Raw genomic sequence first — 288,358 nt, 5'->3', positions numbered from 1 at the left:
CTGGGGATACGTGTTACTCAATGTTCCTGCTTTTAAGTGCTTCCTAATCTGAAAGGGTTAAAAGTCAAATACTCTGACTTCCCTAATTCTTAGTTGATGTGATGCATGTTACAGATCTAAAGACCTACAAGATGAAGCATGACTAATTTGACTTTTTAAAGTGTGCTGAAGGCTTGACATTACGAACACGTTTTCAAAAACTGACATTTTTGTAGTTCTCAGCTGTAAACCATTTTTCTGTGTTTTTCTTCCAGTTTCAAAAAAGCACCTAAAATATTGCTGTGCAGTGTATTCTTGAGATGTGTTAGTAGGCTGAAATTCTGAAGGGGGAAGATGCCACAAAAAAGGGACACATTTCATAAATTGTCTTCTGCCCCATTTAAGTCAATTCTACAACTCTAGAATTAATTGTGATTTTTTTATGCAGAAAGACAAATCTCAATTTGTTACAAGGCAGCAGAGCTCATGACTCAGGAGTCAGTTCATCATGACTATAAATACTCAGCTCTGAAACAAACAGCCCATATTTCTTTTGATGCACTTGAATGCCCAGTGACAACTTTACAAGAGTTCCAGTGGTACTGGATCTTTCTTTGGGTCATTTTCACCCTCAAATGTCTTGTAGGGTAGTTATTTTTAAGTCATAGGAAAGCAATATTGTGCACCATGGCTTTAGGGAAACTGTTTTCAGTAATTTGTGCACATTCCTTATATAAAAGTAGTTGAAAATATGTTTTTAAGGTTTTTATTAATGTATTGAAGGGAGCATAAGAAAATGATCAGACAAGAACTAACAAATAGTACAAAGCCAGATTTTGATTGTCGGTTTGTTTTGCTTAGCTAGTGTGGTAAGCCTCACCCCAAGAACTTAGCATTTCAGACTGGTCAGTATCTTTGATTCTCTTGCAAGAAATTGAAAAGGTTTAATCTTTTCCTGTGCCTTCTGGCACACTAAAACTATAGTAAATCTTCCTGCAGCCGCATCTAGCATTTCGTGTGGGAGAAAAATCCCCAACATTCAAGCTCTTTTAGAGCTGTTCAAGAACTTCCCTCTCAAAGTCTTGGTGCTGCTATTGTTCTCACTAAAACTCAGCTGTGATTTGCATCAATGAGATTTTGGGGTGTAGTGTTTCTTTTGGTTGCAAATTAGAGATGGTCTTAGATAAGTATGTCTTGTGGTTCTGTAGACATCCCAACACTGCTGACAGGGAATGAGAATGAGAATCCACATCCTGGAAGCCATGTGCATTGTGGTAAATTCAGTGGAAATGAGGACTGTCTGCAGATCCTTAGTTTCTCAATCTGTCAGGCAAAGTGCCACCAATGCCAGTAATTGTCAAGGTCTCTGCAGCAGCAGTGTTGCCAGCATGAAAAAATGCAAAAATCAGTCTTTCCACCATGTCTTCTTCCTATCTTCCCTGATAGGAAGATTGCTATTTTAAAAATGCATCCTTTTGGCTCTTCTGTTTGCCTTCTGTTTTTTTAAAATGGGAAGCTGTGTTTTCTTTCTTTTTTAAAGCAGTGACTAGTGCTAAGAACTTGTCTTTTTTTAAGTTCTCACCTGTTCAGTTACAACTCAGTAATACATATTATCTGTTTTTAGGAAACCATCCCACTACATTGGGAATATTCACCAGAGGGAATTCTGCTTCTGACTCCCTGGAAAATGAATGGGAGAAATAATATAATGTTGTTCTCTCTGTGCATGGCAAAAGCCCCAAGACCATTAATGTTTGTGGAAATGCAGATTGGCTGGCTAAAAATAGTTTACTGAATATTATAGATTAGTTTTGGGTTTGGCAGTAGATACACCAGACTTCTGGTATCAGTTATGCTCCTTCCTTCTACACAAGTCATTGTTAGGGCATTTATTTGGGATACTAAAGATGGTGCCTCTGATAGTACCCCCATGCCTGGGGGGTTCCTACTAGTACCTAATGGTAGAGAGTCCCAGCTACCAAACTGCAGAGGTTCTGGTTTCTAGCCATTGGTTATTATTTATACAGAGTGGGAGCATTTATCTAAGAGACTAAATGTAGAGTACTTCTCTTCATGAAAGGATACATACAATAGTATTGCAGAAGGACGAAATACAGGCTAGGGTGCCCTGGAGCTGATGAAGAAATTGTCTTAGTATTTCCCACAGCCCAGGAGAGAGCTCGGATCTCTTAAGATGCACTGTTAATCGGGTAGATTAAATATAATTTGTCTACACTTACATATGCTGTAAAACATGAGAGTGGTGCAGTCTGGACACCTGGAAGTATAAAGATTAGGCCCACATAGTCTGCTTCCAGACAGGATTGTGTTTCACTTAGTTTCTACTGACTGTTGCTCAGATAGAATCATAGAATGATAGAATTGTTTAGGTTGGAAAAGACCTTTAGGATGATTGAGTCCAACCCCTTAACTTAAGGCTACCAAGTTTGCTGCTAAGTCACATGGTCAGTTCTGCTGGCAAAGACAGTAGCTTAAAAACTGAAATATCAGTCAATTAAAACATAAGAAATCTCACAGTAATTGTTACAGTTCTTTCAACTTTAGTATGCTGCATAAAGAGTTAAGTATCTCAAAGATGGTTTCCTTTGGAGAATGTTTATTTGAGCAAGTTCAGTGTGGCTTAGACCCCAAATAGAAATACTAGCTTCAAACAGAGCACTATTATGAAAGCAGGAATAATCTTTGGCTTTCCACACCTCACATGATCTGATGGTTTGTTAGGGTCAAAGATGTCCCTTAAAACACATCTACATTAAGTCAGTGTATTTCACACCCTACAATCTTTTATATCAGATCTGCTTTTCTTCCCAGTCACTGGGGCTGTGTCAAAGTCACTTTGATTCCAGATGAATTACAAACGTCTCAGTAAAAAGCATGTATGGTATGATTGGCCTATCCCAGCTACTTAGACTCTTACAGAACAGGCTTTGAGCACTATTGCTTCTATTTGCTGAGCCTGAAGTACTGCATCTTTAGGACCTGGGAACAGTGGGTACCTTTGCCTGTTGATTCCCTTTACATTGCAGAAAGTGGGGGGAAGAGCACAGCAGGTGTTTCTCTTTTAAATGGAGACTGGATGATCATCTTAGCTGGGAGGTGTTGGTTTGGTGGTGTGGGGTTTTTTTGGTTGTTTTTTGGTGTTTTTTCTCTCAGGTCCTTAGCTGGCTGAACCTTCAGACTTCTAGTAAATGTGCTAAGCGTTAAAAGAGCATTGTTAATATATGATGAGTTACACCAAATTCAGCCACTTAATGTAACAGTGTAACCCATGCAAATGCTGTTAGTACAGAAACCTGATATAATGCCAAACCTGGAGAGCTGTCTTTGATCTGTTTCCAGATTCTCCTTTTATTTGTAAACGTCCACCTAATCACAGACTTCCTCTTTAACATCCTTGAAGTGCTTTAACTTTGCAGATGGTGGTAGATCTGGGTGACGGGGAGGTATGAGCTCCATCTGGTGGCTCTCTGGAAGTCTGCATAGTTCTATTTAAAATGCTTAAGCATTTCTACAGTTGAGCAGAGTTGGCTGTGTGAAGAGTGAAGCAGATCCTCTTGCAGCTGGGCATTCCTAAAACAACTTCTGATTTTGGGGTAGCTAGAGGATTTTAGAGTCTGGGAGGAGGGCACAACATTTTACCTCTAATCTAGCTTACTGTGGGCTAAAAGCTGTTACTGATGCCAGCAGTCCTCTGGTGTTGACAGTTCTGTGTGTACACCACACCACTGCAGTTGGCACTGATCAACAGTATGTTTTTGCAGTCTCATCAGAAATATTCACAGACAACCCACTTCCCAAACTCAGAGGTGGTCCCACACAGTGTAGTCGGTGTATTTGAGGGTGGTGGTGTAAAGTCATGCCACAAGAGCTGCGTATGATCTGCAAGTAACAGAGATCTTTGACTGTAAAATTCAAGCTGGCATCTTAATAACAACAGTGTTAACACTGATGTTACCAGGGGAAAAAAATGTTCATATACATACTGTAGTTATAATACTTTTTTTCCCTCCTTTCCTAGTTTAGAAACATAAAACAAAGGTGTTTCCTGACCTTTGAGCTAGTCAAGTAAGAGCTACTACTTTGAGGTAACCACAGCAGTCCAATAAATTTTCCTCCAAGATTCAGAGAATGTATTAGGCAGACAGCTGAACTTGCTTCCAGAACCAGCAATATTTTGAAGCTAGCAGTTTACCCAAGACCTGCTTGTCTACATTCACATCACCCTTCTGGCATGAAACAAAAGCCATTTGTCCCAGATGGCTTTTTCACCCACCATCATGCCTGTGACATGACACAGAGGCCAGATACAACATACAGACAAATCTAGGCCTGGCATATACTGTGAAGGCCTGCATATACTGTGTGGCTGCATGTCAGATGGGGCATCCTATAATGTGCACTGAAGTGAGAAGCACCACTCTCAAGGCCTTCCTCTCAAAGGTGTGCCAGGAAATTCAGCCCTGAGCTGGTCTTGAGGATGCTCAAGCAGGTAAGTGATACAGACAACTGAGAAACCTGGCTTCACGTGCAGCCCTGAAGTCTTTCCTGCTCTGCAGTGTAGACACAGCCACTTGGGTCAGGGCTGCTGTAGTGTGCATAGAAATATCTACTGTAAATAATCCAGAAGTGGGACACCCATATGCTTTGTATAATCCAGAGGAAAAAAGTCAGTGTACAACTGAAAACACCTCTGAGGATTGTCTGTAAAAGTTAGATCCACATGTTTCCAATTTCTTGACTGTTTGTATCAGATACGAAGGTGCTTATGTTTGTCATAAATTAGTTTGGTTGAAGGAAACTTACAGGAATAGTAAAAATTTATATAATTTATCTGCATTTAACTTAAGAATTTGAAGGAGGTTAAGTAAATACCTGACAGTTACTTCTGAGTTAGGCAAGGCAAAAAAAATCAAAACAACAACAAACATGGTCAAATACAAAGTAGTAAAAGCATTCCAGGGTGGGGGTGGTCTAAGCTCTGAGAAGTCCAGGCTGAGGGGAAATAATACTCATGCAATTCTCTGAGCATTGACTAAGCCAAACCATAAACCACTGCTGGAAACTGACATATACAGCATTAAAAATAACTTCTGGGAGGATTGGGAAGTGAGGTTTTTCTTCAGTAAATCTTTAGCTGTTTGAAAATGGAAGGCAAAAGAGAAAGGAACAAAAGTTTCTGAAATGAGCAAAATGTTGTTTAAGCTTGTTTTGGTGGGGTAAGGGTTGAAGGACATGAGACTTTTAAAGAGAGCTCCTGACTGTGGTGGGTCTTTGGAATGGTGACTGTAGGATGGGTATTTAGAGCAAAACCACACCATAGTGAGGTGGGCGGGACCACATCATGCTAGCAAATACAGTACTGGAGTGTGGGCTTCTGACTTTTAATATTTTTCTTGCATTTCTTTTCTGCATGGCAGTAGTGAAATAGGGACTTCTAAGCTTCTGAACAACTGAGAGAACCAGGTTTGAAGAAGACATGAGGAAGAACTGATCGGCAAAAGATTTCATAAAAACTCAGAACCACGTGTGCCAGATCTGAGTTGGCACCACCTTTGCTTTTTGACATACTGCAGCAGTCGCAAAAGGCACCAAAGCAGTCACATTAGAACATGCAGTAAAAGTTGTTTTGGACTCTTCTCTGTATTATAAAACTTACTTCCTTGTGACTATTATTTACACTTATTAAAAAAATATTCAAAGTTTCCTTTCATGGAGCAGACAGCCCAAAGAGGCAGATGCCAGGTATTAAAGGCTGCACTGAAATGAGTTTGTAGAATTTGCTATTCATATGCTGGAGTGCTCCTTTTCCGAAATGAGGCTTTTTAGAGTTTCTGTCAAAAACTGATTAGACTTTTTAGTTCAAATACTAGAAGTGTGTACTTGTGAACTAAAAAAGGCATTTGCAGACAGCTACAATGCTAAACTTACCAACTTTAAAAAACGAAAAGAAAATTAATCTGCAGTACAGATCTCAAAACCTGAGGACAGAGGTCCCTGAGAAAGGACAGAATGGTGAGAAAGATCCAGCTGACCCGATATTCCCTGCTGCCATGATCATCATTTGCAAGCTGAAGAGGACCTTCCATGGAGCACAGTGCTTGTATGTGGAGAGTAAAGAAATGGTGCTCTGGTCTTACTGCAAGATTGGTGAAAAATTTTACCAACAAGATGAGTAAATATGAAAAAAATACTTCACAGGGTGCACCTTGTTCTGGATTTAAGTCTTGGCAGAAGCTGGCTTGAAAATCAGGCATTTGTGTTCAGATTTGAGCATTTTAGACATCCTAATGTTTCCAGATAAATTAATGGAGACACAGTTCATACCCATCCCCATCCTCCCCCCTCCACAAACCTAATCAAAATCCCAACAAGGCAGTAAATGTTTCAAATGAGGCCCAGTATGGCTTTAAAAAAAAAAAATTCTTTTGCTTTCCTCAGACAACAGCAGGTTAAATTGAGCCATGATAGCAGACTAAACATGCTGATCTATATTCTGCTGTTGTGACGCATCTTACTAATTCTACTCATGACTATAAGAGGGTATTTCATTGTTCAGTATAACTGTTATCTCAAGAAGAGTCTGTCAATAATTTGATTTATAATTGGCATAATTTTCATTACTGTTGTTATGAAGTGTGTAAAGTATTGTCTGTATTGCAGCTTGTATAGGGCATGTGTCTGTGCTTGCTTTATTCTTTTTGAGTTTATAAAGTTGCTACACAAATGCAAGAAAAGATGTTCAGATATCTTTGAATGTGGTTGCTTAATCTAGTTATATAGCCCCAAACATTTCAGTGTATAGATGTTGAAGGTATCAGCTCTATTAACATATAACACCTTAAACATTAATACGGGCATTTAAAATGCTCCTTGGTGCAGTAGTGGAATTAAATTTCTGTCCCGGTGGCTGTGCTGGACCAGAGGGGAATATGGTCAATATCTGGGCAAAGCCAGATACCACTGGGTACTCTGCAGGGAGAAGGCATAATATATCTGGGAAATCGAATAGAAAAGAGGATGGATCTTTATGATAGGATCACAATGAAACAGGAGAGAAATCTGTTTGTAGCATCATCTAAAGATAGGCCTTCAACAGTATACTGAGTGTAGGACATTTAGAACAGGCTGCAACTGTTCTGTAACTTAGCTATTGTTTGTAGTTTATGTAGAGTATCACTGAAGACATTCCAGGTTAGTTTTCATCATCTTTAAAGCTTATTCTGTGCTTTGATACACTATCTTTAATAAAATATTCTTATAAATATGCTTATTATTCTCATTTAATTCCATCTTATACCCGAGTTAATAACAGTCCTGGCAACAGAGCACAGTTGTAGTTACTACCTGCTTCATCTGCTCCTGTGTTTTTCCCATTCATCTGCTACAAATGACGAGAGGGAAAACTGAGATGAGTAAAAGTCAGATAATCGTAGGAATGAGAAAATAAGAAAAAAGAATAGTATTGCTCCAGTTCAATTATAAGAATTCGTCACACTAAGCATTTAAGTGAATCAGAAAGTACTCAAATTACATTGATCTTTGAGTATGGAGTATTGGACTTAGCCTATGTTTACAGTACACAATCTCCCAGACATCATCATTTTCCAGCTTTACAGTTACTGCCAATAATTACAGTGTGTTGTTTAACCCCATTCACAGCAGTTCTAGACAAAATTCTGTTTTCATTTATTCACCCCACTGGACCACATGGATCCTTTTAATATCTTCAAACAAGACCAAGAAGAGTTCAACATCAAGTATACTAGAAGATAAGAATTCAAAATAATCCTGGCAAAGTGCAGACATGATCTGAAAACATAAGATATTATTTAATAGAAATAAGTGCAACCTGGAGTCATTAGCTGTGCAAGTAAAGAACAGCTGCTTGATTTCCATTGAAAAAAAGAATCAATGTATTATTTTGGATCAAATTCTGCAAATGAGTCTGCAACATTTTGCTGTCACAAATAAAAGTGAAACCCGAAACGTCTAAACTGGAGTCTTATTTGCTCCTTTAGAAGTACTGATGTGTACATTCATATGTCTCCAGTTTTGATTATGGCACTTAGAAAATAAGATACAGGTTGAATGCACAGAATCCAGAAGAAAGCCCAGAGAACTTTGCAGAGAGAATGATTTTAGGTCATCTTACAGAAGGGATGGTAGAAGGGAAAATTGGTGACTTTCATGTATATAAAAAAAATAGTTGCAAGGAAAAATGGAATACATTTTCACATATCCACAACTGATAGGAATACAGATAATTGCCTTAAGAAGGAGATTTTGGTTGGACATGAAATGAGATCAAATGGCCTATTGAGGTACTTTTCTGATCTGATTTTATGATTACTTGGAAACTGTCTGCTGTAAAGTCCTTTATGTATTACTGTCAGTAGAGCTGGCACTGCCTGCAACAAAAGGAGGCTGCAGGTTACAGGAAAGTAACAAAGTGACTGCCAAAAATGCACAGCACACCAGTTTATCTAGTTTGCACTAGTGATACTAACCTCATCTTTTAATCACATCTCAGCAAACTGTCAAAAGTCTATGTAAATAAATATGCTTTAAACCTACTTAATTATAAAATAATTATTCCTTGAAACGTCAAGCATTAGTTTAATTGGTGTTGGCAACTGCCATTTTATTGAATCTAATCAGAGGCAGCCTGTTTTCAATTGTGTAAATGGTGTAATCAGCTATTTTAGTCATATATATATATACACACACACATATATATATAAAAATAAAAGCTCTGCAGATTGCACGAAAAATCATAATAGTGTAATCTGAACATACGCTAAATACTAAAAAGCCAGAAGCCAAATAAAGCCACGTGTGTTTTTTAAGCTCATAATTTTGGACTAGGTTTGTAATTTTATGAGATCTGACTCATGATTGTTTAACTTCTGGTTTGGTAACACTAAATTACTGTGTCCTATATTCCACTGTTCTGAGTATTTCCATGTTACTGATCATAATTTGCTGAAAACACATTATACTGATTTGCAGAACTCTGCTTTGTTATTCATAAAACAAAGGAATGCTTATTTAAGAAGGATCATGTATTGTGGCTGCCTTTCAAATTGACAAGGAGCATCCGAGTGCAAAAAGAAGAGGTGTATAGTAACAAAATAACACAAAAGTTACATTAGTTCTACATACACACACACTTAGGATTTTTAGCACAACAGCACCTTGGATAAAGAACCTGCTGTCATTTCATAACCTGGTAGTTCTTGTCTGAATTCCAATTACTAAACGTGTATTCACAAACAAAAATGAGATGAAGAATTTCGGTGATGAAAAGGAATTATGACAAAGTATTATTTGTTCTTAGAACTGCTGTTGCTTAGACTTATCTGAATTGCTTTTCTGTATTACAATTAATTTATTCTCACAAATACCATCTGATTTATGTAATTTTCTGTAGTTTTACTAGGGAAATGGATATAAGAAATGAACACCAAGGGCTAAGATCTGATTGTAAAACAAACCACTGCATTTCAGCTTTAATGATCCAAGTGGCTGATGTCTGATTGAGCTGTATCTTGTATTCACTCTTATTTTTATACATTGCCTCATGAAACATGTGGGGGAAAACTAACATCTTCCTTTTAATCGAGATAAAGATACAGGTTGAGTTCTTGGTTCTGCTCCAGATACTGAGCTCTTGCTTCACTGCTGCTTCATTTCTGGCTGGGTGGTGTAATGGAGAATAGCCTACAGCATATTGCATAATGCTTCCAGACAGGAGATGTGGGTGCGTTATCGATCCTAAACACAAATAAATGGAGAGAAAGAGGCCTGCTATTTCCAGGGGCACCAATTTGCTTTACTAAAAGTTACCAGGAAAACATGGCTTACAGACTCAGCTAAAACAGCTAATGGTTTGGTTAAAGGGAAAATCAAACTTGTGCTGAAGTCCTCACCATAAAGCTCACTCTTTAATTTCTGAACCAGTCTGTTTGGCTCACCTATAACATGACTGCATATGAAGCAACATAAAAGAAAATCATGTGGCTCTTCCCATATGAGAAGATGACTGCATAGATGAGTTGGTTCACAAATTGTGCTGCAAGTCTTAGAGAACTGCTGACAAAAAGCAGGCTTGTAATAGCTTTGCTGAGGAGAGAGAATAAGTCTAATGAGATTTTAGAGGTTGCTCCTTCTAGTTAGACTGGACTTTCTCTAAGGACATGGGTAGGAGATGAGAGATGATGGCAAGAATATCATGTGAACTTCTGATTAGGAACTAGAGCTTAAAAAGCAACACAGACCTATCCATATCATTGTATAAGAAAACAGCTCCTGTGTGTTCAACTGGGAAATACTTCTATGAGAGGCTAAGTAAAATATTTGGTAGCCTGAGTCTACAGACCTTTTGATTCTTCCTGAGAATGGCCACAAGTGTCATTTACACCATTAGCTTTAAGATGCTATGCTCATACATTCCTCCAGGATCTTTTTAAAACATAACAATTCAAATGAAGAAATAAATAGAATTGAGGGAGTGCTGTCAAAGTAAGTGGTAATCCAGTCGATGCAAACACCTCTTTAGCTGGTTATCTGCATATCTGTGTATCAGCACAACCATATTGGGGCTGCACGAGTTATTTGGCAAAGGAATCCTGAGACAATTTTTGTCTGGAGCTGATGTATTTTGTGCCATACAGGCTTTGGGGCAAATGAATGAAATGCCACTTCTAAATCTGATAAAGCCTGTTTGATTACAGCTACACTTAATATCAAATTAACTTCGCTGCAAAGACCGCTTGTTGTGCTAATCAATACTGTGTTAGTCCATTTGTTCTCTCCACCTCTTTTTTCTATACACACATTTTTGAGGCAGGAATCCTCCTTTTACTCTGAAGTAACAGGGTCTGAATTTGTCCTGCAGCTATCAAAGCGGGGTCCTTGCACATCACTAGTGCTCCTATAGGACCATCCCCACAAGAATACAAATAATAAGTAACATGAACTTCTCAGCTGAAACAGAATCTATCAACCAACTTGCTCTGGCTTTTATCCCTGCTCCAGATGATACAATCAATTGAATGAAGTAGCAGTGAATTACAGGAAGAGATAGTTCAGTGATGAATCAGTCACCAGTCTAACTACAAGAGAAACTGACAACCTCCCCATCGAACAAATATACATGTGGTATATACAGAGCAGCTCCTGTGGGATGCAGGGAGAGATGATGGTTCCCATTTTCCACTGACTTCATTTGGATTTCTCCCAGGTGAGAACCTGTGTGATAAAAGACCAGGCTCTGTGAAAGAATACTAGCTATTTAAGCATGTCTTCCTTCTCAAAACTACATACACACAAACTACACAAAAAAAAGTGTTAAAAAAGTGGTAACCTTGTCTCGTAAGAAGGATTTGAAAAATATACTAACTGAAACAAGGATGGGTTTGAATGTGAGGTAGAGTATGACAAGTAGTAACTGCATTGAACACAAAGCATTCTGGGAAAAACTAATATTTTCTATGAGAGCTGCTACTGTATAACACTGAAGTCATAACATTAATGAAAGATGTTTTAAGCATGCAGTGTATTTAATCCATCTCTCAGGTAACAAGTAAATTCCATGGGTAACAGACTTTCAGACACATTTCTAAAGGAGGTATCCAGAAGGAGCTACTAAGCCTCTGAGGAAAACAAGATCTCAGCGTGGTATTTGCACTCCTTACTAGAACTGGAATATTTTGAAGTGTTTGTCTCAAAGAGGAATTTGGAGGAACCACAGCAGATTTTTATGTTTAATTTATTTTCATCAAAGCACTTTCCTGGCTTTGAGTTCATGGCTTCATAACTTTTGCTAAATGGAGGCGTGACGACATTTTACATTAGCACAACAGACAAAAATTTGGAGGCGTTTCAAGAATGGTCACCATGCAGAAACAAGCAGCAAACAAGGCTCCACAAACGCCCAACTACTTTTTTTCTTTTTATTTTTGCGGGGGGGAGGGGTGTAAGGGAAAGCCAGATGCTATCGCCTGCCTTCTGATACCGGGGCATTCTTCCCACCACCTCAGCAGCACTGTCAACAGGCGGCTGCTCAGGGCGGCCCAGCAAGGGGAGAAACCGCTCTCAGCAGTCCCCGGAAGGGATGTGCGCCTGGAAGGCTGTCAGCCTGCCAAGTTCAGCCAAAATAAGGCTAAAACCTGCCTCAGCCTTCGCTCACCGTAGGACTTTCTGTCCGCCATAGAGGCAGAGGGCTGCACACAATTTTTTTTGGGCTGGCAGCACCTCGGCCCCCACCGGGAGTCGCGGCGGCTCCATAGCTATTTCGCCCGGACCAGAGGCAGGGAAGCTGGGCGGGAGGCTGGGCGGGAGGCTGGGAGAGAGACGCGGTGGGCTGGGCGGGGGGTGTGGGGGTGTACGGGGCGTGTTGGGGGGGCGGGTTGAATTTCTGATGCCTCGCGACCAAATAAGGGTAAATTCCCCGCCGTCTGGCTGGGAGATGACACTCAGCCTTGGACGGAGCTTTTAGAATTGCAAACACTCGGAGCCGAGCAGCGAGCGCATCCCCTGCTCCCCCTCACCCACCGCGCACCCCGCACCCCACATCCCGCACCCCGCTCGCCGGTTCAGGGCTGCGACGGACGGAAGCGTAGCAGGGGAACCGACGCACAGCGCCACGCCCGTGGGAAGGGGGGACCACCCAGGCCAGCCGACCCACCCCGCCCCTCCCCGGCTGCCATGTCTCCATTGGATAATGCTGATGTCAATCCAAAGCCTTACGTCAACGGCCACTGGAACTTTCTGGTGGAGTTTCGGGGTGGGGGTGGGGCGAATGCTAAACGCGAGTGGTGATTGGCCGAGAGCGGTGGCGCAGGCTGCAAGCCGAGGCGGATCGAGAAAAAGCAAGAAGAGTCTCGCTCTGACCGCCGCGCAGTGCGGAGGGTTGAGCTGACGGGTGGGCGGCACGGTTCTGATTGGCCAGAAGTTAGGGGCGGGTGTTCTTCGGGGACTCACGGAAACGATTGGCCAGTAGAGGCAGACGGGCATCTAGATTGGCCGTCAGGATTCTGGCAGGTTCCAGAAGACGGCTGCGCCGGCTATAAAGTGGCCGCTGACGGCGGCGTTCCGGCACAGCGCGCCGCGGCGAGCAGTGAGAGCGGGTGGCGGGAGAGGCGAGCGCTAGTGAGCGGAGGAACCTGTCATCATGTCTGGCAAAGGGCCGGCAATCGGCATCGACTTGGGCACCACGTACTCCTGTGTGGGTGTCTTCCAGCATGGCAAAGTGGAGATCATCGCCAACGACCAGGGCAACCGCACCACACCCAGCTATGTGGCCTTCACTGATACAGAACGCCTCATCGGGGATGCTGCCAAGAACCAGGTGGCTATGAACCCTACCAACACCATCTTTGATGCCAAGCGTCTCATTGGCCGCAAGTATGATGACCCCACGGTGCAGTCTGACATGAAGCACTGGCCCTTCCGTGTGGTAAACGAGGGTGGCAAACCCAAGGTGCAAGTGGAGTACAAGGGCGAGATGAAGACCTTCTTCCCAGAGGAGATCAGCTCCATGGTCCTTACCAAGATGAAGGAGATTGCAGAGGCCTATTTGGGGCGCAAGGTACAGAATGCTGTCATCACAGTGCCTGCTTACTTCAATGACTCCCAGCGCCAGGCCACCAAAGATGCTGGTACCATCACTGGTCTTAATGTGATGCGTATTATCAATGAGCCCACAGCCGCTGCTATAGCCTATGGCTTGGACAAGAAAGGTACCAGGGCAGGAGAGAAGAACGTGCTCATCTTTGACTTGGGAGGGGGCACTTTTGATGTGTCCATCCTTACTATTGAGGATGGTATCTTTGAGGTGAAGTCTACAGCTGGTGACACCCATCTGGGTGGGGAGGACTTTGACAACCGTATGGTGAACCATTTTGTGGAAGAATTCAAACGTAAGCACAAGCGTGACATCGCTGGCAACAAGCGAGCAGTGAGGCGTCTGCGTACAGCTTGTGAGAGAGCAAAGCGCACCCTCAGCTCTTCCACACAAGCTAGTATTGAGATTGACTCCCTTTTTGAGGGCATTGACTTCTACACTTCTATTACACGTGCCCGCTTTGAGGAGCTCAATGCAGATCTCTTCCGTGGCACCCTGGAACCAGTGGAGAAGGCTCTGCGTGATGCTAAGCTAGACAAGGGCCAGATCCAGGAGATTGTGCTGGTGGGTGGCTCCACTCGTATCCCCAAGATCCAGAAGCTTCTACAGGACTTCTTCAATGGTAAAGAGCTCAACAAGAGCATCAACCCTGATGAGGCTGTTGCATATGGTGCTGCTGTGCAAGCAGCTATCCTTATGGGAGACAAGTCTGAGAATGTGCAAGATCTGCTGCTGTTGGATGTCACCCCTCTGTCCCTGGGCATTGAGACAGCTGGTGGAGTGATGACTGCTCTCATCAAGCGCAACACCACCATTCCCACCAAACAAACTCAGACCTTCACCACCTACTCTGACAACCAGAGCAGTGTCCTGGTCCAGGTGTATGAGGGTGAGAGGGCCATGACGAAGGACAACAACTTACTGGGCAAATTTGACCTAACAGGCATCCCCCCAGCACCCCGTGGAGTCCCACAGATCGAGGTCACTTTTGACATTGATGCCAACGGTATCCTGAATGTCAGTGCTGTGGACAAGAGCACGGGTAAGGAGAACAAGATCACTATCACCAATGACAAGGGTCGCCTTAGTAAAGATGACATTGATCGTATGGTGCAAGAAGCAGAGAAATACAAAGCAGAGGATGAAGCTAACCGAGATCGGGTGGCAGCCAAGAACTCCCTGGAGTCCTACACTTACAACATGAAGCAAACAGTAGAGGATGATAAACTGAAGGGAAAGATCAGTGACCAGGACAAGCAGAAAGTGCTTGACAAGTGCCGGGAGGTGGTCTCTTGGCTTGATCGCAACCAGATGGCTGAGAAGGAAGAGTATGAGCACAAGCAGAAAGAGCTGGAGAAACTCTGCAACCCGATTGTCACAAAGTTGTACCAGGGAGCTGGAGGGGCTGGAACAGGTGGCTCTGGTGGCCCAACCATCGAAGAAGTAGATTAAAGAGGACTGAAGTACGGACTGGTTTATGGACAGTCACTCCATTCTTTGCTTTGTATTTTTTTTCTAACGTTTAAGGAGAACGTTCTTGCTGATAACAGAGTTTATTCTGTTGGGTGTGTATAAAGGCAGATCTGTCAGCTTGGTTTTGATAAAAGGGAAGGCACGCCCTGCTTTATAAGGTTAGTAATAATAGACAAGTTTTGTTAATTCAGATACAGCTGTTTGTACTCTGGATGTTTGTCTCTGTTCAAGTGTCTCTTTTAAAGTAACCACTTGACTGTTGCAGTTGACAAGTTTCAAGTTATGCATGAAAATCTTTACAGAAGATTAAATACGCCAAATTTGGCTTCTGGAATTTTTGGTAATAAATAAAACTTGTTTAAAGCATAAAACTATCATCCTTCTATCTGTGCAGGTGCAGTAGGGGGGTTGGGGGTGTGCCTGGCTCTGGAGGGGTAGCCAGTGCCCCGTGAAAGGCAGTTTGAGCTGAAATGGGGTGAGGCTGCCGCTGCAGGCTCGGTAGTCTGTCGGGGTGGTGGGGCCCGGGGCGGTGGCTGACGTGAAACGAGGCTGCTCGGCGTGGGGGGTGAGCGGTCTTCCTCTGCAGGGTACTGGGGAGGGGAGTTGTGGCTATCACAGACCCCGATCCCTGGGGGGTAGTGTGAGCGCAACAGGGGAAAATTTTCACTAAGTTGAGGGTGTTGTCTTTGGGAAGGATCTGTTCTTCATCTGCAAATTGTGGCTTGGGCTGCAGCGCCCAGCCCAGCCTCTCTGGCAGTGGAAACGGGGGGAGGTTTGCGTGCTTGTCAGGGAATTAAAACGGGGGAAATAAGTACAGCAAAAATAGTTCTGCCTGGCAGGCAGGAGGGCTTGATAAAATAGAGACTGCTTTGTGGCCAGCTATATAAATTGCTGAGTTATTCTTGGGTTGCTAGCATGCAAGCTGAGCTTTTAATACTTTACTGAATGTGTTGGGTTTTTTCCCTTCTTAATATGATCAGAAATACAGCTGCCAAAGACATCACCCTGAGAGGGGGGAGTGCTGGGATGCTGGATTTGACAGAAAAGGCAGAATCTGTAGCAGTTAAATTTATGTCTTTACTGTAAATGTGTCTCTAGAGCAGGTCACTTGCTTCAGAAAGCAAAAAGATGTCATGTTTAGAGTCTGAAGAGCCGTGAATTATGAGCTCTAATGGAGGAGCCTGTTGACTTGCACATTTTGGACTGGCTTGTCCTTTAAGGGAAAAAAACGCAGAGCAGTGGGCAGCTGAAGGGAGTCAGCCGCTGTGTTTTTGTTTGGTTGCTCACTAGTGAGTAGGAGTGTTGGTGTGCTGGGCAGTGAAGCAGGCGACTGCCCTGCTGGCTCTGCCTGCTCCAAAGAACTTTCAGGACTCTGATTCCTTAGGTTTGTAGGTGATGTATATATAACAACAATAATAATAAAATCTAAGAAAAAATACTTTGTGATGAGAAGGCAGGCAAAAATAAGCTTGTTTGGTATTCAGTTATCATGAGGGATGCTGGTTCACTTAGAATTTCTCTCAGCAGGTTTGCTGGGACACTCACTGTGGGTTTCTTTCAGCTGGTCTCAGAAAGGACTTAGAGATGCCGTGGGGGAATGTGAGGCTTGTAAAAAAACTTGATCAGCTGTTGCTACAAATGATACAAAACCACTTCAAGTTTATTGAACAATTCATAGGTAAATGGCAATGCCCTCACTGTGAGACTAGAGAAGTAAAGCAGCTTGAGCAACTGATGAGTACTTGAGTCAAATCTGGAAAGGCTATAATCAGGTTGGGTGCTCTCGATCTTGATGTAGACAGCATTTTCCTAGCAATCAGCTTCTTGATTTGCAGACTGTAACTCCTAAGAATAAGAGGATACCATGGCTTTTTAGTATTTCTTCCCTAGTAACTGATAGGTAAGCATGGCTTTGAATAGCAGTAGGTTATCTGTAAGTGAAAAGTTACTGCTGTAAACTGTAATGCTTTGTCAGATGCACTCTCCCTAACTGAAATCTCGCTACTATGGCCATAAGGATTAGGTAGCACCCATGTTGGTTGTAAATTCAGGGTAACGATTTTTTTTCCTATTAACCGATGGGCAATTGCCCTTGCCCCACATATTCATTTACTTCTCAGCCCTTGGTATGCATTCCTCAGAATCGCTTCCCAGTTATTAAACAATTTTTTTTGTTGTTGTTTTCCCCAAACATCTATTTAAGTGTATTGCAGAACTAAAGCAGCTAAATGCACACAGCAAGTAGGTTTGTCACACACCTGTGCTGTCATCTCTCCTTTCTCTCACCTTGGCCACTGCTGCTCTCTGTCCATTTTAGCACTGGGACAGGTAGGGAGTAAAAGACCACAGAAGTGAAGTACTCACTCAGATGGTTAAAATACCCCAGAGGCTGAGGACATGAAACGATTAACACTGGCATAATGGCATTATTAATTTTGATTTTTTTTACCTAGGAAAGGCATGTATTTTAGTATGAATACACTTAGACTGTGTGTGGGTTATATAAAGGACGAGAAGCTTCTACTGACTTACGTGATTGGAAAAAGATTTGAAATCTTGAGACACACAGCAGCCTTTCAAATACATGAACCACCCTCCTAAATGCAAGAGGCAAAAACTTGGAATGGCTCAGAGCTAGCTTCCCTTAGTTCATGAAGCAAAAAAAATAACTTCAAGCTGATTTTCAGTGTATTGTATTCACCGTAGAGTGAACTCAGATCCTGTTAGTGGAAAATTCCTGCTGACTCCAGTGAGTCCACATTTCCTGCCCTCCCCTGCCAAAGCCCAGTTTCGTAAAGAAATAATGTCAGAGGGGAAAACACTGCTCCTCATTGGCAAATAAGTGTATTTGGTGTGTACATACATTTAGTCCTGGGGAGTAGTCACCCATCTCAAATTAGTTTGGAAAGGCAGTAAAATAATCTTGTCTAAAATCTGCAGTTTCATTGCTTCCACGCTCAGTGTCTCTCTTCCTTTCTACTGTCCTGACTCACTGAAAGGCAGCTCCTTCTGTCAGAATTCTGGACCTGTGCTTCTGAACTTTGCTTAATCAGGACTGTGCTGGACACAAAGCCCATAGGAAGGATATAAAGTGGCTATATCTTGTATAACTACAGCATTAACTTTTGATGGCTCCTTATATTTGTTGATGGAGTTTGTGTGAATAGGTTTAATGTAGCATTAATACTGGAGAATTTAATCACCCAAATTAAACCTTTGAAGCATTTCAGCATCTCGCTCATGATGCAGCCAGGTGTGGAGCAATGCAAAGCACTCCTGTGTGATGCAGGTCACCTACCAATTGCCCACCATTGCTTTCCAGGGGAGAGGTAAGAGCCAAAAAAAGACAAAGCTGAAAGTATTGCTAAAATAATGTGCCATGTGAGAGCCCTTGGAGCAAGCTGAGGACAGGAGAGCTGTCTGAGGGGAACCCACTCAAGAGCTGGAAAACTGAGACGTGCTTGGACTGGCTCTGTCCACCCAGCCGGCCGGGTGAGTCAGTCCCATGCCCTGCCGCCTCCAGAGTGTTTGAAGTTCTGCACAGAGGACTTAGCAGACAGGCTACAGTCCTTGTGATACCATCTTAGGCAGGAATGAATATATCCCAGCAGCATTCCTTTTATCTCTCGGAAGACACTGTGTAGAGCCCTGCAGGCTGAACAGCCTTTCCCTTGGGTGCTGCCTGTTATTTATTTGCAATGTTCTCCTTGAAGGTTTGGGGCACTGTGGGATGCAGCTAAAGGTGATGTAGCATCTTGGAACCACACCATAAGTTTTGTCTCCCCCAGATACATAAGAGGAACAGGAATAAAAGAGAAAAACATTCAGGAAATTCACATTTCCAGTCTTGGCCCTTGTGTTAAATGCAAGGCATCACATTAAAAGCATGCACTTACACCCAGTGTGCATATGTAATTTTAAAGTTCCTTTCTGAGTCTTGTCAGTGCATTGCAATGTAATAGCATTTCAAGCTCTACTTATTTAGAAGGTCTTCCACATTTCTTCTTCTTTGCCTTGTGCCTGGCACAAGTTTTCCTTACTGTGTCCCTTTAGAAAGTGCACGGTGATCTAACCTCTGCCTTCATCAGGGACACTGTTCCTTGGCACATGGGAATCCTGTGATATTAAACCAGCAAAGCATGTGGATGCTCTTATGGCAACAAAATTACATTCTGTAGCTGTTCATCACAGGAAAGTTATCACCCCTCCCTACCCCACAGCGAAACAAGTTGTGCGAGTAAAGCTTCTTTAGCACACCTATGTGGGTCAGGTATCGCATCTCTCTGCTGCTCTCATCCATGTATTTATGCAGGCAGAAGCTTACAGCATAGACCTGCCTCTAGAGTAGATTTTGCTTGCAGCAGCATGGTGATTATACAGTTGGGCAGGCCAGCTTTTCCAGGTGCAACAACATATTTCACTTCCACATATGAAACAGCAGTATTTAAAAACCCCTGTTCCACCCTTGCATGACCCGCTTGCCTTTAACTCTCTCCTGCATTAGTGAGATGGAGACACAGACAAGCTGGTTCCTCTTGTTGTCCCACTAATAGCACCAGCCAGGAATTTTAGAGAGGGGATACATTGCCCCGTCAGAGACAATACTTTTTTGGTAATCTTTCTTTTAAGGAAAATCAGGGGCAGTATAGGAATTTTTTATTCCTTTTCCATTGCTGAAGAAAATTTCTTCCACCATTCAGGAACTAGACTTTGCATGTTGGCATGTGCAAAAATCAGCAGATTTTTGCTGCATCCTGGACCAAGAAATGAGAAGTCATTCTTGCTTGTGCTTAGGTTGCAGTTAGCAGTACCTGTACCCTATCTGTTGGAGCACTTCAAAATGTTGCTGCTCCAAATGATTGCAGGTCAGCAGTTAAAAATGTATTTTGCATAGAGCTGAAATGAGAAACCCGCTTCCAGAAGAGTCAATGCTCTGTATTTCATGCAGGGTTTTATAGAAAACCCCTGGGCTTTAGGAGTCTTGGTTGCCTTTTCACTTGCAAGCATCATGAAGTATTTTCTATCACTCTCTGTAAAAGCTGTTGCATGGTCAAACTGACAGTCTTGCAATCACATCATAGCTGAAAGCAGCATTTCATTTTGCCAGGCTGTGTCTAAAAATGTAAACATATTTCCATCAAAACCATGTTTATTTCTCATTTGGCAGTCTCCTTATTTTCCTGCTGCAGACCTTATTCACAGCATATTTGCAAACATACTAATGCAGCCTGGTTAAAGAGAACTGATGCCAGTGAGTCCTTAGTCCTATCTGCAGCACTACAGAAAATAATGCAGCATATGGAAAATAATGAAAACCTCTAGAAGCTAAAAGATTTCTGTAATAAACTAAAAACTAAAAGTTTTTTACAATAATTACGTTCAAAGCTCACAGAAATTAATAGAAAAGACCTTGTCTATAGTACTTCTATAGTAATTCTTTTTCTTACCCTAATTCTATAGCAGTTAGATGGTTGTTATATCCTGCAGAAGAACTAGAAAGTAGCCTATGACATTTTTGTAAAGCTCCATAGATTTCTGAGCACCCCAGAATACAGAATCAAAATCATAATTTTGAAAATACCTAGTGAGTATGAGATACATTTATATACATTTTCCTTTCTGTTAGAGTCATGTTAATAACAAAAGGTTGATTGTGACGAGCACAAGACAAATGCCTAGCTGCATGAAAACAGCTGACAACTGCTAATGTTCAATAATCTCATCTGATAAAGCCATGCAGAGGGAGTAGTTGCATGAGGATTTCAGTAAAAGAATGTGCAGCTGGTTTTTCTGGCTTTCCAAAAGCATCCTGCACTCCCATAAGCAGTGCGAGGCAATCCTTGCCTCCTCATTTCCCTCAGACCTTTGTTGTGGACTCAGTAGCTAGTTCTACCTTTGCCTGTCAAACACCTTTAGCCAGTTTGCCTGGCTTGATGTGGTCACCACAGACTGCAGCAGGTAGCCAGGCCACAGGGCTCTGAATCTGGGGCAAGGCTGGTGCTGGTGTCCCAAGAAGATGAGGACATGAGGTGGACACGGTATCTCTCCAGCAGTTACAGGGCAACTATCAAATCATCCTTTGATTTGGATGATCCAGTGAATGTGACTGAAATGCTTGATATATGAAAACTGAAAATTGCAGAAAACAAGGAATTAGGAGCTCCAGTTTTGCAGAAATCTGAAGTGAAAAGCCAGACCGATGTTCACAGTATTACGCCTAAGGACATCATTTGTTCCATTCATATAGCATAATCCTGTTTTTAATGAGCAGGCAGAGGTACTTGGCAGGTAAATGGCGTAGTCGTGGGCTAAGTATTAGCTACGGTGAAATTGAGTTCTGTACTTGTGTGTCTAATGCAAACAGCAGTGTGCACACACAGAGTCTAGTATTCCCAGAGAAACCATTTAACTGCCCCTGGGAAATGAGGAGGAAATTAATATGGTGGGTATGGAAGACAGAAACTTGAAACAGCAAGAAGAAACAAAAGGCAGAGAAGAGGTGAATGTATGGATGGTGACTCAGTGATATTTTTGTTGGGTTTATGCGTGTGTTTATTTTCTGGGTGTGATACTCAAATTAAACATTAGATATATCTAAAGAATGGACACATACATACTGTTGAGTGTTCCCAGCTACTTGGGTGCACATAGAGACACACATCCGACAAGAAGCGACATTAGAAGAAGCCTGCAGCCTGCAACCTTAAGGCTGCAAGGTCAGTTGTTCAGAAATACAATGATCAGAGCAAGGCTATTTCTTGTTTTCTTTGTGCTTCTGCCTCATAACCCAGTTTTTAATTAAGCAGTTACAGGTTTAAATTTTTTTTTCTTCTGCAGTGCACCTGCCCCAGAGAGCACACACAATGGCAGTGTATGCTCTAAATATTAATTCCCAGCTCAAGATACTCCTTATTTACTGCCCAGCTCCAGAGAAGAAATACCACTTAGGATGCTACCTGTGGAGCTTATCACCATTATATCATAAGCACTTCACAACATTATGCATTTAGTTTTCACCCCTGAGATGTGTTAATTCCCACAGAAAGGAGGTGATAAAAACAAATCAGAAAAAGCCAAACACCATCTGTCTATTATGGGATCTTCCACTGGAAATGCTAAAGAGCTGTTTTCTCAGATAGCTTAGTATTATACACTTCTTGGGCTGTTCAAAGTAGAGGTCCTGTTGGCATTAATCACAGCTGTGGATACTGAATCGTGCATTTCAGACTTCCATGAAGCCAGGCTGTTTGCTCCAAAAGAAGAGCATGCAAATAATGGTCATTAGGATTGAATGCAGGTTGGAGCAATTTGCTTGGCATTTTGTGACTGAAGCACATGTAGAAATCAGTTTCCCATGTAGCCTTCAACTTCTTCAACCATTACACTTTAATTTCACTTCTTGTAATCTTTTGCCTCATTCATTTTATAGCTTCCAACTCTTGCAGCAGCTGAAGCGGGGATCCTGCTGCACTGATTCCCAGGCTTTTCCAGCCTGCCTAGCCAGCTGCCTTTAGCACTCAGACCCAGTCTTTACATTCACAGTTTCTCTCTCTGTAGGCAGTTCTCAATCTGAGTTTCTCCTCATCTTTCACCTGGGTTTTTAGTGCTAATTTTCTCCCAACTCCAGTACAGTTGAAGGCTTGTCTCCCCTGCCTTCCATACCACGGTTGCTATTACAGGTAGCCCTGAGTATCTGCAACATGTCCTTTACTTTTGCCAGTTCTTTCAGGATGACTTTTATTGGAGCCAAGACAGGATGGTGCTCTCCTGAGGCTGATGACAGCCCTGCCCTATAAAAGTGAGTTGATGCTCCATTGATTCCCTACCTCCCCCTTTTCCCTGATGGGGAACCTATTTCTATGGTGCTGCCTGGCTGCCATGGATGAGATCTGAGATCATTCCCTAACCTGCTTCTCTCATCCTCTTAAATATGCAACTTGGCTGCCAAGCCATGGATATGTACTTGGCAGCCTGCAATAGCAACTGGAAACACAACATACACAATGTGATTGTAAAAAAATACAACAACAACAACAAAAAAAAGAGATGACTATAGAGGAGAAGAACTGAATTTTCAGGCTGATTTGAGATTTTTGCTTAGCTATCTCTCTAGTGATTGTGTTTGCATGGATAAAGAGTGCTTACATGAGAAAAGATGTGGTGTTTGGAAGGCTGTGGAAATGGGGGGAAGTTAGGGACAAGTTGTTCTATGAAAATTTTCTTTCCTGACTTTGTATTGTCCATTAGTTCTTCTGTGTGGTCATGAATATCTCAGTGTTGGTTTCAGGAGTGTTTTTCCTAGGTAGAAAGTATTGCAATAAAATGAATGCTGGCCATCTTTAAGAGGTGAAAGCAAGGAAACATTAATTCTACCTTAATGAGCTGACTGATCTAAAAGTCTTAGGTCAGGTATTTTCATCTGTTCAAAGTACCCACTGGCTTAGTGTAGCTATACTAGCAAAATCCCCCTAGATTGTGGCTGATTTCACCTTACAGCTGACGTATCAGTTGAGAGGTGTGGTCCTCCTCCTGTCTTTTTATCTTTATCTGCATCTCCACTGGCCTTTCTCTTTCTCCACCATGAACTGACGGAAAAGGGTATCAACAGAAAGCTTCTAATTTTTTTTTTTCTGCATTACTATTTTTGACAGCTTAGGGAATACCCTGCTGTGGGGATGGAAAATATAAATAATACAAACATGAAGATAAATTATGTGAAAACTTTGATGGAAGCATGAATGTGTCATCCATCAACAACTAGCTATCAGCCTGACTTTGCTGGAACATGAAACCTTACTCTTCAATAGGGACTTGACTTCTATTGGCAAAGTGTGCTTTTGTCAATATAATCTGTACCAATTTTGGCTGTTGTCTAAGCAGTGCCAGTTATACGTGACACTGATTCACTATGAATGACTAATAGGAGAGATTGTCTGCTTACAAAACCAAATGTTTCACAACATACCAAAGATTAAAACCCCTCCCTCAAGATCATGTCCTTTAGCGGTCTGCCTTAGTATGCAGGAATGATTTCCAGGGGTAACTTGCAAATCTCAAGCTGATAGTTCTCATAGGGACCCAGGCTTTGTCACAGACTTGTGACCTGGTGGATAGAAATCTTGTAAAATCTGGAGCTGAAGTATATTTGACATGCAGAGTGATGTGCATACATCAATGTCCTTAAGGGAGGAACCAGGTGCAGTAAACTTCACTGCTGACAGTCCTGCACTGGGAAAATCTCAGCAGCTCCTGGCCATCAAAAACAGTAAGCACAAACAAATGGTTGTGGAAATGTTATTGCATGGAAAGCACTTAATTTCCCTGTTTGGATTAAAATGTTATCCAGGGAAGTTGCTTAGCAGAGCCGGGAAAGAGCAGAGCACACAGACCTGAAGGGGAATTTAGATGCTGTGATCTGCGATTCCTAGGGAACAGCCGACTGTCACCAGGATAGTGCTGTGAACAGTGCCTGTCTTATCCTCTTTGCTCCTGGCAGTGTTCCAGGCAAGCTCCATGCTATCTGTGAGCTTTCTGACCTTTCCCAGCTCCATTGTGTTGCTGCTGCTTACTCTTGCCTCTACAGCAGATCCTGGGGGCTGCAAGAAGCATGGGTAGGGCAGGGATCTGTCCCACTGACCCAGCCAGAGAGTCATTCAGCCATTCATATTAGCGATAAGCAGCTGAGATGTATTTTGAAGACACAGGAATGGTATTTTCTCCTTGCTGTGATGTGTTGGTAGGCCTTGCTATGCTGTACTGACACCTTTTCTATCTTTTTTTCATGGTTCATAATTCCTTGTGTGTAACATAAAGGTACAGCATTTGCATGACCCTTTTCATCCAAGAGTTGTAAAGCAGTACTAGAAAGCTGTAACCAAAGACTGGAACAGACAAGTTGAAATAACCACTTCATGTCAAAGGATTAGAGCCATGGTTTCCTAATGTTCGTCTCTGTGGTCTGACCATCACATGGACTGCTGGCTGCTGATGAGAATTTTTTTGGTGTCTTGTATCCAGCACTCTACTACCAAATTAGATTGAGCAAGAATTTTTGAGAGCCTTGTGGCTGTCTGGCTGAATGGTACCTGGAAAAAAGTCACAGAAAACCTTAAAGGTTCACTCAGTTTAAATTTGTAGGCAGAAGGATTTCAGCAATAACTGTAATTGCGCTTTAAAGGTGACCTGCAAATAATAAAGGGTTTGCAAATCCATCTTGTTAATTAAGAAAGGACAAATAGATTTAATAAAAAACCCCAAACCGATACTGCAAAATGCTGTCACTAATAGTTGTGTCCAGTGTCCCTTGAAGGATCTAGCTGTTGTATATTTGAAGTTCTCAGAATATCAGGAAAATGCATAACATATTCCTTTTTTAAACAAAGGTTTCCTTTCTCCTGAGACTTTGTCTCTATAATTACATAAATATTATAAACACCCCCAAACAAATATGTTTATGCATGACTCCATTTGATTTTTCAGTCTTTACTGAATCATTCACAAAAAGTGGTAAAAACTGACATTCCTTAGCAAACTTCCCATGATTTATTCATAACTTGAAAGACATAAAAAAGGACAGAGGATATTTTTCTTTCTTAGGTTGGCAACTTCAAGATCAGAGAACTTCTTTTCAAATAACTCACTGGCAAGCAACAGCTGGGTGAAAAGCAGACTGAAGAAAGATAGACAGTGGCTCATATGCACAGTGCTTGTATTAGAAATACTTTTTTGGGCTGAGAACTTGGGCATAAATTTATGAAGTACTCTATATGCTGTTTTCCCACAGGTGAGAAAATTAATTCCTTCCACTGGAAGGATGGTACTAACACACATGAATTTATAAGGTACAAGAATGATGTTTAGTTTCAAATTATGAGGAATTAGGTCTTGATAGAGCAATTCCAAGTGAGTTAAAATCAGAGTATAATACTGTTTTACACAAACAAACTGCAGAACAAATTCTTACCTTTTTTTTTTTTTACTTTTTTTTTTCCCCCCAGTTGAGACTGGAGCTCCTTAACTGCTGCTCAGTGCCATCATGTTAACAGAGAAGATCAGAAATACTCATTTACCCCGTCCTGGTTTTGATCTGAACACACTACAGATTCATGGCTAAAAGTGTGTGTCAATGAGTCCTGCCATGTTTTGGAAATGTGCATCATGCACTGGAGCATCAGTGTTGGATTCAAAGGCCAAATGCTACCACAGGTGTCTATAGGTGGAGGTCCACAAGCCTGATGTTCCCTATTGCTGGTGTTATACATGACCCTGTACAACAACAGTGAGTACCAGAGGACTGCAGACCTTTAGGGAAACCACAGCTGTGCATGGGACAAAGTGCATGTAACTGTGGTTTGAATGTCTGTGGCAGCCATTTAAACCATTGGGGCAAAAAATCCCCAATACTGAAACTATATTCCTCCTGCTTTTTGCTCAAGCACTGGGCAGGGAGCACAGTGGAGCATGGCAGTGCTGCTGCTGCCTTCTGCCTTCTTGGGCATTTTCCAGGCCTTTGTCATGGTGGAGCCAGGCTATGCACCTCTCTTCTGGATACTGCAGGTGCCTTTTGCGTTCTGTGTCTCAGCAGCTTTAGCCGACTTCTCTGTTGTGCTTGGGAACGCTGCTGACTCTGCCTGGTAGCTCATCAGAGAGAGGTGTGAACTCCTTGGTGACCTCTGCCTCTCTCTGCAGCCAACAATCCCAAAGAAAATCTGGACCAGGGCAGTTTGTATTTAAAGTCTTATTAAACCCACTAATTGCTTGAAGGGTTTATATAATGCGGTGCATATGGTGGCAGGAGAGAGAGCATGAGGACCTGGGGAAGCCCTTTTACTCTTTGCTTCTATGTTCTTGAAAGCACCATCTCACACTGACCTCACCACAACCCAGATGTTTACTTGGTGTCAGAGGCCAACAGAGACATGCCTTTGTATCGTAGGATGGTGACTTCTTTGTACTGCTTTTAGTTTTTTAAACTCTTGCTACTGCATGATCATACTTTGTATTTCATCTCCAATCCAGGAACTGAGGAAAACTTTAAGGAAGGAAAAAAAATTCTCTTTCAGGAAATGCTTGTGAAGACATTAAAGAGGTATTTCAATTCAACTACTTTAGCTCAAAAAGAAACAAGATCATTTGGGTGGGAATATTTTCATCCATTGTCTGAAGATCATGTCTGAACAAAACACATGAAACAGGAAGCCAGCTGTCATTTCGACAGGGTGGATGAATGGTACGAACACAAAAACAGAGCTAGACATGCCTGGTGTTGAATGCTAGCTCAGGCACTAGCTTGGTATGACTTTGGCAAAGTCATTCAGCATCTTTGTTGCTGTTTCCAGATTACTCAGAACAAGGTAATAATTCTCATCTACTGCAAAATTATTGTGAGGTAATTAATTAATCTGTGTAAGGCACTTCAAAGATTAAATTATTATTACTATTATTATTAATTTTATAAATCCACAACACTGTACAGATGACTTTCATCCATTACTTAAAACCTCTTTGATCTAAATAATATATTTGCAGTTTATTATATTAGCAACTAAAAGAGCAACTTCAGACGCAACCTTAGAGGTGAAGTGTCCTATTTCTCTCAACATCCCCAGCCTGTTTTGTAGTTATAATAGTTGAAAGTTAGTTAAGAATACCTTCCAAACACATTTCACTGCCTGTCCCTTTGAAACTGAATGCAATGAAACAAGTACATACCAGGCAGATAATCTTAGTGTTCTCAGACTGGAATTAACACTGTCCTTAAATGCTATGTATTGGTCAACAACGAGCATCTTCCAAGCTGATTGCAATTCAGTGCTACCTGAAAGAAGGCTGGATGACAAAAAAGAAAAATTGCACAGGCTGTCCCAGTGGGTAGAGCATGAATGTGACATTGGATGATGTCAAATGTGAGTAATTGCTAGTATTTTGTATCAGCAAGTCATTGCCCATAGAAGTTTAGAGGGCTGTTTCTACTAACACTAGCATCTTTTTGGAGGAAGTATTCTCTTTCTGCTGTGTATGTTTTCACATTCTGCTTTCCTTTTGAAAATACCAAACAAGTCACATGTTATCATTTGCAGCATTTATGAGGTATGTCATTTGGAGTTTGTTTTGAGAATTATGTGTGTATAGCTGGCAGTGGAGGGACCAGGGTTTCTGAGAAGTAGAATATGAAATACCAGAGGTTGAAAATCTCTCATCTGTGAGGTTCAGTGGAAACAATACCAAATGCATGTTGTCACTTGACGTGTAGAGAAATAATCCTATCACCTGGTCAAAAGCTTTCTATTCTGTTACCTAAGGGAAGCCAAGAACCCGGCCCTTAACATCCAAGAGTTGATATCCATTTTACTCCAAGTTAAATTCCTTGTTAGTCACTGTATCCACAACACTGTGTGCACCAGGAGCGCTAACATGACTGGGAATTTGGGCTCCCTTCCTGTGCTGCTGCTGTTCCCATCAAAGCTACAGGGCTCGTTATGTGCTGCTGTGACTTACCAGCATTAAGTCTCCAGAGGCCTATCCCTGAGATCACAAGGGCCATACAGTAGCTGCATTGCTTTTGACTTAGGAATATATCTGTAGACCTTTGTGAACCTTAGCCATATTGTCCTTTCAGAAGGGGAGAGGTGTCTGAGTTGTCTCCCTTTTCCTTTGAATGTGAATGCCACTCTTCCAGCATGTTCAGTGCAGAAAACACATTTCTCGGAAGTACATCTGGTAATAGCCAGTTCAATGCACTCCAGCATATTTATTGGAGTCTATTAGAAATTCTCTAAAAGCCTTCAAAGTCTTAGTGTGGGGTGGAGTGCTTGCTATGTATAGTTCTCAACCATGTAGCTAACATTCAGTATAATGCAGGCCTTTGAGCAAAGATTTTGTTCTTTTTTATGGTGATGTGTTGATCTATATCTGCACATCTGTAGACTTCACAGTTGCTTTTCTACCTTCCATTTAGGAATAAGAAACTAGATGAGTTCCTCATGGCCCTCCTCTTCTATCTTTTTACATGGAAAAAATTGCCCTGAAAAGGAAGCACAAATCTTGATTTTGTGAGTGCAATACTTCAAGGGTGCACAGAGCTTGCCTCAGCAAATCTTGAATCAGAGGGCAGTCTTTTGTGTCGGAATCAGTGGGATCCTGCAAGACCCAATCTATGTACGGAATACTAAGGTGAAAACCCCCTTGGTCTCACCATTTACATCTTGTGTCCTGTTGGCCTCTATGCTCTCCAGGACATACGCTTCTCTGATTATGTAGAGAGAGATTTTGTGGGAGGATCTGAACCCCACTTCCCCCAGCCTTACAGGCATGCACTGTTAACATGGCATGGCATCACTGCAGACTCCTTTACGAGATGGTAGTTGTATCCAGTTCTGCTGCAATGGGGTCACAAAATAATTTGTCTCCTCAAGGTAATGCTCTGATTTGAATAAATCATTACTACTACCTCCAATGTTAAATCTATGTGAGTGCCCTGAATCAAATTACCATCCCTTAATGCCATTTCCCAGCAACAACCTGAGTATCCAGTCATCTCTGCTTGCAATAGAGAGCAGCAAATAGTCATGGCTGAGTCTTCTGGGTGTTAGTTTGTGCTGTGGGTCACATGGCTTTGAGACTTCATTTCTGAGTACTTTGCAAAGCAGGTTCAGATGACTCTTAGGTGCTAGGAACATGTTACAACAGGAGGAAAATGTGCTAGGAAAGCAGTTCCCAAGTAAGGGTGTATGACCACACTTGCTACCTTGCAGAGTGGAAGTAAGGATGCCAGGGAAATAGTTTAAGATCTGCTGTGTTGGAGGGTTATATGCCTTGGGAGAAAGTGTTGCAGAGTTACAGGCCATGATTGTTAGAAACTGCAGTGACTTTCTGGAGTATATAATAGTCTCCAATAATTAATTGACTTACTTAATGATTACTTATGTCTCAGTTCATGAAAACTTGACATAAAGAGGGGCTGATTCACCTGGACTGAAGAAAAGACTATTGGAGGACTGATGACCTCAAGAAATTAATTTGTTCTACATCCATAGGTTGACAAATGGTTCCTTCATTGTACAAGAAATAATTAATAAATTTAAAAAAATCCATCAGCATACTTTCATACATAAAGATTGTACATTCAGTTGAGGTGCTCTGGGATGCAATTTAGAAAATGATCCCCTTTTTCTTGGCTGGTAAAGGACAAGGAGGCCACTCCATGGGTCATGACACCTTAATATGGCTTATATCATCTGCTGGTGTAGCAAGTACAGAAACAGACTGAAACAAAAAGGAGTTTGGATCTATTGCAATATAGGTTTATGTTTCCTGCATCAAGGGGCCTCTGGTTAGTAGGTGCCAGCTTATAAACACTGGACCAGCCCTGCCAGGAGAGATTTTTCAGTGTGTTCTGCTGTGCACTGCCCCCACATTAAGTCCTGGTGGGTAACATACACTGATTCTCCACTTCTACAATACTGTTTTATTTAGGTTCATTATCTCCCCTGAAGGGAAATGGCTTGTTTGTCAGGATTACCCAAATGCAGTGTTAGCATTAGAAAAGTTTAAAGAGACACTTAGCACGCAGAAACAGGAATTCAGGATATTGATCTGCTGAAGTATAAAGACAAGGAGAGAAAATAGAAATACAAAATACAATTTGATGTTGAAGTTCATCCTTATTTATTTTAGCATCTTAGATGATTTGGAGGAGCAGGAAGATATTATGGTGTGAAAAGCTTTCTGATACTGCTTCTTCTTTCCATGTTCAAGACCTCCCATTTTCTCTGTTATCCATCTGGTCTAGTTCGAGACTTGGTATGTGTTTTATTTCAGATCAAATGTAGCAAGAACTGTCTTTTTCTTCCTGTAAAGGAAAAGTTTTGGAATGTTTTTTCGCTAGGAAGCAGTGGAGGCAGGCAAGAAAATATTTTTTTTCAGAAGATGGAGATCTGTGAGCTTATGAGAGGGATTTTATAACTATGTAATATAATCATAATGATAAAAAATTACACTTGAGATAATAATCATTGGGTTTGTGATATGGTGATATGTTTGAGAGAATACGAAAGAAGATTGCATAGCCATTTGTTTTCCTATATCTATCCCACATAAATCCCATGCTCAGGCCTGTTGCTAGTGGTCTGCCCAGGAATAAAAATCCCTCTCCCTTCAACCAAGATATAATTTAGTTTCAGAGGGTTTTTTGCTTTCCTGTGTAGTACTGGCTATGTGCTACGAGTAGAGATGCACTGGAGGCAAGACATGCTGATACCATTTCATGTTTCTCGGAAGTGATACCTATAATTTGCTCCCAGTTAAACTGACAGACAGATTACTTAGAGACAGGGCTTGGTGATCCACCTAGTCCTTTATCAGCCTCCTGTTCCTATATGACAGACACATCCAATGGCTGTGCAGTCCTTCAGCTGATCTTGTAGATCTCGTGTGATAACCTAGTAACACAGAAGCAAAGATGGCCATTCCTGCTCCTACTTGTTGTGTTTTGGGGTTCCTGCCATCTGTGTTGCCTATGAGAGATGCCTAAGTCATTTGTTGTGTCTATTTTTTTCCACAGAGTGCCTGATAGTCTGAATAATTCCTCTACTGTCTTGAACCTATACCATGTAGAAGTATTGATGGACACAGTGCCTCAAGAGAACATCTAAGACTATCCTGGCTTCAGAAGTCATTGCTTCTGTGCATTAAACTTTCTTTGGAAAAAAAGTATTGGAAGGGGTTCCTATCAGAGAAAATAAGGATGAATCTGGACATCTTTGGCTTGTGAATTTGTCTTCTGTTGATGTCATGCTGATTCTTTGTAAATCCAAGACTGAGGCTTTCCTGTTTTTTGCCTAGGTTCTGGAAGGTCTTGTAACTAACTTCAAAAACAACCACCCAGTTTTCCAAAGCAGCAGGTATGAGGCATTCCCCCACTGGAGACAGTATGGGAGTATTCACCTCTGAAATATGTGACTCTGAGAACAAAAACTCAGCAGTGATGGATGAGACATGAATGGAACAGGGGTTATTATTTCTGTGCTGCATTTTCTTTTCCCTTTAGTTTCTGTCTGTTTCTGCTTGCAACCCTTTCATGTCTTTTGAGGAAAATCTGGTGAATTTTATTAGCAATTATCATTGAGAAGCCCAGAGTAATTGCCCTAATTTATTAAAGGTGGGTTGTGTAGGAAGCTTTTGAGCTGGAGGCCATCAGGCACAGAACAGATAAAACCAGCTCTCCCAAGTGTGAAAAGAGGTTGGTAACTTTAGGTTGGCAGTGCTCCCAGGCACCGGCAGACAGTCAGGTGGATTACAGGGGAAGCAGAGGAAATAGAAAGCTCTTTCGTTTGGCATTTCCTTAGTGTTTGATCTGAATTGGTTTAAAATACAGGCTTCAAGTGTCAGCCATTCCTGTTTAGAGGCAGTCCCAAATGTGCCTTTTTGAAGAGAAGTAAGTACTGTCTCTGTATGAACCAGACCCACTGCTCCAGGCTGCCCAGTGACAGAGTCTGCACCTGAGATATCTACATGCACCTCCGGGGCTTTTATGCAGGCTGTCAGAGAAGGTTCATAAGCTATGCAGGATCAAAGACAGCAATCTCATGGGATGTGGGCATGCAGCTTATGAGATCCATGGGGCAAGAGAAACTGTCTGGGTCCAAGCCCCAGGCCTTGTGGCCCCACTGGCTTTGCCAAGACAGGCTGGAAGTGTCTGAACACAGCATTGCTACAAGAGGGGTTCCCTGGCTGGGACATAATGCAGCACATTGGTTTGTGTGCCTCAAAACCACACTTCTCAGGAGCAATCACTCTTTCTAGCATCCCTTCTGTTCAGAGCACCTTTCCTGAAAACTTTTTTCCTTTTTTGTTTTAAACAGACTATGATCTTTTTAGAGAAGAAGGAAATGGATGATGTGTTGGTGAAGTTAGCAGTGGCCAGGATTCACCTTGCCAAGGTGTACTGTAACCTTATCCTTGGACGAGGCATGGCACAGCAGCACCACATGCCTAGTGGAAGGTAAGCCAGTCCCTTCTGGAGATTCTGACTATGTCAAGTGCCACAGCAGCCCAGGGCCAAGGCCTCTGTGGAGTGACATAAGAGTGAGCCCAGGGTAATAAACATCTTGTGAGCCAAGAAGTCACAGAAGGGTAAGGGACCATGAGACAGAGAAGTGTCCTGATCTCCCTGCAGCTCTATCTCATCTCATAACAAATTCCAAAAGTGTTTTTGATGAGCTGTCGCAAACTGATTTAGCCAAAATGAATTGCAGCAGAGCTCTGGATACCAGATTGGAAAGCTCTGGCCCAGGTATGCAGAAGCCTTGCTAGATATTCAGAGCAGGAAACCTTCCTTAATGGATTCAACATGAAAGTCGGCAGGGCAAAAATCAGTGCCAGTCCTGGGTCTTACCACTGCCATTTTCACTTAACTAAGTCTTGGAAGCAAATGGTTATGTACCTGCTGGTTGCCACCGATATCAACATAAATTTTTCTCTTGCCAAGTCTCAGATGGCATAAGACAAGTCCAGCATGTGAAAGAGACCAGATTGCTGAAGAGCAGCAAGTAAATGGAGTAGAGAAAAGAGGTTGTGCTTGGGCATTGAAAGTGTAGGACTCCTACCTCTGAGCTGGGAAGACAGTGCACGACTTTTCCAGAGTGGTGCGGACTGACAGCTCTTCAGGTACGATGGTTCCAGCAATGAACTGAAAGGGGAGAGAAACCCACAGTGGGAATTAAAAAAGAAACTGAAGAAGACAAGAGAAGGTGGGAGAGTGTTTGAAAAGGCAGAGAAATCAAGGGAATGATGATGACAAAGAAAGAGGAATTTTAACAGGAGATAAAAGTGGTGTGCTTTAACCCTGGCTGGCAACAAAGCACCACAAAAATGGTTAATGGGAAAAGAATGTAGTGACAGAGATCGTACACTATTCTAGTGTTGGGGACTCTTTCCTCAGTCATGCATGTTCCTTCATGATGTTTCCTTTCCCTGGAAATAAAAAGGTGCTGGCAGTCCCCACCCACTATCCCAGTCTCATTGGATCTTCTCAGAGCAGTTTCAGGCAAGTTTTTTCAGTCAGTTGGTGTGAAACTGCTGCCACTCCCCTAGCAGAGTCACAAATATTCACCTGCTTTCCTGCAACACAAGCACAGGCAACCTTGCTCCTGGCTGGGGTGGGGGAACCTGTGTTTCCTTCTAATCAAGAGGAGAGGGTAACCAGTGGAAATGATGGACTCAAGAGCTGAAATTGCTATCCTAACAGGGCTTTTATTTGTGCATCCCACGAGGTGCTGGACCCTGTGAATTAAGAATGTGTTCCTTCTGCATCCTGGCACATCAGCGTTTCACTGGGCACTCCCAGGAGCAGCTTTGAGTGCCAAATCCCTGCTCCCAGATTCCTGCTGAACAGAGGCATCCTCTTAAACTTCTTGCTGATTGGAAAGGGAGGGCGATGACAGCGTTTCATTATTTCTGTTGGGTGGCCCTAATGTCTGCACTTATGTGACTCACTTGGAGAAACTTATTGCAGAAAGTGACTTAAATAAAAAAACCTGGATGCAGCTAGATAAAGCAGCCTGTTGTATACCCAGCTAGTTAGCTGTACTCCCTCTTTACTCACTCATCTTGTCTGGTGGATGGAATGTGCAGGATTGAAACAAGCAAGAAATCTTGTGGCAAAAACCCACCAGCATGGGAGTGAGAGCTGAAACAAGAAACTGTTCTTTAGTATTTCCATCACAGCAAGGGTTAGAGGCTGGCAGTGGGTTGGAATGCTGGTGTCCAGGCTGGGAACACAAAGGCTAGAAAGAAGCTGTGTCTTAAAGCCTCCATGATGTAAAGTGCTGTATGAAGAGAGATTTCACTGAGTTACTCATAGCAGGGCGGCGGTAGCTGACTACATCTGACTTCAGAATTAGGCTAATGGTGAGTGTGTTATAATATACAGTACTTCCCATACCATACTTCAATTATATAAATACAGCCTTTTCCAGGCTGACTCAGTTTAGCCTTAAATGTTATCTGAATCCTCCCAGACCATTAAATGAACTGCCAGGTACAAGAGCTAAGGGATTGACTTCATTAACACTCTTAATTGTAAAAGATGGCTAGGAATTTTTATGGGTTTGGATGTAAAAGATCCTTTGTCAAAATAGAAACTGTGGGGAGGGTTACTTCTGATTTTTTTTTTTTTTACCTGAAAAATATTTAGATTAAAAAGTTGAGAAACTACTGATAATGTACCACCCCCAGTTTTACTATATTTTCATATAATTCAGTGATGGGGTCATGATGGCGTTGAAGCTTTTGATTTTCACTTGAATTCACCATAGCAACACTTTAATGAAATCTCATAATATATTGGTAAACTTCTTTCCTTTCCAATCTGCCAAATGTCTGTGTGTTAATGTGGAATTACTGATTTTTCCCTGTAGAGGTTTTCTCTGAATTTTTAAAAAGGGAGCCTTAGCTGGAGAACATCTTCATCTTAACAATTTACATGATTTGTAAAATGCAGTATTAAAATTCTATCTTGATGGTATCCCAGACTGGAATTTGAGAGACTTCCTCTAGACCTGTTGTTTGTGTGTGTTAGCATTAGTTCTTTTGTGCCTCCAACGCTGAGGAAGGAATAGGTGTGTCTGGCTTTCTCTTTTTTAGTTGATGGAGATTGTGCAACCTTTTTGTGGTGCCAGTTTCCTTATGGGCATTGGTCATAATAGGAATAATACAGAGTGTTCCCAAAGGTGCATACAGCAATGGTGCAAACAGTCAGTCCAGCCCTTACTGATCCTTGAAGATGGCTTGATCTGTGGACAATTCCATGCACAGCTGCAGTGGAGGGAGCTGATAGATGGCACAGGAAGCATTTATTCCTCATATGCTTCTATGAACAGGAATTCTTACAGATGTCTTGTAGCCAAACCCCATGCTTACGGCACTGTCTGCCCTTGGCTATGCTGTCCTGTTTTATGCATGCAATTATCCTCCTCAAAGCTCTGAGAAATCCATATTACTATAGTATTAGAAGACTTGATGCATTTTGCTCTCTCACATTTCTTACAAGTCCTGTCCTGAAGCTTGTTGCAAGTTTGATGTTTTCCTGACCCTTTCTGTGTTTTCCTGGGCTGCCCAGGGGGGTTGTGGAGTCTCCCTCTCTGGCGATATTCAAGACCTGCCTGGATGAGTTCTTGTGTGACCTGGTATAGGTGATCATGCTTTGGCAGGGGGGTTGGACTAGATGATCTCTTGAGGTCCCTTCCAGCCTCTAACATTCTGTGATTCTGTAATTAGGAACTGTGCTCTAGACATGGGAGGTGCCTCCTAGTTCATCACATTTTAGGAGTCTTCACTTCAAGCAGGTGTCTTGGCTTAATACCTCACAAGGGAAGAAAGCACTGGGAGAAGGATGGAGACCCCTGGTCATATTTTTATTAGCATTATTTTCTGTTGCTGGCCTCTATATAGTTCTTTTTTGCTAAACTAGGGTTTAGTTCTAAGACACTGAATGGACTGAGGTCAGTTTAGGCTTCTCTGCTGTGGTACTCTGAAGTTAGAATACTAAGCTTAACCAGAATTCATAAGGAATCAAAAGCATCAGGGCTGTTCTGGGAGTTCTGCTTTGGCAAACAGTCATGCCATGCTTGCAATCAACCTTCTTTTCCTTTGTACCATATGTGAAGTGTCAGCAGGATTACAGCTGGTGGGAACCAGGCAGGGAGATGTATGGTCTTCCTGATCAACAAAAATTTCAATCAATAGAAGTCAGAAGATGGTAAATAGAGCTATAAAGACGAAAGGTATTATCCTTACGGTCTGCTCTGCATTGATGTTTCTGGGGTGATGGCAGCTTGGTGTACCCTTGATGTGTGAAACCCTTGATGTTATTAGAAAGATAAAGGACATGTCAGGAGTTGGTGAGTTGATACAGAGACATGGTTTCCTGTGCATCTGGCAAGACCAAGCCAGATCTGTGGGATATCAGGGAAAATTTTCTCTAATTTCCATGAGGGTGAGCTGTGCCATGCCCAAGAGAAATGAGCGGCTGCCGGATGCGTGCAGTGCTCTCTAATGGCTGTGTCTGTGATGGCTTTGTGTGAGAATCCCTAGGCTCAAGTGGGTGGCGAGAGCATCTCTCAGGCTTCCAATGGACAAATTGCTGCTTCTTTAACAAAGGCCCTTTGTAATTCTTGGGCATGTTTTACATTTCTTCTTGGGGATGCATCAGGCATCTCTTTCCTGGTTTTTGAGTTTATTGTCTCAGCATTGGCCTGGCTTTGTGCCCTTGGTAACTCTCTTTGTTGCTCTTCCAGTGATGTCAGGAAGAGTTTTTTTATTGACATCAGTGGGAACTGGGTTAGATCAGCACTGACCACTTTTGAGGGGCCCATGCAGAGAGCTCAGACTACATAGCTGTGATGGTTTGAAACTTTTTAATTTTTCTTTGCAAAGTTCAAGCAGAGAAAGCGAAAGAGTGTAAATAAGTCACTGTTGGGTGTAAGAAAGCAAAATAATGATTGTTCTAAACACTTCCATTGGATAGATAGAAATGTTTAAGAACTACTACTCAAAACAAAGTTATGGCAGTCGGGGCAACTTGCTGGGCTGTCTGGCTGCTGCTTCGTCTTCTCTTCTGGCTGGAGATAACACACTGACCTTGGTGAGCAAAGTTAACAGCCTCTCTAACTCTGCTTTAACTAACTAAAGCTTTTAACTAACTCTGCTTTCTACCAGGGTGGCCTGGGGGAGGAGGCCCCTGGGAGAGAGGCCCCTTGGGAAAGTCCCCTTTGGGGGAAGCAAAGGGAGCTTGGTTGTACTTTTCTGTTGATTGTATATATTTGTGAATGTTGTGAATTGTGTATATTTGTACATATTCATTGCATTTCATCATAGATTGTAGATTTGCTTGTAAATACAGCTCTCATTTGCTTTCCAGACTGAGCTAGCCTGGTTATTGTTGGTGTGGGGGGAATTTCAGCTCACACTGATACAATAGCCTAGCAGGGGGGCATCACCCACTCATCACATCCAGCTTTGTTTTCTGTCAGATTTAATTAACTGATCCATATAGTATTTTGCATTTTTTCCTTCTGAGGCAGCGCAGAAGTCCTCTCTTTCTCTTGGATGTGGGTCCTCACATGCTAATAATGAGTAAAGCAATGACTTTATTGCCCTGGTTAAATGCCAGCTTGGCATAGCCCCATGAGCCATATTCAATGCTCTGTTCAGAGAACCAAAAGGATGACTGCTGCTATTAATTTTGTGCTCTTGTTCACTGCCTTAGGAGACAAACATTGTTGCAGAAAGGTTGGAGCTTCTTTGAGGTAAGAAAGACACAAAGATAAATGGAGTGTTTGACTGAGCGTCAGTCCAGAGCACATCCCTCCTTTGCCTCTAAATGTTCCTTTGTAGTTCTCCAATAGTTTACTTGTAAGGCAGAGTACCTAGAATAAAAAGTTTACCTCTAGGGCCTAGATGTCTGTAAAATACCATCTTTTTGCCCTTCAGCCCAAGTCTTTTCCCATTAGAGCTCTCAGCTGGGGAGTTTCAGACCCTGTGCAGCTCTCAGATATCAGGCAGTTCTCACCACATCCTGAGGTCCCTCTGGGGAGTCTGGTCTGTAGATTTCTTCTCATCATTGGCCTCATAGTTTCATCTCTGTAGTTAAGAAATTTTGCAGCCTTCTTTTATTCCCATTGCCCTTGGCGAGATTTCTAGATGTTAATAAGCTCTTCTGGCCTGCAACATACAGCTCCATCAGCCATGTATAAGGCTCACGGTGTAGCAGGGCTTCAGCAAATTAATACAAAACAGCTGGGCCCCAATTATACTTTGTACTTCATCAACTAGGAAGCCTTTCCTTGAAAGAGGGGAACAGTGGATTCAATTCCAAGGATACACAGCAATTCCAGTGATGCCATCTTTTTAGGAACAGTTTTAGTAGAGATTTGATTCGTCGGGATTTTGTTCAGTTTATGCCAGGGATCACAAATGTGAATGAGGAGTGAAAGGCTAGATTTTGGGATTTTGATCATCAAGTAGCCATGCAGGGGTGAGATGGAGTGAGCTCATATTTGGTAGTAATATTTTCTGTGATCATAATGTTCAGAGTGGGAATCATCTTGTCTACCTGCAGCTGCCTGCACAATAGCTGTCCAGTCAGACCATGCCCTTTGGCTGCCTTGACAGCCATTGTAGGAAAGAGAAGCTCAGTCTGAGGGTGAATTGTTGCCTGAGATAGATGTGTGCGACAGGAACTCCTGCAGAATGACTCATCTCATCAGTCTCTTTCTATTGATTATTGAGGGAAACTGGGTGGTGATCTCAGGTTATGTCCTTAGTTTCTATCAGCAAGACTAAGATCTCATCCTGCTCAACTATGACCAATTTGGCTATCTGAGCTAACTCTCTTTCTAGCCTCATCTGTCCACGTATCTTCAAAATATCTTCCAAAATCTCCACTGATGCATGGTAAAGTTTGATGCTAAATAGTTGCTGGTGTCTTAGTGGAGTTATGCTAACCTGTGTTCTGGGATGCACTGGGACCCCTAGTCCTTTTCCCAGTGAAAAGGGGATCTGGATTCTTCAGTTTAGGGCTTCTGCAACTATGTGGCTTGGCTTGTGTTCAGACAGAAGCACTTCCAAGTGATTCAAGAAGAAAATAGGAGGCTTCTTTGCTCTGACATTTTCAAGAGACAGGAAAAATACTGACTTGCAGAAACCAGGAGACAGAACAGCTGACACAAATACAATGTGACTGCCACATCTGAGGTATACTTTTGACACATGGTGAGTCTTTAAGGAACCTGACCAGTCTGAATACACTGAGGCAGCACCTGTATTTGTTTTCTTTCAAGAAAAGTCCATGCCGAGCATCCTTCCATAAACAACATGGTTCACTGTTGGTTGCCAGTGCTCAGCATGCTGCTGCCCTTACTGAAAGACAGTGCTCAATACCTCTCCCAGAACCATTACTGTGAGGGCACAGACCCTCAACCTTGTAAGTGTGATGACTTGATGGCCTTTCCTGAATTGTTCACTATCGAGTAAGGGGCTATTTTTGTGCATATGTATGTGTGGTAGTGCAATGAGGAAGGATGTTGGTTAGCTAGGTCTTCCTCACTTGGAGAGAGGCCATTGGACATGGGTGTTAGAGAGGAACAGGAGTGTAGGTCCTGGGAGATCTAAGCAGCCTGAAACTTGCAGAGGCAGTACTTTCTCCTCATCAATAGCAAAGCAGCTACTGTCCATTGTAGTGCTTTGCTAAAACTCTAAAGTTTTCTGGGGAAATGAAATATAGTTTAACATAAATTTTAATAGAAATTAATCCAAGCTTCTCAAAGTCAAAATGGGATATTTAATATTTTCCCCTCTTGATTCATTCCAGTTTCTTATTTCTTCTTGACTTTCAGTTTTCAGTAGCATTCTAATCAGACATCACTGATGAACTTTATTCTGAAAAAAGTAGTTTTGCTACTACATTGTACTTGTAAAATATAATTTCCCTTGTAATAGAAATAGAATCTTTCCTTCTGATTCATGATAAAACCCAAATCTGTCAAACCTGGATGTGCCAGGAATTCCATTTCCCATCCAGCCATGGTTAAGAGCAGTGTCACTTCAGTACTTTTTAATGTATAACTCATTTAAACATGCCTAGTGTGAATCAGTTCTGCTTTAAGTGTATGAAAGGCTCCTTGTAAGACTTCCCATCAATAAGTCTCTGCATGGAAATGAGAATTTGAGAAGTGCCTAAATTTGTCTGGATCTTCAGAGTTCTGGCAATCTAATGAATGCTACGTCACCGTACGTGCAAAATCCTTGAACACATCTACAAGGCATGACCACTGAGTCCAGTGTTTCTTAAGAACTGCATTTGCTACAAGGGCACATGTAATTGTTTTGTGTATATTTTGGAAGCTGTGTGTGTCCTGAGCACCTTGGCTGTATAGCTTATGGACACAGTCATGTAATTCATATGCAAACTTCGTAGGGAGGCCTGAGCTTCACGTGGATGTAGGTGATTTGTGTTGTGTGCTTGCATGCTCCAGACAGACACATGACACGGTGTGTGAAGTGCTGAGGGTATAAACAGGGTTATTTGTTTTACCCTGGGGGAGAGCAGAGCTTATCTGCTAAAGGATGCAAGATTTGCATCCTTGCAGCAAAGGATGCTGCTTTACCTAGGAAAACATTAGAAATCTGTCAGACTTTCTCCTGTTTTCCCTTGCTTCATTGTGGCAAGCACATTAACACGATGTTTTCTAGCAGAGTGGGTATCGTGGGAGCTCATTGTAGTGAGTTAAAATCTCTTATGAGCGTGACTGGGGACGATGGAGGGGTAGGAGTAGGAGGAAAAATAAGAACAAAGAAGAATGAGTGGTTTCTCCATCCTCACACATGACCTTAGTTTGTCACCTCTAATAAGCCCCCAAAACAGGCTTAGCAGTTTGAGCACTGGGCTCTCAGGAGTAATAGCAGAAGGTGACTGTAATCAGAGCAACTGGCAGAGTGGTGTCTGTGTTGGGTGGCATGGTTTCACATTGCTAAGTAAATCACTGAAATTGCAGCTTAGGAAGCCTAACTCATTTGTCAGAGGTGGGGTAGTTTAGCACACAAGGGCCTGGACTGTGTAACTGGGGGCCTGGACTATAATTCCAGGTTCTGTCACTAACAATTTCTCCTTCATCTTAATGCCTCAGCAATGCACCATTTCTCAGAAGATTGTTTTAATAATGTATTTTTGGAAGTAATTTGACACCTGCAGATGAATGTGATCATTGATTTTAATGTCAACCCTCTTTTTCTAAAGGGTTAGTAAAGCAACCAGGAGACATGACTTACTACAGTCTAAAAGTTGCTGAAATTTTGCTTTTGAAGGAAGTCACTCTGGAATCATTGATATGCTGTGTTTATTTTTTTTTTTTATTTATTTCCATCATCTCTCATTTTATTTTTGGAGATAACTAGCCTAATTTATGACTCACTGTGAAGTAAGTGTAACAGAGAAATGATACTATTTAAAATGTCTACCAAGTCTTCATTTGGTTTTATTTTTTTATATATAAATATTTAATTATCATTGATTTTACATGATTAGGAAAGCAGAACTTCAATGTTCAAGAGTAAAATACATAGTTGGGATATCAGTATCTTGAAACAAATGAATTCATGGTAAGAAATGGTATAATTTTACCTGTAAGAGTATGTGTACATGCTAATCATTAGCATCAGGAGAAAAATTCAGGATAAAGTCCTGACTTTGTTATAGTCAATGAGAAACCAGGAAAAAATAGTGGATAGTTAAACAGTGGAAGAAAACCAGAGAGATAATACTTTCATCATTAAGAGGAGAAATTTGGTGTGTTATTGCTGATTTGGAAGATTTTCATCAAAGTATCTGTATGCTAGATAAAAATAATACAAATTTTCCTTGCCATGTATGGCTTAGTTTTTAAAAGGATTACATTTTTCAACACAATTATGATGAGAAATTTACTTCTTCTGGAGCAACCATTAGTCCAGGGATTAGATCCCTTATTTAGGATGTCCCTGCACTCCCTTATTGAGACAGGCACTTGAACTGCAGACTTGCAGCTATTATTTAATCTCTTCACTTAAACTGGCACGTTATAGGAATGCCTAAGTACCCCTGTGGCCTAATCATATTTTCCAGGTGTCAGATGAGTCCTTTTACCATTGGATGAGGCTGTTGTGGCATCAAGAGACCTCTTCCTGCTAAAGGATGGATACAGCTTTGTTTCTGTAGCTATGACACTCTGATCTGTGGATTGACATCACAGTACCACCAGTCCTTGCAAAAGTGTCTTGTTTTGTCATGTCCAAGAAAACAGGAATTGTATGGAGCCTTAGAAAAAGTATGATGGAAAGACATCCTTTGCCACATCAGTCCTGCAGTGCAGTGTAGACTGTGGTATGTGCTAATAACTGGAATTTGTGAACAATCCCTGCAGTGCCTGGGGCAGAGATTTCACAGAGTTGCACACTTGGCCTGGGGTGGGCACAGGAAGACAGGAGAAGATCAAAGGGTAGAGCATGCACTCACTTAGGCAGCAGAGTTCCTGGATGCCAATGAGCCCTTTGTGTACTACTGCGGTGGGTTGAAAATTCTCCCCCAACATTAAATTTGCCACACCACCTCAGCTGGAAGCAAATGAAAGCTGTATTTACAAGCAAAACTGCAATCTACAATGGAACGCAATGAATATATACAAAATATACAGTATTTACAATATTTACAGATATTTACAATTAATAAACAGCACAAGGACTCCCCTGGCCAAAGACCAGGAAAGCTGCAACAGCTTCTCGCTCCCTGCTTCCCCCTTACTCTGCTGTACACGGGGGACAAGAGACAGAAGCAGAGAAGTTACTACCAGTCACAACAAAAGCAGTGTAGCCAAGGTCAAGCAGAAGCCTGCAGAAGCACAAAGTTAGTATCTCCCAGCCTGAGGAAGTGAGGAGAGAGATACTATTTACATTACTAACTTAAGTCTGTTCTCTTCCGATGGGATTATTTAGAATTATCATTATTTCCCTTTTACATCCAGTAGTGATTTACTTGCATTTTACTACTTTTCTGTTCAAGATCTGTGAAAAAAAAATTTAAAAGCATAGCCTAAAACTACCACAACTACCACTTACATGCAAAGTCTATGTCATGGCAGAGAGCACAGAGTAGCTCCTGCTATTGCTCCAAACCACTCAGTGAGCTACTCAGGCTGGGAGATAATGATCAACGTGCTGTTTGCCCCTCTCCAGATTCAATGCAAATTCCTCACAGTGAGGAACAAGTGATTGCTTTTTCTTTTCCTTGACAAAAGGCATCTCCTGACCAGGCATGGTCTCAGTTTCTTATGTCTGCGCCTAGAACATGCTGTCTAGCTCACTCTGCAGCAGTTACCTAGGTAAAATCTGATGGCCCCAGTGTGCCCTGGTTGAAAACACTATGATGGTCATCTAAGCCCTCAGTTACCGCTTTGGGTTTTCTGTGGTAATCTAACAACAACCTTGAACTTTCCAGAAAGGATTGAGAAATACTTTGAAGTTCAGATCCTTTAGTCAGCAGAGTCCTTTCCAGGGCTGCCTTCTCAGCATTAAGTGTCTGCTTCTTCTGAGGTAATATATGTCCAACACAGACAACCTATGCTTGTTTAAGCATGTAAGCAAGACTTAGAAGCCTTTCACACATGACAGTGAGTCATCCTTCCAGTAGGAGAGAGTGAGTCAGAAAGGGCAGTTGACAAGCTTTATTTATCAGTCTCCTATTATTTAGCCCAGGAGAATTTTAGCCTGAAAAACCCCCACCCTTGTTAATGACAGGCAGAGCTCAGACTTGTATCATATGACTACTGGTTCTTTTCCCATAGGCTTTGCATGCAGTTTTGTATCAGGAAATTGCAGCAGTTTCGCCATTTCCATGAATTTTTATTTTTAAGGTGGTTCTGAACATGCCAGCTATAGTGGAATAACTCACACGAGATAGGGCTACCATAAGGATACAAACCCAAATGCTTCTCAGCGATGAAAAGAGCCTGGGTGGTTCTGTGCAATAACATTTATGGACTTCCTATTTACTTTCTTCTCTAAGGGCTGCTCTGCTGAGAGCCTTAACTAGCTACTAGCATGGCCTATATGGTTCTGCCACTCACAAGCTCCCTAAAGGGTGTATCAGGCTTTCCAGTGTGTCTATTTTCAGAAGGTCTGTTGCTCTATTGTAGAAATTCGTGTCAAGCAGAAAGCTGGCAGGAAACATCACAACTCAGAAATGGAAAAAGGCAGAGAAAAAAGAACCTGCCTGATGATTAATTAAGGAAATTCTGCCCTTGGGGGTTTCAGGCTTTGCAGTTGGGAGAGAGATGGCAGTGAGAGAGAGTGTAGTGAGGGGAGACATCTAGATGTGGGGTGACCATAATGTGCAGTTGGGTGTCTTGAGGTAGGGAATCTGCTTTATCAAGGGGGTTGGACTAGGTGATCTCCAGATGTCCCACCCAACCCCTACCATTCTTTGATTCTGTGATGTGAAAAGAAGTAAATTAAGGTCAAGACCATTCTACTCATGTTGCAGGCAGGTTTGGAGCAGCAACCCACGTAAAAGCCACACCCACCTAGCAGCAGTGCTACAGGGCTCAGCAAGTTTTCTGTGAGCTGGTATAGCAGGACTTGGAGGTGTTGCAAGTTCCTTGTTTCTGGTCCCTCTGGTTCAGTCCTGTTCTTCTTGTCCTGTTCGGGGGCTAGTGCCTGATACATGTGGAAAACCTCAGTCTGGGCCTGCTGATTTTTTTCTGAGAGACAGGCCAAAACCAGCATTTCACCTACAAATAACAGATTTTGTCCATTTTTGCTTGCACACATACAAGTATTTTAGTAGTATTAAAGTCCAGCGTGACCAAGAGACTGGCACACTTATATACATTCAAGAACCTGGCTCTTTGTTACTACTAGCCAAGTGGGGACTCATTGGGTGCTGCAGTAATGAAAGATGCTATCGTGTTTCCTGATCCTGCCTGTGGGTCGGAAATATTTTTTTAGTCCACCTTCTTTCCACTCTCAGATGAACATATAACACTTCATGAATCACTGAGAGAGCTCTAAAGATGCTTCTTATTCCTCCAGTTTCTTCTGTGGCTTGTCCCCCTTACCTGCTTAGAGCTGCACCTACCAACTAATCATGCTTCCAGCCAAGAAGGACCAATAGCAACTCCTTGGTACAGACAGCTGGTACCATGACCTCACTTGCTCCTCACCTGGGACAGGCGTGTTGCTTGTGGTGCCTTTTGACCTGCAGGTGTGCTGGGGGAAAGAGAGCAGCAGTCAAACCGGAAATTGGACCAGGCAGTGATTTGCAGTAGGAAGAGAGGTTGTCAGTTTGGATTTCATTAAGCAAGGCTTTCCAGTGTTGGTGATATGTATTCCTGCTCTGGCTGGCACTAAAACCTTCATCCTGTAAAAAAAACTGCCCTAGAAGCACCAGTCTCAGCTCCTGTGGCTCAGACTGAATTGTAAACGTTTGCAGTGTGAGCTGTAGTGTTGCAGCTCAAAGCAAAGAAACCAAACTGCAGTTTGCAGAAGGTTAAGATTTTCTTACTATAGTTCTTCCATGTGAGAGACAGCATTTAAATGTTCAAAGAACAGGGTGTAAGTATACTGTCACCTGTTAGAGTCTTTCTGTTTAGAAGAGGCATTGATAATATAAATGTAGTGTATTCCTCCCCTGATCTTGTGTATTTACAGAAGGATAAGCAGGCCCTCTCCCCCTTTCCTTGAATACAGTAGAAATACACAGAAACAAGTAGTTTCTGGACACATATTCTTAAGTCTGATGGTCCTTACAAGGTCTGGCCTCAGAAAGGTCCCCCTCAGTGTGACTCTCTTTCTATCTGGCTTTTTTTCTCTTCTATGTCAAGCCAGCACAAGCACATCAACCATGACCATGTCTTGGCAAGCAGGGAGGTCCTTGATCTTGTGAAGTCCTTTGAAAGAGCTTCCATTGTTCATCTGTCTTTACTACATTAGAGCCAGGAGGAGTAGGCATGACGTGCTTCTGACTATAATGGGATGTGTGGAGATTGCGGATTAAAGACTTTCCCCAAGGCTGTTGTTAGCATTTTTCAGCATAATAATCAAGAGACGAAGGTGCACCATCTAATTTAGGTGTTCATAGCAAGTCATCTCAAGACAGTGCCCAGATCTCTATATTGATTGGGTTGGGAGACACAGTATTGCAGATCTGGATAGGCAGGGGATTGACACACCCATTGCTCCTTTGTACTTAGAAGCTATAAGAACTCCAGTAGCTGAAGTGCTGGAAGGATATGTGCTTTTTAGAAGGAGGAAGTTGAGATGTGTGAGAGGGTTATGCTCTGCACAGCGAAAGACAGCTCAGATGCATGGAGTTCTATGATGGACTGTGTGACGGGCTGGTCAGGAGATTATGGGCCAGGAAGGCAGGCCAGCACAGGTAACATCATGGTAGCGTCTGACCAAGAAGAAAAAATATATGAAGCTTTCTCTAGACAAGTGGAAGAAATGTCACTGCTTGAAAGCCCTGGGTTTTACAGGATATGCTGACTGACCTGAAATCCCCTGGGGAGGAAATGCAGTAAGGCACAAGCAATCCAGATTTCTGGAGTGGATAAGGGACGGTTTCTTGCCATAGGTGCTGGACAGGCTGAGTAGGGAAGTGTTCTAATTGATTTGCTACCCACAAACAAGGAAGTGGTTGGAGTTGTGATGGTCCATGCCAACCTTGAAGAGACCAGGAGGTGGTGGTTAAGATCACAGACTCACAGGATCAACCAGGTTGGAAAAGACCCCAGAGATCAAGTCCAACCTATCACCTAACACCACCTGACAACTAAACCATGGTTCCAAGTGCCACATCCAAACGTTTTTTGAACACCACCAGGAACAGCGACTCCACCACCTGCCTGGGCAGCACATTCCACTGACCCATTACTCTTTCTGTGAAGAACTTTCTCCTCACCTAGAGCCTAAACTTCCCCTGGTGCAGCTTGAGACTGTGTCCTCTCGTTCTGTCACTGGTTGCCTGGGAGAAGAGACCAAACCCCACATGTCTACAACCTCCTTTCAGGTAGTTGTAGAGAGCAATAAGGTCTCCCCTGAGCCTCCTCTTCTCCAGGCTAAACAACCCCAGCTCCCTCAGCCTCTCCTCACAGGGCTTGTGCTCCAGACCTCTCACCAGCCTCGCTGCCCTTCTCTGGAAATGTTCAAGTATCTCAGTGTCCTTCTTAAACTGAGGAGTCCAGAACTGGACAGAGGACTCAAGATCACAAGAAATCAGAGAAAAGTGAGTAGCAGAACAATGGCTCTAGGTTCAGGAGAGCAGACTTTGGCTTGTTTAGGGAAGTAGCAAGCAGCTTCCCTTACGATATTGCTGTGAAGAGTAAAGAGACATGGAGAGTTCAAGGACCATCTCCTCAGAGACGGTTCTCCTTCAAGAATGGTTCACTGCATTAGCAGGAGGCTAAGCAGGCAGTGCCTGAGGACAGCTTGAGTGTGAAGAGGACTACTGACTCAACTCAGACATAAAAAGAGAACATGTAATGGGGGAAGCAGGGACAGGCAGTCAAGGAGCAGTGTAGAAAAATGCAGGCATGCAAGGATGGAATTAAGAAAGCCAGAGCTGGTAAGTGGTGGTGATGTGAAGCGCAAAAGGAAGGGCTTCTACAGGTACATTAACAGCAAAAGAAAGACCAAGAAAATGTGGATCCACTGCTGATTAGGGCAGGTGATGGCATGTTGGAGGACACACAGAAGTCTGAGGTTCTCAGTATTTTATCTGCCTCAGTCTTTACTGGCAGAGTCTGCTCCCAGCCATCCATGTCTAATGGCAGAGTTTGGAAGACAGAGGTATTATTCACAGTTGAAAAGGGGGATGCTGGGATCACCTAAGTAAACTGGACATATACAAATGCATGGGACCAGATGGGATGAAGTCCAACTAGGCATAAGGAAGGAAACTCTTCATAGTGAGGGTTGTCAGGCTCTAGAGAAAACTGACAAGAAAGTGGGTCCAATTCTTGGAGGCATTCAAAACCCAAACAGAGGAGGCCTCGAGAAACCTGTGTTTCATTAAGCAGAAGATTGCATGAGAGTCTTGCAAAGTCCTTTCCTAAATGAATTTTTTCTATGATGTTCAAAATAAGCATCTGAATATAAATTGAAGATTCCCCAGAAACGTGCTTTAAATTGTGCAACATTTAATGTAGCGTGGCTTAAATGCCATACAGCCCCTAAATGGACCCATGAGACATGGAAATCTAGAGGAGAGGATAATAGTGGTGGTACAGATACTGCAGGTGCTAGGAAGGTCTCTAACCTATGGTTCTGTAGCTTAGCAGGGTTTAGACAGCTCACTCTGCTGCTCCATTTTAACCAGTCACCCATTAGTTGTGCTCCAGGTAATCCAGGACATCCTGTCCTGAACCTCCTAGTACTCAAAGTGTTGGTGTCACACTCTCAAAAGTCTTCATGAGTCCCTAATACAGCACTCTACAAAAGTCCTGGGTAGTCTGAGACCTCCCCGAGGCTGTGTTAACATCAATGTGAACAACTGTGGCAGCTGCTAGCGGGAGCATTCTTGTTTCAGAGGTTACAATAGCAGTAGAGTGCAGTGTAGGTCTTGCCACCATTTAGTCACCAGCAGACAAGCTCCCTGAGATGCCTGGGAAGATATTCAGGTTGTTAGGGTGGCTTTTCACTTAGTTTGCTGTTATCTTCACAGCTCTTCGTACTTATCGTAGGAGCTTGCACCATGCGTACCTCCAGTGCACAGTGCAAACATACCACGAAAAGACCTTGGTTTTCTTGTTATGCCTTTGCCTTTTTAGACTGCTGCTTCAGATGTTGCACAGCTGATGAATCAGCAGGCTCACACCCACAAAGAGGCTACCATTAACACTTCGGGTTTAATTTAGGCTTAAACAGTGTTTTTGGACATGTTAACATCTTTATTTCAATACTATTTCAGACAAGCTGCCTAGGAACTACTTAATTCTCTTCAGACTTCAGTTTCTGAAGCATTTCTGTGGATAATGAAATCTTGGGGAGCAAAACTCTACAAGAACTGAGCTTAACTTTGCAGAAAGGATGTAACTTCAAACGGGACAAAGTTGCTTGTGCTTATTAGCAACTAAGTAGAAAATTTATATCATCTCTTTGAAAAGTAGTCCTTCTTGAACTTGATTCTGAGCTATTGGCTGGTGAAAGTTCAAATGTCAGTCCCATGCATAATCTTTCAGCAGAAGTTGGGAGACTATGGAAATGTGAGCAACCTTACCGAGAGCACATCTGCATTAAAACAATAGGTTTCTGTGCAATTCTGTGTTCATTTCCATACAGGGCTTGATTGCTGTGTCACTGTCCCCTTGGCATGAGTAGAACTGTATTCTTTTTTAGTTTTAGACCTTTCCACAGTCAGAAACTTGGCTGTTTTGACTAGAATACCACTCAAGAAGGGACATTCTCTTCAAAGAAGGAAAAATTGATGTACAACATTGAACAGAAGGTTTGTAGCAAAGCAGAGAAGTAATGTAAAAATCTAGAAATCTGTGTTTAATATCAAGAGTAATTTACTGCTTAAATGTGCTTACATGTAATACAACAAGCTCTACAGGGTAAGAATTATCTCTAGATAATTTTTTAATATTTTTTTTTTAGCCAAGATCACAAAAAGCTTCATTGCAAAATAAATATCCCTGTACCCAGGAGACCAAAAAAGTTATCAAGTGAGAGCAGACAGGGCTCTAAGTTTTGGATTTCTTCATAGTGTTCTATTTTAAAACAGAATGAGCAAAGAATAAAGGAAACAGTGAAACTGTAACTTTGTAGTGTAAAAGAACAGAATTTGAGTGCTACAAAGACATGTATAAACACGGTTTTTAATGTCAAAACATTGGTCTGCCTTTCCAGTGAGTTCTAGATGTGAGTCTTTGTCAGTTACCTTGAAGATCAGAAGCTTGTCCCTATATTGTATTTTGACAGAATAGTTTTTAATGGTTTTGTGTTCTTATCTGAGGTATTATCCAAGGCAAGATTATTCCTGATGAACTAATATCAATGCAGTCACACACCAGGATTGTGGCTTTTTCAGTACCCATTAGTATAGGATCAAATTGGTATTTCATTGGTCCAATTTGCAGAGCAGAACCCTGGCTCTCAAGCCAACTACTGCAACAAAAGAAATGAGCATTTCAGACCTGTCACACCCTTCTCACTTTCCCAAGCACCCACAGACTTTCTCACCCACATTGGTGAGATACATTCAGTTAAAACATGCCACTTGGCTTAGGCCAAATCATTCTGTCATACTTCTGTCTCTCCATGAGGTCAGACATTTGTATGTTTTAGTTTGTTTGTGCCCTAGAGTTTGGCTGAAACCTCCAAACAGGGCCCTGTGAGAGCGAGCTCCTGGAGAGGCTGCAAGGGAAGGAGAGAGAGAGATGAGTCCATATGGGTGCTGGTATTTTGCCTGGGATCTTCATAGCTCTGAGAATGTCTTCAGATTTTGGAGATGGAACACTGTTACAGGGTTCTTACAAGTGGGTTCCAACTTCTCAGTGTTGCCATCTTGGAGGGAGAAGCCTCATGGCTTTTGATATCAGACAAGCATTTTGCATTTCAGGGGAAGACAAAGGAGCCTGGCTGGTAACAGCAGGTACAGGACAGCCAGTACAGGACCAGAAGGTACTTCCAGTGCATAGCATAGAGTTATTTTGGTCTCACAAAATGCAGTACCTTTGCTATTTATCCTTGAGTGTCTTTTACTAGCTCTGTGTTTATTTATAACCAGAACTACAGCCTGCTCCGTAACAATGTCGATAATTCTCGATGCAATGGCATTTGTAATGGTGAGCAAAATGCAGGAGCTGGCCCCTTTCAGTGGCAGACTGTCCAGTGCTGATGGCAGTATATCACAGAAAACTCAGGAATTCTTGGCTTGCTTTCACATGGAAAAAAAATGGAAGGAGAGAGACAGAGCTCAGAGGCAACTTGCACAGGTATCCTCATAAAGGCTTAGTGATTTTGGCAAGAAAAAGTGTTTTACAAGGAAAGTTGGACATCTGTGAATGTCAAGAGCTTCTCATCCTTCCAAGGCAAAGCTATTAGAACCATCCTTCTTATAATTAGTTCCTGAGGTATCCCATGCTTAGGACATTCCTCAACTCCCTCAATTCATGCTCTACTGATGATGTTCTAGTTTGGCAAAAGGGAAATTAATAAAGTCCAACAACATGCCATTGGACTCTCTTCAGGAAAGATGTGAAACAGGGAGAGAGCAGAGTCAACATACTCATTGGTTAATATTTACATCAAAGAAATGAGCTAGTCTTTTGGCTTACCTCTGAGAAAGGAAGGTTAATTTTTAGAGCAGGGTATTTTAAAGGTTTTTTTTAAATCCAATTTGCTAATATTATGCAATAGTCAAGGCACACATAGCATCTGGATCTGAATGCTTTGCTGGTAAGTGTGCCTGCCTGTTCAGAGCAACACGGATTTCCTGGCACCAACAAGAGTGATACCTCAGGGCTTTTTGAGGATTAAGCCTTGGCTGTCTGTGCTGACATTCTCTGTAAAGGTCAGTTAGCCTTTCCTGTGTTCCTTGTCAAACTCACTGACAACGAGCCCCTTTCCTTTGCTACAGATGATTCAAGCCTTGGAACATGCCCTTGACTAATGAGCTATTTTGGTTTCAGAGCCAGCTGTTTCTCTGGTGCAAATCGATGTAGCTCTGATTTGAAGTAACAGGAGATGACTTTGGCTTTTACAACCTTGCTGCTTTGCTAGTATATCTGTTTTGGCAAACTCACCAAGCAGAAACACAGCTTATATACACAAAGAGTGCTTGAAGCTATAGGTCTGATTCCAGTTTCCTGCATGAAGGGATGTCAAGCAGCAGATGTTGCTTGGGTAATGTAACAGTATCATAAAAGCTTTCACTGTCACTGCTATGAGCATGATTTGTTTACAATCATAATGGAAAATACTATTCTGACAAATCTCTTGAGTGTGGCCAGGCCTGAGGACCTGATTGTATATTTAGATGCCCCCTACTGTCATTTTCAATCTGTTTTCTGAAAGATCTGTGGAATTCTTCATTCATCAATATCTCTGTGATGTAAGGTCTCTTAGAATCTTCCTCCTTCTCTCTCTGCTCACTGTGCCTTCCCAGTGCATAAGCTGCAGTGCCATGCTGTCAGCTGTGGCTTTGCCTGCAGAAGCTGTGCCGTTCTCCCAAGCAGGTCCTTCCTCCCCACAGTATTAATGCTCCTAATAGCTCAACAGCAATCCCGGTCCCACCAGCTCACCACCATGCCATCTGCATGAATGAAGCCTCCCCATCAGCCCTCAAGCTTGCCAAACCTGTGCTTTGCTGGTTTCTTGGATCAGATTCATTTTTGAATAGATCCTTCCACCTCATCCTTTCCCTCTTTCATGGTCAAAGAAATTTCTCTCTTGGTCTATGTCTCTACATAACACTGTAGGAGAGCCAACCAAAACACAGTAACGGGATTTAAGTAACCATATCCCTATTGTATGGCCAGATAACTTGAGGGCATCAATGTCTGGTGGGTAGCCCAAGGTCACAGAGAAAGTCTGTGTCACAGCCTGTAATTATAACTAGGTTCTCTGAATCCCAGTCCTTTATCTTAGTCATTAGAGCACCCATAACAGCTCTTTTCTACACTCCTCCTTGCATGTTCTAATGACTCTTTTCCCTTCCATATTTAGTAATTTCTGCTGTGAACTCTTTATTGTGTACTCAGATGCAGTCTGACAAACTGCTGTTTTTCCCCTGGCTAAAGTGGTGGAAGCATATAATTCTGATGAAATTTGGCTTCTCCAACTAATGGACCAGCAAAGTTTTTTCTGTTGCTGAATTTTCCTTAGTTTTTGAAATCAGCATTGAGGCAAGTCCATTCATGTAACATTTGTCTGATGATAAATTGGGATCATGAGTATAAAATCCAGACTTCTTATATCAGTCTGAACATACCAGACATTCTCTAGGTCAGTATTTGGAAAAAAAACTATCACAGGCAGCTTATGGGGCAAGAGTGGATTTTATACATATGACTTACACTCTAGTTTTAGCATAGGAATATCTGAAGCATCAGTGACTCATGTGTTAAAATACTGGGTCTTGAGGCAAGGAACTAATCTTGCTGCTTGTGTTTCTGTGCTTTCTAGTACATCTCATGGAAAATATTTGCAGTCATGCTAGACACGGCCCCCAAGGAAGGTCATCTTCCTTTAGCACCTGTTGATTAACAGACTACCTGAAACTCCCTTCCTTACTTTTAATTATTAAGCATGATTGAAATGTCTGTGGTTATTTCTAACAGCTGCTGGAATGCTGAGATAGTAGATATTTACCTGTTCTGGCCTGCTGGGCTGGAAGAACCCAAAAGTAGTCATTTGTCTACATTAAGATTGTCATTCTGATAAAGTTTGCCCCAGAAGACTCCACAGCTGGAAGGTGCTCTATCTGCTGACATTCTGATGAATGCTGTGCTGCTTTCTGACACCTTTTTCAGGGCTGGCTAGTTTTTGTCATTTGTACCTTCTCTAGTACAGAGATAATGCAAATCCTCTTACACCCTGGAGGAAATGTCATCTAGGTGGGACTATATGACAGTGAATGGCCAAAGCAGCAGTGATGATGGGACACTCTGCTGGGTCATGGTCCTGTGGCAAAGAACAGGTTTGAAAACAATGTACAAGCTAAAAAGTGGAATTGCATGGAGACGTTTCTCCAGCCTGGTTTTCTCTGTGAGATCCCATAGGGCAGAGGTAGCCATTCCATGGATCATGGTGCTGGAGGGCAGTCATGCAGAAGGAAGGAGGGCATGGTGTGCTACCATGGGTATGTGCACTATGAGCTCATCTGCAGATTTGGCTGAGAATCTCTTCTCTTCAAGTCGTGATGGCTTGGATTGGGCTGATGAAAGCATGCAAGGGACCCAGGGTAATCCCTCTTACCTTGTGGATGCTGCATCCTATGTCAGGATCTCCTCAAGTCAGTGAAGGAAAGCAAGAGCTCTGCTGATGAGAAAATATATATGAGAAGCCTCTGTTCCAAATGCCAGGAATATTGTAGCAGAAATGCAGGATTTCAGCAGTTCTGCTTGAGGTTCATAGGCTTTTCAAGAGAATTGTCAACCTGGGCCAGTGCTGGTTGCATTACAACTGAGTGCCTAAATTGTCAGGTTACAATTTTATTTCTGGACTGGTAAAAGAGCATTTGCTTTGTGATATCCTAGTTTGAGGTCTCTGTGTGGTCATTGCTCAATCATTATTTTTTCCCCTTATTCCTGTAATTAAATTGTGGGACTTACTCTTTGGGGGAAAAAAATACACATCAGAAACCCAAGCAAAACCAGAACACCATAACAACCTTTCAGCTCTGTTACTCAAAAGAAAATTTGTTAGGAGGATACATGCACTTATTAAATTAGAGTGTTTATTAGCTGATCTTTTATTCCTTAAACTATGAGAAGTTTTATCTTTCTCATTTTTCTAAACCTGGTTCTGTCTGGAAAAGCTGATGAAATCTCACTTTTTAACAGCAATTTCTTATCCTGTCTTTAGCAGACATGATGGTTGCAAATGAAAGGTGACCACAGAGGGAGTGGCTAAAATGTCGTTGTTATACATTGTTGTATGTGTTGTTGATCATTAGTCACAGTGTATATTGGGAAAGGCTCTTCATTAATTTGTATACCACAAAAATAGTCTGGGTTTGCTCTGAGCCTGCCAAATTGCTGTTTCAGCAGGATATTTGTTGCAGCTTGTTCAATTTCAAAATCTTTGCATCTGGATAGCATTTCTGTAGTATGGGTGAGGAATCATGGTAGTAGCTCTAAAGATTCATTAGGATAAAAGTTCTACTGTTACTCATGAGATAGACAAGAAGGGAAGAAAGGATACTTGATAGAAATGCCAACACTATAATTTTATTATTTTTTGTGCATCTTTTCCACTCACATCTTATATAAAGTCCCTTTTAGTAGGGGCTCTATATAAGTGTAATTTCATAGGCAAAAAATATATAGGAACATCCTTGTCTATCTTTCTCTGACAAAGAAAAACATACAGCAGTTAAGATTCACATTTTCTGAAATTCTGCATGCATTTAGGTGTGGATTTGAGCATGCTCAGAGCCCTCTGAAATGCTTTGCATGCTGCTAGTAATATACACTGTTTACTGACAACTTCAATTATTCCTGTCTACTGTATTCATTTTAAAAAAAGCTTTTGTGTAACTCTTAGCAATATGATACAAACATAACTCATGCAATGAAAACTAGTTCAAAAAGGGACTGAAGACCTCATTGTTCAGTGGAATACACAATCTGCTGACTGCTTTGTTCAATTTGGGCTTCAGACTGTAAAGTCCTGGGTCAGGTTTTTTTATAATCTTGGTGTGAGCTGACTGATTGAAGCACAGACAATGGAAGGGCAAGCCAAAGGCTCCAGATATTACTGGCTTATTGTTATATCACATTCCCAATTTTAATTTACTGTAAAAAAATGTGTTTATCCCATTAAACGGGGAAAAAGAACTCAAAATTTTGATTTTTAATGTTGACAGGTAGTAGTCTGAATCTGCAGCCCCTTGAAGCAGAGAGCTGAGAGAGGTGAACCAACCAATCCTCTTAGGGTGATGCTAATTTCCAGACCTAGGGTAATGCTAATTCTCAGCCACATTGTCAGTACAGCAACTCCTAGTTTCCATCTAAAAGGGAAATGTAAAATGAAGAACACAGAGATGATCCTTTTGATAATCTCACATTTAAAGAAAATATTTAAATTATGCAAGTGATTATTTTAGTTAGTTTAAATTTAGGCTAAGTCAAATTATTAGTATGAAATAGTTTGATTTACTCCAAGCACCTTTTATGGCTGCCCTCTAAAAAATATTAGTCATGCAATTTATTCAACTAATTCAAACTAGGAAATCTGCCAAATTCTTGAAAATTCTCCAATGACAGCAAAGGACTATACTGTGGCTTCTCTAAAATCTAGTGTTGTGTTCATTCAGCCTGCTCATAGTTTTAGGACATGGCTTGTGGTGTTCACTGATAGCTTTTTTAGCACTGGATTACCTTTGGCATATTTGAGGTACAGGGACTTTCTCCACAGAAGAGCAAGTAATGACAACAGCTTATTGAAAGGATAATTCTTTGATGTCTTTTATGACCCAAACAGGAGAAAACTGGCCTCGCCCACAGGCCAACCAGTACTTATCCAAACTGCTTGCTCCATCATACCCTTTTCTGCTGCTAACAGGCCGTGTGAAGCAGGATACTGTGTTCCTTACCCGGCTTCCAGCCTTTCTCCCATGCTGGCAAAAGCAGGGGCTCCCATGTGGCTGTAGCAAGTTTCTCTCACCTCTGCAGGTCTCAGTCTGAAGGGCATCCCTGATGGCCAGAGGAGTCATGACATTACCATACATCATAAATACTTTGTCTTGGCACACAAACAATTCATTTCATGGTCTTCAATAATACTTGACCAGTATATTCTTCTTTGATGCTAGCACAGTCATTCTGATTATGGCAAGCTTCTGCCTATTAAATGCCAATAAAGAGTTTGGACTATTAATACTGCCTGGTGACAACAGGATTTTTATAATCCTGCTCTAAAGTAGCTAGCAAATTCCTGTTTAAGAGGTGATCTTTTCTTCTAATCCTGTTTACGATTTGTTAGGTATAATTTGTAAACGGCCAGCACTATCTTAGATCTTACAGACATAGTTTATAGCATTGTTTTTTAACAGCAATGAGTTTATCTCAGTTCTAAGCAGAGAATCCACTATTGTGCAACTACTTTTCCAAACCTGTTCTTCAAAACTAAAGGAAATTCACTTCTGATTTTCTTTTTGATGTGCTTCTACAGCTTTTCACTTGCTGGTCTGGACTTCAGGCTTGTAGTTCCAAACTCAGGAAAAAAATGAAAACTATTGGTAAGACAGGCAGTTTGCTTCTGCATTTGAATGTGAACACTCATTCATCTCTGTTTTTTTTTTTCCCCTTGCACATGAATATTAGTATTTTCAGTTTATAGAGAAAATGTATTTGCAGCAAAGTATCCACTCCTCAAACTTGCACATAAAAATGGCACTTACAACCTGTGATTTCCTCATTTTAGGTCAATTTCTAGGCACACAGTTGCATAAAGAGGCACTTAGCTGACTGGAATGATTCTCTGATGGTGAATGATGAATTCATTAATGTTTGAATGAACATGTCTCAGAACAGAAGAGCTGCAGACAAGTGGTGCTGTGTTTTCACAGGAATGTTTGCCTGTGTTTACCTCCTCAAGTGATGAAGGTCTTTAGTTATTCAGTGCAGAATATTACCAATGCTTCATTATAAAGGGCTTCCTCTTAAATTACTTCCCTGAACAGATTGTTTTGTGTTCAGATTGTGGCTGGTCGACATTGCACTGCTTATCTGAAGGAGGAGTTGCTCTTGTGAAGTGATCCTGATTGAGAGAAGCTGACAAATGTGTCAAAAATCCTGACTGACACGAAAGAGGAGTGATGGGAACAACCATTCACCACTTGCTATAGCACAAGAATTCATGATTACCAACTTAAATTTTTAAGCAATTTTAAAACTTGCTACTCAACTAAATTGTGATAGACCCCAAACCACCGGATGTTGTGGATCTTGAAAACATACAGAGATCAAAAAGTGATTAAAGAAACAGATAAAAAGCCTCCTAGTTTGTTTGAAACTTCAGCTAATGAAATCCTCAAGTTACAGATTGCTAGAAACTAGGAGACCATATCTATTTTTACTTTGCTTACATCCTTCCTAAAAGCATTCACTGATCAACCATGCATCTTCAAGTGGTGTGCTGGCATAGAGAGATGCTCAGAGCAAAATAACTGGGCAGCAATGTTGCTCAGAGCTTCCAGTGATTTGCATTTGAGAGACCTCCTTAACTGGTGGTGGCCTCTGGGTCCTTGTACTCAATACCCCTGAATTTTCCCACTGCTGATTTTTTGGTGAAATTTCTAAGCCATAGCTTTCTGTTGTCATAATGTACTAAGAATCATACCAGGCACAGATCCTGGGCAGGTAACTGGGAAAGCCATGGAGCATCTGTCACTTACTCGGGGATCAAGGCTCAGATGCATAGTATTGTGTCTGAACAGCAGGGATGTTATTGTACAATGATAAGTTGAAGTTTTTGCCAGGCTGGTTTAGTACATGATTTAATAGAAGCCCAAACCCTTTTTTTCCTCAGAATGTACTTCCCAGAGCTTTTTAAAATTACCATTTATTGATGAACATAATCAAAACAATGTTAGGAAATAATTTTAAAAGTCGCAGACCACACACACGAAAGTAATGCACCAAGAGTGAAGCACATGGCAAATCAGTCTAACCTAAGGAAGCCTGGGGGCGCCTCCACTATTTCATTTTCCTTGGCTGCCCTCTCGTGGTCATCACTGGCATAGCAAAATGCGGTCAGACTGGCACAAATAAAAATGTGTCCACTTTATCACCTTATAAGGTTAATTCTTTGCGAAATCCTTTGTTCCCCCTCTATCTGGTATCCCTATGACTTCATCCCTAAAGAATTCATGTGCAAATTTGCAGGTTGAAGGCGTAATTTATGCCTTATTTTGGACAGGCCTAATCCAAAGAAGGCTTCCTTGGCTTGTGGTTTGTCCCAAGTTGAGTGGGTATTCAAACTTCTTGCAAGAGCTCAGCAACGCTCTTAGGCATGAGTTTAAGAGGAGTGATTCCAGCTGAAATGCCAGAGAGCTGAAGATGCTCACAGCAGCTGATTAAATCAAGGGATTTAAACCTTGTGCCTCTAACTGAAAATAATTCCCGTAGGAGCTGGTGCATTGGGAGGCTCAGTACCCAGAAGGTTGAGCTATGACCAGAAAGCTAGAGATCTTCTGGCTTTTCTGTCATAAGGTACTTAAGCTTCAAATCATTACATTTATAGAAAAGGCTCCATCTCCTGTGGAAGTACAGTAATGTGTCATCAGCTTGCTCTAGTATATTTCCTCAGGTGCTGTTCAGCATTTGCAGGAGCAGGGTGGGATTACCTCTGTCTTCCAGATTTGTACAGCCCATTTGCATTCTTCCAACTGTTGTATGGAACCAACCAACCTCCCCCCCCCCCCCCATCTTATTTTTAAGCAAATGAGAACAGGTCTTCTCTTTGAAACCTTGACCACTGAATGCCAAACACACACACCCATGAGTGGGTTGTTTTGGAGGTTCCTGGAGACACAACAGGAAGGAAATTTGTCCGTGTGGGCTAACAGGCATCCTGATCACCACTTCTTTTCACACTTTGAAGTGAAAATAGGAGGCATGAAATATGAGGGTAGGTGAAATGAAAAATAGGTTCTTTTTCTCCTCTTAACTAAAAGGGCAAAATATTGCATAGAATGGGGTTTTGCCAATGCACATTTTTTTTTTTTATCATCAGTTCTTACTGTGATTCAGGCTTCAGACAACTTACTGAAAGATTATGATTTTGTTATCCTAACTGAACTGAGTTATGGATTATTCACTGAGCAGGCTGAATGTCAAAAATATTTTAGTCGACCCTCTTGCAAGTAGAAAGGACAAAGATCTTACAGAGGTGGAAAATGGTTTACATTTTGGCTGGTGGAAAACAATCCTAGAGAAATGTTTGAAATATTTAGGAGGTATTGTATGAGAAAACTTTCATGAGTGAGAGGCAAAGGACTTCAGTCTTCAGGACAGGAAATTCATTTTCTTTCATCAGCATTAACCTCACCTTATAACAAGATAAAAATGAAAATACACTTCCTTCTTCACTATGACGTGAACTTTTTTTTCACAACAGATGCGCGTTATAGTCTCACTAGGGCCCTCTGCTGCTTACAAGCAAAGTGAAAAACTTGGGACTCAGAAAAGGCTTGTAACGCTTAAAACAATCACCACTAGTTTTGGAGGGATTTAAAGCTTAAGCCCTGATGTATCAGGTCTGTGATTATACTATATTAGTCACTACCTAAGTGAGTTAAGAAGGAACCTTTTAATGGAAATCTGCTTGCTGCAGGATTTGTGTTTTATGCTGGCCTCTGTCAGAGGCACAGTATACGACGTAAGAGCTGATCTGAGTTGTCTTAATTAAAATATTCTGGTATTCAAAGGACCTTGCTATGAGAGGAAAATTATGTACTTCATGAATTTTTCTCTTCCTATTATTGCTAAAAATATTTGTCTATCAGGAATGTAATTTTCCTCTGACATCATCTACACAATGCATAATTTTGTGAGATCATGGTTGGCTGCTATGGCACACCTTAGCTGACAAGCTGCAGGAGGAACTTCAGGAAGGAGATAAACTCCACAAGCAGAGGAAATTAAAGAAACCAACAGTTCTTATTTTCACAAATACATCTCTTAGAACAGAATAAAAAGGACAATAAGGAAGAAGCTAATCTATGTACACAGTGGGACAATATCCATTATGATATTGCCATTTTCCTTTTGCATAAGACCAGGACCTGCAATTTTTTAGGCATATTGTATAATTTCCTGCCTATGAGATGCTCAGCTTTCTGGGTGGAACAATAAAGCTTTAGAATATGCCACAATGTGCCTCTAAATGTGCTACATCTGCTCATTTTGTACCATGTATTGGGTCAGTTAATTGAGATCAGTATGTAATATTTGGCTGCATCTGAGTCATTTGGTGGGAGACAGATATTGACAGCAATGAGTTTGTAAGAAAGTGAAAGTTTCCAGATTAACTGGCTTGTGTGTTTGGTAAGCAAACAGGTGAAATTCTGTGCAAGCATTCAGCTACAGTACCTATTCTGCATGCTAATTTACTACATGCAGGTTGAGTTCTAAAGTGGGCAGTAATTTTCTTGGATAAAAAAATGGGTCGATTTAGGAAATAGTAACCCAAAGACTTACAAAGCACTAGACTTTAACGTTAAGGCCTCTTTGTTATGCATGCTCAAAGTGCTTTACTAAAACTGACTCAGTATGTCTCACACAACTTATGTCTATGTATTACAGAATGGTTGAATTTGATTTGATTGATGAGTTAATAAATTTATTGAAGCATAACAAACATTAGACTCTTGAAATGCAAGTATGAGTGTTGTAGCCCTACTTTTCAGTAAACACAAGAATTGGCATATAGAAGATGAGAACATACAGCCCACATTTCACTGTATGCTGTGTATTTTTACACAGTTTTTAATTATTATATGCTTTACATGGTGTCAGAAACAATGCTGCTTCAGCTGCACTGCAAATTTCATTTGTTAGCAATGCTTTTTTTTTTTTTTCCCCCAAATCACCTAAATTGGGAGGGAAGACAAAGACAGAAAGGATGCATTATTACCCTTGTTTTATCATACAGAAACCATGGCACGAAATTATTAACTTTATTATAATAAAGTTAGATATGCAGTCTATGGTCAAATGAATGAATCCTGAGGAATATTTTAGGGAATCTTCACGTTAATCTGAAGCGCTGCGTTCCCAGTTTGCGTAACTCTGAATAGCCAAGCGCAATGCTTGATGCCGGTAGATGCCCACCGCTGGTAGCAGAACACTTTAAAGTGGAAGAATAAGGTAATTTACTTGGCCATAGAGAAGGGAACCCCCGAAGTGCAGCCCGGTCCTTGGCGTCTCCCGACCCCCAGCATGGTGCCTCCTACGGGGAGCACAGGAGACCTACGGCAGCTCCCAGGCAGCTGGAGGCTCCGCAGCCCGGCCCAGCCCGCCGCGGGCCGTGAAGGAGGGGCCGCGCTGAGGAGCAGCAGACAAAATCGCGCGAGAGGGGGCGGCCGCTGTCGTGCTCCTCCTTCTGCCGGTCCCCGCGAGCGAGGCCTTCGCCGAGGCCGGGCTGTGCCTCGCCGGAGAAGCGGCGGTAGCGGCGGGTAGGAGTAAGTAGGCACAGGCGGCGGTGGGCCGAAGCCCGGTCCGAGGCGCCGGGCAAGATGCCGGGCGGACGGGTCTGTGCCGCCTGCGGCTGCTCGGAGATCGAGGTGGACGCGGCGCGCGGGGACGCGGTGTGCACGGGCTGCGGCTCGGTGCTGGAGGACAACATCATCGTCTCCGAGGTGCAGTTCGTGGAGAACAGTGGCGGCGGCTCCTCCGCTGTGGGGCAGTTCGTGTCCCTGGATGGTGAGCGGCGACCGGCTGGGGCGGGGCACACGTGTGCCGGGGCTATGCGGGGCCGTGCGGGACCGGGGAAGGAATGCGAGGGGACAGTGAGTAGGGTAAGTGGGTGCTGGGGGAACGGGGTGCGAGAGGTCAGTGTAGGGGAGAGTGAGTGCTGGGGGGACAGGGGACTGCTTGGGCGAGAGGTTGTGAAGAGTCATAGGACAGAGGGTGCTGGGGGACAGTATGTGAAGGGTAGGGACAGCGTGTGTGGGGAGGATGCTGGAGAGACTAGGGACCGTGTGGGAGACAGTGCTGAAGGGACTGCATAACGGGGAGAGAGTGTAAGGAGACAGCGACAGTGCACAGATGAGAGTGCTTTGGGCAGTGTGGGTTCAGGGACAGAACAGGCGGGTGAGGGTGCTGTGCTGAGGGTAGAGTTATGAGGATGGTTCATGCAGGAGTGAGTACTGGGGGATGAGGACACTGTATAGGGAAAAGAATGCAATGTGAGTGGCATACCGGGCTGGTGCATGGACAGGTGTGCTGTACAAAGGGGTGCAGAGGACAGCACTTGTGGAAAAATGTTGGGCTCAAGAGGGACAGGAATGGTGCATGTGAGCTTGTGCTGGACGAAGTGTATGTGAGGAACAGTGCATGGGGAGGGAGGACAGTGTGCTGGGCAAGGTGAAACAAATGGGGTGAGGGGAAGGCTGGGATGAATTGAGAAAAAGCTGTGCGAGATGGGAGGGGTGCTCTGTGTGATGGAAGTAAGCGTGAGTGACTGGAGATCTGCAAAGTGTTGGGTGGGTGCATGAGAGAAGGAGTATGTGGAAGGAGTAGGTGCACAGGGGATGGGGACATATGTGAAATTGGTTGAGGCAGAGGACTGGAGAGTTGCATGTTTGATGGGTAGAGGTAGTATGTAGAAGCACTGATCCAGTGTGATAGGAGGAGAAAGGCTTGAAGTGATGGGTCAGGAGTCTTCTTCTGTAAAGAGATAGGTTGTGATATTTGTGTGAATACCCTTAAGGATAAGGCTTGTGTGCCAGGAAGAGGACATAGTGTTTGGAAGGGGAAAGAAGGAAAATGGGTGTGGGGAATGTTTAAGGAGAAAGAAACATAAGAAGTATAGAAAGGGGTTTAACAGTGAAACAAGGGGGACTGATGGATTGTGTGGCTCTGGGGAAGAAAGAAATTGTGTTGGAGTGGAAAATGCTGGGTATTGGAGTTCAGGAGTTTACTGTAAACTAGGATTTATCTGTCTTCCAACTCGGAGCGTTATCATTACTTTCTGATGTCACATTTTTATAGCTTATGAGCAGCTCTTGTCTCCTTCGCTTTTTCCTGTTGTGATGTGGAGACTACATTTTTAAGGGCTTGTACTGCTTTCTTCTTCCCCCCCAAAATTATGCAGGACAGATGGCATGCAAGCAAGAGCTCATTTTGGAGTGCCTGTATCCTATGAAAAAAACATTACAAAGAAAAGACAAGTGCATCATACTGAGGCTTTTTCTTCTGAATGAATGAACAAATTGCACAGTAGTTTCATAAGTTCCTTTAAGGGACTTTTTCCTTCTTGTGCAAGTTCTGAGATGCTATTGCTGGATTATCTTTTTTGGTGGCTAGTGCATTAATTCCTTGCTCTTGTATAGCCAGTTATCTGTCCTGTTTACTCTGAAAATAATTCTAGCACCCATTAAAAGCAGATAAACACTGAGGACATTTGAGTGTGCTTATGGTGGCTTTGTCTGGCTAGCACAAGATGTGGTTGCAGGGGCTTCACTGTGTGTTCATACTGTGAGCTTCAAGCCAGTCCCCATGTGCATTTATTTTGGTGAAGTATTGTTTGTGGCAACAACAAAACAGGACTTTCAAAGTGATGCCGTTTGTAGATTTACTAAGTTACTGCAATGATGAGTGTGGGCCTTGTTTCACAGTAAATATTTCAAAGGAATTTGAATATGGATGGTTTATGCTAGGCTTATTTTGACACCTAATTCTTTATGTTCCAAAACAGGTGCTTCTATTTATGAATGGCTTGGATGGGTTTACTCTTCACTGGGTAAAAGAATTGGCTGGATGGTTGGGCCCAAAGAAGTGTGGGATCTCAGGTTGTTTAGCTTGCTGAAGAGGAGGCTGAGGGAAGACCTTCTTGCTTTCTGCAGCTACCTGAAACAAGGTTGTGGTGAGGTGGGCGTTGGTCTCTTCTCCCTAGTAACAAGTGATAGGATGAGAGGAAATTGCCCCAAGTTGTATCATGGGAGATTCAGGTTGGACATTGGGGAAAATTTATTCCCTGAAGGGACTGTCAAGACCTGGAACAGACTGCCAAGAGAAGTGGTTAGAGTCACCTCCCCTGGAGGTATTTAAAAAACCTGTAGATGTGGTGCTGAGGGACATGGTTTAGTGGTGGACATGGCAGTGCTGTGTTAATAGTTGGACTTGATGATATTAAAGGTCTTTTCCAACTGAAATGATTCTGTGAGTTAGTGGGTTTTTTTTGATTGACTTAAAAGTGAGTGATGCAAGCTAATCTGAAAAGATGTATTTGTGCTGCAATAACAGTGTCTTTGTGATGTGTACTTGTTTACTATGCCTGTATGACAGTGATACAAGTCCTTGAGAATGGGGGGAAAAGTCCTTTTCTATGTAAGCAAGACAGAATTTATATCTGTGGGTGTTGTACTGGCTGGAGAATTTCCAATGGAACGTGTATTTCTCTTGAGTCAGAAAACATGTACTTACTGAGAGCAACATTTTCTGCTAAGCCACAGCTTTCAGTGACTTCTGGTTGTGTAAGCAGGTTCCCATCAAAGTTACCTGCTTTTGACACCTTTTCCTGTCATCTTTACCAGCTCTTTAGATCTGTGGCTCTGAGGGATCCCCTCGACTGTGTATGAAATGCCTTGGGCTGACGCTCCTCAGATTTCAGTCTGGTGTTCCTGGGCAGCCCTAATGTGTTGGGCCTTCTCCAGAGGTACCTGGACATTTTTTGAAGCTGGGTTCTTGGTTAGTTGGGCCAGGGATCTTGGGGACCGTTACCTAGGTTTTCTGTTGCAGCTCTGGGAGTTGAATGGGAGGAGCTCTTGGTGTTTATGGAGTTCAGAGCTCATAGCTGTGGAACAAGATTCCCCAAATCCTTCCAGTACCCACAAGGGCCCCTATTTGTGTGCTAATGTAATGTTGAATAGTTATAGATGCCTTAATAATTTATTTTCATTCTCTTTATAAAAGAAGCAAGAGGGAGTGGAAAGCACTGATGCTGTTACTGACTGCTCTATGGTACATCTAGCAAAACCTTCCTTTTTGCCAAGCGGTGTGTTAAGAATTCAAAATCTTGCATCTGTTAGCTGAAGGAGAAAGAGTGTCCTGCACTTCTCTATACCAATACAAAGTAGCATGTCTAGAACATGCCAAGTCCTTGCTAGTAAGCCCAGCAACCACACTATAAAACATGGGAAATTCCTTCTTTGGTTCTGTCAGGGCTGGAAGAAGGTGTGAGATCACAGTTAAATTTTCCCAGGCAGTATTTACATCCAGCTGTCAGTGCGCCTAGTAGAGGAAGCCACAGCCTCAACCCTAGTGCCTCGCACAGGGAAGTTTGGTGAAGCTGGTGTTTTCCAGTGCCAGTGTGTGAGTCTGTCTTTTCATTGTTTTGATGGTTTGAACCCCTGAATATTACTGTGCTGAGAAAGTGTGGGCTTATGCTTGGATATGGCTGAAAGATCTCACTTCGCTACCATCACGAGGTTTGGGGAATTGCAGGCTAGTAAGTCTGTTGGGAAAAAGGCAGAAGCAGCAAAGGGTGAAATAGATGGATGTGCAGGTAAATACGGGGGAAGAATTTTTTTTTGGCAAGGTGAGGGCATGCCTTTGTAGATCTCTTGGAGTTTTCTGAAGAAGTCAGTAAGTGGACAAAGCAGACTGTTGGATTTGCAAAAGGAGATTGGTAAGGTCCTTCACTGGAAGCTTTTAGAGAATCTGAACTGTCATGGATCAGGGAAAGTCTTTACATAGCAGAGTAACTACTCAAATTACGAGAAACAAACTAGAAGTAAATGTCTTCTGAAGGAGCTGCCAGTGAAGTTCCTTAGAATCTGGGCTGATCATCTGGAGAACAGGTGAATAGTGAGTTAATGAGGTTTACTGGCAGCACTAACTTGTTTGGGGTAGTAAAGCCTGTAGAAGAACCTGTTACTCATAGTACCTGGGTAGTAGTATAGCAGATGGGATCAAGAGTTGCAGAGAGAATTAGGACCATTCCTTTCTGCCCCATCTAGGATAGTTACATCTGGGCTGGCTTATATAACTTTGGAGGTCTTAGTGGATAGCTGTGTAAAAACTTTTAGCTCAAGGTTCATTCACAGTACCAAAAACAACCATCCAAAGGAAAAAAAAAACACCACCAAACAACACAAAAGAACTGAAACTCCAAACCAAAACAAGAGTTGGGAGGGGAATGTTAGAAGTTATCATAGCCACAGCATTGTGTGCAGCTTAAAGACTGTATACCTTTTGGTGCATTTCTCTTTTCTTCCTCCTCAAGAAAATCTCTTAATAGAACTAGAAAAAATACAAAGAGGAAGTGATCAAGAGGATGGCTTCTTGAAGAGGTTTTCTTTTAGAATGACTAAATAGATTCAGCCTCTTCAGACAGAGAAAGAGCTGATTGAATGGGGACAGAGAGGCTTGTAAATACAGTAGAATAGCATTGTGAGGATGAACAATTGTGCAATATCATATAATGCAAAATCTAGGGAGTGCTGAGAAATCTAGCATCTAGCTTGTTTTAAAGGCAGTAAGTTGGACATTCAGAAGCATTAGGAGTGTTTTGTTTGTTAAATTGTGGCTCAAGTTGTGGATGTTGAAAGTTTATATGACTTAAAAGAATGGGGAAAAAGAATAAGAATGTGTCAGGACCATTAAAAATGATTCTATTCTTGCTCTTTAGCCACAGATCTGTGGACACTGGGAGATTTGCTGAGAGAATTATCTCAACAAGCCTTCCTCCTATGTTTTGTTTTCACTTTTAGGTCTGTATGTTAATGGACTTTACCATTCAGAGGTAGGATACTGAATGAGATAGACTGTTGCTCTTACTTGGCACTGCTGGTCCAGGAATCTCAGGGGATTTGGTTTTGCACTATAGAGTATAGATTTCCTTGGGTACTAATACTTGGAGCTTTTCAGTTTCTGTTTTGGGAAGTGGTGAGCACAAAACTCCTCTGACTTTAACAGTTGTATTGGTATATTCTGTTTTGAAAATGCTTAGCTAGTTCTTACGACCTTCTTGATAGAGATATTTACAATTGTGAGAGTCTGTGATAAGGTGTCTAGAAATCTAGACTACATGGTGAATATTTACTTAGAGTAAGGTTTAGGAAGTTGCATATACAGTACGTTGTAATAAGGACCGTGAAATCTTCCCTGATGGTAGCTGGGGCATATAAAAGGAGATAGTGTGCTTATAAAAAGATGCAAAGAAAGCCTGGCCATCCTAGTCCTGATGAGGTGTTCTTAGGAGATGGACATGGCTCGTTTGTGTCTCTGTGATAACAGTGATGCTTTTTGTTGTCATGGTATTGATGGAAATGCAGGATGTGATTGCAGGTTAGCCTAATCCTATAGTTCTTACTAATGCTGTTTTTCTCGGGGAGTGACAGATCATCTCTTCTTCTGAGGTACTCATCCTTTGCTGGGTCATGAACTGATAAGTTCTTTCACAAGCAAGGAGGTACCCTCTTCATACTCTAGAAGGAGGGGTCACTGTGTACCTGTCTATTGACCTTATGGTGATAGGGAAGCCCTCACAAAGCACAAGCTAGTGAAAGTTTTGATAGGCCCTGTACTGGTTCAGTTAATTTTAATTTCTATTTCTGTTGCAAGTGGTCACAACCAGGTAAGAGCCCATGTTGAGGCCTAACCCTGGACATGTTACAGTCTTGAAGCCCGTGAAGGCTGTGTTGAGATGTTGAGCTTGAGTGATTTGACCCTGGAAAAGTCTGCAGATGGTAGTAAGAAAGGGTTGTCCCTAAACACCTGAGTTCCATGGGACTCTGCTTGCACAGAAAATGTTTGAAGCATGTGCTTTTCCCACTGGAGTCTAGTTTTGAAGAATATGCAGATTGCAATTGATAGCCAGCTCAGATTGTCTTAAACCAGCCAAGAGGGTGCTCTCCAGCATCTCGTCAAATCTGGGAGCTTTTGAATTTTCTGATCACTCTTTTGCTGTGCCTGTGTGGGAGTCCCCTGCCTTGTAGTTGTCGGGGAAAGTTTCTTTCACAAGTATTTTATTTCCTGAGGCCGACAGCAGAAAAAGCTGAAGAGAAGAAGGGGAGGAAAGTGCAAACCTGAATATTCTAGAGGTCTTATCAGGTTTTGTTTAAAGAAGCTGAGAAAGTGGAAGTCTAGGGCTTTAATCTGACCACTAATCAAAGGAGAGGACAACAATCCTACCCCAGAGAGCTGAAGTACAGGCAGCAAACTGGAGGACACAACTGAGAAAATAAAGGACACTGCCAGTCGTATCAAGCTTGTGATCCTGCAACATACTGTGTCTGGGAAAACTCTTTTGTTCCAGAAATCACCTTTAAATGCTTGGTAGTAAGTCAAGAAAAATAGCATTTGATCAGCTTCTAACTTCTTGGACATGAAACGGTAAGGCAGTCTGGAAACCTGCCCTTTAGAAATGTTTGGGATCTCTGTGTGTGCAGTCCAGTGACAGGAGAGCTGACTGCTTTACGAGGCACTGCTGCCCCTTGCTGTCCTTGACCACATTGTGGAAAGTCTCAATAGGAGGGTTCTAGAGTGATTGTAGGCTGGCTGCTGAGGTGAGATTTTTGCCCCACAAGCCTTAACGCTGCCTTTAGGATCAGCATGATTGTCTGGAAACAGGTTTGCTGTTTTATGGTTAATTGCTTGAAATTGCTATTTATTTTTAGTGCATTTTGATTAAAAAATACTTTAAAATGCTTTTTATTTTTCCCTTTTAATGCTCAGTTGGCATTTGATGCTTGAGATTTACAATAACTGCTGCAAAGTAAAGCATTTTAACTTTTACTTAGTGACTAAGCTAGGAGATTTTAGGAAGTGTGTTCCACCAGGAATGCACACAGTAAACTTGAAGTGAAAACACTGGATACTGAAAAATGAAAATAATGTTAATATCAGCACAGTTCCTCTTACTTGTGGGACAGATTTTTGAAGATGACACTAGTTCACTGTTAATTTTAGATTATGTAGAGTTATGATGAATTTGCAACAGGGAAGAAAGTATGGATATGCTGGATTTGCAGATCTCTTTGGGAAATCCTGAAGAACTATTACACTGTTTTACCTGTTACTTTGTTCTAGGTTTTCTCGTTACAAAATTAATTCATAATCATGTTGTGTTGGGAGGAAGGAGAGGAAATTTGTGTCTATGTCATGGAAAAAATAATTATCCACGATACGTTCTAATGGGATGAACTGAATCAATTTTTGCTTCGCTTCTGAAATCCTCCAGGTGGCAATCTTGCATCAGATTTTAGAGTGTTTGTTGGTTGTTGTGTTGGGTTTTTTTTGTTTGTTTGTTTTTTTTCTGGGATTGAGTCTTCTGTATGCTGTCCTTGTGATGGCAACAAATGTTTGCTTGAAGTGCTGCAGAGTGTAGTGTTGTCAGTTGTGAAAATGCTGAATTGTCCATGGAACTTGGAGGCATTCTGGTTTCGTAGGTTTCTAAGCCCTAAATTTATGTGTGGTGGGTGCAGCAGTATATTTATCTCTTCAGTTAGTGGTTATGAAAATAGACCTGTAGAGAGCTAGCTGTGATAGAGCAGGTTAAATGTTTGTCTATATAAATTTATTCAGCAGTGATATTTGAGCTGGCTGTAGTGTGTGCAAGTCTGTTAACTTCCTTATAATAATGTCTGAGAGAGTTGGAGTTGTTCAGCCTGCAGAAGAGAAGGCTTTGGGAAGGCTTTATAGGAACCTTCCAGGATTTCAAGGGGCCCCACAGAATAGCTGAAGAGGGATTTCTTAGAAAGGCATTTAGTGACAGGATGAGAGGTAATGGCCTCAAACTGGAAGAAGCTGGATTAAGATTAGACATTAGGAAGGCCTTCCTCCTTGTGAGGATGAGGCAGCGCTGGAACAGGCTGCCCAGAGAGATTGTGGAGGCTCCGACCCTGGAAGTGTTCAAAGTCAGGTTGGTTGGTGCCTTGAGCAACCTGGTATAGTGGAAGGTGTCCCTGCCCATGGCTGGAACTAGATAATCCTTAAGGTCCCTCCCAACCCATTCTATGATTCTGCAACTTCAGTTACAAACTTTGGTACTTTCATGTCTTCAGAAAACTTCAATCACATAATTTTGCTATTGCAGGCACTGTAACTGAGACACTTGCTTCCTTTCCTTTTGACTTTTATGGTTGAACTTAAGTAGGAAGCTTGATAACTTTTTTACATGAGATTATCTAGTCTACCTTGATTATGAAACTGTTGGTGTGATGCAGTCTGCATTCTTTATCAGACCTAGATTTTATGCTGGATCTGTAAATAAGTACAGATTAAATTGAAGCTTTTTCTCCTGCCTTGTCCTGAAGAAAGGGCTGGTGATATGGGGGGTTTTAATTTCACAGGGAAGGATTTTGATAGGACTAGTCATATCAAATAGCAAATACACTTCAGTTCAAGTTGCAAGCAACTTTTCATTCTCTGTCTTCACTTGCTCATTTATGTAGAGAAAACAAAATCCGTAACACTAGGACTGGTTCTGTTTCTTCTCCAGGTGTTGAGTCTGAAATTCAGCATGTCACTAGCTCTCAGAAAAATGCCCTTTAAGCTGCAGATGCCTGAGTAGCTGCTCTTTACCCCCTCTGTATGGAGGGATGTGATAAGTGCTGTTCCTGCTATCATTTTTTTTTTTGTTGCTGTTCAAGGTTACCACAGACTTCAGGCTTTGTTTGCTCCTTTTACTGCTTGAGGAATATTTTTGTAGAGAAGCAGAGTGATGTGACTTCTTTTGTAAGGAGTTGGTGGAGCAAACCAGAAACAGCCAAGAAGCCTGAGTCTACTCAGATTCTACATACAGCAGCTGTGCCCCAGACTGTGCTGCAAAGCTCAGGTGTGGGCATGACTGCTTTTGGATACTTGAGGAGCAGTACTTGTAATTCAGCATGAGTAATCTTGGGGTTATGGGCTGAGTCTGGAACTCCGTAAGCTTTGACCAGCTAACATCAAGTTTCCAGGTATATGATGATCTCCTGCATCTTCAATTTTCTTGGTATCTCAGGACGCTGTAGCACATTGAGAGGACCACAAAAAAAAAAAAAAAAAAAAAGAGTAGGTGTATTTGGGAGCTGCCTAACACATCTCTTCAAACCTTCTGCTGTCCAAAATTTCATGTAAATGTCCAAAGCTAACTTTGAGAGGAGGCTTCATTTACTCAAAGCTGAGATTCTGAGGTAGATGACAATGTATCTTAGGAGGCACCACCTCAAGAAGGAGGGTAGTTAAGTTGGTTAAGAGAAATGTTAGTGTTGGTGTTGAAGATTTGGCAGGCAATACTTGAAGACACCACTTCTTGGATATATTTTTTTAATATCTTGAAAGCTGAATGTAAAAACCCAAAAGCTTGTTTAATTCACTTTTTAAGTTGTAGAGGGAAAAGTGGAAAAGCTCAAGAAGTGCAAAAATTTCATTTAAGCTGGGATGTTAATTTGGTTGTGTGTAGGGACTGCTCTTCCTATCGTTTGTACTTTTTAAATGACTAGCTTTGTAGGGCTTTTTGTCTTTAAATTAATTTGATTTCACAGTTTTTTTAAGGGTTTATCTCTTTATTACCCACTTAACGGTTATGTTAATGAGTTTGGTTTGCATTCTGCCTGTAAAGATTAAGACTGATGGTGAGACTTCATAGTCAATGGCAACATTAGTTTTCAGTTCTGAGAGTGCAAGTGCTCAACAGACTAGTTTTCTGTCAGTTTTCAAAGCCAAATGCTAATTAGAGATGCACAGTCTTTCCAGTTAACTGACTGAAAAATGGGCACATGAATCCTGATAGTAGAATTTGTCTTTCAGATAGCTCTGCTAGTATCTGCTACAGGCTCCATAGCTTGGAAAGAAACGACTTTTATGTACCATGTTATGTCTTGATGTCTAATGAAAAAAGAGTCTGAAAGAGCAAAACTACTGAAAGCTCAGCCTAATTTTATTTTGTTATATTCTTTCTGAATTTTAGCTTCTGATTAGTTTTGTTAAGTGTTGTTTATCTGCACTAAAATTGCTTTTGCACAAGTTTTTTAGTAGAAACAGTGATAGCTCAATACAGTTCAGTGTTTTGGTGTATTCAAAGACAGAAAAGTGGAGCCTTTGTGCACAGAAGGGAGCAATGGTGCCTTTGACACATGCTCTGAGTCTGCTACCTCCAGACTGCCCTTCTCTGTGTTTTTGCTCTTGCCCTGCAATTAATGGCCTCCTCAACTGATGTCTGAGTGTATTCTCTGCAAATCAGACAAGTCAGGAAGCCTGTGGTAAAGCAAACCTTAAAATAACAGAAAAATGGCGTAAAGCAGAATTTCCGAAGTTAGATTTGCTACTGAAAAAAAGGAGCATAAAACTGTTTGCACTGATAAGTTTTTTGCCAGGTGAAGAATTCTTTTTAGGTGTACACCAAAAGTGTACTAGGATACTTGGGTAACCTCTTTCTGTTTTGCCTCATTGATCTGTTTTGGAGCATTTATGGAAAGATGAGACTGTACCTTGTAAGAGTGGCAAGGAGGTATTACTGTCTGTGATAGTCTAGAGCAAATCCAGAGCTGTGAGGGTTACTTCTCTATCTAGTGAGAAGGTCGCTATTCAATATTTTTCATTTCCAGTCAGGATTTTGAACTGAAGTGCTTAAGCTGTGGGTCATTTATGTGAGAGCTTGTGATTATTGCTTGTTGAAAGGATCTGTTAACGAAGTGAAGGTGAAGCCAATTTCTATTGTGGATGGCACTGGAAACCTAATTTAAAGGTTGTATGGAAAACTAAGCTTTGGAGGCTTATAGAAAATAATTCTGCAGAAATACTAGGGTTTTCTGGTTTTTGGCTAAGAAAGTCTAATAAGAGTTTAGGTCACACATCATTTGTATCTGCTATGGAAATACCTTATTCAGGTGTGTAGGAGAAATGTCCCAACTCCTTTCAAAAGACACTTCTCTGTTTCTATCCCAAAGGCATTCTAGTTTGTTCTAGTAAACTATTCTAAGATGGGGAGACAGGATACAGGGCTACAAGAACTTGAGGAAAAGCTGTAGACAACAAGATGACTTTTTTCCCCTGTTCTGAAGAGCAGATGACTAGAATTAGGTAGAAATTCAATTACTGGCAAATTACTTATTTTGAATCCTGTGCAATTTAGATTTTTGGTCTCGTTTGCTTTTAAGCTGATAGATTAGAATTATCCTGCTTGAGGTAGCCTGATTGTTTTTAAAAAAACTTCCTGGTTAATGGGAGATTATTTCTGTCTGTGATAATTTAAGTCCCTGTTCTGCAAGATTGGTTTGCATGAATAGTTCCATTGACTCCCAGTGGACTCTGCATTCAGGCTTCTCAGTATTGGAACGGATGCATAAACCAGCTTCTAGTTTATGCTGATTTACAACTCAGACTTACTTTGGTCTCCAGCCTTTTAGGGTGTAGAAGTAGCAGTTCCAGACTTGCAGTTTTTGTAGCATGTCACTGTTTGCCTAATGTTAAGCTGTAGTTATTTTAAAGTTGATATTGCATCTCTAGTAACCAACACAATCATTATTGAATGCTAAACACATTTTGTGTTCAGTAGTGCCAGTAGTTAGCTATTCAAATTCTGTATTGAATATTCTTAAGGAAACAAAAAACAAAACACAAAAAACCCACAACCAAAAAAACCAACTAAGCAATTGTTTCATCATTTGCTTTGAGAAATATTTTGCAATATTGTTTTTTCACATTAAGCCTAGAATAGGATTGCAACTTTTTTTTTTTTTTTTATTTTCTTTGGAGCTGAGATTGGGAAGACTTATAGAGCCTTTTAATTCTTATGGTTTCCCAAGGAAGAAATAAATTGCACAGGATTTGTTCTCAGTGTCTTAAGCCCCTCAAGCACTTCTGTTGCCCGTCTTCGTATAATTTGGCATGTTGCAAATGATACAGATAGTGAATATAGTGTCACGTTAAGTTTTCTTCTAATGCTTTAATTCCATTATTGGGTTTGACATGTCTGGTTTATTCATTATGGTGTTGTTTTTTTTCCCTGATAGGTGCAGGCAAAACACCGACTTTAGGAGGAGGATTCCATGCCAATCTGGGAAAGGAGTCACGAGCACAAACTCTGCAGAATGGTACTTGCAAGCTTTAGTCTTTGTCATATGACTTTTTTATGTGTGTGTGTGTGTATGAATATGATTGATTACAATTAATTTTTAGGTTTGAATGTGACCTCAAAACCTTGGCAGGCTGCTCATTATTCAGAAGACAAGTCTGCTTAGTGTGGATTTTACATTGTGCTCTCATTTGATTGTAATATCTGATTTATGAGGTCTGGTAGCTGGCTAACAAAGGGTAATGGCACCTGACAGTTCTATTGTAGTTTAAAAGGGGCTTTTCAAGGTTGAGGTGTCCATTGCACCTTTTTATTATTGGTTAGCCTATTTTCACTTACTATTTTATCAATTTTCAGGGTTCTTGAAATGTTTTATGCAGGTTTATTTGTTCAAATGCTTTTGTTTTTATGCAGTGTAAGTGTGAGATAGTGCATATATTTATGCACACTTCATACTAATCATGTGCTTAATATGTGCCTGTTGAACAGAGAGAGGAATACTGGAAAAATTATTTTCATGTCCAGAGGATATTTAAATAACTGTTCTCATTACATGCTATACACTTTATCTGAGAGCTACATAATCTACATTCTTTAAAGGGAAGAGTTAAATAAACCAGCTTTTATTCCAGAAACAGAATAGTCTTCTAGTTTCAATTGCTGTTATTCATATCAATGGACAGGAGATGTCATTTTCTGGCTAATTAATACTCTTATCTTGTGACTCTTGGAGATGACAGCTGATGGACTGTCATGTCAAAGACTCAGAAGCTGACACGTAGTTAACCAAGGGACATAGATGGATTTTACTGATACGGTGCTCATTTGGGGGAGATATTTTAGATCAAGATGCTTTCCAAATTAAAGTATTATACTTGCAATTCAAACATAGAAAATCTTACCTGATACTATGATGCCTGCATAGATATACAAAAGGTAAGACTGATTTGAAGTTCTGTCTCAACAAGTACAGAAAGATTAATGGAGCTGTGTCATTGACATGTAGCTATGTTGCTTTACTCAGCATTATTCAGCTGATTTATATAGGGATCGTTTCACGTACAGAATGTTTTATTCAGTTGTCTGTAGTGAGCAGTACTAAGCCCTGCTTGTTTGGCATGCTAAAGTGTCCACTTCTAGGTGAGCTAGTTTTAATGTCAGGTCCAAAGTTCCTATCTTAAGAGTTTTAACAATGTCTTTATAAAATGTAACCTGAATACGCACTGGAATAAACTTGCTAGAATACCTTTTGCAGTTAGTGAAGTTTGTCTGTGGATGTAATTTTGCACAGGTTTTTTAAAAATAAATTTGCTTGTTGTGCATACAGCTGCCCAGTTCCTTGTCTTTAGTTGTCAAACAGTAAAATGCTGAAGGGAGAAAATCCTGTCCTATTGCTTCCTGGAGCGTTCGAATCCTTCAAAAGCCCTTTTGGTTATGCTGAAAGGCAATCACAATTGAAGATGGTGTAGGTGTTTTTCTGGGGTCTAAACATGGCTTCTTCCTTCAATAAGTGTTTGCTGGGGGCTATGTCTATGATAATCTTCTTTCCCCACAGCTTTTGTGCATGGGGGCTACCCCAATCATACACAATGATACTCACTTGGCTGAAGTCTATCAGCATCATATGCAAGAAATTATGGATACTTCAAGTGAAATTATCTCCTAAACTGTTTTGAAAGTGAAAAGTAATTGGTCTTTTTACCTCTACCTGTCTGAGGCTCTTTGCATGTTTTCTTCTCTTTTTTTGTGGATATCCTTTATATATAAAAAAAAAAATTTGGTCTTTGATTTCTGTAGCCAACCTGCATTTGTCATGCTGCCAATCTGTCTGAAAGTTCTTTTCAATGAGTTAAGTGATGTTCTTGCTCAGGAATGACAGTGGCAGCTGATATTTCAGGTACAGCAATTGGTGTTTGAAAGCCTTTTCTTTCTGCTGCTGTATAATGAGCTAGTTGTCTGCTGCATGTAATCACACTTTTGGCTTTACATAGTTTTTAATTGCAAATTGAGCTACGGCAGTGAACAAAATCTGGTCCAGTCGCTGTGCCCACGATCATGGCTTTTCTTGGGGTGAAATTATGTTAATATCCATTGTGTTTAGATTTGAAAATGTAGCAAGATAAATGAACTTACTTTATATATTTTAAAGACAGACTCTTGGGTTGTTAACTGATTGGAACTTAAATGCTCTTGTAGTTGACTGTATTAAAAATGAGCAGTTATCCTTGGAGCACTACACTGTGTGATCAGAAAAAAATGTTGAGCTATTTTTTTATTTACTTGCTGGTACTACTATGTTTGCCTTTCCAAATTTAACCAAGCTGCAAATGAACTGCTGAAATTAGTTTGGGTTATGGTGCAGCACAGCTTGTGAGCAGCTTCAGAAGGCTTATTCCTGGAACTCACTGGTGGCTCTGACATCAAGGCTGCGTGGTACCTACCTTCAGTAGCATAAGCAGATGATTTTCTCCTCTATGATGCTCTGTACAGGCTGTTGCCAAAGGGAAGAACCAGACAAGTGTTAGAGCCCAGATCTTTCTGGAGGTCGTCTCCAGTCTATTTGAGAGCAGCTGAGAGCGTGTGTGTGTGTGGTCTGAGAGCCCTGGCAGGTCTCCTAGTGTGCTTGCCAGCAACCTGCAGGCTTGACATGATGAGAGGAAAAGTCCACCAAGGGAGCAAGGCCTTGAGGGTTTTTAAAAAACAACCTCCCACTGCTTTCCCTTCCCCTCCCCCATGTAGTCTGGGCCAAATTCTTCCTTGCTGTAACGTCTGGTTTCAGGGGAGGTGAAAGGGAGGTGATCTGGGCTCACTGTCTCTTATTTAATCACTAGTAAAGCAGCTGGGGTTGGATGAGTACATGATGCTGTTATTTTTTGAGGCTTTTAATGAAAGGATGTTTAGAATTAGATGACAAACAGTTGTTCGTTAGAATACCTAAAGTAATCATTTTACATGTGTTTATTATTTATTTATTCCCCCTATTCTAAAGTGAAGAAATGCAGAAGCAAAATCTCCCAACTGCTCAATAGTTCCAGACTCTTCTACAAAGTAATTTTGTACATTGGTTTAGCACCAAACTTGGTAGAGTTAGATGATGGTTGGACTTGATGATCTTAAAGGTCTTTTCCAACTGGAACAATTCTATGGTTCTGTGATTTATAGAAACAAAGCCACGGACAAATCCTGAAGGTTTTACAGTTTCAGGTTTGTGTAAGAGCATCTAACACACAGGACTGGTCTCCCTTACTATGTGAGCCTTTGCTCTGTGTTTCCTCGCTATTCATAATGTGGTGGTGCATGGCAGTTCATAGTCTCTGCCTTCCTTTGCTGTACTAGCTGATGTTTGTGGGTGTTTGTTTGGGAATTGGCTGCTTATGAAAACTGGAGTTTTGTTTACACTTGCTAAAATATTTATTCAGGAAAGCCCTAATGCTGTTGTATTTGTTCATAATCAGTTTGATTTTCAGCCTGCAGTACTCTGCTAATAGGGCATGCTAAGCTCTGCATGTTCAGCAAGCTCATGTCCACAAAATGCTTCATATCTGTTCAAACAGAGCTCATTTTTGTTACAAAACATGCACATCTGTTCAGCTTTGTTTGGAAGAGTTTTGCAACGTAGCCAAACAGTGCTGCTCTTGTGAGAAAGTGGAATAAGGAATAAAATACCATCTGAGAAGGGGCCCTTCGACAAGACTTCTTCCTCTGTTATCTGAGCAGCTTCAAATTGCTACAGTATTTCCCAACTTTAATGGTTACTTAGAGGGCTGAAATGCAGAGTCTTCTCTCTTTAAATCTCATTTTGCAGCTCTGTGCTGCATTATGTATCTCTAAATAGCTGATTTATTCTTGTTTCCTTGAAGGCAATCTGTTCTCACTATATCCATGTCAGAGTTGTAGTTACTAGTTCTTGACTTGGAGCTCAGATACTTTCAGTAGTCTTCAGTGGCCGGAAAGAAAAGGTAGAGGGGAAGGAAGGTCAATGACATAGTTATAACTTCAAAGCTTCAGGTGCAGATACTCAAATTTGGTTTAAACTAAGTTTGAAGATTAGCTGCATGTATCTTAATCCAGTTTCTGAACTGTTGTGCCATGTTTTTAGTCGTTTCTTGAAATGAAAGTGTGCTTTCCTTCAGTTCTCTTAAATATCAAAACATAGCTAATAGTATTTTAATGATAAATTGGGAGGCGTTTCTGAAGATGATCCCTAATGCATTTTTGATTGTTTAAACTATTAAGTCTTTAACCTTTGTTGTCATCACTAATTTCATAGATGATTCTTCCCTTCTCCACCACTCTTGTGAGACACTACCTGGAGTACAGTGTCCAATTCTGGAACCCCTATTACAAGAAGGATCTAGACATGCTGGAATGTGTCCAGGGAGGGGCCATAGGGGTGATCAGAGGCCTGGAACACCTCTCCTATGAAGACAGGCTGAGAGAGTTGGGGTTGTTCAGTCTGAATAAGAGAATGCTCCAAGGAGACCTTGTTGTGACCTTCCAGTATGTGAAGGGGGCCTACAAGAAAGCTGGTGAGGGACTTGTTAGGGTAGTGACACGAATAGGGGGAATGGATCCAAGCTAGAGGAGGGTAGATTTAGATTAGATGTTAAGAAGAAGTTCTTCACCATAAGGGTGGTAAGACACTGGAATAGGTTGCCCAAAGAGATGGTAGAAGCCCCATCCCTGGAAGTTTTTAGGGCCAGGCTGGATGTGGCTCTGGGCAACCTGATCTAGTGGACAGTGTTCCTGCCCGTGGCAGGGGGATTGGAACTAGATGGTATTTGAGGTCCCTTCCAACCCTGACAGTTCTATGGTTATGGAGGGCTCTTACTTCCTGCCATATTATACAGCATGAATTAGGCCAGGATAATGTATTATACACTTGAACAGAAGTATCCAAAGAGGAACAGTGAACACTATAACAAAGCTAAAACAACAAGGGAGGGGAGAATGGTAGAATCCTAATGTAATTTAGATTGCAAGGGACCTCTGGAGGTCCACAAAGTGATGACTTTGAAGTTGCATTCAGCTGCCCAGGGCCTGGTGCAGCTGAGCTTTGAGTATCCCCATGGACAGATCCGCAAGTCTCCTTGACAACCAGTTCTCTAATGCTTCACCACCCTCACTGTGAAGATTTTTTTTTTTTCCCTTGTATGTAATCAGAATTGATTTTGGTGAAACATGGCTTTTGTCTCTTTCTTTTGCTGTGAATCTCTGATTCTGGCTCCATGTTCTTTGTAACTTCTCACTGAGTAGCTGAAGACGCCAATGAGACCTGTTCCTTAACTTTCCCATCTTTAGTCTGAGCAAATTAAGCTCTCACCTTCACATCATGTGCCTCCAGTCTTCTAATCCCCTCAGCAGCTCTCTGCTGGGCTTGCTCCTTGTCTTGTGCAGAAAAATACTGGACTAAATATAGTCTCACAAGTGCTGAACAGGGGATAACAATCACTTCCCTTGACCTGCTGGCTACAGCGTTGATAATGCAGCTCCAGGATGCAGTAAGCCTTCGTCACTGCAATTGAATGCTGCTGCGTCATGTTCATCTTTTTGTCGCTGAGAAATCTAGATCTTTTTCTGCAAAGCTACTCCCTAATCAAACAGTCCCCAGCCTGTACTGTTGCCCTGCAGTTCTTCTGTCCCAAGTGCAAAAGAAAATTGCATTTGCCTTGTTGAACTTCATGAGGTTTTTGTCAGGTAATTTCTACAGCATCGTAAGATTCCTCTGAATAGCACCTCTGCCCATTAATGTATTGACCACTGCCCCAGTGTGGTGACTGCTGGCTGGCAAAGGGAACCTCCTGTCATGTTGTCCATGGTGCTGATGAAGGCATTAAACAGTGCTGACTTCAGTATTGATCTTGCTCATAAGGCTGATGGTGAAATTGCAGACCACTTCTCTTTGAATCTGGCCAGTTTTGTCATCCAACTTGCTGTTCCCCTGTCTTGTCTATCTCCTCAATTTGTCGACCAGGGAGAATGATGAAATGGGATAAGGGAAGAGCCAGTGGTTACTGTTGACCCTGATTGCAGTGTGGCTTTTTGTGCAGTCAGGCATGACCTACCCTTATTTAGTCTGTGCTGGAAGTTCCTGGTAAACTTCTTACCTTTTGTGTGTCTGGAAATGATTTCCAGGTAGGTTTGACCATAGCCTTCCAACAGGCTGAGGGGAGGCTAACTCTTCCCTTCTAGCGTTCTGCTTCCACCTCTGGAAATAAAACCTGATGCTTGCCACCATCCAGTCACAGAGAACCTCTGATTCCTACAACTTTTTTAAGATAGCAAAGATGTCTCTCTCCAAGCTCCTTTAGCATCCTTAGATGTGTCCTATCCAGTCCGATTGACTTGTGTATAGATTTTGCTTAAGTGAGCCCTTGTTCAATCTTTCTCTACCATGGGTAATGCTTCATCTCCTTGAAACTCTGATAGAGACCTGTGAGACTTGCAAACAAACATCGCAACAGAAGACCAAGGAGATTCATGAGCTGCTATAAAGCCAAGCTGCCACACACCCTGCCTTCTCAACTTCCTGCACATAAGTATGGAGTGTGCTTGTGCTTTGCGGGGGAGACTGCTTGCAGACTGGCCAGTTTTCCTGGCCCCTTTGGCCTTCACAGGGGTCCTGCATACCAATTCTCAGAAAAAAATGAAGATAGCCCTCTAAACTCCAGGACTGTGCTATCCTCATACCCCACAAGATCTTAAACTTAAGCATCTCAGGGTTGCTGTAACCAAGCATGCCATCAAACTTTACATTTTTCCTCACTTCTTCCTTTCTAGAGAATGGTAGGTGTATCACAGTGCTTCTCCTACTTGTTCCTGACGTGCTCTGGAAGTCCACTGTGCCCTGTTATGATTCCCTTCCAGCAGATGCTGGGGTAATTAAGTTCACCATGAGAGTTCACCATGACGATAGTCCAAAGAAGGCTTCATCTTCAAGATCAGGTGGTCTATAGCAGTGCTCATGACAATGTTTCCTTTGGCCTGGCCTCTCATCCAGCCCCACTAACTCTTTATTGGCCTGTCTTTATTTTTTTTTCCAGCAGAGCTTTACACATTCAAGCTGTTCCTTTGTGTAGAATGAGCCACCTGTCACCTTCTCTGTCTTTCCTTTTTGTGGAGCCTGTAGCTATCCATCCCATTAATCCAGTGATGTGAGCTGTTCCACCATGTATCTGTCAGTGAATTTGTAGTTTTCCAGCTGTGCATGGCCTTTGAATTCTTCGAGTGTTTCCTTTGTTGGATTTAATATTTTCTTTGGCTCTTCTTCCTGTATCAACTCCTGTCTGTGGCTTTGATTTCAATAATGAAGAGTCTAGTCTCTGACATTTTCTTGTCCTTACTTTCATTTCTGTTGTGATAGAAGCTAATCCTAATCCTGTCATCTCCACTTTTAGTTAGTACCCCATTGAGTTTTCTCTTGTCCTTTAAGCTAACTACTACTTAAAGTTCTCCTTCCCTGATTTTGTCTTATGTCCTCCTAAATTTCTTTATTCAGTAAGGCTCTGAAGGATTTCCTCTTCTAGTCAAACCATTACTTCAGTTTTACCCTCTTTGATCTGTCTACTGCCTTGTTGGAGTGCTTTGCTATCATTAACAATTTCTGTGTCATTCATTTCCTTCATCTTTCCATTTGATGTGTTAACTTTCTCCATATCTCCTTGAAGGAGGATAAGGGACATCTCTCCCTTTTCATTCGGGATGATTGTACATGGTTTTTGTGTGTGTGTTTTCTTGGTTCTTTTTGTTTAAGTGCAACCTTTCCCTTGTTATTCTCAACACAACTCTTCCATTTAGTTCCATGTCATGGCTTGATCTAGGATGGCAAAGCTCAGATGTCTCTGTGAGCTCATCATCCTGAACTCTTTTCAGGGTCTCTGCATACATGCAGACAGATTTAGGGTGTGATTAGTTTAATCAGAAAGGAAGTCAAATGACTCATGATTCTCTTAAGTGTCTGTTTGTCTTCACTCATTGAAAGGAAGTCTAGATTGACTAAGCTCAGATGCTCTCTCTGAAGATAAGGGTGATGAATCTAGACTTTTGTCTGCATTTGTGTATCTCCTTGATGACAGTCTTAACATGGCCAAAACTGAACCTACTGAATTACATCCTATTTCTCTGCCCTTATGCATGCTAGCAAATTCAAGCTTCCTTCCTTTGAGGCTTTCTCTCTTCCTATCTTGTAGATCCATCCTTTTCAGCTAAAACGTGGATGTGTGTAACCATAACACATTCTATTTCTTGCTCAAGTGTCTCTTGACTTTCATTGCTCTTCCTCTCTCAATAGGATATACTTCCAGAGCCATGAAAGCAGAGAAGTTGTGGCCCAGGATGTTAAATCTTTGATATTCATCAAATAATTTTAAAAGGAATGTTATTTTCTCAATCTGTTGCCCTTTCACGTTTGTGATCACAGTTGCTTATCACAAAAGATTTCAACAGAGAACTTTTCTGGTGTTGCCAGGCTGTTGTGTTCGTGTTCTAGCTTGCTGGACCTCTGTGCTTCTGAGGCTTGCTTGAGTGTCAGTAGGTGTAGGGCTTTCCTGGTCCTCTGCTCTGCAAGCTCTGGTAAGTCACAGAAGCATAAGCTGTAGTTCAGATGCCGGAGTCTCTGATGGTTGACATTCAGAGTATTTCAGTATCTTACACACCTTTCTTAGAACTTCAGGTTTTAGGGTTTACAGGAAACTTCACTAATCAGTGAAGACTTGAAGAGATAAGTAAACCACTTCTTTAAGAAAAAAAAATTAAAAATCCTCAGAGGCAGAAATCCCATTCTTTACTCAGTGTAAGTTATTCCAAGAATTTGGATAAATCGGCAGAAGAATGTATTTTTGTTTGGTTGGTTGTTTTTTTTTTAACCTGCCTGTTCCCTACTACTTTGTGGGGGGGAACCATGGAATTTGATTCAGAAGCATCTGAGGAAGCCTTCTGGTACTGCGGCTTCTTCTTCAGTACATGTAGAACTTCTTTCTCAGATAGTTAATGAGACTCTGTTGGAGAGCATAACAGAGGAGAGGGACCTGGAAGTCCTGGTGGATAGAAAGATGGTCATGAGCCAGCAATGTGCCCTTGTGGCCAAGAAGACCAATGGTATCCTGGGGTTTATTAGAACGGGCTGAGGTTTATTATTAGGTTGACAGGGGTTCTCCTCCTGCTCTGCTTTGAAGTGGTGAGACCACATCTGGAATATGGTGTCCAGTTCTGCATCCCTCAGTTCAAGAAGGAACTGCTTGAAAGAGACCAGCATGGAGCCAGAAAAACGATTAAGGGAGTGGAACATCTCATTTAGGAGGAAAGGCTGAGGAAGCTGAGTCTCTAGCTTGGAGAAGAGGAGACTGAGAGGTGACCTCATTAGTGTTTATAAATATATGAAGGCCAAGTGTCATGAGGAGAGAGCCAGGCTCTCCTCAGTCCAATGACAGGACAAGGGGCAATAGGTGCAAGCTGGAGCACAGGAGGTTCCATGTGAACATAAGAAAAACCTTTTTCACTGTGAGGATGACAAAACACTGTAACAGGCTCCCCAGAGAGGTTGTTGAGTCTGCTTCTCTGGAGACATTAAAAAACGTGCCTGGACACGTTCCTGTGTGACCTACTCTAGGTGATCCTGCCCTGGCAGGGGCGTTGGACTAGATGATCTTTCAAGGTCCCTTTCAACCCATAATGTTCTATGTTTCTGTGATTCCTTTTATCTTCACTTGAGTGGTCTTTTAACAAAGATAAGTTCATCAGCTGATTTAGGACAATATTTTGGTTATACATTGATTGATTAGTTCCTACTTGAGTTCAGATGTGAATTTTTTTATTGTCTTCAGTCTTGACCATCTTTTTGTTGGAAGGAAATGATGAGCAAGGTACCAGTCCCAGAGATGCTTTCAATCTGCTGCTTGTCCTCACAGTGGCAGTATCACAGGAGAAGAATCCATGTCCCTTTTAATGAGATCTGCTATGTTTCTAATGAGAGTAAGGTCTTAGAACATTTAAGTAAAGCGTAGAGAATCTGATGAAGGTAATGTAATGGTTGGATTTTGCCAAGAGGCTGAAGGACAACTTAAAACTTTGAGAACAGCATCCCATCTGAAATAAGTAAATCAAGCTTTGTTGGTGTTCCTTTTATTCTGTTCCTGTGTTTGCTTAGTCAGAAAAGACACTTCTGAAATCTTCAGAGGTGTGTGTTCAGTCTGAATGTGGACTCAGGACTAAATCTGTTGTTACTTTCCCTTTTAATTTTGAAGATTGTCTTGAAAAACTAAAGAAAAAAAAGTCTTAATCAAATGAGTTAATAGATTACTTCTTGTCTTAACTAATAACAAAAAATATTTGCTTGTTCAGCCTCTTTTTGAATTGGCCTGTTTGTGAGTCTGGAGTTAAAGGCGCCTTTCATGATTCCTTGCCCTGTCTCCTCTCCTCTCTCTGCTCTGTCTCTTAGTTTATTAGTTGGCTGTGGGCGAGAAGACTTGTGCCAGGGAAGCACAAATCTCTGCTTCATTTTAACAAACAAAATTCTGCATGCTTGAGGCATTTCTTGGAGTTTTGACCTCTTGTATCTTAAAATTTCTTCCTGTTAACTTTGACTATTTCTATATGACGGAGTAGGGCAATATATTATCACTTTTGTGGAATTTACTGATGGAGATTTATCTCCTACAGCCTTGTGTAGGTAATTGGAACCAGTTGTTTCTCTTGAGAGCAATCCTTTGTTTAGCCCACTAGGCAAACTGGTTAATGTTTTTTAAAAATTCACCTGTTTTTTTTTTTTTTAATAGAGCTGTTCATAAGGAGATGAACGTGGATATTAATAGGTCTATCTTCCTTTTTGTACAGTGTGGTAGAAACAGGGAACTGCCTGCCCTCCTCTCTCAATAGTGACGTCTGTATATTTCTGTGCTAGTAATCTTGCCTCTTCTAACAAGCTTCTGAGTTTAAACCATTTTTAGCTTTGAAATGTTTTTTAGACAGGCTTACAATATACATCAGATAACAGCTTTGGTTTAAGTTTCATGTAGCTGCTGCTCTCTTTTGATAATGGAAAATATGTATGCCACTTACATGGCATAGGACTGTCTCTTAAACATTCAGACATGAGTTTTGAAGTGTTCGTGTCATTCTACAGGCACTGTAGTTCAAAACCTGAAAGGAAGCATGTTGCTTTTTAATGCTGAGCTCTCTGATAGTGCCTAGTTCTTTTTTCATGTGTCGAAAGTTTCTTCTTGTTTTGCTTTCTGAAGTAAACTGGAGAGCTGGTGATGTGACAGAGTGGAGGGAAACATTCCATAAGCCGGCAGGTCTGGAAATGTGATTTGCTGATGGGGCTACTGCAGTTTTCTTGGAAGATTGCTTTTCTTCAATAATGGCCCCAGCATTAAACTTCTGAACCCTTTATAGGACTAACAAATGACAGAACAAATCTCATGCCTGTATATGTTGTTTTTATAAGGAATACTGTGATTTATTTACTTGGATAATTGCTTGTACTCACTGCATCTGCACTTTGCAGCCGGACACGAGTTAGCTGGGATCCCAAGCCACTTCCATCTTCTTGTGGCTGATGATTTCGGAGGAACTGGCATATGTCTAGTGCAGGATACAGGTTGCATCAGCTCACATGTGCCTGTGAGAGGTGGTGCAGGCATGCTGTATTTCTGTTGTCAGGCTGTAATGACACCTGTCCAGGCACATCTGGCACAGTGTCTCTCACAGGCATCCAGTGGTGGCCAAGGGAGCAGCAGTGTGTGTGTGATGCTTCTCCGTGACATTGTATGTGTAGCTTGATTGTCCTCACTCCCTTCCCAGTTGTGTGGTGTGTCCTCCCAGATGGACAAGACTGCCATTGCATATGCTATTCTTAGGCAAAGACTTTCACTCCACCTCAGTGCCATTGCTACAGCAGCCTTTCACAGGCAAACGCAGTATACTGGTGGAAGACCCAAATGTAAATATAGATCTTAAATATGAATGAATAGAAACTACAGGGTTCTGTACTAGGTATGAATTTGCATGTTCAGTGGGAGGGTCCTGTGTCCAGTATAGCCACAGCAGCAAATAGGTCAGTCTGCTGATACTCTCTGCTGAAAAAAAGAAAACAGCAAACAGTAAAAACTGAACCCTGGTCCCAGCTTGAACCAGAACAACTCTGTGCACTCATTGCAGTTATTTTTAATCTGGATAATTGCTGTGCAGGGGTTTGCTGTGCTCTCAGCAGGTAGTTGTGTCAGCCCAGATTGCTGATGTACTGCAGCATGCAAGTGGGAATGAGATGTTGTGTAAAGGGTCAGGAATTCCTCTGAGTAGTGTTACCTTCAGAGGCTTTTGGCTCATGGAGCTGCAGCTCTGGATTCCAGTTCCATTATATGTGTCTCTAACAGCAAAGCCAGTTTGATCCCAGCCTTTTCCATCTTACCTGCCTTTTCCAATTTCCCTCATCTTTTCCTGTTTTCCTTCGATCATTTCACTCCTCCACATACCACTTCAGAGTGGAGGAGGGAATGTATGACAGAGATGAGCAGGAACCTCTTAAACCTGCTTTGCAGCAGCAGAGGCTGAATGCAGGACTGCATTGTGAGCTTCTTTAAATTAAAAAAAAAACAACTTTTTTGAACATGTAACTCACTGTCCTGTTATGTTCAGTCATGCACAGTCAGAACGAAGGTGTTTGCTGTTCTTTTGGCTTGACTTAATGTGAGTGGGAAGCTTTTTTAGAAATGTTCTGTTCATTGACTACTGCTAGCAGATGGATGCTCTCTGCTTGAAGTGCCTCAGGCCTTCATATCTTCCGTTTTCTCCCCCTCCCTCCTCCCAGCACACACCCTGGAGTGTGCAGGCTGTGCTAATTTAGTCGCAACTTAAAAAGGAGTGATGAAAAAGAAATGCTCAACTCTAATAGAATTCTTGTCACTTGCTATGTCTTTAGGGACTATTCATTTCTGGATCTGTAAGGATTTTTCCAGCAATGTGTATTAGATGTTCTGCAGTACTTGGCTGGAACAGCAGTAAAACTCTTGATGAGTTAGGACCAAAAAGTGAATTCTGTTTATGTATTAATCAGGTCAGAGTATACAGCATATACATAACATCCTGTTTCATTTTTCAAGTGATTATAATAACCTAGGCTTAACTGTTTCTATTCCTGAGATGGCCTCTCCATCTCTATGAGCTATAAACCAAACCTTTAAATAAACAGTTCATTAACCTAGGATATTAAAACATTCTAACCTATTACTGAATTGTATGAAACTGGCTGTTGCAATGTCAAGAGCTTTTTCTGCTTGCTGGCAGAAGCCAGCTGGTGCAGCTCTGAGAAGTTTGATTTTTTTTTTTTTTTAACAGAATCACAGTGTTACTGTTTATGGTGTGAATTGTTTGCATCTTTAATGGAAAAAAGTGCCAAATTACCCATAACTGGAATTGAAATCTGTCCTGTGCTGAATGATGTGCCTTAACTCGGTGGATGTCTTAAAAACATTGTAAAGCTGTGATCACCAGGTGGTGCTGTTATACACTGCTTAAAACACACTTTCAAAGTAGTTTAAATTCTGCCATTGTCAGTTGCTCAACTGTAATTTCACGGGAGGAGTGGTGAGAGAGAGAATTTCTTTCTTTAATCGTGTCTTTAAAGTAGAGCATTTCCTGCAAAATTTTCTTTGCTTTTCTTCTTGCTGCTCAGAGTGGAATTCCCTACATATAGTTCATGACCATCTCATGCGTAAAAATAATATATAAGATAATCTAAGAGGTTGGATGCTGTGTGTGGGACCATATCTGGGCTGTAGCCTTAGTGGTTCCTTATTGGATGATGAGCTTGTAAAGGTCTGCATTAAATCATGAAGGAGAGTGATCAGAGGTGGAAGATTGGAGAATGGTATCTCAAAAGCTGAACATAACCTGTTTCTTGAATGACATTTAATTTAACCTTGTAAGTTTCAAAGGGCAGTAACTTCAACCTCTCTGGAAGGAGGCTCTTGACAAATATTCAGTCTTCTAATAGCTTCTTTTTAATGTCCTCAATAAATACAATGCTGCTCTTTTTATTTAGAAAATACCTCTAGATTATGCATGCAAAATAATTTCCTAGTCTTTGCATAACTGGCTGTTTATGGAATGTGGAATGGAAAATCATGAGTTTAAAGTTGTAAACTATTCCTTTAGATGAAGATCTATTTAGTTTTTTTTTCCGTCTTTGTACTGAAATAATCCAATCATGTTGGGCAATAAAGATAACTAAGTACTACTAGTCTGCTGAGACTAAACCTAGGTACTGTCAACCATCTAGGTAGAAATGGGCTTAAGTTTAAATAACTGGGAGGAGGGAAGAGTTATCAAATGCATACCTCTCCTGGAGATGGTGTTACTGCTATCATTTTAGAAATAACTTCTTACACTGACAATGTAACCATTGAAAAATCAAATATTTTGTAGGAAAAAAGAAAGTATCTTCTAATCATCAAAATATTAGAAAAATGTTCATAAAAAGGAGAGTCCCAGCTGCTCCGGTTGTATTTACTCTTCAGGCTGAGGTTACTGTATGTTCTCTCCTGCCCCTTACATTAAGGTTTGGCCTGGAGTGAAAAGAGGAAAGCAGATTTTATATGAAAAAGCAGTAAATCAGTAATAGCTCTTAGTTTGTCATTCACTCCTAACTACCAGCTTCCATTTTAAATGTGAGATGAAGCCTCAGCATTTGCTAATCCAATCTATCCTAATTTCTGAAGGTGAGCACAACTACCATCCTATCATCAGCAAATCCTCATCTGCAAATGAGGGAGATTTTTAGAGGGGTTGCCTTATAATTCTGAGCCCCTTGCAGCTTGCCAAATCCAAGCAGGTATTGTGTTTGCTCACATCCCTGACTGTGAAAGTGCTGTGAGCTCAGGGAAGTAGCTAGAAATAAAATTATTGAATGCCAGCTGAAATCCTGTGATTTCATAGTAGTACTAATGTGAGTGAATAGCTTTTCAAATACAGTCTCTTTCTGTCTTAGAAAATTCTACATGGAAAGGCTTCTTTCTCTTGGGAGGTGGGGAATTAATCTGTCGTTTTTAGCTGTGTGAGATCTCTGGTTTTAAGTTTAAATTCAAAGAAAATAATTTACAGGGTTGCTTAGTGATACTGTGGGAAAATGTGGATCCTGAGACTATTCAAAATCATCTTGAAGTAGATTTAGAAACTATGTTTCATAATATGCACTAGGAAAAAAGAAGTACTGCTTCTGGTGCAAGCTGAATCGGTCCTTGAGTGTGTCAAGAAAGAATACCACTTTTCAAGTGATTTTTGGAATAAATCCAGGGTGCTTGTGAGGTGACGTGTGTTGTCTGAGTGGTCTGTGTTGTTCCAGCTGGCCCTATACTAAAAGTTAACTCTTGCTTGCTGCCAGCATCTGTCTTGAGAGCAAGTGGGTATCGGTAGCTTTGGTCAAAATAAAGTTGGTAGATGTCCTGTGGATCATAAACATAGTTCAGTCTCTTTTCATTCTCAGTCTATAGTCAGTCTACTATGTGTTGCTAGCAGATGGTCTCCCCAAGGGTACTTTGCACCCTATTTCAGATCCTTGAGAACTGGAAATAGAAATACTCTTTTTGAAGGATTACAGTGGTGCTTATATGTTCTTTCTGCCATTGACTAGACAATTTTCCTACTATATGTTGGTAATTTTGTTTTTCCCCAAGTCTGCTCTTTTTTTGATCTGACATCTGCAACAAAGTTCATTCCAAGGTCATTGCAGTGTTTGAAACTAGCTTTAAGAAGAAGAGGAGAGTTGATGTTTATCAGGGTCTTTGACAGAGGAAAAAAAAGCTTTGAGGTTGTTTTGGACTTCTGAGAAACATTGATTTGTGGTGCCAGGAATGTCAAGTTGTGGGATTACAGTGACAAAAAAATGAATATTAAATACCAAATACAATCCTAAGGAAACTTCATCAGAAGATAAAGATGAATGTAAGAGAGTGTAAGCAGTGGCATGGAAACAAAAATCAAGTTACTCAAAGAGTGCATGTTAAGTTGTTCGTCTCCTCTGCATCTCACAGCAGAAGTGAAGGAGTGCCACCTGCCTCCGTGGTTCAACAAGGAGAACCATGTGTGGTTTTCTGTCTCCTCCAGACACACTTGCTCACTATTAAGCTAAGAAGAACAATCCTTATGTCAGATACCCATTCCTGGTTTAGTCTGTAGAAAGCTTGAAAGGGAGACAGCATAGTAACAGCCACTTGGAAGAAAATGTTTTTGAAGTTTTTACTGTGATTTCAAAATGTTAAAAGGCACAGATACCAGAAGCTAAAAATGCAATTGATTAGGGCCCCTGAGATATGCTTACCCAGTTCAGCATCCCATCTATGGAAGCATGGCATTCAGTAGGAGTTGAATACTTAAGATAGTTAAAGCTGGGGAAAACAATGTGGCAGCTATATGTCTTGTATGATAACATAGTAGAATGGTGTTTGACCATACAGAAATGTTAACTTCAGTGTGTCCTGTTGCTACTGTAGCTGCCTTGGGCTGTGGATATGTGGACCTAAGATTACCTTGCACAAAGCTAGGCAAAATTTCATGTGCCTATCTGCTTCTTCTAGCACTCTAATGTAAAATAGGATGGAAGATGTAGGATGGAAGAAGCGCCAGATTAAAATAATTTTGTGATCCTTGAGGTTGAGTAATGTAGCAGTAGAACTCCTGAGGCCTTCAGTGAGGAGCTGCTTGTAGCATCAACAGGTCTGAGGCGGGCAGTTGATTGAAGTGTTTGTTTATTCTTTTGGCTCTTAAAAGAGGTCAGTAAATAGCATATACTCTATGGACTCTACCAAAGCAGTAAGTTAGGTTTGAAGTGATGCTGATGTTAAGCAATTTTTAGGGCAGTTTCCTTGATTGCAGCTCCACAAAGTCAAAGAGGACAACAGTAAAACCTCATTTTGATGTTAACAGCACCTGCTTAATTGAAACTGAGGCAAGTTGTGCTTTATAGCCATATTTTTAAAAATAAATATTCCAAATGCTGTCACTAATCAGAAAAACGCTCTGACGTTGAGACCTGTCTGTAGTCAGACTCAGGCAGTATTAAATTCAGATAGATCATTCTCACAACTGCTGTAAGAACTGTTTCTGAAGTATGTTGCAATCAATATTCTCCTTGTGTTGAACATCAGCATTTACTCTCTAGGAGCAGTGACAGTATCAGGGGAGAAGAATCCATGTCTCCTTATAATGAGATCTGTTAGGTTGCTGCATAGCAATCATCACATAAATCCACTGATTTCTGTTTAAGTCTTTAGTCAGTATGTTCTTTGGTAGCTATTTTTCACCATGCCAAGGGGAAAATGAATTAATAATGTATCTAGTCTTGGATATGTATGTTTAATAGATGATCTCACATCCTATCTTGGAGTCATACTGCACAGAAGAAAACCCTGTTGTAATTGATCTTTGAGGTTTAGCACATAAGGAACAGAAAAATGCAGTTGTGCTTACCCACAACTTTCTTTACCAACTAAGGACTGGCATACTAAAGGCAAGTGGATCGTCTACAAGGGGAAAGGAAGCTGGTATCTAAAGATTTGGTTAGGGACAAAGTTTCTCAGACTGTTACATGAGCAAGTGTTGAGATTTTTTTTCCAGGGATATGTTGTTAATACAACATTTAATTGAGGATAACTAGAATGGAATAGTAACTACAGGCAGCAACCTGAGTATGTGGATCTTTGCTGTACAGATCAGGATGGCCTGTCTGGTTGACACTGGGTCTTTGTTGTTCTGCTGCCAAACTGAGCAGTTTTAGTTAGCTGTTATGTTGAGTCAGCAGAGATGGCTATTTGGGGAGAAAGGAGTGGGGGATTTTTTTTCCCTATTCTGTAGGCTTAGAATACAAAATGATTCTGTCCCGCAGAGCTTACAGTTTTGTAAAAGCATAAGAACTTACTTTAACCTAATAAATCATCTTAGGCCATTTTTCTTACATGGGATCACTCCATAGCATTAATTTTTCTTGTGTTCTGCCCTTCTTGGATTCATATGTTCCAAGCATTGGGAGTTTCCACCAGTTCCCTTGGGAAATTTTTATGAGGGCAAATGAGTTTTGTGGTAAGTTCCCGTTAACATGGTGCTTACATTTTCCTTTAATTTCACATTGTGAGTCCTTAGGCACAAATTGACACTTTTTATCTATTCATAGCTTGAATTTCCAGAAAATCTAGTGATCTTCTGCTCTTCTCTTAACAAATCATGAAAACTCTGGGTCTTTAAATACCCACCACCTACCCCTGCCGCCATGCTCTTGGTCTGTAATACGAGGGTTCCTGAAGAGGAGAGCAAAGTCCAGTGAGAATTCCCTCCTCCCAAAACAGCTGCTGATGGCATCCTGTATGTAAAGAATAGCTTCATATAAAAAGAAAGGATTACAAGCATGCAGGTAGATATTACTCAAATATGCCTAAATGTTTTTTAAATAAGGGCTACGCTGGCTCTGTAGGAATTTTAATTTTAATTCTTGACTGGAACAAATCTGTACATCTGATTTATATAAAAATGATTGTTTAAAGAAATAAAAGGCTGTTCCTGAAATATGTACATCCTCTCTTTAAACATAAACCTCTTTTCAGTTCTATGCTGTAGTAGATAACACAGGAGACTGGCTTGATAAATAGTTTCACTGATCCACTGCATTGGTGACAACCGTCACTTAGCTTAAAAAGGAAAAGTAATGCAGAAGTTGAGAGTGAAGCTGTCTGTAACTACTTCCATCATCTATGGGCAGTGCGCAGATAAAATGATCAAGGGCAGTTGTAGCTCTAATCTAAACAATCCCTTTGTAGTGGTAAAGGAGAGCAACCACCTTAGATTCATAGTCCTTGTTATCTGTAGCTGATGGACTCGCCTGCCAGGGATAAAGTAAGGGCAGAATTTTGTTCTTTAGCTGCAGCCTGGATAAAGATTGATGCTCTCTTAAGTGCCGAGTTTCTTATCCCTTCTGTAAAGGAAGAAGTATTTGACCACTCTCGTCACCTTCATATAAAAGTACCTTAAATAAGTATTAACCTAATACAATCTTTCTTGCTTTTGTAATGTCTCTGTGCCTTTCCCAGCTTGATTTCACTTCTCTTTCTGTTTCCATTTTTAGATTGTTTTATCCCTTATCTGTTTGATATCTTTAATAACTGCCTCTTTTTCTTCACCTCCTCAGCCCCCCTCGACTACATTTTTTTTTCCACAATTCTTTTTTGCCTTGATGCCTTCTCAGGTTATTTTCATTTTTTTGAGATGATTTAAGAAATTTGCCAATTAATTGATATTTATGAAATTTTTACTTTTGGATTTACTGTTTCATACACCCTTGACTGTCAGTCATGTAAAATCTGGATGGAGAGAGTGTTCCCTTTGTTAGATTTGCATGTGGAATTAGAGGGGTAAAAAGAAAAAAAACCCTCAACCAACCCACAAACAAAATGTCCCCCTAAAACCCACAAAACAAAACACCTGAAGGAGAAGCAGCAGCCTTAAGTCAAGTACATTGAGAGCAGATATTAGTCTCTGTCAGTAAGATCTTCCCTGCCTACACAGGTTGATGTTGGAGAGTGGAAATAACTTACCACTAACAGTGGTATTTTGGCAGAACAACTGATGTGCAGAGGAGCAGGGTTAAACCTCAGGGGAGGAAAATCGTTCTGCATGTGTCTGAGGAGAAGTACATTCTCTGACATGTTATGGAAGGTAGGTATTAAAGGTGAGCAGGAAAAGTAGGGAAGGCTCACAGAGATGCTTAAGAGCCTCTTGGCAGGAAAAGGGAAAGTCTGAGCTGGCTTTTATAGCAGGAAAGGTGGATTGTTAAATAGTATTTTCTTTTTTTTTTTTTTTTAAACAATCCTAGCATGCATGACCTTAGCTAATAGTTGCTGCAGTGCAGCTGAGAAGTGCTAATTGTTGAGCTGCAGTAACTCAATTACTTCTGCTCCTGTCCCTGTCCCCTTGGCCTCAGTGGCAGTTCTGGCCAGGGGCTACCTTCAGTTCCTGCATCCTCATCCATGCAAAACACCTTGACTCCCGGGGCTGTCTGTTTCCGTGGTGTCTGCAAGACTGAAAAATGGCTGCTGTCAGTTTTCCCTCTTTGCCTTGCAAAGCCCTGATCTGCAGGGAAGGCGCTAGAACTCGCTGCCAGTGAGCAGATAGCGCTGCACTGATTTATATGCTGGTTGCGTCTGTAAAGTTTTCCATTGCAGCAATGGATCCTTTTGTGTTTAGTCTTCGGTTTTGCTTTGTTTTGAAGATTTTGATAACTTTGACCAATAGGCAGAATTTTTTTTTCCTATACTGTGCTGTATTCTTGACTTTTTCTGGCTGTGTAGATTAATGACAGTTGCTGGTTAGTTAAATGCTTCATAGGTGTGAAACAAGTTCTGATCACTTCATAAAGCTATAATTGTGGATTTTAAAAATTTCTAAAAAGTGATCTTTTCAAAACTGTCAGATTATATCGTGGTCTTTTCCTTGCAGTGATGTAGAAATTATTTTGGATGGTTGAAAGTAGTGCTTGGATCAGCAATAATGGTGTGTGACAGCAGAAATGTTTCATTTCTTGTTGTGACAAGAGTAACAATTGGTAATTGATAAGTGTTGGGCGGAAAAATCTTTATATGTATATAGATAGAAAAAAGTCTCCAAGAATAACTGCCATTTAAAGTGTTATTTAAAAATAAATAAATAAAAAAATCACTGTCCAAACAAAACAGAGGAAAGATTAAAGCAAAGCCTAACTGGTGCTTTCAGAAGGAAATCTTGCATGCTCAAAAGCTACCACTACTTAAAAGTTCATAGTATACTAAATTTTTCTTTCAAATTACCTTGCTGTCAGATAGGTGAGGGTTATGCTACATTAATCATACATGTGCTTACACTTCTTGCCAGTAGTGCAGCCTTCCAGCTGTTTTGACTTTGAAACAGCTGCAAATCTTACCATGAATAAAAAATCCAGTTGTCAAAAATTTGGGATATAAAAATGTTCATATTTGCTTCTTCCAAAAATAATCTTAAATAACCTGAAGCATTCTAATATACAAGCAGCTAATGAACATGTTAGCATTTGTATAAACTGTGATTAAAATAGATTTTTCTGTAAGCTTGCTTGTATGAGAAGAGTGGCAAGGGCTGGAAGCAGTAGAAGGAGGAAGTGTGGGGGTAGTGTGTACTTTTCTCTTTGACCCATTTAGGCTGCAGTCTCACATTTGCTTTAAGTTGATCCACGTGTATGCTGCTGCTGACAGCGTTTCTCCTCACCCCAGCCATATTTTGCCGCTGTTAGGGCTTGGGAGGCTGCTTGTTGAATTATATGAGGGAACTGATCCAAATGAAAAATTTAACTTTTTCTTTGGGCTGATTTTCAGCAGGTCCTGTCATTTGTATCAGTATGCAGCCGCATAAATGTCATGCCAGAGGTGGGAATGCTGTCTGCTGCAACAGCCTGGACTTCGGCTTGACTTAAGACAGTCGTGATCTAATGCCTTCAGATGCAAGGGAATTAACAGACTGGGATTTTTGGTAGTGTTTTCAATGTCAGCATTGGTTGTGGTTTTCCATCTCTTTGGACCAGAAGTGAAATTCAGTAAGGATTTCATTAGCATAAAGTTCTTTAGCTGTATTACAATTAAGTAAGGATTAGAGGCAAGCAAGCTGCTGTCTAAGGATGATGGGACAAGGTTAGAGATAGATGAGGTGCAGTCCATGAATAAACCTTATGGCTTCTAGTCTGTTGTGATTGAAGTGGGTGAGGGTAGCAGTTAGGTGGCTAACAGAAATTAAATGACAGCAGTAGATTCGGCACCTGTGAGGGATGCTGAATTCCAGGATCTGAATGCAAAAAAATCAGAGGAACTGCTTATGATGCCAAATTTTTCAGTCGGTAAGGTGAATTAATTCAAATGCCCAGTTGCTGTATATGCAAAGAGGCTGCTCTTGTGGGAGTGGTATCATATCCTCAGGGAATGGAAAAAGTGCTTGAGAAGGGGGGTGGAGGAAATTATATGAGTGCTTTGCTGGCCTGTTTTGGCATTAATGGAATACAAGGGCCAGTTTTGAGGGAATGAATACTTAAAGAGGTACAGGTAAGTGCTGGGACAAGATGTTAACAGCAGATTTTCTGGGTGAAAGAAAAGTAACTTACTATCAAATATTTAAGAAGAAGTTGGAGTACTGACCGCTATCTGGACTTTTAAGCCATTTATCATAAAGATGCATGCTAGTTCTCTTTGGCTAAATGAATGAACATTTGACATGCAATGGAAGGGCTTTACCAGAAGAGATCGGGAGCTGCACCTGGTAGATGGGATGTTCTCATGGGAGGCAAAATGGATGGTTTGGATTGTTGTCAGCAGGCAGAGGAATTAAATACAGGTCTCTGTGCTTAGATAGACTGGTTCTGGCCCTAAGAAGATAAAGTGGAGGCATCAATCCTTCAGTAAAAAGGTCTGGATTAAGTATTTTTATTTCACAAGATTGTTTTTCACAAGGATCAGTTTAATGATTTGGTTTTTTGTGCATCCCCACAAACAGTTGTGCTAGTGCAGCTAGTGGAATATCACAGGGAAAAGGCCAGTGACTGTTTTACTCTTGCAATAAGAGGAACAGAGTGTACCCTTGGGCAGTCTTCCAAGCAGGTCTGCCAGGTAACGCAGACACAGGGATGCATCAGTTGGAACAGGGCCAAGCATGCACAGACTCCAGGCTGCTCAGCCCTGAGATTGCCACATCCCATGCAGGAGCTGGGGAGCTCTTGTATGGAGAAGCAGAGGTCTGGGGATGTGCAGTGCACCCCCAATTAGATGGTGGCAAAGTGGGTATTTGGGGCTAGGCTGAAGTTAAGCAGAGCATGGGGATGAGGCCAGCACGTTCATCACTTTCCTCGTAGGTGTTACTGGGAGAAGCTCTTAGCTAACCTTAATAAAATTGAAGTTGTTGTTGTGCGGGGTCGGGATTGCTGTTAACGTCCTACTGTGCTGGTACTTTTACTGCTTGTTGGCCTTTTTCATTACTGGATCACAGAGATAAAGCTGCTTCTCATTCACAGTATTGTGCTTGTTGCTGGAAATGCTTGGTGTGCAGCCATCGCTTCAGTTTCCACACTGCCACCCTGCATTGTTTGGGCTTTAAATGTTTTCTTGTCTCTGATCATGAGACTCTACTCTTGATTATTTTTTTGGGACCAGTCTTTAGGAGAGTAGCCCTACTGGTATTCCTGGACCTTCCCTGTTGTGGCTTTGTTTTACTTATTTGTAATACATACAACAGAAGCCTGGCATGGAGCAAAGAGCAGGAAATTCATTCAGGCTTTGAGCTGGGTCTTGTTGAAATTCAAAGATATGACAAAGCATGCAGGGATGTGCACACATAAAAACTCCTATTTTTCCCTTTTCTGGGAGTTCTTTTGAGGAGCCTTCCAAAGGAAGATAAAAAAAACCCAAACACATAAAGTTCAATCGGAAAAGTTAATTCAAATTCAAGAAATGAATACCCAAGCAAAAAATCATCCAAAATGTTTCCTTAAATAGAATCCATGTTTGTTACCAATTCTTTCCGCAAAAAAGAAGGATTAGTGCTGTTAACATGACTCCATTGCCTGGTCCAGGTAGTGCTAGTTTCTAGGGGCCCTCGAGCAAATTGCAGAAAGGGAGAGGAATCTCTATCCCTGGGTTGTGATGATGTAGTTTAGTATCATAATAACAATTCATTTAAGCTCTGGCTGCATACTGCCTGTTATTTCCCTGGAAACTTATGCTTTGTACTGAAATGTAATGCTTTGAAATAGCAGTGTTACAGCCCCTGTCAGTCTGAGGAGAGGGAGGGCTGCAGATGAGCAGGCAGAAGCCAGATGAGAGTAATACATAGCTGTAGCTGCTTGACATTACTGACTTTTAAGGGATCCAAAAAAAGGTGCGATTCTTCCTGAGTAGGGGAAGAGAACAAGATGTTTCTGTAGTAACGAGTTCATAAAAGAAAGCAAATTGCTTGTAGAGAATGGGTCTGATTTTTCCTTCTTTTTTTTTTTCCTCCTTTGCTTTCTATTTTGCTCCTATTATAACTTAAGCTGCAGTTTTGCTATCAACTGCCTCTTGTGTAAGCATTTAATATTAGCAGGATTTTCTGCAAATCTATTTTTGTGACAGTGATTGCTAGCCTGCATGTTTTGTTTTGTAATAACTGCTGTTTTCTCCATCTAAAGAACAGAAATTTTCTGGAATAAAAGGATAGTAGTATTCAGCAGTCCTATCTGAACTTGTCAGTTCAGGTCTTACGTGCCGGCTCACAGAATTGAGGTTGGCATCGATTGAGAAGGTGATGGTATTTGTTTCAGCATGCTGGAAGTAGATAGGTAGAAACAATTTTTTTAGTAGGCTTGGAACTAAAAACTGAAAAGGGCATTTTGTTTTTACATGCAGATTCAGGAGCGTGATAAACTTTACAACTTGGTAGCCTGGGAACTTGGTTTTCTGTGTTGCTTACAGAAGCGCAAGCTTTTCTCTATCTCTTTTCTCCCCCTCCCTCCCCCTCCACCCTAATGGTATGATGAGCCTGAGAAATAAATGTGAACTCCCTGGTATGTGTCCTATATGTTGCCAAATTTCTGTAGTTTCTGGACTTCTGTTCTTTTGCTCTTTAAAGGAGAATAATTTTACTGTTTTACTGGTGAGGGAAGGGGGAGGATTTTTGTAACCTTGCTGATGATCTTACCCTGCCCTTTTGGAAAGACACTGTTCCTTGTCCATTTCCCAAAGATACTCAGGCACCACTTTAATACCATCACTGAATTGCAAGGACAGCATGAATCGTAAACTTTGACCTTAAAGGCTTTGCTTGGTTTCATTAAAAAAAAAAAAAAATCCCAGGATCTGTCAAAAACCCATAAAGCCCAAAAGAGGCAGCTCTTGTTGCAAGTTACTAATAAAAGATGCACCTACTAAGAGACTTGTTTTATCCCTCTGTATTTTGTCTCATATGTTGTACTTTTGTCTAGCAATTCAGAAAAAAGTGCAGCACATGATGATGTCCCTTTGTTGTACTGACATACGAGTTTTTAGAGTAGTGTCCCATTCAAAACTTTTTAAAAGATGTTCTGCTAGATAAAATGGATGATAAAGTCAGGAAGCTGTTGTCTTGAGATTTTGATTCATGACCCAGAGCATGGCAGAGTTTAATGGTGTGGCAGTTTCTTCTCTTTCCCATCCAGTAGCGCAGTTGAAGTCATCTGAGTTTGTGACACTGCAATGTAGTCTGGTGAATACCATGTTGAGCAGATTGCTAATAAATTGCTTTGTAATGTTGGATAATTCCCACTGTTTTGGCTGAGATCATAAGGCTTGCTGCATTCTTGCAGATAGCTGGACCAGCTCACTGCACACTGAGACCATATGGTCAAACTGGCGGAAGGGGCGTTAGCCAGCAGGCGGGGCTGATTGAAGCCATGCTGCTAGTCTAGAGCAAGCAATAGAGACAGTCAGGAGATAAAAAGCAAATGGAAGGTTGTAAAATGTCACCCATCTAGAGAAGAGCAGTGGAAGTACACTTAGGGGCTGATAGACAATGTGGTATTGTATGTTTGGAAGGAATTGCTCATCTTCCCAGCCTGTAGCTTGCAGCTGCTCTGGAACTCCTCCCTGCACTGACCATATTGCTGAGGAGCAGCCATTCCTGTAGGAAGGTGTCTGAATGCCTCTCCAGGCACAGTGATGAGGACTTTTCATATTGGGGACTGTCAGTATTGAATGGGTATTTGGCCTCTGTTCGTGTTGGTCAGCAGTAACTGGAGCACTGGATAGAGAATTTGTTTTGATCAGTTGTTCTCTTATGCCTGATTTCTCTTAAGTTTTAATGTCTGCTCTTCAGATACCAACTGAGTAAATTGCTGTATTTATAGTTAAAATATTACAGAGATGCATTTTTTTTAGCTCTGGAAATGTCAGGTGGGTGAGATTTGAGGAAAAGACACAACTTTTGGTTGTCATCTGACTGGGATGAGGGCACTGTACCAACAGTTTGGCACTTGAATGCACTAATGGAGCAGCAGCTGTTTAGTCAATACCTCCCTGTTCTTGGAGGTAACTTTTGAATGGAGATGCTTCTTGAATGTGTGAAGGAGATGGAGTACAGTTAAAGAGCTCTAGGATGTTTTAGGTTGGAAGGGACTTGTAAAGGTATCTTATCCAACCCCACTGCAATAAGCAGAGACATTTTCAACTTCATCAGGTTGCTTGGAGGCCTGTACCACCTGGCCACGAATATTTCCTGTGATGGGGAATCCACCATCTCTCTTGGCAGCCTGTGTCAGTGTTTTGTCACCCTCACTGGAAGAAATTTCTTCCTTCTTTTTAGTCTAAACCTCTCCTCCTTTAATTTAAAACCATCACCCCTTGTTCTGTCACAACAGGTCCTGCTAAGAAGATAGGAAGTGTTTTGTCTTCCCTGTGGAGAAATCTAGAAGCATGATCACTAATGCTGAAGTTTCCAGCTATTTTTGTTGTTACTTTCAGCGTTATGTAAGATGCCACAAAAATAGAATGTTGTTGTCATGTTAAATGCAAGGTGGTGGTGGTAGAACAACAAAGCTTTTGATCTTTCTTTAGTAAATGGGAAACTGGTTGCAGAATATAAATATTTGTCTTAGATGATGCTATAAGTAGTACATTTCTTTCTCTCTTGAAACAGATAAGCACAAAACCAAGTTAATCATCAATATGCACATAATTTCTAAGATGCTTCCTGTCCCATGTTAGGTTTTATTAATTTTTTTTGGATCAGTGGCAATGTAACAATTGTCTTATTTTTCCACAAACTATATGAGTGACATAATACTAGCAGAGCAGCTTGAGGAGGGAGTATTAGTATTACAGAATTAAAGCCTTCACTGGTCTGCTGTAGGTTGAGTAAAACATTCAAAGAAATAACATTTCCTAAGTGGACGAGTACCTTTCTGTGCTCTTAGATTTCTTTGGTATTTGTCAGTGGACAATGACTCGTCGCTCCTAAAGTAATTGCATTTTAAAATGTTTTAAAATATTGATGCTGGATGAAGAGTTCAGCTAAAAAAACATATATTACTCAAACAACCATGCTGTTTACCTAGGATGGATTGTGATGAATTATGGTTCAACTAAGGGAAGATTAAATACTCTGTGAAAATTTATGGTTGCTTGGCTATAGGACCAGCTCAGTGGGGAAAAATAGCTTATAAAAGAAATTAATTTTAAATATCTTCCTCAATTTTTCTTTTTCATTTTTCCTTTCTTTCTTTCTTTTTTTTTTTTTAATCTTCTGGCATGTTCTTTATTTCTGAAATGCACTGAGTTGTGCTTTCCCTGAACAAGAGTGTGCTATGCTTGGGAGCTGGATGACCTTGTAATGGAGATGAGCCAGGGAAGTGTTGGAGGAGAAGTCTCATGGATGTTTCTCCTGTGCTTACTCTGCATCTACAGGTGATTTCTCTAGTGTGTGCACAGAACCACATCATCTGCTGCCATGCTAGTGGTGTGGGAAGCTTCCTTATCACTTCTTGCTTGGTGGTCTTCACCAGCCTGGTCTGTGTGGAGCCAAGTGAGCCCTGCATACTGGTTGCATTGTTAACCCACAAAGCCTTCAGGAGTGCATGTGGCCCTTCCTTGTCATAGGAGCCACTGTTTTTTTGTCTTTTATAAAGCTTAAATAAACCCCAAACCTCAGACAACACTTGAAACTGGTGAGACTGTTCTTTTTGTGAGCTGCCTTTGTGACTTTGATTTGTACCATCTTGCAAAGGGAGTGCTATGTGTTTGCTGCTGCAGGGATTACAATCTGGATCTCCCTGTAGCCGAAGGAGACATACATGGGCATTTTTTTTTTTTTTTTAATACTTGTGCATAGAATCATAGAATGCATTGGGTTAGAAGGGACCCTTGAAGGTCATCTTTGTTCAGCCTCCCTGCAGTAAGCAGGGACATCTCCATCTAGATCAGGTAGCTCCAGGGCCCCGTCAAGTTTGACCTTGAATGTTCCCAGAAATGGGGCCCCCACTATATCTCTGGGCAACCTGTTTCAATATTTCACTACTCTCATTATGAAGAACTTCCTCCTTATGTCTAACCTAAATCTACACTGCTCTGTTTTAAAACTATTGCTCCTACATATGCATGTAGTGCCTGAAATCTTTTTTGTCTTCATCTCAGCAGCCATGCATGGCAAAATATGTCCAGATAAAATAAGCTTAGGTGATAAGAAGAGGTAGCTTTCCATAGCCTCCCTGATCCATGCTGTTCTCCACAGTGGATTCACTCAGAGAGGGGAGCAGTTAGGAAAACTGCTTTGCTGCCACTATAAAAAGAAGTTTTACTACTCAAGAGCAGGTAATTCTCCTTGCTCCTGATGAGAACAAACTGATGCTTTCTTAGGGCCATTGAAAGCCTTGAGCCTGCTATGGCATAGTGTGAAAAATTCAGGGGATGAGGAGAGCTAGTTAGTGTCCTAATTTCTGGAAGATGCAATATTTATGTTTGAGAGACTGAGGCTGATAAACACTAGTCCAGGGCCTGCTGATGACAGTGGAAACACTGTTCACTTAATGGGCTTCAGATTACTCTTGGGGAGCTTATTGTACCCACACCTCCTGTGGAAAGTGATATATCCTTCCTCTGTCATTACTTCTTCATCCAAATGTGTTACACCTGGTTGACCAATATATCTTAAGGGAGATATTGTTGGCGAGTGCACTAATTGCCACTTGTGCAAGAAGGAGAAGCTGTCACTGTGGCAGCTCCTGTTTGGCTGGAGTCTTGCTGACCCTGGCTGTGTGACCAGAGTCACTTTTTAGTAAAGCTGAATCGAAGCATTTTTTTTGGCAGAATGCTATTCAGAGGTTAAGCGTTTTGTAACACATTACTAGTGATGATGATGTAGGGATTTGAATAAAATTAAGAAATGTGGTCTGTGCCGGTGGTGTTCTGGTAAGCATTGCCTGTTTGCCATCTCTTTCTGTGAGCAGTGGTAGCTAAGGTGCATGGCAGGTGTCATGCCCCTTCCAGAAAAGCTTATTATGACATCTCTGAAGGGAACAGATAAGAGTTTCCTGTAAATACACGTAGTGGAAACATCTGCCCAGCACGCTGAATTATAGGATTTTCTTGATGTGCTGTCTGACCCTGTATACTGAGGAACTTTAGTGCTTTCCTCATGACTTCCCCCATCTTTTTCTTAAGCTGTCTTTTCAGCACACTCTTCCGAAGCTGGAGCTGTGAGGAAGGACGGGGCCTTGCTTCCCACATCTGTCCCAGCAGCTGTCCCACTTCCTGCCATGAATCATCTGAAACACTTTTTTTTTTTCTTTTTTTTTTTTTTTTTGCCCCTTCTCTTCATTGTTTTAAGGATGAAGGCACATTTGTTTTCCTGTAGCCACAAACCAATCTTGGCAGTCTGGCAGCCAAGCCTTAAGTGAAGGCTTGGGTGCGAAAATGTTCAGAGGAAGGAAGTGCCTCCCATTGGTGGTAGTGGTCATGGGCAAGCCCAGAGCAGAGCTTATTCCTTGTGGACTTTGATTGTGGTCAGAGGAACTGCAAACTTCCTCCCATCTTGGGGAGTTGCAGCAAAATGTCTCTTCTATTTGCACATCGCTGTCAATCATGCCATGACCTCCAGTTTTCAGAAGTTCATTGCTTCAGCTAACCAAGCGCTAATTGTCAAATGATGTTAAGGGAGTGGGGCATAATCTTTTGTCTGAGAAGTCTTGGCTGTGTTTTGGATCCTCTCTGGAGTTGATGTTTGTGGCTTCCTTTTCCAGGGCTCATTGATTGCATGCATTTCAATTCTAGCAGTCCTAAATGAGACATGTATTTTATTATTTTTTTGTCCTGTGGAGCTCTCAGTCTCCAGAGGTTGTTTTATTTCATACTGTGCTGGTTTGGGGCCAGACAGATCGTCTCTTGCCCCGAAAGGGACAAAAGAATGAGACTCACACAAACGGATTGGAGAGTGATGGAAAGTTTAAATGGAAAAGCAATTGGTGAAGCTACAGAGAACTACAGGCTACAAAGCATAGTGACAAAGAGTATCCCAAAGCGTACAGAACCCCTCACAGAATTCCCAAAGCTTCCCAATCCTTCCCTTCTTCCCACCTGAGGGTAAACCCAAACCCCCCAGGGCTCTTTCTTCCCCCTCCCACTGCTAGGCAAGTCTCAGGCTGGCCAGGTCTGAGACTGCCCCCCCCCTCCATTCTCCTCCTGGCATTAGGCCTAGACAGGCCTAGGAGGCCTTGAGGATACCCCCCCGGCATTACCCGATAAGAGAGGACATCTCCCGTGGGAGGAGAGAGGGAAGAAAGAGGAAGAGAATGACTTTGCAGATGGCCTTATAGGGTGCAGGATTTATGGGTAGAAATACGTCGTTTCCTGTGTCCACCCCTGTGGGTGGGCACCCAGGACACCAGAGGTGTATCTCATGCGGCAGTGGCAGGGGGCACCCAGCCTAAACTGCCACACATACAGAGATTAAATCCAAAATCCACCCCTTCAGTTTTGTCCTAAAAAAAAAAAAAAACAAACCACAAACCCAAAAACTAAAAAACACACAACAAAACAAAACCAAAGAAACCCCAAAGCAACAGAGAAAAGAACAACAAACAACAAACCCAAATGAAAACACCCCACCCGCCCCACCAACACAAAAGCATGTTAACTACAAAGTTAAAACTTTTTATTGTTCTTTGTTGATTTTTTTTCTAGGGAAACGTCATATTCACCACTTGGGAAACCAGCTTCAACTGAATCAACATTGTCTGGACACTGCCTTTAATTTTTTCAAGATGGCTGTGAGCAAACACCTAACCCGGGGGAGGAAGATGAGCCATGTAATTGCTGCATGTCTCTACTTGGTGTGTAGGACAGAAGGAACTCCTCGTATCCTTTCACATTTAAAATAAATAAATAAAATGCATACTTTTAGCAGGTCAACTATCCCACTTAGACCCTGTTTCAAAATTGGAAAAGGTGAGTGTTTAGGAGTTAACTGTCTCTGTTGGTTTTCTGTAATGAAGTGAATAACAGTTTATCCTGTGGTTCAAGTAAAATTTTTCACATTCTAAATGTGTATAAAATTTAGTGTTTACGAGAAGCTATAAATATCACTTTGCTTCCCATCTGTAACTCCACAATATTTTTTTTCTCAACATTTTCTTCTTGTATAAAAATCTCACTTTTCCTGTGCTTTGCTTGGGATTACTTGTTTGTGGTGTATTTTTAAAAGATTTTTTTAAAAAAAACTAAACCCTCGACCCTCCTGCAGTATCAGCATTGAAGAACAGGTTAGAGTTTCAGTGGGTTTTCCATCATAATGCTTGGATTTCCTTCTTTCAATGCTTGCAGGAAGGATAGTGTCACTCCTGTTTTAGTTTTGGGGAAAAAGGCATTTGATAAATTCTAAGTTTGCTCAGAGATCATGCAGGATGTCAGTGGCTGGAGGTAGGACTGCATACAGGCCAGATCTGCAAGTGAGTACTCCTTGCTCTACACCATTCATTATTTTTGTCTTTTAGAACCTCATTAAAATCCATGTAAACTTTAAATACTGATGACTATCCATTTTTATTTCTTTTATATATTTTTAAACTTTTCTCTTGTGTTTCAGTTGCTGGAATTTGGAGCTTAGTATCAAACAATTTGTGTTATTTTAGTTCTCGTCTATTTTAAAGCAGTATATCATCAGTATTCTGTTTGATCTGATGCTTTTTATAGATGGCTGTTCTCATTATATATTTTAGCAGTTGAGCAGCTTAGCTTTCCTTTTAAGATTATGATTTTTATTTTTTTTTTAGTTTCCGAAACTATGCTGAGTTTTCTAATAACAGTGCTTTCTGATAGTGTTGTGGTCATTGCATTTGCATGTTAAAAAAAAAAAAAAGGAGTTTTGCAGGAATAAGGGAATTAAAAGGAAGGCTTGCCTGTTACACCAGTCTTTTCTAATGTAAAGTCTTTGCATGAACTTTGAATAATAACTTCATCATTAGCATAAAACCTGTGTTGATTTAAAAGCATTACTGATATTTTTTATGCCCACGTCACATATTTAAAGTTATTTATTTACTTAAAAGAATTTATTTGATGCTACTGAATGATAGCCTAGCCATAACATGCAAGTCCATTTTTCCCCAGTGATGGTGATAAAAAAGCATTTGAAGCAGTATAAGCTAGAAGAGGTAAGTAGGTACCTCGCAATGTAGCAGCCATCTGTGCAGCAAGTGTGACTAACTTTTCTAGCTAACAAAAGTCCTTTGTTTTATATCCTTCTTTAAAGTATTTCAGAATGTAACTCGATTGTGCAAGGCACCGTGGTCTAGTTGGCACTTCATAAAGATGTAAATTAATTTTCCGACTTTTTTGTATTAAATGGAGATAATATTCTGTGTGATACTTCATGTAAATACTAGGAGTAAAGGATGAATAGGATGGCAAAGGTGGGCTTGCTCTCTTTCTCTATCAATATCACAAAGTACTCCATCTTCATTTGCACAGTTACTGTAACACCTGGGAATCAAGAACTGGTAGTGCATAACCATATGGCTCGATTTTGACAATACTGCTTTTTTGTTGTGTTTTTTTTTTTTTTAAATCCATTAAGTAAATTTAATTTTGTAGTTGATACTAAGAATTTAACTGTGTTACTTTGGGTGAGCGAGTTCAGTTTCTGCCTGTGTTCTGCTGTTTGGATTTTTGTTCCATTTTTTAAAAGTCCAGAGTAATTTGAAAAACAAACCCCAAATAAATTACAGGTATTGAACATAGAAATACAAGTTCCTTCTCTAATACGTTATCCTTTCATTAGAAACTTGGAAACCTAAAAGCCACAGGTGTATATTTCTGACCTTTGAAACGAAAATATGTTTAAGCTTTCATAGATTAATTAGGATGATCATTATCAGTGTGTTTATATTTGTTTCCAGCCTAGATCTGTCAATACAGAAATGTGCTGTAGGAATCAGGTGTGTTCCCAGGGCCTTTGGTCCAGAGGGACCAAGAGACAGTGTAGAGGACAGCCATGTGAGAAAATGCTTTAGCAAGAATGAAGAAGATGCGCATTCAGGGTGGTAAGCTTTGATTTTGGTCTTCTGGAGAAGCCAACAGAGGATGACATGCAGGGAGGAAAAGTATGCCATATGGTACTGCACAAAGGGCATATGGTAGCTGTAGCACTTGAAGATTTATATACAGTGCTAAGTAGATTTACTGAATTTAAAGTGTTCATTCTCATTGTGTTGGCTGTAGAAATTTGTGAGAAATTTGGGCAAGGAAGGTAAAGACTGAGGATTGGTGAATGTGTTTTAGAGGAAAGAGGTACCATGGGAGAAGTAGTAATGGGCAGCAGCATCCTCAGAGCTCAGAGACAGCATGTTGGTTTTGGTGGCTCAAATGAATTAGTGGAGTGACTTGGAAGTCACAGGGGCAAGAGATACTATTTGGGAACAGATGAGTCTCTGAAGTAGAACATGTTTCTTAAAAAATATTACGGTAGAAGGACAAAAATCTGGGGAGGAATAACACAAGGCGCCAGTACAGGCGTTGTCCCACTGGAAAGTGGCTCCATGGAGAAAGACCTTGGAGTTCTAGTGGACAGCAAGTTCTCCATGGGACAGCAGTGTGCCCTTGTGGCTAAGAGGACCAATGGCATCCTGGGGTTCATTAAGAAATGTGTCCAGCAGGTCTAGGGAGGTTCTCCTCCCCCTCTACTATGCCCTGGTGAGACCACATCTGGAATACTGTGTCCAGTTTTGGGCTCCCCAATTTGAGAGTGACAGGGACCTGCTGGAGAAAGTCTAGTGGAGAATGACGAGAATAATTGGAGGACTTGAACATCTCCCCTAGAGGAAGGACTGACAGAAGTGGTGCTCTTTAGTCTTGAGAAGAGAAGGCTGAGAGGATCTTATCAACATCTGTAAATATCTGAGGGGTGGGTGTCAAGATGAAGATGCCAGTCTGTCTTTGGTGTGCCCAGTGATAGGACAAGGAACAACAGGTACAAGGTAGAACACAGGAGGTGCTACCTCAACATGAGGAGACACTTCTTTGTGGTGAGGGTGCTGGTGTACTGGAACAGGCTGCCTAGAGGTTGTGTAGTCTCCTTCTCTGGAGACCTTCAAAACCCACCTGGATACGTTCCTGTGTGACCTACTCTAGGTGATGCTGCTTTGGCAGCGGGTTGAACTCGATGATCTCTGGTGGTCCCTTCCAACCCTTAATGTTCTGTGATTCCATGAAAGTATGTGTGTGTCCTGGGGAAGTATGGTAGGATATGCAATCAGGGTCTGAAGTAGAAAGAAATGCTGTGTTCTCTCTGGTGACAGAACCAGAGGAGTGGGAAGCAGTTGGAGTAGGAAGACATTTAATTGTGTTGCATTGAGATCAGTTTGAGGGAGTAGAATGTATTTATCTGACACGGATATCTGCTTATTCTTCTTTTTTCATAATGTGTGTGTCGCCAGCCAGCTTCTGAATATGTGAGGAAAATTGTAGCCAAGTCTACTGGTGCAGTCTGAATTATGCCTGAGTAAACCTCACCCTGAAACAGGAAAACACTGTTTGCCTTTGTTCTTCTATATTGATTAATGCAAAAATTAAAAATATCCCAGTAACACTATTTCTTTTAAATCTGATAAAAAGTAGGTTTTGACTGTAAAGAGAACAGAAGGTTATTTATCTAAGGTGCAGCTTGTATTTACAGTTCTTTAGAAAGTTTAACGTATTATTTGAAATCTGAATTGATTTTACATCAGTCCATAGTGGGGGTTTTTAGCTGATGTCACACAAAACCCTAGGGTGGAGCGACTTTGACACAGCTTTTCATTTGCCTTGCTTATATTACTCATCAGTGTTAATGTTTCAAAGGGAGAATGACTTACTAGCTGTTTTCTGAATTTGGAGGTGTTTCATCCATTTGATGAGCTACCAATAAAAACTTTTATTGTTCTCTTTTTAAAATGTGTCTATATTATCAGTGCAGAAGCCAAGGTATAATGAAAAAAATATGTTTGAGGGAGACAGTGATTTTAAATCCTCAGGTTGGAAGGAACTGGTTGTCTGTCTCCCAGGGGCTAAACGATGCTGAACACTTCCAGTGGCATCTGACTTCAGCTGGCACTGATGGTGCTCTGGGCATTTCAGAATTTGGCTCTTAATTTGTTCCTTAGAATAGTAACAGTCCTCAGTTGTTTAATGTTTTGAACTGCTTTTCCACACCTAGGTATGTTTGAATGGAAACAAAGGGCTCTTTAGCTGGTTCTGCTGTTCCCAAGAGAGCGAGCTTAGGAAGAGCACGGCAGGGTGTCTGAGTGACTTATGGGCTCAGCTGTAACCTGTGGCTGCCCTAGGGTCACTCAGGAACAATGAAGAGTCTGGCCAGGATTTTCCAGGTGGGATATCAGTTTGTTTTAATCAAGGAACATTTCATTTGGTCTGTAACCATTTTTGCTGTACACAACTGTTAGGAAAAAAGTGTGCAACTGTTCAGTAGTTTGTAATATTTTCCATTGATACCACCTGGGTGGTTTTTTTTTTTTTTTTTTTTTTTTAGCTACACTTTACATGGTAAATATCTTTTATCCCCCCTGCTCTGCACCCCCCCCCCCCCCTTTTTTTTTAATAATATATTCTTTTTCTTTGAAGCTCTCTGGAAAACACACACTCCGTTGTAAAACAAATCCTGTCTTGTTGGAGCACAGTAAATAAAACCTTTTCCACATCAGAGTCCTCTCAACGTTCCCTCACCAGCTATCTTGTGTAAATATCCCTGTGTTTGCCTCTAGAGGTAAGTTTGGGGCAGGTTTTCTCTCTCCAGTGAAGCTGATCAATCTTGATGCTGTGGGGCTTGCCAAGCCCTTCCCCATGCCTAGGCCTGGAACAGCCTCTTGAGCTGAGGTTGCCCAAGTTATTCAGGTGGTCTTCAGGAGCTTTGTGTAGTTGAAAGAGATGGGGTCCTCCTGGGGTCAGTCCAAGGAAGCAAAGTAAGGCCTCTCTTCTGAGTTGTTTGCAGAAGATCCTTTCTGCTAAGTGTTTAAGCAAAATAACCTCTTTGGGAGCAGGCTAATAGGACACAGGTTAGTGCTGTAGTGTCTTTTTACTTGTAAACTTGAACTGGGTGGGAAAGCATAAAGCACTTTTCCTCCTCTCCTTCCTCTGCCCTGTGAACCTCCCTTTTGTCTGAGGAAAGATCATGAAGGCATTTTCAGGATCCAGCAGTCAAGAAGGATTTGGAAAAAAAAAATGGGCACCCCCCACTCAGTGAAAGGGGCAGTGCTTTGTTATTTCCTATTTGTCTGCAGTACTTCTACTTTATTGCCAAGCTATTTGAATGGTCCTGGTTTGTTTTCATGCCATAGTAAGGGAAGTCGTGAGTATATATCTTCATTTCCAGGTGCAGAACTGACACATTCAAAGTTATCCAGAAAGTCTGTGATGGAGTCAGGAACGGATCTCTTTAATTCTGTGTTTGGCAGCAGCTACTGAGACTTTCTGCCTTGTTGGTCTTCTCAGGAGAAGTTCAGATCATTTCCTCTGGAGCATTGGCAAGCATACTGTCTTGAGAAGCTTTGTTTAACCTCACTGTGAGAGCCTTTGATGGATACATTCTTTGTTTCCCTACTAACACTTCAAGGTCTATCTTTGCAAGGAAAGGGGCAAGACTTCCTTTTTTATTAGAAAGGAAAAATGGGATCTCCAGCAATCTTCTGACCTCTACTAAAACTTCCTGGAGACAGCAGGCCCAATTTGAAATTAGGCTTTAATTAAGAAAATGTTAGGACTCTAGGTAGGGAAGTTAATAAAACTAATTTCTATTTCTCTTTGGCTAAGGACTTTTCTTAGTAAATTACTTTTTACTTTTGATAAAATACAGTTGAATTTAAAGTGTTTCATGTGGTGAGTGTAGCAAGGACATAAGAGTTTAAAAATTGATTTTAAATTGCACATTTAAAAATACATATACAACTTATTTCATGTGTGTGTGTGTTAAAGGATGCCAAGACATCACTTCATGGAAATTGAATAGAGTAAGATAGAATATTTTCAGGTGGAACGGACATAAAACCATCATCAAGTCCCACTGCCCAACCACTTCAGAAGTTATTCAGTTGCCCCTTGAACACTTAGAGCTTTGGAGCATCAACCACCTCTCTAGAAAGCCTGTTCCAGTGTTTGATCACATTCTTGGTAAAGAACTGCTTCCTAATGAAATGTTTACTTGGACCTGAAGTCTTGGAAAGGCCTTGTCCTCTTAATTTCAAAATTAGTTTTAAAATTGGTATGCTTTTGAGTGGATGCATTTTAGATGGGAGAGTTTCGATCTATTAATGAAAAATTGCAACCTTAAATAGGGTGTGGCTAAAGTTACTAATGTTACTGCATCTATTTCCAAGTAATTAATGTGTTTGGTAGTGTTTGGTTTGGTGATTATTCTTATTTGGTACCACAGGAGAAAATGCTGGAGATGTAGGGAAGAGGGCAAGCCAAGCACAGCAACAGAGGTTTAATTTCTGCACCTTAGTTTCTCCCTGTCACCCTCTTCTCCAGCCGGGGTTGGGACTGCTGAATTTCAGCAGCAGAGCTCATGACCTGAAGCCAGCACATTCAGTTTCCTTTTCTGTGGAATGAAGGAGAGTCATATGTTTTTATTACTCACAACACTGCCTCACACTTCTTTTCCATATGGATGTGTGTAAAGCAAGTGTGTTGGTAAGAATGAGGTTCTTCACTTTTCACACTGGCAAGAAATGTGCCTCTCCGTGTGCTCATTGATGTTGTATACTGTGTGGCTCTGCATCCCTTTACTGCAACAGCTGCTCCTGGCTGCTGCCCTCTGCTCAAGGGTGGGTGACAGTGGGGCAGCAAGGCAGGAGGAGTTGGGACTATGTCCCTCTCTGGTATCTTGCCTTGAGTATCTCCAGCTGTATTGCAGAAGAGCCTGTTTCCCTAAGTCCTGTGTCTTACCTGGCAGTCCCCTATGTATGTCTTTGTATTCTCATTAGTGATGGTGGCATCCTGAATTGCTCTACTTGTATCTGGTGATTTGCAGTGTCTATCGGAGAGGATTCCCTCTTAAAAAAGGAAAAAACTTGAAGCCTTTCAGACTGGCTGTATGGCTCTGCACCTGGTGGACAGGGCTGGAGAGATGGTTAGTAGCCCTCAAGTTCTGCTCTTGTCATTGGTGGGAGGAAGCCATAAACCTTACTTGTGCATGACTCAGATGTGGCAGGAGAAAAGTGCGTGTGATTGCTGACAGGCATTATCCAGCAGGGTGCCCTGTCGCTGAACGTCATCAACGCTTTCCACAGGCAGACCGTAATTTTAACGTGGAGATCCTGTACTTGGTGATTTTCTTTGTTCCTTTAAGATCATGAAAATATAAAAGGGGAAGGGAACTTTATATTGTGGTGCGTGTCAAGTCAACATCTTGCTGTTTAAATCCTTGTACTAAATGCCTGCTATAGATGCTGCAGGGAGGGAGAGGAAAAGCTGCTCTAAGTGCAGTAGTGATAATTGACCCACTTAAAAGAGCTGCTCTAATTTTGCATGTTACAGCATCCTGGAAATTCAGATAAGAATGTTGATCTCTCCAGCTAATAGGATTTCTAAATATATCATCCAAAAGAAGGAGGACTGTAATTTTGCTTGTGTGTGTGTGTTCAGGCTAATGTTTTGTTTAAAAATTGCACACTCTGAAAATCTGCTTTTCTGTTCAGTTGGTACTACCTCAGGATAAAACAGTGTTTGACCTCTGGAACTGGCAAGGAGAGGCCTGATCCTACCCCATTGAATTTGCTGACAAAATTCTCATGAGCTTTTGTGTAGAATAGTGACCAACTTTTTTCCCCTCAGGATGTCGGTACTCAGCAGGTGTCTCAAATTGTCAACTTTTCCATAATGCAACATTAAACAAAGTATCTGCCCAGCTAGAGAGGCAGACCAGGTCACAAGATGGCCTATCAAGATTACAGATTTCAGTTGGTTTTGATAGCTTTGCTACTTGTTTTCCTCATTTAAGGGAAATTTTGAAGGGTGAAGGTCGAAGGTCTACTGAAGTTTGAAATACTTTATTGGTTTAGAAAGCAGTGTTTTGAGTCTCTTTATAGGCCATTCTTTCTCAAAGCACATTGATAGGCACAACTGCTGAATGAAGTTTGCACTCAGCAGAGTTTAATTTTGGAGCTTCTCTATCCTTGTCCATGATACTTTTCTCTGTTGGAGCAAAATCAGGCATTACAGTCCCTCTTTGAAAAGAAGGGGCAACATTTCTCCATGAACTTCTGGATTAGGTCCACTACAACCTTTGTCACTGTGAGCTGAATTCTGTTATGGACAGGTAGAAGACGTGTTTATTTTATTGTTCTTTGTCACCATGTCAGGCCTTGTGTTGTGCAGAAATATTTGCAGCAGAAGCATCTGAGATGGGTTTTTAATGCATATAATAATGGTCTGTTATTGCATGCATAAAAATAATTATACAATTAATTGCATAATCTGTTCTCTTAGTAATTAGGCTCCTGTTCAGGATTTCTGAACTGATGAGACATTCTCATGGTAAAAGTGAAACAAGGAAAGAAACAAAAGCAAAGAACAAACAGGAAAGCTGAGAGGTATCAATAATACTGGGATGAAAATACGAGGGGCAGTCCTTGCTTTCCAGCAGCACTGAGAGGGAGTGATGCTTTGAAATGTGGTGGCAGAGACATGGGAACTAATGAAGGGAATGAAGGCAGGATGAGTTCTGGCTGATGGATGAGGGGAGGGAAACATGATGGCAGGGAGTCTCCTTCCAGTGAAATAAATACAAAGGAGGGACGATAAGGAAGGGGATCACACCTCTGATGTATTTGACCTTCAGCGATCCTTGCATGCTTGTGAAAATAAATATTTAACAATGTTCTTAAAGTTTGTTTAAAAGAGGAAATGATTGGGTCGGTGCTCTGCTTAATTCAGAAGTTTATCTCTGCATCTGTATTTTGGTGCTGATGTCAGCAAACCCACCATTATAATTGGGTGGTGTTTTGGCCTGGTGGGAGCTAATATGTTTCAAACACCATCTAAATAAAACACAGTATGGTACAGATGGTCATTGTGTAGCACGTTCTTGCTTTTGTCCGAGGATATGCTGGATGTGGTGTGGCATGTGGCAGAGACTTCTTTCCCTGCTTGCCCACCCCCCTTAAGAAGAGAGGAGGGGGAAAAAAAAAAAACCAAACCCAAACTCCAAAATACTGAAAAAACAGAAAGAAGAAGAAAGGGAGAAAAAAAAGGTGTTACCTGATGCTTTGTTTAAACAAATCCTGGTAGCAAACATGATCAATTATAGTTGACACTTTTGATCCAGTCAACTATTCCTGGTTGTAGCCATCACTAATGTTTTCTGCATTTTAATACTTTAGAAGTCAATTAGAAAATTAAATGCTCTCCTTCATTAAAATAATTTTGAAGATCATATATTTGCATTTTAATGCAGTAGGAATGATGCCTTTAGAAGACAAATTCACATTATTCAATAGTTTAATTAAGATCAGTAATGCAAAACAGACTGAATAAAAGCCAGTGTATTGAGAACTATAAGCGTTTCTGTGCTTGCTATCTACAAATACTGTGTTAGTTTGAGGTTTTCTAAATCTACGTCCACTTTCATAGTATTCTTAAGTCTTACACAGCTTTTTTGATAGTATAAGAACAAAGTGCAGGCTTATCAGTGAAACAATATTATCTTTCAGATTTGTCTTGGAAAACTAAGATCGATTCTCATACCTGGCCTGTCCTCATCTTGAAAGTAGTCTTGATAATGATTTCTTACATCCTAATAAAGTATAAGCCTTTTAAAAATTGGTAATATGACTTTGCAAGAGCTGTCCTCTTTCTTCTAATACTTGTCACTAGGATTTTTGTTTGCATGACATTAGTCTTTATAACACAAACTTCATACTTCTAGCATTTTGTAATTTCATGCCAAGTAAAATTGTGAGCTGAGCCTTTTCTAACCTTTTCACTGTTAGCCTGCCTTTATGACAAGTCCATGTCCTTCCTCGAAGGCAAAAGAAAATGTCTTTTAAGTTTAACTGCCAGACTGACTCAGTATTGTTGTAAGTATGAATGATGTAACACTCAGTCACATGGTGGTATGTCTGCTATTTCCCCCCCCCCCTTTGAGATACAGAATAATCTTCCCATCTTATCCTGTTTCAGCAGTTTGGGAAAATAGCAGCCTTAAATCAAACCCAAAACAACCAAAATTTTGATTTCTTCCAGAGCTCTGCTTTTGAAGCCAAATGTTCCCTGTGCCTTCTTTATTTTGACTTGCTAATTGGAAATAAGATGTTGCAGATAATGTGTGCTTTGAAGCTTATATATTGTGTATTTTATTTAGATTTAATCCTTTAAACATTCGACAATAAAACATAAATTATGGAGCTCTCACTTTTAGATCAGCTGTAAGTGAATCATTTAAGTTTTCAACATCCTTCTGGTTTGAGAGGAACACAGTAGTCTCAGTAATGTTTTGACTGCATTTGCTGGTAAAGTGCTGTGAGATTTGCTAATCAGAATTTTTAAATGAAGAAATCTACCTGTTTCTTCAATGAAGGAGCAGCTTGTCTGCTAAAAATGAAGTCCAATCTTATAGTTCGACAGAAATCAGAGTATTCTTCAGGTTCCTTTTGTATTGGTAAGCAGGGAGGAATGGTGAACAATATATTTTATGTTGTCATATATGAACTACTCATGATGGAAAGCAAATTTTAAAAGAAGGGAAATATATAGGCCTGAAAAATGCCTTTCAGTGTGGAAAAAAATTTTGTCTACTATAGAATATTCCATAATATTACTAATACAAAGACAAAATTGTGCAGTAAAAAAACATATTTGACAGCATGACATCTATTAACTGAAATATGAAAGTCTTTATTGCATAAACCCCAGAACTCCAAACATTGCCTCTGTCTTATTGCCAGGAGAATTTCTCACTTTATCTGTTTTACAGTAGTTTTTCCTTCTATAACTGGTCCTTTTAACTTTTTTTTTTTTTTGGTGCTTGTAGAGAACCTTTTGGCCTTGCAGTTTCCAAGGGGAAACAAAGTTGTTATTGTCGTTTCAGGTACTATAATGTGCAGTGCAATTCTCGGACAAACAAAGAGCTGGTGTTTCAAGTTAGAATGCAGAAAATTTGAGAGGTTACCTAATTTGCTTTCTGAGAAAGCACCACTGTGTCATTGACTTGCAAGGATTTTGTCCCTTTCTAGCCAGCTTGCATTAAAAATCTCCTTCCCACCCCAGCTGGCCCCAGTGAAGCCATAGCTTCAGAGTAATGAAATTCTGCTTGCTCAGTTCCAAAGGCTGTGAGATTATAGGTGTTTTTCTGTGACTATCCCTGTTGAGCAAAAGAGCCGGGCTGTCTGAACTGAGAATATTTCAGTTGAAATTTGTAATCAAAATCACTAGTGGACCATCCTCAATCTCCATGGAAATGAGGAAAAAAATGTGAAATAATTGCAAGTCATTACTGAAGAAGTCTTCCTTTAAAAAGACATCTGGCAGTTTCAGCTGCTGCATCTCAATTGGTACCTGAAGTCAGAGAACTCTGTTCTGTACTTACCTGGAGTTGAAGGTTTGGTTTTCCTGCATGAGTGCTGTTAACTTCTGCAGAATCTAAGTTGAATTTTCTTTTCTGTATGAAAATTTCTGGTCCTTAAAGGATCAGTCTTCTACTGAATGCAACAGATGGACTACATCTGTGCTGCTGTCTCTGAGTGACTCCCAAATCACTGCATTCTTGTCACATCTGGAGGACCCAGTTCATTGCCAATAATTATTTCCAGCACATGTTCAGATGAAAAATATTTTTGTCAATGTTCAGATTATTTATTATCTTCCACCTAGACTAAGCTCTCACTCTTGCAGAGGGAAGCACTTCAAGTATGGGTTGTTGTTGTACTCATTCTTCAGTCTTTGAATTGGTGGCTTCAATATCTGAGCTGTTTCTCACAGTTGTTCAGTGATGAAACAATAGATTTCTCCAGTCCTTGGTTTTTTGCTGATAACATTGGCAGCCCTCCCAGCAAAGCTGTGAACCGGTCCCTTTCCTCCTGTTGGAACTGCAGAAGTTGGGAGTACAATCACACGACACGGACATTGGCTGAGAGGCAGTATCTTGACCATCAGAACAGCATAGAGGGGAATGGCTACTTCCTTGATTCTGGCCGAATGTTTGCTAATACAACTCAGTATGTGGTTGGCCTTTCTTGATGCATGGGGACCTCCAGCTCCTTTTGTGCATGCTAGTCCTTAGCTGGTCAGTCCCATCCTGTACAAGGGGTTATTCCATCTCAGGTGTCAAACTTTCAGGAAGTTCAAAGGCAGATGCAGCTCTCTCAGCCCAGTTCTGTAACTTGCTAAGATCCCTCTGAATGGCCACCCCACCTTCTTGACTGCTTCTTCAGCTTCATGTCGTCTGCATACTTGTCTAGGGTGCCTTCTGCCTTGCTGTCTTATTGCTAATTGAGATAGCATTGTTCTAGGGGGATCCCTGCAGTAACCCTCTACTAATTGGATTTTGTACTATTAATCACAGCCCATCAAAATTGACAGTCTGGCGAATTCTACCAGCTAGCCAAGCCATGATGTCTCCACAATTTGGCTTTAAGAACACTTTGGAAGACCATGTCTTAAGCTTTGCTGAAGTCAAGATAAGCAGCATCCACCACAATGCTGGTTTCCCCTGAGCCTTTGTCAGTTAGGGTGCCATGTAAAACTGATGGGCAGGTGATGCTTTGCTGAGGAGTGCAGCTGAAATGTCTTTCCGCTGTGCAGTTTAAGTGTTGGCCAGGGCTCTGTATGGAGAATTTATCTTTGCTTAGAGCCCAGAGCAATCTGTCTTCTGATGCGCATCACAAGAGTAGCTTGGTTGTTTATTATTTGTTTTAAAAGATTTTTTTTTTTTTTAGGGCTGGTGACTAAAGCCTCTTTCTGACTTGTAGAAAACCCGGATTTACTTCCATAAGGGGGAGTTAAAAGCCAAGAGGGTAGTCAGTCAAACCATGCCTGTTCTTTTAAAGCTGTTGCTGTGCAATCTGAAACGCAAGAGTTGTGGGGCCAGGGGAAGAGCAAACAAGTGGAAGCTTTTGCAGGTGAATGACTAGGCTTTGAGAGGGTGTATACCTAGTTTAGCTTCTTTTTCTCAGGGTATTTGTGTTTCTTTGTTTTCTATACTAAGTCATTTGTTATATATGGTATATTGACCTAATAGCTAAACAGTTCTGGTGGCAGGACTGTAACATCAGTTTGCTTCCTTCCTTCTATCTGAGAGTTTTGGTGTTGGATGTGTAGAATTTATAGCATTTTATGGAGAAGATCAGTGTAACAATCCCCAAGGCACAGAAGGGAAGCAAAACCACTTCCTTATTAAGGCAGTAATATGATGTAGATATATTTCTGTCCAATGTGCTTCTGTACCTCGTGCTGCTGTTTCCCACAATGTAAAAGTCCTGTTCCACATACTTGATTTTGCTAAGACTCTGGGATATACTTTTCCATGTATATTGGCTAAATCCCTTGAAATTTTTAGTTAAAATTGTGAAGAGGAGCAATTTCTGCAGGCTCACTACTTCTAGTGTTGTACTGAGCTTGTTATCAAAATCCTAGGCTGAATTTTTAAGTCTCAGTGTTGGGGAAAAAAGTTGTAATTTTTCTTGAAAGCTCTGCAGATACAACACAATCATTGAGCAGCTGTAAGCATGAGACCACAACAGCATTCTCAATTGTAGTTTGGAGCAAAGCTGTATTGTAGGAGCTTGCTGTCAGCACACCATAGAATGTTATTTGAAATTACACCGCTTGGTTACAATACAACTACTGCAAGATTATGTAAAAGGAGTCTAAGGAGATCTTTCCCAGCATATCACTGGCAGTTTTTATTTTCCCAGAGGCATATATATGCATCATTACTGATTTTTTTTTTCCCCTTAAGAGGAATTCCAGCAGCTGAGATAAATTTACAGCATCTTAAAAACTGATAATGAAAGAGCAGTCGCTGTCTCTAAGAGGGACATAAGTGCTTGCCATTGCTACAGCATTCAAAAGAAGATAATACAGGGATAAAAGTTTAAAATGACGCTTCAGGAAAATATTCCTCATTTCCCACCTAGATTAAAACCATTTAATGAAAGTTGTTAACTTTTAGGAAAATGAGAAATGCCATTTGCAAGTAAATTGACTTCAGTGTGTTCACTAACTGATGCTATGCAACGTTGTCTTGCCATGCTTTGGGAGCTCCTACTTAGGTGAAGTAAATATTGACAGTAATACCAACAGAACTGCAGTATTGGTGACAAGCTGAGAATTGCAGCAGGTTGCTTACTGAAGACCTATTTTTTCATTAGGATATTGGTTCAGATACATTCAGGATATATTTATTAGGATACTGGCCTCTTCCTACCCTCCCACATGCCTGTCCCCAATAAAGGCTTTTCCTTGTGCTCCTTGAGGATTCCTTTGTAAAGATGAATAACCAATAAACAAGGAGTTGACACTTGCTTTATCATTTTTAACACTGAGAATTGAGAGTAAAATGATGCAAAGTATTTTTGACTTTAAAATCCTTTATTCAGTTTAACATTTATTATAGGAGCTTCTTAGCTATGTGTTTTGGATAATGGAGGTATGACAATTAGGACTGGCATACTTGAAAGGAGGAACTGAATCAGTGATATGTATTGCATCCCTTTATTATAAGGAGCTCAGGATGTCACTTAACTCTTAAACCCTTTTTGCATGTTTTGGACAGGGGACAAATATCTATATTGATTTTCATATCATACACCCACTAGTTAGATCAGGGGGTTGCATTAAGACAGAATGAAGTTTGGATCTTTGAAAGGCCAGGAGAAGGTCTGAAAAAGAATCACTGACCATCAAGTTAGTTTACCTGCTGGGAGATTGTAGCTGGAATATATTTGAAAGCTTGTTTCTCTGACCCTTTGGAGAGACCTGGGAACCCCAGAATCAAAATGCATGTTACAGTGGTAAGATAATCAGAAGATGTCAGAGCAGTTCACCAGAGAATGGGAATCTGTTGTCTTCATTATAAAAACATCATAAAGAAGGATTAAATATTTTTTATGGGGCAGTGGCAAAAATGGAAACAGAAACCCAGCATCCTGAGACGCAGCCCTCTTGGCTATGCCTTTCAGTTTCTTAGGAAGAAACTGATTCCCAAAGGGAAGCATTTATTTCCCTCCCTTTTATGTAGATAGAATACGAAGTATATCAAATGCCTGAACCTTTATTTTCCCTGCTCAATAGACAATCTCAAAGATTTATTCTTGCAACTGAACTCTCTGAAAATTTAGCTATCTTAAATTCTTAGATATGTCTTTCTTCCATTCCATGTAAACTCTCCCTCCACCTGCTCTATTATACTTGTTCAAGGACCTAATTTAATCTTTTTCTAGGGGCAACTTTTTAATATGAATTTGTTTTAAAATTTAAAATCCTGTATATTAGTGCCATGGGTTGAGTTGCATCTGCCAATTATATTCAATACCATGCTGCCATCATGCCAGCTTCAAAATCAAAGTGCTGGCTGGAGCAAAGTATCCTGGGGCTTGAAGTTCAGTTTGTAACATGAGAGACTTCCTGTTCTGGTTGCAGGTTTCAGTTTCTAGGTGTTTTTTGAGGTGTTGGTCTTTTCTGCTGGGCTGGCTGCTGTGTGCTGGTGTTTTATTGTCGACTTCCGCTGCTGCTTCTGAGTTTTGCTGCATTTTTTGGCAAATAGGCTAAGGTAATAATACATGGTATTATTTCCAGTAAAAGTCTTATCTCAATCCAGATTTTTTAAAATTTCTTTTGGTGTTACTTTCCCTCCCATCTGAGTGGGGAGGGAGGGAGGCTTATGAGAGTGGGCTGTGTTAACCCAGGACAATCTCTCCTTGAAGGGGAATGTGTCTTGTTGAGAAATTTATTAATTTGAAAGTATGATGCAACACTTATCTCTCATCCTGAAAGGTACTTAAAGTTACTATTTGGTATTTTAAAAATTATTTTAAAATATTAGTTATTTTATTTATTTATTTGTTAGTTCTTCTTGAGCCCTGTTCAGTTGGGCTCTCATGAAGTGAAGGGGTCTTCTCACCCCACCAGTGACAGCTAAAGGTAATCTTTCCTTTGTACGTTGCTGTGAAGTAGAAGTGAAGAAATGGTAGCATATTGCATGTTGCTCACAGGTTGGTAAATTCAGATTTGCTGACTCCATTGCTTCTGTCTGTTACCATATCCCAAGATAATTGGACAGGGAGGTAATCTGGATTTTCTGCTCCCATAGTGCTAAGTAAACCTTCCTTGAAAAATCTTATAGTGGCACTCTAAAGTGTAGCTTGTGAAAGATGCATTATTCTATATTTAGTAAAATGCTTTATTAGTAATTCATTTGGGATAAGCTGATATTCATGAGCCATAAGGCAAGCCCAGTTTAGAAAATGTGACTCTTTTCAATAAAAATCAAATTCTGTATACAGTGCTCTTATGACTTACATAGGTTTCTGCTGCAGTTAACATGTAGCAGTCTTTTTTTATATTTAGTGTAGGCATTTCTTAAAGTGAAAGCAGAGGTTGAAGATTTTTCAACTCACTGATGTGGTGCATCAGTCTAGCTCCATGTTCTCCTGTTTATTTTATTGAAAATGACTAAAACAGACTCCCTGGAGGAGTTCAGGTGTGTGGTCCGACTCCCAAGTGCTGCTGATAAACTGAGGACCAAGTGCCCAGTTCTCAGCTTCATGCTGCATTTAAATTCTGTAACAAAGACAAGTGATTGAGGAAGTTACGAGTTATTGTAATGCATTTAATCAAACTGTCTTTGGTAACTACAAGACTATTATTTAACAGTTTGGTGGCATTTGTGAAAGTCCATGCCCCAGGAGAGAGCTGGCCACAGCCCTTGAGCCAGTGTGCCTGGCGTTTTCCAGCAGAGTGCTGTAGGCGCAAGGGAGGGTGTGAATGCAGAGAGCTCTCCTGCCTGCAGGATGAGGTTTTCTGATTAATAGTACACCATTAAGTGGGAAGGGTATTCCAGTACTGCCTGCTTTCTGAATACAAGGGTTCCCTTTGCTGCATGGCAGCAAGTATCCAGGTGAAGAAGGTGGTATGTGCCTACAGGCATCTGATACAGAAGGGTTTGTTCTGTCATTGTGTTACATGATATATGCTGATAAAATAAGAAATTCAACACATCCAATGTTGTACTTCCCACTGAAGGCTGTTAAGGAGTCAGCAGCCTCAGAATGGCAGAGATTCATGTTTTTGAAGCTGTACTTTTTCTTTAAACAAAGGCTCTAGTGTCAGAAATTTTCTGCTAAATGAGTGGCACAGTTTTGTGTATAAGGTATTAAGTAATGCCTATGCCTGGATAAAGCCAGTTCACTGACACTGATGGGAAAGCAGTGCCTGAGTTTCTGTGCACACACTACCATGTCCCAGTGCTGGGTACAGCAGCTGCTGTGCTCCCATCCCAGCAAAGGTCTGTTGAGATAACTCTCTGAGGAGCACTTAATACCAGAGCATTAGCTTCAGTGTAGGTATGAAAGCAAAGATGCAACACTTGACTTCAAGCATGAAAAATGTAAAACATTCCATATCTAAAGAATTTGGTTTTCTTCTGGTTTAATTGAGCTTGAGCACTGTAATACTAATTTTCAAAAAAATATAGCTGGGTGTTTACTGTAGGTAAACGAGAGCAGTACTGTGATGAACTTTCACACAGGAACTGTGTGTGCAGGTGTTATCAGTTTTATAAGATTTTGTTTTACTATAAAGTAGTCACTCTGGAGGCTTTTGGTCCTTATTTTTTTTTCCCCTTTCAGATAAGGTAGGTCTTTGTGTTTTGACAAAGCTGGGGAGAACTCTGCAAACAGTGTTACTTAAAAGAGAAATTTGAGAAGGTGGGATGGGTGACTGAGAGATTATCTGGGGCTCTTACTTTGATGAGTGCTTTAAGCTGTTGTGAGCTGGCATGGCTTCAGAAAGAAGTCATCTTGCTTTGTCCTTGCCTGCTCAGTCCTCCCCCAGTCCATCCTCTGCCTTCTATCAGCCCAGGTGTTTGTGCAGTTACATGTGAACTGGGGAATTAATCCAGCTTCAGAAAAAAATATTTTGGACAGTTCCCTAGCCATGCTTGCCATGTTGCTGCAGAGAGAGCAGCCCAGGGAAGGGGGTGGTAAGGGGCCAAGACAGTTTGAGGGCAGGTTCTGTTGGCTTATGGTGGTTGTGTGCTTGCTTTTTTTTGTTTGTTTGGCCTTTTTTTGTTGTGCCTTTTTTCTTTACAAACTCTTGCATTTGGAATTTTCTGAAAAGCAGAGTGTTAGGCTCATGACAGTGTTGGTTGTCTGTTGCCACCTCTGAGTGCGAAATTATTTTTCTCTGCTTCTAGTTTTTGCTACTTCTCTGTCTCAGCCAATTTGCTTTACATTTTCAAATGTGTCTGTTGGTTCTGTGCTGAATGTCCAATTGTCTACTCAGAATAGTTCTTCTAAATATGCATCTCTGAGTTTTTGTGAAACTTCTCTTGCTGTTGATACAGGACTCTTAACCTTTACGGACTTTGTACACAAGGAAAAGAAATTAACTCCTTTACATTTACTTAAATCTTTACTATCAATGTCCTCCTTCCCAAATGCTTTTTTTTCAGTCCCCATTTTATTATCAAATGGTCTTCTGTGCAGATTTTTGGATTGTGAAGTTTCATACCTGCTTGTGTTTGAACTCTTTTCAGACACTGGGTGTTTTCTGCAATGATTTTTACTCTTTACTCTTGTTTCTTTTTGCCTTGCAGCTTGAGCTTTGCTCCTTTCCTGGTGCCTCTCCCATTCTTGTCTGCCAGCCCTGCTCTTCTTTTAAGTTCTTCCTTAAACATTGCTTCTCCTAGCAACCTCTCTTGTTTTCTCTCACCAGTACTTGTTCAATTTACTGTTCAGGGGACAGGGTCTCTCTTTCTTGTTTGGAGACTTTTTGTTGTTTCAATATAGCCAAATGTTATTTATATACGGTCACATCATTCAGGTTGAAGATTAACCTTGTTTCTCTCAAAACTTTTAAATTAATATTTGCATATTCATTCTTTGCCTAAATTTTGTTTTCTCAAAGTAAATATGCTAACTACATTATCTTTCAGTAGTTTAGTACATATATTCTTTGCATATTTTATCCATCTGGTATTCTGAATAATTGAGTTGACTGTACAAGCAATTTGGGACAAGAAATTTTTTTTTTTTACTTTTTTTGGTTGTGTTGCACTGCACTGTAAATTTACATGTGACTATGTAAATGCATTGTAATATCTCACAAAGCAGGTTATTTACTTGAAGTCAGTAGTACTAGAAATACAGCCTAGCCCCAATCCTTTGAAGACTCTATTCTCCAAGGGCAGGCAGTGTTTTCAAAAGTGCTGAACGCTCACTGCATATTCAGGTAGCCCGGCCTGCTTTTGAAAATGTTCCTCTAAATGGGAATGGCTCTGAAGACGATTATTAAGAAAAACTACAGTGGTAATTTAGTAAAGACTGAGCTGTACATTCATTGGGGAGTCTGAAGGCTAATGTAGCTCGCAGGCGCTGGATCCATCCAGTCTAACCGGCTGCGGTGCCAGTCAGCAGCCCAGTTGCCCTAGATTTTGTCTACAGTCAGTTGAGGAGCAGAGAACTAGTGTCAGAGGCTAATTCAGATCTTAGTAAGCCAGGTGACACCTCTCTAACCCCTTTTGTTAATGCCACGAAATTGGGCAGGCTGAAGGAGTCTGAAACACCTGTCCCCTTTTCAGTAATCTGCCTAGGTTGTTGTATGACACTGAGTTACTGCTGCTGAGTCTTAACTATGAAGATAGTGACGCTGCACATGCCGAAAGGGAACTACTAAAGGAACATCTGATTTACCTGGGAAAAGACTGTGGCACTGCTTTTTGTCCTAAACTTGGAGATTTTACAATACAGAAAAATAGTGTTGCTTGGGAGTTTTTTGTTTTGTGATTTTTTTTGTTGTTGTTTTCGCAAACAGACATGCAGCTGGGTGCAAAAGGGAAAAAAATACCTACAGACAAAAAAAAGCACAATTTTGTCCCCTCCATGCATTAATCTACACATAAATGAAGTAGCTGTTTATAAAAATGGCATTTGTGATTACCAGCTTGATGTGTTAAATACTGCTTTTATTTCTATACTCGAGTGCAGCCTGTGCTATGTGGATTCTTTGCATGGGCAAAATCGCAAACTTAAATTTTGGAAACTTGTCTTTTGTAGGGTTTAAGCCTCAAGGCAAAGCTTTTATTAGAGTTATCACAAATGAGTTTTCTACAAAAGAATTGGTTTTGGTTATTATTTTTCTAATAATTTTTAATTCTGTTTCATTGCGAAAAGAAATGTTTAAACAATTAGTGCTGTCAGTCAGTTTTAATTAATTGCTAATTAAAATGGTGAAAGTTTGTAAAGCAGCAGATACGTAATTGTGAGGAGTCATAATGAAGAATTATTTGGTGTATGAAAAGGGAAGTTTGTGAACTGGGTGTTGAACTGAAAGGTGGAAAATTGGGTTCAGGGACAGCCAAATGCTCTCACTTGCCCCCACCCCAGTATCGCTTCACTTCTATGTCCACCCTGCCATTTTTTTTTATCTACATGTATTTTGTTATTGTACTGCTTCTGGGAAGTTTACATCTCTTATGTAGAACCGTATCATTGGAACTGCAATTTCATTTAGAACTTGAGAAAATTTGAAGAATCAGAAAATCTTTTGCTTTTCAGTCAAATTTCCTATTAAGCTTTGCTTTTTTTTTGTTTGCAACCAGCTGAACTGCTCTTACTGAGTACAGAGTGACCTTATGTTTATATGTTTTATACATTTAATTGATCTGTTTTTAGTTTTTTGTTAGAAACATTTTAGCTTCAACTGAAAAAAGGTTATGCTTCATTAGTGGAGAGAACTGCTCTTACGGATGTCAGATTTCTGCTGAGTGGCTTGCAGTCATGACTTCTTTGTACTAGTCCTCTTTCCATGGTATGGCTGTTTTTGTGGTAAGATTGTACAAATAAGTACAAAACTTTGAGTGCATACTACAAAAACTAATTAACTAAAATAAATACTAGACACTGTCTTCTTGTACATGCCTGTATGTCCCAGATGTGGACTGCACAGTATGTAGTGGAAGAGTATTGATGCAGTAGCATGAAGTAATTTGCCAGAGGGTAAAATATAGATTTATTTTAAAAAATTATTCGTTTTCAGAGGGGAACGACTCTACTGTAAATGTCAGTTTTTTTTTTTAATGAGGTCTTCCACAATGTATTCCTGCATCTCTATATATGACTTGGGCAAATGACAGTTTTGCCTCCTCTTAAATGTTAACACTGAAAACCAAGGGGATTTCACTATATACAAGTACTTCAGAATTGCTGGAATATGTGAAACATAGGTTTCTCTGAAGGACAGACAAATGCATGCTTGTTTTGGTATTTTAGGTTTTAGGTTTCTCATTCATTTAATCATCAACTTTTGTCTCCTCTGGTGCTGAGAGTGAGATCATTATTGCTGTGATTCAGGGGGCCCTCACATTATCCACTGATTACTAGATTATAAAGGCAGAAAAGGAGTGTTGTGGCCACTCAGTCTGACCTCTTGCATCACATTGGTCAAAGGATTCCCTTGAATTAAATCTTTTGAAGTAAACCGTTTAGAATTAACTCATTTTGATTTAAGTTTTTAGTGTTGGATGGTCAAATGCATACCTTGGTGAAATTAGCTTAAAGAATGAACAGCAAAAAAAAAATCAGTTGAAACTGATAAATGCTTGTTTCTCTTCCTTTCCTTTTTTTTTTCTTCTTCAGTTGAGCACATTTATAACCTAAATGCTCATGAGTTTGTCCTGTTTTGTATTTGTATATCTACAATATCAGTAGCTTTCTATCCCTTTAGAACTTTTCCATGTGCTAGTAGTCTCTGTACATAATATTATCATTGTTTTCTTTTGGCCTCAAAGAAAACACTTATGATTGTATAATTTTTGAATACATGTTAAGTATTATCTCCTCTTTTCAGCTGCTGTTGTATGTACTCCTGAACTGTTCCAACTCTGAAAAGGAGTTTGAAAACAACTGCCTGTTTTTACAACTACTTCCTGCTGATAATTGTGCTCACAATATTCACAGTAAAGGCCAACCCATTGCTACTGCATGACTCAAATTTCCCTTTTGCTTTGCTGTAGCAGCTATGCATCTAATCAGAGAGAGAGATTGCTGGAGGCTACCTTAAATGAAATCCAGAAATGCCACATTTTTACTGTGACCTTTGCTTACAGTTTCAGTGGACACTTGAACTAACTTCTCTGAGGAGTAAAGCAACTGTATGTTAAAGTGTCCATAGTGTAGCTGTAAACTGCTTCAGAGTTGCCTGAGCCCTGCAAGTGAATTTCCCAGCTTCCTAGCTCTAATCTTCTGTCATTATAAATGCATGCACTCTGATTCTTCTTACTTGAACAAAAAGGATTTTTGTGTAGGTTTGGTAGTTCGGTGTTTGTGGAGGTTTTTTTTTTGTGTGTGGGTGGGTTTTTTTGTGTGTGTTTTGTTTCTTTACAGTAATAAAGTCTGAGCACTTGTAATGTCCTATTGAGTTTAGCTCTACCACCACAGCATTTTTATCATTTTGAGGAGGATGAAGTATAGCTTGCTATTTAGATTTCATGACTGTTACCGAAATGCCTGGGTTAGAAAAGCTTTGTGGCTCACTTAAACGTTTGGCATTCCTGACTCCTCTGTCTCCAGCAACAGCAGAGAGACTCTGGAACCATTCGCTTTGGTTCTTCAACCTATGAGCTGCTTTTCTTTTGGTGCTTTGCTTTGGTGTGTTTTCTTTTTTTTGTTTTGTTTTGTTTTGGTTTTTTTGTGTGTGGGGTTTTTTTTTTGGTGTGTGTATTTGTTTTGATGTTTGGTTTGGTTGGGTGGGTTTGTTTGTTTTGTTTTTCCTTAAGTTGTGATGAAATCTATTAGATGTGAGTGATAATTTTACTTTCTCTCAGTGGTGAAGGTATCTCATTGTAGGCATAGAATAACCAAACACTTCAAGTTAGTAACAAGCTAGGAATGTTTTCAGGCCTTGAATATTTCTCAAGCATAAAGTTGGTGTAGTGATTTCTTTCTAGATCTGTTTGAGCTTTACAGTTATTACAGTTACTTAGCTATTGCATTGTTAAATTATTTTCATTTTTTCCTTTCTCAGTACGTTGACCAAGAAGTTGCATTTAATTCAGTATTGTTCTATGTAGATTTGTAAGCTCTATATTTTATGGATGGTTTTTGTTAGCAATTTCAATAGCGTGTTAAAATTTAAGATTACTTTAATGTCTTGCATACTATCAATAAAGGATTTTGGACATTTTCAAAGACATACTGAGTTTTCAGCTAATTAAATATCCAGCTGTATCTTTTTTAATGCTAAAACTAGCTTTCACCAAATAATGTTAACATGATGTATTGAATTTTGTAACAGGTTTGGAGTACTGAATTCATTCGAGTTCGAACACAAATTAGGATTAAAAATGCACAAAGATAAAATTTCTTAGGGGGGTAAATGTTTATGTATGAACTGATTACATCATCTGAAATAATCTTCTTCCACAGCTGATGATATTTAGGAGAAACATGTAGTGTATTACTCTCATGTACTTGAAGAAGAACATACTTTAATTCTTGCATTACTGCAATGTACCAACTACACTGACATCTGTGTTTTTTTTAACACTGAGTTTCTTAACGCATTGCTACATAAACAAACACACATACACCTTTGCATACATTTTCTTTTCCTGCTTCACACACTCTCATTCTTTCACTCTTTACTTTGACACTCCTTTTAGTGGTAAAACTGGAACTCTTTTACAATGTGTAAGCCACACCTGAGTAGCTGATAGGAGATCCAGCTTCTGTTTTGTTACTTTGATAGCAGTGAGAAGGCTACCTTTGTACCTTAGGCTTAGTGGTGTTTTTTTTTTTTCTTTATTGTAAGACAATATGTGTGCATACTTTCAATTGAAATTTGCAGTGTTTCTTGGCTTGTTTTTAGCTATTGAGTTCCAAGTGCATCCACAAGGAGTAGTCGACAGTAACCTGACTTTTTTTTTTTTTTTTTAGCATGGGATATGACGGAGGGAATGAAAACTCAACAGATTTGTTTGGTCAGAGGAGTGTAGCCCAAGCAATTTTCTCTTTCCAGCTCTTTGACAGGTCCTCTTAGATGAGGACAAAAGAAACATATTGCAGTTTTCTTAGGTTGCTCTTCCATCTGTTTTTGTGGAATCCTGTGCTCCTAAGCTGGCATAGGAGACTGATGATGTTTTATGTTCTTAAAGGAAGTATAATGAGACTATTGTATTTTGCTATTATTGTTCTGTTTTGGCTTTTTGTTTGTGTGGGGTTTTTGTTTGTTTTGGGTTTTTTTGTTTGCTTATTTGTTTGTTTTTTAATTTGGTCTTTTTTAGACTGGAGCAAATGGCAAGTACTGTAAGGTGTTGGCTTGTGCTTTGGGACCACCATTCCACATAGACAACTTGCGCAGTGAATGCAGTGGGTGCTGGCAAATTTTCTGGGAAGTGGAACTGTTAGCTTGATGCTACTTGCTGGCAGAAGCAGTGCATCCAAGTTACCTAGCCTGTATTTGTTTTCTTGGAGAGTGAAACCTGGGTTAATTTCTTCCTTTTTTCTATTGCTAGTGAAATTAAGAAACACTGTCACCTTCCACAAGCGAGTGTATTCCTTGACATCTTCACAGACATGTTACTTGACCTGAGCGACCTTCTTCAGGTATTGTTGCTTTGTTGTTTTTTTGTTTGTTTGTTTCAAACTTTTGAAATGTTAAATTTTAATTGCAAGCAAAGAGCTGTAAGCATGGGCTATTCGGGGTGTTTTAAATTCTCTCTATAAAAATTCTGAATTGGAAACCCACTAGGTTTCTACATCAGAATAATTGTTCAGTGAAATTAAATGCAAAACAAATATTTTTTGCTTTTGTTGTCAAAAATAACATTGAGATTTAGAACAGTCCTTTCATCAAGATTCAGAGTCACTGCAATAGCACAGGGGCAGATGTTGCACATTTTAAAAGCAGTTGTTGAAGACAATTAACTTTTTTGGTAGGTGATACTGTGCAAAGGTTTACTGTACTACAGAGATGTGTTTTGTAAAATGTATTTTGAGAGAAATATGTACTTGCTCTGTATGTGGAAATAGAAAGCCTTACTGACATATGCTGTCCTACCCTCATTCTCCATGCTACAACTGTTTTACATACAATGTGAGTAGGTTAGTTGCATCTATTTTTGTCCTCCCAGCTGTCTTGGTAAATGGCATCCCTCTGAAGACTATTGCTTGAAGCAGTCTGCTGGAATTGCAATAATCAAATGAATCTTTAATTCTTAAAATTAGTAACTTCTCTCTGAAATATTTTGATTACTTATAACTACATACTTCATGTGTGGAATGGGAGGTTTATTTCCTTCTAAACAGAGCTGATTATTTTCATGGTGATGGTTATGAAACAGCATGATCACAGTAAAGATAAAGAACAGTCACACAGTGTGAGGAGGGAAGGGATATTCTAATTGTAAATAATAATAAAAAGCTGTATCATCAGAATGAACTGAAAGGAACAAAATTGAATGATTTTTGTCTTTTCCTCTCTGTACATTCCAGACAGAAAAGGTGTCGAGGTGGGGCATATGGGGACCGAAAAGGTTAAAGCGGGGAAACAGAAGAGATGGGACAGACAGAAACAGATTAGTAGTAGGGAAATAATGAACCTCAGAATGAGGGTAAAAATGCAAAATTTTAGTTTCATGGTCTGTATTTATGTATTTAGCTGTGTGAAGATTTTTGATGTGCTCTACTTTATAGCTTCTTTAAGGTGAATTTGGGCAAACTGTTTTTGTTAACTCTAGCAATCCAGAAAGTCCTGTTTAAAAAAGGTATACATTAACTTTTTTCAGGTGCTACTTTAATTTCTCCCCCACCCTGAGTTTGTTTAAAAAACAAGTGACAAAACCCAAAACATCTTGGTGGCAAAATGTTTATGGCCCAGTAGAAAACTTCAATACATTCTCCTTTAGATCAGCCTTTTCCCACAGATTGTATGCCTAGAAAAGAAAAGCAATTAGTTTATTAGATTATAGTTTATTACCTTGAAGTGCTGGGGTTTGTTTGTTGGTTTGTTTTTTGTTTTTGTTTTTTTTTTCAAGGATAGTTCTCCCATCCTGAAGTTGGGCTATGAATATTATTAAAGAAAGGTTCTTTACAGTAGTAGTAGTATCTTTCCAAAATATTTAATGTGTTCAGACTTGTCTGTACAAAATATATCATACTGGTCCATGTAACTGGGTTGTTTGGACGTTCTTTTGGTAAAATGAGAGAGGTGTCAGTTTTATAACACACAAAAAAATCACATCTGAAGGTCTAAAAAATGAGACCCTGTTGACCTTCACCAACTCTTTCTTAAATGCTAATAGCAAATTTTGAGCTTTTTCTTCATAATTTTCTGCCTGATGCAGCTCAGTTGCTGTGGGAGGTGAAGTGACCTGCAAGGCTACTAATAACTGGCCACAGGAATTTTTTTGAAGAAAATTACCAAATGGAACCTCCTTAGAAAGTGTCTTCATGGACGCTACTTGACTGAATTTCAGAACACCTTAAAATAGGCTTATGTGCATTTGAAGGGAAGAAAAAAGGGCAAAACCCTTTCTTATATTGCTTAATCAAAAAGCAAACCAAAGAGTAAGCTTTGTAACTCTGGGTACCAGCAAAAAAAGATAAATGACAGCCTGTGATAAAGGGCATCTGTTGCTTCCTTTTGCCATCTTTGCAGCTTGAAACAATATTAGCTCTGCCATTCTGCATTTTACTTATGGCACCCTCCACATCAGTCACCTTCAACCAGTGTTTTACAAGTGCTGGGGAGCTAACATCCTCTGTAGCTCACAACATAAGACAGGTGGCAGCTAAAAGTAAGAGTAACATTGAATCTGCTGTTACCTGCAAATCACTAGTCATTTAATGACTTGTCATGCTTGTTTTTTCTCTCTTGTTCTGTTTAGCTTTTTTTATTAAAAAAAAAAAAAAAAAAGAGGAGGGGAACTTGTGAGAGTGGTCTCTTACGGTTTGGTCTGTATTTCTTGTACAAACTCTGTCATTGAATTGCTTTGGGATTTGGTCCTCCATTCTCCATTTAAAAAAAAAAAAAAAAAAAAGGGCTGTCCCTAGAGTGTATTACACTTTTAGAAGAGTATTATGCTGCTAAAACTTAGCAATAGAGGAGACTAATTTTCACTGTTAATGGCAGTCTAAGAAGTCATACCAGTTTTCCTCTTATGCTGATGACTGAGATGTGGGAGTTTGTCTTATTCCAATTGAGAACTGCTGCATTTCATAATAGTTTTTGGAGCTGTCATCTCAGAAAAAGCCAAAATGTCTTCGTATTTTTAATTGAAAAGGCAATTTCTTTGCTATTTTTCCTCCCATTTTTTCTTCAGGTGAAGTATGTCCTGTGTCTTGCAAGCCTCGTGTTAAAAGTGTTGCCAGATTCAGTATGCCTCTGCTACCTTCAGACTTTTTTTAAGCATTATCTGAAATGAACTGAAAATGTCCAGACCACTGCTACAAATCAGGCTTTTTCCTTGCGTGGAGCAGCAAAGCTGAATGTTGATTGAGTTGAAGGAAGATCAGTCATCAGTCTCTGACAGGGAAAGTACTTGCTTATATTTTCAGATACTGCATTTTACTTGCAAATACAGTCTTTAGAGAGGTCTGTAATCAGGCCTTTTGTTTGCTTTTTTTGTTAGTCCAATCTAAGCGACAGGCCTTGCCTGTTTGGGTGAGTTGCGAAGCTTGTCTAGCCTTGGCCCCACTTTAGGTGTGCTCATCTGTTTCAGAGCAGCTCATTCCTTGTACCTGGAGAATTGTTTGCTAAAGTTTTCATGTCAATGTGCTGAAATGCAGCCATTCTCATCCTCAAAAATGGCAGCTTCTTTTTTAGCCTCTTGTAATCTCCGCTGTCATGGTCTTTGCAATGTGGTTATAAAAGGCTTTGGGAAGAGGTGTTGGCAGTTCTTGGATCTCCAGTTTCAGCCTACTGGAATATCCTTTTTAGGGTTCCTAGTGTGTCCTGCTGTTAAATAATGCTTACTGGAAAGATGTTAGACAGACCCTGGCTCTTTCATAGGAGCGTGCAGCAGGAGGATTAGCAGCAATGGACATAGTGATTTAAAAAGAGGTGTTTCGACTTGATATGAAGAAAAGGTTTTTCACCATAAGGCCAGCCAAACATTGAAACAGGCTACTCAAAGCTGTTTTGAAGTCTCAGGATCTTGAAAACCTTGATGGCCTTAGTTTGTTCTTGTAGGTGACACTGCTTTGAGTGGGAGATTGGGCCGGAGACCTGCAGAGATCCAATATATCCCAGACTATGCTAGGGTTTTAAATAAGGGAAGAGGGTGCATAAGAAGTGAGAATCAGTAGCTAGTATTTGCTTGGTCTCCTTTGGTCTCTCTTCCACTTCAAAATGCAGCTCTCACCTCCTACTTCTTTATCTTCAATTTGTCAAGTAATAGTACTTTATTGTCCAGAAAGATTTTTATTGTGAGTTATTTTTGACACTAATTTTTATTTATTTCTTCTAAAGGCAACATTGGCCTGATTCTCCTATGCTTGTCACGAATTACTCTGAGTTTCTTGCATAGATGGTATGATAATGGTTTATGGTACTGCTGTGCTTTTGGAAGGAAGAAAGCTAGAACTACCATGTATATGATTGGCAAAAAGTAGATTCTCCCTTTGGAGTCCCTAGACTGAAAGCAATGCTTTAAAGCATAGCATGAGAAGCAGCTGCTTAATACTGATGTGTTTCTTTTTGAAGTGCAGTCTGACAAGCTGAGTTTGGTGCATTTGTAGTTTTGTCTATTGTCTTTTGAGGTTAAATATAATGTTCTGCTTGCACCATGTGTCCAAAAAATAAGAACTTAGTTTGAGTTGAGAAGGGCAAAATAGAGTATTTTTAAACACTCTACTGATTTGCTTCAATTTTTAATACCCTTTGTTCATTTAAAGTTATTAATATGTTTGATTGTGTTTGCCTTTATTGCCCCTATGCAAATTGCTGTGTTGATTGAGTTAATTCAAACAGTCTGGTTGGGACCTTCAGGCATTACTATACTAGAAATGTTAATAATGAATCAAATAACCACAGGTGCCTCTTTCCCCAGCAACAGACACTCTCCTTAAAAACTCATTTGCTTTTCATGCTTGCTTAATTATTTAGGCAAGCAGCCATGGATGTCTCACAGTGCGAGTTCCCATCATGTTCCAACTGCCCAGTCTTTGTCTGTCTAAAAGACAGAATACCTTAACCACTGCTACCATTTGTAATATTTCTCTGGAATGCCAGACTGTGGTCTTTTAAGGTCTTTTTGGAAGTTGCTCACAGTGAAAAGGGTATTGATTTATAAATTTATGGAACTTATGGTCGAGCAAGGACTTTAATTCAGTGATTGCATTTTTTTTTCTTTTTGCTTCTGTCCAGAAAGTAAATTGACTGGGTAACTATATGAATAGGAGATTCCCTGTTTCCCAAAGACAGTTTAAAATTCTGGAAAGTGTTAGATTGATGAACATCTGAATTCCTGTGTTACTGGAAACAAGCTATTTGTTGTTACTTCTAAAAGTGGAAATATATTGGTATTTGTGAACACATCAGGCATGATGTGAAAGCAAGAGGAAATTATGAAAGGGTGAGAGTCCCTATGAAAGTGCCCCTTTCAAATCAGCATCTGATGACTGACAGATGTGAAATGAAAAGACTGTGTCTGCAAAAAATACTGTGAAGGGCAAATACTATAGCAAATAGAAAGATCTTTCTGTAAAGATGTAACTAAATAATTGGAAGCCATTCCTTCTCCAAATGCCCCTTGTAACTAATATGAAGCATTCTGTAACAAGAATGGAGATTAACTGTTGGTAAAAGATAACATGTTGGAGAATCTTAAGTTCTCCTGTAAAACCTCAAAGGTAAAATCAAGGGTTTGTAGCAGAGCCTTGGTGAGTACATACTTTGAAAGATGTTGTGTTGCTAAGGAATCTGTTTGTTTGTTTTAAATAACTAAACAACACAACAAAAAAAACCCCACTCCAACAACCAACAAACCAAGAAAACCACCCCCTCCCCACCAAAATCACCAAACATACAAAAAACCCCCTAGCCTTCCCCCACCCCAAACCAACAACAAAACAAGAAAACCCCATCCACAAAACAACATCTCAGTGGCAAGTGTGTATGTTTGTGAATTGATTCTGTTAAAGATGAACCAAATGTAAAATAATACGGTAACAACTATCAGGTTATGCAGATGTTTTAAAATTTCCCCTCTGACAAGAAGTTGACAACACTGTTGCAGTAGATGTGGATGCTCAAACCTAGTGATGGCATAAAGTAGAGGTTTAATATCCAATGAAAATAGAAAAACAAAGCATGCAAGTCTATTAAAAAACTTGTCACTCATTGGCAATTTTGGATGGGGATAGTTGGGGAAGTCCTGGTTTTCAGTATGATCTTTTTACATTAAGAAAGTGAAGAGGCCAAAGTTGATGTAGTTAAGCTTTAAAGCTGTACGGATTCAATTCTAAGCCAAAGACATCCTTTTAGAAGGGTTATTTTTGTTTGTTATCCATTCTAAGGACTCAAATTAGGTTTTATGAATGCAAATGTCATATGGTTCTAAATCTGGACCGTTAAGCTTTTGATGGATTGGAGTATATGAATTTTTATAAGAAGTTCTTAATGAAGAAAGAACTAGAAATTAAAGTAGGCATCTAAAATAATTCTCTTAATTTTCTAAGCTTAATGGAGTGCAAAAACACATACAAATGATGAGAGTAAGGAAAGACTATATGCCTATTATATATCATATCTCATCTGTCACAGAGTGTCTATTTGTGAGTAATAGTTGAAATTAGTAGCAGAAAATTTTACTGAAAGGGCTTTCTTCCACTGAACACTCAACACAAGCCCAGGAGGCAAACTGTATTTTGGGCTTCATCACAAGGAGTGTGGCCAGCAGCTCGAGAGAGGTGATTCTTCCTTACCATTTGCTCTGCTCTTGTGAGACCCCACCTTTAATGTTGCGTTCAGTTCTGGCATTGCCATCACAAAAAGGACATAGAACTGTCAGAGCAAGTCCAGAGGAGGGCCACAAGGATGATCTGAGTGCTGGAGCACCTCTGCTATGAAGATAGGCTGAGGGAGCTGGGGTTGTGCAACCTGGAGAAGGTCTGGTGGTATTTTATAACTGCCTTCTATTATCTGAAGGGATCCTGCAGGAAAGCTGGAGAGGGACTTTTTCATAGAGGTGTCCTAGTGATAGGACAAGGGGGAATGGTTTTAAGATGAGGGAGAGTAGGTTTGGACTGGATCTTAGGGACAGTACAAGGGTGGCAAGACTCTGAAATAGTTTGCCAAGAAGGTGATGAGGCTCGTGAAGGGCCTAGAGCACATACCCTATGAGGAGCAGCTGAGGGAGCTGGAGTTGTTTATTATGGAGAAGAGGAGGCTGAGGGGAGACCTTATTGCTCTCTACAGCTACCTGAAGGGAGGTTGGAGCAAGGAGGGGGCCAGCCTCTTCTCCTTCCTGGTGACAGGACTAGAGGAAAAGGTTATGAGCTGCACCTGGGAAGGTTTAGGCTGCATATTTGGAAATAGTTCTTCACTGAAAGGGTTATCAAACACTGGAATGGTCTACCCAGGGCAGTGGTGGAGTCACCATCCCTGGCAATGTTTAAGTGGCATGTGGACCTGGTACTCAGGGACATGGCTTAGTGTTGACCTTTTAGTGCTGGGTTGAAGGTTGGACTGCAGCTGATCTTGAAAGTCGCTTCCAACCAAATATATTTTAGATTCTGTTGTGGATGCCCTCGCCCTGGAGGGGATCCAGGTTGGATGTGGCCTTGAGCAACCAAGTCTAGCTGAGAGGTGTCCCTGCCCAGGCAGGGAGGTTGGAGTAGATGATCTCTGCTGCTAAACACAGAAGCTCTTAAAATATTGTGCTTCATCAGTTTGTAATGCCATCACAGATTTTTGGGTGAGCTTAATGCCATCTTTAATTTCCCATTTATGATAAATGCCTCAGAACCTGTGAATATCTGGTCACCTTTAAAGATGAGAAGCATATTGAGGGAACCTTAGGTCTCGCTTCCCATTGATTTGCCAGGAAAACTGAGAGCAATTAAATATTCCTGATTCTTTTGATGACATTATGCTGGCATTAAAAATGTGCGAGCTTCATGAGGAAAACAACAAAAAGCATGTCACCCTCTGTAAACGATGCTTGCTTTCTAAAGTAGTAGTAGCCAAAACTGCAGAGACATGCACTTGTGATCAAAAGAAAGAATTTCCCCCCTAGTGTACCATTTCTATTTGAATTTATTATTTTGTGTAAATACTCTGCTTACACCTTGAAGTTGGTCATAAAACACTGTTGTGGGTGAAGTGGAAAGGCAGGTTAGATTTAAGTTTGTAACTTTTCAAATAGACCATGCATGGATCTCAAGACTTTTTGTTAGACTGAGGGGAGGACTCCAAACAGTCATCGAGCAGTATTATTATGCATCTGTCTTTGCTTTAGATTTAATTTGGGACCTACTTTGATTGTTAGAACTTCACTGGGAAAAAACCCATGTTTCTTTATGCCTCTTCATATTTATTTGCTCTTTGATGATTACATTTATGGAAAGTCTGCTTGGGAGGAGTTTCTTAGAGAGTGACATGGTTTGATGTTTGCATCAGCTATTTGGATGTCATGACCAAAAAAACCCAGAAGGAGAAATTGTGTGAATTTGAGGGTGGCTTTCTTCTAAATTAAAACAAAACAACTAGATGAGTTTGTGGAGTCTCTGATGGAAATATTGAATGTACTTGGCTCTACTGAAGTAAGTTTATTGATTTGTGCAGTGAACTTGTCCTTGCAGAATAAGGTCTAAATGACGAGGTTTAAGAACTATTGTAACGTGGTCAGCCAACTTAGGCTGAAACTACAGCCAAATCCCCACTCTTTATGTCAACATTCTTTAGACAAAAGGTCAAAACAAGCCATTCTAAGCTTGCAAGTGAATCTAGAGCATCTCAAGCCAACTGAAACATTACAGATAGTTTGCAGTAGTAATGTCTGGTTCTGTTTCTGGCTCATGGAAAGTCACATGCTCTTAAACTTCTCTATGAATTGCCAGATTCAGTAGGTGCTTAATTTTTTGTATATAACTCAGTGACTTACTTGCCAAGAAATATGCTTCTTATTTAAAGGGTATATTTTGTTCATTTCCTTCCCATAGAATAGTATTTCTATGTTGTTTGGTATTTCAGAAAGAAAGGGTAGTAAAACTTAAGACTATAGTTTTGTATCTTATAGGCCAGTCCAACTATTGGTCAGACACAGCATGAAAGGTATTCAACAATGGAATGAATTACCATTGTATCATATACACTTGATTGCATAGTCACTTTCAAGATACAAGATCACTCAGAGGATTTCTTTGAAGTTGTTTAAAAAAAAAAATCTAATTTGAAGAAAAATTCACATTAAGAATATTTTGACATTAAAAATTTTTTTGTGAAAATATACCAGAAAATACATATTTATTTTTGATGGCTTGGTAGAAGCATCTATACACTTGAGAGGAAAGCTTACTTTTAAACTAATGTTGCTAAAGCTCTATTGTGAAACTGAAAGGGAATATACTTAGTAACAGGGCTTTTTATTTTCATAGGCTTGTACCATGTCAATAACACAGTTGTGTTATTGACTGCCTAGTAAACACCTTCACTCTCCTGGCATGTGAGAGAGGCAGTTCGGATGCTTTGATTAACTGAATACATCCTATCCTTAAGAAAAAAAAATCAAAACAGCTTGTTTAGAGTGTAGGAGGACAGAGATTTTTATACCAATGTTGACCTTTACATATGCCTTGGGGAAGCAAGGTGTTCATGGAGCTTCGTGGGAATGTTTGGGGGTGTTTGGGAACTGAAGTATATCCTGTCTTTCTTGCTGACCACAAAAACATATCTTAAGATAGTGAAAGAAAACTTCCTCAGACTTTTAAAGTACAAATGTAGTGCCCGTGCTATAAATTGCAAATCAGAGTATGAAGAATAACTCCTCCCCTCAGTTTATATCCTCAGTACAGCAGTAAAGGAGAAAGGGGACCAGGTTTCAGTCCCTAGCACCTTAGCAAGTTTGGTGTGGTTTAGGGTTTTTATGATTTTTTTTTTTTTTTTATTGTAGGGTCATCTGGGCTAAGGTCCAAATAGTAAGATATTACAAATAACCATTTGGGCATGTAGGACCACTCCTTGCTTTGGTGGAAAAGTTTGGGGTATGCTTGTGCAATACTTAATTATCCCACTTCACAGGCTCATGCAGAACTGAAATTTGCACTAACTTGTGAGTATTTGCTCAGGGTTTGTTACATTACAAGATAAATGACACTTCATATATACTGATATTATTTTAAAGCCCACTTAACGCTCTGTTAGGTGACAACTGAAAATCTATCAAAGTATTACAGTGCAACATGAACAATTGTTTAAAAAAATTTCAGTATATACTTACACTTTGATTTACAATGATAATTTGTGCAGCTTTTGACAAGCACCAAGAATTTATTCTATACCTATGAATATCACTTGTGTTACTTCTTGAGCTTTTCTCCTTTTACATATAAATGTTCTATTAAAAAGGTTTGTGGTTTCAATTTAAATAATGTTGTGGGTTTTTTTTTTTTTAATAGGTGAATGTCTATGTGCTGGGAAAAACTTTCCTTCTGTTGGCCAGAGAACTCTGCATAAATGCTCCAGCCATAGGTATTTATTTTTTTTATGAGTTGATTTTTGAGTATTTTGAGTGTATTTTCTGAATGGTTACTTGACAAGAATGTGTATGTGTGTGTATATATACACATAGTATTGTGTGTGAAATACCAAAGTGGTAACAGAAATGAAGCTGGAATCAATCGAGGCATTGCTGACGGATAGTCTGTTCTTTATGTAAGAGGCTTTTGGGAGCTAGATGCTGTTTTCTTTGACAAATAATTTTGTTGCCGTTTCTGAGAATAGCTTAGGCTATGCTAAGACAATGGGCTGATGTGAAACAAATCTGTGTCTCTAAAAGCTTGCACAGGCCTGTCGTACTTTCAGAGAGATGCAACATTTGATAAAGTATTTGGCAAATTTATTATCTGTTCATCACCTGTAGCTGAGGTGTTCAGTGCTTGAAATACAAGTGGCTGGTTGGAAAATGAGGAGCAACTTTTTTCAAGCATGTGAATAACTTTAAATTAGTAAGTCATTACTCAAGTCGCAACAGTGATAGGGGAGGTGGGTTTTACTCTGTCTAAAAGGTAAAAGCCTATTGCCTAGGCTGTAGCTTTTAAGGACACTTACAGAGAGGTCTGCCTGCTACCCACCTCTGTGCAGGAAATTTCTTCCTCTATCTTTACTCCCACTCTCCTTAATCTGTATTGAGAGAATCAGATGCCTTTGTCTTCAAGAACACCACATGCACACCCATTCAGCTGTACTCAGTTGGGCACGTAACTGCCTGCTTTTGCAGCAGGAGAACGGGCAGCTCAGATACCGAGCATCATCATAACAGCATCCAGATAGCACATGGTAGTACACAGCTACAGCCATCATGGTGTGCTGGTTTTGTTAGCAAAGGTTGATGTATGGAAAAATGAAAATTTTCTGCCTTTTTTTTTAAGAGAAAACAGGCAGAATTTGTATTGCAGCTTAGTTTCAAAGGTGAAAATTAAGGCAGCTTAGGAAGAGGCAAACAGAAAAACCCTTCTAAGTCAAAGGTGGATATGCTTGTATACATGGAAAAAAATACTGGTTTAGACTGCTGTTTGAGTATTCATTCCAAGGTCACTGAGAAGGGATATTTAGAAATATTGTTTGCTTTATATAATTGACTTATGTGTAATGATTGTGAGATACTTGAGGAAAAACAGCTACTTTTATCACCCATGAGAAAAGTTAAGGGTACTTGCTCTAAAATGACTGCTGCTAGCAGGGGAAGGAAAGATCCAGCAGTTTTTGTGTAAGGTATTTCTAGTTGTTAATTTTGAGTGAACTTACAGACCATCTTGCAATTATTTGTCTAATGTCTGCTCCCAAATGTGAGAATGGGATGTGTATTTAGTTAGTGGCTGTCAGTATTGCAGCTCAGGGCTAAATCTGTGATGAAGCATGTCACTGCATTATCTGCTATTCATCTGTATGTCTTGACTCTGGCCCTTCAAGTAGGGTACAGTTTAAGAGGTGCAAGTGTCAGTGTTGCTGTTTGCTGGGCAGGCTCGAGGTTAACAGAGATGATACATGTGAATGGGTAGTAGAAGCTTTCAAATATGACCACAGGATAATTTTCATCAACTTTGATTACACTCATGCTTTGTCTATCTCCAGCTTAGGTAACAAGCAAAAATCCCCGAGCTTCTATTTCCTTTTTTCGAAGGAAAATAAAGGCTGCTGATAGATATTTAAGTTACCAGGCAAGGGAACCTTTGTGTTTCAGTGATGGCTAATGCCCTGTGTTATCACCCATTAACTGTACTGTAGATGAATTAACAGACAAGCCATAAGATCATCAGTGATCAAGTACACAGGATTTAGGGCATGTAAAAATGTTTTATATTTCACAGATTCATAAACTGCTCTAGTTTAAAACATTCTGTTTAAGTCAGATGCAGTCTGCAAGTTAGTTATCTATATACAAAATAGATCTTGCACGTACTGTGCATTTAACATTTTTCTGCTTGTTGCAGTCTTAATAATTAAGTCAAATAGCTTATGAATAAATAAAATAAGATTAAATTCAAGAGCATTCCTTCACTTATTTGTATAGCCTCATGTAGCAGATAGGTAAGTAGCGTAACATTCCATACTGCTGCAGAGTGTATAGCAAAACTGAAAAATCCCTTAATGCACATCATTGCAGTATTGGAATACAATCAAGGTGAAATGCATCATGCATAGAAAATGAGCTCAGGTATTTGTCCTCCTTGTACTCCAGTTCCATTGGTACTGTCCGAGGAGCACTGGAACTGGAATGTCACTTTCCCGCACTGCACTTCAGTCATTCCCTCTTGCCCAAAGTAACTGAGTTCATTACCATCAAGAATAGCACTTACGTTGTAAAATGTGTCTTGCTCGACCTGCACAGGGTGTTCAAACCACACAGAGAACGTGTTACTGGAGCCATCGGAGGTAAACTTTGTCAGATTTTGAGCAAGGACAACACCTAACCGCTTCAGTTCTATTTTGACACTGTATTCGGCCTTGCCACAGCTTGACCCATACAGTCCCAGTCCTGCTATAAATATCCGTTTGTCTACGGCAAACTGAATACTGTCACATCGCCCTCGGTACCGCCACTGATTGCTGCGATATGCAGATGACTGAAACCGATGGCATCGCTGTGGTATGAGTCCTTTTCTTTTTGTTAGTGGAAACTCTAGTTTGGGTTTATTTGCAGCAGTGTACCATAGGAATATGTTGTGAGTTTCCTCAAGGGTGAGGATGTCCGACTGGGCAGCTCCATTGGCAAACTCTTCCAAAGTCATGGTTGGAATCCGCACCAAATACAAAGCCTTTCCTAATACATTCCTCTTGTTGCGTGGTGTAACTGGTAGCCCTTGCCTTTTGCATTCAGCCTCTGCCCAGTTGAGAACAGCCTCAAAAACTACCACTTCCTTGGTGTTGAGTGCCTCCCGGGTTACAATGATCTCTAGTGTTTGTTGATCTATTTCACAGAAGCCCTCTGACTTCAGTGCCATTTCTGCTTGAGCATCAATCACTTCCCAGCAGCGCTGCGTCAGCTCTGGCTCCTCGAAGAGCCTGCTCTGAGACAGCAGGACACAAGCATTCTTCGCTTCTAAACTGGTCTCCAGAAAATTGACGCAAGCCTTTGCTAGGGCCGGCACAATGTACTTCTTGGCAGCATACAGGGTAGCCAGCACCGTGTCAGCTTCCAGGTCTATTTCATCACTATACATGTATCTAGATGGGGGGGGCAGAAAAAACGCAGGCCATGAAAGATTGATCTATAATCATCTTTGCTGACAGTGAATTTGACATTCAATGTTTGTCAGCACACAAAGTAAACAGTAATAAGTATGTATTGCACAATGGCAATTAAGAAATGTATATTTTTATAAGCTACTTTGATTCTGTCCACGTAATTAGTAGACTTGTATTGGCCACTTACTTTAATAGGATTAGAAAGGCTGCAGGTTCCACATCTGGTATATGGATTTCAGATTTGACCTCTGCAAGATCGCCGTAAAACATAGCGTAGAAGACAGAGCTACCCACTGCCAAAACATACTGGAAAATAAAGAGAGAGAAGCCTCAGTAACATGGATGGGGAACAGCTGAGCATGCTGGCTTCAGCTACAGCTATACGTAGGGAAAGTTAAAGGCTGCAGTGGGAGCAGAAGCCTGCCATAGACTGTTCCCTTTAATGGCAGTGTATGTGAATTACTTTAGGGATTACACGAAAGCTGCAATTAGGAAAAAAAAGTGGGACCTGGTTCTGAGGCAGGGAGTGAAGGCGATATGCATAGTATTGAAAAGCTAAAAAATAGCCGCACAAACCTTATGGGCAGGAACTTTCTTGGATGCCCCAGGCGGGCCCACGATGAAGTGAACGTCAGCCATGAGTTCGTTATTGAACATCAGCGCGTTCCTGCAAGCGAGGGGGAGGGAGGAGAACGCCCTGTTAGCCGCAGGCAGCCCCTCACCTGGTGTCCCAAGCCCGCCGGCACACAGCCGCCCGAGCCTCCCCCCGCGGCGTACCCTAAGGCTCCGGTCCCATCCCGGGGCGTCCCGGCCATCACGTCTGGCCTTGGTGCAGGTGCACGAGGCCGAATCTCTCTCGATCTCTCTCCCGCTCCCCACCCCCGGGGAGAGTCCGGCCGGGCCCGGCCCTTACCTCTCCCGCAAGGTGGGGTGGAAGGACTGCCAGTTGGCGCTTTCCAAGTTGTTGTTGTTGAGGTTCTGGAGCTGTGGCGGCGGGGGCGGCTGAGCGCTCTGCTGAAGCTGCAGGGCGTTCTTCTTGCTGTTGGCAGCGGTGGCGGCGGCGGCGGCGTTACTGTTTGCAATGTTGGTGTTGGTGCTGGCAGGGTAAAGTTCTGCAGCCATCTTCTTCTTGAGGGACAGGGGCACTATCTCATAGCATCCTGGCACCTTGCTGTTTGACCTCACACTCTTTTTGGACTTCTTTAAGGTCTCTGGAAGCAGAAGAAAAAAAGTCAAACACTTCATGATCCTGCCATTGAGGCAACCATGGGGCAGTGGCATGAGCAAGTGAACTAACAAATCCCAAATGCGGGTCCCACTATCTGGGTATTGTGTGCTTCCAGATGCAGGGCAGCTTTTGATTTTTTTTGGTGTGTGCGCGCTCTTTGGTTACAAGCCCGACGCACCTTTCCAGGGGGAAAAGGACGATGCTGGATCGGATCAGCGCCAGCGCTCACCTTGGCCCGGAGCGGGGGTCCCAGCCTCCACGGCACTGCCACGACTGCAGTGGGGAACCCGAGCCGGAGTAGCGGGCAGTTCCTTCCCCCAAGGAAAGGAGATAAAAAAGGCCAAAAATAAGGAAGAAAAAAGAAAAAGCCAAAATCCAGCAACGCAACCCCACAAATCCAGCCGAAGCGGTGGGTCAGGAGCAACAGTCAATCCACAAATCCTGCGAGTGCAGCAGCCCGGCAAGGGTGAAGCGCAGCCAGCCGCCCGATCCCCGCTGCCAGCAACCGTCCTTTCTCGCCCGGCGGGGGCACATCCGTGGCGGCCGGGCCGAGGCGAGGCGGCTGCTCTCTGCAGTCCCAATTCCGGGCGGCCCCCGCCGCCGCCGCTCGCACCAACTTTCCCTCTCCTCTCCCCACGGCTGCTGCCGCCCCTCGGCACTGCTCCTCCGCGCTCCTCCCGCCCGCGTCGGGGGCGTTGCTGGCCGCGGGGCGCTTCGGCTCCTCCGCGGCGGCGCTGCCCGCGGCGCTTCCCCTCGCAGTGGTGGCGGCGGGATGCAGCGCTGGGCGACGGAGCTCTACGCGGCTCTGCCGGGCCCTGCCTCCGCCTCCCGCCCTAATAGGCAGCCGCCGCGCCGCGCGTCACGACGGCCCGCGCCAATGGGAACCGCCGGGGTGCGGCGGGGGGATCCGCGTTCCCGCCCCACCGTGTGTCAGTCTTCTGCGCGCCCCGGTGTGCCCCCCGCGCACTCTCAGCTGCCCGCCTGGGGGCGCTCTGCTGGCGGCACCGGCCCCGGGGGCGCGGGTACGTGCGCAGCGCTGAGCTCAGCCGCGTCCGCACGTTCCTTTCTGCCAGCACCGCGGGAGAGCCCGGCAGTCTCTCCGACGCCCGTTGCCCCTGCGCCCAGCCGGACTACTGTGGAGGGGACCGGCCGAGGGGCAGCCGTGGCGGAACGGAATGGGGCGAGCCCGCTCGGGGACCGCCCCGCCCTTCTCGGCCAGCCCGGGCGGGGGCGCCGCCGCGCCGCTCCGCGGGGGCCAGCACCGAGGGCACGGCCGGGGTGGAATTATTTAAGTTGACCGAAGTTGTCGGGGTGTTTCCTTCCTTTTTTTTTTTAATATTTTTTTTCTTCAGTCTTGAAGCCGCTGTGCCCCGCTTGTGCGGGTACTCCTGGTCTGGGTCCGCGCTAGTTTGCTGGGAGTGTTCGAGTGAGACTTTCCGTGCCTGTGTCCCGTGGTGTTGGGCAGACGCAGGGGCACAGCTTCCGGCTCCTGTTCCCGAGCTTACTGGCCCAGTTACCTGTTTGGTCGGGAAGTCACTTTCCTGAACAGTTTTCAAGAGGTTTTTGTATCTTCCTGTTAATGACTATATGGCATCTAGGTTCTTCGAGAACTCCCCAAGTTCCAAGTCATGAGTGGGACAGGGAGAAAAGCGAAAGTCTTCACAAAACCAGATTCACTTTTCTTAAAAATGAAAATCACGGTTTTCTTGCTGTCCACATCCCTGCAACCCCTGTTCTGGAAAACCAGTGGGTTTTGCTCCACTTGAACTTGCTCACTCAAATCCAAGAGTTGAGTCCCATGGGTTTCCCAGAACGTAAAGAGGACTCACCTTGTGAGCAGGGTCTTTTGGTGCTTGTTCAGTTCTTGGGGAAGGAATCAAGGTGTTTGGGTTTTACAAATAAGAAATTTATTTTATTTTTTTAAATGTTTGCATCCATGCAGAACGTGTGTTAACCTTGGTCCTGCATTTGTATATTGGTAAGATTACGTTGTAGCTGTTTATGGCCCTTTAAGGCTTTTTGCTTAAAACTCACTGCCATGTTCATTTTCTGCCTCTTTGGTGGCTTCAGAATTTAAATTAACGATGTGCAATGTTTTGTCAAATGACCTGTGGGCATGACTGCCAGCTACAATGTGAATGTGTAAATGTTCCCAAAACTCCACTCCAAAGAGAAAGCTGTGAATTGCCTTGTTTTGCTCTGCTCCATGGGCAGGGGAGCTGAAGTTGAACCCTTTTGGAGTAAGAAGAGATGGGAAAGCAAACCAGGTATTGCATTGTCAGAGCCTCTTCAAGAATCTACTTGGAAATATCCAGTTGACTAGGGTTCTGGAAGGAAGGGGGCCCAAGAGAGCTGGTTGATGTTCAAACATTACCTCCTCCAAGCTCAAGAGAAATGTATTCCCTTGAAAAGAAAATCAGGTAAGGCAAGCAAAAGACCTGCATGGATAAGCAAGGGACTCTTAGTAAAACTCAAAACCAAAAAGGACGTTTACAATATGTGGAGAAAAGGACTGGTCAGTTGGGAGGATTATAGAGATGTAGCCAGAGAATGTACAGATGCAACAAGGAAAACCAAGGCCCTCCTGGAGCTGAATCTTGCCAGAGGGGTAAAGGAGAATAAGAAGAGTTTTTTCAAATATATCAATGATAAAAGGAAGAGCAGGGACAAGGTGGGCCCACTGCTGAATGAGAGGGGAGATACAGTAACTGATGATGCAGAGATGGCAGAGTTGCTGAATGCCTTCTTTTGCCTCAGTCTTTACTCCTAAGACCAGCCCTCAGGAACCTCAGTCTCTAGAAGCAAGGGAGCAGAACTGAAGAGATGTGGACATTCCACTGGTCAGTCAGGACAGGATGAGAGATCTCTTACACCATCCATGGGCCCTGATGGGGTGCATCCATGAGTGCTGAGAGAGCTGGCTGATAGTGTTGCTGAACCTCTCTCCATCATCTTTGAAAAGTCATGGAGAACAGGAGAGGTGCGTGACGACTGGAAGAAAGCAAATGTCACTCCAGTCTTCAAAAAAGGAAAGAAGGAGGACCCAGGCAACTGCAGACCAGTCAGCCTCACCTCCATCCCTGGAAAGATGATGGAGCAGCTCATCCTGGAGGTCATCTCTGACCACATGGAAGACAAGAAGGTTATCAGGAGTAGCTAACATCGATTCACCAAGGGGAAATCTTGTCTAACTAATCTGATAGCCTTCTATAAAATTACGACTAAATGGGTAGATGAGGGAAGAGCAGTGGATGTCATATATCTTGACTTCAGTAAAGCTTTTGATACAGTCTCCCATAACATTCTCTTAGAAAAGCTCAGGAGATGTGGCATAGATGGTTCGTCAGTGAGGTGGATTGCAAACTGGCTCCACAACAGAGCTCAGAGGGTCGTCATCCATGGCATAGAGTCAACTTGCAGGACTGTGGTGTCCCCCAGGGATTGGTATGGGGTCCAGTTTTGTTCAATATCTTTTTCAATGACGTGGAAGAGGGAATCAAGAGTACTCTCAGCAAGTTCACTGATGATACAAAACTGGGGGGGTTGGCTGACACCCTGTCAGGCTGTGCAGCCGTCCAGCGTGACCTGGACAGGCTGGAGAGCTGGGTGCAGGCAAACCTCATGAAGTTTAATAAGGACAAATGCTGGGTCCTGCATCTGGGGGGGAATAACAACAGGCACCAGTAGAGGTTGGGGGCTGCCCTGCTGGAAAGCAGCTCCACAGAGAAAGACCTTGGAGTGCTGGTGGACAGCAAGTTCTGCATGGAACAACAATGTGCTCTTGTGGCCTAGGGAGCCAATGGTATCCTGGGATGCATCAAGAAAGGCGTGTTCAGCAGGCCTAGGGAAGTTCTTCTACCTCTCTACTCTGTCCTGGTGAGACCACACGTGGAATACTGTGTCCAGTTTTGGGCTCCCCAGTTCAATAGAGACAGAGGCCTGCTGGAGAGAATCCAATGGAGAGCCAGAAGGATGATTAGGGGACTTGAGCATCTCCCCTGTGAAGAGAGACTGAGATCCCTGGGGCCGTTTAGTCTGGAGAAGAGAAGACTGAGAGGGGATCTGATCAATGTCTATAAATATCTGAGGGGTGGGTGTCAAGTGGAGGGGGCCAGGCTCTTTTCAGTGGCTCACAGTGATAGGACATGGAACAACGGGTTTGAACTTGAACATAGAAGATTTCACCTCAACATGAGGAGAAACTTCTTTACAGTGAGGGTAATGGATCACTGGAACAGGCTCCCTAGGGGAGTCTCCTTCTCTGGCAACTTTCAAAACCCATCTGGATGCATTCCTGTGCGGACTATCCTAGGTGATCCTGCTCTGGCAAGGGGGTTGGGACCTGATGATCTCTTGAGGTCCCTTCCAACCTCTAATATGCTGTGATACTGTGATCTCATGCATGTCTGTAAGCAAAGAGCAAAGTTTAAATGCCTGTTGAACCCTAGGCTGTCACTTCTGAAAGGGATTTTGTTGTCGTATTTTGGAATGGGTCATTTCTGTTGGGCAGTTTTACACTATACTATACCTGGAAACATGGAACTGCTTCTCAGAACCATCAGAACTGCTTAATCTTTCCTAAACCTTTGATGGACTTGGCAGTGCTGAGTTAATGATTGGACTTGATTTGGTTTTAAAAGGTCTTTTCCTACCTAAATGATTCTATTATTTTTAGGGTCATGTTTAGAAGGTGACTGCTCTCTGGCATTTTTTCAGTTTTCAGGGAGATGGGTTTGGAAGTTCTTGCTTGATAAATGCTTTCATTTAAATGCTTCTGCAAGGCTGACAGGCACAATCACCTGTGGTGTGATCTTTGTAATTATGGATAGCAACAGGGCATCATTGTTATACCTTGGTGCTAAATGAAACTGCTTTGATTAATTGTAAATCTGTAAGATTGTTCCAGTGTTTCAAGCTGAATTTTCATCGTTATCAGTTTTAAGTGCTTATGCAGAGGATCAGCTAAGGAAATTGAGTTGAGACAAATAGTTAACAATTTACCGTACATGATGGATTTTCGGTCCAGTGATAAAAGGCTGGCAGGAAATGAGAAATTGATGCCTCAAATAAGAGTAAACATGTGTTAAGTGTAGCTTTTACAAGATTGTTTGATAAATTATAAATTGGTTTAGGTAAAGCACAGTCTTGTACTGACATATTTTGGTTTATACATGTGGAGGCAGATCTGTGGCCGATGTAGATTTTTATAGTATTGTTGATGTTAATTGGGGTCTAGCAATTAATGCTGACGGAGACTATGTCATAGTATCTGTAATAAACAGCATCTTGTATTGTCGGAACATGAACAGGAGCTGGAATTAACTTCAAAGATGTGAGCAGATTTTTGTTAGAAACCTAGAATTTTAAGCAAATGATACAAGTTACTTTATTTGCTACTTTGCAGCACATACTAAAAATTTTATACACAAAGTCATGTCCTTGTTCTGCAAAAGCTTTTGCAAGTGCTTAGCTTTGTGCATAATTTCACTGATACCAGTAACGCTGCTCACGTGTCAGAGTCAGTATCTGTAGCCTTGGACTCCGAAAAGCATGTAGGAAAACCTGTGTGCAGGGTTCTAAAGGCTTTTGTCTATAAAGCAAAGAAGGATTTTGTTTTAGCATAACCCAAGAGGGGCTTCTTAAGCTTAGCAATCAGAAGATCTGGCCCAGCAGCACAGACCGTGTTGTTTGCTGAGATGTGAAGCGAGCCAACCATGACATCCCCGCAGTACTGCTCCTTGATTACCGCATTCCCTAAATCAAAGGTTGGGATTAGAAATAATTGTATTGCTTTCTGTTGCAGATCCATGTTTGTACATTCCTCGTTTTGCGCACATGCTGGAGTTTGGGGATAAGAACCATGAGGTGTCCATGACGGCTCTCAGGCTGTTGCAGAGAATGAAGCGGGACTGGATGCACACCGGCCGCCGGCCTTCTGGGCTCTGTGGAGCAGGTATGACAGACACTGGGTGTATCACCTCCCCTGCTGGGGGTTAGACGGGAGAGTCTGGTAGTTAGGAACAGATGATGACTTTCTCATTTCCTTGGGGATGCTGTGTTCTCTGGGTTTCGTGGTGTCAGGCACCTTCAGATTATGTAGGTCTTCTGAAACACAAACTTCATTTTTGCCCTTGCTCCTACATGCTTAGATCTTTTGTATCTTACATTTTGGATTTTTTTTAACCTCCTTTTCTGGTGCTCTTCTCACCTACAATCTCTGCAAGCTGTAGCTGCTAAAAGGTTTTTTTGTCAGCTAAAATGATACCACTAGTACAAGCACTTTGATTTGTGTCTTTACACAGTGTCTTATGCAAGAATTGCCCTCTTTGACCTGTTCTCTGGTATTATTTTCCTCTCCTTCTTCATCTTTTTCCAAGATCCATCGCTGTAATGATGGTTACAAAAACACTTACTGGTTTGGGATGGTTAGGTTAAAAGGTAGTCAGTGCCAGCCAGTGAGGTCGGAGTAACAAAGAATGCTCACAAAGTTCACACCTATATTTTATTTAAAAGGTCTTACGTATGCATGCTGGAATGAGAAACAGCACTCTGATCTTAAGGAACCTAGGACTATGCAAGCTTCTTGAAATTTCTAGCATCTTTTTGTTAATAGTGTTTGCTTGTTGCACATTGCAAAAAACTTGAGGATAGGAGACCAGCCTGGTCTTTGATTCACTACATAGACTATATCCAAGCAAGTATTTTGGTTCAACAGTCATGGATCAACAGACTGAAGCAGATGATGCGGATTCACCTACATGCATCCATGCAGTATGCAGTTCACGTGCTGTACTGTGTGCTGGGTTTAGTTTGGTTCCCTGGCCTACCTTCCTGTGCCACATGTTGTTTGAAGGTCCAGTTGTTATTTCATCCCCTGATGTTCCTGTTAGTAACTGGAGCACTTCAAACACATACCTGAAGTGGAGCTCTGGTTTAGTTTCCTCTGAGAGGAAGCACTTTGCATGCTTAAGACTGTTCTGCTCACTGAGCTACTGCACAATGAGTGGGGATGATGCTTCAAAATAGAGCTAGTGCTCTGAATCACCACACTAATGTGAATGCAGCCAGTACAGCTAGTTATCTAGCTGTAGAGGGGGCCTTGTAGGAGAGCCGTTGGCCACTAGCAAGACAGGAAAGGTGGTGACAACAGTGAGGATAATAGTCTAAACAGATTCAGTGTTTTGCTGGAGATGTTTTTATTCAAGGCTAGTAAATTCTACTAAAAAGATGGTAACTTTGAAAATATGTGATCAATGAGATGTTCTTGTGTTGTATTTTAAGCAGCTGACCATAATTTTCCAAATGTTAAAGCACAGGGTGAAATTTACAATCAGCTTAATTTTCTTGGGTAGGAAGCAAAGTTTTGTAAGGTCAAGTCCATCACCTGTACTCAGAGATACAGGTGAGTGTAAGCATTTGTGGCTCTTTAGCTGAAGGCAGGGACAAAGAGACAGCATAGTTATCTATTTTCTGCTTTTCTTCAGGAAATTTTCCTCTTTTTGACATTGACTTTCCCTGCTTACTCTCCAGCTCTGCTAGTGGCAGCAAGAATGCATGATTTCCGACGTACTGTTAAAGAGGTCATCAGGGTGGTCAAGGTTTGTGAGTCTACATTAAGGAAAAGGTCAGTGCAGTTTTACTGCTTTTATCTTTTGTTTACAATGCTGAAAAGAAGCGTAGTCTAAAATGAATGTATATCAGATAAAACCAGGTTCTTTTCAGAAGTGCCAAGAATAAGTTCAACATGTTTTAGCTGGCCATTTTTAAGTACTAACACCTCTTACATAAGGCCTCAAGTACTTAGCAAAGATGGTAAGAAACACTGTGTCCATTTCACAAGTGAAGACTTGGAGGAAAAAAAATATTGGACCAGAAATATTAGCAGTGTTGTCGTGTCCTCAGAAGATATAATTGATTGACTCTCAAAGCAGAGTGTGTACTGTAGGATTTTTTTCTCATTAATCCAAAACTTTTCAGGAGAGCTGAAAAGTCTTCTCCTTTATTTGTTATTGAACAGAACTTTTCAAAATGTTTTACTGAAATGTTCATTTTTGATAGTATTGCACTGCTAATATACAGAAGACAGCATGCTGAGTCTAGTGATAATTTCAGTGAAGGGATCCAAAGTGGCATTATTAACAGAATGTGAGCCTGAAAGTGGGAATTTCCCAAGTAACTTTGGCATGTTTGTTTTTTTTTTTTTTTTAAAGATCTAGTAGTGTTTTCTGTATTTCGAGGAAGTAAGCAGTCATCTATTTTTCCTTATTTTGGTTTTGAAAACTTGTAGCATTTTTTCCCTGTAAATTCAGTAAAAAATGACCTAACTTTGAAATACCGTGCTTTCTCTTGCCCCCAGTTAGAAAGTTTTACACCACCATCATATTCTTAAGTTTGTTGCACCAAGGTCTATCTTTGGAAAGCTTCCCTGATGTCTCTCTTTTCTCTCCACCTTGCTCAGACCAGCTTAAACACAGCTGAGTCTAATACTTGTTAATAGAATTCATTTCTTAATTATGAAAAATATTTATGCCCTAGATACTCATTTGTGGAACAGGAATGATGCTATTTCTGTGCCATGCATGGGTGGTATAGGGATAAGTTTAAAGTGTTTGAAGTCCTTCAAGGTACTGTGGCTATAAGGATGGAGCAGTACAAATGCTACTTTTTTTATTCTCTGGACAACAGGACGTGTTTTAGTGTGCATTGTGTATGATTAATGGTTTATGCACCCACGATTTGCTTCAAGATGCTTAAGTAGTTTGTTCTTACCAGGAAAATAAGCATAATAAATGAGAGTTGGAAGGAAAATTAATTTGAGCAATTGTTTCAGGCAAAGAAATCTTACTTCAAAATTCATGCTTTGAAATGTTTACTCAAGTCACACACATCAACTAAAATGACAGCGTTATTTACTTTGACAGGGTAAACGTGACAGCTGAATTATTTTCAGGCTGCTATAATTATGACTGTATTTATCATGAATCTATAAATTTGATTGATGTTTTTCAAATAAGAGCCTGTTATATAGTATTTAATGAAGGGAAAAAAAAAAACAAACCAGAAAAATCCCTTTAAGTAACTCTTTCTGCAGTCCAGTTTTTTTCTTCTTCTTTTAAAAATTCTTCTCAAAATTCCATCAAATAGAATCTGTCTAAGTAAATAAGAATTTGTTACATGTTCTCGAAAACGTCTGTGCTTCTCAGTTTGATATGGGGATTTATTTCCTTTTAAATATTGCTGTAGTTACTCTGGTTTGTAAAGAGCTACTGCTGCTTTGTGCATTGTGAAGGTGTTGAGTGTAGTTGGGTGAATGCTCGTTAGTGGATGATGTTAGATGCTGTGCTTACTGCTGATGGCTTTGCCCTGATAGCTCTTGAAGTGAAACCACAGGAGCACAGATAACACTGAAACTTCCAGCCTGCAGGTTCTGCTGCAGGGTTTCATTTAGCTCCCAGTTGTCTACATGGCTCCTGGGCAAACACAAACCATTGGAAGCTGAATTTGCTTTCAGTGCCAATGGGTTTTGATGTCAGAGATCTGCAAGGGAAGGGGTGACTCTGACATGAGATGCCTTCTCCCCCTGCCCTGTGCAGGTAGCCCAGCAACCTAGTGGGCAGAGAGTTGTGTTGATCAAGTAGAGAATGTGGAGTGAAGCTTTTTAAAAAGGCCCTGTTTGGCTTCCTGTTTTGGAAAGACCCTCCTCAAGGGGTAACAGCCCTTCCCGAAGAAGGGCACTGCGTCTGATCCTGTACAAAGCAGCTGATGCAGCTGCGTGAAAGTGGATTAGTTCATCCTGTTGTCCATCAGCTGAAAACTAGGTGCCTGTAGTCCATCATCTCTTCTTTCATTGCTGTATGCTGGAGGAGTAGCAGCTTGTAGGAGGAGGTTCACAAAAATTGATGTACCTTAAGGGTACAAAAATTAATGATGTGAAGTAATCTCTTTCAGAAGGAGAAAGCAACAAAACATGGCCCATAGACCCTGTCAGTCATCTTTGAATGAAGAGTTCTTAATTTAACCATCTGTTTTGTTAAAAAGCAGTGTGTGGGGTTTTTTTATATGCATGTGGTTTTGATAGGACCTTGGAAATAAAACTTTGTGATTGCGTCATGGGGACTTCTAGCTTTATGTTTTGAAGCACACAATTAAAATGTAAAGCTTTTGCTGTTGTTAAACGTGAATGTATTAAATATTAATAAATGCACTGATAATTCATTCTCATTTCCAGTCTAATTAAAGTGATACTAACTTATATATCACTTTATATATTCAAAGTACTGTACAAATGTTAACTAATTAGTCAAATTGTTATTTTCTGTGTGATCATCTCTGGAGATAGTAGAAATTAACTTTTAATAAATTCAACACTTTTATTTAGTTTTTCACATTTGTGCCTATGTTAAATACAGCTGTCTTTGTTGCTGCCTTTTTAGCCTTTATGTACTCTGCCCCTTCTTTCACCTATTGCATCCTTTTTCTGCATACTAAGTTCTGTTTTATCTGCAGTGAGAATAATTTTTGTGACATTTGTCTATTGTACATTATCTAATACTATGTGGCCCTTATGCCTGTTTAAAGATCTTAGGCACTTCTTCAATAGAAATTTAAAAAAAATCAGCTTATCTTTGTTAACACTTGCATTTTACTTCTTTGGCTTACTTTCTTTATCTTTAAATTGAGCTTCTTTTTACATTAAAAAATATTTCTTCTCAATTCCATAAAGACTATCTGTTAAAAAAAACTATTTGTGATGAACTTCAGAAGTAAAGATTAATTTAGTAGGATTGTAGTGAAAGGCCAGATTAGGTTTAAAGGGTTCATTTATGAGGTGAATGTTGGTGTTTTTTTTGTCACAACAAAATAGCATTGTCGGAGAAGGAAGACAAGACTTGCTACAAAGGAACTCCATTTGCCATTTGGAGATGCCACAGGGATTTTCGTAAATGGTGTCCCTTGCTCATATCCTGGGGGCCCAGCTACAGCTCTTTAAATGACTGTGTTGGTAATTTTCTGGAAAAATTAAAGATTCATGTATAGAGATAAATGTATTGCCTGCAGCTTTTGTTATTTCCGTTTCTGTAGCATATATCTCACATAAGCTTCACATCCAAGCTCCTGGTCAGTCTTGAGCTGGGTACATGTCTGTGCGAGCAGGCAAAGCGAGAAGCAAGTTATAATCATAGAATATACTGGGTTGGAAGGGATCGCTAGAGGTCTTCTAGCCCAAACCCCCTGCAGGAACCAGGAAAATCCTCAGTTTGATTAGGTTGTTCAGCGTCTCATCATCTGACCTTGAATGTTTCCAGGGATGAGCAACCTGTTCCAGTGTTATACCACCCTCAAAGAACTTCTTCCTAATGTCCAAAGTTGATACAATGAGTCCAGAGTCAGGATGGGAAAAGAAGGTAGCAGGGAGGTGCATAGCTGCAAGGTGGCTGTGAGGTTACATTTTCCCAAATGCCAAAGCCATATCAAGGCCAGAGCTGAAGGGATAGGCATGAAGAGGTCTGTGTTAGACTGTTATCCAAGTAAAGCCATGCTAAAGTCCTGTGAAAGGGGTCTGATGAATTAGGTGAGAGCTGTTTACCTAAGATGTTTGAGCATGAAGAAGGAAGGAGGGTGCTCAGTATGTCAGAGTTATGTAAGTACCCTGTGTTGAAGCATGGCATAGAGAGAAGCATTCAGAAAATGGAAATTTGCTTCATGTGATGGAGCTTTCATTGGTGTCCACTCTGATCTCAGCTCAGCAGCCATGGAACCCCTTCACTGGCTGCTGTTGTCATAAGCTAAGAAAGAAAACAGAGAAATATTTTGTTTCTCCAGTTAAATAATTTCCAGTGGCTTATAGATGATTTCTAAAAATCTTTCTAGCATGGTGAGTAAAATGCAACTTGATCCACGTTTTGGTGTTGCATACATTTGTAAGCTGGATTCCATGTTTTAATGAAAAAAGATTTTATTCTTTGAGGAATCCAGTTTCACGGGCAATATTCCTTTTTCTGAATCCATCTTCCATACAGCTAATAAGCTAAGACATTAATTAGATTCGTAATATATTGTAGTGCTTGATACTTACATTTAAAAATGTAATTTCAAAATTATTTGGTGTCTCTTTTGAAACAATAATTAATTTTTTAGCACTAACTTGGGCTTAGTTCTTGTAAACAGTTTTCTCTTGTGTTTGACTTTTCTCATCTGAAGAGCTGTTACGAAATTAAGCAGCACACTGTTTTTCTTTTCCAGGAGATCATAGAGTGTTTTTGACAGAGCACAGTGGAGAAGCCATGCTAACGAAACAAAATTTTAAGGAATGCTAAAGCATTTTGTTTCGTTAGCATGGTCTGAACCCTTGAATCAGGGGGAAAAAAGCCAAGAACAAAAAATTCCAGATGGTTTAAGCTGGTGGACTTCTGGGATGCCTAGAAAGATCTGTTGGTGTGATTATTGATGGGCTAATCATGTGTACAAGTGTTGACTCAGGTTAACTGCATGTGTAAGCATTGGCAGAAACAGGGCTTTAAAATTTATGCTAATTAATTTGTGATAATTTTAAATCTCTGGTGTGGAGAAGTAAAAGCAACTTTTTCTAAATGGTGCTTTTAGTACAATAAGTCTTTCAAGGTTCCTATTCTGTAGTATTTAGCAAAATGACAGAGTTGCCAGCAAATGAGCACCATAAATTATCAGTCACCAGTTAATCTGCAGTAAATGACTAGGTGTATGTGCTTTCAGTCCATTGCAAAAAGAGGTGAAATGTAGTGCACTTTGGAAGTTGTTTAAAGTGAAACTACCTCTCTCTACAGTGCATTGGGCTGTGAACACAGGCAGGCTAATTCAGCACAGCTCAGGTGATAAGTTGTGAGCTGTAAAACCACGGTAACTGGATTGCCTCTGATTTTGGCCTTAGTTTTAGTAAGGAGATGTTCATATAGGCTTTAAAAAGACCTTTTTTGTATTGCTGCAAGTACATGTGAAATGAATATATGTATGATGATGACATAGAAGGAGAATACACTTTTGTTTATTTAAGTACTGGTAGATACTGAAAACTTTTGGTTTTTTTAGTCATGTAGGAAGCATTTAATAGTTATTTCTGATACATGTTCTATTTTAAGTATCATTTTAAGGTGTTGTATGTTTACATACTTCCATAAATAGTTCATGCATAAACATTGTATAACTTGGGAAGAAATGGGGAGAGAAGGGTGATCCAGTAGACTGTTAAATTTGTAATATGAAAAAGTGATGGTTTGCACATCAGTGTGAATTCTGAACTTACAAGAGTGTGTACTGCAGTGTTTTGGTACTTCACTAAGATACAAAAGTAGATCCCTTACTTTTCCAGAGTTTGCAAATGTTTCAGTTGTCAAATCATCTGATCTATTAGTAGAATATTTCTAATTGATGTGACAGTTAAGATTATGTAGATATCTAAGCTATTACTTGGGGTTTTAATTATATTGTTAATTTGGGAAAAATCAGGGGAATTTAATTACTGCCACCAGCTTATCTTGCAGTAAAGTTTTTTTCATATATTTCTGCTAATAACATGCCAATGTTCAGTTTAGCCCTTTTTATAATCCATTAATAAAATATGTTAAGTGCTTTAGTAAGGCCTCTCACCACAGGTAACGTAAGGGCTGCCTGCTCAGGCTAAATGTCATGTTCACTCTTTAAGAACACAGTTGTTTCTGAAGTTATGATTTGTTTATTCTTCTCTGGAGAGGTCCAGCTCAAGAGACCTCTGCATTGTGCTGCCTGCTTTCTAGAGCTAGATGCTGATTGTGTCTGTGTAGGAGAAGAACACTGTGGTTTTTCCTAAATACTCTCTGCTTAGAAAGCCTTCTTGGACTTTGAACTTGGCCTCCTAGAGCATTTGTCTGCTGGACTCCAGAAGACCTTGTTCTTTTTTGTGCTTTGTTGCACTCCACTGCAGCAGAATTTCAATTAAACATTAAAACTGAGCAGCTAGTCTTTTTTTTAAGTCTTGGCTGTAGACTGGATTCGTAAGTCTCCACTGGTTGGTATCCCTGAAACAAAACAAAGTAAAAAACCCATTGCTCCTAACTTCAAAATGACTGACCCATTTCCCCTTATTGGGAGCTAAATTAAGTGTGAACAGAATGGGTTTTACTGTTTTGTGCATAAAAGTGCTTTATCAGAAGATGATAGAGGTGTGGTTTTGTCCGTAAATGGATGAAACAAAAGCTGTGCAAATTTGTCTTTGAAAAAAAAAAGGGTTGGGGTTAGGGGCAGATGACACCAAGCTCTGGAAAAACTTTTCTCCCAGAGGAATTTGCTTGAAAGAGATTGCTGTGAGAAACTGTAAGGGGAGGGTTTATACTGGAAATTGAATCTTAGCCTGAGCTGTAGTGGTTGCCTCCACTTTGACTATAAATAGAAAATACTTGTCTGCCAAATTTCAATTTTTAGAGCTGTTTTGAATTTGTGCCAAGGAAATAATATCTTAATTTGTATATTTGTTTATTTTCCTCCTGTGCATAACTTGAAATAGCAGCTCTTACCAGAATTTTTAGATTAACAAAAGTGCAAAATGAAGTTGGGTGTAATTTTTATGTGTGACTTAAAAAATAGCCTGTAGCTATTTTATTTTAGTTTTGGTTCTTTGTTTTTGTTTTGGTTTGGTTTTTTTCACGAGGGCACTCCCTCACCCCTGAATTTCTGTGTTTATAATTAAGCTTTGGTCATTTTCTCCTACGTGCCAAACTAATGTTACCTTGTTTCATGCAGTGTAGACTGCTGCCTGCATCACTTTGTTGCCTTGGTGGCATGTGTCCAAATGCTAGATAAAATTAAAGAAATTTTTAAAAAATATGTAGTCAGGATATCAGCCAATGTAAAATGTTGAGGCAGGCAAGTGGTTGGCAAAGGAAGGTATTTATTTATATCACGTTAAAGGGAAAAATGTTGAGTGAACAGCTCGCTCTCCCACAGAGGTGGTGCTCAAGCTGTGATCCTGACCATCAGGGATGTTTCCTCGTTTCAGAATGAGGACTAGAGCCATGTGGTTATGACTGGTGAGATGTGAAGAAATAAGGTGCTGCTCAGCATTTGGCTTTGCCACTGAGCTGTGTCTACACTGTCATGCTAGCAGGCTTCACTGCTGAGTGGTCAGCCCTCATCCCATATGGTTTGGATCAGGATTGAGGAGAGGCTGTGGGCATGGGACTGGATGCTATTGGCTGTGTGGCAGGGTCTGCTGTGCTGTGGGTTTGAGCTCCTTAGTAGCATCACCAGCAAACATGATGTAGCTCTGCTCTGTCCTAGTGCGGATGTACTGAAGTTCTTAGGAGAGACCTGTGCTGCCATTTCAGCAGGTGTGGAGTGCAAGATGTGAGTCACACAGCACAGTGGACAAGGAGAGGGAGAGGCAAAGCTTCATGTGTCCACAGGGAGAAATGCACACGGTCAGGTGCTGAAATTCAAGGATGGTCATCTTGTCACAGACCTTGCTTGATGAGCAACTGGGTTTGCTACTGGTGTTTCCTACCTTGCTTTGCATGCCTGAAGGTGTTGCCATTTTGACTGGGCTGTAGGTCTGAGTGCTCACCTCAAATGTAAGTCTGAGTGTGGGGTAAACAAACTGGTTAACCTTGCAAAAGTTGCCTGTAGGGTTTTTACAGTGGGAGGGGAATAGCATTTTAATGAGGCAATACTGGTTGGGAGGAGAGGTCCTACTGTAGTGGGACTACCTGTAAGTGCATGATTCATGGAGAGATGAATGACTCTAGTTTAATGATGGTGGCAGGGAAGATACATGCTCCTGAAGTGATGCATGGATTTGGCATTAAATGAATCCTGAATTAATATAATAATAACAATACCCTGGCCTGGTTTTTGCTCTAGCCTGATAGATGAGGCTCCCGCCTGGAAGGTGGGTAATGCACTCTGGGAGTCTGTTAAGGCTGGGAAGGATTTCTAGTCTGTTAATTAAAAGCTGGGTGCTGCTACTGCCAACAGCATCCTCTTCTCCTCTCCAATTTGATCTGAAAGGGAGGAGGAGGGAGCTGGTCCCTGGCACTCTGAGGGAAAGTTTTAGGCTGTCAGTCAGTCTCAAATACATTGCTAATTTGGGTCTTCATGGAGATGCCTGCACTCCAAAAGTGAGACTTATGTTTCAGAGGCTTTGTTCATCTCAGCAGCAGTAATTCTGGCCAGCATAGCTGTGCCTGGGCTCAGTATGCTGCTTACAGTTGGTTTTACCTAGAGGTGGCTGGCTCTCCTGTGCATTTCATGCCACCCTGGCTGGGAGCAGCATGCCTCCAAGGTGAAGTGCTGTGCGGTTCTGTTATGCCTATGTCCCTTTGTATGAGCTATCTTGTGTTTATCTTCAGTTTATAAAAAAAGAAATGTGTGTACTGATATGAGCAGAGGGTGTGGTCCTGTGCTGTTGGTTTTGACCCTGGAGTTGGGTGGAAACTGAATTTCTGTCCTATAGAAAATTCCTTCTTTGCAAGGAGTTTTGTTGCGTTCAGGGATTGAGAAGGAAACCACAACTGCGGTTAGGGGGAAGAAATGCTGAAGTGTCCTGTTCTGGGAGTACTGAATCACCATTTTTAGTTTCCTTTTGCAAATGGAAGCTGTTGTCAGCTTTGCTTCCTCTGGAAGATGGGAATATTCCAGTGAAGCAGCTGCAGACCCTTCACTGCCGTTTTCCCATGGAAAATGTTGATACTGTTAAAAGGGCACTTTCTGTCAGAAAAGCATTCTGCCAGACATTTCCTGACTTGGCTTTGTACTTAACTTTTGTCTCACTTTCTCCATCTGTAAAATGGATGTTGTCATTCTCAACCACCTGTATAAAATGTTGAAATTTGTCCATGAAGTTATGACAATGTGGTCCCGTTTAAGATTCAGTTCCTTTGAAAGATGCAGCTACTTTCATGGATTACAATTCCCCATGGAGCCAGTCCTATCTCTCACATAGGTAGGAACGTTTAAAATGTGAATGTTAAACAAATACAAAGTATATTGTTGTAAAATTCTATGCATTCATCTGTTCCATGCAGTGTGTGCAGATGATCACTTTACTACTGCTTCTCTGTGTCCTGAGGAGATTACTTCTTGTCCCTCTGAGTCTGCTGAAGATATGTCACTTTAACATTTGCATGCATAAATTAATCACACTTACATATCAGGAATAGTTTTGAGCATACTCCTAAAACTGTGATGACTGATATTTTATTTGGGAATCTATTTTGTTGTTGCTGTTGATAATGAAACAAATGACGAGAGAGGAGTGAGAAGCGCTTCTCATCTTGTTTTTGCCAATCTGTACTTAACTGACCATAGAGGCTGCAGTATTTCTGTCAGTCTTTGTTCATAAAAAACAAATGTGTGCTACATACACTAATAAATCAAAAGCTAATTTGGGATGGAACAATTAGTATCTCTTTGGTATTAATGTAGTGTGTACTTGAGCCAGATTTTCTATGAATGATGTGTTTATTCTACAACTTAGCAGTTTGACAAATTTTGTTATTTTTAAGAGTTCTTTAAGATGTTACAATGTGCTATGTGCTTTGGTAGGTTGACAGAATTTGAAGACACACCAACAAGTCAGCTAACCATAGACGAGTTTATGAAGATTGACTTGGAAGAAGAATGTGATCCTCCTTCCTTTACAGCTGGTCAAAAAAAATTGAAGATACAGCAGGTGAATTCTGAATCAGATGCTCTCTGTATTTCTCTCCTTCCTCTGTATATTCCTTTTTGTATCAGTCGGTGCTGAATCCTAACTGACTAGCCTTTGATAAGCTTTAGTTAATTTTGAGGTTCTTAAGAGAATGAACATTAATGAGTATGATGCCAATTAAATGAAGGATAATTTTTTTTGTTTACTTGTAAAAGGAGAGCTTCTCAGTTAAAAAAAAAAAAAGGTTTTCTTTATCATATTTTGCTCACTCCTCCAGAGAGACTTGCTCTTTCAAGTATGTATCTTCAAATGTAGCTTTAAACACCCCCTGATGAGGGATCCAAGTATGTCTATTGTCTTAGCCAACCACTGTAGGATGCAGAGTCACTGCTCTCCTTAGTGCAGATCAGGGTGTCTGGGTGTCTGAGTAAATGACCATCAGTTGAGCTTCTGTGTTTTGCAAGCTGCCAATGTTTGTTGCTTAGCCTGCAACTGCTGTATGGTAGATGAGGACTCTACAGCCCCTGCCCAGTTGCTCCCCATTTGCAAGATGACACATTTACACTGCATTCTTCTCTATGCTTGCTTTTCTGCTGCATGTGTTTCCCTTACTGTGCTTTGACCTTTTACTGAAACATCAAGTCTTTTCGTTGTTACAAAACTGAAGGCTGTCATGTGACAAGCTGAGCTTGTGGCATGGAGGTCTTGAGTAGCTGTCCTAATGTCTGCACTTCTTTATCTGCAGTGTGCATTCTTCCACCCTGGTTAGCAAGGATCAGGGTGGCAGAGGTATGAGATTTGTAGTCAAATCAAAAACTCTGCACTGTTTTTAAGGGGATACCTATGGTCAGGAGAAGTGTCATTACTTTAAACTTCTTTTTAATCACATTTAAAAGCAGTAACCCAATTAAAAACGATAACCCAATTACTGGTTTTTTTTTCTGTTTGGTACAATGCCTGCTTCTGCAGAGATTAGTTCTCATGTAGCTTCACTTCTTTACAAAGCCTGAACTAAAGCTGGTACTGCCATAGTTTTTCAGGGGTTTCATTTTCACTGTTCTAAATACGCTATCACTTAAAGGTCTGTAAGCATGTTTATGATGTTCTCAAGAGGCTGCCAGATGCTGTAGGTCAGTACTTCAGTCCACCATCACTAATGTGCTGTTTCTGGCCTGGCCACTACAATTTCAGCACCGTCCTTGCGCTTGCTCACATCTACAGGCAGTCATAGAGCGAGAGCGCTAAGAATGGGGCCTTTTATTTGCAGCTTGCCGGAGTGTAGGTTTCTTTTGAAGTATAGAGATGGGTGAGGTCACATTGGTCAGTATTTTGAAACTTGTCTGCCTTACTTCTCTGACACTACAAAGTAATTTGAGTTGGGATTAGAAACCTGCTTATTTGAGCTTTTTAAATACCTTAGGATTCTGTGTCTATATACAGTTCCCTAACAGTATAAAGTTGATTTAGTAATTCCTTGTTTATTTTGTTTATTTTCATTTCAGCTTGAGAAGGCGCTATCAAAAAAGCTGGAAGATTTTGAAGGTATAAGTTGTGTTCAGTGTAACAAGCATATCACTCATTTGTTCAAAAATTACATCAGTGATAGCTGAGTTTTATTTTTGTTTCATGGCCACAGGGGAAATAACGACCTATCAAGACGAAATAGAGATTGAATTAGAAAACAGTAGACCGAAAGCAAAAGGTGTATTTGCAAATTTCACTAAAGATGGTAAGTCTGCAAAATCTTGTGACTGATTAAGTAATAGCAGGTTTAAATCCTGCAGGCAGGCTTGAATGTATGAACTTTATTGTGATAAATGTGATAAGATATATACTTGCTTAGGACATGATCTCTAGTGTGTTGAGGTTCTCTCTACCTATTTCATTGGTTCATATATCAGGCTTCAAAACAGCTACACTGTTCATTACAATGACAGTTCATTAATGATTTCTGTTGTTTCTTTCTTTCCTGGTGCAGTATAAGCTTGGCACTGGCACCTGAGAATGTTCCTTTTATTCACTGAAAGTGCAGTGGACCAGTATCTAGACCCTTCTGTCACTGAATCCCCTAGTTGACTTAAGTGATACAGAAGGGCTTTGTGTAGCTTGAACTGCTTTTCATTTGTAATTATACCAGAAAGTATCCACCTTCTCTGGCAGCACCCCTTTACCTGCTGTAATTTGATAATAATTTTAAATGATGGCTGTACACACAAAAATACACATTAATAACCAAGGTAATGCATTTGAAGAGCATCTGGTAACTCCATGTATTCATACATTTTACTAAAATATTGTGTATTTCTTCTGCAGATTTTCTCTACAGATTTTTATGCTTTAAGTTGGCACCTCTCTATTTAGTTTCTGTAACAGATGGCATGCAATGATCTGTTGGTTTTTTTTCACCTTACAGATTGTATAGAAGACAATACCTCTAGCTTACTTGGAGAGGAAGAAGCAGAAGATGAGGAACTGGAAGCAGCTGCTAGTCACTTAAACAAGGACTTTTATAATGAACTTCAGGAGAAGGATAGCGTTAAAAAAGGAGAAGGTGGGGAGGGCAAAAATGGAAATGAAGCTCTTGTAAGACCACCAGCGCTGGAATCCTTGCTCGGCCCGCTCCCCACTGCAGCTAGTCTTGGCATAACAGAGTCCATAAAAGAGTGCATATCCACTAAGGACCGAGAGCCTGGTGAGTAGAAGATTGGTTTAGATTAGAGTGGAAAGTGGACACATGCAGCCAGTTGTGGTTTTATTGTGAATTTCCCTGTGTCTTCATGGTTACTGTAGTAGCAAGTCTGTGAATTCATCGAGGTACAGGAGATGAGAGGCTGGATGGGACCATTGGTCCCATTGGTCATTGACATGGCAGCCAGGAAGCTGCAGGAAAATCTGGAGTGTGTAATTATCTTCTGAAGCTTGAGAATGTGTATGTCTTAGTCAAGTAGATTTGCAATCACACAATAGCTGATGGGCATATTTCAAGCCATGCAGTCTCAGTTAGGAAATTGGAGGAAGCAGATTCCTTTAAATATGACTGGGAATTAAAACCCAAGCATGAGAATTTTAGATCAAGGCAGATCTTCTCAGGAGACATTTTATTGGAGTCAAACATGATGCTGTCTCTCAGATTAAGAACCTTTGCAAATGACAAATATTTGACATGTTTATAAGAGGAAATAACTGGTTGTATGCTTTTTTCCCTTTGATATGGACTTTGGTGTGTGTTTTAGTGGTTTTGCTTCATTTTTCTTAAAACTCCTAGATCTATCTGTAACTTGGAGCTCTGTTCAGTGGGGGCAGGACTGATAAACTAAGGGAGCCAGTTTTGCCAGAGTCATTAAGGCAGACTGTACAGAATACAGCCAGGTTTGTTTGCTTTTTATTCTGTGTGCTTGAGCTTTATGAAGGTGACATTTTCGTAAATTCTTTTTTGCATCTTAATGACTCCCAAGAACAGAACATAGCTAAAGGGCATTTTATTAATTTCTTTGTTGCAGTTAATTTTTCCATTGTAAGGCACACCTGTCCAAATCTGTTCTGTCAGCTTACCTGGGGATCAGTGCAGCAGAACATTTTGTTACCCAAACTATTCTGATGCTAATTTCTGTTCAACAGCACCTTCTTACAATAAGGTACTCCCTGCCCCAGTAGAGGAACTGAACACATTCATATTCTTACTGTGTTAGTGTTTGAGTTCCAGAAATGTAGCAGGATGATTGCACACTTGTATTTTGCACAAATGAAATCATATAGAAACAGCTGAGTGGTTTTTGTTTTGTTTTAATTATGATTAAGAAAATGGATGGCTTCTGGCTCATCTTTCTCCTGGAAATCAGTGGTTCGTGTCACAGAGAGGTCAGTAATGGCTAGAAGCTGTTGTTGTCTGGCTAGCCAATGACCTGTAAAAATGAGTTGCCTGTGATGGACATTTCTCAGTTGGCATCGCTATTGACCATTTTAACGGACAGGCTGAGGACTGAGTTTAATCATGGAACTCTGTTGGTACAGCCAGATATGTTCCTCTGAGTCAGGTTTCAGGCAGGTGGGCAGGAGAGTGCATGGCTGCTCATGCTATGGCTTGTCTGCCTTTGCTGTTTGTTTCCTTTCAAAATTGGAGGATGTGCCAAATGAACTGAATTTCAAAACCAAATAGGTTTCAGTCTGTTCATTTGCTTTTAATGCAGCTGAGAAATCATTGTGGGTGCTTGAACAAGCACTTATTTTCTTAACACCTGAAGCTCACATGCCAAATTGCTGGTTTGGTTTTATTTTGATTGTAGATGCTGCTCCAAACCTTCCCTTTCCCTTTCCCTTTCCCTTTCCCTTTCCCTTCCCCTTTCCCTTTCCCTTTCCCTTTCCCTTTCCCTTTCCCTTTCCCTTTCCCTTTCCCTTTCCCTTTCCCTTTCCCTTTCCCTTTCCCTTTCCCTTTCCCTTTCCCTCTCCCTCTCCCTCTCCCTCTCCCTCTCCCTCTCCCTCTCCCTCTCCCTCTCCCTCTCCCTCTCCCTCTCCCTCTCCCTCTCCCTCTCCCTCTCCCTCTCCCTCTCCCTCTCCCTTCCCCAGTGATTCTGCTGCTTTATTTAAATAATTTAAAGGTTTCACCTTGGTTATGTCTGTACTGCAGGGTGGTCATGCTGGTGTGCAGTTTCCGGTCTCCTAGCCCTTGCCACGTGTGGTGTGAGTGCATTGCGTCATCCCCTGAAGGACTTGGTTTCCTTTGGGAAGTCATCTGGATTCAGGAGTACTACTGGAGCCTCTGTGTGCTTCAGACAGTCAGGAACTCAGTCTGCCAGATGGTCTGGGCACCTGCCTTGCAGCTGGCATGTTATTACACAAAACAAAGAAAACCTCTTGTTACGATGCCTCCTGTTGGTCACCTGTGCATTTTAGCTCTGAATCCCAATGAAAAGCACTGTAGACATTTCTGTCACCTCAGGCAATGATGCCTTGAGCTCTGCCTCATAGCTCTGGGAAATCTCATAAAGGTTTGTACTTGGAGGTGGTATCTTCTTCTATCAGGCCAACTGGTATAGTTGCAAAATTAGACAATTTCCAGGTTTCTGGGCCCTTCTTCAAGTCTGAAAAAGAAAATTCCAGTTTTTGAAACTAGGGATGAGAGCAGTTGCTCAGAGTTTAATTTGTGATGGCACAATTCCAGATCATCCTGAAACAAAAGTAATTGGTACCTGTTGAGGGAGGAGGAAAAGGTTATAAAAATCAGCTGCATTTATCCTTTGTATTTGAATTTGGTTTAGTGCAGTTTACATTGTGAATCTCCACTGGCCACAGGTCTATTATGGTATACCATGTTCCAGCACATAAATTCACTGGAGAAGGGAAAGAGTCATTGCAACAGGGCACCTTTAAGGTGAAGTTTTGGTTCTTCTTCACAGCTTAGTGAGTCATAGAACAGCAACCTTTCCTTTCCTTCAGATGTCTCTGGCTGTGAGTCATCTTCCACTGTGTGGACCATGTGAGTCAGGTTGGGCAGGAGACCTTAATCAGGATGATTTTGTATCTCTTGCTGGTCTCCACATGTTGTTGGATGGGTGTGTTATGTCCGGTTGGTGTAGTGGTTGGAAATGACATGTCTGGTGCTATGTGCTGAGGGTTCCCATCAAACCCTCACGGTGATGCACTGTGGTGTTGGGTATGTGGCTATTAAATAGGAGCTCAGTGAGCAGGTGCCATATGTGAAATGTCTGGCCTCCTTAAATGCAGAGTATCTCCTCTCTAATGATCTCTCTTCCTCAAAAAAATCTCTGCTGCAGGTATCTTCTACAAAGTCTTTTTTATTTGGCGTTTGCATGTGGTAATTCAGTTTATAATTGCCTACATCAGCTGCTTTGGGAAATCTTCCACCTTTGTGCAGCGGTGGCTGCAGCAACAGCAGAAGGTTTCTCACAAACTGCTTATGCAGATAAAGACTTGGGCACAGAGCTCAGGTATTAAGAAAAAATCAGTGTATTTTTGCCTCACTTACAATTGGTATTTGAGTAGTATGAGCTTGTCTATATGAATGTTTTATGGAAAGTATAGTATTTTAGACAATTTGCATTACAAAGAGAGCATGTAAGGTACTGGCTTAATGAGTCTGAGGCAGTAAAGTGCTTAGAATAAACGCCACATTTCACTGTTTTTGACCTACAAGGAATATTAATTTGCAGAGACATTTAAGCTGAAATCTGTTTTAGTCTTTGCAAACTCTCTCTTTTTCACTCTTCATGATAAAAGTGCTTTATAGTGAGACCTCAATTTCTGAGGCGGGGATTAGGTACATCAGTCTGTCCATTTTCTTGGCTGTGCAGCATCCCAGTGTCCTCTCCATGCTTTACATGATGTTTCTGATTCTGCAGTTCCTCAAATTGGGACACCATTTCCTTCAGGAGACTGCCACAGTCAAATAGCATGGACTTCATTCTCAAGAAATAATGTACTTCAGTGTAAAATTTCCCACCACAATTTATTTTTGTGTCCTTTTTATGCCACTTCAACCTATCATCTTTCTTGGTGTTTCTGTCCTGCTGTTTGCTGGCTGTTACCCTGTCCTTTTCCATGTTGTGCTGCTAGGCTGTATGGTGACAGTTCATCTCTTCTTGCCACATGAAATAAAAATAGTAAGCTTAATTCTGACCAGAGCTAAAAGCGAGGAAGGTCTGATAAGAGCAGAGATAACGGTAAAACAGGTTACTAATTGACCTTATGTAACTTCCCCTTTGTAATCAAGGTAGTGCTTGAGACCTCACTTAGTTTTTTGGTTTGAATCAGAATTCACATGCAGTCATTTAGGGCAGTAGTTTCAGGTGATGTGTGTGAAGTGGGTGGTAACACGCTCCTGCACGACCTCATGAAAGCAAGCGGCATTTGCAATGAGAAATCACAATGCATGTACCAGCTTGTGCTTGGGTAGGCAGCCAGCTAGCTGCACTTGCTGCTTGTTTCACAAAGAATACACCAGAAAGGTTTTGTCCTTGTTCACAATTAAAGAGTTTGCTCATTTATTGCTCCTTGTATTTATGCCTCTGTTACTGCTGCAAGCATAATCTGCTCTGGGCTGAGACTGAAAGATGTTTCCATTGATTTCTGTGTGTGTTGAAGACCCCATGCAGACAGGGTTCATTGATTGAATAGTTGTCCTCCCTGTGTGCCAGTGCTTTTCAACTTCTTACTCAAGGAGGATGTGAAAAGTGGCTAAAGTTATATGAGGCAGGGGTGGGCTTATCCTCCAGAGTTTTAGTCTTTTCCTCCAAATTTCATCCGCCACAGCTGCCAGTTCCCAGTTCATACTTTATCTTGGCCTTGGGGCTTCCCTGATGCTTCCACAAGGAGACTCAGCTCCCTTACCTAGTGAGAAAAAATACATGTGTGTATGATTCCCACCCCTCCATCCCCCTTTTTTTTTTTTTTTTGGCAGCAGCAGATGATCAGTGCAGGCAGCACTGTAGGCAGGATAGTTTGCAGAAATGTGACATTTCTAGCAGGATCTGGGCTGCTGTGGAAGGATGCTTAAGGACCCACAGGCTGAGAACAGTTGGAAAATGGCTCTTAGTGGCTACATGTGCAAAGTAGAGTTCTTCACCCCATCTGGGATCCCATCTCAAATTGTGGCATGTCAAAGGGCAGGGTCACTGCTCTCCATTGCTGCTCCATCAATGGATGAGTCTTGACCCCCTCTGCATGCTGATTTCTCCTTCTAGCATTCTCATTTATTCCTCAGATTTTGTCTGACTAGATCAGTGCCAGCTGTTTGAAAATATATGTGTATACCTGCATATAAAAGTATAGAAAAAGATATGATCAGCAATTAGAGAGAACGTAATGAAGCCCTATTGAATCATAATTACTGCATGCATGAGAAATAAAACTGCTGAGTTTAGTGCTAATTGTATTACATATGCAAGGCAGACTTGGCCCTCACTGCAAGCATGCGTGTCCCCATCCCAATCATGCTTCTTCTGGCTCTGGCTTCAGCGCTGCAGTTGTTTTGGTGGTTTTAAGCCCCACCTGTGGAAATGAGCATCGTGTCTGACCTGCTTGGTGTCACCTTCCTTGTGTGATGCATTCTGAGCACTTTGAGGGTTTGGTCTTTGTGTGCCGTTTGCTCATTGGAAACCATTTTCTGTGATAGGACTAGCTCTTTTCCAATTTTGAGATCTAAGCAATAAGAACTTTGGTACAAGCTAACCTTTCTAATCTACCCTCTTTATGCCTATGTTTGGCAGTCTTGATAGACTGCATCGCTGATTGAACCTTCATTATGCCTTTAATGAGATGTGAAGAGCTTGCTGCAGCCAGCATGGTAATAGGGGACCACCAGATGCTCTGAATGCAGTTTTTTGATACCTGAAGTCTTGGCTATGAATTACAGATGACACGATTTTCTTCCTTGGCTATGTATGTCACTCACACATGAGTATTGCGTGTGCATGCGTTACTCCAAAACTCTGTGTAGGCGTTTTTTTCATACAGGATTTTTGTATTTCCTCGAAGGGTAGGGATACTATAAATTTGTTCCATATTCATGCCACAAGTAACTAGGAAAGTTAAGGGATGGAAACTAATTGTATAGTTTGGCTGAAAGATTTCCAAACAAATCTGGAGAGTTTTAGAGAGTAACCTGCAGCTTGTTAGAGCCATCAGGGAGATCAGTGGAAGCATAAGCTGAATCGTGGAAATAAATTTGTAGAACATTTGTGAATGTTTTAGGAATTTTCCAAAGGACTGGTTTATCGATACAGACACTGCTTATAGGAAAATGTGTGCCCTTTTCATGAGAAGTCTTGCTTGAAAAGACCTGTCCCAGAGTAATGGGGCAGGAGAAGATATGGAAAATGGAGTTCAGGGGAGCAGACTTGCCTCCTAAACCTTATTTGGCCAGGTCACATGTGAATGGCTGCCCTTTGGCCCTGGCTGACCAGCCTGACTGTCCTGTTGTCCCAGTTGTTTCAGGAGAGGAAGTCTCTTTGTGTCCTTTTCTCCCCTTTTCCTTTCTCCCTTCGTCTTATTTGTTGTTTCGTAGAATTCTCAAATGGGAAATGTTTTAAGATCTTGAAAGCTTTTCCAGGCTTGGATATTTTTTTAGCCCGACTCCTGCCTCATTCTGACTGTTCAGTTGGCAGTGGGCAATATGTCTTTTCTGTATTGAATTCTTCTAATAAAAGCATAATGGAAAATCAGTTTTATCTCAATTTGAGTAGCATAAAAGCCTTTATTGCTCTTGGATGAGAAGGCTAACCTACCACTTAAGGCCTTATCCTCCCTTGCTTGAGGTAAAAAAAAGGGAAAAAAGCTTCTTCACGTGGCTGCTGGTTGCAGGCTCTTCGGAGAAGGAGGTGGCAGCAGAGCTGTTTCCATTTTGGAGATGTGTGGTTGGATGAAGAGAATGAATCTGCTGATTGGAGGCTCTGGTTTGTCATCTGTGTGTTGATATGTGGCATGTGTCTGCTGTTGCATCAATACAAGTTTTAATGGAGCAAGGAGTAGCAATCAGCCTGAGCAGGTTTTTATGCAGCTTTTCCTTGTGTTGAGAAGTCTAGGTGTGCTGTCATCTGCTCTACCTAGGATTAAAGGGCTTAAGGAAGTGTCCAGGAGCACAGATCCAGGCATGCAGGAAGAAGTTCGGTTGGATCTTTAGAAATGGTCCTTTTTCTGTGCCTAAATAGCAGTTATGGGAACAGTTGTTCCCTAAGTACAAAGGGAGGCTTGTGTTTCAGGGTTGACTTGGATGTCTCTGCATTTGTAGGTGTCAATCCAAGGTTCTCCTTCTGTTGGGGCTTCTTTTCAAGGTTTTCTCTTGTCTGTTATCACTAGCATCTGAAAAGATGCTGGTTCTCAGCATGGGAGTACTTTCAGGAACGTTTGTAATAATTTCTGTCTTCTCTGGGACCTATTCTCAGGGAACCTGTGGAAACATAACCATGTCATGCCCCACTCCTAAATCTTAGTTGAAATAGGCTATGGATTAAGATGAGACTGAGAGAGGCAGTACAGGAGGGTAACAGCACAGATCCCTACAAGCATACATGAAACCTGGCCACAAAACCCTGCTAGTAAGAGAATTATATCTGCACCTGCCAGAATTTGAACCCATTAGTGCTCAGTATTATTTGGTTAGGTGGCCAGTTTGCAGGAGAAACGGACATTCCTGCCCTCCCCTTCTGCCAAAAAGGAAGAAAAATCTTTCACCAAAAAAGTCAGCTGAAAACTGAAATTGTTCATTAGAGAGTTGTGGAAAGTGAAATGTGTGGAGGCTATGGAGAGGACGTTAAATTCACATGGAAAGCTGCCTGCTCAGGAGGATGTTATTTGAGCAATTCATCATGATATCTGAAATGTCAGGAGTGGAGGCCTGGGTTGAGTTCAGGGAGTCTTCGTGGTCTCAGTTGTTATTGAGAATAAAGACTTATTAACCTGGGTCAAGGAGCCACAAAACGTGCCCTTGGAAGAAGGAAATACAGCACAGAGAGATTTGCAAGGCTTAGCTGCTTTGGGTTTAATATGATGGGTGATAAATCGATCTGCAAGCACTGTGGTGGATCCTGACCACCTCACATTTGTCTTGCATCTTTAGAAAAAGCTGAAATAATCCTTTGTTTAGTACTTTATTTTCTTATGGTACAGATTCAGCTGGTAAAAGCATTACCTACAAACTGGAAATCCACCAAAGTAAGCCCTTTAAATAGGGTACCATTTCTGCAAGGTTTTAATATTGTTTTGTGTAGCAGTTTGTTCAGCTTTTGTTTGGTAGCTTTGCATTTAGTTTGAAAAAATAATTCCTATATCCTCTTAAGGATTAATTTCATCACACCTCTACCACACTTCATCTGTTTTGTTTGTTGGTCTGAAACCTGGGGGACTGTCGTAGTAGTCATAATAAACGTACGTTTGCATGGATTGGACTGTGGCTTGTGTAGATGACCCTTGTAATTAGGGATTTCAGATATGGCACTACAAACTGTTGATTAAAACAGTCATGAGTTTAGCCTTGCATAATTTTAGTTCAACATTTTTGTTTTGATAAATGCTTTCATAACAAAAATGGATGTATTATCCAGTAGAGGAATAATATTAATGTTGACACTTGGCAATTAAAAACAATTTTGGAAGCTGAATTACACTACTCCTGATTGCTTTTGAAATAATTTATTTTTCAATGTTACTTTAGGATTGTTTCATTTATTAGCTCTTTTTTCCTGTGCGACAATGAGATAATTGCTATTTATTTTTTATCTTGTAAGCAATTATAATCAAAGCAGCCAAATACAGAGTCTGCTTTGACCTGAAATCAGAGTGACCTGTCAACATGAGACTACTGTAGTCTTCAGCTTTTCAGTTTAATTTTCTTTTTCATATGCACTCACCAGCATGTATTCAGTAAAAAATTGTATTTAGAGTGTTTGGAGTTCATTAATTGTGCTGGTGCAAAGCCATAGAAACTAGCAGATAAGGCCAGGTTAGAGTTGGTTGTTAATAACAACAGTCATGGTCTTCTGTCTAGGAATGTGTGGACTGTGTTGGGTCAGTGTCCAAAGTGGTCAAAAAAGGAGATGCCAGCAGACTACAAGGGGAGGGGAAATTGCAATAGCTTGACTCTAGGTATTTTTTCAGGCAAGTTTTGCAAGAAGGAAGCAGAAAATACTTTCTTTCTTTTTAAAGACAGCAATTTAAGGTGAGACTCAACTTTTGTATTGAAACATGTATGTACAACTTAAGATTGTAGTCATTTTCTGTGATGAAAATCTGGGTGTTTACAACTATGCAGCAGAAAGAAGGGAATTAATATGAAACAAGAGAGAGTAAATAATGCTGTTATTAAGTAGTACCAAAAAAGAAATTTGGAGCAAGACACGAGGCTCTTGAGATAGGTACAAATGCAGAAGCCAGAAGTAAACAGCTGTACAGTAGGTGGAAGGATGCCATTATTCAGCAAATTCACTACCTAAATGCCGTGTCTGATTTAGTCACGGTGGGGAAGCCACCGTGTGTGCACAGATGGGAAGGAAGTAAAACAGAGCTCTGTGACCAAATCGTTAACACTTCTGTAGGGCCAAGACGAATGACTGATTTTGGAATTTACACATAATGGCCTTTACTAATTTCCTGCTAAAGGTAAGAAATGCAAATCCACATTACCGTAGAAGTCATGTATTGAAATGCAGAAGCATCCATATCAACGTGAAATTGTGTCACTGGCGGTGGTACTGTGTTCTGTCATTAAATAAATCATTCTTCTGTGAGAAATTGCTTTTCCATAAAGTCTCTCTTTACACTTCAAGCCAGAGTTTTTGCTCTTAGTGGGACTACTACTTTCCGTGCTACCACTGTGTCCTCATGTCTCTGTAGCTGCTGCAGAACTAACATGAAGCTCCTATGCTTAGTTCTTCCTCAAGAGCAAAGGAAAAAAATCCCTGTTTTGCACTGCACTGGTTGAAGGCCTCCAGTTTTAAAGTGTCAGGTTGTGATGTCATGGGTGCTGCTGGTTAAGGCTAGGAAGTGTCTGTCTTTGCTGGCTTGTCCCCCTCCTAACTGCTGGTGTTACTGGAGTTCCTCTCTCACCTGAATCTGTCAAAAGCGTGATAGACTCATGCAGCTGTTTTTAGTAACAGTAATTTTGACAGAGTGGCAGTCAGGTCTGCACTGAGGTACCAGTGCTGAAGAGGTTTTATTATCCATCGGTGAACAGGAACAATCAATTTCAGATGTGCTGTTGCCCAAGTTCATTTTATATGTAGGGTCTTTGTACTTTGAGCGAGGTTGATGCTTGAAGTTCAGCTCTAGGAATACAACACTTAGAAATGACGACATTTGGTTTAACAAGGTGAGGAGGGAATTCGAAAAGGTATGCTGAATTCTCTCTTGAACAAGCCTTCTTTTAAATTTAAAGTTTATTGTTTTATCTCAACTTTCAGAAAGCTCACATGAAACTTTCTTGCCTTTGAAAGCTCAATAGCAACTCTTGAAGTACTTGACTGAAACAGAAAATTTAATAGTGAGGCATTTTGAACACGGAATGATATTTGTGGGCAAGTAATTTAAACAGGTACTAATAAGAAACTGTGTACTTGAAAGGATACAACTGGTGTATGTACGCACAAACTGGGTAGAATATCACTGGGAGCAATAAAATCTAGGAATTCTTCATACAGCTTTCATTGCAAACAATTTTTATGGTATGCCTTGTGAAGCAATTGAAATGCAGAGAGCTGGCACATCACTAGATTGATAATTCCTCCTGCTGCTTACAACTTATTCTCGGTACAGATGTCCCCAATTCTTTCTTCCTATCACATTAAAGTTTCTTGTCTGCTTCAATTTCATGCCTTCCTCAAACGTATCACTTTTTGAAATTGTCCCTCCAATATTTTTTTTTTTTTGCTCTTTATAAGTTTATGTCAGATGAAATCTAACTGCTGGTTTTTATCTTAGCGTTTGCACTTAAACTTTTAACAAGCCTGTTTTTAAGAACAGTCTTCCTTAAGAGAGCCCTTAGCTGATCCATCAGTAATTATGTAGTAATAAAGCAACTGTGTAAAAATGGCACCTACATGCTGAACAGATTGGTTTGCAGAGCCACTGACAAAGATGAATGTTTATTACATTTTACTACTTTTGATTCTGCAGATGCAATACAGCTATTTTCTTCTTGGCATAAGCGTCGTCAAAAGTAATTTCCAATTGTGGAATGTTTATGATAATAAGGATGTATAACTAGGGAGAGCCCAGGGTGACTTTCAAATACCATCATGAGTTTGCAGTGCTGATAATCTAGAAAAAACAATAAACAAATAACATTTTTTAATGTATTTCTTTGCTTAACAGATTTTTTAAGCAGTCACTGGGACAGAACACAGGAAACCCTACAGTGTCATCTAGTTAGTTACTCTTCTGAATTAATTGCTGTTCTATTAATTGTCCATTCCCCCAAATTTGGCAAGGTTCCCCATTCTGCTTGCTGCATACAAAGATTTCTGCTTTTAATTTTCCTACAATGTGGTGGAAAATGTAGTGTCTAAAAATAACACAAAAGCTGAAATTGTTATTTTTATTTCCTCTTTTTTTTTTTTCCTCAAGTGCCAGTACAATTAAGTCTGTGATTTAGATTGCTTCATATTGTTCAGATTTGCTCTTTTGGGCAAAATGTGGAACAGGGTAGTATTTTAAGTTTCTGTGGCTGGTAGATGCACAGCCATTTCAGTCAGTGGATCTGGTGGATTGCACTGTCACCCCAGTGATGAAATCATCTCTTGGGAGCTATTGAGAAACACTTGGAGAATTAAACTGTTGTGGATGCAGACATAGGGATCCCCATCCCCGTCATGGCCCTTTGGTACTCCTTTGTTGGATTTCACCAGGGTGGTGCTGGTGGGTATGGATGCCTTGGCACAGCTGCACTGGCTGCCTGTTAGTGGTGTCCTAGCTATAAGCTGCTTTCATCGGCTTGCAAATTTCTTCTGGGCAAAGGCCAAAAGTCACAAGTTCTCTGCCATGGCTGCCAAAAATAATGACTTAGCCTTATCTTGAGGTTGTTAAGCCCAGTTTAGAGTAGGAGGTGCAATTAGTACTGCTCCCAAAAGGCCCTTGAGTGGCATAGCTGCTCCAGCTTCATCCCCTTGGTCCCTGCGAGTGATGGCAAGGTTGAGGTCCACACGCCTGGTATGTCTTGGCAGGAGATGAGGAACTATTTCACCAACCACTTTGCTGCCACAGCCCTCAAGTTTACGTCAGCAAACACTTCCAACCAGGATCATTCATTTCAGTTGGCAGTTGTTGGCAGTAATGTTCCTTTGCTTGGCTTTATTTTAGCATCTGAAGATTTTTATGTTGATTCTGATGGCGTGAAGGGAATTGCATGGGAGTATTTTGTCTGGTCTTTAGTATTCTCTGCTTTATCTTACTTTATCTCACTAAGATTCAGAATCATACTCTTTCAAGAGACAGGGCTTTTCTCTGTGCGCCTTGCTAGCTCTGTCCTCCTCAGTCCCTTCTGTCAGCCCACTATTCTGGGGTTATTTCACTGCACAGTTAATGATACTGAAGTCTGTTGTGGAAGGAGTTTTCCTGGTTAGAAATAACATAAAGAACATCAGTTGTAGTCTTATCTAAAGAAATCAAATAAAAATAAACATGTATTCCATAGAAAAGAGCAGTAGATCTGAATTTGAAATTCCGGTGGGTTGCATTTTGTAATGAAATAGTAAAAAGTTATCTAGAGCTTATTTTCGTAAGATGATTTTGGTTTACTTAATTCAAAACAAACTTTTTTGATTTCAGAGATACCAATATTGCATGTAAAGCTGAAAGTGTTTAAATGAAATGGTGTGTGAAATGCACATCCCTCTCTCCAAACAGGCTGTTGGACACACGGTTGTGTTTCTGAGAATTGGTGCCACAATACAGTATGTTATGATGACCTTAGATTAGACCTCATGGGAAAGCACCATTGGTCAGTTAATTAAAGAACAACTTTGATATTGTGCCATATGCTGCAAAATAAAATGGGTGCATGGCAGAAAGAGCCATGAATCCCTTTACTGTGTGTGAGACTGAGCCATGGTTTGTGACTCTACTGTGTATCTTTACTGTAAGGGTCACAGAACACTGGAACAGGCTACCCAGAGATGTCTGGATGCATTCCTGTGTGACCTGCACTAGATTATATGGTCCTGCTATGGCAGGAGGTTGGACTTGAAGATCTCCAGAGGTCCCTTCCAACCCCTAACATCCTGTGATCTGTGATCCTGTGACTTTTTTCTTGTGTCTGCAATACCATCTTAAGTAGACACCTAATATGTTTAAATAAAGGATGTGAATGTGGGATATTGTCTTCTCCTCTGCTCTCTTTGAAATGTGTTACCAGTCTACGTGGTTTTCAAGACTTAGGAATACTTTTCCAAGGTCTTTGCTTTACTCTGCATCTAATCGACCTTTAAACTGGGTCCTTTGTGTGCCTGTGACCTGAAGAGGACTGGCAGATTGGTGAGAAACTGTAAAGTCAGCAGTACGTGGCCTAGCTAGAAGGACATATTAAATATAGTCCTGCTACTATATAAACTTTATATACAAGTCGGATGTTGAGATTAATCAGAATGACAGGTTGTACAAGCATATGGCTGGCCTTTCTGATAGCCATTAACTTGAAAGGCTGGCTTTGAAACCAGCTCCATTATTTATAGGTGCATCATGCTGCTGGGCTTTGTTGGGTAAAGGTTATTTCTCCTGCTCCACCGAAACCTCCTGTGCATGGAAGTGCCTTTTTCCACTGTTCCTGGAGAATAAGACAAATTATTCTCCAGGAACTTCTCCACAGCTTTCTTCTTTTGGAAAGTTGTGGTGTCGGAGGGGCATCCCAGCTCTCTAATGATGGATCTCAAGCATATGGAGTACACATGCTAATTATACTGTGCTTACAGTTCAGTCTACCCAAATGCCAAGGCATTGGGGCCTCAGAGCTGCTGCAGGCAAAATGTTAAAATCCTTCACCACTGTCTACTGTGCATCTGGGGAAAAGATTTGCTACAGTCTGCAAAACATCTGGGAAGAAGAGGAGGGACACACACACATCTTCTCAAGGAGTTTGCTGCAGTACCTGTGCCATATGCTGCAGGATTATGCTACACTTTGGCCAAATGACCAAGTGAGCTTGCTGTGACCTGGAGTCACCCAAGAAATGCCTCTACTTTGAACTGCAGAGATCTTTGTATGCTTCATATAGTTGCCTAAATGGACACAAAACTACATTGGTCCCCAGGGCAGGGATCTTATCAGAGCTCTTTTTGGGTCCAGAGCAAGACACCTAAAGCCACTGGGCATGGTCAGAGAAAAAGACAGTGCTTTGTCTAACATGAGACAGCACAACCTCTGACTTTTATTTGAAAGCATGGTCTGTGCGGACTGTGGCCATGTCTTGCATAATGGTGATTCTCTTAAAATGGATCTGCATCTCTGTATCTGCAACTTTTCAAGAATTCACAACCATTTCACAAAATCACAGGATTGTCAGGGTTGGAAGGGACCTCAAGGACCATCTAGTTCCAACTCCCCTGCCATGGGCAGGGACACTTTCCACTAGATCAGGTTGCCCAGAGCCACATCCAGCCTGGCCTTAAAAAATTCCAGGGATGGGGCTTCCACCATCATTTTGGGCAACCTATTCCAGTGTCTCACCACCCTTATGGTGAAGAACTTCTTCCTAATGTCTAATCTAAATCTACCCTCCTCTAGCTTGGATCCATTCCCCGTAGTCTTACTACTTCCCAACACACTAAAAAGTCCCTCAACAGCTTTCCTGTAGGCCCCTTTCAGATACTGGAAGGCCACAATATGGTCCTCGGAGCCTTCTCCAAACTGAACAACCCCAACTCTCTCAGCCTGTCCTCATAGGATAGGAACTCCAGCATCCTGATCATCCTTGTGGCCTTTCTCTGGACACATTCCAGCATGTCCATATCTTTCTTGTAACAAGGGGTTCCGGAACTGGGGTACTGCAGGTGGTGTCTCATGAGAGTGGTGTAGAGGGGGAGAATCACCTCTCTCAACCTGCTGGCCACACTTGTCTTGATGCAACCCAGGCTCTGGTTGTCTTTCTGGGTTGCAAATGCACACTGACCATTCATGTTGAGCTTCTCATCCACCAGCACCCCCAAGTCCTTTTCTTCAGGGCTGCTCTCAATCCAGTCACTGCCCAGCCTATATCAGTGCTGGGATTGCCCCAACCAGTGAAGATGGTAAACAAGACTGGTCCCAGTACTGATCTTTGAGGGACTTCACTTGTCAATGGCCTCCACTTGGACATGTCTCCTGATTCCAGGTTTGGAAACCCCAACTGGTGTTCCTGTTCACTGAACCAGAGTCAAGAACATACCTGTGTGATCTCTCTCTGCTTCATGTCTCAGTCCTGGTGGCATAAAATACTGCCTAATAGCTGCTCTGAATCCAGCCCTCATCTGCTGCAGAGGCTTTCTCCTTTTGGCCAAGTTCCCACCTCACTGCTTAATTTACAAAGCTTTTGCTTTTTGCAGGGGAGCTTCCACTCTTTCCTCTTGTTCCTCTTGTTCTAATGTAGTAATAATAAATAATAATAATAATAACGATCTTCTCTTTCCTTTCCCAGTCTCTGTAATTCCCTGCTTGCTTTTTCTCATTAGCAGTGAAGGAAGGAAGAAACTGGGTAACAAAATGAGAAGTTTCTTACTTGATCATTTTCTTTCAGTTAATGGCTTCTCACCATTCAGCCCACCTGGACAGCATGATAAAAGGCCAGGATACAAAGAGAATTTTTTTTCTCTAAACAAAGACTGAAGTATATAATTTCATGCACTATATTTTGGTGTTATCATATTGGTAATAAGTGGATGTGAAAGCTTTTCTGTAGTCTGGGTGACTTCTGGTGCTGAGCTTGTTGCCAGATCTACCATAGATGAACTCTGAACCTCAGAGGAGTGGGTAGACCTTAGCCTGCTTGCCTTTGTGGAGAGATGGTAAGGGTGAGTACAAGTTGATAGGGCAGGTTAACAGGGAAGTGAGTCTGTGGCCTTTGGATGCCCAGCACCTGTCTGTGTGCCCATCACAAAGGTGGGAGTGCAAAGGTAAGTTCTGACATAGCAAGAGATGTGTTGCAGTTAGGTTGGGCTCTGTTTTGGACTTCCTCATGACAGTTCAGCCATTTGTACTTTTGCTGAAGGAAAATTGCTCTAATTTTTGGACTGGCATCTGAGCCAGCTGTGACTTTTCAGTGATCTTAGGTAAATAAGTTAACTTTGCTTTTGGGTTCCAATCAGTATTGTATTGTGAGTCTCCTTAAATTTTTCACATTTTTGTAGCTTAAAAACTGTGTGTATACTGTGACTCTATGTCTTGAATTTTTTTTTCCTGTCAGGACAGAAATTTATTCATGATTTTAAAAAATACTGATAAAATGCAATTAGAATTCTGGGGTTTGCTTTTAAGCACTCTGTTGTTCAGAGCTCACCATCTCATTTTATATGGTGCTGGGAGGGCAGCACATTACAGGAGTAGATTTATTTCTCAATAAAACATACGTCCTTCTGCTGGGGTGGCTGAGTGCTGGCCAGGCAAGGATCCTGGGCTTGCAGGGACAGACAGCAGAGCGTTTAGCACCCACAGCAAGACCTGGCTACTTAACCAGCAAGCTGCAGTTGCAGAAATGATGTTTCAGCACTTAAACATTAAACCAGCTGTTCCCTTTACGGCTGACTCGGGTGTAAAGTGCTCTTGCTGTTTTACACAGTGGTCTGGCAGCATGGAGGAAGTGAGCTGGAGACTGATCTGAGCCTGGCTGCCTTTGCTGTTGGCTGTCCAGGGTGTTACACAGCCCTCGCCCTCTGCAAGAGATATGGCAGCACTTTGCATTGGTGGGGTTTGGAGGTGGGAGCTGATTAAGATGCTGGTCAGTTCTTCTCCCTGGCCTCTCCCTTTATATAAACTATTACTGTTGGATATCCCTGTAGAGATTTAAAAAAATTAGAAAATAGAGGCCAGAAGGCACCAAAAGGAAGAAAGGGTGGGGGAAGGGAGAGAAGAGAAAAGATGCCAAGAACAGCATAAACTGTAAAGGAGGAAGACTGCAGGGAACTGGTGATTAGATGGGAAAGAGCAGTAAGTAGAGGAAATTTGTCTTTATAGTCTCACTTTTAAAAAATTAGTAGTTCATAACTACTCAGGCAGGACGGGGGTGAGTTTGTGGACAGATGCTGCGACGTGTGTTGCACTGTCAGCAGGAAGGTTGGGATTCATCTTGGCATGGCTAGATGCAGAAATCACAAGTTAGAGAAGGCTTGTGTCTGTGCATAGGAGCTCCCACCATTTTTAGGCCTTGGAGCTGAAAGATGTAATTTGTGGTAGCTAATTATTATATTTCCAGGTGAGTGTTTGTCAAGTTGATCGTTACTGGTTTCATCAGAAAAAAATTAAAAAAAAAAATCATATTATTGAGAACAGCCATCCTCTGAGCCCTTGGTCATGGCATGGGGGTTGTGAACTTTAAGAAGAACAATGGGCTGCATCAAGTAGGTTGCATAAAGGATGTTCTTTTTCACTATTTTCAAAGGGTGTTGGAGGAACACGATCGTTATTCTAGAAGAGGAACATCTGCTGCTAGTTTTGAGGACAGTGTCAAGATGTTCTTCACTTCAAAAGCTTAACTTTCAGCTGTATTTATTTTGGGAGGTTGAAATGATTTTTTTTCTTAAGGGCTTTTTTGTATTGCTGTGTAGTTCAATAACCATGAGCTTACCTTTAAAGAAGAATGAGAATAGCATCGTTTATTGCTGGTCTGGTTTTCTACTACTTGCTTTTAAAAACATGTATTGCTGGGTGGATTTCTGGAACGAATGGAGAGATGAGCTATTTTTTTAAGAATTAGTGTTTAAAGTTATCAAGTTCCACGTCTGTTACACTAGTGACATAAACTTTAACTGTGTATACAATGCATGGGATGTGATTTGCTTAGATCATCTGTGAACTGTGAGGTGAAACAATAGCATTTGTTTTGGTGTGGATGTGCTGCCAGAAAAGCAGCAGGGTTGTTGGTGGGGATTTTTCCAAATTGAAACTTAATTTTATAAAAAATACAGACAGAATCTAAGACAAGTTCCGTGAGAGATGACTGGCTGCAGGAAAAGCTTTTCTAGTAATTCATTCCTGTATATAACTAAGCACACAAATTAGAAATTTGGTTCCTGCAATGGGATAATTGTTCTGTGACCGCTATATGAAGGTGGCTAATGTGGGAAGGGTGTGGAATGTCAGTCAGCTGCTGCAGGTCAGGTGTGACCTGGAGTGTGTATTTCATTGTGAGGAAATAGAGAGGCAAGCATGTAATAAAGATGGGTTTATACTTCTGAGTGTGGTTAAGGGACAATCTTGCAGGAAAACCTCCTGCCTGCAGTGATGTGGATGAGCCTCGTGCAGTGACTGCAAACCAGGTGGGGCTGGTGCCTGCTCTTTGCTTTGTGAGAAGGTCTTTTTTTCCAGGAGACAGGAGTGAGGAAAGAGCTAATGAGCTTGTACATCCCTGCTTTTGGGCAGCCTTTTGCACAGCCTCTTTTGACATAATAGGTTTCATAGCTAATATGTAGAATTTCTTTGGTTTTATTTGAATGATTCTTCTCCCTCTTTGCCTTTAATTTGCTTCTACACTTCTTATAGTCCAAGCATGAGGACCTGGCCAGTGGCACTTTGTGGTGCCAAGGCTGTGTGCCCTGGTGCTGCCAGGCAGCCTGGCGCCAGCCGGCAATGCCTCCTGCCATCCCTTGTCATCAGGAACGATTGTTTCTGGGAAGAAGGGGCCTCACTCTGTGTGGTGTGGTGTGTTTGCTTTCTCTGAAGGAGCTAGCAGGCTGGAAACTTGGCTTCGGCTGGAGAGGACCCCTTAACCTTGCCTTGGCAGAAGGAAATAATAAAGTGACAGACTTCATTTATCTTTATGCTGTATGTGTGGCCTCCTGCTCTGTGTGCCATCAGACCTAAATCTGGGTGTTGAATTTGCACTATGAGGGAGTAGGCTGTAATTTTCAAGGTGGCTTCAGGTACGATAAAATAACATTTTCACACTTAGTGTGAGTCTACACATCACTCATTTTGTGATCTTATGTCATCAGCAAGTGCAATTAATTTGCTGTATCCTTTTGTTTTGGTTCTGTGACACACTTCTGTTACGGTGACACATGATGACACTGCTGCAGGTGACGTGGAGGAACCCAGGCCCTTGACAGATGCACATTGTGTGCAGTGAGATGGGGGTACTGTGGGGCCAGCTGGGGTTGCACAGAGGTACCTATCTGGAGCAGTGAGACTGGCCAAGATAACCTCCCCTGCTGCTCTGGAGAGTCCTAGCCCCATATTACTAAAACCTGAAGTGTATCCCACTCTTAGGGCACTGCAGACTCTGTGCATGCCTTGATATGTGGTGGGTTCATTTGCAAACCCATTGATCCTCGTACACTGTCCTTCATGCTGTGCTGCTGCTGCTGCTGCTGCTGCTGCTGCATTTTCACACCCATTTCTCTACCTGATCACTATGGCATTTTGTCTGGCCTCCACTGCTGCTGCTCCCCTCCTTGTTACCCATGCTTAATGACTGTTCTCTTCACGCCCCTTGCTAAATCAGTTATCTTCCCCTCCAGATGGGTTCTTGTCCTCTCTGATCAGCTAATCAATTATATTCTGGTGCAGTTGTACAGTGCCTGTTTTGACACTAAGCTAACTGTCTTCCCCTTGTGCTCCTCACAGCTCCCAAAGTGGCACTGGCACCACTCATATTCAGCTGCAAAAGTGTTTCTGCCCTGTCATGTTCCTCTGATGATCGGCGGGGGCTTTCTGTGGCTCCCATTGGTTTTAATCCCTCCCTGGAGAGCAGCAATCATCCCACTATTTCCCATGCTCTGGGCTCAGGTCATTTGGTTTGTTGCTGAAAGATTTCTGTTAGTGAAAAAGCCTCTCCCAGATATTTTCAGATTCTGTTTTGCTGTTGCCCTAAAGTATTTCTTAAATGCTGGAGCTGTTTAGTGTCAGTTGTGCTGAAGAGGTGGAGGGTTTCATTGTTTAAACTCTTTCAGCTCTGACTGCTACAAACCCGTGCAATGGAGGGGGGTATTTGCTGCACAGGACCAGAGCACCAAGTGCCTTCTATTATATCTGCTTCAGAGGATTTCCTGGGAAGTGTTCAGCCTCCATTTCTGTCTGTAAGGAAATCCTCTTATCTGGGCAGAGCAATAAATAGTGCTGCCTCCTGTAATAGAAACAGAAAAACACATTCTTCAGATGGCTGTTTTTAAAAATGTGAGGTTTAAAATATACTGGGTTGAATGATTCTTCTGTAATAAATCCCCATAATGGCGTGCTATGTGTAAATTAAACTAGTTGCACAGAGGTAGAGAGAGGGGGAGACTGTGTTAAAAGAGGGTTCAGCTTGCCTTTAGTAATGACGAGAACAGTAAATAATCCTACGGGTTTACAAACCTAATCCCCAGTGTCTGATTGTAGCCCTCGTGTCTACTAGAGTCGGTTGGAAAGATGTTAAAAGGCTGTAAAGAAAGGGCTTTTGTGGGGGGTTATTTTCAGATACTGAGGGAGCTGGCTGGGTGACCGATGGTTTTAAGTGGCACGAATATAGGTGATTGGGGACCCTGATGAAAAATGTTCTAGAAGGCCTGTCCTCTGCTAGCTGTGGAGACATTAGGTGAAGGTGAAGTGGGCTGTTCCTCGTTGCCTTGCTCTACACTCTTTCTGATTGTACATCCATTTAAGAACTGGATTTGGGGGAGGGGTTGTTGTTTTTAATGCCCAACTAATTTTTTTGCCTGTGCCCTGCAGCAAAGTGGTTGTTTTTCTAAACAGAAGAAATCCACAACGTCTAAGATCCGAGCCACGTGATGCTACTGCTTTTAAATAAGCTTTTAAGAGGTTGAACCAGATGTTGGCCACATCTGTGTTTTTATTTTGTCGAACATTTCATTTTGACTCTTTTATTAAAAGAGAAACTGATCGTTTAGAAATTGTTTTGAAAAGTTTAGCAGCTGGAAAGAGTATTTTAGTATATAAAAGAGCAAAGGGTTTACTTGCTGTGCCCTGGAGTGAGCCATATAACATCAAGCACACGGGTATTTATGGCTGGTAGAGTCTACTCATGTTTGAAATGATTGCTGTGGAAATTTTCAGATCAAAATGGATGTATTCTGTTTTGAATTGGCATTCTGTAACAAAACACGAATTTTTTTTTTCTCAGTGAAAGCATTAAACTAGGTATTTGAAGGGACCTTCTCTTCTGAAAAGCCCTTTGCCTTTAATGAATGCCTATTGCCTTGGCAGGAAAAAGGACGACTTGCAGGCAGAAGGATATCCTGCAATTACTCCCTCTACTGCCATTATGGGGTCTAAGAAATGCTTATTACGTATAACTTGCTTCTGGATTCTTCTCTGCAATTTACCAGTTGGAGAATGAGTTTTCTGTCCCCGTTGCTAATTGATCCAATGAGAAAAACTGGCAACTAATTCAGTAACAAGTTATATTTAAAATGACATGTGAAGTTGTTCATGGTGCCTGAAATTACATCATTTTCAGTCTGGCATATTAGGGCTGTATAAGGGAACAGACACCTACTGTACTGTGGCATATTAAATTTTAAACCTCTGTTCCAAAAATATAGCAGAGTATAGGAGGAGCGACGTGTATAATGGTGAATAAAAGCAGTGGCAGCTTGATTTCAGTGGGTTATTGTTCTTAAGATGCTGTGGCATTGTTTACAACAAATAATTTTGGGATGCAGTTTTATGTAGAGTAGAGCAATGACTTCAGTACTTCTGTCATCACTTCCAAATTTTGATTTTCTAGCCTGCAGTTTTCAGAACATGATAGGAGTGACTTGTGAGGTTGACTCCCTTTTCCTTTGTCCCTAATTCCAAGCCTGTGTGGAAAGCTGACATTTTGTCTGGTGCAAGATCTATGGAATAAAAAAAGATTCCTTTATTTGCTTAGATAAACCAATTTGAAATTTGTTTGGTTCCCTCCCCCCTCTCCCTCCAGGAAAAAACAAACAAAGCAAACCAAAATGCTAGGCAATCAAAAGGTAGGAAGTGGGGAGGCCATCCCCCCTTCTGTCGTACAATTTGGTCAGTAAAGCACTTATCCAAAATACAGGAGACCCAGTTCGAGTCATGTTTCTGTGCAAACTCCTTTTGACTTAGGAGACAGGTTATTCTGGCCTGGGCACACTCCTGTACTCTGCTATCAAGTGAGTTTATTTTGTGTAATGAAATATGTCTTGGATCCAGACAGCCTCCCAGGGCAGCATCTCAGATGCTAGACTACAATACTTACTCCTTTCCTTGGTGAATATTTAAGCATTTTTCTCAATGGAAATTTATATTTCAGTTCCAGCAGGAGAGAGGTCTTTGTGCTGCTTTGTGGAATCCCCTGGACTCCCGTGGGTGATGCCGCATAGAGCAATTCCTGTCTGTGCTTTGCAGGATTACAGGTTTCTAAAAAATTTCAGTGAGTTATTGTTTAAGAGGCAGTAAGCAACCACGATGTATTTTGTCACCTTGCTTTTCCTCTCCAGCCTCGATCCAGAGTGTACTTTGCCCAGAGAAGTTGTGTCGCCAGAGAAGTTGTGAATATCCCATCCCTTGAAATTCTCGAGGCCATGTTGCATGGGGCTTTTAGCAACCTGGTCTAGTGGAAGGTGTCCCTGCCCATGGTAGTGTGGGGTTGGAGCTAGATGATCTTTAAGGTCTTTTCTAACCCAAGCCATGATATGATTGTATGTCTTTGGGCATCCATGTCTCCCTGGTGGCAGGGTGCCTGCATAGGGAACTGGAGATCCTGGTGCAGAAAGTTCTGCTCTTACTACACTGCACAGAGATCAGACCAGAAGGAAATTGTATGTACTGAACAATTAATTGTATAGTTACTATAAAATCTTCCATACTTTTAAAGTATTTTGGAGGAAAAAAGGGTGAAAAGTTAATCTGGTGCCTGGATCCAAAGTAGCAGCAATGAGAAATGTTCCTCGAGACCTTTTCTGTCATATTAGCATCAGTTTATCTGAATTGGTAAAGTTGGTTCTATATTTATGAGTCAATCTCAGAAAAAAAAAAATCAAAGCACAGTGTTACATTGTTCCTTGTGACAGGACATTTTCTTTGGGGTGAAACTCATTTTGTGTACGGCTTGATATAGACAGTTTAAAACATTCTGGTAGGTGGTTGAAGTGGATTTTGAAAAGACATTTGTAAGTGGTCGGTGTCCGATACCGGTAAACATCTGTTGAGCAGCCAGACCCTTTGCACCACCTCTAGAAGCACAGCCTTTATTCCTAACCAGATGTTTTGCTTGGATTCCCTACCCTGTGATTTCACATACTTCAGGCAGCTGGTTGAAACAGCTGAGTTTTGCCAAGCAGAGCATTGTTTGTATTTTCTGGGAATGCTCATAATTCCTACCTTTGCTTGTCTTCACCATTTGGTTGCCATAACCTGCCATTGGATCAAAGAGCTGCAGCTGTCTTCCCCCTTGACTACTCCAACACTGTGCTGCTCAGAGTTCTACTCCATCTCAAAGCACCAGGGAGTCAAACCATGCAAAGGTCTTGGCTTTTGGGTAGGCAAGTCCCCAGAACTTGGGAGCAGGAACCGTGAAGATGCCAGGCTGTTCTGCACCATTTCAGTTTTAATGTGTTACTGCAAATTGTTGAAACTTAATTTATTTTTTCAGCACGTAAAATGCTTAGGTCATCTCTTGTCTAGTCTTGATTACATGTAATGAAGATGACCAAGAAGATTGCTTCATGCCCCAGCATAAGCCTTTGTTGAATAATTTGTTTTCTTTTCTACCCGACCTACATTAATAGTGTATTTCTACTGTACATCAATGTGGTGCGGAAAATCAGGTTTTGTTGCCGTACACTGTGCCAGTCCCAAATTAGGCCTCAGTTCTGTGTGCTGGTATGCTTTTTAATGGATAGAATATTTTTTAAATTGTTTTCAGAATAAGTCATAATAAATACGAAACTAGAAAAATTACAGTGAAATTGTAATTACAGAAAGTCATTCTTGTTTAACATTTATCTAGACCTTTCCATGGCTTATAAAAGCTATTATAAAAGGTTAGACGTGTTTTAATAATTCCCATTTTACAGTTAGAAAAACTAATATATGTATTTTTACAGAATTGGTATGAGGTAAGTGGTTCAAATTATGAATCTAGAAGAAAGCCCTTGTCTGACTCTTGGCATGATGTGGTGTTGTTCACTGGTCCACACTGCTTCCCTGAAAACAGAAAATATTTTCTAAGTCATAATTTACAAATAAGTCATTGGCCTATAGCCTCTGACATTGATATTCATGTTATGACAAAAGCTAAACGGTCATCTCTTTAAATGGTTTCCCCAGCTTCCTGCTGAACACTTGTGGCTATAAATTAAAATGGGGAATAAAAGGCAACTGGAAGTATCTGACAGACTTTTAGTACTGAAGGAGACCATGCTGATTCCTGAATTTCAGTTGAATTCAGTGTGGTGAATCTGTGTGTGCATGTACCCCTGTAGTGAAAATAGTCAGAAACGTATTAAGCCTCCTGAATGAGCGCATAAGGATGCAACCTCTGAAGGACAATCCTTAAGTTGTTACTCTGCCATGGAAGTTGAATTGGGATAGATTTTGAACAAACATCTGCCTGACTAAAGTGTATTCTTTTCTGTAGGTGAGAATACAGGAGATGGTGAATTAGATCTAAGTGGGATCGATGACAATGAAATAGATCGGGTAAGGTGCCCTCTCATCCTGACTCTCTTCATTTGGATATCTAAGAAAGAAAAATGGTTCTTACCTGGTTTATCCTCTCCTCTCATTGCCTCTTTGCTCTGATCTGTAGAGAGGTTCAAGTGATTTCAGTGGTTTGAGTTCAAAATTAATGTTCCTGAAAGCCTATGAATTTGGTATTCCTGGCCTACAGACCTGCTGCTGCTGCTCCCTCTTATTTTGCTGGAATAGTTACATTTTAGAATGTCTTTTATTCTGAAGAAGGACTTTCAAAAGTTTTGTGGCATATAGGAAGCTGCCATGGAAACCAAACTGTAGAACCAGCATATACAGCTTCTGTGTTCTTTTAGAAGTTTGTGTAACAATTTATGGATTTATTACTTGTGTGGCAGTGAAAGATACCCTTTGCCATATAGCCTGATTATGACAGACAGCTGTGAAAAACAGCTTGTTGAAAGCCACACAGCAGTTTAATGCTTGAACATGGAACATAGTCAGGCTCTTGTACCCTGAGCCTGATGCCTTCTCCATCCACCACACTGGTTTAAATTATAATTTGAACAGATAACATCAATGACGAAAACTCCTTTTAAGGTACAAAGTCATTGAGAGTGGTGATGTTGTGTAGAGGTTAGTGTCTACAGAACATTGTTGGCAATGGATGAAGAAGCAGGAAATGGTTAGCTTAACTTGAGCCATGAAACAAGTTTTGCTAGGCTGGGCGTTGGGAAGGATCTTGTGAATTGAGTGGATGTGGTATGCAAGGAGCAAGGAGGCTGAAGGATTTCAATATAGCCAGTCCATAATTTAAACAATCATGGTAGAAGAACAAACATATTTTCTCCTCCTGCTAGGCTCTGTGATGAGGTCATAACTCTGCTTTTATGACCTCACGTTCATTTCTGTGGCAATAGACTGTAATATTGTAAGCCCAAGACTATGAACTCTCTGAAAGTGTAAGAAGGATGAATAACTGAGCTAGGGGAAAGTGAGTTTTACTATTATGTCTCACTTTTAATAGAAACAGATGAAAAAGTGAAAATATTGGTCTGATAAACCAGGATATGCACAGCTGTTTGTTTGCCTCATTTGCCCTCGGAGGAAGGACTCCTCCCTGCACTAGTTCAATGTGACTGGAGTTATTTTTCTCATAAAAGCCTATATGTGCATTTTACTTTGAGGAAAATCCTGGATGCTCAGACCCATAAAATGTAGAAATCTCAAACTGTTTTTTTTGCACTCAAACATAGTTTTACAAGTCTTGGGTCTGCTGTGTTGTATTTGTGCAGGATGACCCAATTTGCCTTCTCTGTCTGCAGAAGTTCTTCATTCACAGACAGCATAATCTGTAGATAACTTTAGTTTCATGGACAGTTGTGCTAAATACTGGCTCTATTTTTACACTGAAGTAATTGAAGAGGAGATCTATTTACCAACCTGCTAACCTGACTGCTACTTCTTTGTTGATTTATTTCTATAATTTGTCTGAGTAGTTCTTGGTGTGGTTTACGGCTCCATACCTACTAACGATGTTACCGAAACTAAGTGAAGTTAACTGAAAAAAGCCTAGTTGTGGTTCCTGAACCCAGCTCTTTAAAATCTAGAGGACTAAAACTCCAGCAGTCTAAGATGTTTTCTTTCACACAGATGTGGCTATTGAACTAATAATCTCGGTAACTGTGCTTAATCTTTGCAGAAATCTACTCAGAAGACACATGTTTCTGTTTTGGTAGCACAGGGCAATGGTTTCTATACTGTTTTAAATTACAGACCACCATCAACACACAGAATTACTTGCAGACAACCATGTTGTCAGGATGCCCTCTCATATAATTTGAAATAGATCATAAAGCCAGGATCATTTTAGGTTAGTTACAGACCATGTACAATGAGTCCTGGATAGTTTTTGGTCACCCCATCACATTTTGGAATCGGAGCACCATTTTTTTAAAACATGCCATTGTTTTTGCCAGTTTTAAAAGTTACTGAAAATGCTCTCTGTTTGTCATATCTCAGACATGTTTTTTTTTTTATTAATGTATTTTTAAAACAGAATGTGAATTGACCTTGCCAGTGGTTTTTCAATTCTGTTTTTGCTCTATGGTTTTCATGTTGATTTCTGAAACTAGATAAACTTGTTTTGTCTTTCAGTATATTCTTAATGAAACAGAGGCTCAGATAAAAGCAGAGCTGTGGATGAAAGAAAATGCAGATTATTTGAAGGAACAGAAAGGTAAGACTGAAATTTTACTTTTGTCTGGTGTTACAGAAGTATGCAGTGTGTGTAATCTTCATGCTGGTTACCCTTTTGTCATCTTTCAGAAAAGGAAGCAAGAATAGCAAAAGAGAAAGAACTTGGGATTTATAAGGAACACAAGGTATTGAACTGTGTGCTACTTGTGTCTGCTTGAAAATGTTCTGGAAATATATTGCATTTGCTGGTAAACTCCATGTGGGATGTGCAGGCATAATGCCAACAGGTCACCACTAAACAAGCAAAAGCTGTTGTATCTTCACCTGTCATTGAATTGCAAGGCTAAATTTTTTCAGGTGGTGAGTAAAAAAACTTTTTTGCCCAAAATTTCCTTTTAAATTACTATTATGAGAAAATACTGTGTGTGGCAAAGTCAGACTAGCTCTTTGGACTTATGATTGCTGTCCTAATTGCTTGCTTATTTAAATACAGGTCTTAAGACCTGCCTAATTTATTTTTTAACGTGTGCATGGGGAATTTGTTTGTACTTGCCATAACTTCAGTAGCTTTCTTTGCTCTTACAATAATGATTTCTTTATGAAGAACTAAACAGATCTTTGTTACAGTCACTTGAAGGAATATTTTGTTCTACCTTTGCTAAAGAATGTGACAGTTATGTTAACAAATGGCATGTCCTGTCTCCATGTTTAGCAGTTTGAGGCAGCCTAATTGGCCATATATTCACAATTTACGGCACTGGTATTTTGTGTAATCGAGCAAGTGACAAGTCAGATCTTCCACATGCAACTAAAACCCATGTTAGTTTTTAGAGCATATATCCTCAATCTGTTTTTCCAACTAATGCAAAAGACAGAATTTCCTCCTTCCCTTAGGTATTTCAACAATAAAAACAAAACCAGACAATGAGACACTGTTTTATGCTTCAGGGTTTCTCATTTATCCTGTGTTCACGCAGACATGGCAGTCTACCAGCAATTTTCAAAATTGTATAACTGGTTGGCACCGCCAAGGAGCCCAAACACCCACTTTTTTGTTCAGGAAACACAGGAGTTTTTCTCCAACTCTGTATTGTTTCTGACAGTTCAAATAGAACTTGATTAATACAGTGCTTTCCAGTTTCAAGGTAGCACTTGACCCATGTAGGTAAACAGAGGGGCTATTATCCATTAAAAAATAAATCTCCTGCAGAGCTTGGTGGTAAAACCTTCCTATGAAAAGTAAAATGCTAAATGAGAAACAGAGATTTTCTTCTTCTTTCGCCCCCCACCCCCATACCTAACCAGGCACAAGACATGGCTGGAAATGTTTTCCAGTGTCATTTCTGGAGGTCTGGCTCTGTACAGCATCAGCCTCTGAAGCACAACACTGTGCTTGGGTTTGCAGCATTTGCCTAGGAAAGGCAGTTGCAGCTGACACTGTGCCCATATCTTCAGCCTCCTGTTTCCTATCTGCTGGTGTTAATTCCACTCCATGCTTAGAAAGTTGCTGCTAATATTCTTGGCCTTTCTCAGTGTGGAGGAGAAGTTGGGTAGAAGTTCTCCCACGCATCACTTGGACTTGGTATAAAATACCATTGCATTTTCGATACAGAGTCACTAGTGCTTAGGGGAGTAGTGACCCAGATTGACTCTGAAGGCAGTATTAGTGGGGGAATTTCTTCATTTCCAAGCTGGGTAATGCTATCAGGGTCCTTGTTCCTGTAGCAGGAGTTCAGTCCCTTTATTTTTCTCATATGTGAGAAATGGCCCCACGTTCTTCTCTAGCAACATTACAAATACTAAGTGTGTGGGTATTTGGCAAAAAACAAACACTTATCTCTTGGAGAAAAGAGACTTCTTGGTGTCAGGAGAGGGAGTGCTGGCTTAGGCTGGCCGTGTCACCTGCATCCCCGCAACGGCAGCACCTGAGCCAGGACTGCCAAACTGCAACTCACCCTTCTGCTTCACAGAAACTTTGTTTGTATCTACATCACTAATTTTATATTTTAATTAAGCCAAAGAAATCTGCAAAGAAACGGGAGCCAATACAAGCCAGCACAGCAGGAGAGGCAATTGAAAAGATGTTAGAACAGAAGAAAATCTCAAGTAAAATTAATTATAATGTGCTAAGGGACCTGAACAGCAAAGGAAGTAGCACACCGAAGAAAGAGGATGACAGCACTGATGACAGCACCAACACCAAGAAGCTGTCAAGAAGAAAATCTATTGCCAATAGGAATATAGCCAACCCTGTAAACAGTGTGGGAAAAAGGTACTGCAATTGTTCATTTATATCTCTGTCTGTGAGACTGTCTATGCATCTTTCTGAGCCAGACAATGCAGGGACTGAAATGTTTGTTTGAGGCTAAAATAATGTCAGGGCTCTGTTTTTATTTATTTTGCCTGCAGAGTTGCAGTGGCACCGTATTTATAGTTCATGTATCAGAGGTCTGCTTTGGTGGGAGTTAATCATCCTGAAAACAAAAAAAGAAAATCAGTGGAAATTCATAAACCTGAATCTTTCTTCTGAGGACACCTTTTCTTAATACAGTCCTAACATTTGTTGTCCTGCCTTTCTAAGTTGTCTGTACCAGCTGACATGACACTTCATGTTCAAAAGCTTTGGCTTTTTGCTTGATTTGAAATGTATAGTTCCCATCTGTTTTGACAGCTAGCTCTTCAGATTAGCTTTTAATTTAGTTTTATTACTGACTTTTGTTGTTAATTGATGACACAAATATAAAGCTCTACAGTAAATATGCTTGTTGGTTTTCTGGTCCACATTTGCCAATGTTTTATAGTCTGATGAAAGCTACTATTACAGTGAGTAAAATATTTGACTTGTTGGGCAGATTTGGAATGTGCTATAAAGTGTAAAAGGAGATTGATGTGTCCTATCTACAATATATTCAACTATTTTATTCGTCTTCGTTTTATGGAATTATGTCAGGTGATCATTTGAACTGTTCTTATGTATGACAATTACTTACTTAGATGTTAGATATCTATTTACTTACATATTTACTGCCCAAAAACCGCCATAGATTTTCGTTTCCAGAGATATAAGCCAAACACCATAAGAAAATTTATGTATTTAACTCTGAACTGTAAGATGATGTCTTTGCACTGTACCTCAAATCTAGGCATGTGTTGTAAGGGGATAAAGGACTGGGGAGAGGGCAGAAGGGCAGCCAGCCACAAGGTGTGAGAAGTCATCTATTCATGCAGGAGCTATGACATAGGATACCTGAAAATGTGATGCTGAGAGGCGTTGTAAGTGCCCTTCCCTTATAAATTGAGCAAAATAAGAATGACTAGACCCAACCCCTTATTTTGACTTTGACGGTGAGGCCAGAGGCGCAAGGCATTTGCCTTAGCTTCAGCCTTTGTCTTCTCACCCAAAACTGAAGACTGCGCCCCTGGCCCCACTGGCACCAGGATGCAGGTTTTTGCTCTGTACCAAATACATTTTTTTTCTCTGCTGTACCTTTTTTCTTTTGTATTTTACTAAGATAGCTTCAACCTCATTCAACTTCTCAAAGCAGCTTTGCTTTTCAGTTCCTGACTCACTGCGGGTTTTAGTCACCTCTGTAAGTTGCTACTGAAGGCGATGTCTCATGACTGAAGCATTATAGCTTTGCCCCTAGTGAAGAAAAGTGAGGACACTGAGGATTAACTAACAGCATTTAGTTTGTCCTTTATTTGGATTGAATAGGTAATAATGATTCATATTTCCGTTTTCTAGTAAAATACAGCTGTTTTCTGTTGTCTGAAATGCAATGCTGTGATGGGAAGTAGGGGCTGGCAAGGGTCTTGATTGCATTTCAGAGCACTGCAATAACATCCACGCTCAAGCTTCTTTGCCATATCTGAACCTTGTCACTTCGGAGGCTTGCAGAAATGTTGGGCACTCAGAGCTCCTGTGGAAATCAGCATGTTAAACTCTTAATAAGTGTTAAACTCTTTGGAAAATCATGCCATAAATATTTAATTTAACAGTGGTGCAACTTGAAAAGGTTTCTAAATAAATACAAATCAGTATTTTCCAAAAGCAGCTAATAAAACATGTTTATTTTTCCTCTTGAGAGCCTAAAGTACGTCCTTAAGATGCATAACAGAGTTTCCTGATGATGATTAGCTGATCTTAGATACAATGAATTTTGCAGCAGAACACTTCAGAGGAGATTGGGGATACATGCAGATTCGTGAGTTAAGGAGATTTTGCACTTCAGAAGCAGCAGTGTTCTTACTTAAATAATATCAAGGACTTGGAAAACCATTAGTTGGACTTTTTTCCCCCCTTACAATTAAAGATTTATGACATACTTTTGATTTGGTACTGGTACTCTAAATGCCATGCCTTTTACAAGACATGCATTAATTTCTGTGGTCTGCGTTGTTCTTATATGCCATGCATTCATTGCCTTTGTTCAGCATTGCTCCTCTGAGAGGTGAATGGCTAAATACTTTCCCACTGATACAAAAATCATGGTAATTTATATGCAATTAATAATAATAAACCTCCTGAACATTGCTCCTTAGAAAATGAATGAAGCACATAATGTGTTTTTATCCAGGAGGCATTTACAGAGAGCTTGCTAACTGTTTGGGTTTGTAGTGATTTACAGTCCTTTATATGTCTTAAGTAAACTGCATCTGACTGCAGTAGCACCTTGCATAACCATACTTTGATCTGATCCTTTAGTTCATCAGAGTTAGAGTCAGGTTTTCAAGAGCTGATTTAGTCCTGGTTCCAATTAGAAGCTACTAGTACCATGTAGCAGAGAGCTTTGCAGGCTAGGAAAGGCATACTCCTTGGTGATTAAAGCAGCACTTCTCTAAAGGTATAGAATTAAGAAAGTAGATGTGTGTGTGGGTTTGGTATTTTGTTTTGTTTTGTTTTAAATAAGTAAAGATCTTTATTGCTTTCCCTTTGTAAGCCATGATTTTACTTATTTTGCTGTGTTTGGATAGATGATGCAGCCAAGTTTGTCATGTATCTTAGAAATCATTTTGATATACAGTAGGTAACACCCTGGTAACAGGAAGCTGGTCTTTAACTCCATCTTCCTAATTGCCCCTTGCTATAAAACAGTCTGAGCTGCTATTTCCATATAGAGGACTTCATAGTGTCTCTAAAAAAATATGGTTACCCCAGCCAGACATGATGCAAATCCCTGGGGGTTTTTTGTTTGTTTTTTTTTTTTAATATGACATAAAGTAGCAGTTACAGTGTTAAAATACTGGGAAAGCTTTTGTTTACTGATGTGATAATGATAAGCACATTTTACAGTCTTGTAAAAAGTTGTTGATTTGTTAGAAATTTGTGAAGAGTTGGAATGCTAAGCATGGTCCCAGGAGCATGCTTACACTAGATACTCATTCGGTTGGTGGTCCTTCATATATAGTGTTGTTGCTACAATGATCACTTAATGGGTTTGAAAAATGATATAGTTGATCTACATATTATTTGTTTAGAAAATCCGAATTTTGAAATCTTGGAAATGTTTATTGTTTTCTGAAGTTTTGTTAGGAATGTGCTTTGAAAGAATTCTTCCAAAGATCATGTGGATTTCTCCTTTTTAGATCAGTAGACATTATTTACATTAAACTTTTCAGAAGGGAACTGGATTTTTTTAACAGATCTCTTTACCGTGAATGCTGTGCTACGTTTTGAGTTTTAGAAGAAGACAGGCTTTTCTCAGACATACCTCCCAGAACTGGGATTTTACTTATTGTACCTATCAGGATGGTAGAAGACTAAAAATGACAATATTCATTATTTTAGGAATTTTTCTGTTTTGTAAATGTATTTCATTACATTTCTTAATACATTTCTGTTCCAGTAAGTACCACAATTGGTGCTTCATGTGCAAAAGCCATTTTGTTCTCTGTGTGTTTGAGATATGGCACACTGGATGTTACTGTAGTAGATGTTGCAACTTTAATTCAATTACCAGTTGTGCAGTTTATCTTCACTAGTGTCTTCTGTACATATGAAGCCTAAGAGTAATATGTTGAACTCCTGGAAAAGAACAATTGCCACTTCAAGTTACTTAAAACCTGAACTCCGGTTAGAGCTGTGCCATACACTGGAGCTCTTTAAGTCCAATAAAGAGGGTTTTTAGGACTGGAAGCTTTTGGTTAGAAGCTTAATAATTCATTTTATATTTACTTGAGTTGAATCTTACATTACTTGCGAAGTGAAATGTGTTGTACCAAGGAAATGTGGGAACAAGAAAGCTTTCAAGTCACTACTTTTGAAAAATTTTAAGCCAATTTATTGCAATGTGCTTGAAATTGGTAATGATATCAGAAAAGACAGGATATATTATCGGGGGAGCAAATGTGTCAGGCTAATCTCCTGAAGAATTTGCCTTGGAAGAAATGAAGCAGGACTGTAAAGCACAGCTGAATCTGTGGTAATGAAACAAGGTTGTTCTGAATGGAAGCATATGAATATGTAATAGAAAAGCAAATCGTGCCTGCTCAGAAAGCGACAAAAACCCTTGGTAAAGATCTCAGATTTGATTATATTTGGAAATTCACCTCCAAATTCTCCCCATAGTCTCACTACCTGTTTTGCTTGTATGTATTGGCACATGGTCCCCCGCCTGTGCTTTGGAGCAGCAGGATCTGGGTTTTGCAAACATGGTGTTGGCAGTACCAGGGACTGCTCAGGTTCCTGCCCTGGGATGCACACTTTCAATTAGCATCTGCTCCAGCTACATTTTTGTTGGCTTTTCAATATGTGTCACGACCCCAGAAAAATCCTCTTTATTACTGGGGAGAATGTGTGTGATACTTTTCCTGCAGCCTAGCATTCGGCATCTCATTTAACCTGGTAAACTACTTGGTGCTTTCTTGGCTTTAGTTGGAATCACATTCCCCTGGAGGGGGTAAAATATGGACAGAAGCATAATTTGCATGCTTTGGAGGAGCCTGATGATCCCATGCTGCAGGGAGAGCCTGTGGAAGCAGAGTCAGCTCCCTACTGCTAGGTGGTGGGACCACTGTCCCCAGCTCCAACCCTCATTTACAACTGCCCTTTCTAGTGTCTGGGATGTGCATGTTCCTCTGTAAGGTGGAAGCTTGTTATGATCACGTTGGCTTTTCAAGATTATTTTTGGTAATGTTGTGAGAAGAATGGGACATGGGGTGCTATTTATCACACACAGCCTGAAAGCTTTCTCTTCACTTTTTGATACTGTGGTTGTCCATTAGAATCTGTATTTCTTTCTCTTTGGAATTCATGTTTATTTACTTCAGCTGTGATACTACATTTTATTTCCTGTCTTGTGCTGCTTCAGGTCTACTTTCTGTATGTGCCTAATGTGCTAGCACCAATTTCCCACCTGGAATAAAATTTCTCACAGAAGATACTAGTTGAGATGGCAGTTAGGAGTTTCTTTATTATTTGGTTGGCATATTTGGTGTTTCCCCTGGAACTAGTCTCATGCTGACTACAGGATTAACCATACTGTGATTCCTGGGTATAATACACATGTGGTGGAGGCCTTCATGTTGAACATGTGGAGTCAGATTTTGGTCTGAATATTATGTATGGGGTAAATAAATTCTCTTATGTGATCTGTGCTTTGAGAATTTCTGTTGAGTGTAATTTTATATATGTTTGTGCTTTGCTGTGGTATATAACCATTTAAATCAAAGGTTAATCAAAATGATTAGACATTTTGAACAGGAAAATGGTGACATTTGATAAGTACCTCCACTTAAAATAAATCTTACCAGTATTTTCCAGTATTGTAACTTTTAGAGGGACAAGATTATAGGAATTATGTTTAGTATTATATTTACAAAAAGCAAAGCCAAGAAAAAATGAATTCAAGACTTACAAGGTTCTGCTTTTCAAGTCATGCATCTCTTTATTAAAGTTAGCTGTATGGGGGAGAGCTTTACGAATGACCTTGAAATGAGCTGACACATGCTTTGACTTGTTCACAGTTCATTTGAGGAGTTGATCTAGTAAAGCCTGTAGTAATGCTGTAACCTGGCTAATGCTGCAGGTTACTTCTGTTCATATGAGCTCAGAAGCCTTTTGTAATGAGGAGATAAATCAGAGGCAAGAACTGGAAAGAAATGTATCTGACCCAACATGTTTTGAAATGGATATGTGTTTTTAACATCTGAACACTAAAATGCAATGACCAGCAGCCTTTCCTTCTTTATAAAGTGAGGACACAGGAGGAAAAATGCCTTTCCTTCTGCATTGGGAGACAGGAACCAGCACACTGTATGGAAAATATGACAGGTTATCCCTTTACTCTCAAATTAATTTCTCTTGACACTGAAATAGGACAAAAGAATGGGGATGTTTATTTTTTTTGTTTTTAACAAACAAACAAAAGGAAAAGGCAAAACCAGTTCCCCAGACCCATCCTTTCAGAAACTGGTAGGCATTTGTCAGGACTTGACATTTATTCTGATTACTCAGGCTATTTGGAAGATGAGTTAGCCCTGATATCTACAATAGCGTTTTTCTTTCATGTCTGACAGGGTTGATACCCCTGATAATGCAGCTGCATTAAGTCTGAAACATGTATGGAGAGTGTTTCACTACGGTTGTGCTTCTCATCATTGAGAAGGGAGCTCCTTTCCAGCCACTGCCCAGCACAGCATCCCCAGCCTGCAGGGTCTGGGCATACCTGGGCTGTAGCTGCAGGAGTTGCTTCTGCCACTGACTCTCCGCTTATTGCAGCAGTTACTCCAGCAGCTGTGCACTTTTCTGTCACGCTGCATCAGTTCTTTATGATGAGGTTACCAAAAAGCTTGTTCCTTCATCCTTCAATCCTTTCCTTCTTCTTGCAGGAGATGAGTTACAGCATTGTTTCCTCCTTTCATGCCTGTTATGCCAGTGAGTTAAGAGAAGTGAAGTGAAGGGTTTTCTAGATTCTTATCTTATTGAAATGGAGTGTTCTTCCTAAGAATCCCAGGTTTAGATTTATTCATTTCAGAGTATTGGAATTAGTTTTTGAGTATTGGAATAAAATGGCAACATTTCAGTACAGTAACTAACACACCTGTATTTTCACCTTGTAAAGTACAGTTGTCAAAAAATGCCCCTGGAATAGCTTAGTGATAGGAGAGAGAATCGAAAGAAGCCTTTTTGATGTGAACTGTACCAATTTCTGTAAGCTCAGTGAAGCTGCAAATCATTTCTAGTTGTGCATCATTCATTAAGAGCATCCAAATTTTGTAATACAGACATTTAATGTTGTCAAAAATTTGTTTAGTGTAAGGGAGCATGGCTTGGTGGGACTGCAGAGGAGTGTTTCTGAGCTGATTTATTTGGACTTAGGAGAATCTATGAGAAATACATATAAACAAACCCTTCAAGATTGGCTGAGGTCACATATAGGCTTGTGCAAGTATTTTATCATTAATAAGTGTCTGCAAAATCCAGTACTCACTTGCATTTATCCCAAATGATTAAGAAAACCTTCAGTTTAAAACTGAAAAGGCATTGATCTGGTTTGACCTAGTGGCCCAGACCCAGATCAAGTCTCCTTATTTTTACAGCAGTCTTCTTGTTTGTTTAATGTAAATTGGATATTGCTTTTCTGCCTCCCACTCAAGAAAATTGTCTCCTTGGCAGATTCCGAGGGACACTGGCTGGGCAGTGCAAAACTGCAGAGAGGATTTTTGTGACTTCTGAAATAATTTCATCTTGTGTTTTAAGAGCAAATAGGAGCAATTTTAGCCCTGAAGATAATTTTGTGTAACAGTTGGATTGCGAGCACCTTGTTTATCTATGTTCTCGTTTTCAGGTTGGTTATAAGAAAATGCTCTGTGAGCTTTTTTCTTCCAAATTACACTCAGTGGGTCTAATGGGAGACTTAGCATAAATATGTATGTGCAGTCTCTTGAACTTTATAGTGTGTTAGCAAAAATAGTTTTATATGTGACGGGGGGGTGGGGGGGAGGGGAGGGAGGGTGAGAAGAGTGGGAAGAAAGAAAGAAATTGGAAGTGTTATGGCTCTTGTTATCAAACCCTAGAGGTGCATGTCCTGCTGTCATGACTGAAAGCACTTCAGCACTGTGAAATGCTCCTTTGCAGTCTGTAGGTTTGTTCTGATTTATTTCTGTGTGTTTTCATGGGTGGAAAATGGTTGGTTTATGAATTGATTTTCCTTTGACCCTAGTCCAGCAGGGTCTGTTTGTTGATCTTTACAGTATATATTTGCTCCTTTTTTTTTAAGTATAAACCAAGTGAAGTGTATGCCTGATATGTTTTAGATTTGCAAATGGAGCTGAATCTCTCGGTGAATATTTGTTAAATGTTGAAGGAAAGGGAAAAGGAACAAATGCAATAAAACCTTAACTTTTCCTCACTACAGTATATAGCATATGTTGTTTTACCAAGACAAATTATTACTATCTTGTAACAAATGATGGAACAAGAGGAAAAGGCCTCAAGTTGCACCAAGGAAGGTTTAGATTGGAAATTAGAAGAAATTTTGTCACTGAAGGGGTTCTCAAACACCAGAATAGGCTCCACAGAGCAGTGGTTGTATCACCATTCCTGGAGGTGTTTAAAAGATGCATAGATGTGGTGCTAAGGGACGTGGTTTAGCACCAGGTCAGATGAGAAGGTGCAGAGTAGAGTAGAATGTGTATGGACCTCAGGACCTGCAGTCTCCCAAGTGCACATGCAAGTGGAGAGCTCTTTCAAGACATTGCCTGTCTCAGCAGCTGTCAAAAACCGTTAATGATTTGAAACCTTTCCATTCAAGCAGGGCTGATAGATGGCAGGGAGAAGATAGAAGGAGGCTATTACAGCCCACAGCATGACATAGTGCAATAGACTGAAAATCTGTATTGCTACTTGGAGTTGAGTGCAACCTTGCTGAATTGGAGCACTAGGAGATGCTTGGACATTGAGAGCACTCTCAAGTCCCATACAGATGAAAAGTGTGTGACATGTATTTAATAATCTGTTGTCTCTATGCAGGAACAGTTTTCAATGTTGTATTTATGTGAAATAAATATATGGTACTTCATAGCATAGTAAGGAGTTACCAACATATTTAATCTGAGCATGAGATCTATAGTATGAAGGACATGCATACAAATTTGGAAGCAGAATGAAATGATTGGCATATTTATTTTGTAAGGTTATCTTTGCCTGTCTAGAGTGGTGACATGGTAGTTTTAATAGAAAAATGGGTTTGCACACTTCTGCAGGGATTTTATCATGCAGCAATAAGAAACAAAACAATTTGGAATTCTAACTAAACTGTTGTTGCTGAAGTTGCGTGAGACAATCATCAGATTAAAGCTGTAGTTGAACCAAGCAGTCCTCTGATTAATTAGTAATAGAGGTTGAAGTCAATAGTGAATCAAATTATTAGCAGAAGCAAGACAGAAATCAGGGTGTTTTAAAAGACATGACTGGTTATTAGAAGGCAGCTTCATCTGCTGCCCTGCTCCTGGAAGCAGAGATGGGCCCCTTCAATTTGGGCTTTAGTAAGTCAATCTAAAGGTTAATTCTCTGCCTAAAGGTGCTACTTAATTGAAGGTGCTTTAGACACTTGTTCTTTTTCTTGCCAAATGAACTGTGTGCAAACAATATTGGCTTAAAAAATGGATATGCAAATATAGCATGGCTTCAACATGTTTGTGCTTTATTCATACCATTTGAAATATTACCCCCCAAAAAATGATGGGAACAGAGTAAAAGAAAGGTGAACTCCTTTGTGTAGGTTGTTTATGGAACAAGGTGAGTAGGAGAGGAGCTCAAGTTGCTCATATCATTGATGGATGCCTACTGCATACTTTCTCTGGGTATTCCTACATCAGGCTGTATGTTTTAGAGCCTCTCCTCCTCCTCCAGAGAGTGTCCAGGAGGTTAGGATCATTAATGGCTCTCAGTGATGCAGCAGCACAAAAAAACTATCTTTTGCTGATGTGTTCATTCATGTTATCACCTCTGCCACTCTTCAAGTATTCTAAATATATTGGGGATATAAAAACTTTCTTTGCCTGCAACATGGGCCAGTTCAAATGTGATTTTGACCTTTGGGCAATCTGGAATAGAAAATAAATATTTGGCCTTGCTGTCAGATTTTATATAACTTATTTTTATATTTAAAGTCAGAAATATATACTCCAAAAGTATAAGAAGCTAACTGCAAAGGCTTCATTGTTGTAATGGGATTCGTTCAGAGTGCACATTCCTTAAACTGCCTTAAATTCCTCCAGGAACAGAACTGCTTTCTGTCTGTGCATCCATACGTTAGTTTTCCTATTCTTAAAACATTTGTATTCCTTTTCACCAGCAAGCATTTGGGTAATGAAATAATTTGGTTTAACTGAATTACATACATTGATCTTGTACGGCTCAGATAGACTATGCCATTAATTTCATGAAAATGAGTTTAAATACCAATTCATCAACTCTAAAAGCACGCAATGACAATATGTCATTCTGCTCTATTAAATTTTTTTAAAACCCCAAAACCTAAACAAACAAACAAGAAACGCCAACAAACCAAAAACAGAGGGAGGGGAAGCCATGAAAAGACAAAGAAAGGATTAAGGATTTAAAGCCAATGGGGATGGGGTTTGGAGGCTTTTTGCAACTAGTGCACTAAGTCCAATGTAAAGAATGGTATATGTAAGCATAAGTAATCATAAATTCTGTATGACACAATAACTTAGTAGCAAGTGACTGACTAGCTAGGGAGGTCTTGGTTGGAAGGGAAAGGTTTTTGTAAAAATAAACCTCATCTCGATGACCTTTGCTGACCCTGGCTGCCTCTCTCTTGATCTAACCTGAAGAGATTAGAAAACTACTTAACATCAAAAGGAACCATAGACAGTCTTGTCTCCCAGAGTCCCATTGTGTTTAGGAGTGATTTATCAGGAGGCAGCAGCCTGCTCCTGCTCGGAGCCTTCACCCGCTGGCACCAACAATGTAGCCATGGCTGTAGGTCAGGCTGGTGATCTCAAACCCTGCCTTGGAAAAACAATGCACAGCTCTCAACGTGATGGATGGGAAACCCAACTCTGGAATTCCTTTGCCCAAACTTGTTTGGAAGATTTGCTGGGTTTACTGAATGAACTCTTTTCAGGTGCTTTGCTTCAACTACAGAAATTACCAGTGTAATTAAATCACAAAGAAATGTGATTTGATTGTCTTTCAGCACATGGTAATCTTCAGATTCTGGATTATTATTGTTAATACATACATACATACATATATATATACGTGTGTGTGTATATCAACATAAGTTTTATAGAAAAAAAAAGAAATTGCTGTTGGAGGAAGATGCAGGTTTTATGCATTTATTTTTATCTCATCCAGAGAATTGACAGAGACTGTTTCCAAGATCCGATGATTACTGAGCTGTAGTTTTCTATTAGCTTTGGGTTGCAATCTAAAATCATTTCCTAAAACATAAGGAAGTCTTAAATTAACAAGCAGTAGGAAATCCTGAGATCCAAGGCATTGCAAAGCTTGCGGTATAGTATATATTCATTATTTTGTAACTACTTCAGTAGCTCATGGATATTATGCACATGTTATATTAACTTTCTGGTGAGGACCAGACACTAGAAAACTCAAGTTTATGGTTCAGCATTTGCTGATAGGATTTGCAAGTCAGGAAAGTCCAGATTTAAGATGGTTTTTGCAGAGCACTTGCAAAGGGCCAGCCACAGTAACAGATGCATTTTTGTCTAAATTACTTTCCCTCTCTTTTCAATTTCAGTATCTGCTGATTCCATTTTAAAACCCGTTTTAAAGCAAATTAAATAGCTAAGACTTTTTCTAGCACAGTAATCAAGACCTTTAATACCCTACCTCTCTATAGATCACAGGTTTAAAAGCTGATGTTTATGGTGCTGATGCCTGAACTGGGCTAGATGCTGGGTGTACACTATGGGAGACATAGTGAAACTGAAGATTCCTGTATTATACTCTACTTTCAACTAATTTTTCAGGTTGATCAAGATTTTCAGGCTTTTTTTGGGAGACTTATCTTTTACTAAAGCACTGTCAACAGCAGAGATCCTCTTGCCTCTGCACTGTACTCCACAGCTCCAGAGGTATCTGGCCAGCTTCCAGTTTAAATTCACTTAACAGAGTAAATCTGCAGTGATTTAAACATTCGCAATTTACCACCATAACTGAAGGGTCAAAGCCAGCAGCTGTAGAATCACTAATATTCAGGAGAGTTTTAAAAGAGGAATTTATATGTAGCTGCTTTAAAAATGTCATGGAGATAGGGAATGCTTTAGGTAAGTAATTTAAATCACCCAAGTCTTCTGTTAATGGTTTCCCTTAAGATTCTCTGTACTGTAACATACCTAGGGATGGATTTTGTCCCACTGTCTCAGTGGACTTTGGTTCATGGTGTCAAACAGCAGAGCAGTGTGTATTTTGGTGTGTATGCAGGTACCACAAAAACCTGTGACTCAGTCCCTGACAAGGCAGGTTGTTGACTGAATGCATATTCTCAGGCTTTGTGCACACATTTGGAAATAAAATGGTGGAACAATCAACTTAAGGACGTCTGAAGTTTTGCCAATTTGTGCTACATTTTTCCCTGATAAGTTACTAAGTGTGCTGTCTAATGCTGTAATTGCAGATGTCCTTTGTTCTCTTTTGTGAGATACTTTTTAGGGTGAGTATCACACTTGTGTTTAATGATCACTTTTCTTCATCTCTTATCAAGTGTATCTCAGTGTTATTTATTACTGTCTTTCTGTCTGGCTTATGTTCATTGTGCACGAAAAGAAAAAAATCGCTGTGTTTTTTGTTTTCCTTAGAACTTGAAAACACAAAAAAAGATTAAATAGGTAGATGGAGAAAAAATAATTCAGAAACACTGAAAGGTAGGGAACATCCATGTATCTGCCATTTGGTCTCCTGAAGATCAATTCTATGAGACTAATCTATGATCCTGCAGCAGTCTATAATAACTGCAATGTATTATCTTTCCGAGTATTATTACTGAAATAAAAATTGCTGGTTTTAAAATTTGAAGATATTGGGATACTCATCCTGGCATACATTATTTCATAAAATGGACCAACAGTGTTCTCTGTGTGCACACACAGTTCGATAGTCTTTCAAAATGGTATTGAATGGTGATCATGCTGTTCCAGTGATCCTGTCCAGCAGTTACACTTGGATGGATGCCATAACAAAACAAAACACACACAAACCCAAACCAAACCAAAGAAACAAAACAAAAAGCCACCCCTCTCCCCCCCCCCCCCCCCCAAAACAAATAAGAAAAACAACCAAAATGTTACTGCTTTGTACCTGGTGTCACATCTTTCTGCAGGGAGATAAAGGAAAGACAACAGAGTGTCTGTGTTACAACATTTTGTGCAGTCAAAGTTGCCAAACCAGCTTGAAAGGTCTTTATAGGTTAGATACTGGGAGTTTGTCATTTGGTGAGGAGGGGAAAGCATCTTTTGTATGTATTTATTGCTGTACTGATAGCCAAATCATGAAGTTTGGTCTAATTATAATTTCCTTTGTCTCCATAAGTGGATTTGAAATGACTCTTTTGCTTTTGTGCTGTAGTAGCTTTTGTTGCTTATTCTTTATTCTTTCAAGCATCCAAATGCCGTATTGCCTGTAAATTGGGAAAAGAGTCTTGATTTTGCAATTATAGTTTGAAACACTGATGGACAATAGTTAGTGAAAACAAAAAGGCACAATTCTTACTGAGGCTGAATTTGTAACCCTCTCTTAAAAATAAGATTTCAAAGCAACCTGTGCCATGAACAATGGATGTAGTGAAGTCTAGTTTTCTAGTGGCTGACATCTTTTTTCCCTTGGTCATTCCCTTCCTCCCCTGCAACAAGTACCCCAGCTCTTCTCTGTCAGCCTTTCCTGAAACAAAAGATAGGCTTTCAGGTGTGATGCATGTGGCTGCTAGAGAGCTGATACCTACATGGGACATGGTGAGCTCTTTCCCCTTTGGCTGGGGATCACTTTTGGGTCTCCTCATTTTCACAAAGAGTATAGGCACTTGTTTATTTTTGACTTTTACCTCTGTCAGATTTTGTTGTTCCTGAATGTTGGGAGGAATTGGAGTAGAGTGAAAGAGAGAGGGATGGAATGTCAGCATGTCACATCGTTATCCTTTTGTAATCATCTTTTCCATACAGTGCAGAGTGCACCTTGTGTGTGTAGGCAAAGACTTGGAAATTAGTGAATTTGTATTACATTGTAGTTAATAGAACTTTGGAGCAGTTAATAGCACTTTGGAGTGGTTCGGTTTGTATTTTTTTTCCCCACTGAGTTACTATCTAAATATCTTTGAACATGTAGTAACTTACGCTTTTGAGTAATTTTCAGGGTGATTCCAAAATCACAGCATTGATAGGAAAAAATAATCTATAATCCTCAAAAATGTTTATGTCAAAGTTGCCCAGTATTGGCAGTAAATGTGTAGGCGTGATAGGTTTTATCAACTTTGCTTGTAGCAAACCAAAGGGAGTTTGTCATAACACGAGTCGCTTATTGATGACAGAGTTGTCTGTGATTGATTAAAAGTGGCAGATTTATTTCAGCTTCAACTCTTCCCATTAGCATTCCTATCGACCATCTGGCAGTGGAACACGTCACTTGTGAGATAGACTGGGATCTTGTTAAAAAAATTACACGATTTCTTGGGGCCTTTTTTTGCCAGTGTCCTGATGAGCCAGAAAGTTGTCACTTCTAGTGACAGCTCTCATTGCCTGAAAGGGTTGAGTCTGATGCTGGGTCAGCCTGTGACTTGCTTTTAATGGTTTTTAATTACTGCCATGATTGCAGCAAACATTTAGTTAATGGTTGACAAGTATCATTTGAGGGGCTTTGTAGCTCTTTAGTAGCATTCAGTTGTTGGTTAGAATGAGAAGGAACGTGTTGCTATTGAAGTGGGAGGAGAGGAGCAAACAGCTTTTATCAAAATGGTGCCTAAAGAAAATGGAAACTTTCCCTGAATTAGTGAATTATGGAGACGTAATACCATGATCAAAATCATCTGACTGTGCTTAAGATGGTCTAATCAAAATAATTTAAAGATAACGTACCAAGAAGGGATGCTTAAGGGGCAAAAAAAAAAAAATAATTCTAAATGAATTGTGGTGTTCCAAAATGTGCAGTTGCATATAGGTCCATTAAATGGCTGCTATATGCACTGCTACAAGAGAAATATGGAGCTGGCTTACAATGGTGATGAAACTTCAGGACATTTAGCGGAGCTCCTGCAACACTGCAATGAATTACATCACAAGCCGAAATGCAGCAGCTGCTCTGGCCCTGCTGTCCCCTGATGAGTAATAGTGTATCAGGGCTGTCTTTGGTAAACAACTTTATGGGGCTTTTCTGCTGCAGTATTTGGCACCTGAAATGGTAATGCTGTCTCTGGCTTCCCACCTGCAGCATCCCCACCTCCTTAGAAATACAGTGTTTCAAACTAAAGCCATGAAATCTTGTGGTTAGGACCTCTTGCATCTGGATTTTATAGGGGACATCGTAAAGATTAATGTTATCTGTGTGTTGAAGAGGGGTGAGTTATGGACAGAGAAAACATTCTACATGAGTTTCCCTGTATCTGCAGTTTGCTTAAAACAATGCTTTTAAGTCTTTGTTAAGCATGCCTTTTTTTTTTTGGTAGGGGAAGGTTTGAGAGAAATATTTCTGTTTATCAGAGTGTGTTAGGTTTCTGTCCAGGATCTCCAGAGTTTGACCTTGATGGCTGTAAATATTTTAAATGGTGCCATGGATATTTCAAGCTTGTGGCTTGTTGAAGCATAATGCACAAGGGACTTCTTCCTAAATGGGCTCCTCATTGCACTTAGACTCACACAAACATTGTAGCAAATGAGGGTGTTAAAAAAATATGCACGAAGGTCACAGTGACAGGTCTTATTAGGAGATTACTGGCAATAGTTCTCTTGAAGAGTAATCTCCTAACAATTTACTCTCAATTTCATATTCGATTTTGAAAATTGTGTTGAGGCAGCGTTAAGATTACATAGATGGTAGTTCCTTGTGCAATATTTAGCATTAGAAAGGAAATGAATCCCTTCTGGTTTTCTTTTGCATCATTAGTAATGTTTATGCTGGGGGAGTATGCAATTTCTGAAAATGAAATGTTTTTGGACACTTAACAGGGATTATCTGAAACACATGCATAATGTATAGCGTAATTCGAAGGTCTCCCAGGTTAGCCTTTTTTTGGTCTGAACTAAGATAATACAGGAGTAAAAATTGGGAGGAAATTTATTCAGCCACTTGAAGGCATTTTGTGGAGAATTAAGATTTGTTTGTTTTTAAGTGTTTCTCTGAAAGTGCTCCTCTTGTCCGCTGTTTTAATTGTGCCATCACATCTGTAAAAGATCATTACCATATTCTTTTATATGGGCACATGTCAAAGTGTTGCTCACTTCCAACCATCTGTAGACTATTTGATACAAATGCTTGAAAATCAGAGCTAATTGGCAAACCACCATCCCTGTATCCAAAAGTTTCTTAAATTTCCTCACCTACAGGCTTATTTGTCCTACTTACTATGTTTTCTTTCAGAACCAATACCTGTTGGCAGCTCCTGTTGTATTCATACTGGTTTTTGGATAACTGGCCAGACTTACGCACAACACCATGTCAGTGCACTCTTCTAGATCCCTTGCCAGTTGTCTGCTTGAGCACCATCTGTTCCTGGCAGGAGTTACCTTCAAATACCTAACAAAACAGGTCATGGGAAGAACCAAATCTTCCAGGAGCTAGTGGTGTTATCATACTCTAATACCATTAGCATTTTCCTCTTTGCTCTTCAGGAAACTTGATCTATTTAGGCAGATTCTCTTATCCCAGCATCTTTCCTTCTGAGGGCTGCCATATCTGCCCAAGCAAACAGTGAGAACAGTGCTAACTTTCAAGAAGATGCTTTGTGGAAAGCTCAAACAATGTGTGAAATTCAGGCCTACTTTGTAATGAGAAGGAGAACTGTGCTAATGAAATCTGCAGGAGACAATAAAGTGAGTCATACAGCAAGGCTGACTGAAAATGTCCGTGCAAAGCAGTGCCACTAAGAAAAAAATACAAGTGAGAGCAGGAAATAAAACTGAGCATCTTGGAAAAAATCCAGGCTAATGCATCCAGTGAAATGTAATCTGAAATGCAGGCGTACATGGGAGCAGAAGCTGTAAAAGCCATAAGGCTGAAAGAGATAGAGAGATAGTGGACTGCGAATTAGATATGAGACTCTACAAAAGGACTAATTTGGGCCATGCATTGGAGAAGAAGCACGTGACAGGTTAGGGAGGCATTAAGGCCTGCCTTGGAGAAACGTTCACTTTAACAGATGAGAGAACTGGAGGCATTAAAGTGATTTCAGCAAGAAACAAAATAGTGATGATCTGGAGGAAAGGCTGGTGTGTTGGTTGGAGCCTGCCCCTGCATGAGTGTGCAGGCATTTAGAGCGTAGATGAGGGAAACAGCAGCATATGGCATGGCAGAGCTAGGCTGCAACCAGGAAAGGCTTATTTCAGTGGGACAGCAGAAGGAAAGTCTCGGTGGTGGTAAGGTTGAGTGCCATGTTTAAGACAGCATAATCAAAATACAGGTTGAGGGCCAAAGACTGAAGTGACAGAAGAAGATTGTTGTCACTTTGTGGAGCTGTATCTGATTGGTTTAAGTCTGAATTTGTTCCTTAAGGCATTCAAAGACTTGAAAGAAAGAGATAGGTGGTAATGGTGAAGCACTTATTCACTCCCATGGGTCCTGTGCAGCTGGACATGAACTTGAACTGTGTCAAAGCAGAGGGTGCTGAGTGTCCTAGCCACTAATCTATAACAGGATGCCAGGCTGGCCCAGTTTCATCTCTCTGTGTGGGAGTCAGCACCCTCAGACATTTTTTTTCTAGCTAATAACACAAATAGAAGTGCAAAGGGATTTGAAAACATCGTAAAAGAAATTTGTAAATCATCAAGGCCAGTTTATTTCTCCTGCAGGAGTGTAGCTGTTATGGGCTTCTTGGGATGAGGGGCAGCTGAAAGCTCCTGCCTGTGATCGAGGGGAAATGCTGTTGCAAAGAGGAGTTGTCCTGACCTTTCTTCACCATTGCTTCTGTTGATCCTGTTAAAGTGAGTTTAGTCCTAAGGAAACAAATCTTCAGCTAATCATTTCCCCAGTCCTGTTGTCGTTCTCATAGACATTTTACCATTTTAAGTAGGAATGGTTACTTGGACCATTTCATTGAGTGCAGCAAGCAGAAGGAGAAACTGATTTACCATGATCCTGGAGGTAGGTCAAATGTTCATATCAAAAAGGTTATATGAAAACAAGTTACTTGATAATTCTGAAAGTGATCCAGCTTGCTGCTTAGTAGGACTGCATTTTGCAGTCTGATTATTCAAACTCCTTTTTCTAATATTAGCATTAATTCCCTTATATCAGTATTATAAAGTTGCTTATTTCTCAGTTCTTTTAAATGTGGGATTCTGTCTGTAAACACAGCAGACAGCTTATCAGCTCAGCAACCACTGCTGCTTGCCAATATCTTATGTTTGGTAAATGCTTGCAGTCAACCTTCTGAGTTTACCGACACTCGCTTGTGTTTCATTTTCTGTATACTTCACTGCACTTTTAAAACCAGGAGTATTAGAGCCCCTGCTAAATTTAGAGAGAAGAGGACAAATATACCCACAAAAAAAATGCATCCCCTTGCCAGTGCAAGCTGGAGTGACCTGAGTTGTGAGAGGATTGGGAATTCTGAGGGGCTTGACAGACATACCCCTAACAGCAGTTCTGTGGGTGCGAAATGAGCCCAGAGGTAATTTATGACTTTGTCAGAGGAATGGAGAGGGAGTGAAAAAGCCTCCAAAACAGCAGTTTTAATAGCTCAGGGTGCTGGGGTTTTTTTCTCCTTTCAAATGTTTGTGTTTTATTATAGCTGACATCAGTCAAGGAGAGAGGAAGCTCTTTAACCTCAATGCAAATAAAACAGTAGTGCTTTAGAGAAAAAAAAAACTGTTCATTTTATACCTCTAGGCTGATGATTCTGACAGAACAGAGAATTTGAAAACAAAATTACTCATTAATTGGGTTTTTTTCTTAATCTGTTTTGCAGTATCAATCCATTTGAAGCCTGATTTTTTGTTTAAGAAGGGTAAAAAATTACCTATAGCAATAAATCCATCTACCTCATGGTGTTTATCTGTCTGTCTATCTATCCCGTCAAGACTTTAAAATGTTGGTTTATATTTCTATACCATTGCTGAAAATCAATTGTGACATTTTCTGTGAAGACTGCTAAAGGTTTTGGCAGATAGAACATGGATTTTATCTTTTGATGGTGAATTCAATTCAACATTTATTGCAGAGTCCTCAAGTGTTTAAATGTGTGGTGATAGACAACTAAAGCTCCCACTGTGCTAAACTCCACCAGACCTCTCTTCAGTAAGTCTGCTATTCAAAAAGGACTGGGACTTGTTTCATCTGTTTTTAATAAATATGAGGCTTGCAGTTTTCAACTTTTGTTCCTTAAGACATCTATTCAACTTATGATGTTGTTATCCTTTAAAAAAAGGTGAAGAGCTTGAGCATCATCGTACCTGAATTGTGATGTTGCAGTGCTACAGGAAAAGTAAGCAAAAGCTGGTCTGCAAAAATGCTGGTCATGTGAGAGGGTACACACCTGGACTGGCTTACTGACCAAGGTGTTTGGGAGCAATCAACTTTGTGTCTGTCATGCTGTTGCTAAAGCTGGGGAGAGTACAATCTTTTGAATATTGGAGAGTAAGAGGAGGACAGAGTTGGGTTCAGTGAGTCAGGTATCAGCATCAGCCTGTCATTTCCATCATTGTGCTGGAGAAACTACAGGATAAAGGGTGATCCCAAGTTCCTTAGCTTCCTGGGAGCTGTAACACCCTGTAGGCATAATTTTGTGTGTAAACTAACATGCATTAAATACTGCCCGGGGTTCATGGAGTGCATAGTATCATTGTAGGGCAGATGAGGAAGAGCTATGCTGATGGGGATTTGCCAAACACACTATTTGTGCTGCCAGGAGGACCTACGGGCCAGGAGCCTGGGGCATGACCACAGGGACACACAATGACTTCCCCGTATTTCTTTTGACAAGAGATGAGAGAAATCTGCTCCAAGCCTCTCTGCATTATTCTGCCATTTGGTAAAAATTACCACATCCCTCTTATGCTGCTTGTGAAGTGTACTTTTCACTTTCATCCAGTGAGATGGATGGAGAATTTGTATGTTCAGGCTGTTTGCGTGGACATTACAATTCAGACAGAAGATGTATCTAGGCAGTAAATAAGTGCAGTGTTGGGTGGATCAACTTTTGCCACTGTTGACAATCGGGTTTAGAATCTTTGTGTAAAACAAGTTTGTGGTAGAAGCATGTATTTTATTTACAAGGTTTATGCTGCTTTCTTGTTCATCTTTTAAGATTTTCAAATAAAGTACTAATACTCAGAAGCCTAGAAGTAAAGAGAACCTTAGAAGAGCTTCAGCTGGGATTTCCCCATTGGGGCCAGGCAAAATATAACACTTATGCACTAATACATTCTTGCTCTGAGAAGGACTGCAAGTTCACATCAAAGGGTCATAAACTGCTACCAAATTGATTTCCAAATATAAATTCATTGTGTATGTGTTTAAAGTTGATTCAGTCCCTTGAAAACAGTTTACTCTGAAAGCTTTTTCCATAAAAATATGCACAGTGTAAAGTGTTTACATTACAGTATGGCACTTATGTTGCATTAAAAAAAAATACTTCATACATCTATTTATTTGCTGTAACATTTTACCAACCAACAGAGCAAAGTAATACATAGAGCTGTGGTGTCATGCTTAAAAACCAAGTGTGAGGTTGCCAAGTATTGATGTTCCCACGGTACTTGTAGACACAAAAAAACTAAACCAAACTGGAATGATGGGGTAGTGCTGATAAAGGAAATACAGTGTATGGAAATTAAACAGCTGAAAGGCAGACATGTATTACAAGTGAGTCTGTGCAGACTGTTGTGTTGCTGGGGCCAAGCACTTAGGCATTTGCTACATATTTTGACCAAGTACAGAATGTAGAAAATCTGAAGTTAACATGTTCAAGACCTAGGTTTCCTAAAAAACAAAGGGGCAGGGTGTCAGCATTCTTTTAAATTAGAAGGTCTCTTCTTAACTGATGCTTCATAAATGCCTTTAGAAAGCAAAATGAGGATGGTGATGATAAAGATCACAAGAAAACTTGCTTGTTAGACTTAGTTAAAGCTAAGCTCATCATTGATACATTCTTTTCCCAGTGTGGTGTTCGGTGACAACTTTCTTTGGTGTGCTTTTGTTTCAGTTGACATTTGCTTGAATGGCCAAGTGAGTTGGCAATTTTTGTGCTACTGGTCTTTGAAGTTGTGACTGCAGCCCAAACAGCCTTCTCTGTGTGTAGAGTAGGGAACAAGAGGGGTGTGTGCAGCACAAAGCCTAGAGAGAGCCAGTACATACCAGTTTCACAATACTTCTTAGCACTTAACTTAAAGTAACTCAGATCTGTTAAGAATATTGGTTTATTTTCTGTGAATTTTTAATGCAAGAAGTAAATGTTCAAAATAGTAAAAAACCCCAGAAGATGGAACTGAAAGTACTTGCTTTTTCTTTTCCCTTTTTTTCCCTTTGTATTGATCTTCAAACATAGGCTAGTATTTAGAAGGATTTAAACTGCAATGGGAATTTGCTGTCTTCTCTTTTCAAGGCTATTGTTATTTCACAGCAGGGTTTGAGTGCAAGTTCTCCTAGGTGCAAAAAAAGAAGTAGGGATTTACTCGAGATGAGTAGTGTTTGCTCCATGTTGTACTCATTCTTACTAGAGGGGTACTAAAATCTGTTGTATGCCAAAAATTGTCTGAAAAACTTGACAGAATGTGGTGGCAAAGGATGAATGATAGAATAATTGTGGTAAGAATACAGCTTGCACAGCATATATGTAACTTCTTCTCAGATGGCCTGATTTCATCCCCAGCTGTACATGTCCAAGGGAGCAGCAGAGTGCTGAAAGGCAGCCACAGCTGGTGGAGCTTTTCAGTATTTCCTTGTACACAACGTTGAGGATGTGCATGAGCAATTTTTGGATGGAGCCTTGTAGCTACAGCAATTTTCTTTTTAATGCATCTTCTGTAGCCACTGCAAAGTAGAGGAAAGGCAGGGGGGTTGGACTCGATGATCTTCAGAGGTCTCTTCCAACCCTTAGCACTCTATGATTCTGTGATTCTGTGTTGTTGCCTGGCTTTTATGCTGACCTTTCTCAGAAGCTGGATTTTTGATGGCCAAAGAACCTTGGTTCTGATGGCCACCAGTTCTTGGAAGGGATAGATAAAAGAATGAGGTGATGTAAGGATTTTTTAACAGGTTTTGTCACATGGGTTTTGCTTGTTTTACTTTGATGAGTAATTCCCTGTTACAGAAGTTTTGGCCATCTGAATGTTTAAGATTGGAGTCAACCTTCCACCCATCCAGGTGAGGCCTTGGTGAAGAGGAGGTGTTGGGAGCCATCTGGGTGGGCTGTAAGCCAAGGTCAGATAAAGGTCTTCTGGGGTGGACTCAGCCACTTCTTGCCATCCCCCAGATCTGCTGGCTGACCTACTTTTCCAAGTGCCCTTTAACCAATATTGAGAACTGCAGCAATTTCAAAGGGTAATAGTTAGCAAAGGTCTCTCTAGGTTGACCTGGCTTGTTTTGACTGAGCCAAATTAGGGCCCTGTGACCCAAGCAGAGCTGGCCTCATTCACCAGCCCTTTGCAGCTGACTGTGGGCAGCATGGATTTCACCCAGGGAAGATTTCTAACTGATCCAGTTAAACCAGTGTGAGAGGCTGAGAGAGGCATCTCCCCTGCAGTTTGAATGAGGTCTCTATTGGTTAATTTCTGTTAACACTAATATTAAGCTGTATTAAAGCAAACCACTATTAAATAAGTCTATTTCACATGTAGGATCCTCTGCAATAGCTAACCAAACTTAATTACAGACATGCAATGCGGAGTTTGCACAACACATAGGAGAAGATGAGGCTGTCTGCTCCCCACAGCAGAAGTAGTGTCCTCCTTTCTAGAAAGGAGTTGCACATGTTGTACACAGATTTTTAAAACAGCAGTTAGGGTTTTTTTCCCATTCTTAACATCCTTTTTGGGATTTTCTTTCCATTAGAAAACATGGCTACATTTTTAAACTCATCTATCTGTACCAAATGTATTGCAGAGACAGACTTTTTATAACTTGAAGGGCTTTTGCATCCTGGCTCGGGGATTCATTGGTACATAACAGTGAGAGTGAGCAAACACCCATAGTGTGTAGCAGTGCATCTTCTAAACTTGTGTTGTATTTGATGGTAAATAGCCATTTTCCCAGTGGTTTGTACTGGTTTTGCACTTCATTATCCATGCATAATCCAAGTAGAGATTGCCATTGTGCAAGCAACTTCTAAGGTTGGAATAAAAAGACACAATTTACTTTCTGGACTTTTCATACATCAGGAGAAGTTGGATTCAAAGTTGTAACAGCTGGAATTTTTTACAGGAACTTCGACTTAGAATCATAGATTTGTTTGGGTTGGACGGGACCATCTAGTCCAACCCCCAGGCCAAAAGGGGTATTCTGTTGGATTTTGGGGATGGGATATGGGATCAGCTTAATTTTAACTTTGAAAAAGGCTGTCCAGATTAATGTATACATGTTCACAGTGTGTGCTGACATCTGCCCAGTTCGTGCACTAGATGCAATCTGATCTTTCCAGTTGCTGAAATGGTGCAATTTTGACTGTCTTTGTCATGATTCCTGATACTCTTGGTACAGCATCTCCTGGTGAGGTGAGAACAGGTATTCCACAGTGTACTTGTAAGGAGCAGGGAACCCAGATGCAAGCATGCAGGGCATTCCAGGATGGGTGGCAGCAAAGCCTGGCTTCACCCTCTATGCAGAGCTGGGAGGAAGACCTGACAGACAGGTCCTACAGGTTTCATTATGGAAGCCATAGGACAGAAAGTACTGGGGTGATTACATGGCAGTCACTTGCCAGCCTGACTTGAGCCATCAGCAGAGCATCGCTAATAGTTATTAGCTAAGTATTTCCATAATGTGTCTCTACAAGTTGTAATTAGAGCCAAACCTGTCCCTAGCTAATTACAAGCTTGCTTAGAAGTATAGTTTATACAAGGCTTCTAAAACTTTATGTAGGGAAGATAGACATCCACAGACTTAATAAAAGAATGACGCCCTGTTTTCAAAATGAAATGTATAGGCTTTTGTGTCTGCTTTGGTACAGGCATTTTTGTTACATCTTCATCCAGAAATGTTGCCTGAGTTTCACCAGCAGCAAGCCAGCAATTTTGAAGTTTTCTTCTGAGTGTCTAGTTCTCACTGCTGAGAGAATAAACCAGATGTTAAGATGTTTTGTGTTTTGAGAAGACTAGTAAATACTACTTAGATCTCTCATAAAAAGAAGATAAGGAGTCTTGAAAGTGATGAAACTTTTTGTTTAACACATCACTACAATGTCTACATAAGTCGTGATCCGTCTGTGGAGATTTGCTGTGCGCTTGCTTAGATGGTGCTACACCTGTACATCTTCAGCTTGGTTATTAGGAGGAAAGCAATTCTGACAGCGTAACACCCTTAGACCCTGAAGCAACAACACTTGCAAGTCTTGGTGATGAGACAGGTTGTGGATGTGAGAGAGGGTTGTCAGGTGGGCTGGTGTGGCTGTGAGCCTTACGACCTGTGCCTGGGTGGTTGATGAAACGTAGAGCACTAAGCACCATGCTGGCCATGGCCACTCTCTTGTGTGACTCTGGGTAGCTGTACGGCAAAGGCAAGCACAAATGGTACTGACATCACCGCTGCCCTTCCAAAACTTGCTGTCTTCTGTTCCCTGCTCGCAAATGTTGCTCTCTCAGGAATGAGTGATGTCTGAAAAGGAAAGAGAACACAGTGGAGCCTGCAGCACTCCTACACACGGGTTTTGATACCTTTGGTATAGAGGGATTCTCATATGCCTCTGTCACCACTGCTCTTAAGGAAGAGAAAAGTGGGGCGCATAATCCTCATGTGTGGCTGAGGAAAGGAAAATCATGAGATAACTCCCGCAGTGGATGAATTCCCTCTCCTTGCTTCTGTCTAGCCATTTTTTAACTTGGTGTTTAGTTTGATTATTCAGGTCAGATCAGATTTAGGTCAGTTGTGATGGACTTTTTCCAAATCTAGTTCCCTTGATTCCTACTGTAAACGCTTACCAGATGACACAATGTGAAGCTGGAACAGTCTTGAGCTGTGTGATGACCATATAAAATCTCAGTGGGAATGACTTCCACGTTCCTGAGATCAGTTTCTCATGTAATAAATTCTGTATCCAAAATGGTATCAAATACTTTTCTGACAAGAGGGAGTTTTTTTTCTAATGGACAAATCCCAGCAGAGCTATTTATTTCTAAGAAGCCTCTCTCTTTGTGTGCACTTACATGCCTGTAATTCAGACCTACACTGAAGAACAAATATGAGTAAAAACTTCTCCATGTCCTTGCCAGTGCTTTTGAACCCACCCCATTTTTGGACAGTCCTCCACTACATTTCTTTGATATTCCTCTGCTGATAAGAGTTGCCATAGGAAACCACCATTAAAGATTTCTCCCTGAAAGGAATTATCTGGATTTATTTGGTGACACCTTTTCTTTGTAGACTGTTTCACTGCTTTGTTCTGCTTGATTTTTCTCTTGGCTTTGAGGGATGGGGAGGAATGAGACAAGCAAGTGCCATGCTCATGCCAAGCACTGTGCTTCAGGCATGTACCTGCAAAACTTCATGTGACAGAAAATAGCTGGGATGGCAAGCAATGCCTGTGTGGTGTGTGCTGGTATCCTTTTGCTTGGGTATTGAAGGACAGTCCGTTTCTTGAATGCAAATCCCAGCACAGGAAAACCTACTTCAGTTGTTTTTAAAGTATTACATTTAGAGCTACATTCTTCCAACGTTCCTAAAATGAAATAAAAAAAAAAATCCAGAACTTCTTACTAGACCAACCTACAGCTTCTCCTGTTACAACCTCTTTATTAATTTCCTGATATGGTAAAGGGAAGCCTTGACACCAGACTTCCCTGAATTATGTCCTGGCTTATGTATCTCTACATGTCAATCTCTTCTGTATTAACTCAGACAGGTGAGACCTGTGCTTTCAGTTCTGAAAAGTCCTGGTGTACCAGGGCACAGGGGAGGGCGGGTTCTTCAACATGTGTCTCCTTGGTGGCTACAAAAGCCCCATTAAATCATCATTCTGCCATTTGGCTGATTAGATGTTCTGTGCATACCTCAAAATATGGGATGTTTTAAACCTAGATTTGCTATTTAAATAAGAGGTTTGCCATAATTGGCTGTTATAAATTACAAGCAAGAAGGAATGATTTATTGCTTATAATTAGAAATGAGTTATGAGAGGGAATGTTGGTAATCACAAAATAAAGCTTGGAATACATTGATTTCCAGATGGCTGGCAGTGAAATTGCTCTTTAATGTATAATAGGCCAGACACAAGGAAAAAAAAATCTGTCATCCATCTTTATTCCTTGATAGATTACTTGGATGAATCTACAGTTACCTGAAATTTGAAATATTAGTTTTTAGCTCCATAATCAGATGAGAGAAACTTAATTTGCATGATGGTGTATGGCAACAAAGGTGGTGGAAGAGGAGAGTTTGTGTTTTGCCCAGCATGACTTTTGTCCTTGTAATGTCACCAGAGAAAATGTAACCATAAATCTGCCATCACCTTTGGGTATAATAGTCTCAGTGGATTGTTCTCAGGGACTGCAGGTAACAAAGATGTTTTCCTTTTCATCTTTTGCCTCATTAGTTGTTTTTATGAGGTTGAGATTGGTCAAAACAGTTGTCCAAAAGCAAATATCTGTAATCCTCCTTGCATGAGTCTAGAAAAGAATATTTGCACCAGAAATAGAGGCAGCAGTACTGCTGTTGAGAACTTTTCAGTAAAACAGTCTTTCTGTTCAGATGGTAATGCCTTCATTTAACTTCTGAAATTTCATTTCTGTTACTATGGTTCCAGACATGATTTTAAAATCACTTACATTTCCCCTGCCTGCTAATAATGATGATTTGCACCATAACAAATGCATTCTGCAATGTTACCATTTGAAAAAAGTGCTACAAGATAGTTAGACCTATTTGGATTTTCACTACATGAGTTGTCTCACACCCATGTTTTAAAAGAGACTCTGTCATTAGACTTGCTTAACTGAGACTATCATGATTACTCATTTACCTTCATTAGAATGCTTCATAGCTTCCTTATGTTAAGTAGCTTTTCCCAGCAAGGTGCAGATTGGCCTTGCTGTCATCATTTCATCTGGAAAAATTTCCAGGGTGATAGGAATAACACATTTTCAACTGATATTTTCCTGACCCATGAAAAGATGAGCTCATCAGTATCTTTATTGACAAACCCAGGAAGAAAGTGTGTTGAACAACAATATTAGATCAGTCAGCCTTTCTTGTCCTGCAGCAATTGTAATTTCCCATGGTCTGCAGCAATTTCCTTTGGAAGCAGATATGTGCCGAGATTGGTTTGGATCTGCTGCAGTAGTATAATTTCGTTTGGTCCCAATAAGGTGGCCTTACATTTCATTCTTTTTGTTGAAAATCAGCAAGAAAGAACAGCAAGTTGCTGTTTTACAGCATCTAATTGAGGAATGTGTGTTGCAGCTATGTAGAAAACTATTGCCCATTCTGAGTTGGGTTATTGAAGACAAATATCATGGCCTCTGATTACTCTCTGAAAAAGCCCAAACAGGTGTTTAGTTCACTGTGCATTAGAAAAGCTTTTGCTTTTCAGAAGTGTATCAGTCACTGATGTCAGTGCTGAGTTTCTTGCTAATACATCCTTTAGTGAATTATAGAAGGTTTTTTTTTTTTTTTTTTGCTGGTTTACTCCTATGAGCTTTGGTCCCTAGCTACTTAAGTCTGGGCAGTAGCTAGAAGAGGCCAATCTCATTAATGCTGAAGATGTTCTCAGTGCTGTGTTGTCTGATGCTGCGCTGATGAAAGTGAAGCTCCTCTGATCCAGCATGAAAGAGAACTGAGTGGGAATCAGAAGTAGGAACAATTTCTCATTTCACTCTAGTTTTTGTTGTCACTTCAGCTTTACTTTTTTCTGCTTGAAATGGCTTTCTGTAGTGCTTGGAAACAGGAGAAAAACACAAAGTGTATTGGTGTAGTTGGTAGTGTTCATGCAGGTGTGTTGGGGCAGCATTAAAAGTATCTGGCTGGCTGAGCAGACACTGCTCAACACATCTGAGTCTTGCTGCACAGGTGTCTGGTAGTATGTAGGAGGATTCAGAACCCCTGGCTGCTGCTCTGTCAGTCACATTTGTACAGCTGGCGGTACTGGAGTTAGCCAGCTCCAAGGGACCTTGGCCAGTGAGCTGAGCTTATTGCTCTGTGGATGTGCCCTTCAGTTGGTGTGTTTTGGTCACTGTTTGGGCAGACCTATCACTGGGGAGAGTCATTCAGAAAAACTTGGGGCTTTCATAATGATGGTGAGCTGGGCTGAGCAAAGGGCAGGTCAGCCTTTGCTGACAAAAATACCTGCCTGCCTCCCTGTTCAGACGTGCAGTTTCAAGGTGTGAGTATCAGAGATGCTTTATCTCCCTCCACAGATCTCCCTGTGATGCTGTCTGTGGTTGTATCTGGACTTCTGGTGTGCACAGTGCACCCTTACACCCCAGCCCCTGTCCTCTAAGCATCCTGCAGCTGTGCATTGATGTCATGACCAGGCATGACCTTGGCCATGCGCCTCAGCTTCCTCTCTAGGAGTGGGAACAACTCTTGAGAGCGCTCAGATCTCAGTCAAAAGCAGATGTAGAAGATGGTGGGATCTGCAGCTGGATTTGCAAAACCTGAAGTGGTCTGGGCTCACAGATATGATTGTAGTCTCTCTTTCACCCTTTGGAAAAGAGTATTGGTTTGAGTCCAGGAGGGTCACCTCTTTCTCCTGACCTAATGGTGGGTCAGTATCTCCTGACACTGTTGTGTTTCCAGCAAGAGCATTAAATCCCTGCAGAGAGGTAATTCCCAGCTTTCCAGTAAGGATAACATTGACAGTACCTAATTAAAAGGCACTCTTAGCTGCGGTAAACATTTATATTAATTTTCTTCTCATGTAGATGTCTGGTAAACTGACCTCCAGAGGCAAAACCATCTGGCCTCAGGTGGGAAGAGGATCTTGGCCAGTTTGGAGAACCTGACTGGTCTCTTACCAAATCATTTGTTTTTCTGTCACTGCAGTGGCACACATAGGAAAGGCTCGTGGTGTCCACATGTAGGTTTTCTGGCCGTTTCTGTTGGATGACCTGCATAATTACACTGCAGGCTTGTGGCTGTGGGCTCCATTGTAGCTCTGCTTTCCACCCCCTATTTTGGGATCATGCATGTATAAAATTAGTGTGGCTGGTAGGCAGCAATAAGATGTTCCCTACTTGTATGGATTAAGTTAAAATTCAGTAAGAAACGGAGCTTTTGGTGAGTTTCCAAATTACTTGCAGGATTGCACTGAGGAGATTGTTAATGGTGCCATAAAGTTTTTGGTGGGCAAGCAGCCAGATGACAGCGAGGTGCTTTCATTACCTACCTCACAGTGCTCTTTCTGTTTGATGTTCTCTGATGTGTAATCATTTGTTATTAAATAATAAGCAAAATAAAAACAGTTGTTTGTCACAGCCAGCTTGTTTTTCAGAGTATTTATTCCCTTTGAAAGTTCAGTCTGTGTGATCTTCAGCCCTGTCAGGAGCTGTTATATTGAATCTTCTTTTAAATTGTTAAGCTGGAGGACAAACCTAGATGTTATCATGCACATCTCAACCAAGAGCGCAGCAGATTCGGCAGGGAGCACTCTCTGATGCTGGGTACTGTGTCATTAGTTTTTGTTGTGTACATGTCAAGAGTGTCTGCTTCCAGTGCTACGTGTGTTGGCTGACTTGAGCACTTCTAGCTCTGCATAATTTCTGAAGTAGTTTGAAATGTGGATATAACCCTTGTGGCTATGTGAAATCTCTTTTTTCCCCCCCTGTTATAGATCATATTGTTGTTAAGAAAGTTGCTTGTTTCGTTACTCCTTCCCACAAGGTACAGTATTAATTTGCAAAGTTTGTAATGGAAATAGCCCACACTAGAAATTAGCATAGATAATAGTGAACAACTACTGAAACACTCAGGAAGGCCAATTCCAACATTACATTTTCAGCAGAGACTTCTGGTGCTTTAGCAGATATGGGATCTTGTCTTAATGCAGGATATTATTTTTATTTATGCAACTTGGCAGCCCTGAATTCTGACTGGACTGCAGTGGACATTTTTCAGGTATAGTGTGTCTGTGCATGTGTGTACTTTGGTAGCCTTTGTAGATGAGGTTGAGTCATGCACATTAAAAACTGGAGGAAACACATTTTTTCAAGGTGCTTTTTCTGATCATTAGCACTTGAACCTTATCTCAGCCTTGAAAGCAGTTGTCCTCTTCCATAAAGAGACTTTTTTCTGCCCTCTGTATTGCAACCAGACAGCAGAAGGAGCCTGTATCTGTAGCCATGGCAGCCAGTAATTTATTGCTCCATGTGGCTGGTGTGGCAGGAGCTGCTCCGGTGTAAGGTCAGGGTATTGGGGCATTTAAGAGACAAAACAAAACCCCACTATAAAACTTTCCAAAATGGTTTTGTACAGTTACAGTGGGGTTCTCTGTAGGAGTAAGAAGAGACAAGGGAGATAAATGTAATGTAACTATTTTTTTCCTTTTTTTCCCCCCATATTTACTTCTTGTGTAACTTTTATATAATTTTAATCAAAGATGCTGTTTCAGGGAGGCAGGTAACTTTTTGTCTCTCTTTGGCTGGTGTCTGTGGGTTGCACAAAGCAGTGAGGTGCAGCTGGGCTGCTCAGCCCTCATGTTGAGTGACCCCTTCAGATCAGCACTGCAGCAGGTGCCAAACAGCCAGAGCAGGAGCAGAGTCCAACTTTTGTATGCATTAAATAACATGCTGAGAGAGAAACTGGTGCCCAAATCGAGTGGCAGTGATGCATTTCTAGTAATGAAGAGAAGATTTCTTCTTTGTGAGCAATGATCATGGAACAGAAGTTTGGCTGTGAGAATCATTCACTGCTGAAAAATTGTATACAAGGGCTCCTGGATTTAGCATGAAAATTTGCAAATAGGCTTTTCATAGACGTGCATCTTTTTAGTTTCGTTAGGGGGGCATTTTAATTAAAATGAAACTGGAATGTTTACTCTTTGCTTGCTGTAGCCATGATTGTTTTCTTTGCTGTCTGAGCACATGTGTAATTTACTCTAAGAAATGTCAGCAGTTTCTGATTACCTTGTGAGTCTTACTCACCAGCTTGATTTTAATTGGAGGGAGGAGAGATTTCAGGGTGCTCCAGGGAGGTCTGATGTCTTTTGGTAGCAGGAGGAAATAGGTGCTCTCTTTGGTACAATGTTAATTGCAATAATCACTACTACTGGGTTTAAATTAAAAGCTCTTCATTTCTTACCCTTTTTGGCTTTTTTTTTTTTCCAGTTATGTCGATAAAATACAACCTGTTTGGTAATTAGCATCCTTCAGCTACCTAAACTTTTGACATTGTTGCATCTGTATGTTTGTAAACATCTAAACAGGGTGACATCTGGAAAACAGTCATTTACAGTAGCTAGGTAGTCTAGGATACAAGAAAGGATTTTTTTACAATGAAGACAGTGAAACATTGTCATGGCTTGCCAAAGAGGTGGTAGATGCCCCATCTCTGGAAACATTAAGAGTCAGGTCAGATAAGCCTCTGAGCAACTTGATGTAGTTGAAGATGTTCCTGCTCACTGCAGGGCAGTTGGACTAGGTGACTTTAAAGGTCCCTTCCAACCTAAAACATTTTATAATTTCATGATTCTGTGAAAACTCCACAATTCAGGTTAGATAAGGAAAAAGAAGGCCAGGTACACAGGGAGGAGTGTGCCCTTGCCTTCAAATACATAATTTCTAAGACCAGAAGGCTCCTAGGATTTGTAAATAATAGATAGTTTCCATAGGTCAAGGACATCTATTTCTTGAAATTTTTGCTAATTAGGAAGTATGACAAGAAGTATCTATAGCAGAATAATGTGCTTTGGATCCTTCAGTGATATAGCTCCTGAAGCATTGTGTGGCTCTTTTTATCTAGATCTACTGTAAGAAGAAGACACCTTGAACTTTTTGCTGCTGAAATAACCTTTTGAGCCTTGCAGAACATTTCCGAGATGACCAGTTTCTGAACCTTTTTGGAGCTTAGCCAATATCTTGTATTGTAATATTGTCTTCTCTATCATGTATAATGATCTGAATTTCCCTTGTTTGTTCTCTAGGGTTTTGTTTCCTCCTGCTGATTATTTAGAATAAATAAATAAGTAGGAAAACAACCAATATCCCTGTGTTAACAGGGAGAGGAATGAATAATAGAAAAACGAGAGGAAAGATTCTGCTTATCATAAAAGACTATGTCTCTGGGGACATAAATTGGTATTCATTAAGTTGTTTGCCTAGACTTAGTTAAAAGACGTACTTGAGGAGCTGTCTGAGCAGTGTTTCAGTAGAAAGCAAGTCATCCTCTTAGTGACTAGATACATCTAGATGAGGAGGAGACACCAGAAAGCAACATTAAATGATGGATTGAGAGCAGATTTCATAGTGGTAAGAAGACAACAGGCTATGAAATGTTTTTCAGAAAGAGCAGTATTTAGCACTTAGCTGTGAGGTAATCCTGATCCATCTTTTCTCCCCAAATGTGCAGGTCTTTTATATATCTGATGCAGAATTAAAAAAAAAATGTTTATGTTAAATTTCTGTCACTTGTTGTTCAAGGTATGCAGGGTCCCCATGTTTTTGATGATGTTTTCTGTAGCTGGAGGTTAGAATTTCCTGTGATGATTACGGTATCCTGGCAGTATAATATTACTGGTGTCCTGTATGTATCAGCAAGTGCAGGAGCAGTTGCAGGGTGTTGCTGGGTAATTCAGAGTGTGGCTCAGTTTTGCCACCTCTACGTTCTTCTAGAAAATAGGTTGCCTTTTGGTTTTTCTAATATATGATAAAGCCATCTATTTCAAAGACATTTGGGATGGGCTGGGGCTGCAGTTTGAGATGAGGTTCTGCTACTGTGCTTGCTGACTGCCTTCTTTTGTTATGATCCTGAACTGGGGTAGACATTTATGAGGGAATGTGTGTATTAATTATTGAGGAGTCTGTGGCTCCCTGCTCTTTATCTTACATCTTTAAAAAAGTAATTGCACAATGTAACACTAGCAAAGTCCTTCCGCTGTGTGGAGGGTGAATACTCCGTGTCAGACTCTTCTGCATGGCATAACTTTTCTGATGTTCACCATTTCTTCTTTCCTTTTTTTGCAGATTAAGACCCTTGATTTCAACACAGCTTGCTAAGAAGGCTGCCACTGAAGAGGTATGTAAAGTCCGGCACTTCTACTGCAACACTTTGAGTTTGGGGATTCCCACAAGCCTCTTTCAGCTGGTTATGTCGTAGATACTGGGCAACAATATTGAGAATCTTGTCTCTCTGGTCAGACCAGGAGCTGCAAATCCTGCAGTGCTGAGGCTGCCTCAGTTCTGACCAAGATTTGGCCTTACCAATAAAGTTAGCATTAGCACATCTTCATAATGCCTGGTAAGACAGCAAAAGAGAAAACTCACTGCAAACAGCTAAAAAGGTACATATCAAACAAGTGGCCTTGTAGGGGGCAGAGCTCATGCTTGTTTCTCAGCACTGGAGAAAACCAGGACGATGCAAAATGCTGCTTCTGTGCAGGCAGCTCTGAGCCAAGGGAAGTGTTGGGCTTCTGTAGAGACCAGTGAGGAAATGTAAAGTGACAGCTTACCCTATATAGCATGGCTGGCTCTTTGGTTGATTTGTTTAATTTGAAGAAAAGTTAGTACTAGTAACTGGCCACTGCCAGAAACTCTGCTTTGGTGGGTTTATGCACCTGCATCTTCTGCTGAAGATCATGACTATTTTCAGAGTCACAGCGATAATTGCTTTCTTTCACTGTTATTTTCACACTGTACAGAGTACACAACATGCATTTTACATGTTTTAAATTGTCTACTGTGTACCTAAAAATTCTGTTCCTAATATAGCAAAGGTATTTGCCCTTCTTTTTCCCATCACTGTGTGACACTGACACACTTTTGAAAGTGAACCACTTACCTTGGGCAATTTAACGTGCTTTAACAGTTGCCCATCCATACATAAAGATGTGTGCCAAACTCCAGTCCAGGATGTCTGGAAGTGAATTCAGGAAGTTCTATTTAAAGGCATTGTTTGACTGACTTATTTTTAAAATGTCTAAACCCCATTGATTTTCAGAAACAGTTTGATATCCTGCCTGGGGAAATACATTTTCACTTCTTATGCTATGCTCATTAGAAAACTGTGCACATTTTTAGAAGTATAGCAGTCTGGAAGTGGACATGATAATTAGAAGAAGGTCACATTTTAATTAGCATGGTGCAATTTTAAAAAATAATGACTCAATTGTAGCTCTGTTATATTCACCCCCTTTTTCAGAGCAGATGGGTACTTTTAAGCATATAAATTGATATATCTTGCAATGCCGTTGTGTCTGTTTCTGCTTATACTGAGAACCTAAATGGACTCAATTTGATCACTCTAGGCAAAAACAGTGGTAAGAAACAGAAAATAAACTGGAGAGAAGTTCCCCTAAATAATGTGATTATTTTGAGCATTAAAAAATCATGAAAACCTGTCTTTGAGTGTTCCAAATATCTAAATACTTGATTTTCTATTAAAATTAATGGGTGTCTTTGCCCTGTTAATGAGCTATTGGAGCAAACCCTTAGGTAACTTTGAAAAATTCAGGCATATTCTTTAGGTTGACTGTCATGGTGTATGACAAGTTCAGGAATAGCTTTGATGTTTGAATAATTGGACTATAAAGTTTCTGGTACAGGGATTTTCTCTGATGGTGTACTTCCCAAGTGCCTGGAGTTACAGGGATTCTGGAACCTGCTGCATGCCAAGTAAATACATTTATGAATAAATAAATAAACATTTCAATGCTGAATCAAAAAACTTACTTCCAGTGGAACCAGAGAAGATGCAGCAGTATGTAGTTATGTACTGTAATTTAAAACCTAAAGCACGGTAGGATGTTTCTTGTGGTAGGCAACAGCAGAGTTTGGGTTTCTTGGTCTGCTTTGGACCATTCATTGTTAGGAGCAACTCACCACTGCCCTTCCCAACGAAACTGTCCCAGTCTTTTCCATCTCCCCTAGTAGGGGAGATGATGCTTAGTGCTGATAACTGCTGAGTAGTGACAGGTACTGTTAAGTGGATGTGGCACTTGGTGACATGGTTTAGTAGTCATGAGGTCTTGGGTGACAGGCTGGACTTGATCATCCTTGAGGTCTTTTCCAACCTTATTGATTCTGTGATTCTGTGTTCACTTCTCAAAATTACTTAATGACAAAGCAGCATTAATGGTTGATCTTTAATGTTCCTCAAGTTGCCACTAATAAGATGTCTTCTTGGGCCGCTGGCTCTAGAGTAAAAACTCTGAATAGTCCACGTACAGAACAGAGGTAGAAAATGCCATGTTACAGACCTGCTGGAGATAAATCCTCTGTGGTGTTTCTTTGCTGGGTGAGAGAGGGAGATGTAGCCCTGGACTGAGCATGCCATGGAAGTGAGAGCTGCAGGGAGACCAGAGCCTGGGCTGTGCTGGGGCAGACCACACTGCTGGTTCCTGTCCCATTCCTAGAGCTGTCATTAGTGAGCCAAAGACAGTATTAACTGCTCCAAATACATGTCTGTCTCCTTGTGCTGTTGCCCTTTCTTTCCTTCCCTGCTGTGTCCTACCTAACCTTGGAGCAGCTGGGGAGGTGAATGTACGGAACAAGTCCTGTCAGTGATCCATTCCCAAGTTAGTATTTGGAGATCATTATCCTGATGAATTTCATAGGCAATGTTACAAGTGCTGGTGTGTATTAAAAACTTAGCACTCTGCTGTCACACTAAGTGCTGTCTAAAGAGCACTATTTGTTCCACAGCTCTTTCTGCCTCCAAAGAAATGCAACCAGAGCTGTCAAAACTAAGATATGTTGGGTTTTTTCTGATTGGAAGGGTACATTTTTGCTATCATTAAAGTGTCAATAACGTTGTTATTGTGCAATAGGCCTTATGTGAGTCAAGCACAATGAGGAAATGGTTGTAAGTTTTCCCACAGAGCTCAGCTGAGGAACCTTCACTCCAAGATTTCTCCTTGTGGCTTGCAAAAGGATCCTTGTTCTGCTCTTGCTATGTTTGGATATTTCAGTTACCTGGCTCTGTACTATGTGAAAACTATGGATGTTTGTGCCTGACTTTCATTTGGGCAACGTTTTACTGGGCAACTTTCATGTGCCCTGGAAGAGCTAAGCCTCTAGCACTGGATGTGGGTATCCCTGTGTGGAGGATGCTAACATTTTGTACAAATACTGAATGAAAAGAGAGAGTGCTCTACTATCCTCTTCTCTTTTTAGCAGGTGACCTTTCAGAATGCACAAGCAGAAGCCCCTGACATAGAAAAACCAGCAGCTGTAGTAGTGGAGAGTGGCCCAGTAGCTTATAACCCTGATGAAGAGGTGGAAGAGGAAGAAATAGAAGACGATGATGATCACTGCATGAGTGCCTTGCAGTTGATGGGAGGAAATGGTAAGCTGGGATGTTGTTTGAATTACTCTCTGCTGGTGCTGTGGGATTCATTGTTGCTGGGCTGAGGACAGACAGTGTTCCTCTTTTCCCTGTCCTCCGGCAGCTCATCCTGTGCAGAGCTCCTGCTGCCTTTCCAGTATTGTCCAGTCCTGTGGGAAAGCCTGGAGTCACCCTTGTCAGAAACCTGACCTCCTTAGAGACTCCTCCTGAGAAAGCTTTGCATCTCAAGCTTTAGGCTAAGAGAGCTTCTCAAGAACAAATTGATGTTACACTTTTTTCTGAATTAGGTTTATTAATGTGTATCTGAGAAATTACAGGATCAGTAACCCCTCCCTCAGCAGTGCTTGGGGCTCATTGCCTCCCAATTTGAGTCTGCCTCCTCAGCTGGGGCTGCAGTGACATCCGCATTGTCCGTGAGCCCTAGGGACATGGCTGTCCAGCTCAGAATGAATCATCAAAGTCCATTTTTGGAGAAAGTGATAGGAGGAAAATCTTCTTCACCAAGCAGAGAAATTACATTGCTAGCATAGGGTATGCTGTATGGTACACAGACGTGTACTAATTTCTTTGGGTTACCCAGCAAAGCCACTCGTTTAATTAGGTTTCTTTGCTGGCAGGAAAAGGCAGGATCCTCCCCACTGCAATTTTTCCTGGCTGGACATATCCATGTTTATCCTTTATTAAAAACTTCCCCCTGGAAGTTAAGCTTTGAAAATATGCAAAAATATTTTTAAAATGAGAGCTGCTAATTACAGGCTGTGAAAAAATAAGATGGGAATAAATTTCCTACTGAAATGTTATTTTCTGCAAAATTCTTTCCAGTATTATTAATTATGCTTTCATGGACAGTATATATACATTTCACAAAAGTGTCTGTTGCTTTTAAATTGATTTCTTCACTGGAAAATAATCCCTGAACCATAGGAAAAACAGTTTGTTGCCTGCATTTATTATTAGAATAATGTTCCCAAGAAAAGGCACCCGTGTGGGGGAGGGTGGGTCTGTGTTTATTAATAAACACCCCACAAAAATAGCATAAAGGTCGTTGAGCTTTTCTTCTTTATAAATGTTACTATTTTTAAATCAATCTGAGAACATTCCACTACTCCTGTCTGGATGACAGCTGAAAAACCAGGGTTAAAAAAAAAAAAAAAAAAAAAAGGAAAAAGGAAAGAAAAGGAACATTCCCAGAATTCAGACACAGGTGTGTGCAGAGCTGCTCAGCAGAACAAATAACTCCTTTCCGACTGCTTTCTTCATGGGCTTTAGACCTATCTTCCTGAAGTAACTGCAAGAATTACAGATGTTGAACTTCATCCATTCTACACAAACTATTGTAGATTACACTTAATTCTGCTTCCAAGCATTTGGTTGACTATTGGGTGAAATGCTGGCACTTCACTGAATTTGGAACATAAAGGTTACCTTTCCTGAATGCTCATATATAGTAGTTATCTGTAGGTTTGACTGCACCACTGAAAATATGTTTCAGTGCATTCAGAAGTACACAGAAGAGAAATTGGTGCATAGAAGCAGACTTGCCTTCTGACACACACATTAAACATTCTTTGTACTCAGCATTGTTTAAGAAAACAAAACGGGATTAAAAAATCTGGGCAAAATTTTAAGTTGTTCCTTTATGAGTAAGTAGATACTGGAGATCTGAGTCAGATGAGCTGGTCAGTATTCATGGCATGACTCTTTTGATGTTGATGGGAACTCTGAGCTATCTCTGAACCCTTGCAGCTTCAGCTTATAAATCCATGAATAATATAAACAAACCATTTTTTTTTCTTGGTAGCTATGTCTAGTGAGAACTGTGCCTACTTGTAAATGTATGCTGCTGCTTATCAGCCACCATGTTCCAAATTACTTGTGACAATCAAGCTTGATCACCTTTGCCTCTAAATTAAGCCAAGTATTTCAAATATCCGTGTGCCAGGTATTCCTAAATGAGGGTCCAGTGACAAGTGAGAAGAGATATTGCTTACAAATAATTTTATTTAATTGAGGAAAGTGCATGCAAGAACTTTTTATCTAGTCCTGGGAAAACGTGATTTTTAAAAATGCTTGCTTAAGGCAAAACTTACCATCAAGTTACACAGCAGGAAAACAACCTGAAAGCAGCAATTCTTTCGTTTTATCTTCTGTCTACGTGGAATATTTGGATTTTTATGTGCCTTTGTCTTTGTGTGTTTCAGATTATGGCTGTGATGTGGATGATGATGACGGCTATTAGTTACATTTACTTCTGAAGGACATGAGCTGCAAATCTTCAGCCTTCAAACTGTATGAACAGTGAAAGCAGCTGTCTGTGGTCAGCAGATGTAATCGAACAATTCTTACTTCTTTAAAGCATATTTTAGGTTGGCATTGACTCTGGTCAGTTTACATTGACCCATAACCCAGCAATAAAGTTTAGGTTTGTACTTGAATCTTTATTTTTTTTTGGTGGATTGTTAGTTGAGGATTAAATTAATGGGAACAATGTTTCCAGAGAACAAAAGAGAAGAGACAAAATAGACTATGTATAAAGCATGTGTGGCTGAGAGCAACACATCTCTTATTTATGTGACTCTGCTTTTAGGCATGTTGTTGAAAGGGAGCAGATTGAAGGACAGATAGGAGGACAGGTAAAAATGAGAAGCATGCTAGTTGATTATTTGAGTACAGTAGCATTAGTTGTTTCATAATGCTGCAATGGAAAGAAAGAAACATTTCCAACCAGTGTTGTAAACGTGACCCTGTTACTGTATACAAGCTTCCTTACCCAAGCCAATCAAAAATTAATGACAAGTTATATATTTGCAGGGCAGTATCAGTTTCTCTGAAATGAAGTAAATACTTTTTTATACTAATCAATTCATAGATTTCTTAAAAGATATGACAGTAGAAAGTAATGGTGGCAGTGAAGAATCATTGTCCATTGCAAGTCTGATGTGGTTTATGTGGAAGCAGGGAGAAGACCTGGGTGAGGAAGAATGTGTAGAGAGCAATCAGGCAATGAGGCTGTGCTCAGGTACCTTTGTTGAATGTCCCTAGGAAGGGCTTGTTGTGGCTGGTATTGCTGCAGGAGGTTACTCTGACTGTGTCTGTGGAGCTGCTCTTGCCTGACTGAGTTAGAGAGCTTCTCCCAAGAGCTGCCTGTCTCTCAAACCAATTGAAAAAAAGACAAAGCTGAGCTTTTCAATAAATAAGCTAGCATCTGCTTTGGTTGAATTTAAATTAATGTAATTTATTTAACATACTGTGGGTAAATTAAAGGTCACTATGCAGCTGTCTGACTTTCAAAGTCCAAAATCCTAGCCTTGAACAGTCACTACTATGTGAATAATGCTGAAGATCCAGCCCTGTGCATCCCAAAGGTGTCAACAGGCAAGTCCCTCACTTCCAGACACATCAGCTCTCACCGTGATGTGAGAGTGGGGCCAGAGATGGAGCCCTCTTGACACCCTGTTGCCTCTGACCTGTCTTTCCCTAGCTCTGCTGAGTCTGAGGCTCTCAGCTCAGTGGGAAATGCACCGCGCTGTGGATCGTGCTGTAGCTGACAGTAGCTGCAGGACCCAAGATATTTTCATCTCTGTCCCTTATCTAGTGACAATCATGAAAACAGTAGTGCTGCAAGGCTTGTCTTACACCAGGGTAAGACGGGTATTTATCTTACCAGTATGGTTTCTGTTAAGCTGTCTCTCCTGGTCAGCTCATCCTTCCTACCCTGTTTGATGAGTGCTCATCACTAAAGCTCATCCTTCCTACCTTGTTTGATGAGTGCTCATCACTAAAGCTCATCCTTCCTACCCTGTTTGATGAGTGCTCATCACTAAAGCACCATCCATCCTCCTGCTGCAGAGGATGGATTGTGGCAAAGAAAAGAAGCTGCCTTGGGAAGCTCTCTAGCTACTGCCAGCCAGAGTGACGATGATGCTCATACTGGTGGTAGTCATCAAAGAAGGGAAGAGCCATATGGCCTTCCATACTTGTTTTGTCCCTCTCAGTAGCGTGCATAAGAGGGATTGTATAAACAGAGCGAGAGCAAGTGCTTTTTTTAGAAGCAGACGTGGTGTTATTTGGCTGGTAAATGTAGTTTGTTGGGTAGGTTGTATCTGCTGGATATTTTTGAGCCCTGTATAGGAGTATTTCTGCAAAGGCTTCTTAAAAGTAGGATGTGGTAACAAAAAAGATATAGAGAGGCTGATGGAAATATGAGCTTTTCTGAATCAGATTACAGTTCCTTCATTTGCAGCACTTCAGTGGGAAAGTAGAGATTCCATACAATTCTTTCAGGAAAAGCTGGCTTTTTATTCCTGATAGTTTATAAATACTGCACAGAAAATGAGGGTATAAGCCTTTCTACCTCTCTTTTATCTGCACCATAATTTAAAAATCGTGCTGTAAACAGACAGGTTTTTTTTAGAAGTATTTTGTTTTATCGAAGTTAATGCTCTGCAAGCCTTTGAGACAGCTGAGTTTGGTTTGAATTAATCTGCCAATAGCGCTATTACAGATACCCATACTCTCAGTATATTCTCAAAGCTTGGGGTTTATTCCAAGGTACATATTATTCTCTATGCAGGAAATAAATATGCATAAATAAACATGTGTGTGACTCATGTAGGTCGAGCGCTTTGCTCAAATGCAAGATGTTGGCTCTTAAAGAAACTGCTAAGATGAATTCTTTATTGCTAAGGGTCTCTCCTCCAATCTTCTGTGTAGGTTTTCACTGATTTGTCCCTCCAAAGGATACTAAGCCTGCTGCCAGTGTAGTGATGTTACGTGCAGGAGCTGAGAGTCTGCCCAAATAACTGCTGCTGGTAAATTTGAATTTCAGTAGCACTCTGTGTTTCTGAGAGCATTTGTTTCCTGTGCTGGAAGTAGAGGATTGCAGTTTCTGAACGCTCTCATGCGGCTTGATTAGCAAAGGCTATTGAATAGTCTGCTAGAAGGACACTTGGAGAGCAGGAAAAAAAAAGACCTATCTCAAGTATTGCTGGTGAAGTTAATGGCATGGTTTCTGTACAGGAGTTCTAAAAGAAAGGCCATGGTCTGGGATAGGTAGATTTCACTCTGAGCATTGTAAGGCTTCTGAAGCAGTAGCGATTGTGTACATTTTTAATTTATTGGTGACTTACTGGGATTTTTATAATGTTCATTCCTTCTTGATTTAACTAAGCTCAGGAAATGTAAACAGATTAGAACATGCTAGTTTCTGGTTTTATAGCTAGTCATTAAAATGTAAAAAACTTAACACTGCATTAACTACTGTTGATGTATCTGGACGATTTTGTTGTATGTAAGTGAGGCTAAATTCAGTTGGAGTAATTTGGACCCTGCTTTTCTCAGGATTCTGATTATAATAAAGGGAGCTTATAAGGCTTCGACATTTATTGTTCTTAGATCTTATTTGAACCCACACAAGCTGTACATCATCAGGTTTGTTGCATAAAGCATGTCTCTTGCAGCAAGTCACTTTGCTTGACAAGCAAAACTCTACAGCTGTAGCATCCAGCTTGTCTGCCATGCAGCCTTTTAACACTCTTGTATTGTGGGAGTCAGAAATTCAGAAGTAAGGAAAAGAATGGGACTCCACTGTGGTGAGTGCATTTTCAGTGTCTTAATCTGTGACCTTTTTTTTTTATATCACTGTGTTCAGTACAGCAACTTTTAAATGGTGCCAGACAGCCTTGTCTTGAGGGTTAAACATGTTCGTTGGAAAAGTTCTTGCCATCCTGATTGCTTGTTTATTTTCCCTGGATTGCATTGAAACAGTCACAGATCTGTACAGTTAATGTAGAGTTTGCCTAATAAATGTTCTGTTTCTCATTTTTGTGTTGATTCCTTGCATTTGGTTCAGTTAGTGCCAAGGAAATTAAACCTCTTTGGTGAAGGTTGCATCCTTACACAACCACAACATGAACCATGGTAAGCTTTTCTACTGTAATATATTTGCTGTAAATAAAAAGTAAACTCCTTGCATAACCTATCTTTTATGATGCTGTCCTGCTAGTTTCTGATTGTTTTGTCTTAATTCTTGTAGAGGTCATTTTTGACTGCTGCATAATTAACTGATAGTGGCTAGAATTTGTAATTCAGAGCTTTATTTTATCTCTAAAAGAGAAGACAAACCTAGTCAGGCAAAGTTTTTTTTACAAGATATTGTCCCACTGATAAATGTAGATACTTTCTGTAAACTGGATAACATTAGCAAGGTTTTTCCACTAAACTGTATAATTCACTGACTGTGGGAACAATGTATAGTGTATGTGTTTAGTGGAACTGTTCCAGTGCTTGTTTCTGAAAGTTGTATCTTGATAAATAAGGTGTGTACGAGTTAAAAATCATGTTATTTTATCAACATCTGGTCACCAGAGTTTGGAGGCTAAAATCTACATCTAGGGGCACAGGGGTGCCTTTTATTTTTTACTGGAAGTGGAGCTACTACTGGATCCTCAGGAGTGTCCGCTGAAAAGTTTTAGCATATAGTAGGACAATTAGCAGTAGTGTTTTGATAAAGCAGTGTATGTCATTCCAACATTTCCCTGAGTTCCCACAGTCTCATGTGGGTGCACTTCTGCTCTCATTGATAATGAGATATTGAGTGCTATTCAATATCTTAATCAGACCATGGGATTAAGTGCAGCCTCAGCAGATTTGCAGATGATACCAAGCTGAGGGGTGCAGTTGGTAAGACCGAAGGATCGGATGCTATCCAGAGGGACCTGGACAAGCTGGAGAAGTGGGCTGAAGAGAGTGTCATGAGGCAAAGTGCAAGGTCCTGCACCTAGGTTGGGGCAATCCTCAATATCAATACAGGCTGAGGGATGATGAAATTGAGAAAGAAAAGGACTTGGGGTGCTGATGAACGAGAAGCTGGACATGAGCCAATAATGTGCACTTGCAGCCCAGAAGGCAAATCACATCCTGGGCTGTATCGAAAGAAGCATGACCAGCATGTCAAGAGAGGTGATCCTGCAACTTACTCTGCTCTGGTGAGACCTCATCTGGAGTACTGTGTTCAGCCCCCAACACAAGAGGAACATGGACCTGCTGGAGCAGGTCCAGAGGAGAGCCGCAAACATGATCAGAGGTCTGGAACACCTCTCCTATGAAGGTAGGCTGAAAGAATTGGGGTTGTTCAGCCTGGAGAGCAGAGGGCTCTGGGGAGACCTTGTAACTACATTTCAGTATCTGAAGGAGGCCTACAGGAAAGCTGGGGAAGGACTATTCAGAAGGGCTTGTAGCAATAGGACGAGGGGCAATGGTTTTAAACTAGAACAGGGTAGGTTTAGGATGGACCTAAGGAGGAATTTCTTCACAATGAGAGTGGTAAAACACTGGAACAGGTTGCCGTGGTTGAGACTCGTTCGCTGGAGACATTCAAGACCAGACTTGACGTGGCCCTGGGCAGCCTGATCTAGTTGGAGGTGTGCCTGCTCACTGCAGGGCGGGGTTGGACAATCAGTGAATCAGGGGGATGCAATCGGTGAATGAGCTGCTTTTATCATGGTTTCTTTTCAGCTGTTCCAACCCTCTCCACTGCCAGCTGGGAAGTTCCAGTGATGTCTATCACTGATGCTCTTTCACTCATAACAGCTAAGCTGTTAAAAAGTACTGGCCACTTTGACCTTGTATGTTCTGCTCTTCCCAAGCTGTACAGCTGTTTGCTTTGACCTGTAACTTTTCTTTGACCTACCACACCAGGTTTTATTAGCCAAAACCTTTCTGTCCCCCCAGCTATGTTCATCAAACACACCTCCTTTAAGGGCCTGAGACGTTAAATAATGTTAATAAAGCTTAAACCTTGCAAAGCTTTATATTAGCTTCCTTTGTCACCAGTAGATCATAGCACACTCATTCTTAGGTTCACATTTTGCAGTGCAGAAGGTGCTGTTATAATTTTCTACTCCCATCACGTGTATAAGAAGAGTTACAGCATATTATTCAGTGTTTCTTATGCCTGCCCCAACACATGGCATTGGTCTTGGTGAGTGATGGTTATTTAGTGAAAGGGGTTAAGCACATGAGAAATGATGTTGGCAAGTTCCTTCATTGTAATTGTTTTTCTCTTATGGGGCTGGTGTGTATTTTCATGGAAATGCAGGAGGCCCATACATTTCATGAAAGTGCAAAATGCAATTCCTGCCTTGCCAGGTGACTCCAGGAACACGGGATATTACAGCTTTTAGTATGAATCCTGCATTTGTTATTGTATGGGCTGGCAGTAAGTGGCATTATGCTGGACCCCGAGCAGCATTATGCTACCAATTTCTATTGGAAGATTGCAACAAGAACACTTTCTTACTGCTCTTAGTAAAGTTTTGTTTTGTCAAAGGCAGAAAAATACAGAAATTTGAACAGAAACAGCACCAACACTGCTTACCAGGTAATTTTCCTTCAGTGCTCTTCTGTGGGAAGTGTAGAAGGTATTCATATGCTGAGACTAGACTAAGAGGGGCAAAAGTTACATCTTGGCAGCAGCAGAAGTTAGGCAGTGTTGTCCGTTTTCCACACAAGAATTCCAGACTCCTCCTGTTTCATAGCCCATCCAGCACCATTTTCATCATTTGTAGACTGAGCAGTCCCTGGAGGATATTGAAAGAGGAAGGACAGCTAGCCAGGTAAGGAAGAGGAGATTGCAAGGTGTCTTTGTTTCTCTTGAGTAAAAACTGAGGAGGTTGATTATTGAGAGTGTTTTTAAGGTCTGTAGTTTGATGTTAAGGAAAAAAAAACCAAGCTGCATTAAAAAGAACAGATTAAGGAATATTTCCTTGCAATGATGTGTGTTGGACTGTGCAGCAGGCAGTGAGCATAGGAATGGACCAAGGATAATACCTCTGGAAACTCAACTGACCTCACAGCTGCATTGACAGTTGAAGATTTTGGCCATACCACTGTTTCTGATGTGCCTCTTCTTTTATCAGGTTGAGAAATGATTTTTTAATCCACTCATGAGATGTCACCTCCCCCATGCTGCTTCATGGATGGCAGTGTTCCCCACCCATAGGCTGGTGGACATATTTCTGGCTTGGTGCAGATGTTTCCTGCCCCCTGCCCATAGCTGCTTTTTCCCAAAGAAGAATTTGTGAGGTTTGGGGAGAAAAAAAGCCCCAAACCACATACTCACTTTTCAACTCTGCCATTTTATAACCATGACAAAAAGCAGGCCAAACTGCCAGTTGCCCAGCTCAAGTTGGCCTTGCGTGCCACCATGGTTCTGAGCAGTTGTCCACATGGGAGGACAGCACTCATGGCTGCTGCAGCCATCCATCCTTCAATGGTTCAGCAGGTAGTGTGGCTGGCAAGTGTTCTTTGACTCCTGTCCTCCTTTTTAATGAGGATCTCCTAAGTCTGATATTACTGCAGAGGTGCTAATCTTGGTCCTCATTAAATACCTCCTTTGAGCACATGTGGGTTTTGGACAAACATTTTTGATTTGAAGTCCCATGAGAAGAGTGTGATCTGTGCCCTAAGCGAATGTCTGTTAGCAGTGAGGGATCTCAAGTTCCTGAAAACGCAACCAACTAATGGGAAGGTGATGTGAAAATATCCATGACAAGATATTCACAGTTGCTGTAAATCGGTGCAGTTCTTGTGACTTTGCATCAGGCAATAAGAGCTTTGCTCTTTCACATCAGTTGAGGATCTGTGCCATTAGCAATAGTCTCTAGAGGTGTTAGCAGTAGTGAAGGAAGGGAGAAAAGTGCTCTGGGGTGACAACAGTTTATGACATTGCAGTACCATGCCAAAAGCCAGTTCTTACTGTGTCAAACACAACTTGCAGCCTTGCCTAAATAACCAGCACTGTGGAGTACCTATTCTGCTGATTTCAAAAAAAATGAGGGAACTTCAGCGGTGACACAGCTCTAGTGCGTGGCACATGGTGAGTGCATCCCTCTTCGGTTTTGCATGGGGATGGCTGTGGCTGGCAAAACTTTCTAGGTGGTCTTAGACTACTCTGAAATGGATCTGTTGTAATTGAATAATGGTTCTTCAAAACTAAATCTTCGTATCTGCCTTGGTTCCTGCCCATACTCTGAGAGCTCACCAAAGGAGAGGCTGCAAAATGCAAGTAAGATTCATGGGTTGACACAAGGTAAAATACAGCTAAAGCAAATTATTTCAAGATTCTGGTCACTGTTTCCAAGCAAATTCTAACACAAGGCCACTGGGAAATTGTTTGGTGCTGCTGCATTAAATCAGTAAGACGTACTGTAAGCTCTGAGGTCTCCAGCAGCAAATCAGTGTGATGTGAATCATCGTGTTTTCTTTCTGCACCATCAGGCACCACGAAGAAGATTTTGAGTGGATTTTGCTGCCGCTGGTAAGATGAAGGATCTTTCATCTTGTTGATCTTTGTGTATTTTATCTTGGTTCAGAGGAGCTGGCTGTACTGTATTAATAAGATGCCATCTAAACCTCTTTTGGCCAGTGTTCTTGGCACATGTGTAAGTGTAAACTTTCTGATCTCCCCTGGCCATCTGGCACACAGAAGGTCTCTATCAACAGGGGTAGTGCCAACCCTTGCATGCCCAGCATAGACCTCAGGTATTGTTGCTGGTTGCGGATGTAATACCAGTGTGAAAGGGACTGTATCTCAGAGGAGAGGTGGTGGCACACCACTTAGGTGTCTGCTGTACATGCAAGTGAGGAAAAGCAGGTGTGCTAACACCACTGTGCAGAGAGGTACTTCGGGAGTCCCAAGAGCTGTGCTCAGCCTATGGATCAGTCACATCTATTAATCCACCTTTACTACTGGAACACAGATGATGCTCAGAAGGATATAAGCAATTTGAGGCCATCTGCGACACCTCAAGTGAAGGTCTGAAGCAGTCAGGATGAACAGCTATTAGAGGACTTGTCTGAGGTTTGGAAGGAAGGCTGTAGCTCTTCCAGTGTTAATTCAAGCCTGCTTTCCAAGGCAAGCTTAGCTATCATTAAATTCTTGGGTAGGTCCTAAGTTGATTTGGTCATAGGGTGGCTTGCCATCTAAGAAAGTGCTTTTGTGGTATTAATGGGGGGGGATATTTTGCGTGTGTTTAAGTTACTGTTACCATAAATTGCAAGGATTTTGCTGGTGGCTACAGCTTTCCTTCTAAGCAGAGTCCTCAATTATCAGCAGGAGTAAGCAATCACTACTTAAGAGCAGAGATGTTAAGTGATACAAAAAGCAGGGGGAGGAGGGAAAGCACCCCAGATGGAGAATTGTGGTGAAACTTGGGGTGTGAAAACATCAGTTGCTCCAGGTGTTGGAGCTAGTGATGTCCCACATCAGAAGAAGAGGAGCAAGCTGTAAGCACAGTGGAGGAGACCTAGTCTGGTAAGCTGTGATCTGAAATTCCTCCTTGTTTCATCTCTGAGCCAGGCTCCATGTTTCCTGATTCTGCAAACAGGGTGATGAAACCATCTCACACAGCTCCTTCTGACAAACTTTACTTTTCACCATTAACTGCTCACATGGGCATGATGCCCAACTTGCTCTCCTCCTGCTAGTGATTATAGCTCACTTACTGCCAGATCCTTCCTTGCTCTGCAGCTCAGCAGGCAAAGGGACTGGGACATCACAGCAACAGCTCCTTTTCCTGGAAAGAGAGCAGTGCTTTTACTCAGGGTTTCAACCATGCCTTTGCTGGCTTCTTTCCTGTCTCTGCTAATATTACCTAGATAATTTTCTGTTTCTTGGGCAATTTCTTACAGGTAGGTGAAGTAAGAGAATGTGGTAGCTGAGGGAATCTATAACCAGCAAGGGCTTTTGGCAAAGTGGCATGGGGCTGCTATGTCCTCTTTACAGATAGAGCCTTAGCATCTGTCTTGTCCCCTTTTCCATAACATACCAATCACTGGTATTTTTGGAAGAGAAGAATGTTGTGAAATAATTCCTGGAAATAGTGCTCTCAGTTACTGTGTGCTAGGCAGTGATGCAAATACTGTGAGATCAGTGCAGAAAGCACTGATCCCAGCCACAGCAGCATCCAGGAGTGCCAAAAAAAAAAAAAAAAACTATAAAGAATGAGAGTTCTTGTGTCTGAGGGTGCAATGTGTGCACCTTGGGAGGGCTGAGCTGGGAGCATGGCACAGACAGTCCTGTTTAACTGGAAAGCAGGAGGACAGCTGCTTCACAACCAACACTAGAGGACAGCTTTAGGGACAGGAGTGGGTCATGCTTCTGGATGGCAGTTCATGAAAACCTCGGGCTGCATCCTTGGCAGCCATCAGGGCTCATTGAGACAGTCCAGTGCTAGAGAGTCACCCTTATGGCTGAGTGGAAGTCCTACTTTGTGGTCACCCTATCTGCCAGAAGAACAGGAGGAAAATGTCTCTAGAGGAAGCAAATTTACCCAGTGGAACCTCTGCAATCTGTGATAAATATTTGAGGTGCAAAAAGCTAACAACATGGAATGGAGTCAGATGTGAAAGTGAAATCTGCCTTTTGTAACTTAAAAACTATGTGATATCAGCAAAAGTACAGTGTCTGGGAACAGTCTGAATAAAAACTTGGATGCATTTTGGAATTATGGTATTAGTACAAGAAATGTTCAAAGGGTTGAAGTCTTCAGTCTCTTTAATTAGCCATTGGAGCAAACATCATTGGCTTTCTGTGAAAGAACAGCAGATTGTTGCTGTTCTGTCTTTCTAAATACATGTCCTGTTTTCCCCTAAGTATATTTCATTATAAAATACAATATTAAAGCTTTATAAAGTCTTTATTAGCTAGCAGATGGTTTTGCAAGTCATTTTAATGAGATGAAGAAAACTTTAATGGTAGACATTTGAAGCCGTGCTTAGACTATTGCCTTTGGAAAAATCTCGGAAATGTTTTTTCCTTGTTCCTTGGTTTTTGGCAGAGCTTGGCACCAGCTTATGTACAAGGAAATAGAAGGGGATGATTTACAGTGAACAGGTCCCTCCCGAGAGTGGTTTTATATCAGTGTAACATCGTTGAGTTCCACAGTCATGCTGTGATTTACAGAGGTGCAAAGGGAGAGGGAGATGTCATTAACTTGCAGCAGTTCAGGAGAAATACTACATTTCTTGTATCCTTACCTCATTCCGTTGCCACGATCAAGAGATTTTTTGGGAATTTTATAGGCATCCCCCTTGCAGGCATGACAGCAGTGTGCCAGCTCCTTTTGGACATCTCTTTTCTGGATATCAGCATCAGCAGCACGTGAGAGTACGAAAAGGGAAATGGTATAGCTCTGAGAGCCTGTCCATGTGGGACAGTCACAGTATCACAATATCTCAGTACATTAGAGGTTGAAAGGGACCTCAAGAGATCATCAGGTCCAACCCCCCTGCCAAAGCAGGATCACTTAGGGTAGTCCACACAGGAATGCATCCAGGTGGGTTTTGAAAGTCTCCAGAGAAGGAGACTGTACAATCACCCTGGGTAGCCTGTTCCAGTGCTCCGTCACCCTCACTGTAAAGAAGTTTCTCCTTATGCTGAGGTGAAATCTTCTATGTTCAATCTTGAACCCATTGTTTCTTGTCTTATTACTGTGCACCATCAAAAAGAGCTTGGCCCCATCCTATCTTTCTTCTTGCAAGTTCTGTCTTCTTCCCCTCTTGCTAGATTTCCTCAGCTTGTGCTGAAAGCAGGTAGTAACATATCTGTTCTCAAAAAACCCCAAACCAAACAACCAAACCCATGAAGTAAAACCCCAACCCCATAAACCTTTAAAGGCCTTGATGTTTGTCCCAGGCTTGTATTTCTCTTGAGCAAGTAATGCCATGTTCTTCAAAGTTTGAGCTGTCTCACGATGAATGTACGCACATCTGGAACACCTCATGCATGACAAGGAGGGTTTGTATCCCTCTGAATAGGCAAGTTCTTATTTGTGGGCTGTTTTGGTTTGGGTTTTTTTTTTAATGTGAGCAGTTGCTGACTTTCAGACCTGCTTCCTCCAGTGGTTTGTTTTGGCTGTGCAGGGTCTTGGCCTCACAGGAGTAGAGAGTGGGGAGCGTGCTGTGATTCATTTGGACAGCTAGAGGATTGACTGTCCCTGCACATATTAAGAGATGAATCATTCTGCACAAAAGCAGTAAAAAATGCCTACCAAATGAGTAACTGCCTGGCTACCTTCTTAGTCTGTCCAACCCTTTGATCATCCCTGGGACTGCTGACCCTGTTACACCTGGCCAAGCTTTGGTGTCAGCTTTTTGCACTGTTAGAGACCTCAGTCCTTCTAGTTTTTCTAGATCTAGCTGATCTAATCTCAAAAACCATTTTTCAGAAGAACCTTGGTTTTGGTGGAAAACCTCCAAGTTTTTTAGGAAAACAACATTTGGAAAAGCCTTGCAGCTGTATGCACTACACCGGTCACTAAGGAAAGCCTTCCCCTTTATTTTCAGATAGTGTGGTGGATCATTTACACACCAGCAAGAAATAACAGGCTGTAATGTATTTAGGAGCTGTAGTGATGGACTTTGTAGAAAGACCCTCACCAACATATAGAAGGGGAAATGGGGAAGTTTGCTGGACTATTAGGACTGAGCAGAGGAAAATTTCTCTGCTTGTGAGCCCTGAGAACCCTAACAGTTGCTCTGAAAAGCCCTGTGAGTTTCAAAGACTTGACAAGAAGAAAGTTCCTTCTAAGAGCAGTGTGTTCACCTGCCCCACTGCTCAGGAAGATCTCAGAAAGGAGATCCAGGTAAACTGCCCTTCAGGATCCTAATAGCAAAGGTGCCTTTGTATCAGGGTAAGTACCAGCTCTGCATCTTCTCCTTTGCTTTGTGGTACTGATATTAAATAGCAAATAGAGGTCACCTGTTGTCACTTAGTCATCAACCCTGCAGTCATCTGTTAGCTCTTGGGCTACTCTTTGGTAATAGAGACACTTGCCATGTTCTGCTGTTTTCTCTGACTGTGGGTGAATATTTTTGAGGAGGCCTGTCCTGAAAGAAAGGGTGCTTGCCAAGAGAAAAACAATTCCTCTGGTTGCCAGAGAGAGACTAGAAGCATCTGTGCCCCCAGTGGCAGATGCACTGTGTGATGAGAACATCTCTTCAGCCCTTCTCGTGGTCACAGGACTGATGAGTAGCAAATTGCCGGCTGCAATGTTGTGTCTCTTGCAGAATGAAAGTCAGACCACTCCTGCCAGCTATGCCAGGCTCATAATTGCAGAGGTTGCAGTACTCAACTCCTCTCAGATTACAATGTTGACTTGTGCGGTGGCCGAGGGGACAAAGAACCAAGACGAGACTCTGCTGTTTCAGGTGAATGAAGAAAGGTTGTTGTGTTTGGGCAGGTTTCCAGGCCAAGTCATTATGGGAACAAGTAGACCCACCTCTCCATCTCCATGGTCATGTAAAAAGGTACAGGGACTCACTTATCTTCTTGTTCTGTTTTTACCACACACCTTTGCTGTGGCCTGTTTATCCCAGAGTCACCACTCCATGCTCTGAGGTGTAGCAATGTCAGCCATGCCCACATAAATACATGTGGTCATCTACTCTGTGGAGCTCTAGGCTCTCTAGAAATGTTTTGCTTCATTTAAAGCTATCATCATTGTTTCCTGAACTGCCTGTTTCTTTCCACTGGATATGAAGGATCTACTGATGAGTTGTTGGGACAGAGTGCCTACAAGGCACCAGGAGTGAGATGAGGTGAGGAAATCCTCTTCCCATCTGTCTCAGCCTTTGTTTAAAGTCCTGATTGTTCTAAAGAGCAAGAGACTTTAGTGTTTCCCTTCTGCTATTAACCAGCCATCGTGTGCCACAAAACAAAACAGAAGAGCTTTTAATATACAGCTGGGCTGGGGAGGCATTGTGAAATGTTGCACCATAAATATCCTAGATTATGTATTTGTTTATTTGCTGCTTCACAACAGGCAAGGGGAGCATTTGTGAGGCTGCTAAGCAATGCTCATTGCAGCTGAATTTGGCGTTTAAAACATGCTCACGTGACAGGCATTTACAAAAACTTTGTGAGGAATGCAGACAAGTTAAAATGTCTGAAGCACATGCAGAATAAATTGCAGCTGGCTTACTCGCTCTGCGCATCGATTGCTGCTGCTAGCTTCTTTCTCTACTGTTTCCCGCACTGCAGTTTTATTACTGAAGTGTTGTGTCCTGGTGCATGCGCATGTTTAGTTTGGACTCCCTCAAAGAAATCTGAGGTTCATGTGAGCCAAGTTAAGCCACATCCTGAGTGCTACAGATCTCCTCCTGTCCCCGGCCCACTGCTGTGGTGCCTGTGTCCATGTGTTGTGTGGGTTGGACTCATTAGAAACCCTCCAAGAACTATCCCAGGATGCTGTGATCCCTCCAGAAGGAACTGCTTTAACTGCTTCTGGAGCTCTTTTGACCTAGAGTCACAGTGACTGTGAATTTTCTCCACTCTCTAAAACTAAAGTACATTTTGAATTGAGTCTTTATTCCCAAGAGACCACATGGGTTCTATAGAGCTGGAGATTAAATTCCTGCCCACTACTGTCCCTGAGAGCTGCCTGTGCTTTCAATATTGACATCCATCAAGTGGCATCCCCAAGCAGTGGAGATGCCTGGTGTTTCACAAAGTATGAGGACTCAAATGATGGAGACGGGAAGGCAGGAGCTCATTAGGACCCAGCACTGGCTATCCTCAGATTCAGCAGCTTCACTTGTGCATCCATGTAGAAGTTTGTGCCAACCTCTCATGTGTTGGGGAAATGCTGCATGGAGAAGGTAATGTGTGAATGAAATATCACTTTAAGTATCTCACTGTTTTCAGACACATTAGTAAGACAGGGAAGAGAAAGGGGAATTTTTGTCTTTCTCTGGAGCAGGGAGTTATTAACAGGCTGGGCTGATGCATGAAGCTCTAGGAGACACTTGCACCTGTGGAGGGCAAGCTCTCTCTCTTTCAGTTGAGCAGGCCATCTCCTAGGCAGCCAGAATGGGCTGAGTTTCTAGGCAAAAGATAAAATTTGCCAGGTCCTCTGGAACGCTTCAGAGTTGAGCTGTGGGCAAACAGGGAGGGTGCTCCTTCCTACCATTGGGGTATGCCACAGCTGGCAGAGGCAGAGGTGGCTGTGTGGTCACAAATGAGTGAGATGGTTCCCATGGCACCCTAGGGAAGCTGGATGCAAATGTTTTTCCATTTAATTTCTCCCTGGCTTTTACAAACCCTTGTGATGGTGGTGCTAGTTCTGCAGGGTCTGAGTAAATAGGTGCAGCTATTGACATTTTGCCTTCACCTGGCTTGTGCAAGCCAGCTGTGGTTCAAGGCACCTGTGTAACCTTATGTTCTGTCTCAGGAGCTGGGAAGCCTGTGAGCAGGACACTGGGGTATAAATCCCAGTGCCACAGCTTCTCAGTGTCCCATTCTAGGGCAGGGGTAATAGAGAGACCTTACACATTGGGGCAGAGCTCTTTTTGTGGGCTTGGGAGAGGTCATCAGCAAATCCAAGCATATCAAACAAAAAGAGTTCAATTCCTCCCAAAACATCAATCTGGAAGAGTTGCACCTGTGATGGTGAGTGAGATGCCACATGCCCGTGCCTGTGGAAAGCAGGTCTTGGGATGTGGTAGGCAGGTGCATCTGAAGGAGACCTGGCCACGGCTGGATAGGCAGCATCCAGGTTAATCAAAAATATGGAAATCTGCAGGGGAAAACATCCCAGACCAGTCATGAGGGAGCTATTGCCATCTTGTGCTTTGTTTTTACACACAGGTTTGAGACATTTCCCAGTTTATAACAGTTTATGACTGGTCAATAATCCTCATTTTGTAAGGGGCAAAAAGGAGACTGTTCTTTCAGGAAAGCCAAGCAGCCCCATCCAAATGTTAATATTTTATTTAAAATTCATTTGTGCATTTGTTTATCACAGAATCATCGTGGTTGGAAAACATCACAGACTCAGAATCACCGATTGCTTTGGGTTGGAATGAACCTTCAAGATCATCTGGTTCCAACTCACGCTGTCATGGACAGGGACACTTCCTATTAGACCAGCTTGCTCAAGGCCCCATTCAACCTGGCCTTGAATACCTCAAGGCTTGGAGCCTCCACAGCTTCTCTGGGCAGCCTGTTCCAATGCTTCACCACCCTCCTGGGGAAGAATTTCCTCCTAATGTCTCATCTAAATCCAGCTTCTTCCAGATAAATGAGTCAATTCTCCTTGAAGCCCTTAACTTCCTCCAGGCCTCCAGCCTCATTCTACCCATGTGGAACCAATCCCATTGAAGTCATCAAGTCCCATCATTATCTAACTCTACCAGGGCCAGTACTACACCATATCCTTATGAAGTGAACAAGTGAGCCCTGTCTAGACTGTCGTCTTGGTTTCCCTTGATGTGCAGTCCCATACTTTGCCCCTGCAACCAATGACCTTGTTTCCAACACCCTCTATCCTTCCTTTTCTCCTCCCCATGTCTCCATATAGGGAATATTTTCACCTTTGCTTCCCTCTGACCATTTAAAATACAATGTGCAGTGTGCCAAGATTGACCCTGGGGCCCATCACTGGTGCTGCAAACCTGGGGCTATGGGAGAAGAGCATCAATTTGCCCCAGAAGAGCCAGGCTGGGCAGGTGGCTGTAGAGCAATGCAGAAGTCCGAGGACATCGCCTGCCGCTGAGTATGAGAGTGTGCAGAAAGACAGCCAACACATTTGCTGCTCCCATCAAAACTTGTTTGTATAGATATGGGCTGCATTTCTAAATGGGCAGTTTTTAATCCACTCTTTAATGCTAAACTCAGGCTAGTGGTTAAGCTGCAATAGAAATTCCCATGGGAATTAGTGCACAGCCAGAATGGGAGAGTCTTAAAGCTCCTTTCACTGTTCCAGAGCAGCACTGGAAGAGGATGGTATGTCAGCCTTAAACTTGAATTTCCTGTAATTTGTTGGTTTTCACAATTCTACATTATTAAAATTAGAATTTTCTCTCTTTCCCCCCCCCCCCCCCCCCCCCGCCCTTTTCATTTGCTGGATGCCATGAATCAGAAAGCGCCTGGAACTGTTATTTTGCTCCAATGTAATTTGATTCTCTCTCCCCCTCCTTAGTATTTGATGAGAAACCTTTGTATTTTCATGCTTTAATACAATCTGGCACATAATTACAAATGACTCATAGATAATCTTGGTCATGGAGCTCTCTGAAATTAGATGATAATTTAGCCTGGAATTTCTGTAGAAAGAATGAAGGAAAAGACAATTATAATTATTCTAATCAAGATATCTTTTTCTTTGCCTGGGGTATTGCTCTGTGAACTGCCAGAGGCCTGAAAGTATTTAGACCGTTTCTGCTGCTCACTGTTTCCCAGGCAAATGCAACTGATCACCGCCTAGCTTCATCACTGTGAAATTCTTGTAAGTGCTACTGACAGGGAGGAGAAGATGAAATGTGCGGGGGCAGAACCGCAGAGCTGCGTGCCAGGGGTGGGGGGTGAGCAGAGCAGCCAAACGTTATGGGTCCAGGAGCTCTCTGCTAGCTCCTCAGTCTTCCCACCAGCAGGGACCAAATCCTGCTCAGCAGCAAGAGAAGGTGTCGTGACGTCCAGCACTCAGCCCCACATGATGGATAAAGACATCGCAGCTGGCACAAAGGAGGGCTGGGTGCTGCCAGTCACATCGCTGGATCTTGTGCATCTTTCCTTCCTCATCTTCAATGCTAGTTTAGGTGCTTCCAGTCAAGGGCTGTGCTACAGGGAGCTGGGCTATGAGGACAGTGTCATATCAAACAACAGAAATTACGTCCTTGTCCTCACTGTCAGAGCTGGTGCTTGGGGCCCATTTACAGAAGAGATGTCTGGTCTGTGGGATGTTGACCAAAACAGAAGTCACCATGAGGTATGTCCATGAAAGGGAAGATGGTGGTCTGTGAGGCTGTCGCTGGCCTGGTGTGTGTGTGGCTACTAGATCCCAGATCCTGGTCACTCCTATAATGTGGATGGAAAAAGGAGCAGCCTGGTGGGAAAATAGAGCATTTGTCTTAGAAGAGAGTCAGAAGAGTGTGGCTTGTCTCACCCAGGAAAGGCAAAGAGGGGATCTGAGTTCAGTCTATAAATACTTCAAAGGGGCAAGCACCAGGGAAAGGAAAAAGCAAAGAAAACAAGGTTGCATAAGAATAAATTAACCATGAAGTAATCTAGGCTGAAAACTGGAAGGTTTGTTGGTATTCTGGGGAGCCTTTACTGCTTTTATGTTCTGCTTATTCAGGAGAGGGAGAGAGATAAAGGCTGCTCCCTTCATCTCAGAGGGCGAGTCTGAAATGTAATGACCAACCAGGTCCACGCTAACATTGGTGACCATCCTGCTAGTGATTGCTTCTGGCAGCAGCATAAAATGCCTTGCTTATGATCCTGAACTCTGCCCTGCCCCAATGAAGGGTAGCATCCTCCTTCCCATCTTATCTCCAGGGTTGCCTGGGGCTGGCTCCTGGCAATGTCTTGAATTAAGTTCAAGCACTGGTGATGCAAAACCTTTCCTGATTAGAAACCAAGAGTCGTTAGGCCAGTGGAAAAGACAATGAAACCAAAGAGAAAATTGTGATGAGAAGAAGGATGAGATTGCACTGATTTGCGTGATCACTCTTAGCATTTAATTGAATAAAAAGCAGTTTTCAGTCTGTGGTCAGTGCAGGTTCTCAGCCAGCTGCCCTAGTGTGCAGCAGAATCCGGACTTGCCAGGACCCAGCAAACCCAGGTGAGTGGGACCTGAGATGGCTCCAGCCCTCTGGGAGATGAAGGTTTCTGGCACACAGATCCCTTGCAGCAGCCTTCCCACAGGCAATATGTGAGCTTTACCTTGGCTGCCTGCCTGATGGAGGGGCAAGGGCTGGTGAGGTGACCTGTGAATACAATGAGCATGTCTCCCTCCTTTCGCACAGTGGGTGCCAAGTGCTGCTTGCACAGATGAAACTGTGTGTTAAAGGCTGAAATCTCACCTCAGGGTTTTTTTCCGTACACCTTGATAGCTCCTAGCTTTTCCCCTACCAGACCTTTTCCCACCTACCACTTCCTAGCACGCATCCTGTTGCAGCGTCACACCAATCACTTCGTGAATGAAATGATGAGGACTGAGCCATTTTGCCATTTTAATTTTTTTTTCCTTTTTGAAGTAAAACCTCTCCCTTGCTTCCCCAGCTATGATGGCTTCTTTGGCACTGTGCGTGCTGGGGTGCCACGTCAGTAAAGCTGGTGAGCAAAACCAAGGTGAGATCTGCAGCCAGATAGAGATAAAAGTGATGAGTACTAATGTGCTGTAAGAGGCACTCTGAGGCCAGGGAAGGTGGCAACATTTATTTATTTCTGTTTGGCAAGCCAGAATCCAGGTTTGCAGACGTGTCCCCAGCTTCAGTTCAAACCCTGCCAGCAGCTACATATCTGCCATCCCCACGCTGCTGCAGGCTCTGTCAAGGAAAGAAGGCAGAAGAGGTTGCTACATTGAATGAAACAGGAGTTTCCCAAATGGCATCAAGGTCCTCCATCTGTAATAGTTATTCGCCTTTCCCTGGAGCTCATGTCTGCAGGATCTTGGGGCTATGCTCCCCCATCCCTGGTCTTGATGCCTTGAGGCAGCTTCTTCCTGCTGTGCTCGCACAGTTTGTGCTTGCAATACAGTTAAACATGGATGTTAACTGTTGCTGTAGGATTATGCAGGCAGTACTTCTATCCTGATGGATCTCAACCTTTCAGCCCCCAGGAAAACAGCCAGCAGAGGCTCATGTGGCCGGGGGAGGCATTTTACCCTTTTTTTTTACTATGATGCTGTGCTGCTAGCAAGTGGGATGTGCTGGACTCAGGCTAGGCGGAGACTAAAGGAAGCAAAACCTCAGCAGGTTTAATGCTCCCCCCTGCATTTATTTGCTGCACACACAGAAGGCAGGCTGCAAGGACAGGAGAGTGATCTGCACTACCGTATGGATGAGATGCAGCTTAGGGGTTGTGAATGAGCTGGGCTCCCTGCAGGACCCTGCTTTGCTGTGGAGTGGTTTGCAGTACACCTGGCAGCATGGTGAGGCAGGCTGTTAGCAGGGCTGCTGGGCCGTGCTATGGTTGCTATGCACATGATGCAAAATAAACACCTTCTTGTAGGAGAAGAAAATGTACCAAAGGTGGGGGACTCCCTGGGGCTGTAGGTCCAGCTGCTCACTCTGCAGCCCCACACATCTCAAGAATTGTGAGTTTTCTTGGTGCAGATTTCCACAGAAGTATGTGAGAGCACCCTGTTCCTCACTGACCAAGCCCTAGACAACAGTAGAGCAGAGGTGCTCCTGGTGCCACTTCAGTCTTTGAGCATAAGGTGTGCGTGGAGGAGTGCCGACCCTGAGCTGTGTGAACGAGCAGGACAGGCAAAGCTGGAAATCTAGGTCTCTGTCATACTGACCTGGACTTTGCTGAACCAGGCTGGAGCGGGAATGTGAGCAAACTCGTGTGCTTCCTTCTTTCAGGTATATGATGTTTGGATTTTGTTTTTTTTTTTTTTTTTAATGTGCCTGCAAACCCTCATTATGTCAGTGATGGCATGAACAAAATGTTTTGCTGGAAAGCAGCTGGAGAGAGGAGGGCCTACTCTGCCAGGGGTTCCTCAGGGCTTCCCTGCTTCCTGAAGCCTGTCAGAGTTGGGTTGTAAGATGCCACAGAAGTAGCAGGAGACTAAAGTCTCTGATAGATGCAAAAATAGCAAGATCAGAGAAAAATGAGATTGGATTCAGAGCAGCTGCTGCAAAACAGACTCTTTGCAATAAACTGAAATACTTTTAGCACTTGATGTTTGTGCACTACAATGAAAACATCTATGGTACAGTGAATTTATTTTAACTACAGAGGACAGAACCTGTCAAGTGCACGCACAGCCCCTGATTTGATCTAGTTCATTTTCATGTGCATGTTTTTTTCTGCTCCTTGGCAACTCTTGTAGAGCCTTTTGAGGCATATTTACTTGTGTGTTTGGAAAGTGGGCTCTGAGAAGCCACTGCTTCTGATCCCTGTGTGGAGATACATGATCTGTGAGCTCAGATGGATAGAAGAAAAGTAGAGTGATGATGGATGTTTAGATTTGCCAGCAGAACTAAAACACTGAAGGAAAAAAAACCCCAGCAGTTCTAAACATTTTGCTTGATCTAAATCCAGATATCTTATTTCACTTCAGATAAACTGTGTATTTTGTAATTTTTTCCTCCCACACGTACACTCAAGTTACATTTAATGTACATTTGCTGTGGCATTTATAATAAGGAGCTCTATGTAAACTTTTGAAATGCTGCTTCAAAAAAAAAAAGTTAATTAAAAAAAAAGAAATTGTAATCAAACTTACCCCCATCAAACAATCTTTTGGGCTGTTTTTTGCTTTCACCAGTCTTACACAGATCTGTGAACTCTTTGGGGCAATCTGAATCAGCATTTTCGATTGCAAAGGTCTGAACAAAGAGGTTTCCTTGCTGCACTGCAGAAGGCTCCTCTGCTACCTCTGCCCTCAATGCAATCACCTGCCCCTGCTCATCTCCTGCCATTTGTCCTCAGCTGGGAAGTGTTTTCGTTACTCCTTTGGTCCAATGGCAATTTCAGAGCCTAAACCAACAAAGCGCCATTCTGTACTGATGAACTTGGTGGGTTTGGGGATGCAACTGGGGTCTTTAGGTGCTCCCCACTTCTTGTTGTGCTCTCATCTCTGCAAGGGTAGTTTCTGTCTATCTTCCTCCTGATTTCAGAAGGAGGAAATTAATAGGCATGAAGCAAACATCTTTATAGAGGTGGGACTTTGTGACAGAAAGGGACTTTGGCTGTACTGGGAAATGAAATTTCTTTCTATACAATTTAACATGAATTAATGTCTCCTGAAGATTTTAAAAAGCCCCACCACGTGAAGAACAAAAAAGAAAATGCATTTGCTTTTGGCATCACAGTGGATGCTGGAGACTGATGTCTTCTTTGCCCAGCCAGCAAGTACAGTAGGACTGGAAGCAACCCCAATCTTCATTAATGGAGAGATCTCATGAGGAACAAAGCCAGCAGGGCTTCTGCAGACATAGCTGAGGTAGGTGTAAGGCCCACTTGGACCCAGGGAGCCTGCCCTGAACTTATTTAGTTTGAGATGCTTTCTAGAGCACTAACTGCCACAGAGTTGTGGAAATGGTGGGGTAAGTAGTTATCTTTGAAGGGCAGCACTAGCTCTTCTTCAGATGCTCCAAGAAACCTTTCCCGTGTATAGTCTTCCTTCGGTGCTACCTCAGAAAAATGTACAGGGACATGCATCTGCTCAGCTCACCACTAGGCATGGATTTGGGAGTGAACTTCAGAAGCTTGTTTGCAGAGAAAAAGTGTTGCAACACTGTGGAGTCAATTCCATAATGTGCAGGCAACAAGTCTACCAGGTGTCTTCTTGCTCAGTCCTTCTGACATTCCCTTCAGATTCCTGTAATTGTTCAGGTTTTCCTGTGAAAAAAAAAACCCTAGAATGTTGGAAGCCAGGAACAAGAAAGTGATTGCTCATAGATGTGTATCTAACCTGCTGATCTAGTACCAACAAAAAATAGCAAATGTGATTTTGACAAATGTTCCTACCGCAGGCAGCAGCTATGGTGCTTAGAGGAGCAGAATAACTCAGCTGGCAAGTACCCAACTGAAAAATTAGTGTTTGATTCTCAATTCCATTTTTATTTTGAGGAGTCACCTTCATTTTACTTTCTTCTGTACCTGCCTGCTCAGGGATGGTTGGGGAACAGAGGGGTTGAGTCTCATGCGGCGCACAAGACGGTAACAGCCTCTTGTAGCACCGCCCCTGGACCTCAGGAAGAACTGCGGTGGCACATGGTTCTTGCACCCCAGGACCAGCTGCTAAGGGATGAATTTCAGAGGAAAGAGATCATGGCTGGGCAGGTGCAGTATGTTCACAGACAGAGAAAGATTTTCTTTTAAATTTGATTTATGGTAAGTGAAGGAAGGGTGGGACTTCCCATAGCAGCTAAGGGAATTAGGTGCCTTATTCCCATTGATTTCCCTCTGACAGAGATTAATGTACTGTTTTCCACTTTGTGATGTGCCCAGATGCGTTGGCAGGGGAAGGTAATATATCAATCAGTGAGCAATATGTCTGCTTACTAACTTCAATGAGGGGTAGAAGGATGTTTTACATGAGGCTTTGAATTGGGCTTTTGGCTATGTATGGTATTTTATGTTGTGTTGTGTTGGTTATTTTTCTTTTGTGGGTTTATGGGACACTGCACCAAGAGTGGGTAAGGCTGAACTGTGGAGTGGTTTTCTTTGTGGGGTGAAGCAGCAGTAGGTTTTAGAGAGGAGGGGAAAACTGTGGTTTATTTCCCAAAATTCACAAGCAAATGCAGGAAGAATAATTTGACTAAAGGATATTTTCCAACCACCTTGGGTGCTTTGCTGAGGCTGCATTTGAATGATGGAGCTTTTTATTTTTCACCTTTTGATACTCAGCAGGAGAGGGACATTATCGTCACTAGAATATTCCCGATTCAGTGAAATTTGAGTGGGCTAATGAAATAATGTAAAAACCATGCCAAAACCCAACAGTTTTGTGTGAAAGGAAATGGCACGGCATCCCCTCTCTTTATTTAAATGGGAGGAGAGGAAATATGTGAGTCTAATGAACTCTATAAGTTCCCGTGGCTTATTCTGAGCAAAGCAACCTTTAGCACTATTTGCATTATTAATATCCCAGATGGGCAAACTGGCTGACACTTGACACCAGATAAATATCACATGGAAAAACTTTATTAACTTCTTCCTGCTGTCTTCTTGGGATTCCTCCTCAGTTCTGAGGAGCAAACAGGACTCCTTGGATCTGGTGAGCTCTTTCTGTCTGTAATAATTTCACATTCTGTTTAGTTAAGGACTGGAAGTTCCAGCCTTGGAAGACAATACCAGTCTCTCATTCATGACAGTTGACTTTGGATGAAGCATACATTGCTCCAGGTCTTTTTAGAGCAGGATGAGAACTTCCATCTTGGCAGAAGGAAGCAGCCAGGGCTCTATTCCTGCCAGAGAACCACACTTCTTCGCTTTCAAAGTGTTTGCACACTCCTTCGTGTCTCTTCTACTTTTGCCAGCCTTTCCTGCTTGCCTAGTCCAGCTGTGGGACTGGTGGTCTAACCAGGGTCCCTACGGACTCAGCAGGACTGCTGAGTCACATCTAGATGCGACAGAAACATTTACATGTCAGGGTCAGATCACCATGCCCTTCTCTGCCTCAGCATGGCTGAGGGATTTTTTTTTTTTTTTTTTAATCCCTGAATACTGAATTCCCTGAAAAGATCCAGGTAAAAAATGTCCTTATTTGATACATTTCCTTTTAACTGCAGGCTAAAACCAGACCAAACCTGGGATGATTTCAGTGATCCTGTTTACACCTGGGCCTATGGGGTCAACTGAGATGGAGAAACTTTGGAAACTGGATTTGCCACCATAACTTGGAGGGTCTTGAATCTACATCCCCCTCAGCTGTAGCAGAGCTGCCTTCTTGACAGATCTGGTACAGTTAGCCCAAAATGCACCTTGTCTGAGGGGCTACACTTCTGTTTTCAACTTGAGCATGCTGCTATCCTCCTCGCTCATCCTTCATCTGTCCATGTGACTGAAACAGTAAACCCAGGGAATTAGGCAGCATTTCCGGTGTGTGGTATCAAACAGGGTGCCCCAAAAGACGTGTGGAGCATCTAAGAATATTTTTTTTATGTTCAGGCAGGAGCTATAAAAGAAATTTGAAGTGCAAACTTGCAGACAGCTAACAGGGATTGCAGACTTTCCAGGAATTCTGTTGCAGGAGGATCCCACTGTGTCAGGTAACCCTATGGAGAAATGACATCTCTTGCTCTCCAGAGCTTTGGATTCAGAGCCTGAAAGGTTAGAGTTGTACTAGGAAGAATTCTCATGGCTTCGTGGTTTGTTTTTACCCTGTATAACAGCTGAGATGTAGTGAGAAGAAATACTCAAATTGTTTTGTGTTCAGATTGCTGTTACAAGTGGGTGCCTGAGGCTAAATGTTTCTGAATGATTTCACTGTCCAGCCAGGACTGTTGATTCTGCTCCATCGGGTGATGGCAGCTCACTAGATGTGTTAAGAATTGCTGGGCTTTTAAAAGGCCTTTAATAGATAGTCTGCCCTTGCCAGTCTTCTGAGAAATTTTGTAAGGTCCCTAAAAGGTCAGACAGACCTTGGAAATGTCCCAAAATACTTGTCTCAAAATGTTAGCTAGAATAAGAAGGTTTTAATGCTCTGTACAAGAAGACACTGCACCCACAAGCCAGCCCCTTCAAGGTCCTCAGCTGCAAAGTGTCTTGGTGTGCTTGTTTTCAAATGGGTGAATAATATTGTTAAAGCCAATAAGGATGTCTGTGTGACAGGCATTTGGTTTATTTAATGCTCTACTTTTGGTTAGAGTTTGATGGTTTATCAGCCTCCCTTTGCACTTCTGCACAGTCATCCCTGGTCCTGTGTCTGCTCCAAGCCCCCATCCTCTGCATGGCCATCTCCCCCAGCCATACATCCCTCCTTGTGTCACTCCCTTGCTCTGGCATCATCTGATCCTCCTCTTCCTGCCTTGCTGCCAGAGCATTTTGTGCAGCACTAGCGAAGAATGATCATCTTCCATGTTGTTTCTCTGCTCCACTCATGGCCACATAATTCAGTGGCCAGAGAATAGATGAAACTGCAAACGCAATCAGGCAGGAGGCGATGAACTGAGAAGAAGCATTATTAAAAGTGCAGCAGCTGCAGGTTGAGCTGTGCATAAAAGTTTGCAGCAGTCCTGCTTCTAGCCTCCTCCTGAAATGGGCGATGGCTTTGTGGTTTGTGAGCAAACGCATAGCAGATTATCTGCAGGCCCCGTCATCACTGCTGTTTGCTCCTTGGTCCCCTGTGTGGAACTCGAAAGGACCCTTTCTGCTCTGTGGCTCTGGTGGGAGTGGTGGAGAACCACACCAGTATTTCTTCCACCTAAAAGGCTGATTTGTGTGGTGCTTCAAAGATCTACTGAGATGCAGCTCCACTATGCCTCTTCTGGGTAGGCTGAATAGCAAGTGGCCTGTGCTTTATATGCCTGGGATTGTTCTTATCATGGTTATTCATTGCCATCTCTCCCTAGACTCTCTGCCCAAGTGGAAATCTGCAGAGTACAAGAGCCTCTGATGCTTCCGTGGGATGTGAGCCAGTGCTGTGGAACAGGGGAGAGCTCACTGTGCATGGGGATGCATGTTCTCAGGTGAGCACAGAGCAGCAGCCACTTGTGCTCCAAGAATGGCTGCCAATCTCAGAGAAGGGCATGTGAACCACCTGTGTACACTTCATGCTTGAAGGATGAAACTTTGCAGGGCTGAGCCTGGCTCTTGAGCACCACCAATCATGCCAGCACAAGTGGGGTGTTGGAGATGGCCATAGCTCCTGGGGTCATGAGTGAGAGGTATCATGTTAAGAAGTTATATATACCTTCTGTAAGGTACAGATGCTTCTTGGCATCCTGTTGCTTTTTTTTTTTTTTTCCCCTCAAGAAGACCAGATGCAGCTGGAAAGGTGCAGAGGAGGCTGGGAAGATCAGCAATGCCCAAGTCCCTGCAATAACAATTTCTTGCATAATCACCCCTGGGAAACTGCCTGTGCTCCCACGCTACAGAGGGGTCCTTGTAGTCCTTGCCAGTCTGATCACTTGACTCCAATGACAGGTTTAATTTCAACATGCTTGGAGGCTGAAGGAAAACTTTGTGTCCTAAAGTTGCCTTCTTTACTGGGCCAGTTTTCATCCTCCCATTTTATGTGCTTTGTGCTTTCTATTTTTATCTAGTATGCAGGTTTGCTGAGCAAGAGTGCCCTCAGTCACTCCTCATCAACTGCCTCCCCAATCATATCTGGATAAATAGAAGTGTAACATATGCCCTAAATGGCAGCAGAACTGAAAAACTTCAGTGACTAATCACTGCAAAAGGGTGCATCACAGCCACTAGAGCTTTTTCTGCTAAGCTCAGGCTAAAAATCCCAGGGCAGATGCTATTTATGTTGTACAGCACTTCAGAGGCAGCACTGCAAGAAAGGAGATAGAAATGAAGGTCAGCCCAGGCCTTTTAAATGCTACATTACTTAAATGGCTTTTCCTGCCTCAGCTGTCTCACTCAGAAATTAGCCCAGCTCCAAATGAGGAGGGGTTTGTTCCCCTGCCACAGTGAATCACATGCATATTTCTGTGCTAGTTCTGAGGATGGAAGGTCCAGAGTGATCCTACACATTTCCAAACAATTGCTTAAACTGAATGCCTGTCTGGGAGATCCCTTCTAAAATGGTTAACAATTACAACATATCCCCAAATTTCATCAGACCTTTGATCTGCTGGGTGTTTAAAAAACCTCAGCAACTCATTTTCTAAATTGCTGTCAAGTCTTTAATTTTTCAGATACATAGAGCTGACATGTGAACACACCCATGTCTATAGCGTTACCGTAGCTTCTCTGAGTTTATGAGAAGCCTAGCAAAATTTGAATGGTTGAGTTACTAAAATAACTTTCAATGTAATTAACATGCATTGCCTTTCCAGGTACTGGGGAAATTGGATAACTGAAGTTCAGCTGATGGAGGTTGCTGATGGAGGTTACTCTTTGTAAAAGCACAGTGGGTCTGCTGCACCTCTTCGAAGCAACCTTGTTAAATCAGTAGAGCAGCATACTAAACCACTGTGTAGTTAGCTTTTGGGAATACTTTGCTCTTCTATTTTCATTTTCTTCCTGAAAGACTGGCTGGAAAACTGTTTGGGTGCTCATGAATGAGGGCTGGGCCATGGAGGATGCCACATTCAGCAAGATCCAGAGATGCTGCAATGACTGACTGAAGTATCTTGGCCTTCTGACACTTTGCAGGAGCAAAGGCTGGACTCTGCATTTTCAAAGCAAGTGTAAATCCAGATTTAGCATACTATGGGTTACAGATTTAATCCAGTATAACAGAGAGCAGCATGTGGCCCATACTTCAGAGCTATCAGTGGTTCTTGAGTAGTGAAGCAGTGGTGCAGATATGAATGCCTCAGAAACCATCTTTTCCTGACTATGACCCCACCCTGACAACTGTGTGCTGTGGGAACGCCTGTGCTGTGGATTAGAATTGCATTTACCAGCACAGAAGTTAACTCAGCACTTTTGTAGCATTTGTAATTTGAGGAGCTTGTAAAGGCCTCTGTGTACCAAAATGAGTATGTCCTTGACCTCTTGCTATTTAGGTAGATTGCCAGGTTATAAATTTAGTCATTTTTTCCTATGCTGCCTTGAAGACCTCAAAACCAGCAGTTCCCTGCAGGCCGTCTTTCAATCAGCTGAGCGAGACACCCCAGAGAACTTTGTTCCAGGCTCTCAGCAAACCCAAGAAAATCTCTGCACCAGCTGCATTTGTTCTGCAGTTTGTAGCTTTTCTTTGGAAACAGAATGTCTAAGGCTTTTTAAGACATTTGAGACACGTGTCTGCGCCCATTTTCCATACCCTGAGAGGAGCTGGTTAAGGAAGAAGGTATCAGTGCTCTCTTTCACTAGGTATCAGAGGAGAGAAAGATCTTTTCTGCATCATAACAGAGTGTCCATTGGAACACAAGGGAACTGTGAAAATGATGGTGCTTTGTTATTATTTTCTTTTATTTTTAAAGTTCATGGACCAAGGAAGCTCAGGTTAGATCAATTTGAACTAGATTTTTTTTAAAAAATTATTTTTGCAAGGTAAAATATTAAGTGAAACGTTTTATTTTATGGAGAACATAAAGTCTAACTGCTTGGATGCTCAAATTTGTTATTTTTTGATTATGAAGTTTGAAACAAAGCCATGTATTTCATGCATGAATTTCTAAGAATTCAACTTTTTCTCTCCCCCCCCCCCTTTTTTTTCTTTTAATTTGGAACATACACAACAAGTTCAGTCTAAGCTAATAAAACGTGACCATCTTGAAACTTTCACTTTTTAATAAATTCTCATTTCACCTTAATATTTCTGGATGTTTTTCCCTACATGGAGCACCCAATCTGATGCCCCCAGGTCTTACCTCTAGCACCATGCCCCATGTGGAAGCTCTGAGTGAACTGATGTGCTGTCAAGTGTGGCTTTGGCTTGAAGCGTAATGGGTCCTCCAGGATGGTCTCCACTTACAACGCAGGGCAGCTTCTGAGAGACTGGGAGTTCTCTGAGCAACAGCAGGACTGAAAAATATGGAAGGGACAAACTTCTTAGATGCTATTATACATAATCATCATAGTGAAAAGTCTGTGTGTTGCAAGACATCCAACCTATGGCAGGACATCTTATTTGCTAGCAGAGTGTGATACCTGATCCAATTTGAAATAAAAAACAAAACCCGAAAAACCTCAAAACCCAACAACAACCACAGAAAATCACACACAAAAAAAAAAAAAAGAAAAAAGAAAAACAGCTTAAGCTGTGGCTCAGAAAACAGTTATGAAGTTGATTCTATTCAGCCCTAACTAGGACAACACTTAAGTGTGTTCCCAGCCTTAAGGATGTATTTAAACTTGGTTAAACTGGATTTAAGCATACCCCTTGAAAATGCTTGCATGCTTTCCAGAGTTCAGTTCATAGCCATGCGAAAGATCCCTATGAAAGCTGTTGCCTCCTTGGTTAAAGAGAATGACCCTAGTGCACATTTTCCAAAAATGTGAAAAATAGAATGATATAACATGGCAATACTTGGATTTATCTCATCCAAATATTCTTTGGCGTGAAATCTCTGTCCTTCTCTGGGTGAAAGGATTTCTTTCATCTTTGTATAAAACCCAAGAAGTTAAAAAAGTGAGAAGGCACAAACATATCCTTCAGCTGCAAGTGTTGTATGGAATTGGCAATTTTTCTGCAGCTGAGGTAAAAATACATTTAATATTACTGTAATGTAGCATACACATTAGTGAATATTACACAAAACCAGTGTTTGCTGTTCTTCATTAAACAGAACTATGTATGCATTTAAATAGGCACATCATGACTTGGGTTTATTGCTCCATATTTTATTTATTTATCTCAAGCTTATTTTTACTGCTGACAAATATTTTCTCTGTAGTTTGAAATTCAAAAGAATAGTCACAGTCATTATTGTCTGAAGTCACAGGTTATTATTTAGTGTACTGCTAGTTATATTATACATTATGCATTAAATACTTTTCACTGGTACACTTATTAAATACAAATTGAAGCAAACCAATCCCTCAGTGGGAAATGACCTGCCAAGCAACTATTTTCTTTTTACTTTCAATCCAACATACAAATGAAGATCTTCTGGATTTCAAAGCTGGTGCTGTTTCCCCCCCTGCTCTGTTTTCAGTGTGGATTTCCAGGGTTTCCAGGGCTATGGGGACTTGTTAAGGAAAGATCAAACATAATATATATATGTATTAATGCATGAAACAGATATATTTACCTCACAGGGGCACTGAGAATTAATTAGTTGCTGATTAGAAAGCAGTGGAAAATTAAAACCACTGTCTAAGCACTCGATACTGTTTTTGCTTTGAATCTGCAGCTGAAAATGAAGATAGAGATGGCGTGGTGGGACATGCCTGCACTGCTCAGGGTCTGGGCTAAGGCAGGGTGCAGCCTCAGCAGTGCCAGGTAGCAGAGGGCAGCCTGCACGGCTGTGCTCTGTGCAGCTGATCTCATAAAATTTGTGAAATACTTTGCTTAAATTGCTTAGGTGTGAGCAATCTTAATGGTGCCAGCCTGTGCCTCAAGCCTCTGGCTGTGTTGCAGGTGTTCCCAGATGAGCTTGGTGGTAGAGTGGCTTCTCCACAATAAGTCATGAGGTCATTTGGTTTGGGTAAGCACAGGAACAACCCAGGGACCCAGCAGGCTGCTGACCATGAGATCCTGGCAGGCAGGGAGGAAGCTAAGAGCAAACATGAGATAATGGATCTCCTCAACGATCTCCAGCCCATACCAGTGTTCTGCTCACGGGCTTCCCAAGGCTGATGTGGCATCTTTATACTTAACCATCCCACAGAAAATGTATTTTCTGTGGATGTATTAATTTTCTCAAAGCTGGGTAAACAGTATCCCTGGGGCAATGCTGCAAGGAGTTTCCAGGGGTGGATTTTTTTTTTGTGTGTGAAAATCTTTTTTGTTTATATTTAAGCTACCTTCCACTAGTTTGATGCCACTCTGTTCTTGCCATGCAGATGGTAGTGACACATCATTCCCTGCCACCCTCTCCATGTTACTCCTGAACTTACAGAGCCTTATCACATCTCCCCTGTCAATTCTCTGTCAACATGAGATGCAAGTTAAAGTCTGTTCAGCTTTCTTGTGTGGGCTAATTTTCCTGACCTCTCCTATAGGGACAAGGCCCACTGAAACAGTGCAGAAGGATGGAGATCTTGGTAAAAATGGAGTTACAAACTGTGAGTTTTTCTGCAATGCCTCTGGGCAGGGAAGAGTCCTCACCAGGCTGGTAAGCAAAGGGAAGGCACCAGGCTTAGAAAGAAGGACATAGGCTTAGAAAGAAGTTTTTGGTAGCTGAATTATTGCTCCTGTTTGAGTTTTTGTTTCTGAATGCTGTGGCAGGTATTAGTATATTTGGATTATAATTAGGAAGCAGGACAACCAGAGGCTTTATGTAAGCAACATTTTTTGTTATCTAAATCTTCTACAAATAGCCAAATCAAGCTCCAGAGCTGACTGGGGTTTATAACTAACCCCAGTGGAACCAACTTAAATCATGGAGACTGAGTTAGGTCTCATAGCTGTCACAGTCCCCTGCTACAGCAGGGGAAGTGAAAAAGCCTCTCTGCCACCTCTGGGACCAAATTCAGTGAACATGATTTGGGTTTTCATGCGTGTCAGAGGTTAGAGGTGCAATGGGTGAAGGGTCATGGGTGTCCAGAGCAGTCCCCATGTACACAGGCAGCGTGTGGAGAGCAGAGAGTGCTCCAAAATCTGAAAAAAAAAAAAAAAAAAAAAAAAAAAACCAACAAAGAAATTGTGCAAAATACTTAAAGAAATAAATAGTAGTTTTGTGGTATTAGTAACACACTTTTTAAGTCAGCCTTTTACCCTTTAATTCACTACCAGGGCCCCCAGACATCTTACCTGGATGGGAACTAACTTTGAGAAATGTGGTGCATTGGGGAGCCTTCTGGGCCCTTCCTGCCTGTAAAACTTCAGCTGAAATGCAGGGTTGTAGCTGAGCACAACTTTCAGCCCTTGTAGAAGCAGCTGTGCACTGTGGCATGACCAGCCTCAGCCATAGCCTGGTTTCTTCTTGCTCATGTGCTGAAAACTCAACACACTAAAAAGAAATTTTATGGAGCTGTGTTGAGGTATGCTCTGCACTGCACTGGAGTTCCTTGACACATTTTCCCTTCCCTTGGGGACATATAAAAGCATCTATGCACTCCTGCCACATGAGCTGAGAATTGCCATGGGAGATCATGTCCATGTGTGTGGCCCCAGGCTCAGACTGTCAGGGCACTCACACGCTGCTGTTTGCATGGTGCTCTCTGCGCATTAGCTAGGACCCTTTGGACACACATCTTGTAGCACACAAGCATCATCTCTCAATCTTGGTCTTTCTGCTTCAGCAATAGATGGATTGAGCAGCAACTAATTCCTTTTTTCTTAAAAGCAGACTGAGCTGCAGCACTTGCATCTCTCATTAAACAAGCAGAATTACTGCCTTCTACTTTCCTATAACTTTTGCTTTATCGTCTTATCTGCTGCATCTCCCACCCTGTCCACTTCCCACCTAGGTGGCAAACAGTAACAGACTTAAATCAGATTTTTCTAGGTGTGATGCCTGCTACTCAGTGAGTTGGTGCACAGGTACTGTATGCCACCAACCACTGCCTTTAACAATAAGTGAGGGGCTTAGTCATACCAATCATTTTCTCACCAAAAAAGGCATACCTTCAGGTCTCAGGCTCATTTTATCCAGATCTTTTAGAGACATAATGTCTTTGGTTGCATACAGGTAGCGAGATGTGGTGCTGGACAGTAGCCCAGGACAAGTAGGTTTGCTAGGCCAGCTCCCAATTAAGACATTGCCGCTGATCACTTCAGTGTTGGTGGGAGCAGCAGCGCACTTGGCTGCTGCAATGGACCTAGTGGGGAGGCAGCAAAGGCAGTGTGGGCTGGTGCTGGCTTCTCTCCCAGGAGGTCTTGGCATGGTACAGGCAGGGAGGTGGCTCCTCCCTGCTGGCCTATAGCCTCAATTGACCCAGACAGGGAGAGCCAAACTCCAGTCTCTGTTGGGAAGAAACCATGAGAAAACAGCAACATCAAGAGTCAGAAAAGAGCCTGTTTACCTATTTAGTGAAGTAAATGAAAGCATCCAACTAGTCCTGTTTATTTTAGCAAACATTTTATGGAAAGTCAGAAATTTTCATTAAAGGGTTATTTTTAATGTTTCTTCTCATCCTTCTGAATCAGAGGAGAGTGGAATGCCAAGGAGACCCTCGTGAGACTCAGTGTGGAGTGCCTGACAGGGTAATTAATCCATGTTCTCTAAGAAACTCTCCTTCAAGTCTCACAACTTCAAAGAAAAAAAAAAATCCAAAGTACCTCTGGCTGCAGGGTGTCCATGTCTTGCTGTCTGACATTTGATGCAAAGGGGATTCATTCTCCCATATCCAAGCTGAAATTCCACAGGCACTAATCAGCGATTTCACATCTGCAGCTTGAAACGATTTGCGTGAAAGCCGTTAGATGCTAGGAAGTGAGGTGTGTGAGAGATGCTCTTGCTTGGTCTCTCCAAAGAGGAAATATTTTTTTATTTGCATTCCTTGCCTCCAAATTTTAAGTGGTAGAAGGATCTGGACCACCCTGTGCTACAGCATTGATGGGAACAAAATCTAGCTGTTGAGTATTTGTGTGTTGTCTTAAACCTGAGCTTCCTTGCTGAGATATCTTTTTTAGTGGAAATTAAATAACATACAGTTGCCCCTGTCTACAAGGCTCATTACTGTCTGTCAGTTCTGACCATTATATCCACTTAAAATACCACAGGGAGAGCTTATTGGGATTCTTCTGATATACTATTCCTCCAAAAGTCAATCAAAAACCAATCTAGTGCACTTAAAGCTTTTACTGCTTTGCTGAAGACAATCTCCCAGTATTGGCTAATCTGCACAGCCTGCTCTGATAGCACAATGATTTCTAAGGGCATGTGAGAAGAGATTACCTACCTGTTTGTAAGTGGGAATAATGTCTCACTTTCAGGGGGTTGTGGGTGTATGCTCAGAGGTGACAAATGCAATTACTCCTACTTCTCCAACTGGAGGGCGGGGAAAAAAACCAAAGGATGAACTTGTTTGGAGCATGTCATCAAATCAGCAGAGAATTGCTTGGTGGGAAAAAATCATCAGTAGGATTGTTGGTCGGGGAGGTGAAAGGCAGGCAATGGAGCTGAGCTATTTCCCCGAGGTGCTGGTATGTGAAGCAGACTCCAGTGTGGGAGGAGAAAGGTTTGTTTTCAGAGCAGCTATTAGTCCCAAAGGGTTCTGAGGCCCTGTGCATCACTTTGTTTAGCAGTACAGACAGGAGAGTGGGGAAACAAAGTCACGACCGTGCTACAGGGATTGTGGAGAGTCTGCAAGAGCAGGGGGCAAGGACAAGCTCCCCAAGCAGACTGCATGCAGTACTTTCTGCAGATGGAGGGATGGATGGACAGATGGATGGGCAAAGCACTGTCCAGCTAGAGTGGCAGATGTTAAAAAAAATACTATGTCCCTAAAGAGAGTCTGTGTGCTACTGGAAGACTTCTCAGCAGTGGTGCAGCAGCAAATTCCTCATCACAAAAATGGGGAAACTGAGGCACAAAACACTTCAGCAATTAGTGCAGACAGGTTACAGTAAACCAAAGAACAGAGTAGACATACCCTTGCTCTGTGTCTTGCTTCAATGACAAAAATGTTTCTTTGCTCCCTCAGTTTTAAACTAAGTTTCATTTCTACATTTTTCAAGACATCCAGTGTCTTTGAGGGTTGTTGTGCTGGAATTAGTGTCAGTTGGGCTTTCAGATGACACAGAAAGCCTCAATGTGTCCTCCCACCCTCCATAACCCAGGTACTTGCCACGCTGATGGTGGTCTTACCCACCCTGCTGGGTTCACTGCCTTTGAGGTAAGGCATTCTATACTGTATGCTCCTTCCTTTCTTGCTCTTCTGTAAAGCCAAGGTCCTCCTTCTGCACCAAAACTCCCAGCTCTTCTTCACTGAAAGAGTTTTTAAACGCTGGAATAGGGTTCCCAGGGAGGTGGTTGAATTCCCATCCCTAGTGTTTAAAAGGTGCACAGATGTGGAGCTAAGGGACATGGTTTAAGCACCAGACTTGGTTGAATTAAATAGTGATTGGACTCAATGATCGTAAAGGCCGTTTCCAACTGAAGCAGTTCTATGATTCACTTTGTGTGTATTTCATGCATAATTGAGACATCCTTTTCACAGTTGCACCTGGCATCTGAACAGGGTGGCTCATAGTGAGACAAAGAAGTGCAGCGCTGAGGCTTAGGGCTACCAAAGCATTGGTTGGTCTTCTATGAGGAGTAAGTTGTCTCTCAGTCCTTAGAAATGTCTGGTGACTTTCACTAACTTCAGGGCTCCTTGAAGTTCAGGTATAATTCTCCCTGCTGTATTCCATGCCAGACAGTTTTCCTGATTAGGAAAAGTTTCCTGAGCCCTATTGTGATGATCTTCATGCCACATTATGCGTTTGTTCTGTTAGCACATTGAGTGGTCTTTGAATGGCCTAGTGATAGAGTACTGGGGAGCTGAACACTTGCTGTGAAGTTCCAGGACCCTATTTTTAATATCCAGGGCTTAACATCCCAGTTTCTGTTCCTCTTTCCCTTTGGTGAATCTAGAATCAAACTCTGTTAACTCAGGCTGGAGTTTCCTTGCCTAAGGGATTTACCTAGGAGAGGGGAAGACGCAGAACAAATGTAATGCCATTTGAAGCTAAAATGCTCCAGAACTGCCTGTGCCCTCCTTCAGAGTCCTTTCTTCATTGCTTGCAGAGATGGGGTGCATGGAACCAGAGAGGAATGGACTTATCTTACCGGCTCCATGCTTTCCCCAGAGGTTTGTTGAGTCGTACCCTTTGTATTATGCTTTAGCTTTCAGTCTGAATGTTAGGCTACCTATTTCTTTAATTCCATTCTGGGCATACTATTGTAAAGCCTCGTACATTATATCATGAAGATACTAAACACATAATCTTTTGTGATGTTTGTCTGTAATACTGTTCTGGGAACACAAGAAAGAGGTCATCATACCACAGAGGGTTAAATAAGAAATGTGGTTCCTAATCTGAGTAACATCTTTCATCTCTTGTAGAGATTTGTGTGTACAGGCATGCGCTCTGGGATGCACCACCACAGCAGTCCTGACAGCAAATGCGGGGCAACAGGTGCAGCCCAGTCTGCACTTGCAGTTCATCGCTGGGGCTCTGCTGCTTTTGGTGGAGAAAATGGAGCAGCAGTGGTTCCTCCCTTCCTCCCCAGCCTGGAGGAAAGAGTCTGTTTCTGGAGTTATCAAAGGGCTAGATGTAATCACTGTTGCCCTGCTGATTACTCAAAAGCAGAGGCTGACTTTCTAAGCTTGTGATTTTGTACATCCTTGCACAGACACAGCATCTGACAGCATGGCAGAGCTTGATGTGTTTATCTTAAGCTCCCTGGGATGCTGAGGAGTGAGTTCCCTTCTTCTCCCTCTGGTTTATGGATGAGAAGTGGAGCAGAGATGCTAAAGCTCAGCCTGACTGTCTTGCCACAACCATCAAAGAAATCCATAGTTGAGAGAGGAGTCTGTAACCAAGTATTTCTCATGTGTGCTGAGGAGCTCAGTGGCTTTGGCCAACAGAGCCACTGCAAGCACCTGGGAAACCCTGTCTGAGTCTGGGGGAACATCTCCCTGTCTGAGCAGCCCCATACTCCAGAGACAGGGAGATCCCTCAGCCCAAGCCTGCTCCACAGCCATGCTCACAGGTCACCTACCTGCAGTTCATGACCCATTGCTCCAGTGCTGGTCCCTCCATCTGGGGTAGGTAATGACCTCATTACCTCCTTTCTACCATCTTAAACACACACTGCAGATGAAGGCGATCCCTCTGATTTGTGCACAATGTAGCAAACTACAGATGCTTAACTAGGCTTAACTGGGTGGTTACATGTTGGGTTTGATCTGCTAAAGCCTGTATTTTCAGTTGAAAACTCAAATAGTGTAAAAATTGTAAAATGACTCATAAAATGACTAACATGACATCTATATAGACTTCGGCAGATGCTTTCTACCCTTTTCATACCCAATCATGGATTAATTCATCAATTTGATAAAATAAAAAGTAATTAATACATTTTTGTCATGTATCTCCTTGCAGTCAGAATGATAAAATATTCACAAGAGAGGTGGCTTGGAAACATGAATTTGATGAAGATGATTTGAAAAGAAAGAAACTTTAATTAAAGTCTAGAAAGGTCATTGAGTCCTACCATCAGATAATGGTGAAATTATAAAATGGATGCAAATATCCCCAAGAAGAAGAGAAGCAGTGGTCTGGGAAAAAAAAAAAAAGTGATAGTTAAAAAAGTAAAAGTCCACATAGCAGAGACATTGCTTCAACAGCCTACAAAGCAAGGAGACATGCTCAAACAATTTGAACTTGCAGAGCTATACTTTTGGAATGCTATCAAAACCCCTAAATTTTTGAAGAAGAACATTGTATTTAAGTTTGTCTTAATAATTTATCCTGATTTCTTTTTTTCATGTGAATTTTGGTAGAGGAATATCCTCTAGTGTCTCCAGAGGGAGTAAACCTTAGTTGATTTGAAGCCTCATTCTGGAGGCTAGCTAAAGGTGAGGACCAACTGACCCTGCTATTCCTGGGTAACTGTTCAGGCTTGAAACTTGGAGTCAAAAGGTCCTGTTGGCAACAGGCATCTGTGTGTCTTAATCCCACTGACTGAATGAGCTATGTGTGTTTGGGAAGGACTGTGTTCTCTATTGTGTTATGGTCATCCCAGGGTTAGACCCCCATTGTATCAGAAGCCCAAAACACACACAGAGCACTCTGTGCTCTTGCTGTGACTATTCAATCTAGCTAAAGCTTGAAATGCAAACAGTAAAAATGCAGTGGCAGAAGCTTTAAATCAAGCTGGCATCCCAGCCACACATTTTGGTGGACTTGCACTGTTTCTTGGTTTAGCCTCCCATGTCATAACAGATAGAGACGAGGATAAAACCCAGCAGCATCATTCTGCAATGCAAGCAGCTATGAGTGGGACCAACTCAAAATATAATCACAGATCTAGAAATGCTGTAGAAATTAGGGGAGATTTGGGATGGCTTCCTTGTGATGTGCTCCTGGGTGAAGAGGAGTATTTAGTTTGGCTGAGGCTCTGGAAGACAGATGCCTTCATCTGTCTTCTTCCGAGGATGGGACAGAGTGCTTGCAACATCAGGAGCAGATGAATAAGTAATCATTTGTCATTCAGCCACTCTTTTCTTTCTAATTCTGTAGAAAAAACTATGGTACTTTACTAGATGGGTGCAGGTTCAAAGCCAGCCACAGGAGGTGGTTTGTCACATGGCTCATATCTTCAAACTCATGACTAAGCATTTCCAAAAGGTATGGAGAAGCACTTGGAAGAGTCCATTGGAGTTTATTTACATTGAAGATGCTGGGTTTGGCTCAGAAAATTTTCAAATTGCAGATTTTTGGGAGCTAGGAGAGCTTTTTGAGAAGGCATTGCTATGCACTTCCCCATTGTCCTACTCTTCCCTAGGTGTCTGATGTTGGCTGACTGCTTTTGGAGCCATGACATCAGGTGAGATGGACTTTTGGTGCAACCCATTAAAACTATTCTTATAATCTCATTGTTATGTTTTCAGCTAGGTTAAAGCTATCATGTTCCCACTTCTACAATTCCTTGTGGTCTTATGATTCTATGTGGTCTTAATGATGGCCACAAATCACAGCAGTGAAGGAACTGCAGGAATTCATCTATCCACTGTCGTGGCCTTGCATTAGTAAGTGTTTCATACTGTCAGCCCTGAACTCATCATGCTACAGTCTTAATCTATTCTCTTTATTCTGTCCCCAGGTGACATGAAGATCAGGGCACAATACTTTCAACTAACCTTCACCTATAACCAGAGGTCTTTACTTCTTCGGAAGACCATGGTCAGAGACAAGAACAGGAAAATCAGGTGGATAAGGAAGCCATGAGTTCATAGTGAATGTGTCATATTTTGGTACAAGAAGCAGAATTGTCCAACTTGCCCCATGGCTTAGCTGTTATCTTCTGTGCTGTAGGACTAAGTGACCTGTTGTAATGGAGTATTTGTGGGAAGGAATTGTGTAGCATCTAAGGGAGCATTGTACTATGAAGGTCCTATATCCTTTCTGTCTGACTTCAAGGAAAATGAAAGTTCCAAAAAACACTCTGAAAACTTAGGAGTATTTTTAGTTGCCTCATCCAATCCATGGTGATCACTGTCCTGTTCAGTGAGGGCAGTTACATGATGCTTCCCCAGAAATCCCACTGCTGCTCACAGAGCATTGTTCCATTCTCAGTGTCAAGGAAGGCCAGGTTCACCATGATCTCATTGTCACTTCCCCTGTCACAGTCTATTTTTTCCACTAAAGCCCATCTCAGTTAATGCAGTGAAGGGATGGTGTTCACTTACTGAGCAGCTATTGGAGACACTTTGCTCCTTATTGTTCGATGCACAGCCCAGGCATGAGCTATTGTGCTCACTTTAAGCTCTCTTGTGTTATTCTGCTGCTCATTCCTGCGAGGTGAGTGGAGGATTGAAGAGATATTACAAGCCAAGGTTTGCAAGGAGGTTGAGTAACTGGCTGCAGTGAACCTGATCTGTTGGAGTACCTCACCTCTTACAACACCCACCCATCCTGTCGCACTCAGGAAGGTTCAGCTCTCAGCATCATCAGACCTCTGGGGACTGACCCATGCTGAGCACTTTTCAAGTGGTGGAAGAGAGAAGTGGAGGTTTCACACTGTGATTCCCAGCTAAACCAAATGGATTTGTCTTCTCTTTACACACCTTTCTAACCTTGCAGCACAGAAGGCAGTAAATGCTCTCCTTTGGTGCTTGGCATTGACTTCAAGCAGATCATCACACTTCAAGCAGATTCATTATGGTGAGAGGAGTGCTGCTGTGGAAGAAATGCCAAGTGACTACATAATGAAACACATCAACACAATATATGTACATCAAATGGCTTCCCAGGGTCCAATGCTTCACAAAGCAAACAGTAGGGCACTTTGTGAAGGAATCTCATTGATTTCAGCAGAGGATGGCTTTCTCTCATAATCTGAGTTAGCTTTGATGTTGCTTACTATCAAACATGTCTCAGGCTGTAAACAGGGATATGTGCAATTTGAAGTAATGGTCTTGGACATTTAAATCACAGATCCTTGTCCCACATAGTAGATAAAAGCAGGTGGAGTCAGGGAAAACTAAGATGTGGCACATGTTACCTGGCAGGGTGGACTGAGAAGATAAAACACGTTCTGCCCACAGTTATCCAGACTGGTCCTCTGCCCAACATGACCTCTCCCTGAGCAGGGCTGGCTGAACAAGGTGCTAGTCCCTGAGCAACCATACTTCTAATGGATTTAATATTTAAAAGCATTGACAAAGATAACCAACAATTTTCAAGGATATCATGGACTGGCAGATGAGCCCTGCACTCCATACAGGAATTCTGCTAACTGTGGCTGGGTGAATGGCATGAGTAGGTGCACATGCTTCCACCACTGCAGTGAAATTGATATGTGAACCTCAGCTGGGGTCTGGTTCATTAAATGGTCTTCAAATGTGACCCATTGAGCTCAAAATCCTCTGGCCCAGAACCTGCTCCCCTTTGCAGTCATCTCTGTGCTTCAGCATTGCCTCTTTATCATAACCTCAAAGACCAACCCAATTTTAATGTGTGGCTATATTTATATAATTATATATTTATATATATTAAAAAATATATTTTTATATATATATATTTATACAGCTTGTGTGCAAAAGATCAAAGGTGGGATAACAGAGCTGCTCTTTTCCCTAACATCTTCAGCATCCCTTTGTCTGCTTGAGATATTAAAGACAGATGACAGCACAGACCAAACTCTCTTGGTTATCTTTTGGGCATACATTGGATGAACTGAGGCAGACAGAAACCAGATCTACATGCCTCTTTTGTTTCTCTTTTTGAAGGAAAATCCTGTGCCTAGGGAACAGGGATGTAGCACACTAGAGTTTGAACACACAGGTTTTTTTGTTTTCTTCAGCAATTAGTTGAATTTATTTTGATTTGTCTTTTATCTGTTATTGCACATCTACTGGCTTTCCCATAAAGTTTCTTTGATTTACAGTGCATTAGAGATTCCAAAGGAAATAACTTCTCTTCCTTTTACCTATTTAAATTGGTTAATATGTTTAAACATTTTCCCCTCCTGCCAAAGGCAGTATAAAATAAGGGCTTTTTCAGTGGTGACCTTGGGGCAACTCACGGTATGTACTCAACGTTACACAGCTTCCCTCCTTCACTTCTTCCATCATCAGAAATGGGGTGATTTAGATATATTTCTTTGGAAAAAAAAAGAAAGAAATATGAGGCGGTTGCTTAAAGGATATTTTTGTCATTTTAACTCATGGCTAATGCTCCTAAAATAATACAAAGCTTACTCTTACATTAAGGAAATCTAAAAGAAAACTCTTATTTCAGAATTAGAGCTAAAGAGAATGTGCCAGAAGTTTTGAGATTTCAAGGAAGTTGAAAATGAGCGCTTTTTTTTAAGACTGACCCCCTTCATGTGACAGGAGGAATGAAAACGTTGTAACTTGTTTCAGAACACTTCAAGTACACTTTATATTTTTAAAAGTTTAAAACAATTATTTCTTTGTAAATGAAGGGCAAATGCTGTTTATGATAGCTACCCAAAGAAGATTTAGGGAGGACATCCTCCTGCAGGTGGTCACATCAGCAGCATATATCTTGGTGTTCAAGTGATTCATCCCCAGCAGAGCAGGAAAACGCCACAGTATTTCTCCCAGATAGGAGTGGGGGGTCGGTCTTTCCCAAAGGGCATTTGCATCCCAAAGTGACTGGTTTCAGTTGGGTCCGGTCTTAATGAAGAGGCCTTTGTGAGCACTGTCGAATTAACATATGTGCATGCTTGGAGACAGGGTTGGGCCGGCAATTTGCATGTCCATGTGACAAAGTATGCAGAAAGACTTTAAGCTGAGGGCTGCATAGCACCTGCCCAGGTAGAAAAGATCAGCTTATCCTTTAGCAGTTGAATGATTTGCTAATGACTTTCAAGAACAGGAGATGACTGCACCTGGCCACCCAACTGCCTATTTACATTTCCAAAGAGAGCAGAGCTCTCTCATACCCGGAGCGAAAACGAGTGAAATCACCTCCTCTTGGAGAGAACCTCAATGCATTTTTGATGCAATGACTAAAGGAAACGGATTTATTTTTTCTTTTTCCTTTGCCGTGCCCCCACCCCCCTTTTCCTGAAATGCAGAAAAGCCATCTTAGGAGCAAGCCCTTGGTGAAGTGTTTCCAAACTAAGGTAGGGGAAGTTTCTTTTTTGTTTTGACTTTGCAACAATCACGTGAAATGCTCTTTTATTTCTGTGATGGATGCATTCCTTGACCTTTGAAATGTTGTAGTCCACTTTGGATTTGCATGTGTGTGTTAGGCTTTAGCTTAAGCTGGCTTGTGTTGTGTGATTTCAAAGTGATGGCCTAAAATCAGGGTATGCATTTCTATGGTACTGTGTGGTCTGGTAGTGCTCTGGACCCAACATACTCAGAGAAACATGCAGGTGGGCATTTAGGAAGCAGGAGCAAGCTGTGTCTGGATAAGTCTGTATGTGACAGGGTTACAAACATATCCATACAAACACAGGTGTTCAAGGGGAAAGTGGATGAAACGTAATCTTTGTCACATGTACACACAGCATATGCCAAGTAAATACACTTATGCCCAGAAACTGCATAGTGTATTGCCAAGAGAAGCAATGCATTCCTACCTGGATACAGGGGATGTATAGCTATGTCATTACACTGTACTTATCACCATCTGGATTCGGTAGATAGCCATACAAGTACATCTTGTTTATTAACTCACACTTATGGTATAAGGCCATATAAACCCAATGTATTCATAGACACATAAAATCTCTCCTACTTATCAGCTCATCATCTCACTTTCTATCTCAGCAGAAAATGTCTTCTCTCTTACTGAATCTTCTTGTCTCATGCTTCTTAGTTAGATGAATAATGCTGCCCTTTAGCTTCCCAGATGCAATTTGGGGCTAGAGCTTGTACGAAGATGCTTGGTATAAAACAGATCACAGGAAACTATGTTGGGAGAGTCTCTGTGTTGTTGATTCCTTGGCTGTGAACAAGGACTGGGTACACCTGTGTTATACCTATGGAAATTTCATGACTACCCTGACAACTGCTCCATGAAAGCAGGGGAGCAGGGCAGATCTATCCCACCACCCTCAGTGGGGAAGCAGGGAAAGCTGGAGTGGCGGGGGGCAACTGCAAAACAGCAATGTTAAAGGATGGATAGCAGTCTGGTTTTGCTCTTTATTTTGATCCCTTTTTGCTTCTTCTAGTGCCTAAAGGACAGCTTGTCTACACCTGTACTTGGAGATGTACTGAAGTGTTATTTTTTATTGCAACAGCACTGAAGTCTATGTGACAGGAGGAAACTTGATGTAGTTCGCAGTAACCTTTTAATACTTTTTTTTACCTCTTTCTTGAGGCTAATATCTGTACTTTGTGGTGGAGAAACTGAGGCACAGGAGCTTGCTAAACTGGAGCAGGTCCAAAAACAGAATTAGAATTAAGGTTTGTGAGTTGCTGTACTATCAAATAAACAGCATGCAGAATAGCTGATTCACATGAAAGATGCTTGTCTATTTTATTGACTTACACAATTATCTGTGACCCTGATGTTGTAGGATAGATGATGCTATTGCTACCTCATAGTAAGAAGATATTACAAAGGCTTTGTCAGGCTTGTTTTCATCTGATCCCTTACTCAGGAGCATCCAAGCCACAAGTAATTCATAACATGTTTTTCCTAGGCAAATTACTATTAAAATCTTTTCATCTTATTCTTTTCTGTGAGGAGTTGTGTGTATGCAGTATATTTTGTAGAAAAGCTGTTCTGAAGCACTTTAGGAGAATTTAATTCCTTCCACTCCATATTTAACCTGCTTTGCCTAAAAGAACATGGCATATGCAATTGCAAGAGCTATCAAGCTATCCAGCTGCAGTTTCTAACATCTTCCTCTTGACCTTTAGTAAGGGTGAGCCCCTCAATTGATTCCAACTATAGTTGACAGAGGGACAGACATCTGAAAGATACTCCCGGTTTTGAGAGTTTTGTGAACCTGGCAACAAGAGGAAGCCCTGGGGAGGCCATCGTGAGACACTGCAGCATGACCTTCCCAGCTGTAGGCAGAGCTAAGTAGTAGATAGAGGAGGATGCAAAGCATCACAGGTGCGGAAGGGATGTGGACTGCTGCAAAATCCAGGGCACACAAGAAAACTAATAGTAGTTCTGTTCTCTTTATTTCCTCTCTAAACTCTCGTGCAGAACCTCTCTAGGAAACATGAAATACAGTTTTCGGAGAAAGGGAGTGGGGAATGATAATGAAACCAGAAACCTGCTCAAAGTTGTTTGTCATTTTATTGAGACTTCTGTGCCACCTTGGAGGGATGGGGATGTGGATTAAAAACTGCATGCTCTGAAGACTTGGGATTTTCCTTCCCAGAGATATCATGTCTCTTCCACAATGCAAATCACTGGGACTTTGCCACTTTCAACAAAGCCATGTGAGCTCCTTCTACATGAGAACCTGGCCTTGCATCTTCAGTTGAGAGAGTTCACATGATAATGGCAGTTAATTCTCTCACTGTCCAGGACTGATTGCAGCTTCTGAGAAGGGGCCATCTGGAGAAGTGAAGCAACATGACATGCACCTCAACTACATGAAGCCATGGTCCCAGCTGTGATGCTCTGTGTGCAAATACCTAACTTGTCCCACCCGTGTTCAGCACCACATCTTCCTGTGAGACACTGAAGTGTAGCTAACCTTTGGCACACGCAGGTTATTTACTCCTGGATGTGGGTGCACAATTGCTCGTGGGTCACACAGTGTTTTGATTTTGTTTTAGAAATAGGAGGAGAAGCAGGAAAAATATCTTGGTCAGAATCTCAGTCCTGGGCTCTTCCCTGAGCAGTGTAAGAAGGCAGCTGTCTTTTGCTAATGAAAGCCCTTGTTAAGTCTGGATAGAGCATGGTGCAGCTGAGATTACCTGAGCTGGTAAGGAAATGTGAGGGATCTTACAGTTCATCCTGTGGTCATACAGTATATGTGTGGTATATTACTCAGAGTTGAGAAGCTAATGCTCCTGAAGAGAAGCCACTATGTGCTGAGCAAAGCTGCAGTGCTCTTAAATGACTAGTAAAGCAGTGAGGTGCTGCTTGAATTACATCAGCTCAGCCTTCCAATTTTGCCCTTTTCTATTTTTTTCTTTCTTTTTTTTTTCCCTAGCCAATGCACTTCTATGACATGAAAGCCCAGTAAGTGACACTCAGCTGCTATCAGCTCTGTTAGCTCTGTTTTAATATGGACTTTCTGAGGGATGAAAAAAAAATACAAAAAGAGCTTCTTCCAAGGTCATTAGCTGACAATTGCAGCCTGTTTGAAAATGGCTTGCACTCTCTGCTAATTGGTGTACCAGACCTGTTCATTTGTTAATTTGATGCCATTAGGTAACTGGCACATCTCTGCTGCAGACAGAATAAGGCAAGAACTGAGGACGCTGTTTTGGTCTTTTTCTTTGGATGTTTTGAGAGTAAGGCTGCTCTGTGCCTGGTAGGGGGATACTATCCTCAGAGGTGGCAGGGCATTGAATTAACACCCTGGGCTAGGTGTCACTTCTCCTGGGTAATGTACAACCTGGACTCTGTGGTGAAGGGGATAGAATGAATGAATAAATTAGGCAAAATGTAAAGCGATTATTGCAATTACTTAGACTGTCCCCGATTTGACTGGGTTTGGATTTGCAAACTGAAAGGAAAAAGGTGTTTCAGAGTTAAATGAATGCTTTATTTGACCAAAATCTAGCTCTATAAATAAGAGCAAAAAGTTGAACCCACAGAACTATTATCAATATCTGCATGACCCATTTCCCCCTCTCTATTATGAGACTGTAAGCTGGGATGAGGACTTGAATCTCAGGCATCAATCTTCTAGGAGGATTCCTTGGGCATGGGCTGCTTTCCATCTCTCCTGCTCCTTGTGTGAAACCTGAATGGACAGAGGAGGGAACAGGCAGACCATCTCTGCTCTGTCTGGTGAGGCCAAGCCAATGGTCAAAACACAGATCTCAGTATGTGGGGATACCCTGCTGTGCCTACTCCTGGATGTGCTGTATAGATGAATGGTTGGGCTATTTTGGTGGAAAAAGACCTTGAATTCAACAGAGATGGGATGTGAACTGAAATTAATGCCTGAGATGCTGCAGCAGAAGAGACATCAACTGTGTCTCTCAATCTGTGAAAGGTGCCAAATGCCTTGAAACTATTTATAGATTTAGGAGTCCCCAGTGAGTGCAACCCAAAGTGTTTCAGGTTGTTTGAAACAGGATCTTTTAGCAGCTTCATTGCATGCTTTGAAAGAATTGGTCTTTCCCATATCGGGTCTGCGTCTTCCAGGCTGTTGCATTGCTGCACCAAGCAGAAATCCAACCTGTTTGCAAATTGGTGTTACTGGTTGATCATTTATCTGTTCAAAGAAAATACCTGCTTATTTTTTGTTATTTGTTTGTTTCTTTGGGTTTTTTTTTTGGCGTGTGTTTGTTTGTTTTTGTTCTTGCAAATGTCAGACTCCATTTCTTCAGTGTGGAGCGTGAAAAGTTATTGTCTCAGCCGGTTCTGCTGGGTCTTGCCAGGACAGGGCTCAACTTCAGCTCCATTTGCAGTCACAAGTGTCTGAGAAACTTGTGTCTGGTCAGACCCAGGGGTCAGCTGGTTTTTGTCCCCTACTGTCCAGCAGCTCTACCTCACTCTTGTCCTAGTCCCTTACTCCTGTGCCCTATGAACAGCTCTGCAATCAAGTCCTATGGGGCTGCTCACAAGGCCGCTTCTATCCTTAACTGTTAGCCTTCATCCTTGCTTTCCCTTGTTTCCTTCATCCCAAAGAGATGAGGAACATCTCAGTCCCAAAATTATTGCCTTAAAAGCACCTGCTATCTTACAAGGAGTGTGTTTGAATGCTGCAGTTGCCACACACATGAACTACTGTTGCTTGTGCTCCATTGCAATGGCAGCATATTATGAGACGAAGGGTTGCATCCAAGTGCAGGAGTGCAAACCTCTCCTCTTTCATCTCCCTAAAGGGCTTTACCAATGGCATCATGAGCAGAAAAGGTCAGCAAAACTAACAGTAACAACTTAAAAATGCAACGTTAGGGCAGTTTTGTTGCTTTTAAATTAGGTAGATAAATTATCCCTGTTGTTACAGGACGTTTTCAGTTCTTTGTTTTCACTGACTGAACTTTGCTACGTAACACTGGTGCTTTTTTACCCCAGTGCTTTTGTCTAAGAAAAAGTTATTTTTGTGTGTGATCAAGGTGTTGGATGCTGTGATTGAAGCAGATCCCCGGAGCACCATGCCAGGATGGAAAGTGAAAGGAGTACTCGATCTCACTTTGGATCTAACCTTGCATCAGGTCTATGTCTAGGTCCATGTTTGGAAAGCTGGGAGTGGAAAACTGATCAAACACCCCTGGGGAGGGCCTGGATTTGAGTGGGTAACCTGTGTTTTAGTGATGTTGAAAGAAAACAAGCAAAAGACCACGTAATTCTCCCTAGACAGAGGCTTTTACTAACCCAGCTATGTTAGTCACAAATTGCATCTCACTGCTCCTGACAGTCATAGCTATTCTGGAAAAAACTTGTCATCTTGACCCAGCATCAGGAGACAGAGGATTTAGTGAGCTCTTCCTTGCTGCCTTTTGAGAATTTCTCAAGAAAACACTTTCCTTTCCTGGGTGATTTCACAAGTTGGGAGAAAAGCAGCTGTTGGTGGTTCACAGCTCAGGTTTCCCTGAGATGTGTAAAGTCTCAGCTGGACACTACAATGATAGATTTTATAGATTTTTGTCCCTCCTCCTTCAACATCCACCAGCCAGCTAAACCCAACAGTAAGCCACAGTGCATTTCTGTGTTTAACTTCTCCTTGATATAATCCATTTGCCTCTGTTCTTTGAAAACTTACTGAATAAGCCACTTGTTTCACACTGATGGGGAAATAAAACTTTGGGGGCCCCTTTTGTGCCTGTCTTATGCATAACAGAAGCGTGGATTTTTATAAAGTCTAATAAATACTCAGCTTTGCCAGATGTTAGTGTTCCCTCTTTGGTGTTTCCCCCCCCCCCGCCCCCACTAGAAAGGAGGTCAGAATTTGAGTTCCAGACTGTAGCTGACTGCAAATAAAATGGGACTGTTTCTAAGAGACATGTTGTGACAGTGTAAATTATCACATTTTAGATGGTGTTAAATATAGAAATGCCACTTAAGAGGGGATGCATTTTGTTCAGTGTCTAGTATTTGTCTTGACAAGACATCCTTGTGAGATGGTGTCTGTTTATTATCTTCCCACCTTTTTAGTCTGTTATTCTGCTCTGTCTGCTGACAACAGATAATGAAGAAGTTACAGCCTTTTCTGTGTTTTATAGGTCTTGAGAGATGGGAGCAGGCCGCTGCTTGTATAGCTCAGGGGGGCTGATTCCAGATTTGCATGTGGTAGAGAAATTCCCACTTGTGAGATCTGTCTTTTCCTCCCTAGAAGAAACCTCTGGGTTAAATGCAGGGAGTAGAGGCAGGTGAAATATGTCAAAAGGTTGTGTTAATACACAGCCCCATGCCTATAGCCAAGGCAGAGGGGCTGGAGGGTCCACAGGAGGCAGGAGGAGAGGCTGGAGAGACACGTTCAGTGAGAAAATGTGAGATAATCCAAGTCAGGAAAACCAGGGTGAGGAGGAAAAATAGCTCATTGATGTCTGTTTCCTTCTCCCATTGGAAAAACATGTGTTTGGTCTCATTTATAAAATTAAAAAGTGCCATTTTCTTCATGGTGTATGCTCTCTGCTGCTTCTCAAGAGTGCTGATTGCATGGAAACTTACATATTAATTTTAATACATACAAAATTACACCTATTTAAGCCTCATTTAGTTAGAAGCAGTGCAGTTTTCCATCAAATGCTTCTCTAAACAGAAGCTGGGTTTGCACTTAAAGTGGGTTCTCAGTTGTAACTTTATCTTCCCCACCTTGGTCTCAGCTCCATTAAGCTTAATCACCATCATATACTATTACCCATTCTGTTAATGAAAAATAGTTTTTGCCAAAGGTAAAGTGTTATAATTAAGGACTCTGTATAGCCACAATAGCTTTTGTGCCTTCAGCCTTTATTCGTTTTTGAAATTGGTTCATTCTGTGCAGAGTGAAAGGCCGGAACTGCTTATGAGACAGAATAATTCTGCTCAGAACATGAGAAAAATAATCTTGTAGGATTACACAGCCACAGATAAAATTTTGCAACGTGTTCTTGTCCCTGCCATGGAGAATCAGACACATCTGATAAAACTCCTAAGGAGGCTAGTGTTGCCCAATAAGTTAATAGCAGTCTTGCTTTAATTTAGAATGATACCTGGCTGCTTTTAAAACAGTAATGAGACTTACACACAATGAAGCATATAGTCTGGCCAGGCAGCCCTGCCCTTGGAGGACAACAGGTCCATCCCTCCATCCACAGCACCCATGGGCCTGCAAGCAGTTCAGAGAGGTGGTAGTTCAGGTCCAAATGAGCTGCAATGGAATAATTTGCTTGAATATTCACAATATTAATTTGTTCTGTCAAAATTACTTTTTTTACTTTTTTTTTTCTGGCCTCTGCACCTAATTAATTTTATATTCTCTTCCTCACCCCCTAAATTATAAAAGTGATGCATGGAAGATTTCTAATCTGTGCTAAGAAAAATACATTCTTGAGTAGGTTCTTAAGATGTGCATCGAGTCATATAAATAGAGATAATTTGTAGCTTATAAATAAAGCGGGATTTTCAAAAGCAGTCTAACTACTCCCACCCTAAACTACTTGGAGTAAAAGCAGGGAGCGTTTATAATTAACTTCACTGGGAGCTGTGATAGTCCCCTGCTGAGTGCTTTTAAACATTTCTCTCCTTAGACTCTACGAGGAGAGAAATATACTGTATTTATAGCCATCTTGTTTCAATATAAACATGTCAAACTGTAAATCTCAGGCACAGAGATGGGCTCAAGCTGAAAAATTCAAATCCAGATTTCTGATGTTCTCTGTTTCAGATCGACTCCATTGTGGGCTTTGGGTTTGAGGATCTGGGATCAGTTTCTCATTCGGATCCCGTTTCTTTCCTCGCATTCAGAGCGGGCTGGCTCTCAGACCCAGTGTCCCACTGAGCTCCAGTTATACTGCATCTACTGAATTAGCTCCTGGTTTCTCTCAGCTCCAAGGTGCTTTCCTGGGGTGGAACACACTTGGTATTGCAGTATGTATGTCCCTGATAACCTTGCTTCCATTCAGAAGATGATTTTGCATTTCCTCTATAATGGGAGCAACGTGTACTTCTCTCTGATTTCACATTTTTCTTCTGTGTGTCCCTGTGTCTTTCCTTCCGTACCCTGTGCTAATAATACAACGGCAATAACAAAAATAGCATCATGGTTATTATTAGCATTGGGCAGGTTTCTTGCTGGGAACATATCAGTCTGAGAAATGGGCCATGTGCTGCAGGACAGGGCACTTCTCCTGCCTCCTCGGGATCCTCAGATGGGAAGCAGAGGTTGAAGAAACACAAAGCAAAACCTAATGAACTTCAGCTAATTTGGGAAATGACAGCAGCTATTGGTGTGTTGACAATCCCAAGCTTGTTTAAGCAGTAGATCCAAGGGAGAAAAGGTGGGAAAATAAAAGAAAATGTTTCCATAACGACTGACACGTGAATGCTGCTAACGTTCCTGCGAGGTGCTGGCATGCAGGCACACGCACCTCCTAAAAAAGGTGTGTGCGCTCTGCAGATGTTTTCTTAGAGTGGGAGATGTCCTAATAAGCAGGTACATTGTTCCACTTGTTTAATCATGAACAGCAGTGAATGGCTGCTTTAATTCTCCTGACCCTTTTTTCTTCCTCTTGACCTTTTCCTTTCCTAGCTTGTCACAAATGAAGAACGGTTATTAACAGAAATCAAAAAATAAAATACAAAAAAGAAAAGAAAGAAAGTAAGAAGATTATACTTGAGGGAGAAGGGGGACTTGGGAACATGAAGGAGAGTGGAAGTGTGTTATATAGCATTTGTTTTCTCTGCTGCCATTTTACTGCTTTTCTGGGATCTCTGCCAGAAAAATGGTGAGTAGCACTTTAATTAAAGAAGGCTCTGTGTGCACTCCAGCTGTTCCTCATGTGACCAGCCTGTCTATGGGTAAAGCAAAGGATGCTCCTGCCAGCTCCCCCGAATCAATGCTAACCTAATTCCCGACCACACACTGTCAAGTGTTCGTGCAAACCTGCAGCATTTAGGGTACTGTCTGCGAGCCAGACGCTTGGCACCCCGTCCTGTTCCTGGTGTCCTCACATATCTGAAGGCAGAATCTGGCAGCAGGATTGCTGGGGGTGCACAGTGCATGTGGGGAGGTGGGGCTTCTCTTAAAACATCTTCTCTGCCTGTGGCAATATTCCTTACCCATAATCAGAATGTCCTGCCTGGAAGGAAGGGCATTTTGGGGCTGGTGGTGAAAGACAGGGCCCCCACTGAAGTTTCTGGGAAAGCAGAAATTGGCTGTGAATGAGTACAACTAATTTCTCAGCAGTAACCTAGATCTGAGATGCCCTGGGTTCAGGGAATCCCAAGGCATTGTTTTTTGTGAGTTTTTTTTTGCTGGCTTTCGAGAAAAACAAATTCAGCTGGAAAAGTAGAGGCAAGCTGTGCCAATGCACCTAAAGTGAAAATCCAGCTGTGCATCTGGAAGGTGCTGTATGGATTCGTCAGCCATTTAAAAAAACTACTAATAAAGCCAAGCTGCACAACAGGATGGAAATTTTTGTGATGACCCCATGAGAAAACTGACATAGCATCTTTTATCTTTTGCACATTAAAACTGTGATTCTTGTGAAAATGTTCTCTGAACCTAGTTTCTTGTGGAAGAAAATATTTTCTGTGATTGTGTAGGCTATATAGTCCCTTAAGATGATAGGTTGGATTGAATACTTGTTTATGCTACATGGTCCCTTTGCAGCCCTCTGCCAGTGTGAAGGGTAGGAAGATGAATGTGATGTTGTTTGTGCCCACTGTGAGGCCATTCTCCAGTGCCAGACAGGCATAAAAGGGCCTCTCTGTAAGTGAGAGTGTCATAAAACTCTGTGTAATAAAACCTTGTGCTTTTGTTGCAGCAGCTCAGTGGCATTACTACCATCATGAATGTCACTTCTGACATACTAATTTAGGTGTGACATGAAATACCCAAGTGTAACCTAAAGTGTCCCACAGCTGAAGCATTTTATTGTACTTTAACACACCTCACCAACCAGTAACATGAAGCTGCATCCTCCCACGGCAGTATGGAGCCGAGCCACATGTATTGACCTGTGTGAGACCCTTTGTGGGAGCTTTCCAACCCTTTTCCTTTCATCGCCTGAGAATTGTTCCTTCTGTATTTGTCTACTGCCCTACACACCTAGGTCTATTCACAGGGTTTATGGCAATGGAGATGGATTGATATAATACATTAAGGAGATTCAACACTGAGCTATTGTGTTTCTGAAAGTTAGCTTCAGAGTAGTAGGGACAGGTTGGACTTTCTCTCATAGCAAAAAGGAGAAATGGAGGCAAAACCTGAGAGAAGGGAGATGTTATCTGGATATGGGAGGTGTTATCTGGATGTGGCAGATGCACAGAGGTTTGGAGAGAGGGTTCATGTGCAGGTGGGAAGTTAGAGCTCTACTTTGCATGCCTTGTCTTTAATGTGTTTGCATAAGGCCTCAAGCATCTAAACAACTGCTGATGTGTGTCAATAATATTTATAAAAGGGTCAGCTCAGTCCTTTCTGGTGGAGAAGCTGTGTTGCCAGCTGTATATAGTTTCTGAGCAGTAGCTGGAGGCTTTTGTGAGATGTTTCCTTTGTGCATTTTCTGTGAAACCCAAGTGATGCTCTGGGCCGTGTCTTTGCACAGTCACCAAGTTGTCATTGTCAGGTTTTGGGTTCCATCAAATATAATAGTGTGTTTTCCTTAGATATGGAAACAGATGCACATGCTGCATGTATGCAGGCCCTGGCATTAGTGACATAGAATCTGGCCATGGTCATCTCCTCTGCTTGTGAGCTGGCTGCATGCTTTCCTCTTGGCTGGAAATACAAGGAGTGCAGGGCCTTTTCCTTCTACAGTCAGATGCTAATCTCATTTCAGTGACACCATCTGTTCATTTGCACCCCAGATTGTTTCTCTGAAGTGATTTATCTGTTTTCTGCAGTCCAGTTTCTCTTTGGGTGCTGCTGTTACAGGACTCTTTCATTTCTCTGGTGTTGCCTTTCAGCTCAAAACCAGATTGTTTCCTCCATTTATGCAAGCTTCTTTTACAAGAAAACTCATAAGTTTTTTCCTTTCCCTTGACTTTATTTTTCAGCTTGCTAGGCAGTTTAACTCCTCTTCATGTACATCTGAGTGAACTTTCCTTGTCCTGGCTGCTCTGAAGGTACAGGCTTAGAAGCAGCAACAGCTTCATGAGCTAAATTATGCACAAAGTTGGTGCTTATATAGGAGACCCTTTGCTCTTCTGTGCATTGGGTGCTGGGGGAATAATACAACAAAGACTCTCTTCTTATATAATAACATGGGTTCCTTATTAGCAGAATTATTTCCAAAATGTACCTGGAGATGACATTTATACTGCCCTGGTTTACTTCTGACTCTTCTCTTAATTTCCACCCCCCCCCCCCTTCTGCATCTTTGATACCTCTCTCCCAGTTACAGATATGCTACCATGTCATTTGGTAATATTTACTTATTTATTTTTGGTTCAAGTGTTTGTTGATTTGCTAGAGCCAGTGGTTGCCAATGTGCTGGCCACCCTAAGGACACAGTTTTTACTGTCATTCTGTTGTGGTCTCGCAGGCATCCTTATCCTTCAGGCATTCTGGGGCTGGTCTTTAAACTACAGTTGTGTCGTCTTTGTGTGTTATTGGCAGATCTTCTCCTGGTGTCTGACTGCCTCTGTTGGGTGAGGTTGTCTTTCAATAGTCTTCTTTTCACTCCCTGACATCTAGACAGGAGCAGCTGAGAGTTTTTCTTGGTCCAAGCCCCTGCTCCTGATGCTGTATTTGTGGGCTTTCCCTGTTGTTGTGCAGTTATTGACAACAGCATCTCCATTCTGTCCTGAGTTGTACCAGATTTGTCTGGCGTACAATTCCCACTATAAACTGGACTGCCATCTTCTGCCATTTATTTATAAAATGTTTGGTACTGGGATGCAGACATAACCATCTAAGCAGAGCAGTCTCTGACCTGTGTAATTTTCTGTATCAGCCTGCTTGGCTTAGCACTCTCTTAATTCTTTTTCCTTAATCTTCTGCTGGGTTAAGGTGAACTACTGTGGATAGGAAACACTAATTTGGTGTTTGGAATTGTAAATAAATTTTCCATGTCTGGATATTTTTCTGGTGGAAATACAGGAAGTTGCATAAATAGGTTTTGTTCCAACACAAGGTCAGGATGCTTCCGAGATACATACCCAGCCTGCCAGCTTCAGCACTCCTTGTCCTACTCAAATGTAACTATGATTGCTCCACTTTCTGTCTCTCTGCTTTGATTGTGGCCATCATGTTTCATGTGCCTTGTGAAGAATGACAGTGGGGGAAAAAAAATCAAGTTTGTAAACCTCAGTTAGCTCAGTTTTCACAAACCTAGAAATACTGTCCCCTAAGATGATGTTTCAGAAAGTGTGCAAACACATTTGGATCTGAAACAGTCTCTGTC

The 288,358-nt window shown here is 41.3% G+C and overlaps 3 protein-coding genes across 6 annotated transcripts; 2 read left to right on the top strand and 1 right to left on the bottom strand.

Annotated features, from left to right (window-relative positions):
- The first annotated feature begins 12,919 nt into the window (after positions 1 to 12,919).
- HSPA2 (heat shock protein family A (Hsp70) member 2) lies at positions 12,920 to 15,465 on the top strand. Its single transcript, XM_054400837.1, has one exon. It carries the CDS (start codon positions 13,175 to 13,177, stop codon positions 15,077 to 15,079), a length of 1,905 nt encoding a protein of 634 aa, XP_054256812.1. The 5' UTR covers positions 12,920 to 13,174; the 3' UTR covers positions 15,080 to 15,465.
- Positions 15,466 to 105,857: 90,392 nt separating this feature from the next.
- On the top strand, positions 105,858 to 233,581 carry BRF1 (BRF1 RNA polymerase III transcription initiation factor subunit). Its single transcript, XM_054400791.1, has 16 exons — positions 105,858 to 105,966; positions 130,882 to 130,913; positions 140,928 to 141,000; positions 151,248 to 151,397; positions 152,975 to 153,068; positions 162,995 to 163,121; positions 164,603 to 164,642; positions 164,737 to 164,829; positions 165,514 to 165,792; positions 190,318 to 190,379; positions 192,528 to 192,609; positions 192,699 to 192,754; positions 194,585 to 194,841; positions 228,024 to 228,075; positions 231,174 to 231,342; positions 233,544 to 233,581. Exons 1-16 carry the CDS (start codon positions 105,873 to 105,875, stop codon positions 233,579 to 233,581), a joined length of 1,698 nt encoding a protein of 565 aa, XP_054256766.1. The 5' UTR covers positions 105,858 to 105,872.
- BTBD6 (BTB domain containing 6) lies at positions 143,028 to 145,497 on the bottom strand. 4 transcript variants are annotated; one of them, XM_054400793.1, is made up of 5 exons: positions 145,276 to 145,448; positions 145,130 to 145,236; positions 144,793 to 144,883; positions 144,404 to 144,522; positions 143,028 to 144,195 (listed from the first exon to the last, which is right to left on the bottom strand). In XM_054400793.1, exons 1-5 carry the CDS (start codon positions 145,336 to 145,338, stop codon positions 143,163 to 143,165), a joined length of 1,413 nt encoding a protein of 470 aa, XP_054256768.1. In that variant the 5' UTR covers positions 145,339 to 145,448; the 3' UTR covers positions 143,028 to 143,162. The 4 variants fall into 4 exon arrangements, with proteins under 4 accessions (XP_054256768.1, XP_054256769.1, XP_054256770.1 ...); XM_054400794.1 differs by having other exon boundaries at positions 145,285 to 145,448; XM_054400795.1 differs by having other exon boundaries at positions 145,297 to 145,448.
- Positions 233,582 to 288,358: the final 54,777 nt, after the last annotated feature.

This window comes from Indicator indicator, chromosome 4 (assembly GCF_027791375.1).
Source record: "Indicator indicator isolate 239-I01 chromosome 4, UM_Iind_1.1, whole genome shotgun sequence".
In the NCBI taxonomy this organism is placed as follows: Eukaryota; Metazoa; Chordata; class Aves; order Piciformes; family Indicatoridae; genus Indicator; species Indicator indicator.
The sequence above is the reverse complement of the archived record's forward strand: the minus strand, read 5'-3'. Positions and strand labels throughout refer to the sequence as shown.

What these genes read in the sequence shown, in the direction of transcription:
- HSPA2 (XM_054400837.1), top strand. Translation starts at nt 13,175, where the DNA reads ATGTCTGGCAAAGGGCCGGCAATCGGCATCGACTTGGGCACCACGTAC.
- BRF1 (XM_054400791.1), top strand. Translation starts at nt 105,873, where the DNA reads ATGGCTGTGAGCAAACACCTAACCCGGGGGAGGAAGATGAGCCATGTA. An exon ending in TTATTTGAAGGAACAGAAAG is followed by an intron (nt 192,610 to 192,698) that starts GTAAGACTGAAA and finishes GTCATCTTTCAG; the next exon opens with AAAAGGAAGCAAGAATAGCA. An exon ending in GGATTTATAAGGAACACAAG is followed by an intron (nt 192,755 to 194,584) that starts GTATTGAACTGT and finishes ATTTTAATTAAG; the next exon opens with CCAAAGAAATCTGCAAAGAA.
- BTBD6 (XM_054400792.1), bottom strand. Translation starts at nt 145,497, where the DNA reads ATGCCACTGCCCCATGGTTGCCTCAATGGCAGGATCATGAAGTGTTTG. An exon ending in AGAAAGTTCCTGCCCATAAG is followed by an intron (nt 144,523 to 144,792) that starts GTTTGTGCGGCT and finishes TTTATTTTCCAG; the next exon opens with TATGTTTTGGCAGTGGGTAG. An exon ending in GCCTTTCTAATCCTATTAAA is followed by an intron (nt 144,196 to 144,403) that starts GTAAGTGGCCAA and finishes CCCCCCATCTAG; the next exon opens with ATACATGTATAGTGATGAAA.